Source organism: Entelurus aequoreus, linkage group LG12 (assembly GCF_033978785.1).
Source record: "Entelurus aequoreus isolate RoL-2023_Sb linkage group LG12, RoL_Eaeq_v1.1, whole genome shotgun sequence".
NCBI lineage: Eukaryota > Metazoa > Chordata > Actinopteri > Syngnathiformes > Syngnathidae > Entelurus > Entelurus aequoreus.
This window is the reverse complement of record NC_084742.1, coordinates 20,703,398-20,990,797: the sequence shown is the minus strand read 5'-3', so window position 1 is coordinate 20,990,797 and position 287,400 is coordinate 20,703,398. Positions and strand designations below refer to the sequence as shown.

The 287,400-nt window shown below is 41.5% G+C and overlaps 13 protein-coding genes and 2 long non-coding RNA genes across 41 annotated transcripts in view; 8 read left to right on the top strand and 7 right to left on the bottom strand.

The window, feature by feature from the left end:
* sema4f (sema domain, immunoglobulin domain (Ig), transmembrane domain (TM) and short cytoplasmic domain, (semaphorin) 4F) overlaps positions 1-19,393 on the top strand; it is a 69,277-nt gene extending 49,884 nt beyond the window's left edge. The window contains exons 2-15 of one of the 2 annotated variants that reach the window (XM_062065179.1): positions 934-1,079; positions 1,152-1,211; positions 6,716-6,817; positions 8,375-8,486; positions 8,559-8,678; positions 8,753-8,907; positions 8,984-9,165; positions 11,442-11,571; positions 13,759-13,972; positions 14,111-14,220; positions 14,295-14,449; positions 14,532-14,587; positions 17,996-18,186; positions 18,255-19,393. In XM_062065179.1, coding sequence (XP_061921163.1) covers positions 934-1,079; positions 1,152-1,211; positions 6,716-6,817; positions 8,375-8,486; positions 8,559-8,678; positions 8,753-8,907; positions 8,984-9,165; positions 11,442-11,571; positions 13,759-13,972; positions 14,111-14,220; positions 14,295-14,449; positions 14,532-14,587; positions 17,996-18,186; positions 18,255-18,860 — 2,339 coding nt within the window. In that variant the 3' untranslated portion in view covers positions 18,861-19,393. The remainder of the gene's footprint in view (positions 1-933; positions 1,080-1,151; positions 1,212-6,715; positions 6,818-8,374; positions 8,487-8,558; positions 8,679-8,752; positions 8,908-8,983; positions 9,166-11,441; positions 11,572-13,758; positions 13,973-14,110; positions 14,221-14,294; positions 14,450-14,531; positions 14,588-17,995; positions 18,187-18,254) is intronic. The other variant, XM_062065178.1, reaches the window with a different exon arrangement.
* A 6,953-nt stretch (positions 19,394-26,346) lies between these two features.
* On the top strand, positions 26,347-60,120 carry LOC133661741 (carbohydrate sulfotransferase 12-like). 3 transcript variants are annotated; one of them, XM_062065174.1, is made up of 6 exons: positions 48,211-48,643; positions 51,483-51,495; positions 51,686-51,858; positions 52,002-52,145; positions 55,487-55,794; positions 55,878-60,120. In XM_062065174.1, exons 1-6 carry the CDS (start codon positions 48,533-48,535, stop codon positions 56,122-56,124), a joined length of 996 nt encoding a protein of 331 aa, XP_061921158.1. In that variant the 5' UTR covers positions 48,211-48,532; the 3' UTR covers positions 56,125-60,120. The 3 variants fall into 3 exon arrangements, with proteins under 3 accessions (XP_061921159.1, XP_061921158.1, XP_061921160.1); XM_062065175.1 differs by lacking the exons at positions 48,211-48,643; positions 51,483-51,495 and adding an exon at positions 26,347-26,693 and having other exon boundaries at positions 55,878-60,119; XM_062065176.1 differs by lacking the exon at positions 51,483-51,495 and having other exon boundaries at positions 48,530-48,643; positions 55,878-60,119.
* LOC133661742 (carbohydrate sulfotransferase 12-like) lies at positions 28,863-45,539 on the bottom strand. Its single transcript, XM_062065177.1, has 5 exons — positions 45,234-45,539; positions 44,886-45,061; positions 34,219-34,362; positions 29,676-29,980; positions 28,863-29,593 (listed from the first exon to the last, which is right to left on the bottom strand). Exons 1-5 carry the CDS (start codon positions 45,349-45,351, stop codon positions 29,347-29,349), a joined length of 990 nt encoding a protein of 329 aa, XP_061921161.1. The 5' UTR covers positions 45,352-45,539; the 3' UTR covers positions 28,863-29,346.
* A 4,457-nt stretch (positions 60,121-64,577) lies between the features above and the next one.
* On the top strand, positions 64,578-73,486 carry syt4 (synaptotagmin IV). Its single transcript, XM_062066858.1, has 5 exons — positions 64,578-64,792; positions 69,445-70,028; positions 70,096-70,419; positions 71,660-71,780; positions 72,184-73,486. The coding sequence occupies exons 1-5, from the start codon at positions 64,756-64,758 to the stop codon at positions 72,501-72,503; spliced, it is 1,386 nt and encodes a 461-aa protein (XP_061922842.1). The 5' UTR covers positions 64,578-64,755; the 3' UTR covers positions 72,504-73,486.
* Positions 73,487-79,538: 6,052 nt separating this feature from the next.
* On the top strand, positions 79,539-99,916 carry si:dkey-183c6.7 (urea transporter 1). Its single transcript, XM_062065173.1, has 8 exons — positions 79,539-79,960; positions 82,651-82,840; positions 82,921-83,049; positions 89,983-90,175; positions 91,118-91,265; positions 97,130-97,264; positions 99,345-99,394; positions 99,469-99,916. Exons 1-8 carry the CDS (start codon positions 79,708-79,710, stop codon positions 99,649-99,651), a joined length of 1,281 nt encoding a protein of 426 aa, XP_061921157.1. The 5' UTR covers positions 79,539-79,707; the 3' UTR covers positions 99,652-99,916.
* A 3,455-nt stretch (positions 99,917-103,371) lies between these two features.
* On the bottom strand, positions 103,372-115,653 carry si:dkey-183c6.8 (protein O-GlcNAcase). Its single transcript, XM_062065172.1, has 17 exons — positions 115,431-115,653; positions 114,527-114,578; positions 113,973-114,070; positions 113,777-113,907; positions 113,530-113,701; positions 113,344-113,442; positions 113,005-113,274; positions 108,440-108,526; positions 107,886-108,352; positions 107,649-107,823; positions 107,513-107,569; positions 107,351-107,436; positions 107,170-107,274; positions 107,016-107,107; positions 106,753-106,936; positions 105,294-105,453; positions 103,372-105,217 (listed from the first exon to the last, which is right to left on the bottom strand). The coding sequence occupies exons 1-17, from the start codon at positions 115,468-115,470 to the stop codon at positions 105,081-105,083; spliced, it is 2,412 nt and encodes an 803-aa protein (XP_061921156.1). The 5' UTR covers positions 115,471-115,653; the 3' UTR covers positions 103,372-105,080.
* On the top strand, positions 112,544-131,320 carry rpgrip1 (RPGR interacting protein 1). 12 transcript variants are annotated; one of them, XM_062065165.1, is made up of 34 exons: positions 112,544-112,738; positions 113,026-116,557; positions 116,818-116,874; positions 117,835-117,935; positions 118,002-118,117; positions 118,182-118,238; positions 118,298-118,415; positions 118,518-118,714; positions 118,792-118,894; positions 118,966-119,091; positions 119,153-119,258; positions 119,349-119,372; positions 119,445-119,591; positions 119,660-119,733; positions 119,803-120,014; positions 122,075-122,160; positions 122,228-122,278; positions 123,157-123,321; positions 123,403-123,520; positions 123,593-123,753; positions 123,820-124,159; positions 124,238-124,398; positions 124,469-124,704; positions 124,781-124,896; positions 124,967-125,133; positions 125,215-125,271; positions 125,359-125,468; positions 125,537-125,594; positions 125,664-125,730; positions 125,790-125,866; positions 125,942-126,131; positions 126,199-126,283; positions 127,717-127,844; positions 127,948-131,320. In XM_062065165.1, exons 5-34 carry the CDS (start codon positions 118,030-118,032, stop codon positions 128,157-128,159), a joined length of 3,837 nt encoding a protein of 1,278 aa, XP_061921149.1. In that variant the 5' UTR covers positions 112,544-112,738; positions 113,026-116,557; positions 116,818-116,874; positions 117,835-117,935; positions 118,002-118,029; the 3' UTR covers positions 128,160-131,320. The 12 variants fall into 12 exon arrangements, with proteins under 12 accessions (XP_061921149.1, XP_061921148.1, XP_061921146.1 ...); XM_062065164.1 differs by having other exon boundaries at positions 114,888-114,983; positions 115,245-117,935; XM_062065162.1 differs by having other exon boundaries at positions 113,026-114,983; positions 115,245-117,935.
* Positions 131,321-134,314: 2,994 nt separating this feature from the next.
* Positions 134,315-136,073, bottom strand: LOC133662731 (uncharacterized). The gene is made up of 3 exons (XR_009828146.1): positions 135,581-136,073; positions 135,359-135,491; positions 134,315-135,253 (listed from the first exon to the last, which is right to left on the bottom strand). It is a non-coding gene; the product is annotated as an uncharacterized LOC133662731 (long non-coding RNA).
* Positions 136,074-141,888: 5,815 nt separating this feature from the next.
* On the top strand, positions 141,889-148,594 carry fam113 (family with sequence similarity 113). 3 transcript variants are annotated; one of them, XM_062065159.1, is made up of 9 exons: positions 141,889-141,950; positions 143,425-143,503; positions 143,647-143,726; positions 144,364-144,596; positions 146,506-146,656; positions 146,763-147,000; positions 147,077-147,133; positions 148,050-148,181; positions 148,258-148,594. In XM_062065159.1, the coding sequence occupies exons 2-9, from the start codon at positions 143,431-143,433 to the stop codon at positions 148,425-148,427; spliced, it is 1,134 nt and encodes a 377-aa protein (XP_061921143.1). In that variant the 5' UTR covers positions 141,889-141,950; positions 143,425-143,430; the 3' UTR covers positions 148,428-148,594. The 3 variants fall into 3 exon arrangements, with proteins under 3 accessions (XP_061921143.1, XP_061921142.1, XP_061921141.1); XM_062065158.1 differs by having other exon boundaries at positions 141,889-142,060; XM_062065157.1 differs by having other exon boundaries at positions 141,889-142,109.
* An 80-nt stretch (positions 148,595-148,674) lies between these two features.
* Positions 148,675-163,862, bottom strand: LOC133661733 (dynactin subunit 1-like). 5 transcript variants are annotated; one of them, XM_062065152.1, is made up of 32 exons: positions 163,703-163,862; positions 161,817-161,882; positions 161,526-161,720; positions 161,363-161,444; positions 161,252-161,283; positions 161,123-161,143; positions 158,097-158,120; positions 157,732-157,815; positions 157,384-157,527; positions 157,238-157,261; positions 156,749-156,946; positions 156,407-156,611; positions 156,257-156,335; positions 155,997-156,156; positions 155,815-155,919; positions 155,492-155,683; positions 155,305-155,421; positions 155,087-155,239; positions 154,847-155,007; positions 154,589-154,757; positions 154,442-154,510; positions 154,131-154,343; positions 153,874-154,035; positions 153,660-153,791; positions 153,453-153,578; positions 153,243-153,385; positions 153,005-153,171; positions 152,776-152,894; positions 152,518-152,713; positions 152,368-152,441; positions 152,211-152,300; positions 148,675-149,264 (listed from the first exon to the last, which is right to left on the bottom strand). In XM_062065152.1, exons 2-32 carry the CDS (start codon positions 161,856-161,858, stop codon positions 149,127-149,129), a joined length of 3,816 nt encoding a protein of 1,271 aa, XP_061921136.1. In that variant the 5' UTR covers positions 161,859-161,882; positions 163,703-163,862; the 3' UTR covers positions 148,675-149,126. The 5 variants fall into 5 exon arrangements, with proteins under 5 accessions (XP_061921136.1, XP_061921137.1, XP_061921138.1 ...); XM_062065153.1 differs by lacking the exon at positions 157,238-157,261; XM_062065154.1 differs by lacking the exon at positions 157,732-157,815 and having other exon boundaries at positions 163,703-163,860.
* Positions 163,863-165,176: 1,314 nt separating this feature from the next.
* On the top strand, positions 165,177-175,163 carry tdrd7b (tudor domain containing 7 b). Of its 4 annotated transcripts, none has more exons than XM_062065146.1 (21): positions 165,180-165,375; positions 165,548-165,752; positions 166,948-167,154; positions 167,475-167,619; positions 168,254-168,437; positions 168,973-169,055; positions 169,403-169,611; positions 169,779-170,132; positions 170,210-170,511; positions 170,581-170,773; positions 171,509-171,620; positions 171,723-171,925; positions 172,008-172,142; positions 172,559-172,642; positions 172,787-172,921; positions 172,995-173,105; positions 173,187-173,335; positions 173,443-173,669; positions 173,731-173,914; positions 174,032-174,192; positions 174,309-175,163. In XM_062065146.1, the coding sequence occupies exons 3-21, from the start codon at positions 166,948-166,950 to the stop codon at positions 174,527-174,529; spliced, it is 3,399 nt and encodes a 1,132-aa protein (XP_061921130.1). In that variant the 5' UTR covers positions 165,180-165,375; positions 165,548-165,752; the 3' UTR covers positions 174,530-175,163. The 4 variants fall into 4 exon arrangements, with proteins under 4 accessions (XP_061921132.1, XP_061921130.1, XP_061921129.1 ...); XM_062065145.1 differs by having other exon boundaries at positions 165,180-165,437; XM_062065147.1 differs by lacking the exons at positions 165,180-165,375; positions 165,548-165,752 and adding an exon at positions 166,108-166,361.
* On the bottom strand, positions 175,051-178,899 carry LOC133661732 (calcium-binding protein 4-like). 3 transcript variants are annotated; one of them, XM_062065149.1, is made up of 8 exons: positions 178,742-178,893; positions 178,590-178,662; positions 178,357-178,498; positions 178,001-178,031; positions 177,651-177,794; positions 177,135-177,244; positions 175,765-175,912; positions 175,051-175,682 (listed from the first exon to the last, which is right to left on the bottom strand). In XM_062065149.1, the coding sequence occupies exons 2-8, from the start codon at positions 178,649-178,651 to the stop codon at positions 175,654-175,656; spliced, it is 666 nt and encodes a 221-aa protein (XP_061921133.1). In that variant the 5' UTR covers positions 178,652-178,662; positions 178,742-178,893; the 3' UTR covers positions 175,051-175,653. The 3 variants fall into 3 exon arrangements, with proteins under 3 accessions (XP_061921133.1, XP_061921135.1, XP_061921134.1); XM_062065151.1 differs by having other exon boundaries at positions 178,357-178,473; positions 178,742-178,887; XM_062065150.1 differs by lacking the exon at positions 175,051-175,682 and having other exon boundaries at positions 175,771-175,952; positions 178,742-178,899.
* A 3,981-nt stretch (positions 178,900-182,880) lies between these two features.
* Positions 182,881-201,729, bottom strand: tmem88b (transmembrane protein 88 b). The gene is made up of 3 exons (XM_062065144.1): positions 201,449-201,729; positions 188,662-189,069; positions 182,881-183,699 (listed from the first exon to the last, which is right to left on the bottom strand). Exons 2-3 carry the CDS (start codon positions 189,055-189,057, stop codon positions 183,415-183,417), a joined length of 681 nt encoding a protein of 226 aa, XP_061921128.1. The 5' UTR covers positions 189,058-189,069; positions 201,449-201,729; the 3' UTR covers positions 182,881-183,414.
* On the top strand, positions 189,601-201,967 carry LOC133661730 (uncharacterized). The gene is made up of 3 exons (XR_009827988.1): positions 189,601-189,775; positions 201,566-201,678; positions 201,770-201,967. It is a non-coding gene; the product is annotated as an uncharacterized LOC133661730 (long non-coding RNA).
* Positions 201,968-203,246: 1,279 nt separating this feature from the next.
* kdm6ba (lysine (K)-specific demethylase 6B, a) lies at positions 203,247-268,126 on the bottom strand. 2 transcript variants are annotated; one of them, XM_062065142.1, is made up of 24 exons: positions 267,561-268,126; positions 238,882-238,937; positions 222,082-222,169; positions 220,306-220,425; positions 217,575-217,698; positions 217,284-217,379; positions 216,934-217,207; positions 216,775-216,852; positions 216,515-216,688; positions 216,264-216,437; positions 215,654-216,157; positions 212,495-215,217; positions 212,289-212,415; positions 211,573-211,678; positions 211,285-211,490; positions 211,111-211,208; positions 210,970-211,038; positions 210,548-210,696; positions 210,269-210,383; positions 210,003-210,190; positions 209,781-209,922; positions 209,580-209,706; positions 204,480-204,650; positions 203,247-204,396 (listed from the first exon to the last, which is right to left on the bottom strand). In XM_062065142.1, the coding sequence occupies exons 5-24, from the start codon at positions 217,691-217,693 to the stop codon at positions 204,376-204,378; spliced, it is 5,661 nt and encodes a 1,886-aa protein (XP_061921126.1). In that variant the 5' UTR covers positions 217,694-217,698; positions 220,306-220,425; positions 222,082-222,169; positions 238,882-238,937; positions 267,561-268,126; the 3' UTR covers positions 203,247-204,375. The 2 variants fall into 2 exon arrangements, with proteins under 2 accessions (XP_061921126.1, XP_061921127.1); XM_062065143.1 differs by having other exon boundaries at positions 216,515-216,685.
* Between the last annotated feature and the right edge of the window lie 19,274 nt (positions 268,127-287,400).

Below are 287,400 nucleotides of genomic sequence, written 5' to 3'. Positions count from 1 at the left end.
GTTGTGTAGAGTCAGCAGCCTGCCCTGGTCTGCTTCTCAGGACGTGAGGCTCCATGTGCGGGCAAATCACAGCACTGGTGGCTTTTTAAGTGCCAGGAGGCTTTTAGCTGAACAGATGGCTTCTTGGTGAATGAGGAATGACATTCATGCAAAATGGAAACACACACACAGTCGCTGTGTATATGCGTGTGTGTCTGTGCATGTGTGTGTGGTATGGTCCTTTTTCCGGCCTGGATGCAGTGAGAGACATCCATTAGAATAACTCGATAGTAACCAAATATAAATGGAGGAAACCAACACACGTTTGCTATTGGGCATTTTCACTTAGAAGTGGACTCACTTTTGTTATGTGGAGGAGACAGTAAATTTACACTGTTACACAAGCTGTACACTGACTACTTTACATTGTATTGAATGTTATTTCTTCAGTGTTGTCCCAAAAAGATTTTGCAGACATGAGAGGGGTGAGGTGCTGTGCAAATACACACACACAGTATACAGTATACTGTAAGTGCACTTGTGTGTATTGCTTTGCAGATAAACACAATGTGAGTGCAGTCATGTATCTTTCATATCCATTGTATTTCGGCCACTCCTTTTCTTTGATTCTTAAAAGAGCATCACATGATTTATTCAGTAAAAGTCCTCTCCTGATAAGTTTATCTGGGGGTCAATGAGTTTCTGTCCTTTGTAGTGTGCGTGCGTTGCTATAGCAAGCAACTCTGTGGAAATAAGAAAAACTGTCAAATGTCAGCATTTTAGGGATTTGAAAGAGGCTGTGGAATCCTTCACACGTAATGCCAAACACACACGCACACACACAAAAACAAACACACACATTACACTTGTGAATGTACGTTGAATTATAGTTTTGTTGTATTCCTCTTCTTAGTGTTTTTCTAGTGATAATAACCTCTTGGTGTTTGTCCACAGACACTATCGTTGGTTCAGAGGTGTTCAGGGGTGTGTCCAACTTCAGCACCTTCCTTCTGGACCCCACATCCGACGTGCTCTTCCTCGGCGCCAGGGATACAATCATGGCGGTGGACATCAACAAGCTGACTGAGACGCCACGCACGGTCAGACCGCTGGAAAGAGTGCTGGGATCACCCGTGCAGGACCAAGTCCTCAACCCTTGTCCTTTGTTTCAGGTGGTCTGGGACGTGCCGCAGGAGGGCAGGAACATTTGTATGACCAAAGGAAAGACAGAGGTGAGATACGTTCACAATGACGTGCGTTGACCACTATTTCTCATCCGCGGGAATACCTCATCCGCGGTAATCTTTATTATGTAGAGGCGGGTAAGGTAAAAAATACACTCAACATTCCTATGATACTAAAACTCTTGTCTATGTGGTCCAAAACAGTGTTTGACTTACAGACTTCAGGACAGACTCTTAATGCAGATTTTACAAAAGGTTCTGCTTACATTGATTTATGTTTTGGCGCCAAGTAAGTGTGTCCAGAAGAGTGCAAGAGACGTTCAATCCTCAATGTGTCATCTCGGAAGAAGCCCCCAAATTGTTGCGTTCGACCAGTCTTCCTCTCAGGGAATAAAAGACACTGGTCAATCCCAAGTTCTTTTCGATGACATAAGTAAGAGTAAGAAATGAGTAAGAAGGACCACCAAGACGGAACAGCAATATTACCAAGTTTTACTAAAGCTTTAGGAGACCGCTTCTCGATGCTGCTATTATAGCATTGTGAGGGCTGGTCTCCTAAAGCTTTAGTAAAACTTGGTAATATTGCTGTTCTGTCTTGGTGGTCCTTCTTACTCAACATGTATGTCATCCGAAAGAATTTGGGATTGACCAGTGTCTTTTATTCCCTGAGAGGAAGACTGGTCGGACGCAACACTGGAGAGGTACTGGTAAGAATCATTTTGCAACAAGAGACAGGAAGTGACACTGTGGCACTTTGTGGCCTGAAAACTAAAAGAGTGAACGTGGGGACGGCGTGGCGAAGTTGGTAGAGTGGCCGTGTCAGCAATCGGAGGGTTGCTGGTTACTGGGGTTCAATCCCCACCTTCTACCATCCTAGTCACGTCCGTTGTGTCCTTGGGCAAGACACTTCACCCTTGCTCCTGATGGCTGCTGGTTAGCGCCTTGCATGGCAGCTCCCGCCATCAGTGTGTGAATGTGTGTGAATGGGTGAATGTGGAAATACTGTCAAAGCGCTTTGAGTACCTTGAAGGTAGAAAAGCGCTATACAAGTATAACCCATTTATCATTTATTATTTAACTGAAAGATACCGAAGGGGAACTTTCTGTGTAGTAAATAAATGAACATTTAACATCACTTTTACATTTATTGAAGGCCAAGACGGTGGTGAGTGGCGAACAAGGAGAGGAGGACAGAGCCATATAAATTCAAATACATTTCACTTGCAACTTTATTTGGCCCCATGGTGGCTTTCTTTGCACAAAAATAGTACAGAGTGAGTCACCAAGGTGTGTTTAAAGGCCTACTGAAATGAAATTGTTTTATTTAAACGGGGATAGCAGATCCATTCTATGTGTCATACTTGATCATTTCGCGATATTGCCATATTTTTGCTGAAAGGATTTAGTAGAGAACATTGACGATAAAGTTTGCAACTTTTGGTCGCTGATAAAAAAAAGCTTTGCCTGTACCGGAAGTAGCGTGACGTCGCAAGTTGAAGGGCTCCTCACATTTCCCCATTGTTTACACCAGCAGCGAGAGCGATTCGGACCGAGGAAGCGACGGTTACCCCATTAATTTGAGCGAGGATGAAAGATTCGTGGATGAGGAACGTGAGAGTGAAGGACTAGAGTGCAGTGCAGGACGTATCTTTTTTCGCTCTGACCGTAACTTAGGTACAAGGGCTCATTGGATTCCACACTTTCTCCTTTTTCAATTGTGGATCACGGATTTGTATTTCAAACCACCTCTGATACTATATCCTCTTGAAAATGAGAGTCGAGAACGCGAAATGGACATTCACAGTGACTTTTATCTCCACGACAATACATCGGTGAAGCACTTTAGCTACGGAGCTAACGTGATAGCATCGTGCTTAAATGCAGATAGAAACAAAAGAAATAAGCCCCTGACTGGAAGGATAGACAGAAGATCAACAATACTACTATCAGGAGACACCGAACCAAACACTGGACCTGTAACTACACGGTTAATGCTGTGCCGCCTGTCGAAGCCTAGCAATGCTGTTGCTAACGATGCCATTGAAGCTAACTTAGCTACGGGACCTCGTCAGAGCTATGATAAAAACATTAGCGCTCCACCTACGCCAGCCCTCATCTGCTCATCAACACCCGTGCTCACCTGCGTTCCAGCGATCGACGGCGCGACGAAGGACTTCACCCGATCATCGATGCGGTCGGCGGCTAGCGTCGGATAGCGCGTCTGCTATCCAAGTCAAAGTCCTCCTGGTTGTGTTGCTGCAGCCAGCCGCTAATACACCGATCCCACCTACAACTTTCTTCTTTGCAGTCTCCATTGTTCATTACACAAATTGCAAAAGATTCCCCAACACAGATGTCCAGAATACTGTGGAATTTTGCGATGAAAACAGAGCTGTTTGTATTGTGATACAATGTGTCCGAATACTTCCATTTCAACCATCGACGTCACGCGCAAACGTCATCATACATAGACGTTTTCAACCGGAAGTTTCGCGGGAAATTTAAAATTGCACTTTATAAGTTAACCCGGCCGTATTGGCATGTGTTGCAATGTTAAGATTTCATCATTGATATATAAACTATCAGACTGCGTGGTCGGTAGTAGTGGGTTTCAGTAGGCCTTTAAACTGAGAAAGTGTATGACAACTAAGACAAAGACTGAATCATACTGCTATAACACAGCTGGTTCGGCCCCGTGCCTTTTTACCACATACCGCACTGGGGACTCGAACCCTGGTTCTTCGTATTCAGAGGCAGGTGTGCTGACCACTGGACTAAAAGCCTGAGCTGTTACACTGTTCCGTCAGTCTACCCCAGGGCAGCTGTGGCTACGAAAGTAGCTTACCACCACCAGGTGTGAATGAATGATGGGTTCTCACTTCTCTGTGAAGCGCTTTGAGTGTCTAGGAAAGCGCTATATAAAATCTAAGTTATTATTATTATTATTACTATACTTAGTACTGTAAATGATGAATGATATGTTGCAAGGAGACGGCATTTCTGATGACTCCAGCTAACTGTAACAAGCAGCACAATTATTTTAGTTCAAAAGTGCCAAGTATGGTTAATGACCGTTTTTAGCTTCCGGGCTGACTTTTAAATATTAATTTTTCATGATTTTGACTCAGCTTTTTGTTGGATGTTGCTGTGGCATGTCTGAGGCTCAGTATTAGAGTCTGCTTCAAAGCGGACTGAGACCCATCTCTCGAGCGGCCTTCATATGGCATCCAATGGAGGTACGACATTATGCATATGCTTAACTAAGAGCATTATTTGGTCCACTGACCAAAGCACATAAGTCACCACCAAGTATCTTTTTCAAAAATCTTGTTTCGGACCAGAGTAACCGACTACAACATAGGGCCTGATTTACTAAGATCCAAACACCAAGTGCTAAACAGCATGTGTAATCTCTAAAATAGCGTGTGTTGGTTGCATGTGATCTACTAACAGTGCATGTACAAATCAAAAGTGGTGCAGACCGCCTTATTTAAATGAGAATTTTGCGTTATCATGCTCCTCCTACAAGTGGCGTTTTGTTTGCTACACCATATTGCCAAAAGTATTTGGCCACCTGCCTTGACTCACATATGAACTTGGAGTGCCATCCCATTCCTAACCCATAGAGTTCAATATGATGTTGATCCACCTTTTGCAGTTATTACAGCTTCAACTCTTCTGGGAAGACTGTCCACAAGGTTGCGGAGTGTGTTTATAGGAATTTTCGACCATTCTTCCAAAAGCGCATTGGTGAGGTCACACACTGATTTTGGTCGAGAAGGCCTGGCTCTCAGTCTCCGTTGTAATTCATCCCAAAGGTGTTCTATCAGGTTCAGGTCAGGACTCTGTGCAGGCCAGTCAAGTTCATCCACACCAGACTCTGTCATCCATGTCTTTATGGACCTTGCTTTGTGCACTGGTGCACAGTCATGTTGGAAGAGGAAGGTTCCCGCTCCAAACTATTCCCACAAGTTTGGGAGCATGGAATTGTCCCAAATGTTTTGGTATCCTAGAACATTCAAAGTTCCTTTCACTGGAACTAAGGGGCCAAGTCCAACCCCTGAAAAACAACCCCACACCATAATTCCTCCTCCACCAAATTTCACACTCGGCACAATGCAGTCCGAAATGTACCGTTCTCCTGGCAACCTCCAAACCCAGACTCATCCATCAGATTGCCAGATGGAAAAGCGTGATTCATCACTCCAGAGAACGCGTCTCCACTGCTCTAGAGTCCAGTGCTTTACACCACTGCATCCAACACTTTGCATTGGACTTGGTGATGTATGGCTTAGATGCAGCTGATCAGCCATGGAAACCCATTCCATGAAACTCTCTGCGTACTGTATGTGGGACAATTGGAAGGTCACATGAAGTCTGGAGCTCTGTAGCAACTGACTGTGCAGAAAGTGTATTTGCAGTATGCGCTTCAGCATCTGCTGACCCCTCTCTGTAAGTTTACGTGGCCTACCTCTTCGTGGCTGAGTTGCTGTTGTTCCCAAACGCCTCCATTTTTTATAATAAAGCCGACAGTTGACTTTGGAATACTTAGGAGCAAAGAAATTTCACGAATGGATTTGTTGCACAGGTGGCATCCTATGACAGTTCCACGCTGGAAATCAGTGAGCTCCTGAGAGTGGCCCATTCTTTCATAAATGTTTTCAAACATGTAACAGACATATACCACTTTTTATGAGCATTTTAGACACAGTCCAAAGTGCATCTACGGAACAAACTTTTCGCCCCTTTTTTTCAGTGCTGAAAGTGCGCTCATGAGAGAGAGTTTGCACATACTGTGCTCAAAACATGCACAAAATGCATACTTCAAGAAGTTTGTTTTACCATGCGGGAAATATGTTAATGATATATTCTATGTGGGAAAAAAGAACATCTTAAAAAAAAAACTAAAGGACACCAAAAGGCATCAATAAAATAAATACAATTGTAATAGAATGTTGACTGCTGAATAGACAATATGTTGAATAGTTTTTATTTCTGACACACTTAGGACGGAGGATTCTCTGTCCATTGTCTGTCCTTGTAGCACGAGCACAGATCCTCCAGCCGTGTGCGTGACTGTGTCAGTTTGCACATACGTGATAGATAAAACGCTAAATAGTGCTTGCAGAACGGCGGTGAGTGTTGAGTATTCACATTGTGTGTGCTGTATAATATATTTGCAGCTTCTCCTCCCAGTATTTTGGGCGTTCTGTTGGTCAGCATGTATTCTGCATTTTAATGAAGACAGGGACGCAAAATGGATTGCACAAATTATTCTACTCACTTAACAGACACAGTCCACTTTGCACACGTTCAGTAGATCAGCTTTGCGTGTGCTATCAAGTTTGCACATGTTTTAGTACACGTAAACATTTAGTAAATATTTTAACAGAACTGTTTCAGTCATGATTACACACCACATTGTCAGTAAATGTAATTTGTGTGACTGAGGTTAGCTAGTTCAAATATGATCATAGCTAGCAGACATACTGTACCTCTCCATCATTGCTTAGCTCCTTATATTGTTTATGGTTCTTTGTCTCCCTCTGCAGGAGGACTGCCGCAACTACATCCTCTTATTGGAGTTCCACCCAGATGGACAGCACATTTACGTGTGTGGCACCTATGCTTTTGACCCAAAGTGTGCCTTCCTGGTCAGTTTTTGGGGATGATTTGTTCTGGAAGTATTATTGTTACAACAATTAATTTGTGTGTTTGTGTTTGGATTTGTGTGTGTGTGTGTGTGTGTGTGTGTGTGTGTGTGTGTGTCTTTTTGCAAGTGACTTATGCTAAAAAAAATTCTGTCAGATTTATGGAAGTAGAATTGTCTCACATCAACTTATATATATCAATAAGATATTAATACATATGTATATATTAATAAATATACAAATACAACTGTGAGATACAAATAAATAAATAATTTGTATAAATAAATGTGTATTTGTAAGTATATATTTGAGATTTGAAAATATATAAAAATAAAATGTATAAATATAAAAATGTGACATACAAATAAATCAAGAATTTGTATAAATAAACATGTACTTGTAAATATATTTTTGAGATTTGAATATAAATATGCTTGATTTTGTATTTGTATTTGTAATGAATTTGCATTTGTGGATCGCTTTTGTGTCAATGAGACATTTCTACTACAAACTGGACGCACAAATAAATGTGACCCACTCACTCCCCTGAACAACCAGCAGAGGGCACTGCAGCCTGATAAGAGATCAGTATCTACATCGGGACAAGGTCATTAAACGGCATTGATACAATAAAATAAGCAGCTAGCACGGTCTTTCAGATTAACTGGATGAATTAGCATTAGCTAATACAACGCTAACGTTAGCTAGCTCAGGCCCATTGTGCGTTCTCTCTGTAAAGACGTGGATTGTTTTTGTGCAGAGAACTCCGGGCATTTTGCATATAATGCATATAATGCTCTGTGACCCAGACCGCTCTGGCTGTAGTGCCCTCTGCTGGTTGTTCAGGGGAGTGTGTAGGTCACATTTATTTGTGCATCTGGTTTGTGGGAGGAATGTCTCATTGACACCAAAGCAAAAAAGCTATTCACATATGCAAATTCAATACAAATACAAAATCAAGCATATTTATATTCAAATCTCAAAAATATGTTTACAAATACACGTTTATTTATACAAATTCTTGATTTATTTGTATATCACATTTTTATATTTATAAATTTTATTTGTATATATTTTCAAATCTCAAAAATGTATTTACAAATACGTGTTTATTTATACAAATTATTTATTTATTTGTATATCACATTTGTATTTGTATATCTATTAATACATGCATATGTATTAATATCATATTTATATATATAAGTTGATGTGAGACAATTTTACTTCCATCCAGATTTGTGTGTGCGTACAGAAAAGCGCAACACAGACACACAGTTTTTTTTATACACACACTCAAATCAAAACTCACACACACAGATTACAACACGGACAGACATATTTTTTTTTACACAATCACAAATCTAAACACAGATTGTAACACGTATGCAGAATTTTTTTTTTAAAGACTCAACTCTAAACACTGATACACAAATTAGAACCCCAACACACGGATCTGATTACACGCACACAGATTGAGATTGGCATTTGCTACAATAACACTTTGATAATTTGTCGCAATCAAACAAAAAAGCGGCAATAAGAGTATTTTTCCTTCAGGAGATTTCCTCCCTCACCTTAAAGAAGGACACGGATGGACTGCTGAAGATGGAGATGGGGAGGAAGAAGGTGCCCTTTGACCCGAGGAAGCCCTTCACTGCTGTTATGACAGGTGAGTCAGCATACAGGGTGAATTCCTGTCGTTGTTTCCATCTCTTTATGCTTGCTTGTTTTACGTGCAAAGGCGGTCTCCTGTACGCCGCCACCTCTATCAACTTCCGCGGGACAGAATTCGACATCACCCGGGCAACGGGGCCAGAGCAGGAACAGATCCGAAGCGAGCAAAAAGTTCACTGGCTGGACGGTGAGGCGTCCACACAATCAGATGTGCGTGCTTGCAGAAAGTGATCATGCTGATGCGAGTCTGGTGCTCTAAAGAACCCGAATTTGTGAGCTCGGCTGTCGTGGAGCTGTCGACCGACAACATCGTGACGGGAGAGGACGACAGGATCTACTTCTTTTTCAATGAGGTCGCCATGGAGTACAACTTCTATTCCAAAGTGAGAGTGCCCAGAGTGGCACGAGTGTGCAGGGTGAGGAGCCAACGTGTGATTGATTACTGATTGTTTGGAAGCCGTTTCTGGATGGGCGTTTTGTTCCTGATTTCAGTCTGACGTGGGGGGGCTGAGGACGCTGCAGCAACACTGGACCACCTTCCTCAAGGCGGAGCTGGTGTGCGAGGACAAACTCAGGCATCAGCGCTATGACATCCTGCTGGACGTTTTCACCCTCCGGCACAATGTCCAAGAAGCCGGCAGTACGCACTTTTACGGCCTTTTTACTACGCAGTGGTAAGCATCCTCAGTGATCATCATCATTAATGCGGGTATATATGCACCAGCCAGGTCACCTAGCAAGGCTGCAAAGGTCCTAACAAGATGCCTCGAGGATGTAAAGCACTGGCTGCAAAAAATAACATTACACTCAACTTGCAAAAATAAGTGCTTCTCATTTCAAAAACAGAGCTTAGTGCAAATGGCAAGTTTTCGGTTTTAGAAACACCAGAAGAAATCAAAAATATAAATTGTGATAGTAACTGTTTCATTTTCAGATCAAGCAGAGTGAGGAAATTATGGAATCAATCAATTTTAAGTACATAATTATGGAATCACCCTGTAAATGTTAGTTTCCAAAGCTAACACCTGCATCATATCAAATGTGTTCATTAGTCTGCAGTTAAAAAGGACTGTTTACACCTTGGAGAGCTGTTGCACCAGGTGGATTGACATGAATCATGGCTCCAACACGAGATGTCAAATGAAACAAAGGAGGGAATTATCAAACTTCAAGAAGGTAAATCATCACGCAATGTTACAAAAGATCAGTCAGCTGGGCCTAAAATCTGGACCGAGTGCAAGGTTGTAAAAGGCAAGCATACTGGTAGACCAAGGAAAATATCAAATCGTCAAGACAGACAACTTTAAGCAATATTTCTTGAAAACAGAAAATGCACAGCAAAACAAACAAAGAACAAATGGGCGGAAACTGGAGTCACCGTTTGTGACCGAACTGTAAGAAAACGCCGAAAGAAAATGGGATTTAAATACAGAAAAGCTAAACAAAAGCTGTAATTAACACCTAGAAAAAACAAGTTTACAATGGGATAAGAGAAATAAATCATGCACTATGGAGGACTTGATGAAAGTCATATTTTATTGGTAAATCACAAGTTTGCATTGGGCAAGGTGATGATGCTCGAACTTTTGTTGGGTGCCATGCCAATGAAATTTATGAGGACGACCGCCTGAAGAAAACATGAACATTTTAACAATCATTGATGATATGGGGCTGCTTGTCAGGTAATTGCAATGCTGTCATTTAATTTTTAATAATTGCACACGTTTACATTGACGTTTTGGACACTTTTCTTATTCCATTTTGGGATTATGATATAATATATGAAGATGATAATGCATCCCGCCAAAGAGGAAACACTGTATGAAAAAAGAACATTCCTTGAAGAAAGATACATAAGATCAATGGCATGGCATGCAAATAGTCTGGATCTCAATCCAATAGAAAATGTGTGGTGGAAATTGAAGAAAATGGTCCTTGACAAGACTCCAATTTTTAAAGCTGACCTGACAACAGCAATCAGAGAAAGTTGGAGCAAGATTGATGAAGATTTCTGTTTGTCACTCGTTAAGTCCATGCATCAGAGAGTGCAAGTGGTGTGTTGTAGTGCTCCCAAGCTCTGGAACGGCTTACCTTTGAGTGTTAGACAGGCCTCCTCTCTTCCTGTTTTTAAATCGCTCTTAAAAACATACTTTTATTCCATGGCTTTTAACTCTGAGTGATCTCCATCTGGCTATGGCGTCCCACAATGCACCTGCTGTGAACCTGTTTTTATGTTTTATTTATTTATTTTTTTATCGTGCTCTGTTTGTGTTGTGGTGTGCTTTCTCGTTTCTCTTGTGTTATCTTTTAACCTGCCCATTGTACAGCACTTTGGCTACCCCTGTGGTAAATTTTAAATGTGCTTTATAAATAAAGTTGATTTGATTTGATATGGTGATTATATAATTATTTTTTCTAAATTGAGGGATTACATTTTTTTTTACTCTGCTTGATCTGAATATAAAACTGTTGCTAACTACCACAATGTATTTTCTTGATTTATTTTTGTGTTTCTTAAAACCAGAAAGTTGCCATTTGAAATGACTACAGTTTTGTGTTATATCTGTTATGTACTTTTTTTCTACAAAAGTAGGATAAGATTAGATTGTGTTATTTTAGTATATTGATTGATTGTATGGTGGATTAGAGTATGTTATTTATCTAAAAGCCCATCTAGGAACAAGTGTTGGCAATTAGCATCAGCTAGAATCTCTCTACACCGCACATCAGTTGAATTCATTGTACTCTAACCAAACAGTTCACTTAGCTCAAATTGGTCATCCAATCAAATATTTTCAGTGCTGCAAACGGTGCTTAAAGTTTCTGGTAACTTTAAAAAGTACTATGTGAAAATGTGGTTCTTTCAAATGTCCAGGACCTTCAGTTCTCGAGGTTCAAATGTACAGTTCCTGACTCCAGTTTCAATTGTTTCTTCCTACTTGTTTCCTAGGGAGCCTGAGCAGTCAGCAGTGTGTGTTTTCAGTGTGGCCGACATCATCAGAGTAATGAATGGCCCATTTAAAAAGCGCATTGACAAAACAGACACACCCACACCTGTGGGCTCGCCAAGGCCTGGCCAGGTACTAAACTATTACTGTAAAGTTGTTTGAAAAGGCATGCATCTTTAAAAGGGAACTGCACTTTTTTTGGAATGTTGTCTATCATTCACAATCCTTTATGTGAGACTATAGCACGTATGTATTTTACTCTGTTATGGATTCTAATTCGTAAATAAATGCTAGCAAGAGTCAGCTAACTTTCAAGGTAATGGGATTCACTCTATTCTGCCTATAAAACACTCTAAAAACATGCAAAAACCTCCATCAATGTTTTTTATATACACACTAAGCAAATATCTAAGCACATTCATCATAACATTTAATATTTACGTATTTTTCTCATTTTAAGCATACAACGGCAAATTAATTTCACAGACGCATCACGTTTGCTATTTCCTTCAACTACAACTACTACTACTTATCATGGCAGACTTAATGAGCGACAACAATGACTACTTTGGGATGGATGATGGTCCAAAACCTTATATTTTCTATGCGATTATAAGGAGGATGAGCTACAAATTTTAGAAGCTGAGTAACAAGCAGATCCAGCAAGTAGCACTGTTGGTAAGTGCGAAATAAGAAATATGAACTACGAACATAATAAAACAATCACTTACTGTACAATGTCTACTCTTATTGGGATGGCAACTGATGGGATGTTTATATCCTTCCGTTTAGATAAAGAATGAATCATATTTTTTTACTAAAGCTGCATGATTAATCTACATTAATGTTTTAATTAGTTCGATAAATAATCAAACAGGCTGAGCTTTTGTTTTTGTTTTTTTCTGCCGTCACCAGCATTTGAGTGATGGCCATGTTCGCCAATCAGAATTGTTGAGCCTCACATTTGTTCGTCTCTCGCTTTAAATAGGGAGAAAGAAGTCTCACTCTGTGCAACAGTAGCATTAACTGAACACAGTGAGCCCTCTTTTCAGTCGTTCGCAATCTTTTGCTCTACACACACACAGGAAGCACGTACAGACAGCTTCCCTACCCGCCACTGAAAAGTGCCACAAAGTAAAAACAATTACGAAGAAACAAATATGATTACATAGCATTTGTGGTAATATTTCAGTTTAAAATTGGACGGGCAATATACGCCCATCAACACAGACGAACGAGCCAGAATGCAGTGATCCCGTCCAATTTCGTTTTTCCAACTGGGAAAAAAAAATGCACTTTAAGATGTTCAATATTTATTCAAGTTACATTTTTGCTTACAGAAATTTATTTATTTAGGATAAAGTTATTTACCTTCTAATTACAGTACAATGGTAAACAATTCTACAGTAATGATAAATAAAAGTGTATATCCTTTTAAATGGTTACCTGCATTATTATTATTATATATCATATATTGTATTATATATTATGATTATAATCATAAATAATATAGTTTTTATTGGTTATTTATTCAGTTTCAGAGCATGAAGTAGACAAAAGCTCTGACTCTGCCTGCAGAAAGTCAAATATGTTTTAAAGTAAATGATTGCATGTTCTGTGTGGCACCTTGAGACAAGAATATGTTGACTGATAGTCTGAAAGTAACATGTCTTCCTTCACTCTTAATTTTATGCATTTTTATGTATAAAGTATAAAAATCGCAGTTAGGTTTTCCTCTTGCAGGTAAAAAAAAAAGGAACACAAAAAAAGGGGTGCGCAAACGAGCGACTTTTTGTGTCTTTCTTGCTAGCTACGGGTGTAAGTTGAATGTCAAAGTTAACAAACTTCTCAGTTTATAGCTACAACCTTCTACTATAAAAGTGAGAAGCATGATTTAGTACATACAATTAACTTTCTCAAACTTAGAGGCGATGCAGCAGCTCACCTGCTCAGTATGTCAATAGCTGCATAAGCTAGTTAGCTCTCTGTGATCGCGTCGCTGCTAAAAGTAGTTCCTCTGCGTTAGCGCTTATAATAATATTATCGCTAATACTTGGTTCATATGCAGGTCATACATGTAAATGCAGTATTGTTTGCGGTATTTGGATGGTTTTTTTAGAAAGCTTTAGGTCGCGGTAGCTGACTCCCATAAGCTTCAATGTTAGCAACCCTGTCCTTGCTATATATTACAAGTTAGAAGGCATTGAAAAAAAAAGGCAATTGTGTTCCTGTCTTATGTAAGGATTGTGAATGATAGGTAAAATTCCCCTTCAAATGTCTCACCGACTCTTTTTTCCTCCCCCTGTGCAATGCTTGAAGTGCCTGAACAACGCTCTGAAGGCTGAGGGCGTTGACTCGTCCCTGAAGATCCCAGACAACTTGTTGGCATACGTGAGGAATCACCCCCTCATGCAGCAAGGTGTGAATGCTGCACCCTTACTCGTCAGGAAGGGAGTCAAGTACACCAAACTGGCTGTCACACTCATGGGCCACCCACAGGGCCAAAGAGGAGCATTGCTACACCTTGGAACAGGTGAAAGATTTCCTCCATTTTTTTGACACACCTACTATGTCTTTGTCGTACTTGTCTTGTCTATGGATAATGAAGATATTGGATACACTCCAAGGATGTTCAATCCACTTTCAAAATGTGATTGTTGTGTTGTTGCAGACTACGGCGAGCTCCACCAGGTGGCAATAATGGGTGAGAACGCCACCTTACTGCGGGAGATTCCTTTATTTGACACAAAAGAGCCTGTCAACAATATTTTCCTGCACCAAGTGAGTACCATGTAGTTTCTCACATTGCATGTTGTGATTTACTGTGTCACTGAGTGGTCTACTGTGTTTGTTAGGGCTGGGCTCTGGTGGGCAGCCCCCGATCTCTCGCTCGTATCCAGTCTGAAGAGTGCATGCTCTATTTGAGCTGCAAATTGTGTGCCAGAGTCAGACAACTGGGCTGTCAATGGGACGCAAGCAAGGGAAGCTGCACGTCCTTGGCGGCGCCGTCGTAAGTACTGACATTGGTGTCCAGCTGTCTCGTAAAGGTAAATATCAACTACAACTTGTGTGCGTGTGTGTGTGTTTTTCAGGCCGAGCAGTGGGGATGTAATAGAAGATGCCTTGAGGAAATGTGATGTCCAGGAAGGTGAGTGTATATGAATGTATATTGGTAAATACATAATTGGGTTCAAATGTAAAGGCACACACTTTAGTTGCCCCTGAATTTTAATTATTCATCTTGCCAAAACATTTCAGACTGCACATTGTATGCTTCCAACATTTAGTTTAACTCTCTGGTGTCCAAAACCGTGTATCCACGGTCTAATCCAGGGGTCCACAAACTACCGCTCACGTCCAAAATCCGGCCCGCGGGAAGTCCCCAGTTAAAAAAATGTTTTTTTAAAATATAGATTTTTTTTTTTTTATTAGTATTTTTTCAAATCTGACATTTTTAATCCATTTTCTACCACTTAGAGTGTCCGCCCTGAGATCGGTAGGTTGTGAGTTCAAACCCCGGCCGGGTCATACCAAAGACTATAAAAATGGGACCCATTACCTCCCTGCTTGGCACTCAGCATCAAGGGTTGGAATTGGGGGTTAAATCACCAAAAATGATTCCCGAGCGCGGCTACGCTGCTGCCCACTGCTCCCCTCACCTCCCAGGGGGTGATCAAGGGGATGGGTCAAATGCAGAGGACAAATTTCACCACACCTAGTGTGTGTGTGACAATCATTGGTACTTTAACAAGTTAAGTTAACTTAACTTGTTACTCTCGGGGTCTCCTAGCAAAGAGGAATATATATATATATATATATATATATATATATATATATATATATATATATATATATATATATATATATATATATATATATATATATATATATATATATAAAACATGCAAACAGTTCTGCAGAGTAGTTATAGCAACCTGGTTATAGCTTACTGTTACAGGCAGATATATTTGAATATCGTCTGCGAAACCGTGAAAAGAGACATTGTGCTTTTTAAAAACAGCACCCAGGGGAAGCATGTATAAAGAAAAGAGGGGAGGCGCCAAAATTGAACCTTGGGGTACACCATACATAAGGGCAGACTCAGAGGAGGAGTACTGACAAAACTCCAGCTGGTCAAAAATGACTGAAATCATTTTAGAGCTGTACCGTTAATACTCACACAACACCCAAGGCAAGTTAAACGATTTCTATTAACTAACTCAAAAACATATAAACTATGTTTGAAGAAAGAAACATAGTAAAGTTGCATGTTTTATTCCACACACATAAATAACACAAAACACAAGCTATATTCTTCACTGCAAAAACTGAAATCTAAGTAAGATTAAATATCTCATATAAGGGTGATATTTGCTTATTTTCAGTCTGATAAGATAATTCTTCTCACTAAGCAGATTTTATGTTAGATAGTTTTACTTGTTTTAAGGGTTTTGGTCCTAAATTATCTCAGTAAGATATTACAGCTTGTTGCTGAGATTTTATGACCTATATTGAGTAAAACATGCTTGAAACTAGAATATCAACTGTTGCAAAGCTGTGTCATCAACACTCACAAGTATAAAACTACTTTTAATAAGTAGTAATAATTTTTTATTTCAAGCATGAAAAAAAAATCATGATTTTGACACAATTGTGTCTCATAATTAAAACAGATGACAGCCAAATGGACTTTGCTGTTTTATTTTCAATGAAACTATATAAAATATGTACTCATATAGTAGGTCAGTTGGCACAGTACAGCAAACTGAAAGATAATATTTAAACATTTAACATTTGGCATTTCAAACTATTTTGAACAGAAATAGTTCATGCACATTCAGATAAATTCTTCAAAATTCCAATAAAAAATTTTTTGGCCAGGGGCCGGGCTGTATAAATGCGTACTAATTGACTGAAAGAGCACGCACTTGGCGTGATGATGACATGTTATCGATGGAAAAATGCATTTTTAGACCATCTGATTTGCCTGAGCGGCTAGGAGACCCCGAGAGTAACAAGCGGTTGCCTTCCATTAAGAACAATAAATTAGTTTTTAGTATAAGTTTGCTGGTTTCAAGAAATGTAATGCAGAGCGCATATCATTATGTCAAGATAATGCCACTAGCATTTACTTAATTTAAGAATATTTTTCAACATATTGAGCAAAAAGGTCTCTTTTTTTTCTATCAAAAAAAGTGCACTTGTTATTAGTGAGAATATACTTATTTTAAGGTATTTTTGGGTTAATTGAGGTTAGCTAATTTTACTTATTTTGGAAAGTCTTGACAAGCCAAATTTTCTTGTTCTATTGGCAGATAATTTTGCTAAGTTCAAATAAAATACCCCTATTTTTTTGTATTTTTTTTCTCTTGTTTTTGAACACTGACTTTTTGCAGTGTTTTGTTTACAACATCCAGTCAGATGTGTACAGTAAATGTACGAAATGTACAAAAATATACATATTTGCAAATAACAAGTTGCATTACACACTGTATATAAAACCAGCGTCATTAGCTGTGCTCTTAAAAAAACAACATCATAGATTTAACTGATCTGCGACTATGGACAGATCTAATACATTGGATTTAACTTGAAAAATCCTCTGTTAAAGACAGCCCTATACAGTACTAAAAAATGTCAAAGTTGTGTTAAAGTAAATAAAATAAAAAGAGACTATTGCTACCCGAGGTTTTTTTAAGCCAGAATCCATGATTGATGCCATTGTGAGGGCAGTTGTAGCTGCTTTTCTTTGGACATAAACACCGCAGTTGCTGTTTGTTGTTTCGTTGCGATAAAGGAGGGCAGCTGCAGGTGGTGCATGGAGGCCAGTTTGTAGTTTGTGTGGAGTCCTTCATGTTCTTCCAAGTTGGTTGCATTGTCATGGCAGCAACCCTGGGGTTTTGGTCTATAAAAGTTCAAGTTAAAGTACCACTGATAGTCACACACACACTAGGTGTGGTGAAATTACCCTCTGCATTTGACCCATCCCCTTGTTCCACCCCCTGGGAGGTGAGGGGAGCAGTGAGCAGCAGCGGTGGCCACGCTCGGGAATCATTTTGGTGATTTAACCCCCAATTCCAACCCTTGATGCTGAGTGCCAAGCAGGGAGGTAATGGGTCCCATTTTTATAGTCTTTGGTATGACTCGGGGTTTGAACTCATGACCTACCAATCTCAGGGCGAACACTCTAACCACAAGGCCATTGAGCAGGGTGGTTGGGGCTCCCAGTCGGTGACAGTTGTTGAGAAGCTTTTCTCTCAAAAGAGAAATATTGTCACGTTTGAATCTTGCAAGATCTTGTGACACCCCTTGTTAATAATACCTTGTGTCAAAATGAAAACAATCTGAGGTTGTACTGAAAAAGGAAGACCGACCAAGGCAATATACATGTTTTATAAGGTGTGACACAGAAGTACATAAAACCGCAAAATCCTACCTGAGGTCCAAAAAGTAGACTACAAGACCTTTTTGTAGTCCCATGATACTTTTAGTCCGTATAGTACATATTTATTTCCCTAAAGACTCACCCTCCTCCCCTTCTCTTTCTGTTGCCCAGAGCGTTGTTCCCCACCCATCAAGGAACTGCGTGTTTCCCTGGGTCTGCATCTCCTCTTGCCATGTGCCCAGCTGTCCCCCAGGCCATGTAGTTGGGAGAACCCGCCTCACAGTCTCACCAAGCAGCGTCACCCTGACCTGGAAGTGACCGTCACCGAGGACGGTCTGGGAAGTTACGTCTGCACATGCCAGGTATGGAGGAGAGTATTTGTCCTTGGTTCACAATTTGGCTTCATTATCGTCTCCTTCTCCTGATACAGGAAGGACAGGTCCATGACCCCACCCCTTGCCGTAGGGCAGCCTATCAGTTGACGCTAGAGGACCCCAGCACTGCAGGAGCAGTGGGGGGCTGCACTCGCCACGTGGTGGCCTTCTACGTCCTCTTCTTCTTCGGGGGTTTGGCATTTGGGGTGATGCTTATCCACTTTGTCAGATGTCGCCACTCGAGTGGCTCGCCTCCGGGGAAGGGGCGGGACTTGCTGGGCTCCGCTGCGACCCCACAGTTGCCGTGCAGCACCAGCCTTCTCCACGAGGGCTTCGGGCTGGCTGAAAAACGCAATGGGATGACGGCCCCGTCCGCCGGGAATGGCAGTCACCATGGCAACAGTGTTAGTGGCACAGCGGCCTGCAACAAAGCCAGAAACGGGGGCGGAAAGGCCTTATATGCCAACTATAACATTTTATCAGTGGACGTTCTGGACGGACAAACTGCGAGAAAAGAGGAAGGAAAGAGGGAGTTTGTAGAGGGGATGGAGATGGACGAGGGCTTGGGGGAAGGGATAACGGGACTAGAGGAAGAGCTTTCCAGCATTCCCATGTTTAAATCAGCAGCACCCCTCGCTCCGTGTGAAGAAAGCTCTATTTGATGTTAGCATCTTTGCCCTCGTGGAAGCCATTAGGAGCAGAAATGGTGCCCACAGCATTGTCACTGCCTTTGGATGGTGTCCCAGAGATAATATCGATACGCACTTCCTCTAATAAGACGACACCAAAGAAAAGTGGGAGGTATGTCGTACGCTTCTACAGTCTGTGAATGCAGACCTGGGCGTGAGCATCATGTGCAATCAGAGCAGGACGAGAAGAAGGAGACAAAAGTTCACCGTCTTTCCTCATGGCGCTCTCATCCTTTCCGCCAAAGAGCACTGAAATATTTGGCATCTCTCGATCCCAATAGGCACCAACGAACTGCAAAGCCATAGACTGAGCTGGTCGCTCTTTGTCGTCAGACCAGTCGAACGTGACCAGGACCGGGTTCTTCCTCGGCCTGCTGAATTTTGCGTCCCTGTGGAAGAGGAGCAAAATCCACCCCCCACCCGCCCTTGTTCCCTTCATGTTATTGTTTTGTCTTGTGATTTCTAATAAATCATATAATATTTCCAAATCCGAAGAGAAGTTGCATGTAAACAACCAACAATATAATCTGTTCTTTCTGTCAACATCCATTAGTTCTTAGTGCTGTCTCAAAGATCTGATTCAAGCATTCAGGAATTATCTACAGCAGTGGTTCTCAATTTTTTTTCACCAAGTAGCACCTCAGAAAAAACTCGGCTCTCCAAGTACCACCATAACGACCAACATTAAAATACAGTAGCGTAGTAGGCCTAAGTATTCATAAAAAATACGGCAGAGGTTTTATTTTACAAGTATATTTAATATTTATAGCCACTGTAACATTAAACACAGTTTGAACAGTAACACTGTGTTTGAATATTGAACAATAAAACACTGTACTTAAAGGCCTACTGAAACCCACTACTACCGACCACGCAGTCTGATAGTTTATATATCAATGATGAAATCTTAACATTATAACACATGCCAATACGGCCGGGTTAACTTATAAAGTGACATTTTAAATTTGCCGCTAAACTTCCGGTTCGAAACGCCTCTGAGGATGACGTATGCGCGTGACGTAGACCGGGGAACACGGGTATGCCTTCCACATTGAAGCCAATACGAAAAAGCTCTGTTTTCATTTCATAATTCCACAGTATTCTGGACATCTGTGTTCGTGAATCTGTTTCAATCATGTTCATTGCATTATGGAGAAGGAAGCTAAGCAAGCAAAGAAGAAAGTTGTCGGTGCGAAATGGACGTATTTTTCGAACGTAGTCAGCCACAACAGTACACAGCCGGCGCTTCTTTGTTTACATTCCCGAAAGATGCAGTCAAGATGGAAGAACTCGGATAACAGAGACTCTAACCAGGAGGACTTTTGACTTCGATACACAGACGCCTGTAGAGAACTGGGACAACACAGACTCTTACCAGGATTACTTTGATTTGGATGACAAAGACGCAGACGTGCTACTGTGAGTATGCAGCTTTGGCTTCTAAACATTTGATCGCTTGACCGTATGTGCGCAACTTTTTTTTGCGTATGTACGTAACTTTTTTAAAATATATAAGCTTTATGAACCTTGGGTTAGGTGAACGGTCTTTTGGGCTGAGTGATTGTGTGTGTTGATCAGGTGTTTGAATTGTATTGGCGTGTTCTATGGAGCTAGGAGCTAGCAGAGGAGCTAGGAGCTAGCATAACACGTACCGTACAGTACGTGCGCGTCACGTACGTAACTTTTTAAAAATATATAAGCTTTATGAACCTTGGGTTAGGTGAACGGTCTTTTGGGCTGAGTGATTGTGTGTGTTGATCAGGTGTTTGAATTGTATTGGCGTGTTCTATGGAGCTAGGAGCTAGCATAGGAGCTAGGAGCTAGCATAACACGTACCGTACCATACGTGCGCGTCACGTACGTAACTTTTAAAAAATATAAGCTTTATGAACCTTGGGTTAGGTGAACGGTCTTTTGGGCTGAGTGATTGTGTGTTGGTCAGGTGTTTGAATTGTATTGGCGTGTTCTATGGAGCTAGGAGCTAGCAGAGGAGCTAGGAGCTAGCATAACAAACACGCAGGTGTTTTTATGCAGGATTAATTTGTGGCATATTAAATATAAGCCTGGTTGTGTTGTGGCTAATAGAGTATATATATGTCTTGTGTTTATTTACTGTTGTAGTCATTCCCAGCTGAATATCAGGTCACCCCCGGCTCTCACAGCATCTTCCCTATCTGAATAGCTTCAACTCCCCATTAGTCCTTCACTTGCACTTTACTCATCCACAAATCTTTCATCCTCGCTCAAATTAATGGGGAAATTGTCGCTTTCTCGGTCCGAATCTCTCTCACTTCATGCGGCCATCATTGTAAACAATAGGGAACTTTGCGTATATGTTCAACTGACTACGTCACGCTACTTCCGGTAGGGGCAAGCCTTTTTTTTATCAGATACCAAAAGTTGCAATCTTTATCGTCGTTGTTCTATACTAAATCCTTTCAGCAAAAATATGGCAATATCGCGAAATGATCAAGTATGACACATAGAATAGATCTGCTATCCCCGTTTAAATAAAAAAAATTCATTTCAGTAGGCCTTTAAATAATTAATGAAATATTTGGCGTACAACTAGATGGAGCCCGCGTAGCACTGGTGGTCCACATAGCACAGTTTGATCTGCAGTATGAAGATGTGAACTAAATTAGAATGACTAAGGTCTGTGCTCTAGGGCAGTGGTTCTCAAATGGGGGTACGCGAAGGTCAGCCAAGGGGTACGTGAGATTTTTTTTAAATGTCTGTCAAAAATAACTGTGAAAAGAAATGCAACAATGCAATATTCAGTGTTGACAGCTAGATTTTTTGTGGACATGTTCCATAAATATTGATGTTAAAGATTTATTTTTTTGTGAAGAAATGTTTAGAATTAAGTTAATGAATCCAGACGGATCTCTATTACAATACCCAAAGAGGGCACTTTAAGTTAATGATTACTTCTATGTGTAGAAATCTCTATTTATATATTATATATATATTTATATTTAAGTTTTTAGTTATTTTTATATCTTTTTTCCAAATAGTTCAAGAAAGACCACAACAAATGAGCAATATTTTGCACTGTTATACAATTTAATAAATCAGAAACTGATGACATAGTGCTGTATTTTACTTGATTTCTTTTTTTCAACCAAAAATGCTTTGCTCTGATTAGGGGGTACTTGAATTAAAAAAATGTTCACAGGGTGTACATCACTAAAAAACGTTGAGAACCACTGCTTTAGGGTCCACCATTGTTGAGCAAAGAAGACTCTGCCTTTACTGTGTGTCGTGAGCAAAAAGAGAGGTTGACCTTCTTGTAGTGCTTGTAAAACTTCCTTCTATACTCCAGGGGCACTCCTTTAAATCAGGGGGTCTTGAAAGTTTTCCAGACCAATGACCCCCAAACTGATGGAGGGATGGAGCGGGGACCCCTACTTATATATCCCGTATAAAATTATGTTTTGGAATCAAACTGAACCTAAAGGTACCTTGTTATTGTGCAATATTAAGATATTCAAATAATAAAGTCTAGTTTCACTAATAGCTAGTTGGCAACCAGAGGGCTAATCGCTAGTCGCTAGTTTGCAAATTAAGCGCTAATAGTTAGCAATCGTACATGGTAATATTATTATGATAATAATTCATGTTTTTATTTCAAACGTGCAAAGGAAAATGAGTAGGGTGGCCATGTCACTGCCATGTATAAACCAATCTTAATGTGTATTTAGATACATTTAAATTTGTGGATAAATTACAGGTGGAATATCAAAATATATACTTTTAAAAAAAAAAGTCTAAACTAAGAATTTCATGACTCCCTGCAGTACCTCTGCGGAACCCCCAACCAAGGTTAAACTGGGTGTCTTTTTCAGCACTGCAGCTAATGAAGATGCAGCAGGGTAAGTAAGAGTAGAGTTACTTTAGAGCAGGGGTGCCCAAACTTTTTGACTCGGGGGCCACATTGGGTTAAAAAAAAAATTTGGCCGGGAGCCGGGCTGTGTGTTTATATATGTATGTATGTATGTATATATGTGTGTGTGTGTATATATATATATATATATATATATATATATATATATATATATATATATATATATATATATATCCATCCATCCATCCATCCATTTTTTACCGCTTGTCCCTCTTGGGGTTGCGGGGTGTGTGTGTATATATATATATATATATATGTATATATATATATACATGTATATATATATATATATATATATATATATACATATATATATATATATATATATATATATATATATATACCGAGCGCGATGTCATGTTATCGATGGGAAAATGCATTTCTAGACAATGTGATTTGCCTGAGCGACTAGGATACACAGAGAGTAACAAGCGGTAGAAATTGGATTAGAAAGGACAGATTTTAAAAAATAATAATTGAAAAAAAAAGTTTTAGTTTTTTTTAACTTGGGACTTTTGGCGGGCCAGATTTTGGACGGTGGCAGGCCTGATCCGGCCCGCGGACCGCAGTTTGGGGACCCCTGCTTCAGGGTAATATGACTCAAGTAAAAGGACAAAGTAGTCATCCAAATAATTACTAGATAAAGAGTTAGTAAGTATTCTATGGAAAATGTACTTTTTAAGTAACTGGTAGAGATGCCGATAAATGGGTTACAAGGTAATATCGGAAATTATCGGTATTGGTTTTTTATTATCAGTATCAGTTTTTTATTTTTTTTATTAAATCCACATAAAAAACACAAGATACACTTACAATTAGTGCACCAACCCAAAAAACCTCCCTCCCCCATTTACACTCATTCACACTCATTCACACAAAAGCGTTGTTTCTTTCTGTTATTAATATTCTGGTTCCTACATTATATATCAATATATATCAACAGAGGTGGGACCAAGTCATTGCTTTGCAAGTCACAAGTAAGTCTCAAGTCTTTGCCCTCAAGTCTCGAGTCAAGTCCCGACCGAGTCAAGACAGGCAAGTCCCGAGTCAAGTCCAAAGTCAAGACTAGAAAGTCTCAAGTCAAGTCCCAAGTCCTGCATTTTGAGTTTCGAGTCCTTTCAAGTCCTTTTAACCACAGACTAATATTTTTACACAGATTGTGTATGCTTTTAAAACGCTGTATTTATTTATTAAAACAAGTGCATTTGAAATTGCAGGGAAAAAAATAGTGCTGACATTGCAATTCATAATAGCACTATTAACCAGTCATTTTAATAGTTTAAACAATTTTAAACATTTAACTCATTCCTTTACAGAATAAACACATTTGCAAAACCAAACATTAACATACTATTGGTTGTATTTTATGAAAATAACATTACCACAAAGTTGAGAAGGAGCAAAGATCTTCAATATTTGTATGTGAGAATCACAAAGAAATCTTCTGGGGGAGGATGACACCCCTACAGGGGTTTGGTTTACAAACTTTGAGCCCCACCTAAAACAAAATTCACCAGCCGCCACTGATTATGATGCATTCTCATTTTAGGCAAAGTATAAGACAATACTTTCTTAACAGTATAATTGTAACCAGGAATAAGTCTCCAAGTAACAATATTCAAATACTAACGTTGTTGGGTAAGACATAATTTGGTTTTATTCTGAATCCAGTGAAACAGATTGGTGGTTTTAGCTGATATAAAGACTTTCAGGTGTTTATATATGTTTAAGTATTTGGCAGACGCTTTTATCCAAAGCGACATACATAAAAAATAGATATAAAACAATCACTGTAAACATTATCATTTAAGGGAAGAATGTAATACAAAATATCAATACAAAGTGTCAAGACAGAATAAACTCTCTGCTGCTGCAGCAACAGAGTTACAGTCTATAGGTCCCTAAAATATATAGATATCTAATGTATTCATACATTGTTTATGTAGGATATACGCATGTATATATAATCTAATCATATTGTTTTTTCAACTTAAAAATAGCTGACCGTTTTTTTCCCCCTTCTCTGGGCTTATATTCCCAGTTTTGATCTCGGACGTCTGGTCACTTATAGCATATAAGAATATTATATTACTGTTAAGCAAACTATGAATAATAAAAACGCCAAAACATGTGTCTGTTATCATAGCTACACGTATGACAAAAAAACTGCGTGAAAATCAGTGGTATTCAGTGAGGTAAGATGAATTAAATGCTCTGACAGTTCATTGCTCCTGCCAAATGAATTGCACTGAGTGGAGCGGATCACCACTCCAAGATGGCGGCTCCGCGTCTCGTCTGCGCCAGTAGGTAGTAGCGCTCAATGTTGCGTACCCTTATAAGATGTCTATGGTTATAACGTTAGCAGTGAGTTTACAGCCTCACTGATTTAACTACACAGCAAATAAAAGTCAAGTTACTTAGCCAATAAACGTTATCTTACATTCAAAACTTACCCTTCTTTGTGCAACTTCAAATGTCGAACGAAGTTGGAAGTTGTTGCGTCTCCGTCTGTAATATTCGAACTGCGTGATTTGCATACAGCAATTCGTTTTTTGTTGACCAAGTCGTAGTTTTTATACCCGAACGAAACCAACTTTGGCATAATTGTTTCTCACTGCCGCGTTGTTTGACAACTCATGTTCGGTGGTTGTCCTGCAATTGGATTGGATGAGAGCTGTGTGATGAAAACAACGTTGATCTAATTTGATTGGCTGTTGTACTGACAGCACACACGCTGACAAGCAGCACACACGCTTATAGACACAGACGTATAAAACGAAAGATACGGAGCGCTCCCAAATAACTTTTTAAGGTTTGGGTTTTGGGGAAAGTAGCAAGTCATGTCAAGTCAAAAGGCTCAAGTCCAAGTGAAGTCACAAGTCATTGATGTTAAAGTCTAAGTCGAGTTGCAAGTCTCTTTACATTTTGTCAAGTCGAGTCTAAAGTCATCAAATTCATGACTCGAGTCTGACTCGAGTCCAAGCCATGTGACTCGAGTCCACACCTCTGTATATCAATACAGTCTGCAAGGGATACAGTCCGTAAGCACACATGATTGTGCGTGCTGCTGGTCCACTAATAATACTAACCTTTAACAGTTAATTTGACAAATTTTCATTAATTACTAGTTTCTATGTAACTGTTTTTATATTGTTTTACTTTCTTTTTTATTCAAGAAAATGTTTTTAATTAATTTATCTTATTGTATTTGATTCATTTTTTAAAAAAGTACCTTATCTTCACCATACCTGGTTGTCCAAATTAGACATAATAATGTGTTAACTCCACGACTGTATATATCGGTTGATATCGGTATCGGTAATTAAAGAGTTGGACAATATCGGCATATCGGATATTGGCAAAAAGCCATTATCGGACATCCCTAGTAACTGGTGAGTTACTTCTGATGCTCTTTTTTTAATGGTTCTTGGACTACAGCCGTGGTTTGTAGTGTGTGCTCGCGTGCAAAACATAAAAAAGGTTTACAACAGGTCTATTCAACTGGCGGCTCGCCAAAGATTTTAATTTGGCCCGCCAAACTTTGCCCAGAGGCTTGATGAAACCATTAAAACGGGGGTTGATCTTGTATGCAGTACTCCCGCCACCCAGCAGGGGGGAACATCGGGGCTTAATGCGTCACAGTGAAGCAGCACTGGGGTGAGTAGAAGAAGACTACTCACCCCACCCTGGAAATAAAAAAAATAAAATAAAATAAAAGCAAAAATCGGACTTTTAACAACGACTGGACAACACAGAATGAATGTTCTACACCGAGTAAGTGCTCGAGTCATTGTTTTCTGGCGGATATTTTAAGCGACGGACACACTGATCCAGACAAGCAGCTACAATGGTGGAAATCTCAGCGTGTAAGCTTCATCACGAAACTTGGTCAAACATTTGTAAGTAGATATTATTTTTACATAAATATATTATGTTTGTTTTGTATCGAAATTGCTGACTAAGTGATGTCATTTGTACTTGTAGTTTTTGTTTGAGAGGAACATCAAACGTCTTTTAATACACGCAGTGCTACATTTGACCAGTAGAGGGCGACAACGGTAATAGTGATAAGTCGCATACAACGTTTCGTATGTGAATGTTGTGTAATGTCTTTATATGTGTAAACATTTGTAGTTTATTGTGTGAACAACTGAATATATTAACGCTAAACCTAATTTATTTAAGTAAAATACACAATGGACATTATTTATCTATATCCAACATTATCATTATGTTGGATATAGAGAACATTCAAACCCTTTATTTATTGAATCAAAAATACTACAAATCAACAATATAGTGAATTTGCAAACCGTTAAAATTACACACAAAGCAAACTTTAACCTGCTAACCAAGAATGTACAACAATTCTCAACAAAAGAGAAGAAATACAACCTTAGGGGAAATTTAAACTTGTGATGTGAATTATATTTTTTTGTTATGTGAATTATGTGAATTATATTTATATAGCACTTTTCTCTAGTGACTCAAAGTGCTTTACATAGTGAAACCCAATATCTAAGTTACATTTAAACCAGTGTGGGTGGCACTGGGAGCAGGTGGGTAAAGCGTCTTGCCAAAGGACACAACGGCAGTGACTAGGATGGCGGAAGCGGGGATTGAACCTGCAACCCTCAAATTGCTGACACCGCCGCTCTACCAACCGAGCTATACCGCCCCAAACTTAAAACATGTGTATGCACATCCATCCATTTTCTACTGCTTGTCCCTCTCGGGTTTGCAGGGGGTGCTTGAGCCTATCCCAGCTGCATTCGGGCAGAAGGCGGGGTACAACCTGGACAAGTCGCCACCTCATCGCAGGGCCAACACAGATAGACACTCACATTCCCACACTAGGGGCCAATCAGCCTATCCCCAGGTGCATGTCTTTGAAGGTGGGAGGAAATCGGAGTACCCGAAGGGAACCCACGCAGTCACGGGGAGAACATGCAAACTCCACACAGAAACCCAGGACCTTCTTATTGTGAGGCACACACACTAACCCCTGGACTCTAGAGCAGTGGAGACGCGTTCTCTGCAGTGATGAATCACATTTTTCCATCTGGCAATCTGATGGACGAGTCTGGGTTTGGAGGTTGCAAGGAGAACAGTACATTTCAGACTGCCTTGTGCCGAGTGTGAAATTTGGTGGAGAAGGAATTTTGTTGTGGGGTTGTTTTTCAGGAGTTGGGCTTGGACCCTTAGTTCCAGTGAAAGGAACTTTGAATACTCCAGGATACCAAAACATTTTGGACAATTCCATGCTCCCAACCTTGTGGGAACAGTTTGGAGCGGGCCACTTCCTCTTCCAACATGACTGTTGGAAGAGGAAGTGGTTAATCAGCCTTTTCATATAAAGCCATAAAGGAATGGAATGACCTCACAACAAACTTGAAAAGTCTAACAGATTACTCTTCATTCACAATTGAAGTTAAAAAGTGGCTTTGGAGCAATCAAAGCTGCTCACACGGTCACTAAGATGGGCATTATGTTTGACACATCAACCTAATGTGTATTATATTTATCCATGAGAGCATTTTTATTGTAAATTGTGAGGTGTGTGTGTTAAAATCATGGTTGTTTTTACAAATGATGACAGATGTGAACAAAAGCATGTATTGTCTTTGTGTGATGATGTAAATGAGGTGTGGTTGTATTGTATATTAAGTATGTGTCCATGAAAGGGCATTTTATGACTTTTTTCTTAATACTTGTGTATGTTTTTATTGTCATAATTTTATTGCATGATTTTTGTATCCCTTTAATTTAGGTAGCCAGGGACTGCAGATGGAAATTAGCTATTTAGCTATAATCTGGTACAGAACATATCTGTCTTTGAGCTTAATGTTTCTGTACATTGTCCCTTCAAATAAAGACTAAACAAACAAACTGTGCACCAGTTTTTTGATTGATTGATAGGTTGCACAGTGAAGTACATATTCCGTACAATTGACCACTAAATGGTAACACCCGAATAAGTTTTTCAACTTGTTTAAGTCGGGGTCCACTTAAATTGATTCATGATACAGATATATACTATCATATATACTATCATCATAATACAGTGCACAAAGCAAGGTCCATAAAGACATGGATGACAGAGTCCGGTGTGTATGAACTTGACTGGCCTGCACAGAGTCCTGACCTGAACCTGATAGAACACCTTTGGGATGAATTAGAACAGAGACTGAGAGACAGGCCTTCTAGACCAACATCAGTGTGTGACCTCACCAATGCGCTTTTGGAAAAATTGTTGAAAATTCCTATAAACACACTCCGCAACCTTGTAGACAGCCTTCCCAGAAGAGTTGAAGCTGTAATAGCTGCAAAAGGTGGATCAACATCATATTGACCCCTATGGGTTAGGAATGGGATGGCACTTGAAGTTCATATGTGAGTCAATGCAGGTGGCCAAATACTTGATTATTCCGGTTAAAAAGTGCTAGTTTAAACATATTCGTAAATCATTTATGAAAGTGTAAAAAAAACTAATTAGGATTATTACATTTTGGTGGAAGACTGTGTTCCATGTTCTAAAAGAGGGTTCTGCCTCTATTGTGTGTCGTTGAGTAAAAAGTGAGGTGCTTCGTAGCCAAACAACGTGTAGTCCTTCTCGTAGAGCTTGTAAAGCTTCCTCCTGTCCTCGAGGGGCACTGCTTTAAACCACTCGGACAATGACGCACGGTACGTCACATTTTGGTAGGCCGGTGGAAACTTCATGAACTCCTGCAGGTTCAAGGACATTAGCAGTTGCAGGGTATCTTCCTGAAGCGTCTCCTGATGTCCGATAAAGTCGTACCTGAGCAGAACAAACCAACGTTAAACTGGGTTTATTTTTCAGCACTGGAGATAATGGAGAAGATACATAAGTTGCAGTTTACTCAATTAAGCAGGGTTGACACAGGCGGTGCATCTGCTTCCAGTGGTAGTCATTCACAGGATTGATTGACTTCGGGTCCAGAAGGTACTGGATAAAGTTGTAGAAGGTGGGCTTGATGCCTGACGCAAACGCCTCCTTCACATTCATTGGGGGGTCAGACTGGTTGCCATAGCGCCTCAGAAGGAGTCGGCCTAAACCTTTGTAATAGTACTGATTGAAGCTCTGTAATTTGTCCCGAAAGGCTGAGATGAGGCGCACAAAGGGTTCACGGACAAACATGAACTTGGTGTAGTGCTTCAACTTGGCCTGCAAACAAAGTAAGTTATTTGCAGTGACGGGCAACCTACAGGTACTTAAAAATGTAGTAAGGTACTACATTTAGGTACTCTTGATTAAATGTAGGTAAGCTACAGGGTAAGCTATCTCCAGAGAATTGTAGCAAGCTACACTATGTGTATATATATATATATATATATATATATATATATATATATATATATATATATATATATATATATATATATATATATATATATATATATATATATATATATATATATATACACATAATCAACCTAATGTACAACTTTCCACCAAACAAATAGGCATAGAAAAATGGTCAGTTTGATTGTTTATTGTAATAAACACAAACTGGAAACATGCCCTTTGTCTGACTTTTGAACATTTTAACACTTCTTTTAACTGTCAAAGTCACGGTACAATGTACAAAATGAGACGGAAAACACTGGAAACAAATGAAATAAAAGGCAGTGAAACAACAGCATTATTAAATAAACACCAAAATATATACTCTTTAGCACAGGATAATTTACTGGTTCAACAAAATAACCCGGTCAAAGGAAATGAGCAAACCATTTGTCTCAAAAACAGACCTCAAAAAACAAAAATTTTACATGAACGGAAATCAACAAACTGACATCCTATGTAACTTTTATACCAGTGTGTACAGTAGTAAGCAGCATGAGGTAATCTGCGTTGACACTTTCCTATCGCCTCCCTCCTTCCTGAGTGGTTTACTCACAAGGCTGTCATTGTCAGGTTAGCCAGAACAAGCCAGAACGTTCATAAAACATTAAATATATTGTAAATTAAATACAAGTACCGGTAAATGGCCTATTGATGCACCCTGGAAGAAAGAGACTACCTTGGTCAGAAAATAGCTAGGCTACAGGAATCTCTACACGTTCATGAAGGAGCGGCGCTACTGCCATGCTACCTGGAAATGTAATTAAGCTACATAGCAACTTGTAGCACTCTACTGCCCAACACGGGATTTTTGCATCGTCGTCTATCAATGTGGTTGTGTACTTGTCACATGCTTCTGACGACATTTACTAGATCAACTACTAGTATGCTTATTATGTGTTGTGAGGCTCTCTTTTTGAATGTTCTGAACCCCTGTTTCAATGTCAATTGTATGCCACAGCAGACGTCATGATGTTGTCATTGTATTTTTCGGACTACAGATGGGGCCAAAACTGTTTAATGTGTATATCAATGATATGTTTAATACATCCAAAGTACTGAAATGTATACTATTTGCAGACGACACAAATATATTCTACAGTAGTGATGACTATAATGAGCTCATAAATACAGTAAACACAGAACTAAACATAGTAAATAAATGGATGGACACAAAAAAATTATCCTTGAATATAAATAAAACTAAGATAGTGATGTTTGGAAATCGCAACTGAACGTCTGAACAGAAAATAAGTATTGATCGTACCCAAATTGAAATAGAAAATGAGAATACATTTTTTGGAGTAATAATTGATAGTAAACTATCATAGAAACTCCATGTCAGACACATTAAAACACAAATCTCCAAAAGCCTCTCAATTATAAACAAACCAAAACTATACCTCAATGAAAATGCACTCCGTACTCTATACTGCACCTTGGTACTCCCATACCACAACACAACCTCTGATCATGTTACAGAAAAGAGCAGTGCGGATCATTCACAACGTTGTTTTTTTTTAGAACATACTCATAATCTGTCTAAGCAATCAAAGTTGCTAAAATTTGATGATCTAGTTAAATATAATACAAACCCCGGTTCCATATGAGTTGGGAAATTGTGTTAGATGTAAATATAAACGGAATACAATGATTTGCAAATCATTTTCAACCCATATTCAGTTGAATATGCTACAAAGACAACATATTTGATGTTCAAACTGATAAACATTTTTTTGTGTGCAAATAATCATTAACTTTAGAATTTGATGCCAGCAACACATGACAAAGAAGTTGGGAAAGGTGGCAATAAATACTGATAAAGTTGAGGAATGCTCATCAAACACTTATTTGGAACATCCCACAGGTGAACAGGCAAATTGAGAACAGGTGGGTGCCAAAATTGGGTATACAAGTAGATTCCATGAAATGCTCAGTCATTCACAAACAAGGATGGGGCGAGGGTCACCACTTTGTCAACAAATGCGTGAGCAAATTGTTGAACAGTTTAAGAAAAACCTTTCTCAACCAGCTATTGCAAGGAATTTAGGGATTTCACCATCTACGGTCCGTAATATCATCAAAGGGTTCAGAGAATCTGGAGAAATCACTGCACGTAAGCAGCTAAGCCTGTGACCTTCGATCCCTCAGGCTGTACTGCATCAACAAGCGACATCAGTGTGTAAAGGACATCACCACATGGGCTCAGGAACACTTCAGAAACCCACTGTCAGTAACTGCAGTTGGTCGCTACATCTGTAAGTGCAAGTTAAAACTCTCCTATGCAGGGAAAAAAACGTTTATCAACAACACCCAGAAACGCCGTCGGCTTCGCTGGGCCTGAGCTCATCTAAGATGGACTGATACAAAGTGGAAAAGTGTTCTGTGGTCTGACGAGTCCACATTTCAAATTTTTTTTGGAAACTGTGGACGTCGTGTCCTCCGGACCAAAGAGGAAAAGAACCATCCAGATTGTTATAGGCGCAAAGTTGAAAAGCCAGCATCTGTGATGGTATGGAGGTGTATTAGTGCCCAAGACATGGGTAACTTACACATCTGCGATGACGCCATTAATGCTGAAAGGTACTTACAGGTTTTGGAGCAACATATGTTGCCATCCAAGCAACCTTACCATGGACGCCCCTGCTTATTTCAGCGAGACAATGCCAAGCCACGTGTTACATCAACGTGGCTTCATAGTAAAAGAGTACTAGACTGGCCTACCTGTAGTCCAGACCTGTCTCCCATTGAAAATGTGTGGCGCATTATGAAGCCTAAAATACCACAACGGAGACCCCCGGACTGTTGAACAACTTAAGCTGTACATCAAGCAAGAATGGGAAAGAATTCCACCTGAGAAGCTTAAAAAATGTGTCTCCTCAGTTCCCAAACGTTTACTGAGTGTTGTTAAAAGGAAAGGCCATGTAACAGTGGTGAACATGCCCTTTCCCAACTACTTTGGCACGTGTTGCAGCCATGAAATTCTTAAGTTAATTATTTGCAAAAAAAAAAAAAAAGTTTATGAGTTTGAACATCAAATATCTTGTCTTTGTAGTGCATTCAATTGAATATGGGTTGAAAAGGATTTGCAAATCATTGTATTCCGTTTATATTTGCATCTAACACAATTTCCCAACTCATATGGAAACGGGGTTTGTACGTCTTCGACTCCTGTATGTTGTTTTATGTGTGTTCAGTCAAAATTTACTATCCAAACACCATTTGACCTCACTAATACTCATCAAGTGAAGTGAATTATATTTATATAGCACTTTTTTCTGTAGAGATTCAAAGCGCTTTACTTAGTGAAACTCATGATCTACATTTAAACCAGTGTTTCGATTTAAAAAATGTATGGAATGATAATATATTACGAGAAGGAATCAATAAAGTACTATCTATCTATTACACATCTTTCAAGGCGCAGACACTAATACAATACAATGACAATGATGCAACAGATGCATTGTATGAGGAAGAGTAGTTCAGGAAATAATTAATACATTCAGTAAACTACAGAGATGCAAAATGATTTGGAACAAGAGTAGATCCGAGAGACCACCTGGCATCTAACAACTATTGTTGGTTGGAAGATTCAATGAGATGTAAATACTGATTGTTAATTATTAAGCATTGAACGGTGTTTAGGCTGAGTTGTAGTTTGATTTTAAGGTTATCAACCAACCTGAAAAGCTCCTGTAAATAGGTAAGGTGTAGAAATCAAGAAAACCTACTGGAGTTGTGTTGATAAAGCGTCCGCTACGATCTTCTCTGCCTTATTAAGAGGAGGCAGGCTAAAGTCCCAATTAACTTCATCCTGTGTTGAGAGGATCTCCTTCTGAATATTCTTAACCAATGTGTCAATTTTAGTGTTATGCCAATGCAAAAGTAATGATGTTCTCTGAGGACTACTAATTAGGGTTTAAACTACATTTAACAGTTGGTTGAAGTCAAGTAGTTCACTCCATTTTAACTTATTTGCAGTTTGGAAACATTAATGAATGGAATAACTTGAACATTTCCTTACTGTTCACACTACATAAGAACTAAATGCTCACCTCCATCTCGACTTTAGGGAAGTTGGCAAGACTTGGCAGACCCTTTGGATTGTGGGCCATTCCGGGAGATATGCTCATGAGATCAGGATAGGGCTCGCCATGTTTTAGTGAATGCATGAACCTCTTCCAATTGGTGCACGCCACCTGGAGAAAGGAACAAGATAAATTCCAGCATGCTTTTAACACCAACATGTTAATAGTCTTTTTTTTTTTTTTACCTATCAGGCTTTTCCCTGACAAATCTCAGTGTGGCAACACAACGTGGTGGTATGTAAAATTGAATTCTAGTGGTTGTAATAAACTACACACCAGGAGGTTAGGTTTTTGTACACAGGAAGCTAAGAATGGCGCCTTGGGAGTTTTATCACATCCACGGGAGCATGCATTCTCGTCTGTCCTTCGAAAAATCGACAAAGTTTTTCGTTAAGTAGAATCACAGCTGACCTGGACATTCGAAAGTTCTCTTGCCATTCTTCTGGCACAACATACACTTGTTGACACACATATCCCACCAGGCTGCCATTCTTCCAGGCCTTATCCAAATCCGTCGCTCAACAATGCTATGTTGCCGTCTGAGATGTGTTGTAGCCGAAATAGCTGCAATCACGCGTTTCCTTGTCTTAAGGTATTCATGTGTGTTTTCTACATGTACAAGAAGGAGAAACACAGGCATGTCTGGATGACTCGCCTCCATCTTTCCAGTGGTTACCTCCGAGTTATGAAGTGGCTGTGGCACATACTTTCTCACGTCACTCCCTGTGTGGGGTGTGGTCTTTCTGACGTCACTTCCTCTCTGAACTCAGTTTGTAAACAATCGATGAGTCCACACAGAGCTAAGAGCCGGAAATTCAAGAATTACACGGCGCACTTACCCGTGTAAAAATTATCCAAGTAGGGGAACCTTGAACGATGGGTTAGGGTGGCTGACACGGTGCTTAGGACACATTGAATCCTATACAAAAAACTCTGTTTTCATCTCAAAATTCCACAGTATTCTGGACAGCTGTGTTGGTGAATCTTTTGCAATTTGTTTAATGAACAATAGAGACTGCAAAGAAGAAAGTTGTAGGTGGGATCGGTGTATTAGCGGCGGACTACAGCAACACAACCAGGAGGACAGAGATGGATAGCAGACGCGCTAGCCACCGAACTCACCTTAACTTCTTCCGTCTCGCCGACCGCATCTGTGATCGGGTGAAGTCCTTCGTCGCACCGTCGATCGCTGGAACGCAGGTGAGCACGGGTGTTGATGAGCAGATGAGGGCTGGCTGGCGTAGGTGGATAGCTAATGTTTTTAGCATAGCTCTGTGAGGTCCGGTTGCTAAGTTAGCTTCAATGGCTTCGTTAGCAACAGCATTGTTAACCTTCGCCAGGCTGGAAAGCATTAACCGTGTAGTTACATGTCCATGGTTTAATAGTATTGTTGATTTTCTATCTATCCTTCCAGTCAGGGGTTTATTTCTTTTGTTTCTATATGCAGTTAAGCACGATGCTATCACATTAGCTCCGTAGCTAAAGTGTTTCGTCGATGTATTGTCGTGGAGATAAAAGTCACTGTGAATGTATTGTACACACAAATTGACATATACTCACATACATACATACACACATACATAGGTACCTACGCTCCCACATACATATACAAATACAGTACATATTTACACACTCAAAGTTCGTACATCCACACGCACATTCATTATACAAACATACACATATACATACTGTACATATACATTCACTGTACAAACATACATATACACATACTGTACATATATAAGGCTGAAACGACGCGTCAACGTAGTCGACGTAGTCGACGTCATCGGTTACGTAAATACGTCGACGCCGTTTTTGTGCGTCGACGCGTCGCATAATGACGTCACACTACCGTCATGGCGAAGCGCAAAGCAGACGATCAAAGCAGACGATGCGAGCGGTGCGAGCGAGGGGGAAAAATCACGCCAAAAGTCGTCAAAAGTGTGGGAGTATTTCAATAAACGGCCTAATAATGTTGTTGTATGCACACTGTGTCGAGCGGAAATGGCCTATCATAGCAGCACAACGGCTATGAACGAACATTTGAAAAGAAAACCATCAACTATTCAATCGTCCGCGCGAGTATACGTTGTCATCATTACACAAAAACATGAATGTGTCATTTGTATCTGCGAGGGGTGTAACGGTACGTGTTTTGTATTGAACCGTTTCGGTTCGGTACGGGGGTGTACCGAACGAGTTTCTAAGCTAAAGCTAAAGTCTTAACAAGCTGCTTTGCTCCTACTGCTTCTGTCTCAGCACGCAGCATTGTCCCACCCACACAACCATCTGATTGGTACACACAAAGCATTATCAGCCAATCAGCAGTGCGTATTCAGAGCGCATGTAGTCAGCGCTTCAGCGTGGAGCAGATAGGTGTTTAGCAGGTGAGCATCAGGCAGCGGACTCTCTCCAAATGATAATAAACACCTCCCAGTCAACTACTAGTAACATCACTATGAGCCCGTTGACCTTCTAGAAACTTAAACTGCAGCTCAGCTCACTCGCAGTCCTGGCTTGAGGTGAAGGCTAATTACCTCTCAGTTCCAGCCACATCGACCCCTTCTGAGCGCCTATTTTCAGCTGCTGGGAATATTGTAAACAAGAAAAGAAGCAGAGCATGTAGACATGCTAACCTTTCTTCATTACAACTGTTAGTCACTCACTGGAATGAGTAGAATTGGTTATTGTGTACTGTGTTGGACTGGATGTTTATTTTGCACATTTTAAAAGCAATACTTAATGTTTACAGTGCTACAGAATATTTAGATTGGCACTTTTTTGTATTGGATGACTATCTTTATTTTTGCACATTTTAGCAAATAAGCAATACTTTCACTTTTGTTGAAATGTTTACACTGTTCTTACAGAATATTTCGTTTTGCACTTTTTTGTATTGGATGTTTATCTTTATTTTTGCACATTTTAAAGCAAAATAAGCAATACTTTTACTTTTGAAATGCTTATACTATTGCAGAATATTAAGATTTGCACTGGATGTTGACTTTTATATTTGCACATTAAAAAGCAAATAAGCTACTTTTAATTTTGTTAAATGTTAAAAGTTTTAAATGTTTACATTTTTACAGAATATTTAGTCATGTTGTTGTCAATGTTGACTGAGTGGCCATACTTCTTTTTTTTTGTAAATAAAAGCCATGCCTTTTGAAAAAACTGACCTACTTTTATTTTTTCATCTTCATTTTGAATAAAAAAAATAATCGGTAAAAGGAAAAATAATCTATAGATTAATCGAAAAAATAATCTATAGATTAACCGATTAATTGAAAAAATAATCTATAGATTAATCGATAGAAAAATAATCGTTAGCTGCAGCCTTATACATATACACTCACTGTACAAACACATATACACATTCTGTACATATACACTCACTGTACAAACACACATACTGTATACATCCATCCATCCATTTTCTACCGCTTGTCCCGCATACACATACTATACATATACATTCACGGTACAAACACACATATACACATACTGTACATATACATTCACTGTACAAACACAGATATACACATAATGTACATATACAAGTACATATGCACACATACACTCATGCACATAATCACGTTTCATCAAACATATATTAATGTTGTTGCCCTAGGGTAAACTGGGTATAACACATGGCACTCTGACAAAGCTTAACCTATTGTTACTATAACAATCTACAAGGTTAATGTAGGTTGCTTCTCTTTCTTCCCCTCCATTTTTCTGCATTCTTTCGTATCTCAAGTTATCATTACGTATATGTATTGTTGCATTTGAACAACTGTATTGTTGATAATAAAGGTATTGTTCATTATCAATAGCTGTCAGTACATGGACTATGATGCAGTTTCCTGCGTGGGTTGCTTTCCCGAGATGCAAACGAACTGAAGCAAACATGACGTGGAGGTAAAAACATGATTTTATTCTACACTATCAAAACTCAAAAAAGGTACAAACAAAAGGCGCTCACAGAGGAGGTAACAAACTTGGCTATGACAAAACAAAAAGCGCGCACAAAGGCGGAAGTAAAAAACTAGACTATGAAACAAACAAAAACTTACGTGACAAGGAACTGTGAACATGGCATGAATGTATGATGTCGCCAGGACAAACAACAGAAACAGAAAAGCCTATATAGTGACATGATAAGTGAAAACAGGTGCGTGACTAACTGTGAACAGGTGCGTGACATGGCAATGTGAAAACGTGAGACAGGTGTGTGTGAGTCCAAACGTGGAACAGGTGAAACTAATGAGTAACCATGGAAACAAAACAAAACCAGGAAGTGAAACCAGGAACTAAGGAAGTGTCCAAAAAACAAAACAGCACATGGCCAAACAAAAACATGAACATGACAGAACCCCCCCCTTACGGACAGATCCCAGATGTCCAAAAACAAAAAACAGGATCAAGAGTCATGGGAGGGGGGGAGGGGGACATGGCGGTGGATCGCCAGACCAGGTGTCCCCGAATCCACCGGGGCAGAGTCAGGTGGCGACGGCGGGTAGACCGCCGCTGAACCTGACGAGGTGGGCGACCTGGGAATGGCCACATTCGTGGCAGACGAGGAGGTCGGCGCACCTGGCGTGGCGGACGCCCATGGAATGGCCACATCCTTGGCCGACGAGGAGGTGGGCGCGTTGTCGTGGCAGGCGGCGAAGCTTGGCGTGGTGCGTCAGGCGGCGAAGCTTGGCGTGGCGGGTCTTGACGAGGGTCTTGGTCTTGGCGTGGGTCTTGGTCTTGGCGAGGGTCTTGGTCTTGGCGAGGGTCTTGGTCTTGGACTTGGCGTAGTTGGTCTTGGTCTTGGCGTAGTTGGTCTTGGTCTTGGCGTAGTTGGTCTTGGTCTTGGTCTTGGTGTGGCGGTGCTTGGACTTGGTCTTGGTTTGGGTCACTTGGCGGGTCTTGGTCTTGGTCACTTGGCGGGTCTTGGTCTTGGTCACTTGGCGGGTCTTGGTCTTGGCTTTGGTCTTGGCGTGGGGCAGCCACGGGCGGCACTTGGCGGCGTGGGGCAGCCACGGGCGGGACTTGGCGGCGTGGGGCAGCCACGGGCGGCACTTGGCGGCGTGGGGCAGCCACGGGCGGCACTTGGCGGCGTGGGGCAGCCACGGGCGGCACTTGGCGGCATGGTGAAGCTGCGACTGGCGGCACTTGGCGTCGTGAAGCTGCGACTGGCGGCACTTGGCGTCGTGAAGCTGCGACTGGCGGCGCTTGGCGTGGAGCAGGTACTGGTGGCGCTTGGCGTGGAGCAGGTACTGGTGGCGCTTGGCGTGGAGCAGGTACTGGTGGCGCTTGGCGTGGAGCAGGTACTGGTGGCGCTTGGCGTGGAGCAGGTACTGGTGGCGCTTGGCGTGGAGCTGGGCGTGGAGCAGGTGGATCTTGGCATGGTCGAAAAACTGGTGGTGGTGGTCGTGCTGGTGGCTGTGGCTTGGCAGGTCGAAAGACAGGTGGTGGGGGTCGTGCTGGAGGCTGTGTCTTGGCGTGACGAAAGACTGGTGGTGGGGGTCGTGCTGGTGGCTGTGGCTTGGCAGGTCGAAAGACAGGTGGTGGTGGTCGTGCTGGAGGCTGTGGCTTGGCGTGACGATGCTGAGCCACCCCACCTGAACAATTCCCAGCCCTAGCCCCCCCCTCAAGGAGCGGATCCCAGACGCGCTCCCCGCGGTCTGGAACCGTCTTTTGGGGTGGGCGGAGGGGGTTCAGGAGGAGGGCAGAATCCTCCCCTCTAAATTGTCCAAAATGTCTTTCTTCTTGTACCTGGGATCTTGTGGGTGAAAAAAAAAAGTGTGACTTGGGCGTGGCTTGAGTCCTGGGGGGCGGGGCATGGAATTTGGGTGGCTTGGATTGACAGGATCTGATTTCTAAAAACATGTCCTGGTAATGTCTTATCATGTTTTTAGAGTCTTTGGCTGGAGGCGGATGATCAAAAGAAAAAGAGTTCAGAAAAAAAAAATCCTGGTCTGTGATGTCATCCTCTGGTGATGGCGTGACGTCATCCTGGAGCAACGGGGCTGGCAGCAGCCTGCTTCCGCCCGGAGTGGGAGGAGCTTGCGGGAGTGACGCGTCCTGCCGGCTCGGAGAAGCTCTTCCTGATGGCTTCCGCTTTTGCCGGCGCTTCCGGGAATGGAGCGACGCGCCAATGTCGTCGGGCCACACGGAGCTTATCGGAATAAGTTTTCCGCTTGGACCCCACATGAGGTCTTGATCCGCCATGGCTCCTAGTGCCTCCCACTTTCCTTCCTCCATCGATTTCCAGTCGTTTGCGGGATAGCTTTTTGCTGGCGACATACAGTCAGTACATGGACTATGATGCAGTTTCCTGCGTGGGTTGCTTTCCCGAGATGCAAACGAACTGAAGCAAACATGACGTGGAGGTAAAAACATGATTTTATTCTACACTATCAAAACTCAAAAAAGGTACAAACAAAAGGCGCTCACAGAGGAGGTAACAAACTTGGCTATGACAAAACAAAAAGCGCGCACAAAGGCGGAAGTAAAAAACTAGACTATGAAACAAACAAAAACTTACGTGACAAGGAACTGTGAACATGGCATGAATGTATGATGTCGCCAGGACAAACAACAGAAACAGAAAAGCCTATATAGTGACATGATAAGTGAAAACAGGTGCGTGACTAACTGTGAACAGGTGCGTGACATGGCAATGTGAAAACGTGAGACAGGTGTGTGTGAGTCCAAACGTGGAACAGGTGAAACTAATGAGTAACCATGGAAACAAAACAAAACCAGGAAGTGAAACCAGGAACTAAGGAAGTGTCCAAAAAACAAAACAGCACATGGCCAAACAAAAACATGAACATGACAATAGCGCTATTTCTATTGGTATTTGTATTGCTCCATTTTTAGTGTAATAATGCTCATTGTCATTTCTGTATTATTTTTTATTTTCGCTAACTGCTTATTTGCTATTACTTTTACCATCATATTTGTACATGTCGTATTTGCTGATGTTGCTCTATTGTTGTTGTTGTTGTGTTTGCTGTTGTTGTTTTTGTCTCTCTGTCTAATCCCCCTCTTGTCCCCACAATTCCCCCCTCTGTCTTCCTTTTTAAAAAAAAAAGAAAAGAAAGGATACATCTCCAATGTACATTCATGGTTCTAAGAATAAAACAATCATGTCTCAATCTGTATAATATTGGATTAATAAGTCAGTGTGAGATTTGATTAACTTTAAAAGTGTAGTATTGAAAAAAGTTACGCTGTTCTTTGTGCTTGCTTCTAGCTTCTAGAAGCAGCAGTTCATCCTTCGTACATTCCGTTTCAAAAAGATAAGGTTGTGAATCCTCAGTCGTCTTTGTTGTCTGTTACCAAGTCTGACATGATTACAACACACACAAGCGTTTTGTATCCGGAAGTAGGAATACACTGGAAGTTGGACGTGCGCTGTTATAGAAACAGAAATCAATGCGCGGAAGAAAATAATTAAAATGGTTAAAATACGGTAAATATTGTACATATTACATATTGTTATGAATGTGTCTGTTACTACATAATATATAGACTTGCAGTGTGTATACAAAACATTAATGGAGGATTTTGAAATTGTCTTAGACTGCTTTGAAGGCTTCAACAGTGACTCCCATTAGCCACATCTACCAAGTGTTTTTTATCATATTTAAAATCCTAATAAAAAAAAAAGACAAAGGTGTTCTTGTCCCTCATAACGATTGTGAATGAAAGGGAAAATAAATAAAAAAGTGCAATTCGCCTTTACGGGTTTAGCATTATTTTGTTATTTTTATTTATTTTACCTTTATTTTACCTTTTGAGATTAAAAACACTCAATGTGCAGCAAAAATACAGTTACAGTGCATAAAAATATATGTCATACACATTACGTTTCCATGCACTAAATTAGTCTGATTTCTCAAATAGTTAGTTTTTTTGTATTTTCACACCTACATGTGAAGTCCCAATGTCCATGCACGCTCCCTAATGCGACTATTGGTAATACGCCGTGTATCTCCCGTACACTTGCGGCACTTATTTCCTTTTACTGTGGATTAAAAACAAATTAGCTCTGTTGTACCCGATGTCCGCTGTAATATTGGCACATATTATGACGAACATGACACTACAATAAATAAGGGCTCCGAGCAAATGCAGGTGCAGCTACTTCAAAAGTAGTCGTGCAAAGTTATTCAAGTCATGCAACCACATGCTACTTTGATAGCTTGCACTTGCACCCACTATAGTCTCTGTAGAGTGTAAGAGTTCCAAGTTCTTGTTCACAGTGGTAGTTCCTGTCAGGCATATTTGTTCTGAATATGAAGTTTCACATTTCAAAATTCAGTATTAGAGGCACTACCTAATCCACTTTTTATGTTTGATATAATGAAAACTGTTCTTATTGTTTTATTTTTGATACTAAGAATATATTTTTGGCAGCACGGTGGCAGAGGGGTTAGTGCGTCTGCCTCACAATACAAAGGTCCTGAGTAGTCGTGAGTTCAATCCCGGCCTCGGGATCTTTCTGTGTGGAGTTTGCATGTTCTCCCCGTGACTGCGTGGGTTCCCTCCGGGTACTCCGGCTTCCTCCCACCTCCAAAGACATGCAACTAGGGATAGGTTGATTGGCAACACTAAATTGGCCCTAGTGTGTGAATGTGAGTGTGAATGTTGTCTGTCTATCTTGTGTTGGCCCTGCGATCAGGTGGCGACTTGTCCAGGGTGTACTCCGCCTTCCGCCCGATTGTAGCTGAGATAGGCTCCAGCGCCCCCCGCGACACCGAAGGGAATAAGCGGTAGAAAATGGATGGATGGATGGAATATATTTTTATTTTAACTTTCTCAGTGAATATTAATTTTGAACCCATCCATCCATCCATTTTCTACCACTTGTCCCTTTTGGGGTCGCGGGGGGTGCTGGAGCCTATCTCAGCTGCATTCGGGCAGAAGGCGGCGTACACCCTGGACAAGTCGCCACCTGATCGCAGGGCCAACACAAGATAGACAGACAACATTCACACTCACATTCACGCACTAGGGCCAATTTAGTGTTGCCAATCAACCTATCCCCAGGTGCAATGTTTTTGGAGGTGGGAGGAAGCCGGAGTACCCGGAGGGAACCCACGCAGTCACGGGGAGAATATGCAAACTCCACACAGAAAGATCCCAAGCCCGGGATTGAACTCAGGACCTTCGTATTGTTAGGCACATGCACTAACCCCTGGTCCACCGTGCTGCCCTAATTTTTAACCAATTTTATATATATTTGTTTTCATCTCAAACATGTTATGATGGCAAAATGAACATTGATTACTATTTTGCATGCAATGAATACAGTGAACTGTATTGCATTCTTAAAATTTAAAACTGTTGTCATTATTAAGTGGTTTGTCTTTTTATATTGTTTATGCATTGTTGGCAGGTTGAAAACAGCTCAGCGGATTTGCGTGGAGAAACCAACGTTTAAACGGCACTGTATAATAATCATCAAAAACGCACGAGAGACAAGAACTTTGTGTATGCGGTCACACCACACAGCACATAGGGCTGTGAGCGCACCTGTTTTTATTACCACACAATAATTGGCACAATCAACCACGGACGCATTTTAGCTGTGCGTGTCAGCCTTCAATAATGAAAACAGGCGTTTAGGAAATAAAATAAAATTAGGCCAAACGCAATAATTGAGGGCACATCTTAACATGTATAATTAAACCTTAATTAAGCAAAAATATGATTTATTCAATTACTCGATTACTCGATCGGGATATTCGATAGAATATTCGATTACTAAAATATTCGATAGCTGCAGCTCTAATTACAACAGACATCAGTTAAAACAAGTTGTGAGGATCCACAATGCCTAGTGTGACGTCATAGGTCAACCGGAAAAGCAATTCTAATGAAATAAGTGCCCCCCAGTGTACCGGAGGCACATGGCGTATGACTAATAGTCGCATTAGAGAGAGTGCATGGACACTTGGACTTCACACGTAGTTGTGAAAATACAAAAAAATCTAACTATTCGAGAAATCTGACTAATTTAGTGCATGGAAACACAGTGACTGGCGTTCTGAAGCCCTACCACCTTTCCTGCTGCCTCAGATCCTCTGACTCCAACCTAATCACTCCCATCACTGTATCAAAGCCCCGTACCTTTGGGGATAGGGCCTTCGCCATAGTTGGCCCCACCCTTTGGGACTCTCTTCCATCACACATCTGTGCCTCTGACCCTCTACAATTTTTCAAAAAACAGTTTAAATTAGAATTTTGCTGAAAAGCGCTATATGAAATCAATATTACAGGCACATTTACATGCCTCAATGAGACTCAGGGCCTCGAATACAGAAGGTGGGTCGAACAAAGCCAAGCTGCCCAAGGTCGCAGTGTAACGCCAATGAATTACGGGAGGGAAAAATATACAAGTGACGGCAAGGACGACATGAAGTTGACCGAGAAGTAGGCATAACAAACCAGTGACTAGAAGGAGTAATACGACCCATCTTTTTGGGCGGCCCTGTGCGGCAATAGGCTAACAGAGGAATCACACCATCCTTACTAAAAAGCTAGGATGACTGTGTCTATCCTTCTACATTAGCACCGCCTCTTTGACAGAATATTTGCTCATGTTGGTCTGTTGTTTGTGCGCCCCCCACCTTTGGTACGAAGCAGTAAATGACGCCGTGTTCATCATCCACAAGGAGTTGGCTTAGCATTTCTTTGATGCGTTTGTCCGAGCTTGTCTTATCTTTGGCAAAGGCCTCTATGTCTTCTCTGCATGCATCTCTTAGTTTCGTCTTCCTCAGCTCCTGCTCCTGGACCATACTCCTTGCTGGGAACCACAAAATGTATTGACACATAAGAGCAAAGATGCCATATTCAGGCATTATCCCAAAGCAAGTACTGCTATGTTAATACAGATGTCACAGGTAGTAGAGAACACAAACAAAAAGTCAGGTAGACCTCGTTCTTCTCAGCCAGAATGAAAAGTCCAACATTCCTACCTGTTGACATGTCCCCGTGGTAATAGAGGACCATCACACAGATGCATGTCACTAAAACAAGGAGCAGCAGGACATATCTACGAGTTACCATTGTTGTCAGTTTTTTGCAACATGTCATCCTGCCAGGGAGGAAGAATACCGGTAGGTTAAACCTACATAGTACCAATTTTTTGTCTAGTACTTTCAATATAATATAATTTCAGAACTCACCTCACAGCATTCTGCCAGCACGTCTGTAACTTTGTGTTTTAATCAGTGGCCAACAACAGAAGTATGACGGAAACATTTTAAAGGTGTGGTTAACATACCACCTCCAATGTGTACAACTCCCTAATAATTATAATAATAATTAAATGAGAACTTGTCCGATGTGTAATCGGGCTATTTACAATGAATTTACAGCGAATGAACAGGTTTGAATGCAGCAACATAACATTGTAATTACAAATCATTTAATGGGATAAGTCAAATGCAGAGAGTAATTTCACCGCGCCTAGTGTGTGTGTGACTATTAGTGGTACTTTAACTTTAGCAGAGCTGGTTCATGAGTAAGAAACTTTAACGTGGCAATCGAAGTGGTTGCTGGGAGGCTCCTGTCACTATTAACTCGGTCAATGACTCACCCCTGCTACACTAGCTATATTAAAAAAAGAAACACTAACAAATAGTTTTCAAATAAAGTTACAAGTATGCAAAATGAACAATTTAATGATGTTCAGTTAGTTCAACTGTTATAGACCATAAAAGTTGTATTATTAGTTCTTTTTTTATTCACTCATTAATACATGAGTAAGGTCAAACTACTGAGTTACTAAAAATTGTTAGGGTTAGAAAAAAGTCAACGTCAAAAGTTAAACACAAAATGCCTTGACAGGAGCTTTTGCCACTAATATGGTGTTGGAGACATTACATCAAGCAGTATTCATGCCTTTTAAGAAGAGGCTGAACAAACACCTCCTCGGTTTGTGACTGTATTCCCTTAAAGAGCAAGGACTTTTAAAGGCCTACTGAAATGAATTTTTTTTATTTAAACGGGGATAGCAGATCTATTCTATGTGTCATACTTGATCATTTCGCAATATTGCCATATTTTTGCTGAAAGGATTTAGTATAGAACAACGACGATAAAGATTGCAACTTTTGGTATCTGATAAAAAAAAGGCTTGCACCTACCGGAAGTAGCGTGACGTAGTCAGTTGAACATATACACAAAGTTCCCTATTGTTTACAATGATGGCCGCATGAAGTGAGAGAGATTCGGACCGAGAAAGCGACAATTTCCCCATTAATTTGAGCGAGGATGAAAGATTTGTGGATGAGTAAAGTGCAAGTGAAGGACTAGTGGGGAGTTGAAGCTATTCAGATAGGGAAGATGCTGTGAGAGCCGGGGGTGACCTGATATTCAGCTGGGAATGACTACAACAGTAAATAAACACAAGACATATATATACTCTATTAGCCACAACACAACCAGGCTTATATTTAATATGCCACAAATTAATCCTGCATAAAAACACCTGCGTGTTTGTTATGCTAGCTCCTAGCTCCTCTGCTAGCTCCTAGCTCCATAGAACACGCCAATACAATTCAAACACCTGATCAACACACACAATCACTCAGCCCAAAAGACCGTTTACCTAACCCAAGGTTCATAAAGCTTATATATTTTTAAAAAGTTACGTACGTGACGCGCACATACGGTCAAGTTATCGAATGTTTAGCAGCCAAGGCTGCATACTCACGGTACCTGATATTCAGCTGGGAATGACTACAACAGTAAATAAACACAAGACATATATATACTCTATTAGCCACAACACAACCAGGCTTATATTTAATATGCCACAAATTAATCCTGCATAATAACACCTGCGTGTTTGTTATGCTAGCTCCTAGCTCCTCTGCTAGCTCCTAGCTCCATAGAACACGCCAATACAATTCAAACACATGATCAACACACACAATCACTCAGCCCAAAAGACCGTTCACCTAACCCAAGGTTCATAAAGCTTATATATTTTAAAAAAGTTACGTAAATACGCAAAAAAAAGCCAAAGCTGCATACTCACAGTAGCACGTCTGCGTCTTTGTCATCCAAATCAAAGTAATCCTGGTAAGAGTCTGTGTTGTCCCAGTTCTCTACAGGCGTCTGTGTATCCAAGTCAAAAGTCCTCCTGGTTAGAGTCTCTGTTATCCGAGTTCTTCCATCTTGACTGCATCTTTCGTGAATGTAAACAAAGAAGTGCCGGCTGTGTACTGTTGTGGCTGACTACGTTCGAAAAATACGTCCATTTCGCACCGACAACTTTCTTCTTTGCTTGCTCGGCTTCCTTCTCCATAATGCAATGAACATGATTGAAACAGATTCACGAACACAGATGTCCAGAATACTGTGGAATTATGAAATGAAAACAGAGCTTTTTCGTATTGGCTTCAATGTGGAAGGCATACCCGTGTTCGCCGGTCTACGTCACGCGCATACGTCATCCTCAAAGGCGTTTCGAACCGGAAGTGTAGCGGCAAATTGAAATTGTCACTTTATAAGTTAACCCGGCCGTATTGGCATGTGTTATAATGTTAAGATTTCATCATTGATATATAAACTATCAGTAGGCCTTTAATCATCAAACATTTTGTTCATATATTATTTAATATATTTAGTTCATATATTTTCGTATTTTCTTAAACCTGTATATGCAAACATTTAGTAAAAATAACAACAACTGAGAATCTATTTCATTAATCACATTTACATTAAGTTTATTTTTCTGACAATTAATATGTTATTGGTCACCCCATCAATATATTTCCAAAGTTTATTTAGTTCTATTGTTTGCTTGTTTAAATATGTCAAAGAAAAAGATTAGTTTCTCTCAACGACAGTGTAACTTTTTTCAATACTAGAGCTTTAAAGGCCTACTGAAACCCACTACTACCGACCACGCAGTCTGATAGTTTATATATCAATGATGAAATCTTAACATTGCAACACATGCCAATACGGCCGGGTTAACTTATAAAGTGCAATTTTAAAATTCCCGCTAAACTTCCGGTTGAAAATGTCTATATATGATGACGTATGCGTGTGACGTCAATCGTTGAAACGGGAAGTATGCGGACACATTGAATCCTATACAAAAACTCTGTTTTCATCTCAAAATTCCGCAGTATTCTGGACATCTGTGTTGGTGAATGTTTTGCAATTTGTTTAATGAACAATAGAGACTGCAAAGAAGAAAGTTGTAGGTGGGATCGGTGTATTAGCGGCGGACTACAGCAACACAACCAGGAGGACAGAGATGGATAGCAGACGCGCTAGCCACCGAACTCACCTTAACTTCCTCCGTCTCGCCGACCGCATCTGTGATCGGGTGAAGTCCTTCGTCGCACCGTCGATCGCTGGAACGCAGGTGAGCACGGGTGTTGATGAGCAGATGAGGGCTGGCTGGCGTAGGTGGATAGCTAATGTTTTTAGCATAGCTCTGTGAGGTCCGGTTGCTAAGTTAGCTTCAATGGCTTCGTTAGCAACAGCATTGTTAACCTTCGCCAGGCTGGAAAGCATTAACCGTGTAGTTACATGTCCATGGTTTAATAGTATTGTTGATTTTCTATCTATCCTTCCAGTCAGGGGTTTATTTCTTTTGTTTCTATTTGCAGTTAAGCACGATGCTATCACATTAGCTCCATAGCTAAAGTGTTTCGTCTATGTATTGTCGTGGAGATAAAAGTCACTGTGAATGTCCATTTCGCATTCTCGACTCTCATTTTCAAGAGGATATAGTATCCGAGGTGGTTTAAAATACAAATCCGTGATCCACAATAGAAAAAGGAGAGAGTGTGGAATCCAATGAGCCAGCTTGTACCTAAGTTACGGTCAGAGCGAAAAAAGATACGTCCTGCACTGCACTCTAGTCCTTCACTCTCACGTTCCTCATCCACAAATCTTTCATCCTCGCTCAAATTCATGGGGTAATCGTCGCTTTCTCGGTCCGAATCTCTCTTGCTGCATTGTAAACAATAGGGAAATGTGAGCAGCCCTATCCCTTGTGACGTCACACTACTTCCGGTATAGGCAAGGCTTTTTTTAATCAGCAACCAAAAGTTGCGAACTTTATCGTCGTTGTTCTCTACTAAATCCTTTCAGCAAAAATATGGCAATATCGCGAAATGATCAAGTATGACACATAGAATGGATCTGCTATCCCCGTTTAAATAAAAAAAATTCATTTCAGTAGGCCTTTAATCTATTAAAATTTTCTCAATATTTAACAGATTTTCACGCGGTGTTTTTAATGCAAACTTCATATATGTAGCAATGATACAGTGTGATTGAATTGTCATATTTTAATATTCACAATGGGATTACCAAAGACAATATCAGACTATACTGTAGACACTTTAAACACATATACACTATTATTTATTATAATATACAACTATTAACCTATGCTTTTTATAACCTACTCTATTTGTACCTTTCTTTATAAATTATGTTTTTGTGGTACTCATTGGGCTAAATCTAGTACATTGGATAATAATTTTGTGCCATCTTGTTACAAAAGTCCTTGAATCCATCCATTCATCCATGTTCTTCCCTCTCGGGGTGGCGGGGGGTGCTGGAGCCTATCCTAGCTGCATTCGGGCGGAAGGCGGCGTACACCCTGCACAAGTGGCCACCTCATCACAGGGCCAACACAGACAGACAACATTCACACTCACATTCACACACTAGGGCCAATTTAGTGTTGTCAATCAACCTATCCCCAGGTGCATGTCTTTGGAGGTGGGAGGAAGCCGTAGTACCCAGAGGGAACCCACGCAAAACATAACATATTTTTAAAGGGGACCTATAATGCAAAACCAACTTTTCTTACCTATCGGTTCCTGTTTTTTGTGTATCTGGGATATGCATAAATCCCGTAAAATTTCAAACCGTGGGCCGTGGCGCCGTTGTGGAGGTAATCCGGCCCGAAGAGACAGCCACCAGGTGGTTTATGTGTGCGTATCTATATTGTAGTGTGTACTTAATCCTGGAAGTCATAGTGACATCTCAATAGCACAGCTGGTTGCTTTAGAAATCTAGTCCAAATCCAGTCCAACAGGGTCAAAACATTCCATGTGTCCTTGAGGAAGAGGGGAAGGGATTTCAGAGCGTCTTTTACTGCAATGGTCTCTCCAGGGTGCTGACAGCATGACCTTGCCAAGGCCAGTGCAGAGGGAGCCAAATTGGAGACAAGGATTATTTTAGTTACAGCGCACAAATGCATTGCATTAGATCGTCTATTCTAATTGTCCGTTCCGGCTCTCAAATTGTTCATAATTTCGTCTCGCAGAGAACTGAGGAGACTGTCACAAAGCGGCTTGAAGATGGTCTGTAAAAAATGATCTATGCAGCATTTTGACCAAAGAACCACCATTATATGTTATGTAGACCAGAAGGAATTGTTTTAAATCTAGAAAAAAATCATAACATAACAAAAAATAAATAAAAACATACATAAATGAGGTATTCTTTGTTGCATACACAGTAAAGCTATTTTTAATCTTACCTGACAATTCAGAAACCAAAAACACTAATTTCTTTATCCATTTAACTACTTTATAATCATTTAAATATCATCCATCCAAAAGTTGTTCAAGCTGAAGATCAATATTTGATCATCTGTGTGTCAACAAAACTCACTCTGTTAAAAATACTATTTTGCAATTTGATGCACTTATAAAAGCTTAATACTTGTGAAACGACTTTGCCTGATGATTTGTTACATGTTATGTTGCTGCCTTCAACATCAGTTGGTTACATGTTTAACTAGCCAAACTTGCTCTTCCGCTGTGTGCTAATTACTGTCGAAAAGGCCAACAAGAAACGACGAGCTCTCTGTTATTAACAAATCTCTATCTTATACTTCACGGAAAGGCGAACTATAAGGTGCCGCTGAGTGGATGTTGACCACACCTTTTGAATGTTTCTTTTATACTTCTGTCTTTTGGTGATACATTGACTAGGATTAATATCACAAAGTTATAGACGTGCTGGCAGGTGACAACGCTGTGAGGTGAGTTCTGCAACTATGTTATAATAAAAAGTACTAGACTTAAAACATAGTACTTTGTAGGTTTTACCTATTCTTCTTCCCAGACAGGATGACATGTTGTAAAAAGCTGACAACAATGGTACCTCGTAGATATGTTGTGCCGCTCCTTGCATTAGTGACATGCATCTGTGTGATTTTCTTCTATAACCACAAGGACATGTCAACAGGTAGGAATGTTGGACTTTTCATTCTTACTGACTCCTGCTTTAATGTGAAGAACGAGGTCCACCTGAATTTTTGTTTGTGTTCTCTCCTGCCTGCGACATCTGTATTGACATAGCAGTACTTGCTTTGGATGATGCCTGAATATGGCAATTTTTGCTCTTATGTGTCAGTACATTTTGTGGTTTCAAGCAGGGAGCATGGTCCAAGAGCAGGAGCTGAGGAAGAGGATACTGAAAGACGCGTGCAGAGAAGACATAGAGAATTTTCCCAAAGATAAGCAAAGCTCGGACGAACGTATCAACGAAGTGCTACGACAACTCCTTGTGGATGATGAACATGGCGTCATTTACTGCTTCATACCAAAGGTGGGGGGCACACAAACAACAGACCAACATGAGCAAATATTCTATCAAATATTGGATTTCTTCAGATAACTTGATCTTTTATTGAAATAATTATTAGGTTAGTGTTAAAAGTTTGCTGTAGCTTATCTTGTTCCTTTCTCCAGGTGGCATGCACTAATTTGAGGAGGTTGTTCCTTGCACTAAATCATGGCAAGCCGTATCCTGATCTCATGAGCATATCTTCCGAAGCGGCCCACAATCCAGAGGGTCTGCCTCTTCTTGCTAGCTACTCGAAATACGAAAGGGAGGTGAGCATTTAGCTCTCATTTAGTGTGAACAGTAAGGAATGGTTGATGTCATTCCATTCTTTAATGTTTCCAAACTGCAATTATGTTAAAATGGAGTGTACTTCTATGCCTCAATCAGCAGGGAGCACTGTTCAATTTAGTCTAAAGTTTAATTAGTAGTCTAAGACAGGTGTGCCCAAACTTTTTGCATCCAAGGGCCAAAGTGAAAATGTACCAATGGGCCGTGGGCACGTAGATCTGACAGGGTGACTCAGCAAATCGAATTTGGCCCACAGGCCCCACTTTGGTCACCCCTGGTCTAACATAATGACATCTGCTGTGGCATACAACTGGTATTAAAACAGGAGTTCAAAACATTCAGAAAGAGATCCTCCCAACACATCAAAGAGGTCATATTATGATATTTGTTTTACATTCAAAGGAGCCCTATTATGCAAAACCGACTTTTCTTATGTATTGGTAATTGTTTTTGTGTACTTAGGGTCTGCATAATTCCCCACAATTTGAAATGAAGCCATGGAGGCATGGCGTAGATATGTATGAAACCACTTTGCCTACCTTCATACTTTGCCCAAATAATTGCCCAATTTGTGACGTTTTTCCCAAAGGGAACATCAGCAAATATCTCCATAAAGTATATGATAGAGATTTACCCGAAGTGCTTTGCACAAGTCTGCCATTGTAGTTTTGACGCTGTAATCAATAAACGTATTTTTCTCTATCCTCTTGTTTTGGTTCAGACGAGCTTGTACATGCAAATGCATCCTCCGCTGTTGCCATTATAATACTAAGTAGTGTAGAGTTCTAACTTATATCTGTCAGCCGACTCAATATGATAGTGCTAAAAGCTAAAAACTACCACATGACTGACGGCCAGAAGACACTGTCGAAGTGAAGGTATGTAAATAAGACCGCTCACAAAATGGTGCATCCTGAAGAGACGGTCAGAAAGCGGCCACGAGGAAGTGATTTAAATGTGCAAAAACATCAAAATATGACCCCTTTAAAACACTTCCCTGTGGTCTATACAGTAGAATGGTGGGGCTTTGGTAAAAATGTTGTCTAGATTTAGTTTTACAGACCATCTTCGAGCCGCTTTCTGACTGTCAATTCAGAATGCACAGTTATATGGGCAGTCTTATTTACGTGTTGAAGCCCTCCCCCAGGCCAAGCCTGCTTCGACTATTTCTCCACCATGTCGGCCATGATGTAGTTTTTAGCGCCTCCATATCAAGTCTACTGACAGATATAGGTTAGAACTATACGCTACTTTTTATTAGAAAGTAAAAAAGTAGGAAAGTAAGGTAGCAGCTCCTCCCTGAGTAGCGACCTTATCGTGGTAGAGGAGTTTGCGTGTCCCAATAATCCTAGGAGCTATGTTGTTCAGGGCTTCAATGCCCCTGGTAGGGTCTCCCATGACAAACAAGTCCTAGGTGAGGGACCAGGCAAAAAGCAGCTCAAAGACTTCTGTGAATAAACAACAACAGGAACTCAGTTTTCCCTTGCCTGGACACATTCAAAAGGAGCGCAGAGTAAAGCCGTTGCTCCTCCACATCGAGAGGAGCCAAATTAGGTGGTTTGGGCATCTGGTCAGAATGCTCCCTTAACGCCTCTCTGGGGAGGTGTTTAGGGCACGTTGGACTGGTAGGAGACCACGGGGAATATGCAGGACACAATGGAGAGACTTTGTCTCCCAGCTGGCCTGGGAATGCCTCGAGATCCCCCGGGAAGAGCTGGACAAAGTAGCAGGGGAGAGGGAAGTCTTGGCTTCTCTGCTTAGGCTGCCGCCCAATTGACCCGACTTTGGATAAGCGTAAGAAGAAGGATCGATGAATTTATTAGAAATGGTAATAGCAGAGAATTTTAGCATGCATGTGCAAGTACTAGCCAGTCTGTCCCACAATAAGAGGATGGAGGAAAAAATGAATGTATTGACTATAACTTTGAACTGAAACTGAATAAAAAAGGTGGACTTGTGCAAAGCTCTTCAAGTAAACCTCTACATATATGGACAGATCTGCTGACATATCTAAGACAAAATATGTCACTGAAGTCTCAAATTCTAAATGACACATTTGAAAAGAGGCAAAAGTGTTTTATAAATATCTCCACCATGCCTCCATGGTTTGAATTCACATTTCCTGGTGTTATGGCAATCCTGAATATACAAAAACACCAATAGGTAAGAAACGCTGGTTTTGCATAATGACCCCTTTAAAAACAACCTACAGTAGTTGATCTAGTACAGGGGTGTCCAAAGTGCGGCCCGGGGGCCATTTGCGGCCCGCAGCTAATTGTTTACCGGCCCGCCACACATTCTGGAAATGCTATTGCAAAAATTAAAAAAATATTTAAAAAAGTGGAATGAGGTGAAATCTAACTAGAAAAAGTTGCAATGTTGACACAAAGCTACCATGCAGGCTTTTTTTTTCTTTTGTCTATCTTTCTTTTTTCTTTTTTTGCCATTGCTTCAAAAAAAAAAAAAAATCAATGTTATAATGAATTATTGACCTATTCAGGGCTCCAATTATTTCAAATATTTCACTTAAAAATGTTTCATGTGGGAAATATTGAATATATTGTGTGGTTGCCATACAAAAACATCAACATTTTATTTGACAAAAGAGCATAAAACAAACAAAATAATAGTTCAAACGTAAAATCGACAGATATATCTGAAGTTGAGCTCGTAACTTAAATGTTGAAAGTAAAAAAAAATAATAATAAAAATGTATCACTTTCTGAGTGGGGCACCTTTTGGATCCCAAATATATTTAATGGGATTTTATTTATCTTTTCACTGTGATTACTCAAAAATAATAATGAATTAAAATCGATGGTGTCCTGCATTATTGAAATTTTAAAGGCTCTAATTACTTCACATCAAACATTGCTTTCTGAATGTTTTGGGCAGTGGGGGAAATACTGCATATTTCAGTTTTATTATAAAAAACTAAGTTGTCTTTGACAGAAAAGGCATAAAACCTTTTTGGTTTTTTAAAACTTTATATCATCCTGAAGTTGATATACTGTACAGATTTACTGTAAGCGTTATATAAATAAAAAAATAATAATTTGACTTGTTTTTAACATTTTAATGACTTAGACCCTTTATGGTCCCCGGGAGCCCTAAAGGTAAAAAACAAACAAAATCCATATATTTTGTTATGGTTTGAAAATTAAAAATATCAAAATGGCCCCCGCATGCTTTCATTTTTCCGTGTGCGGCCCTCAGTGGAAAAAGTTTGGACACCCCTGATCTAGTAGATGTCATCAGGTGCATGTAAAATGTACACACACATTGATAAGGCGATGATGCAAATAATTTACTTTGCTTGCAGGCCAAGTTGAAGCACTACACCAAGTTCATGTTTGTCCGTGAACCCTTTGTGCGCCTTGTCTCAGCCTTTCGGGACAAGTTCCTGACCCCCAATCAGGCCTTCTACGAAAAATTTGGCCGACTCTTTCTGCGTCGCTACAGCAACCAGTCTGACCCCCCGTTGAACGTGGAAGAAGCATATGTGTCTGGCATTCAGCCCACTTTCTATAACTTTGTCCAGTACCTGCTAGACCCAAGGACAACAGAAAAATATCCATTTGAGCCTCACTGGAGGCAGATGCACCGCCTGTGTCAACCCTGCTTCATTGAGTAAACTGCATCTTCTTTATCTTCTCCATTATCTCCAGTGCTGAAAAATAAACCCCAGTCTAATGTTGGTTTGTTCTGCTCAGGTACGACTTTATTGGGCATCAGGAAACGCTTCAGGAAGATGCCCTGCAACTAATAACGTCCTTGAACCTGCAGGAGCTCATCAAGTTTCCATCAGCCTACCAAAATGTGACGTACCTTGCGTCATTGTCAGAGTGGTTTAAAGCAGTGCCCCTGGAGGACAGGAGGAGACTTTACAAGCTTTACGAGAAGGACTATAAGCTGTTTGGCTACAAAATCCCTTACTTTTTACTCAACGACATACAATAGAGGCGGAGCCCTCTTTGGGCTATTTGCTAAGCCGTAGTGGGCGTTCACCAAAGAGCACAGTCCTCCTGTAGAAATAGACTGACCATACGTCCTCTTTTCCCCGGACATGTCCTCTTTTGCGTGGCTGTCCGGGCGGGGTTTCTTAAATGCCTCAAATGTCCGGTATTTTGAGTTAGGGTTGCGTGTATTTTCAATGTACGTCCAGGGTTAAGAAGGCGTTAAAAACAAAACAAATTGTGAAGGTGTGCGCACGCAGCAACATTCGTGAGGGAGGGGCAGAGACAGAGAGCGAGACAGTCGAGAGACAGACAGAACACAAGAGAGAAGCCGAAACGTAAATGCAACTTCGCGGATGATTTGCGGGAAAAGTATCTGTGTTTTCGTCCTGGCCGTGACACATGGAAAGCAGAATGCACTGTGTGCAAAGCAGGAACGTATATATCTGTGGCAAATAAAGGGGCCAACGATCTACAAGCCCATATCGACACTACAAAGCACAAAACAGCTGTGCAGGGCGAGAGCTCGTCTGCTGTTTTTTGTTTAAATTTAATTAACTTGTTTTGAGGCATTATTTATGTTTAGATTATATACAAGAGGTTATTTTGAATATTTCTACCTCTGCACTTTTTTTTCCAAAACTGTGAATGTTACAGAATATAAGTCTGACTTATTTTGTTATACTGTCAACCAGTGTTGGCGTTAACACACTTTTTGTGTCTTTTTAACCTATTGAAATCAGAAAGGACGCAGATTTTTTATTTTTATTTTTTACCATTTGCGGCCCACAGATAATGTTTTAAAAGCCCACGGCACATTCTAAAAATACTATTAAAATAAACAATAACATAAAAGTAAAATAAAAAAGCCTAAAGGTGAAATGTAATTTAGAAACAGTTGCAATGTTGACTAATAAAACAAAGCTGTTTTTTTTTCTTTCAAACTGTCATTGCTCAAAACATAATATTGAATCAAAATCAATGTTATTATGAATTATTGACCTATCAAAGGTTCCGATTACTTCACATCAAATATTCCACTTTGAAAAATATTTTTGGTGGAAGATTTTGCATATTTTGTGTGTTTGCCATAAAAAACATAGTTTTGTTTGACAAAAAAGGGCGGAAAACAAACAAACAGCATAAAAAAAATAAAACATTTTGAAATGAGGAATAGATCTGAAGTTGATGTAGACTCCAGAGATTTAAATGTTGAATATAAAATGTATGTTTGCCCTGGCACACCATTATTATCATTTCATGACTGAAGCAAAACACTTTTTACACTTTTATACTGAAATAAATACACCTACAACTTATTAAATAAAAACATAGAAAAAACTACCAGCAGCGGTAAAGTTTAGATCCATGAAGGAAAGAAGAAAGTGAATGAATGTTTATAACTGAATACATTTACATATGCATGCACATTGGTTTTCTTTTGTATTATCTTTTTTAATGAATTAAGTAACGTGTATGACAACCTTTTTCCAAAACACAATATAGAATGTGAGATATAACAGGATAATGCATACATTTGTCATTTGTTTTCAAAACGCTTACAAAAAAGTGGGACCGGACCCCAAAAATGTAAAGTGGGACCCCATTTTTATGACTTGATGGGGTCCCTGGGACCTCATTTTGAAAATTCCTAGCGCCAACACTGCTGTTAACAAAGGAGAAAAAATGCTTTACTTTAATAAATATATTATTTATAAAGCAAGTTCGAGTATCATTGGCAAATTTTCACCTAGTCCTGGCCTTGGCGTGCTGCCCGCCTTGTCATGCATATGTGTCCTCTTTTTGGGATTTCAGAATATGGTCAAAGAAGCCAAACATTGATTTTGACTTGGACAGTATTCTCCTCTTTGATACAGTTGTGCATTTGGACGTACATAGTGACGTCAGTGGATGTCACTGGCAGGGCCGAATTAACCTAAGAGGAGTGGAGGGGGGGGACAGTCACCCTGCAGAACAAGGGAATCACCTGAGGGAGCGCTCTCCTGTACTCGTTTGAGGGAATCCAAAAATGGCGGGTAGTCTGAGCTGCTGTTTGGTGCGTAAGCACAAATAACAGTCCCAACCCTTCCCCCCACCCGAAAGAGGAGGGAAGCTATCCTCTCGTCTACTGAGTTGAATTTCAACTAGGGCTGGGCGATATATCGAATATACTCGATATATTGCGATATAGAAAATGACTATATCGTGATATTTGAGTATACGTTCTCAGGCAGTTGCTTTTAGCTGTGGGCATTACACTACAGGCTCTTCTCACTCTTTCTTGTCTTTCCTTCTCACTGAGACTTAAAACAAGCGCACCTTCTTACATACGTCACATACTGTCGCGCGTGCAACGTCACACACTCTCGCGGAGCAGAGAGGTAGCGAAATGGTAACGTTAGCTGTGATGCTAGCGGTGCAGTGCGAGTGGTAATACGAGAGAAAGAAGGTGCGAATCTGGTAACAAATGAAGGAAGAATTAATTCCCAAGAAAAACAGCACGCGGTCCATCGTCTGGCGGTGATTTGGCTTCAAGCGGCAAGATGTCGAACAAGTATGCGGCAAAAGCGTTGCTACAAAAAGTAGCATTACTACTAATTTGTAGCATGACTTGAAAAGTCACCCGCTACAGAATGAAGAGTGCTTGAAACTCCGCATGTCAACATCTCCGTTCGGTGCCACACCAACAAAATGCCCAAGCAACCATTTCCAGATCAACACCGTATGAAACAAATAGTCAACAGAATGAGATAACGTCCGCAGGAACCTACCACATAGCGAAGGACATACACTATTTGATTTCTTATTATGCAGCTCATTTTTATTTGACAGTTATTGAAATATCTTGTGTGACATCATGCACAAAAGTGCACTTTATTTGTTTTAAACTATTGTAGTGGCATTCTGTACAAAAAGTGCACTTTAATTTAGTGTTGTTTTGATATGTCATCTTAGTGACATCATGCACAAAAGTGCACTAATAGCTTGTTTTAAAATGTCTCTGACAATCTTGCACTTTCTGTTTTGGAAATGACATGAATGTTTGTGCCACTGCTTAATAACTGTTTAATAAATACAGTTTTGGTAAATTGACTCAGTTGTGGTTTCCCTCTCTGCATGAAAGTTTAACATGAGCATATATTAATGGAGTATGAACAAGGATGTTTTAATGTAGACACATAGAATCATCATACTGTTGTGATTATATGCATCAAGTGGTAATTCAAGGCTGAGGCAAAATATCGAGATATATATCGTGTATTGTGCCATGGCCTAAAAATATCGAGATATTAATAAAAGGCCATATTGCCCAGCCCTAATTCCAACATACAGGCTCTGAGCAGGGGGCCGACAAGAATTGCCACACCATTCCGTTGTCTCTCACTCCTTGCAACGCCAGAGTTCAGTTCAGTTCAGTTTCAGTTTATTTCGAACATGCATACGATACAATGTAATGCATCACACAATTCCAGTTGTTTTATCACAGCACTACCGAAAAGGAGTAGGAAGAAGTTTGGGCTGTCAGAGATTGATTTTTTAGGTCACCGTATTTCGTCGCTGGGTGCGATCCCTTTGCCTTCAAAAGTGCAAGTGGTGGCAGATTTTCCTCGCCCCTCCACTGTCAAAGCTCTGCAGGAATTTTTGGCCATGATTAATTTTTATAATCGGTTCCTTCCTCGCGCTGCCCACCTCCTGCAGCCTCTTTATGGTGCCCTACGGAACAAAAAGGCAAGCGATTCCCTCGAATGGTCTCCTCAGCGAGTCCAAGCTTTTCATAGGGCTAAATCCGCGCTCGCAGAGGCTGCTCTCCTCGCCCACCCTGTTTCCGCGGCGCCCGTGGCTTTGACAACGGACGCGTCTGATGTCGCCGTGGGCGCTGTGGTGGAGCAGCGGGTGGCGAATGTATGGCAGCCCCTTGCGTTCTTCAGTCGTAAACTGCGAGATAACGAGCGGAAGTACAGTGTATTTGACCGAGAGTTGTTGGCACTGTATCTTGCAACACGCCATTTTCGTTTTCTGTTGGAAGGTCGGTCCTTCACAGCTTTTGTTGACCACAAACCCCTGACGTTTGCCATGTCAAAGGTCACAGAGCCTTGGTCAGCCCGTCAGCAGCGTCACTTGTCGCCCATCTCTGAGTTCACTACGGACATTCAGCATGTGGCCGGTAAGGCCAACCCTGTGGCTGACTGTCTCTCACGCGTACTCGTGTGCCCCGTGCAGCTCGGTTTAGATTTTTCGGGAATGGCCGCTGACGAGCCCGACGACCCCGACATCCGCGCACTCAAAACTGACGGTACAGCGCTAGTGCTCGAGGAGGTGGTAGTTCAGGATGGCGGTCCCGCCCTCCTCTGCGATGTTTCCACTGGCCGCCCTCGGCCGGTTGTACCGGTAGACTGGCGCCGCCGGGTTTTTGACGCAATACACTCCCTGTCGCACCCTGGCGTTCGGGCTTCCGTCAAGTTGGTTGGTGCCAAGTTTGTTTGGCCTGGCCTTAGGAAAGATGTTAGGCAGTGGGCAGCCGCATGCGTGGCATGTCAGCGCGCCAAGGTCCACCGGCACACAAAGGCGGCCCTCGAACCATTTCCGATTCCGGTCAGGCGGTTTGACCACGTGCATGTAGACTTAGTTGGCCCCCTCCCTCCGTCGCAGGGTTATACACATTTGCTAACGATGGTAGATCGTACCACCAGATGGCCGGAAGCAGTTCCTCTTTCCTCCACTGCCTCGGTAGACGTTGCTCGCGCGTTTCTGTCAGCCTGGGTTGCGCGTTTTGGCACGCCGTCTGATATCACCTCAGACAGGGGATCCCAGTTTGTGTCGGAGCTTTGGTCAGAGTTGGCCCAGTCCTTGGGTGTGCAGGTGCACCGTACTACAGCCTACCATCCCCAAGCTAACGGCTTATGTGAACGTTTTCACCGGTCGCTTAAGGCGGCTTTGCGTGCGGCGCTCGTTGATAGCAATTGGATTGACCGTTTACCTTGGGTTATGCTCGGGTTGCGCTCAGCCCCTAAAGAGGATCTTGCAGCGGCCCCCGCTGAATTGGTGTTCGGTCAGCCACTACTCGTTCCGGGGGAATTTTTACCTGAGGGTGGTACCCCGCGACCGTTTCCCTTTTTGTCGAGGGGGTCCTTGGCTCCCGGCCCGATTCACCACTGTTTCCCTAAGTCGTTTGTGCCATCGGAGCTTAAATCTGCCCGTTTTGTCTTCGTACGTCACGACGCCCACCGTTCGCCCCTCCAACCGCCTTACGATGGCCCATTTAGGGTGCTGGAACGCGGTCCTAAAAACTTTGTGCTGGATATGGGCGGGCGCAAGGAATGCGTTTCTCTGGACAGACTTAAACCGGCGCATTGTGTTGCAGGTGAAGAGATACTGCCGGGCCAAGTCCCCCGCCGAGGTCGCCCCCCAAAATCTGTTCGGGTTGAATGTCTTTCGTCTCTCCCGGACCCTGATGTTTGTTCTGCTCCACAAGGCACACCCGCTTCGCAGGATGGACATTGTAGCCGTTACGGCAGGCGAGTGACAGGTTTTCTTTTCCCCATAACTTGCTGTCTGGGTGTTCGGGGGGGGGGGGGGGGGGGTAACCAATGATGGTGATGACCTCCAAAAGAGACAACTAGACTCATCCATAATGGGACCGCCATGTAAACAAAGCTGGTTTCTCTGTACTACACCAACCCATCGTAGCCGTCTCATTCGGGACGATTCGTAAGAGCCAAGGATTTGTGGACCATGCTCACACTCAGCAGAATGGGTGTGGTTTTATGTACCTTCTTGGGCACACTATAAAAGTGCATATTGTGTTTTATTGTGTATTCTTATGTTGGCAGTCATACAATAAAGACCTCAAAGAAACAACGCTGTGTTTCTTGCATTTGCCACAATATATATATATATATATATATCTATATATATATATATATATAGATATATATATATATATATATATATATATATATATATATTGGTTTTGACTTTCCATAGAGGTCTTCAAGTTGCTCTTTGTCTGGTCCCTCACCTAGGACCTGTTTGTCTTGGGAGACACTAGCAGGGGGCATAGCATAGAATCCCCCGGACAACACAGCTCCAAGGTCATTGGGACACGCAATCTCCTCCATCACGATAAGGTGGCTTTTCAGAGAGGAGTAATCGGTGATGTTATTAAAGAAAAAAAAAAGCGAACGTCCTGATGCATTTTTTAAATTAAAATTAGCAAAATTAGTAAATATAGAATATTGTTATAAATATGCCTGTTACTACATATATACTTACAGCATGTATATAAAACCTTAATGGAGGTGTTTGAATGTTTTTAAGGGCTTTATTGGCAGAATAGATTGACTCTCAAAGGCTCCATTGTAAGCAGACTTTTTATCACATTTAATTAATATTTAGAATGCATAAAAAAGGAAAAACATACGTGTTCTTGTCTTACATAAGGATTGTGAATGAAAGGCAAAATAAATAAATAAAAATTCCTGATGGACATGTTGACAGTGTTGTTCCATGGAAGGAGAAAAAATCAGTACATCGTTTAGGTACACAAAAACAAACCGCCCTACTATGACTTAATTCAGGGGTGTCAAACTCAAATACAGAGTGGGCCAAAATTTAAAACTGAACAAAGCCGCGGGCCAAGGTTGAACAAATTAACCTTTTAATAGGGACCCAAACAAGTTTTGCATTGAATATTGAACAAGCAAGGCTTATATAACTGTATAGTGACATGCAAAATCGAGTTTCAAATAATAATTATAATAATTAAAAAATATTAATGGCATATCAAATACAATTTAAATAAAAATGTAATGCCTCTTTTCTATTTGCAGACTTCTGAGGTAAATATCAACATTAACTTTTTCCACAGGCTAATACATTTGAAAATAAAATAACAATGAATAAACCTACCATTCAGGACTTTAAACTGCTCAGTTTGCAACACACTGATCTAATCTGATGTGCCCAAGCCAGATACCTGGCATCTTTTCTTGGATGCTAGTTCATTAATGTCGGGGCTCAGGCTTTGAGCTGAGGCAACCTTAATTATCGAACAAAGGTGTTCATCAGTCATTATATCTCGTAGTCCACCCGGACCACAGTTTTGGGGGCGTGCCTTAAAGGCACTGCCTTTAACGTCCTCTACGAGCTGTTGTCACGTCCGCTTTTCATCCATTCTAACAACGTGCCGGCCCAGTCACAAGATATGTGCAGCTTCTATACGCCCACACATGTGAATGCAACACATACTTGATCAACAGCGATACAGGTTACACTGAGGGTGACCGTATAAACAACTTTAACACTGTTAGAAATATACGGCACACTGTGAACCCACACCAAACAAGAATGACAAACACATTTCGGGAGAACATCCGCACCGTAACACAACATAAACACAACAGAACAAATACCCAGAACCCTTTGCAGCACTAACTCTTCCGGGACGCTACAAAATACACCCCCCCGCCTCCCCACCCTACACACACAGCAGTGAGCAACAGCGGTGGCCGTGCCCAGTAATCATTTTTGGTGATTTAACCCCCAATTCCAGCCCTTGATGCTGAGTGTGAAGCAGGGAGGTAATGGGTCCCATTTTTATAGTCTTTGGTATGACTGAACTCACGACCTACCGATCTCAGGGCGGACACTCTAACCACTAGTATAACATAAACAGTAGGATTTCTAACATTTAAGAAGGTTTGTGTCATGTTTGTCCTTCGACAGAAACCATAGTAAAACTAAATTATAATTTTTTTTTCATCTTTTTCCATTTTCACACATTTTTGAAAACGCTCCAAGGAGCCACAATATATATGCATATTTCGGGCCGCGGGTTGCTGACCCCCGGGATAGGCTGATAGGCATGACTAAATTGGCCCTAGTGTGTGAATGTGAAAGTGAATGTTGTCTATCTGTGTTGGCCCTGCGATGAGGTGGCGACTTGTCCTGCCTTCCGCCCGAATGCAGCTGGGATAGGCTCCAGCCCCCCTGCAACCTCAAGAGGGACAGTCGGTAGAAAACGGATGCATGGATGGATGCATGGAACTTTTGTTTTAACCCGGGAGGAACAAACACAAACATTGCAACAAAGTCTTTGGAATTTTCCATGATTTTTAAATACAAAACGCTGCATTTTACTTTCTGAACACCAGATGTCAGCATAGCAATATTTGACAGTGTACGGCTGTCAAGATGCACTTCCCGCTTTTTCAAGCATGCTCTTTAAACCAAATCAAATATTGCCATGGTTACTGCGCGTACCAAAACATTTTTATTAGAGATGCACGCTCCTTCCGAAAATGCATTGGTCCATCTGCGGATTAATGCTTGGCAGCCCTTACGTCACGACTGCGTCAGCACACCGATGAGCTCAGCACATTAGGGAGGGAGGGGTGAGCGTGTGGGTGAAGATGAGGGAGGGTGGGGTGTGGGTGTCGCCACCTCTGTGCAAAAACACACGCACACACACACACACTCACACGCACACACAGAGGAAAAGCAGTAGTGGAGAGAGACCAAACAACCTTCTCCATCTCGGGTACTTCCAGCTTCCAGCATCCATCCTCTTCTTCCTCATCATCAGTGGAATTCAACGTCTGGTACTTCGGAGCCATCAGAACCTCAGACAGCATCCATGGCTCCAACGATGCTGGAGGACGGAGCCCAGCCCGGTGAGTCTGGAATCTTTTGCTGCCCAGAGTTATCATGAATTCATCTCATGTAGCACATTTTCTTGGTACTTCAAAATGGCTGCTGTGTTTGAGTCAAGCTTTCTTTTTATGTTGTGTGTTTTTCATAAAGCCTATTGTACTATTGGCAATAACATCTTTATTGCTGTATTTCGCTGGCTTTATTTTTGGTATCTACTTGTGAGTTTTATCATCCAAGCCCTCACACTGCCTGTTGTCACCCACAAAATATCCAAGTAGATGCCTGCTTGTCATGTCATAAATGCCATATTAGTGAGTTGATGTTGTTCTACGCAGTAACAACTAAGCTACACACGCTAGGGCGGGGCAGCTGATCAACGCACATTAAGACCAGTTGTCCATTAAATAAATGTTACGTTTACATTACACATATTTTCAAAAAGAGCATCAGTCGCTCTGTTTCTTTCTCTCCTCGTTGGGCTCTTTTTGGCTGAAGAAAAGCAGGAAAAAAGACCTGCACAGATACTTTATAACCCTCATTGCAATGGAGCCGTCAGGCCTGGGCGTTAAACTGTTGAGTCACACTTGGACACAAAAGCTACAGCATTCTGGTCCCCGGTCGATAATCCAAGCGAAGTACCGTGGACAAGAATGAAAGTGTATCTGATCAGAATAATGATGTTAAACATCCAAATAGTCCCCTCAGTGGCACAGCATCAACACTAAAAACAGCATCAATCCCCTTTTGGGTGTTTCATAACATACCGTTTGCTCTTTTGCTATCGGGTGAAAAAGTCCAAAAACACAACTTAGACTTAGACAAACTTTATTGATCCACAAGGGAAATTGTTCCACACAGTAGCTCAGTTTACAAAGGATGGAAAGGATAATGCAGGTATTAAGAAGACTAAAAATTTACCATAGTAGCAATATAAAGTATAACATATATGTAATATTTACATATTATATATACAGTATATAATATATACTGATATATTATTATATTATATTTGTATATAATATATACAATACATAACAAATCCCAATGTAACAGCTGCAGCAAAACAAAACAAAACAACAACAACAACAAAAAGGGCAGCATAAAATAGAGAGCATATCCAGCAGAAAATATACATTATCCTGTCATGGCATTTTTTGTTTCTTTTGAATTACTGAACCTCCTCAGGAGTGTCTTGTTGGATTTAATCCTGCACAAGACGACACAAAGATGTTGCACGCAGTAGGGGAAGAACACAGGGCTCGTATTACCAATACCGACATTTTTCAAGAGAATTGAATGATTTTAGGAAAGCAACAAAGAAACCAGTATTTCTATCACCATATTAACATATTGAATGCAACAATACAGTGTGACAGCTTCATACCTTTTTCAAACTTTTAACTTTTTGTGCACTAATCAATGTTAACAAAAACTGCTCATTATGGGGATATCAAGAAAAAGCAAATACTTCAATTACAGTGAAAATGTCTTCTAAATACTTTTCCATTGCATCTAATTTTTTTCATGAAACTGAAAACCATACCTTTTATTTGAATCCCATGCGCTTATGTATTCCAGGAAGCAGCTGTTACAATGGCAAAGTCCTCCTTATTTTCTTTCAGTTATAAAAGTCTGTCAGCTGCTTTGTAATGTTGTTTCGCACTAAGATCCCACCCACCGTAAAGTCAAAGTACCACTGATAGTCACATACACACTAGGTGTGGTGAAATTAACCTCTGCATTTGACCCATCCCCTTGTTCCACTCCCTGGGAGGTGAGGGGAGCAGTGAGCAGCAGCGGTGGCCGCGCTCGGGAATCACTTTGGTGAATAAACCCTCAATTCCAACTCTTGATGCTGAGTGCCAAGCAGGGAGGTAATGGGTCCCATTTTTATAGTCTTTGGTATGACTCGGCCGTGGTTTGAATTCACGACCTACCGATCTCAGAGCGGACACTCTAACCACAAGGCCACTGAGCAGGTTTTGTTAGCTGTGCTTTGTTATTGACAGATGGCAGGCACTAGCACCCGTTAACTAACGTACGCCCACACCACTTCTTGGTGGGGAAGAGAAGCAACACCCCTCTCTGTATCCTTTGTTTGTATTTTATTGTCCATTAAGTAAGAATAATGATGCCACTTTTACAGTAATAACATAATGTTGGCCACATACTGACAGAAACGACCGCATGTTCTTAGCACACTCAGGAAGAACACTTACTTGCGCACTTAAGCTGAGAGGAAAGACTCGCAGCAGCCTACTCAAAGGTTTCCATACCCTGTATTGAGGCAAGTGCCCTCAGTGCTGAGCAAAGTGCACCAAGAGTGTCACGCACTAAGCCAAGAAGAGACTTACAGTACCCTCATTTTTTGGGTTTCCGCTTTGTATTTGATCAAGAAATTAGCAAATTTTAAGATTTTTATTTCAGAAAATGTTAAAAAACGGTTGGAAACATAGGGAAAAAACATTTGTAACAGATATTTCTTTAATATTTAGTTCATCTTATCATTATTTTTTTGTCATCATAAGTGAAGCTCTGCCTCACCTGCCCTCCCCTAACCACAACAATCTAACAAAATATAACATCCATCCATCCATTTTCTACTGCTGGTCCCTATCGGGGTCGCGGGGGTGGATGCAGCCTATCCCAGCTGCCCCAGCCTCATCGCAGACCAAATATAACAATATCAACAGAATAATTTGTTATTAGCAGTTTAGCATTTGCTTCCCCACTAATTTACAGCTTTTTGATTAAAACATACATATATTTTTTCGGCTAGCCAATAACAGTGATCTACTTGATTCCCTTTAATTAGATACAATTGTAAAATTATATTGTCTCTCAATCAAATTATTTGGATTTCTGCGCAGAAAACCCTCCTTTTTTGTAAACAATATATAACTTGTGAATATTAGCTGTCAAAAATAGAGTTAACACATGTATTAATCACAACAAATTATTGCATTAATCATGTGTATATGCAGATTTATCACGCAATATATTTTGACCGTCCATGCTCCTTTACTTTAAACATGGATGATTGCCTGAAAGGTGGCGCCGGTTGTTACACGGTCAGTGATACGTACAATGTATACATCAGTTTGACCGATGTTCTCGCTGGCAAATTATATGTAAAAATGCGCTTTGACTGGACTTTAGACACAACTGTAAAAGGTTTTGAGCAAATAAATGACATGCATTCAAGTAAAGCATTTAAAACATTTTCCATTTGACATTTTGACACTAAAACTGCATTTGTGTCCACATATTATGTTCTTTTTTATAAAGTTGGTTTAAAATATGCGAGGGAGTAAATACCTGTTAAAAATTTAGACTATTCAACATTCAAGAGTTTGCTCAATCTGATTAAAAATAATCTTTTGACAGCACTAATGAATATGTTAGAATTATACATATATATTTGAACAACGCAACAATTTTTTATTTTTTTTGAACAACGCAACAAAAAAATTTATATTTATGAAAATTAAACACAGATGGATACTGAAAATATTGTTCTCTTCATGCTTGTCTTGATTCGACACGACGCTACTCTGTTATTGATAATATTGATATTTGTATAAATCCCTGCACCTCTAACACACATGACTTGAATGGCACCATAAACAGAAATCCCAATTCGACAATAAATACGTAAATAATGAATAGAGCAAAATTAGTCCTGGAAAAAAAATACTCCCTATTCTCTACTGCTCGCTAGTGTTACCATATTTGAATGTAGAGATATATGAAAATAACTACAAAATACACTTTATTCTCTAATCGTTTTTATTGTATAATTCTAAAGGTCAGTTAGAATAATACATTACCTTTGCTATCGAGAACCTTTAAACACTATTTTAATTGAATCAAAATACTTCAAATTCAATGACTTGGTGCGTTTGCAAACAGCTGAAATGATGCACAAAGCAAAGTATAACCTTCTACCCAAAAATGTACATCAATTCTTCTGAACAAAAAAGAGAGAAATATAACCTTAGAGAAAAATGTAACTTAAAACATTTGTATGCACGTACAACACTTAAGACCTCAAGTATGTCACTATGTGGAATTAAATTATGGAATGGATTAAGCAAATAAATCAAACTACTAATATGATCCAGTTTAAGCAAGTGTTTACATAGCACAAAGAACAATAATACTGACAAACATTTTAAACTTTGTTGAACAATTAGATAATCTTGTTTATTTTATTATGTGAATTACAGCTTATTTAACTATTTATTGAGAATGTTACTATTTATTATGTATGGATTTAAATTGTGTACTATTTGAGAACAGGAAGTGAATAAATGGGTTAGTAATTGCTATAAAATGGAAAATGGACATGTTGTAATGAAAAACTGTAATCATGCGATGTATCATATTGAAACTGTATGCGTGTTCAAAATAAACTTAAACCAAAACCCACATTTGAACAGGTAAAGGTTTCACATTGTCCTATGAAACTACTTAGCCTTAAATCATTGCTGCTGGACAGTCAAACCAGTCCCACATTCCAATTCACTTGGATTTGATTTTGTATTGTTTATGTTTTATTTTGTTATCCTTTAACTGTTACTTTTACTGCATTGTATGGAATGGTTTTATGTATTTTGTGTGGGACTTCATTGTTAATTGCAATTATTACCCCTTCTGTGCTGTTCTACAGTCACGGTCCCAGCAGGTGTTGCAGTGGTGAGCGTCTTCGGACTCGTCTTCACCGCTTCGGCCTTTGCATGGATCTGCTGCCAGCGCAAAAACACCAAAAGCCAAAAGACGCCCCCGTACAAGTTTGTGCACATGCTCAAAGGGGTGGACATCTACCCCGAGAGCCTCAGCAGCAAGAAAAAGTTTGCTGCATCTGCCGCCGCGCTGGCCAAAGAAGCTAGCAAAACGGACGTGAATGGAAACCTGCCGCCGAGCCCCAAGCTGAGCCCAGACGGGTCCAGGGCGGACCTCCATCTGGACCTGGAGAAACGAGACCTAAACGGCAACTTCACCACCAAACCCTTCCACCACCACAAGGTGCGCAGCTCCCCTGACCTGGAGCTGCCCTCACCACACACCGGTTTCACCCAGCCTGGAGTGACAGACCGCCGGGACCCCCCTTCGCCGTCCAGCACCCTCACCAGCCAGGCACCTACTCCGTCTGTGGACAAGTCCCAGGTGGGGGACCGGGAGGGAAGGCTTGGGACCCTCCACTTTGCCTTGGAGTACCAACCAGAGAAGAAGGCCTTCATTGTCCATATTAAGGTATCTTCAAGTCCATTCTCCTACTTTTTGTACAAAAAAATGCCTGACTGATTGATTTTCAATCCAGGAAGCCCATGGCCTGAGTCCGACTGATGAGCAGTCGCTGACCTCTGACCCTTACATCAAGCTGACGCTGCTGCCGGAAAAGAAGCACCGGGTGAAGACCAGAGTCCTGAGGAAGACACTGGACCCAATGTTTGATGAGACATTCAGCTTCTACGGAATCCCGCTGGCCAGGGTGTCGGAACTGGCCCTCCAGTTCATGGTGCTGAGCTTTGACAGGTTTTCCCGGGACGAGGTCATCGGCGAGACGCTGGTGCCACTGTCAGGAATCGACCTGTCTGAGGGCCGAGTGCTGATGAGCCGGGAAATCATCAAGAGAAATATCAAGGTGAGCACCAGAGCAAGTATTTCTCTGTCATTCTACTCCCATCCACGAGGGGGCATGCTTTGGGACCATACAGGGGTGTCCAAAGTGAGGCCTTAGGACCCTCATTAGTATTTTTGTTAGCTCTCAGAATATTGTAAAAACAAAAGGAAATCATTATTAACACAGTATATATTATTAGATCATTTACTAACACACTACAGTAATTTGCTTTGTCACAAGACTAAGATGTGGATGTTTTGTTCAGACCTACATTGGATTGGTTTTAGCATATTTGATGCACAAAATGTATCAAACTGACCCCTACTGCATTATGATAATATAGCACAGCCATCAGCTCTTTTCAATACATTATCAAAGCCATGATTTTCAACTACCGTGCTGTGGCACATTTGTGTGGAAATTATCCTATTCCAGCAAAATGACCGGAAAATGTACCTTTTTTAATCTATCTATTCTAGCGATGTGATAGGCAGAACAATGATGACATGCTCTTCCATTAGAAAGTGCATAACGAACCAGGGCGTATACTTTCTAAAGCACTTTTGTTTGGTGGTGTGCTGTGAGATTTCCTGAATGTAAAATATGTGCCTTGTGCTTTGGAAACACTACACTAAAGTGCACTTCCAGAGTGCCAGGGAATAGGAGACTACATATTACAACCCCAAGGGTGTATTGAATTGACAGAGTGATACCTCCATTGATCAGTGGTCGGCTGGTCGGTACGGTTTAGTTCCAGTATGATGTTTCTCAAACCACAAACTCCTCATAGATTCTGTCGAGCTCCTAAACGTGCCGTGTTATAATAAAATATTTGTAATTAGAGAGTACAATCAGTGTCAGAGGGGAATATGAGCTGTATTATGTTTAAAGCTTCTGATATGATCCAAGGCTTCAGGGAGAACTTCGAAATGTGTCTGGTGGGATAGCTCTTTTCTTCTAAGTCAGTGGTTGGCAAACTTTTTTTCACCAAGTTCCACCTCAGAAAACACTTGGCTCTCCAAGTACCACCAAAATGACCAACATTAGAATACAGTGGAGTAGTAGGCCTAAATATTCACTAGAAACCAGGCAGTGGTGTTTATTTAACAAGTACATTAAATACTTTGACCACTGTAACATTACACAGTTTGAACAGTAACACTATGTTTGAATATTTAATTAAGTGATTCTTTGGCGTACCACTAGCTGAAGCCACAGTTTGAGAAACTCTGCTGTAAGTCTTATCTTGTTGTCCACACAGGTGTCCTCTGGCCGAGGCGAACTGCTCCTCTCCTTGTGCTACCAGTCCACCACCAACACTCTGACTGTGGTCGTCCTCAAGGCCCGTCACCTGCCCAAGACTGACAACAACGGACCCACAGGTGCGCTCGCTGTGACTTTGTAGCCTTGAATGAAAAAGATCCAAACTGGGGTTCATTGGTGTAGAACGGGGATGCTGGGTTGCCGTAGTAACACCAGCAGTGCAGTGCTGTAATCAAATCGGGTTGTGGTCGAGAGCACTTATGTGACACACACACACAGACACACACACACACGCACACACACGCACACACGCACACACAGAAACACACACACACACACACACACACACACACACACACACACACACACACACACACACACATCATTAAGAACATCCATATGTGTCCTATTGATCGCTGTATTGATCCTCTTAAAGAATCGCTTGAGTCTGCAAGCGCTGCAAGACAAACACCATTTTATTGATTCCCTGACGTCCTTCTTGTCCTGCTCCTTCCGTCATAGATCCGTACGTAAAAGTCAACCTTTACCACGGAAAGAAGCGGGTGTGTAAAAAGAAGACCCATGTGAAGAAGTACGCCCCCAACCCCGTCTTCAACGAGCCCTTCACCTTTGACCTGCCCTCCGAAGAGGGGTTGAGAGACACCAGCGTGGAGCTGCTGCTGATGGACTCTGATGAGGGCAAATCCCGCCGCCTGAAGCCGGTCCTCGGGCGCCTGGCGATGGGTACGTCAGCAGCAGGCACTGCTGGCGAGCACTGGCGGGAGATCTGCGAGCACCCGCGCCGCCAGATCGCCAAGTGGCACGCCATGTCGGAGGATTAACATGCCGGATGTCCCATCTGGCGCAACCAATAGTGCGACTGAATGAAGGTGGGCGGGATTTAGCGTCCTGCTTAGCCTGTACCCATTGAACGTAAAGGCGGTGGGAGGGGACTGAAATGATGTCATCAATCAATAAATCACTCATCTTTGAAGTTGTAGGTGTAAAGGGTGGGGGTGTGTCCATCATAGCCATAGGAGCCCAAAGACTGTCGCCAACATCAGCTGGTTATCACTCACCTGGCAGGTCGTCATGGTAACCGTGTGCTTCTCTTTCTTCCTCTTAAATCGAAAGCCGTTAAGAAAATGTGCATTATTTGCATTTATTTGACAAGACCGGAAAAATATGTAGATTTGATTGACTTATTATTTTCTACTCTTCTGGGTGGACTTGTTGAACGTGTTTTGTAAGTATATTTGGTATTCATATAGCGTTAAATCGTGAACCTAAATTTGAGCGAGCATTGCAGCAGACCATGCATTTTTTGTTTTTGACGCGTCAAATTTGAGAACGTGCAAATGATTGCGTGTGTGTGTGTGTGTGTGTGTGTGCGTGTGCGTGCGTGCGTGTGTATGTGTACAATGTTTACTCTGTGTTGTGTCCCCTCTACTGTGAGCACAAAGACAGCCGAAATGTAAGTGTAAGTACCCGCAAATTAAATACAGCAAGAGAAGAGAACCAGTTTGTCTTTATTTCTCTAAAAAGCGCCATTTATATTCCAAATAATGTTCTCCCAGTTGGTCTTGAAATGAAAACATTCTTGGGTTCAACATGATAACTAGTGAAGGCAGACCAACACAACATGAATAATAAATAAAAGAACCCTGCGGGGATGACATCATCACATGCTGTCTGCAGAGACGATGGATGAAGTCACCATCATTGAATTTAATGTTGACTCCGTGTTTCCAGTGCGTTGACTTTGACTGCAATTGACCCACAATGCACAGCAGCAGTTCTTCATGCAATGCCATTAAAGGGACTTTAATACGTTCCGAGCCGTACTCAATTTGTCTTTGCGCTCCAACGGCAAAGCGTTTAACTTGTTTGTCTGCAGAAAGTTCTCCAGACCCACGGAGGGGATGAGTCATCATGGAAGTGGCAGACAATTTAAAGCATCCCCACACCCACATTGCACAGGCGCCCCTGACCCTCGTTTTTCACAGCGGCGTCCGCCATCCATCCAGGCGCTGTCGCACAGGCCCACAATGCACTAATTAACTGGATTTAATGGAAGCTCATATGTCAGCTGTGTGAGTGCAGGAAGAAATGGATTATCGGCTTGGGAATGAGTCTGTAAAAGAGCCAGTAAAAGAGGTTCCGGAAGCTGAACAAATGAGAGTGTATTTGCAGACATTAGAAGGATTATGTACATTTGTTATATATCTTTGAAAATGAGTGATAGTGGTTTGTTGTTATTGGTCTCTGGCGCATAACTGTCAACCCTTCTGTTTTCCCCGGGGAAACTTCCCTATTTTCCCTGTCTTCTTGTTCTTGCATTTTTAATGTCCATAGGAAAACAAATCCTCTCCTGTTCTGTCGGCGGCCAGAGCAGGACAGCTTAATAAAGCACTCAATAAACATACAGTAAAAAGTCAGACCTTCAAAATAAAAGCACGCCAGTAAAACACGGCGGAGGCTGCACGTACAATAGGAGGGTAGCATATGACGTCATATCCGTTTTTCTTCTTTGCGGCTTAATTAACACGATGGTCAAGCGGCTTGAGTGTTGCATTAAAATAAGTGAGAGTGAGTGTTGAGTTTGAGCAGAAAATGTCGTAATGCTGTTCTGTTCTTGGGTGTTCCTGTCGTTCAAATAGAAAGATATGAAAGAGCTTTCGTACAGCCCCGAATAAAGTTGTTCATAAAGGTAATAAAGTCAGGAAAAAACAAAAGTGCGTTCCATTACTGGCACACACAAGTTTGTCCAGCATTGTCTCCACCTCATCTCTGCCGCCATGGCAACAGACTCTTTCAGGGGGAACGATTGATGTGGAAAAAGGATAAGAGGGAGGAAAAAGAGGACGCTGAGGTTTCTGAACATCTAGAGTCAAATTAAAAGTCTCAGGCAACTTGTGGAGGAGGAGGAAGAGCATATTTTGCTCTTCCTCATACCAGCACGCCGCTCCTTCCTACTTCATCTTTGTTGTCCATAAAGCCGCTTTCTCACCCTTGACCTGGCCAACATCCATCACCCGCTCACGACGTCACTAATAATTGCATCTTACTTCTCGTGCTTCTCCTGACACCTGAATGTCTGCTTTTATTACCTCCACCAAGGACCTACATATATGGCACAGTTAATACACATGCACACACACACACACACAAACACACGCACACACACGCACACACACACTTGTGATTGTTTGGAAGCAGCAGATTCGTGCAATAGTGCATGTGTTTGACAAAGATTTACTTTTTTGTATTGCCCACTATTACCTATACTGATACTTTTTATTTAAAATGTTTTAAGATCCTAGAATGAGTTTGTGATTTTGCCTTTAATTTGTTGATCATGATTATAATTATTATAAAACACAGGATAAAGATGTTAAGCACACAAAACACTTAGGGCTGTCCAAAATATTGCATTAACTCATGTGATTAATCACAAGGAAATTATCGCATTAATGATGAACACACGCATATAATTATGCAATGTGTTTTGCGGTATAAGCTCTTTTACCTAAACCGCTATACGGTCAGTGATCAGATCAATGCATGCCAGTACAAAAATGAATGGGGAGACTCCCACTGGTGTGCTTTTTTCACTCCAAAATGCAGCCTGAAAGACCTTTAGATAATAGTTAAGTTTAAGTTTCGTGCAAATAAATGACATTCCGAGCCGAGGGGTCAACTATCGACATTGTCTTTTCTGTAAGACAACATCAAGAAAAATGCGGAGAGCAGAGAACACTGTTGCATATTGCCTTTATAGACCGAACAAAGGCTTTTGATGTTGTGAGCAACAATGGTCTTTTTAAGATCTTGTCCAAGATTGGTTGCCACCTACATTACTTGGCCTGATACGCTCATTCTATGATGGCATGAAAGGCACCATTGTCTATCAGGGCATCCTATCGGAGTCATTCAATTTCACCAATGGAGTCAAACAAGGCTGTGTGCTTGCTCTGACCTTGTTAAGCATATTTCTTCTCCATACTGCTGAAACACACCTTTAGAACAGCTGTGACAGTTTGACCCCACACTGTCACTGTTTGACCTTTGGACTTCCTCACAAACCGTGCACATTTGTTGGGAAGCTCAACATGGACAAACTACAAACATTCAATCTTGTTAGCTAGTGAAAAGCACCGGACAAGGTGAAGGCTATCCAAGACAGTCCTAGACCCCGGACAAAGAAGCAGGTCCGGTCATTCTTGGGGCTTTCTGGGTGGTACAGAAGATGTGTGCCCCACTTCTCTACCATCACAGCTCCTCTTGTCGAGCTGACTACCAAAGCATCCTCTAATCCAGTCAAATGGACAGAAAAATGTGAAACTGCCTTCACAAAGGTCAAAGCTATTCTATGCTCTTTCCCGGTCTTACAAAGTCCTGACTTCAACCAGCGATTCCTTGTTCAAGTTGATGCCTCCGGTGTGGGCCTTGGAGCCGTCCTAGCCCAAGGAAAGGAGGGCGAGGAACAACCGCTTCTATATCTGAGCCGTAAACTGCATCCCAGAGAAACTAGGTACTCTGCCATCGAAAAGGAATGTCTTGCCATCAAGTGGGCATTGGACAGCCTACGTTATTACCTTCTGGGACGGACCTTTGATCTGGAAACGGACCACAGAGCATTGAGCTGGATCAACTCCATGAGGGATAAGAACTCCCGTGTCACCAGATGGTACTTGGCGTTACAGCCCTTTTGCTTCAATATCACACATCGAGCTGGCAAAACTAACTTGCTAGCTGATTACCTGTCTCGTCTCCCTGAACTTGCTGTCGCTGGAGAGGAGGGAGGTAATGTGACAGTTTGACCCCACACTGTCACTGTTTGATGTTTGGACTTCCTCACAAACCGTGCACATTTGTTGGGAAGCTCAACATGGACAAACTACAAACATTCAATCTTGTTAGCTAGTGAAAAGCATGTGCTCAACAAACAAATTGTTACCTGTCACCCACCATGGCTCTGAACAGTTGACTAAAAGAGTCAGGGTGGGGTTGAGGGCTTTATATAGGTGAACACACCTGCATTCACTAATTAGGCCAAATTTGGGTCAAACCATGATTATCAAAAGCTGGGTATTACAGAAGGACACTGGACATTTGAAAGTTGTGTTGTCTAAAGCCTGAATATACTGTGTACAAAAATGACTGCTCTACACATGCAAAAGTACTATGTGAATACTTTTTAGACATGTGATGGTTATTTATGGTGTAATTTCCAAAATAACTGTTTTCTTAATTCCCCCTGTCAAATTGGTCCCAGCTAGTGGGCGGAGCTATGGGCTATTTAAGTTGGAAAATGCCGTTTTTCTGACAGTCTGCTGTTGGGGAGGTTCTCTGTCCTGAGCAGGAGTTTCGGTCTCCATGCATCATCTACTGAGGTGATTATTTTGATGATGAGATGTTGTGTTGTAACCGGTTAAATTAGTTTTGTTGATTGCTAATAGATTTTGCTAAATCTGTTTTCATTATTTAATTCTTTACTTTGACATATTTGATTATTGACCTTTGATTATGAATACATGTATTTTGTTATAATGGATGATTTACATTTTGATTATTTTTAATATGCTTATCTTGATGAATTATATAGGCCTATTTAAAGCATGCAACTTTGAAATGTATTTAGAATATAAATGTACTATATATAATATACAATACTAATATTGCCTCTGTTTATTACCATTACAGAGTGTAGGTGCTTTGTTTTCCTGTCATTGTTCACCTTTTGACACTTTTTGGGATTTCAATAAATGTTTGTAAACTGTTACCAACTGCGTGCCTTGCCATCCTTGATTTGAAAGTCTGGTTTGCAACGGTTACATTACCTTCACCCGAGGCGGGGTGTGACAACAGCCACAGAGGCTATCTATTTCCGCACAAGATCTGACGGAAACCTGTTCAACCTTTCTTGTCTCCGAGCCAAGACCAAATTTCTGACGAGGTTCCCCGTGACCTTCTTTTTGCAGACGATGCAGCACTTGTTGCACCGACAAGGAGTTACAGCAACTTTTGAACTACTTGGCAGCAGCTTGCAGTGCATTTGGTCAAACAATTAGACTTAAGAAAACCCAAGAGATGGGACAAGCAAGATGTCACCGCACCGCCTTCTGTAAACATCGCAAACTACAATCAATCAATCAAAGTTTATTTATATAGCCCTTAATCACAAGTGTCTCAAAGGGCTGCACAAGCCACAACGCACATCCTCGGCTCAGATCCCACATCAGAGCAAGAAAAAACTCAACCCAATGGGATACAATGAGAAACCTTGGAGGGGACCGCAGATGTAGGCCTCTCAACTGACTATCCATGGCACAACCCCTTGATCCTGTGGGATTGATGGATGCCTACTACTACATATAGTCAAAGCGCTCTCTGATTATGATGTTTGGGAATGTTCGTCAAGTTTTAATCTCTTTGTTCTCATTTTGCGCCAAGCATTCGACGTAATTTTTGAGCGGCAGTGACATGCTTGCTGTGGTGTTTCGCAGTGCTTCGCCATTCTGGAGTCCCATGTATCGCTCTGTGGCGCGTTTAAAACGAGGACTAACATTGATTTTTGTTAGTAATCCAAAATCATTGAGGTTTTTGGATACTTTTTTGCTTTTATGTAGCACTTTCACTTTGTCTGCACTGGAAACTAAGAGGATGAACAGTCCTGAGCAATATGGAAATTGTGTTTAGCGACCAGTGTATCCTTGTCAGACTAAAGAGACGTGGGACCTTTGGGCTTCACCTGTTTGTTTTCAACGTGTATCCGGGACTTGGCTACGTGTTCACTGCTTGTGCAGTTTTTTCGGGACCACGTCTGCAAGCGCTTAAGGGGCCATCTTTTGTCGATTTCACACCAAACCGGCTGGTAACAACCTGCCACAAAACCAGGTGAAAACAAGGGTGGAGTCAGGCAGGTGAGCTCTCAATAAGGTGTTAGTGTTAGGACAGCATGTTTGTATGGAGTTAAATTTAGAGGACTGTTTGGGATACATTAACCTTCAATAATTTGAATAAAATGTAATAATTGAGTTCATTTTGTCATGATCCGTTGCCCGGGTCATGTTTAGTTTGATATTTCCTTAGTTGTTTAGTTCTGTTTCAGCACACTTGTTTGTTTTCTTTGTTGCCATGGGTGCTGACTTTCCCTTCTACTGTTACCGAATAGCATTATTTCAGTTTTACTGAGGTTTAAGGATGGCCTGTTTTTGTCAAACCATCTTTTTAATTTGTTAATTTCTTCTGTTATTATTTGTATTAGCTTTTGTGTGTTCTCTCCTGAACAAAACGCTGTTGTATCGTCCGTGAAAAATACTAACTTTTTTTTAAGTTTTATGCAACTTTACCAATGTCATATACAGTATATAAAGATTTAACAATTTTGGTCGCTGTATTGATCCCTGGGGTACACCACGGGATATATTTAGTACTGTAGATGTGTGTTTAGTATTGTGGACGTTGGGGGGACTTTGTCTCCCAGCTGGCCTGGGAACGCCTCAGAGGGAAGCCTGGCCTCTTTCTGCTTAGGCTGCTTCAGTTAAGCAAAAGACGGATAGATGGATAGAGATTCTCTCACTTATTAGCAGCCTTAGAGGGTGTGCGGGTGTGTGTGTGTGTGTGTGTGTGTGTGTGTGTGTGTGTGTGTGTGTGTGTTTGTGTGTGTGTGTGTGAGTGTGTGCGTGCGTGTGTGTGTGTGTGTGTGTGTGTGTGTGTGTGTGTGAGTGTGTGCGTGCGTGTGTGTGTTTTTGAGGCATCCAGAATGATTCAACAGCAGCAGCAGGAAAAGCTTAAATATTACACCTTTTGAATCAACTTGTGATAACACATTGCCCACTAATGGCTTTGCAAAAGAAGAGAGAAGACAAACATTGGTGCCGATGCCACCATAAAGAAGGTGGATGAGTAGCCTAAGTCAACAATGTGTGAAGACAGCTGATTGGGACACGCAGAGCCTCATTTTCCTCCTCATGGGTTTGAACCTTGCTCCTTTCTGGCAATGTCAACGTGGAGTGAATACTTTACGCGGCCAACTGGTTTATGAGTCAACCCCTGCGACTGGGAAAGGGGAGGTTTCCTCCGAAAGAGGCTGAAAGAAGCAACGGGAGCAGCGGAAACATCCTTTCAAAGTGTTATTGGAGCACTTTTAGGACGAGGGCTGGAGCCATGTGGATGGACACCAAAACCGAGGCGCAGGATGCCAGCGGGAAGCCAGCGAGCACCGCTCGTCGCGTAATGAACGGTGTCATGATGGTAACTGGTGACATGGTGTACCTGGATAAGTACACGCAAGGTAGGAAAAGTATACTGTGCTGAATTACTTTAGACTCACCTGCACTAGCTATCATTACATGTTCTATGCTGGTGCATCCTTGTGCATCTAAATCAATAACTGACCATTGATGTCTTGTGGCTGCTGCTCACTGCTCTCCTCACCTCCCAGGGAGTGAACAAGGGGATGGGTCAAATGCAGAGGTTAATTTCACCACACCTAGTGTGTGTGTGACAGTCATTGGTACTTTAACTTTTTAACTTTTTTTAAATGAGCGGTGGGCAAGACTGAAAATGTTCTTATCAATGTCATACAAAGTAAATCAAGCGGAAATACTGTCGACAACTTTTGACATTATATTTTTCGAGATAATTGTGGTTTTTGCCTTAAATTGTTTGGTCAGAATAGATTATGAAAAGATTTGAGTCAAACCAACAAAAAAATGTTGTCAACAAACACACAACTTAACAATATACAATAACATCTGTGGGGCGGCGTGGCTCAGATGGTAGAGCGTCCAGCCAGAAACTTGAGGGTTGGAATCTAGCTCCAGCCAAAGTCACTGCCGTCATGTCGTTGGTCGAGAAATAATAAACGTTCAAGTAAACATTTACAGACCCACAAAAATATTTTATAGAGAACAATTAGATGCAGAAAACAAAGTGAAGTACATATAAAAGACACATTAACCCTCAGTAGACAAATTAAGGCGGATTTTTTGTATTCTTGGTCATAATATTTGTTGCAATACTCCATTAAACATGATTTTTCCTGAGAGGGTTTTTAAAATAAATTTAAAAATAACGTTACATTTTTCCAAAAGTGTAAGATCGTTATTAGGCAATATCCCAATGAAGGACATAAAAGTATTTAACTATTCAAAGATCAAAACATTTGGGATCTATTTTTATTAATTTCTTTACTCAAATTTCTCATTCATCATCAGCCCTAAACAAAAATGCCAAACAAGTAATGTTTTATATAATTGTATTTTAGCCCTATAGCTCTTTGAAGGCCTATTGATATTTTGGTTATTTTTATTAATATAAACCTGTGACATTATCTGATCAGGCCTTTAAAAGATTTTTTTAAAAAATACATTACATGATTTATTTTTGGCTTAGAACTAAAGTTTATTGAGAAATTTGAGCATTTCTGGAATTGAATGTTTCTCACCTTTTTTTTTTTTTAACAAATATTGGCACTTGAAACTTTGTTGGCCCCATGGTGGCTTATTTTACAAAAAATTCCAATAAGAAAAGCATGTCATGATCCGTTACCCGGGTCATGGCATGATTTATGTTTGGTAGTTTTCCTGTTTTAATCTGTTTCCTGGGTGCACCCTCTTTCCCTGTTTACTGTTGGTTTCCATGGGCACTGATTCTCCTCACCTGTCTTTGTTTAGCAATTAGTGTTCCCACCAGGTGTTTTGGTTGATCACTCCCCTTTATAGTTTTCTGTCACCCAGCACTAGTTGCTGGGTCAATGTTTGCTATACGCAACAATTACGTTTCTCCTAGCTCAAGTATATTTTTCTACACGCTACTCTTACTCGCTGTTCACCCTTGGTGACTATTTGTTTTGCCGCTCCACGCTTAGTGTCTGAGTTTTGTTTTGTATTTTTGCCCTGCGTTTAGATATTAAAACCAGGGGCGCCGAAAAGGGGGGGGGTAAAGGAGACGGATTCTAGGGGCCCATGATGGAGGGGGGCCCAGAGATTATAATACAGGGGGCCCTGTAAAGATTCTTTTCATGGGGCCCAAAATCCCTAGCGGCGCCCCTGATTAAAACCCTGATCCCACCTGCACGCCACTCCTGCTTGTTTCCTGCGTTGGAGGGAACACGACAATCGCAGCCACGCGACGAAGACGTAACAAAGCACAGACTATCTTAAACTTAGTCACCTAATTAAGGACTAATTAGTTGTTTACACGCAATGTTAACCTGGACGGCCAATTTCTGTCGAAAAAAGAATCGTACAAAAAGTGGGGCGTTCCAAAACCGAGGTACAACTTTATCAATACCACAATGTACGACTATGTAACAATAACAACCCCCAAAGCTATACTGTGTTCAATGATGTTTTTGTTTGCGAAAAATAGAACAATATCAATGGAACAACATCCATCCATCCATTTTCTACCTCTTGTCCCTTTTGGGGTCGCGGTGGGGGGGGGGGGGGGGGGGGCTGGAGCCTATCTCAGCTGCATTCGGGCGGAAGGCGGGGCACACCCAGGACAAGTCACCACCTCATCACAGGGCCAACACAGATAGACAGACAACATTCACACTCACATTCACACACTAGGGCCAATTTAGTGTTGCCAATCAACCTATCCCCAGGTGTATGTCTTTGGAGGTGGGAGGAAGCCGGAGTACCCGGAGTGAACCCATGCAGTCACAAGGAGAACATGCAAACTCCACACAGAAAGATCCCGAGCCCGGGATTGAACTCAGGACTACTCAGGACCTTCGTATTGTGAGGCACATGCACTAACCCCTGTGTCACTGTGCTGCCCATGGAACAACATAAAATGTAAAAAATACAGATATTGGAGAGAACTGAAAAATATACACACTAATCACACCAGTGATACTAATAGTGATACTACTCCTGCTCCTCATGAAAATACGAGTCTTGAAATATGTTTCTTGAAATGCATGTCATAGAAATTCAAGTGCATTTGCGTGTGTGCCACGTTTTTCCCCAGACAAGTGGTTCATTCTGCAGCTGGCTGTGTGGGCCTGCAGAGGGGTCTCCCGAGTGACTATAGCCAACAACCCGCTGAGTGGCACTCTAATGCTAGCCGCGTTATACTGGGCCTCACCCTGGAAAGGCCTGCTGGGTACTGTGGGCGTGATGACCTCCACGCTGACGGCGGTCATCTTGGGACAGGACAGGTTGTCTTTAGCCACATGTAGCCATAGCCACCAACACACATGCACAGGTTTTGTCATTAAGTGTCCTTTTCTGTGCACAGTGCAGAGGTATGGGGAGGCATGCATGGTTATAACGGCATGCTGGTGTCTCTGCTAATGGGAGTGTTTAACGCTGGCGGAGATTGGTACTGGTGGCTCCTGCTGCCCGTTTGCTTGGGCTCTGCTAGCAGGTGAGACACAACATTACTGGAGGCACACCTGTCAGTCAAACTGGTATTAATTTAATGGTGTTAAGTCTCTTTACTTTATTGTGTATATATATATACTATAAATCAGAGAAATAAGAGCCCTTTTAAGAAACAGCACAAACATATATTGCTTACAAGGTGTAATGAAAAAAAAAAATGCTGAACCTTAATGCTCAGTAAGTCAACACAAAATGTGTGCAAACTATACATTTGTGTGTATATTCATTTGGAAATTAACCAAATCAAATATTTTTGAATAATAAATGTTTCCATTCTTTTATTTTTTTATTTTTTACTATATTGGACTCATCCGAACATGAAATAAGGCCCATATAGCAACTTGTTTCACCCAGTATAGTAGCCTTTATGTGACGATCTGTCACTTCATTTCTGTTTGTGCTTCCTTGTTTTGTGTTTATTTCCTTATCAGTGCTCTTATTTTGGATTTCCATTTTCTGCATTTCTCCGCTGAGCGCTGTTTTCCCCTCACCTGCAGTTGATTGGCATCCGGGCCACACCTGGTGCTAATCAGCAGGCTTCTATTTTATGCCTGCCTCGCGTGCTCCTCAGTGCTCGAGGATTGATTTATGTTTGAGAACCTTACATGCACGACTGCGTCCTTCTCTGTTTAATTATATTAAAATCCTCTTACCTGATCACCGTTCTCCTGGGTCCTGCATCTTGGAGTCACTACAACTGCAGCCATGCGAGCTCCTGACACTTTAGTGTGTTCTACTGTAAATTGCTTTTAAGTTTGCGCGTCATAGCCGTACTTGTGAGCGCAAAATGCAGGAGACAGCAGGCAGTGTGCAGGTAAACGGGTATTTAATGTCCAAATGTACAAAAACACAAATAGTGTTCAGCAGGGACATGCATTAAAAAGCAGAAGGAAGCTGTGCATCAAAAAAATACAAGTCCAAATAGAGTACAGCGGGGAATTGCACAGAAAAACCCAGGGAAAGCTGTGTTAGAAAAAATGAGCCCAAATGAGAACTCACAGCAATAATTAATACAAAAAAAATCTAAACAATACCATACAATATACAATATACAATATGTTCGTAACTCTGACATACAATGATCCCACACCGACACCGACTGTCGTTGTGGCTTGTGCAGCCCTTTGAGACACTCGTGATTTAGGGCTATATAAGTAAACATTGATTGATTGATTGATTGACTGACTAAGACGTGACATTGGCTTTTAAAACCCTCAGGTGATAATTAGCAGCAGGCAATTGCTTAATTGCTTCCATGACTGAGCTCTTCACTCAAAATACCCATATCTTAAATCAACATCCCCCATTGAAATTACTTGAAATGTATTTAAGACGTACTTGCCTTTCAATTGTCTTGCCTACAGGACACAGTTGAGGGCTAACTAAGAAAGATATAGAAACGCTAGTTTGCAGCCACCTTTTCTTTTTTTTTTTACCTCCTGGTGGATTATGATTAATTCTTCATCTAAACGGGAATGAATGAACACACTCAGCAACAAAGGGTTGGAGTTGGGGGTTAAATCACCAAAATGATTCCCGGGCGCGGCGCCGCTGCTGCCCACTGCTCCCCAAGGGGATGGGACAAATGCAGAGGACAAATTTCACCACATCTAAGTGTGTGTGTGACAATCATTGGTACTTTAATCTTTAATCTTAATCCCGTCAGTCGGCATTCCAGTGAGAGCAGACATTGAAAGTAAGTGATTGTTTTATGTTCGTAGTTTGTATATCTTGTTCAGCAGTTGGCAAGACTGCTACACGATGCTTCGTGTTTCACTAAAGCTTAATTTGTTTATCACTCAGATTCCAAAACTCACATTCAGGTTAAAAATGTAAAGTTCTGGATCATCGTTTGTCCCAAAGTAGTCGTTGTTGGCTCTCATAAAGTTTGACATGAATATTAGTGTTGATGTTGAAGTGAAAAGCGAACATTGTGATGCGTCTGTGAAATTAATACGCCGCTGTATGCTTAAATTGACCAAAATACGTAAATATGACATGTTATTACTAAAGGAGAACTACACTTTTTGGGGGAATTTTGCCTATTGTTCACAATCATTACGAAAGACTTTTGTTTTGATTGATTGAGACTTTTATTAGTAGGTTGCACAGTGAAGTACATATTCCGTACAATTGACCACTAAATGGTAACACCCGAATAAGTTTTTCAACTTGTTTAAGTCGGGGTCCACTTAAATTGATTCATGATACAGATATATACTATCATATATACTGTCATCATAATACAGTCATCACATCACACAAGATAATCACATTGAATTATTTACATGATTTACAATCAGGGGTGTGGAGGGGAGGGGGGGGGGGAGTAGGATATGGACAGCAAGTAGTGGACAGAGAGAGAGAGAGAGAGAGAGAGAGAGAGAGAGAGAGAGAGAGAGAGAGAGAGAGAGAGAGAGAGATAGAGAGAGAGAGACAGAGAGAGATCAGAAGGCATAAGAAAAAGTATCTGCATTTGATTGTTTACATTTGATTATTAGCAATCCGGGGAGGGTGTTAGTTTAGGGTTGTAGCTGCCTGGAGGTGAACTTTTATTGCGGTTTTGAAGGAGGATAGAGATGCCCTTTCTTTTATACCTGTTGGGAGCGCATTCCACATTGATGTGGCATAGAAAGAGAATGAGTTAAGACCTTTGTTAGTTCGGAATCTGGGTTTAACGTGGTTAGTGGAGCTCCCCCTGGTGTTGTGGTTATGGCGGTCATTTACGTTAAGGAAGTAGTTTGACATGTACTTCGGTATCAGGGAGGCGTAGCGGATTTTATAGACTAGGCTCTGTGCAAGTTGTTTAACTCTGTCCTCCACCTTGAGCCAGCCCACTTTAGAGAAGTGGGTAGGAGTGAGGTGTGATCTGGGGTGGAGGTCTAGAAGTAACCTGACTAGCTTGTTCTGAGATGTTTGGAGTTTAGATTTGAGGGTTTTGGAGGTGCTAGGGTACCAGGAGGTGCATGCGTAATCGAAAAAGGGTTGAACGAGAGTTCCCGCCAGAATCCTCAAGGTGCTTTTGTTGACCAGAGAGGAGATTCTGTAGAGAAATCTCGCTCGTTGGTTAACCTTTCTGATTACCAATGACATGAGAATGAATTGACTTTTTCTTTTTTTTATGGGGCGGCGTGGCGAAGTTGGTAGAGTGGCCGGGCCAGCAATCGGAGGGTTGCTGGTTACTGGGGTTCAATCCCCACCTTCTACCATCCTAGTCACGTCCGTTGTGTCCTTGGGCAAGACACTTCACCCTTGCTCCTGATGGCTGCTGGTTAGCGCCTTGCATGGCAGCTCCCGCCATCAGTGTGTGAATGTGTGTGTGAATGGGTGAATGTGGAAATACTGTCAAAGCACTTTGAGTACCTTGAAGGTAGAAAAGCGCTATACAAGTATAACCCATTTATCATTTATTATCATTTATGCATTTTAACTTGTAACCAAACAAAAATCCGCTAAGGGGAGTTCCTCTATTCCGCCAAAAAAATCCAATATATAACCATCTAAAACCCGCCAACAATACTCCATTTACAATTTGTAATTTGTATATTAACCAAACATTAGCAATATTGTTATTATAAGCCCTAACGCAGACAAACTATTTATAGCGGGGCTATGATCACAAGCTTGTATACAATTTCAACATGATCAACTGGTGAGGTGTTTCCTTGCTTCCTGGAAGTTTTTTGTAGATCATAAATCATGCATCTCACCTGGACAAAATAAGTCTGAGGGCGTATTCTGACAAGTTTGACAGCCATTTAGCACCCGGAGATGGCGAAAACGACACAAAGAGAACAACAACCCCATCCCATTTCTTCGCTAGGATTATGAGACATTTTTCATCTAAATGGAAATATATGAACATCCTAGCAGTCGGCATTCTAATGACAGCAGACATTGTACAGTAAGTGATGTTTTATTATGTTTGTTGGCTGAAGTGCAGTGAGCAGTAATTAGTGATGAAGAAAAAAAAGCAGAGGTGTGGACTCGAGTCACATGACTTGGACTCAAGTCAGACTCGAGTCATGAATTTGATGACTCGACTGGACAAAATGTAAAGAGACTTGCAACTCGACTTAGACTTTAACATCAATGACTTGTGACTTCACTTGGACTTGAGCCTTTTGACTTGACAAGACTTGCTCCTTTCCCCAAAACCCAAAGATTAAAAAGTTATTCAGGAGCGCTCTGTATCTTTCATTGTGTACGTGTGTGTCTGTCAGCGTGTGTGCTGTTGGTACAACATCCAATCAAATTAGATCCACGTTGTTTTCATCCGAAAGCATTCATCCAATCAAATTGCAGGACAACCAACGAAGAAGAGCTGTCAAAGCGCCAGTGAGAAAAAAATGATACCAAAGAGAGTTTCGTTCGGGTATAAAAACTACGAGGTGGTCAACAAAAAACTAAATGCAGTGTGCAAAACATGCGGTTCGAAGATTACAGACGGAGACGCAACAACTTCCAACTTCGTTTGACATTTGAAGTTGCACAAACAACGGTAAGTTTTGAATGTAAGCTAACGTTTATTGGCTAAGTAACGTAACTTTTATTTGCTGTGTAGTTAAATCAGTGAGGCTGCAAACTCACTGCTAACGTTATTGCGTCCACGGCAATCTGTTGCATCCACTGCAGTTCACTACCTTATTCATACTTTTTGTTAAGTGATTTTTTTGAAGCAGGGTTGCATGAGGTACCTATACATAATGTTACGTTAGTCAGTGTATCACACACAGTAACGTAACGTTAGACGGCGGTCAGCAGCACCGCGTATTTTAGCCACCTACAAAAAGACAAAAATAGTAAAATAAAGGTCAGTTAAAATGTACACTATATTAAGAATATGTGTACCGTTTTAGCTAGCTTTCCGACATACTGCTGGTTGTTTACCTCACAACACACGTGAGTTGCAGGGCTGCAGACGGTGAATTAACAAGCGTTATAACTTACGTTTCTTTACAGAATTGGCTGTCTTGACAGCAAGATAAAGCAATGAAAATATTATTTGTATGGCTTACACTTAAATTGACATTGATTTTATTAAGTTTGCCTCTTTGAGGTGGCTTAAATATGTTTAGCTGCTGACCCCGTCCACAGCAATGTAAAGCCTAAGTCGTGTGCTGGTAGCCTGTCTGCTTCTCTCTATTGTGAATGGGTTGTTCGCCATTTTCTGTGTAGTCCCTCATACAACCCCACTTCACAAATCCCGAACTATCCCTTCAACCTGAAAAAAGTTTTAAAATACATGACTAGTGCTGCAATCTGTTACAGCAGCAACTGTAACCTATTTTTTTCCTGCAATTTCAAATGCACTTGTTTTAATAAATAAATACAGCGTTTTAAAAGCATACACAATCTGTGTAAATATATTAGTCTGTGGTTAAAAGGACTTGAAAGGACTCAAAACTCAAAATGCAGGACATGGGACTTGACTTGAGACTTTCCAGTCTTGACTTTGGACTTGAATCGGGACTTGCCTGTCTTGACTCGGGACTTGACTCGATACTTGAGGGCAAAGACTTGAGACTTACTTATGACTTGCAAAACAATGACTTGGTCTCACCACTGAAAAAAAACAAACGTGATGTGTTTTTAAAATGAATGCGCCGTGTATGTTTAAAATGATCAAAATACGGAAATGTGAAATGTTATTATACATGTGCCCATTACTACATTACATATATTGTCAGGTTCAAACACTGATGACATCTATTAAACAAGACAAGAGGCAAAGAATTAAACAGAGACCGAATTCAATTTGGACTCAATTGAGGAGACACGCCTGGACACACTGTACTCTTGTACAGTCTCCAGCACGCTCTGCCAAAAGATTGCATGCCTCCTTCTTTTATTTTGGAACCTCCCCGACCACATGGCCACCATTTGTTCCAAAGAACAAAGGTCGCAAAAAGTTCAAAGAAAAGGTCGTAAACAATTCACAGGAAAGGTCAGTTCAAAAAGAGTTCGTAAAATAGTTAAAAAAGAGTTCCATAAAATACTTCAAAAAGAGGTCGTCTGGAAATTGGGCAGATCCTGTCATCTCTCCGCTCTGAAGTCCTTGGACATGAAAGAACACACGAACACCTTCATCTTGCCCCCCCCCCCCCCCCCCCCCCCCCCCTACACAGTGGAGTTTTACGAGCCTTAATCTTGGTAGGTTTCAAAGACAGCTTTTGTCTTCTTGTCAGGAACTCAATGTAATACAAAGTTTTTGTGATAATTTAGAAACAATTATTCTAACATATATATTTACATCATGTATATAAAACCTCAAAGGAGGCGTTTGCATGTTTTTTTAAGGGCTTTATAGGCAGACTAGAGCGGCTCCCGTAGGCTCCATTGTAAACAGACTTTTGATCGCATTTATTGAATATTTAAAATGCCAAAAAAATTAAATAACATCCATCGGCATGTCTCTCATAATGATTGTGAATGATGGGCAAACTCCAGAAAAAAAGTGCAGTTCCCCTTTAATGTTCCTAATAATACATTACATATATACTTACAGTGTGTATATAAAACCTTGATGGAGGTTTTTGGATGTTTTAAAAGTGCTTTATAGGCGTAATATAGCGACTCCCATTGGATCCATTGTTAGCTGACCCTTGCTAGCGTTTATTTACGTGTTAGAATGCATTAAAAAAGATATAGGGATAGAGATTGTGAATGACAAAAAAGTGAAGTTCCCCTTTAAAGCATAACAAAAAAGCCAACAGACAAATACTCGTACGTTGAGGTACAACTGCATTAGTAATTGTTGTGACACGAAGAGGAGGGAGGATTCAAAAATCTCTGCGTCTTCCTACTCCTTTTTTGGAATTGTGAAACTGTAAAGATTCAATCGAACCTTGTATGGAAATAAAACATTTCCATTGTGCTTGTTGAGAAATCCTTTCATCGCACACCTGCCCGTTAGTGTCTTCCTCTTCAGTGGCTTCTCGTCTGTGTTGGACCGCTGGGACCTGCCAGTTAGTGTCTTTCCCTTCAACGCCGTCATCACACTCTACTTCCTGTGCATCGGCCCTGATAACCCCTACTTCCCGCGCCACCTTGCTATACCGCCAGACTCACCGCCGCCGCCCAACATCACAGAGCTCAGCGCATCGGAGGTAACAAGAACTATTATCTGACGCATTTTGTTGTCAGAATGTCATTATGATGTCCTTTTTTCCCCCCACAAGAAATTTCACTCCACAGCTGCTATAACAACATGCATGAAGCCCAGTCTGCTGTGACTCATCTGTTGCTTAGCAACTGATGGAGCGCCATTTGTCACTTTAATTAACAACGACTTTAATAATAGAAACTCATCAGTGGGTTTTTTTACGAGATAAAGTGCTTATTGTGTCGAACAGCTTAAGAATAAGTTATTGAAGACTCACGCACGCACGCACACACACACACGCACACGCACACGCACACACACACACACACACACACTGTCCTAAATAGAGTCCATGGCAGATCGACAGGCTGGTCCTTCACAGTCTTTGTTCTTCCCGTCTGTTTCTTTTTTCTTTAGCATTTCTTTCTGTCACTTCCCAGAATTCCCTTCAGTAAGATTTGAAGCAATCTAAAAAAATTTTCATGTCCCACCTCATGTGTGTCACTGCAGTTCAATGTTAATCGACAGCCTCTTGCCCCATCCTTCTCCATCCCTTCATCACTGTGTAAGCATGTCCTCTTACTGTATATTCCTAATGTCCTCTTACTGTATATTCTTCCTAAGATAAGATCTGTTCCCAGCATCCCCCGCCACCTCTCCTCTCCTCTCCATCTCCTACTTTCATGTCCTCTTAGGCCTCTGCCGCTGCACTCCTCCCACCAGAGGCGGCGATGACGTGAATGCTATTTATATTTGATGTCTTCATCTCGCACTCTGCCCAGGATGCCTGTGCAACAGTGGCGTATTAAATCTGACTGTACCTAAGGCAGTCACGTGAGCCAAGAGCCGTCACCATGGCAACTGTGCACCGCTCACACACTGAGGCAGGCTGCCGTTGGGAAATCGAGCTGTGTGTGAATATTCCAGTGCCCTCTCTCCTGCGCAGGTGTTGCGAGGCATCCCTCTGGGTGTGGGCCAGATCTTCGCCTGTGGCGCCCTGGGGCCCTCGCTGCTCATCCTGGGGGCGCTCTGCCTTTACTCCCCTCTGCAGGCCGTCCACGCTCTGCTCGGCTCAGCAGTTGGAACGTTGGCCGGTGAGTTTTAGCTTCTAAAGTCAAGTCAACACAAGTAAGGGTGTTTTCACTTGGCCTATCAGTAGAGGTTTGTATGCAAACGTTGGTATCAATCTGCTGTGAAGTAAGTTGCTGGGTTGCAACCACGTGACATTGAGGCACTTTCAGTTTCCGCTTGGGGGCCAAACATTCAATAGAGTACCTCGACTTACAAACTTAACAGGTTCTGTGACAGAGCTCTTAATCAAAACACTTCAGTGAATGGGTGCTTGCTTTGTAAGCAGCTCAAATCAAAGTCTCAATGATGTCTCTTCCTGTGCAACAAATCCAGTCGTGAAATGTCCTCACTCCTAAATATTCCAAAGTTGGCTTTACTATAAGAAAATGGAAGAGTTTGGCAACAACAGCAACTCAGCCACTAAGTGGTAGGCCATGTAAACTGACATAGTGGGGTCAGCGGATGCTGAAGCGCTAAGTGCAAAGAGGTCGCAACTTTCTGCAGAGTCAGTTGCTGCAGAGCGCCAAACTTCATGTGACCTTCCAATTAGCCCACGTACAGTACGCAGAGAGCTTCATGGAATGGGTTTCCATGGCCGAGCAGCTGCATCTAAGCCATACATCACCAAGTCCAATGCAAAGTGTCGGATGCAGTGGTGTAAAGCACTGGACTCTTGAGCAGTGGAGTGATGAATCACGCTGGCAATCTGATGGATGAGCCTGGGTTTGGAGGTTGCCAGGAGAACGGTACATTTCGGACTGCATTGTGCCGAGTGTGAAATTTGGTGGAGGAGGAATTATGGTGTGGGGTTGTTTTTCAGGAGTTGGGCTTGGCCCCTTAGTTCCGGTGAAAGGAACTTTGAATGCTACAGGATACCAAAACATTTTGGACAATTCCATGCTCCCAACCTTGTGGGAACAGTTCATATGTGAGTCATGGCAAGTGGCCAAATACTTTTGGCAATATATATATAGTGTATAACAATTCTGAACTGTAAAACGGGGAAGAAACGACTGCAGCCCACGGGCGGCTCAGAAAACTCCAAGCAATTAGCTGAGGTGACCATAAAAGTCATGCGGCCGACTGTGTTTTGGTTTTTAATGTGTCTCCCTGCACGTCTATACATTATTAAGGAGTAAAATATGAAGGACATTTTTCAGACCAATCATTGTTGTGTATTTGCAGCTGTGAGTCATGTAAGAGTTTGCTCACGCACACAACACACATACACACACTGTCATGGTGCTGCAAAGCAAAGAGACTGTGCAGGGTGGACTTTAAAGTCATGTCAACAAATTGCTGCGTGCATTCAGCGAAAACAAATTCTGGTCTGCATTACATTTCATTTTAAGAGGCGTAACAAACGTTACAAATAAGAAAGCATCTCTCGAGCATCAGTCCTAGTTTCTCATTAGTCTTTAATGATCCTCTGGGGGAGGGCAGGAGGTGATAAAGAAAGCAGAGAAGGGCACAAAGCGGCGAGGTAGGGGGAGCAGACTGACAAGAAAGAGGATCAGAGCAAAGATGCTGTAGGCATTGGCCTGGTTCAGCCAAATGTCCAACAGACTGAAAAATGTTTCTCCGTAGTGCATCTCGGGGAGAAAATAGTTTTTGCCCTCCATTTTCAATCTTGTTACAGCTGCAGTTCAAAGGTCAAAGGAGCTTTTGAGGCCTCGCTGTGATGCATGTGTATCAACAGTGCACAGGACAGACAACGACCTGCTTACTTCCATCTTAACAAGCTTTAGAAGTACAACATGATGACGAAAATAATGAGACAACTTTAATCAAACTGTGGCCTCTTAGTCATTTCCAAAGGTCAAAATAAGACCGAATTGTACGAAAACCATAAAAAATAATTTACACTAAATCCAATTAATCTGTTCCAGTATTAAGCAAAACTACGAGCAGAATTCCTGAATTAATTTGTGTTTCTAACCGTTTCGTTAAAGGGCTGGAACTTGCAATTTTTTTGACGCCGGTGGTGTATTATTTTGCAGTATTTTGCAATAAAAAAGCACAGGAAGTGTGCGTCTCTTTGGTAAACGAATGCAATGGGTCCCACTGCACAGCTTTTGGCTCGCAGTAATAGTGTCTCGAATAGTGCAATAGATGGATGGATGGATGGATTGATAAGTAGATACTGTTAAATACTGTAAACAGCCAAAAACACTCTTGGGGATGGCGTGGCTCAGATGGTAGAGTGGCTGTGCCACCAACGTAAGGGTTCCAGCCACCTTGCTCCCAGTGCCACTCACACCGCTTCAAATCAAACTTTATTTATGAATGTAAATAAATGTTTGGTTGGGGTTGGAGGGGCCAAAGGCACAAATTGGCAGCCGCGCTTCCGTCACTCGAACCTGGGCAGCTGGGGCTACAAATGTAGCTTACCACCATCCTTCTGTGAATGTTGACTTAGACTTAGACTTAGACTTCCTTTATTGTCATTCAAATTTGAACTTTACAGTACAGATAAGAACACAATTTTGTTTGCTAATTTATCATGAACTATTATTATTATTATCATCATTATTATTATTATTATTATTATTGTTATTAGCAATTTACCAAATGTGGCCCAAACAGTTTGCTCACTGAAACTGGCCAGCAGGCTCCATGGTTTCCTAATAGTCCCAATACAGCGGTAACTTGGTTGTCATATGCCCCACTTCTCATGTCATTCATTTTTTGAGGAAGAATGTGAGAAATAAATTTGGTCACGGTTTTAGAAGTCGGTTTGCCTGTGCATCAGTCCGTGGAATCAAGTGCCCAAACGAAGAATCCCATGTTGGTGACTGACTCTGTGCTTTTTTTTTTTACTACGACTGCACAATATCCCAACATGGGGCCAAAGATGTCATGGTCTGTCAGGGCGAGACCCCAAAGGATGCAGAGGCAGAGGTCTTTAAACATGTCCGCAGCATAATCAAATCTAAAAAGGCAACACAGGATATAACAGAATGCATCCAAAATAAAAGTTAAAAAAGTCAAACTGCTTAAGAACCGCCCATATTCGTGATTACAATCAGTTGCCTACTGAAGCCTCTTTAGACAGGAATCAAGGGAATGCATACAACACAAAACAGAAAAGAGATGAAATAACGGACATCGTCATCAAAAGCAAACCTTACACTCTGTTTTATGAGATGGGTGTCAACAGGCTCCAGCTAATTTAATACATATATTTTGGCTCTGCCCCTCTCTGAACATTTTTAACACTGTCTGTGGTCACTGGAGAAAGGATGGAACCAAATCCCTTTAAGTGGACTATTTGGGGTAGCACCTCAGTCATCTAGCCTTAACAAATCCATAAAGAAGATCAGGCTGTCATTGAATGGTTGCTCTGCAAAGTTTCAAGAACTATGGGGTGCCTTTCTGAAATATGTCAGAGGAGCTGATCTCCAAATTAACCCTGATTGAAACACAATTGAAATGTGGGTGGTTGATGAGCCTTTTCTGCTCTTGTTGGTTGCTATAGCTCTTTAAGGCCATTTAGGAACACAGTTGTCTGTGGTTTTATTTGAATATCTGTCTGTGGTTTCTTTTTACTTTATTTATATATTATTTTATTTATTCATAATTATTATTATTGTCATTATTTTTGTTTTATTTTAAATGTTGGGAGGGGTGGGGGGGGCAGTATTTGATGTATTTTGACAACTCCTGTCTATTGTATGTTTCTGAAAATGATCAAACAAATGTTTAAAAAAAAAAAAGCAAAACTTTCACCAGGTAGACAATTTATTGTTTCCTGAACATTCATGGTATCATCCTTCTACCTGTCGTGTGTTGCTATGTTTTCAAACATGCAGCAGACATGTACCACTTTTTATGGGCATTTTAGAAGCAGTCCTGCGGCGCATCTTCATTGAAACTGCTTTTCTTTTTTCTTTTTTTTTGCCAACTGAAGGTGCGCTCATGGGAAAAGGCTGCGGCACTGACTGCGGATGTGATGAAAAATATGCAAAAAATGCATATTGCAAGAACTTAATTTCACGATAAGAGATATGTTAATATATCTTCTATATGAAAAAAACATTTAAAAAGAATATATATATAAAAAAGCAAACACAAATTTGCATTAATTTTATTTGTTTTAATCAGCCCCTAAAGGCTACTTTTACACTGCAGGGTAGGATGTCCAATTCAGATTTTTTTGTCAATTCTGATCTTTACATGTAGTTGATTTTTATTACAAAAAATATTGCAATGTCTAAGGTGAAAACAAACTGACGCGCCTGCAGACATGATGTCGCACATGCTGCAGTGTTTACAGACGTATATACGCATGGCTCCAATTTTAGGTCTCAGTCCTGGCGCATTTGTGGCAATTTCAAGGATTTCGTGCAATCATAGTCAACATTTTCTGAACCGCGTTATTGCACGTAGAAGATCAAGAAGGAAGAAGGCAAACATGTCAACGTTTGGGCGAGTAGTTGGTGACAGCAGTGATGGAACATTGACGTGAGTTCCTAAGACATAGAACTTTTGCCTGTTTTCTGCTTTTTGTCAATTAAATTTTTTAAAACTGTCTATTTTGGCGAATAATTATGACACTTATCGCTTTTTGATGTAATATTCAACCTGATCGTTCTGACTGCAGTTGCATCGAGTACACATCTGATTTATATCCACATACGAAAGAGGCCTGGGTCGGATTGGAAAAAATTTGTAATTGTACTGTTCACCTTGGCATGAAATATTTCCGAAATAGTTCCGATATAAGCAAAAAAAATCAGAAATGACCTGAAGTGTGAACAAGGCCTAAATCATCCATCAGCTATCACATTATAAAATTATATTGCTGAATAGACAATATTATATTTGTATTTTTGACAGTCCATATATGTTGACAAGCACACATAGGACGCAGCGCTGTGCAATCGCCTCTTTTCTCACAGCCTTGTGTACAACTGTGTCAGTTTGCACATACTTTTCAGATGTGCTGAATACAAATGCAAAATAGCCTTTGCAGTTTAGTTTTATTCTTGCTCCCTGTCCGTCACCGCATTGATTTTAAATTACTTTTAATTGTTTTTAAATCCCTAAATGGTCTGGCCCCACAATACCTGACCGAGCTGCTGCATCACCATACCTCGTCTAGAGCCTTAAGGTCAGCTGACCAAAAGCTTTTGGCGGTCCCCAGATCCGGGCTAAAGACCAGAGGGGACAGAGCCTTTTCCGTTGCCGCTCCTAAGCTCTGGAACAGCCTTCCCCTCCACATTAGGTCAGCCCAGAGCCTGGGGGTCTTCAAAACCCTCCTTAAGACCTACCTCTTCTCGCTGGCCTTTGACCTGAACTGAGTCCGCCCACTAGGCCACCATTTCTAGTCCCCCCCTCCCACCACTTCGCTTTAGTTTTATTTTTCAATTTTGTCGCACTTTCATTATTATTATTTTTATTCTGCAAATTTTTACTTTTTATTCGACCCCTTTTACCGTATTGCATTTGCACTATCTTGTTCAGCACATTCATTGTTTATGTTTTTTGTTTCTTTTGTTTTGTTTTTTGCTCTATGCTTTTTTAACCTGTAAAGCACTTTGGTTCAATTTAAAAGTTGTTGAAAATGTGCTATATAAATAAAGTTGACTTGACTTGACTAAATCTAACTGTGTGTAATTATATAGTTATATGATAATTATATCAGCTTCTTCTCGTCCCCAGTATTACGGGCGTTCTGATGATCAGCAAACATTACGCATATTCATGAAGACAGACACACTAAATGGGTTGCGCTCCTTATTCTGCTCACGAAAGAGACACGTGCACACATTTAGTAAATCAGCTTTGCGTGTGCTATCAAGTTTGCACGTGTTTTAGTGCATGCAAACAAACCTTAAGTAGCTCAAGCTATAGTATTTCTGTGTTTGTATGTGTGTATGTATAGGTTTATCTGTGGCTGTGCGCCATCAGTCTCTTTACTGGGGCCTGTCAGGTTTCAATGGAGCTTTGGGATGCATGGCTGTTGGAGGACTCTTTTTCACCTTCAGCTGGGAAACTCACCTGTTGGCCATTGCTTGTGGTAACAACACGCACACAGACACACATTCGGTTGCTGACAAGGGAAAACGACGTATATAAATGCTCCAAACACATTTATGTTCCATACCAAAAACATACACACACACACACAAAAAAAGGCAATGGGAAAATACTGCAAATAAAAAATGCAAATGAACACACATTTGTTTTTGATTCTGTTGCGTTTCTATAATTACGACATTTTCAATTTGTAGTATGGTTTCATGTGTTTTATGCAGGGGCTCATTTAGTCGTTTGGGGGCCCAAGGCAAATCTAGTCATCGGGGCACTCCACAAAACAAAAACAACATGGTAACTTACCATATTGTCTTTCTGAATCTAAATCAGGGGTGTCAAACTCATTTTAGCTCAGGGGCCACATTAAGTTATCTTATCACATCCATTATTATTGTTATGACATCTATTCCCAAGTGGGCCTGACTGGTAAAATCATTGCATGATAACTTCAAATTAAAGACAACTTCAGATTGTTTTCTTTTTTTTTTTAAATAGAACAAGCACAACCTGAAAATGTACAAATTATAATGTTGTTTGTTTTGTTTTTTTACACTTACATGTTGCAGTTAATAGTGTTCTATCTTCCTTTGTTGTTATTTCTACTTTCTGAATAAATGATGTAATAATGTTCATCAGTGAAATAGGTGGAGTTGAGTCTGGCAGAGTTTTAAAATGCTCCCATTGGTGTTCATCAGATGATGGAATGAATAATAATAATATCAATTAATATTATTATTATTTACCCATTTTCCTCAACTGATGTACTAACATCATGTGGTTTATTCTGTACATATGTAGCATCATCTACACCAAAACTTGTGAATTTGGACTTATTTAATTAATCACACATGAAGTTGAAGGGGGATACAAATTATTTCACCATATTTATGTGCGCTCATACTTGCCAACCCTCCCGATTTTCCCGGGAGACTCCCGAATTCCAATGCCCCTCCCGAAAATCTCCCGGGGCAACCATTCTCCCGAATTTCTCCCAATTTCCACCCGGACAACAATATTGGGGGCGTGCCTTAAAGGCACTGCCTTTAGCGTCATCTCTCACCTGAAAAGAAGACTATTATATATGTCTCCGTTATCCATAGGTTTATCTATCACCCATAAAGTAGGCAGGCACGGAGCTATTTCTCAGCGTGTGTTTATTCCAGCCGGCACGTTAATACACTGACACACAACATCCGGATTCCCATCATGCATTGCTTCAAAACTACGGAAAGTAGTAATGTCCAAAAAAATAACAGAGACGAAGCAGAAGAACGAAGAAGAGACATGACGACGACGAGTAAGAAGAAGAAGAATGCTTGCAAGTTCCAAAATGATTGGAAAAAATAATTTCAGTTCATTCAGGAAAGCTCGAAGGGGAAGGGGTATGCTGCCTGCAAGTTTTGTAGATCAGACTTCTCCATTGAACACGGTGGCCGAACGGATATACTCATTCATGAACGGATTATTTATATATATATATATATATATATATATATATATATATATATATATATATATATATATATATATATATATATATATATATATATATAAGAAATACTTGAAAATATATACACCCCCCGCTACTAAACACCGCCCCCCCATCTCCCGAATTCGGAGGTCTCAAGGTTGGCAAGTATGTGTGCGCCTAGTCTAGATAATGTGTCCCCAGACCTCTATCTTAACAGGGCACATAGCTCCGCCCCCCTAGCGACAGGGGACACAAATAATTGCTATTGTGACATTTAGTGAACACATTTAAAACAGCAGTTTCTTTCATTCAAAAATGTCATCTTAGTTTTATACTTAGCAAACTCATCTCGCGGGCCGGGTAAAACCTGTTTGTGGGCCTGATCCGGCCCACGGGCAGTACGTTTGACACCCCTGATCTAAATCTTTATCAACTATTTTGGGGGCCGATGCAACTGCCTGTGTTTGCCTAATTGTAAATCTAGCCCTGGTTTCATGGTGTTTTTGGTATTGGATCATTAGTGTGTTTGTATGCGTTTCCCCTGTCAGCATGCACATGCACAATGTGTTAAAAGTGTCCCCGTCTTCCTCAGCCTTCCTCTCGTCTTATTCTGACATCGCCCTGAGCAATCTGCTGGGAACTGTAAGTACACTTCATGTCATGTCGCTGGTTCCTGTTCAGGCCAGCTGAAAACGCATGTGTCGTAAATTCCCTAGATGGGTCTCCCAGCATGCAGTTGGGCAGCCACACTGACTGTCACGCTAATGATGCTGCTGACGGGCAGTTTAGCCGCACACCGCCTCCCCCTGGCTAAGGTTCGGGTCCCGGAGCAGAACATGTGCTCCGGCAGCCGATGGGAAGCCGGCAGCGCCGCAGAAAGAGACAGCACTGACGTGTAATTACAGACTAATTGGTTTTTTTTATAATATTCTATCGGCTGGCTACGGGGTGTTAGCCAATTACTTTGGCTGAGGGGGCGGGACTTCCGGAGAGAGATAGGGAAGTGACGTTGATGATAGAAAGCAAGGCGTCCGAGTATTGCCGGAAAAAGAGGGGTGACGCACATTGGAGTTGTGTGGTTCAATCGCATCTTGTACAATAAAGACAAGACAAACAAAGAAGTTGTATGATCCTGCATTCCTGGGATATTACAATATCAATACAAGCACCCCGATTCCGGATGAGATACGTGCAGTTTCTTACGCTGTCCACAAAATGGCGGTGCAAATGTTCACGCATTTCATTTTCTACCTTGAAAACGTGTTGCAGTTCATGGTGTCACCCACAAGATGGCAGTGAAGCACACGTTGTGTTGCTATAGTCTGCAACAAGCGATTCATGTTAAAGGCCTACTGAAACCCACTACTACCGACCACGCAGTCTGATAGTTTATATATCAATGATGAAATCTTAACATTGCAACACATGCCAATATGGCCGGGGTAACTTATAAAGTGCAATTTTAAATTTCCCGCTAAACTTCCGGTTGAAAACTCCTTTGGATATGACGTATGCGCGTGACGTAGCCAGTAGAACAGAGGTATGGCTCCCCCATTGAGGCCAATACAATCATTTCATAATTCCACAGTATTCTGGACATCTGTGTTGGTGAATCTTTTGCAATTTGTTTAATGAACAATGGAGATTGCAAAGAAGAAAGTTGTAGGTGGGATCGGTGTATTAGCGGCTGGCTGTAGCAACACAACAAGGAGGACTTACTTGGATAGCAGACGCGCTAGCCGATGCTAGCCGCCAACCGCATCTGTGATCGGGTAAAGTCCTTCGCCGTGCCGTCGATCGCTGGAACGCAGGTGAGCACGGGTGTTGATGAGCAGATGAGGGCTGGCTGGCGTAGGTGGAGCGCTAATGTTTTTATCATAGCTCTGTGAGGTCCGGTTGCTAAGTGGCTAAGTTAGCTTCAGCGTCGTTAGCAACAGCATTGTTAAGCTTTGCCAGGCTGAGAATTATTAACCGTCTAGTTACATGTCCATGGTTTAATAGTATTGTTGATCTTCTGTCTATCCTTCCAGTCAGGGATTTATTTATTTTGTTTCTATCTGCATTTGAGCCAGATGCTATCACGTTAGCTCAGTAGCTAAAGAGCTTCGCCGATGTATTGTCATGGAGATAAAAGTCACGGTGAATGTCCATTTCGCGTTCTCGACTCTCATTTTCAAGAGGATATAGTATCCGAGGTGGTTTAAAATACAAATCCGTGATCTACAATAGAAAAAGGAGAGAGTGTGGAATCCAATGAGCCAGCTTGTACCTAAGTTACGGTCAGAGCGAAAAAAGATATGTCTTTCACTGCATTCTAGTCCGTCACTCTAACATTCCTCATCCACAAATCTTTCATCCTCGCTCAAATTAATGGGGTAATCGTCGCTTTCTCGGTCCGAATCGCTCTAGCTGCGTTAAAAACAATAGGAAAATATGAGGAGGTGAACAACTGACTATGTCACGCTACTTCCGGTAGGGGCAAGGCTTTTTTTTATCAGAGACCAAAAGTTGCGAACTTTATCGTCGTTGTTCTATACTAAATCCTTTCAGCAAAAATATGGCAATATCGCGAAATGATCAAGTATGACACATAGAATGGATCTGCTATCCCCGTTTAAATAAAAAAATGTCATTTCAGTAGGCCTTTAAAATACTGAAACCCTTTGTGTTGCTGCCCCTTGAATTTGTTTCAATAGAATACGAACAAATATATATAACTATCAATTATCAAATATATATATATATATATATATATATATATATATATATATATATATATATATATATATATATATATTTGATAATTGATAGTTATTGATATATATATATTAGGGATGTCCGATAATGGCTTTTTGCCGATATTCCGATATTGTCCAACTCTTTAATTACTGATACTGATATATTGATATATACAGTCGTGGAATTAACACATTATTATGCATAATTTGGACAATTAGGCATAATTAAAATATTTAATAAAATAAAATAAGATAAATAAATTAAAAACATTTTCTTGAATAAAAAGAAAGTAAAACAATATAAAAAAAGTTACATAGAAACTAGCAATTAATAAAAATGAGTAAAATTAACTGTTAAAGGTTAGTACTATTAGTGGACCAGCAGCACGCACAATCATGTGTGCTTACGGACTGTATCCCTTGCAGACTGTATTGATATATATTGATGTATAATGTAGGAACCAGAATATTAATAACAGAAAGAAACAACCCTTTTGTGTGAATGAGTGTAAATGGGGGAAGGAGGTTTTTTGGGTTGGTGCACTAATTGTAAGTGTATCTTGTGTTTTTTATGTTGATTTAATTAAAAAAAAATTAAAAAAAATTAAAAAACGATACCGATAATAAAAAAAACGATACCGACAATTTCCGATATTACATTTTAAAGCATTTATCGGCCGATAATATCGGCAGGCCGATATTATCGGACATCTCTAATATATATATATATATATATATATATATATATATATACATACATACATCAATATCAATACTAACTCAGAATAAAGGACACAGGCAGGTTATTTTTTGTTTAAATGTATTAGGTCAGTCAGTGAATACATTGTTGACATGACATTTTTTCACTGCATTCAGTGTACACACTCAGTGAGAGACAACTTTTATTATTAGTGTTAGTTGTTTTTTTCCACAGTTTAACGCTGCCTGTTATTTGTCAATATATTTTCCACCACTATTCCCCATGAAGACATATTTTTTAAAATTAGTCTTTCGGTTAATTTTATGCGGCAGTGTTAGTTTTTTTCTGTTTGTAAATCAACATTTATTTTGTGATTTTTTTGTTGTTGTCACAGACAGTGCTGATGTGATGAGTTTGGTCATAAGAAACATACAAAAGTGCCTTACAGTCTATAATCAATTGATTGATTAAACATAATTGTACAAAAGAAGCAAAAGGTAAAAATACAAAATACCAGCACAAACTGCTTCTCTTGAATGTGTTACAAGAAATGAACATTCTAAGTGTGTGTTTCTGTGTGTGCTGTTGTGCTTCTTGTGTATTTGCGTGTGTGTTAGTGTGCTTGTCTATTTGAGAACGTATTTTCTAAGAATGGCAGCTCTCCTGTCGTCACCTGTGACAATGCCAAATGAAGGTTTAATCAATTAAACCCGATGTAAACATTAGGTAGGTGTTGGCTTTAATGCACATGCAAGAGTGTTTGGAGTGTGTGACTTAACAAGCATGATGGCTCTAACAGTGTGGTTATGTGACTGCGCGTTAAAGCGCCTAGATTTTTTTTTTACCCATGAATATCCACTCAATGTTTACTTCTTCATGCATGTTAACATTCACTGAAACAAAGCAAACACTCCAAGAGCTAGCATATGACATTCTAAAGTTGTGGGAAAAGGAGAGGTCAAGGTCAGATGGTCAGTGTGTTTTTGGAAGCCTTTTACCTGGATATGCTTTACAGCAGTGGTCCCCAACCTTTTTGTACTTGCGGACCGGTCAATGCTTGAAAATATGTCCGTGTTTTTTTGTTTTTTTTCTCATAAAGAAATACAATCATGTGTGCTTACGGACTGTATCCCTGCAGACTGTATTGATTTATATTGATATAGAATGTATATATTGTGTTTTTTATGTTGATTTAATTTAATTTTAATTTTAATTTTTTAATTTCTTGTGCGGCCAATCGGTCCACGGACCGGTACCGGGCCGCGGCCCGGTGGTTGGGGACCACTGCTTTACAGTACAGTAGATCCTCGCTATTCGCAGGTTATATGTTCAAAAAAGCTCTAAAATGCCTATTTTTGATACTTTAAACCCAATAATAGGCCTCTCACAGTTAATAAACCCATTTTAAATGACATCACACCGACCCTAGAGTTCAGTTCAAAGCTTGGGAGACAAACATTTGTTGCAGCAAATTCCCCAAAACACTTGTGTGCTCCTGTAGAATGATGGCAGATCATTGCATTGACATGTTAACCTTGCAAGCAAAACCAGAACACTGGGGTCCAAACGTGTGATTTACATAACTGAGGTGTTCCTCAAGGCACCCCCTTAAGTCATCTTCTTTTTAGAAGTTATTTTTCATGATATAATTGAAGGTGTTGCTGTAGCTTGTTTACTTCAGATGCAATCAGTAGCCATTTGGTCAACTTATTTAGTTATTCTAGTGGTGTTCCTCAAGGTTCCATTTAAGGTCCTCCATTTTTCATCTTTTGGGCTATTTAACTGTTGGCCATTGAGTTTAGTTAAAAAAAATGTTTGCATCAGATTCTTCTGCTGTCATAGAGATGATCTTTGACTCATAGTTTTGCAGAAGCTCCTTAAAAACAGCAGAGTGCCTCTATAACTCTGACAAATGAAAAAAATCACTGTCCACTGCAGAAGACGCTGGTTCTCTGTTGTATGCAAAATAAGAATAATAGTGAATGGAGAAGTTCAGGGCTCTGATCTTTAGCTTTCGATAAATGTGTCCCTCAAAACAATATATTATATATTGTATATTCTTGGTGTACAGCAGTGCTATTCAACTATATTATTCTCGGGCCACAGTTTCACAAAGCTAAAGACCGGGGCCGGACTTTGCCCTCCACTATTATGAGAACCAGCACCCTCTAGTGAACATTTGTTTTGTGCTATTTCTCATATACAAATTCCACAATTAGGAACAAAATAGCCTAGTTATGCCTTTCGATTGTTAAAATGTCAATGCAAGGATCAGACAATGTGCTTACACTGTTTCAAGTTCCTCTGCCCAACAGAAACGCTCCATTGTTTTTAGGAGGACACAGCAAAAAGAAGTCTCCCACGTTTTGAACTGAACTTGGAGTTTGGCCCCCTGGCTGCCAGTTGAATGGCCCTGGTATACAGTGTGGATCTTACAAAACGTCTTGTCAAAGTATCTTCCTGCTGGAAAAAGTTGTGAATTAACTTGTGAGACAGCATCCTCTGCTGGATTCATAGCAGCACTATTTTTCCAATACAGAACGCGCCATGAAACAATTTTCTATTGAGGTTACCACACATGAATAAGTTATTTACCATTTAAAACCGAAAATAGACTTGCGCTAACAGCGAATAAGCGGAAATCTACTGCCTCATTTGAAGTCCAGATTGGTGTAAACACGCTGCTCCCTCTTTAATCTTCTTTATTTTTACAGTCTTCCCTTGAAAGGACATATTGATGCCCTAAAATTAACAGATTCTCCGTTTTGTCTTTTTTAAGTACTGTTTCTTTTACACGTAATTGTCTAGGTGTAACTACTGCATGCGACTTTACATGTTGCTGTGCATGTTAGCATGTTTGTGTGTGTGTATGTGAATGGGGGCGTTGTGCTCAAAGCAGCCTGCCCATCACCACCCCTTCTCTGCTCCTGGCTTCCCCTCTGAGGATCTCCAAGAAGCCCAGTTTGGTCAAGAATTCCAGCCTCTGACGGTCCGTTGGCTGCACCTCACAGAACACACCCTGTGAACCTGCACACGAGAGAGATGGCACCCAGGTAGGACGAGATTACAAATGTTTCCGAAGGTAACATTGGCTCCTCCTCACCATTGGCTTTAAGGGCCGTCAGGAGGGCAGCAAGGAGCGTGCGACTGACGCTGACGTCCACCAACTCGGGCAGGGCGTCCAGACGCAGCTGAGAGGGAAAGTGATGTACGAGCGAGTCCGGGTATTCTCCCTGGTCCTCTTCCATCAACTTGACCAAGTCCTGTGTGGAGAAGCAAGTCGGCATAGACACAAGTAATAGTTTCATCCAATACCCAAGCCTATATCCTACTCCTTTTTGGGCATGTTGAATTGTGCAAGTGCAAACGTGATGTATTACAATGTAACTAAATGAAATAATTCAAATTATGTATACATGTAATCTACTGTCATTAATGGCGAATAATCAAAATGCAAAGTGCGATTAATCTGATTAAAAAATGTAATCGTAAATGTAATCAAATGTATGTAGTATACACTATATACATCCATCCATCTTCTACCGCTTGTCCCTTTTGGGGTTGCGGGGGGTGCTGGAGCCTATCTCAAAATATACATACATGTATACATATACACATCCATCCATCCATTTTATATCGCTTGTCCCTTACGGGGTCACGGGGGGTGCTGGAGCCTATCTCATAATATACAAATACACAATACACTCTCACACACACACACACACACACACACACACACACACACACACACACACACATGTATTACCTCTGAATTGTTCCATTTATTAATGGTGAGTTTAACAATATCAACACAATACTGCATTTAAACAAGTTACTTATTCTCTTTTATTACATACAATTGTTTGATTAAAACAATTGCAGTCAATAGCACACAATAACTAAACAAAAGTACTCTCCTTTACTTATTTAAATCTTTTGGTTTTGCCCTCAAAGTCTTCCTGAGTTTGTAAACAATAACAAAAACGGCAACAAAATAATCTTGAAAATAAAAATATCTAATTACTTTTGTATCGTTTATATACTGATACTACTTCTGGTATTGACACCACCAATTTATGGATCGATCTGCTCCCTTACTTACTTACTAATTACTAAACACGGGCAGGTGTGGAGAATTAGTGTACATGACAACCAAAAGTCAACGAAAGGAAAGAGGGTGAAGAACGGAAACAGACTAAAACATAGGGAAAAAACTACTAAACATAACTCAAGACATGACCCGGGCAACAGATCATGACACTGAAGGTTACTAATGAACGGAACTTAATGTACTCTAATAAAAAAGGAAAATTCTTATATAACCCTCTTTTTGGTCAATGTTTACAGTAAGAATGTGTGATGAGACAGGTTGACATGCAAGTTTTCCAGCCTTCTACAGCCACGTACATGTATAGTAAACTTGCAATGACGCACAGCGTGGGCAGAGATGATGAAGTCAAGTCCTCCAGTGACTATTTGGCTCTTTGTCTGACCACTCACTTCCTATTTTGCCTATGTAACCCAATATACTGGATGTACGCAACTTTGTGATGCTTACACACCTGATTGTTGGAGTGGCCTCCTTTGGGTGGGTACTTGTCTCTCATGGCGGGCAACCAGCTGACCTGACAGCGCTTGGCGAAAGAGCGCACATCCAAAATGCCCAAAATGCAACCACAGACCCCCAGCTCGTCCTCTAGGATGAAGCTATACTCGGGGCACAAGGCCAGGCAGGGTCCCAAACACCTACAAATGGAGAAGGAGAAAACATTCTATTAAAATCCATTAATGGAGTCTAATTAGATTCCAGTCATGTGACACACACCTGTCTCCTACCACATCTGGGTGAGAAACACTCGACTCTGGGACACACTGGGACCTCAGGTGAAGCTGACGCACCATCCGATATAACTCCACCTATTTGAATACACACCATGTGGACAAAAGTACTGGGACAGGCCTCTTAATCATTAGCCTACCTTGTCCTTACTATGGTAGGGCCTGATGTTGTAAAGACGTGAGGTGGGAAAGAGAGGAGGGGGGTGCGTGAAGAGCTCACTGCTGCTGCCTATTGGGAGAAGCATCTGACAAGAAAACACACAACACGTGGGTCTTTGAAGTCGTATGCACAGACACAAGATGAAGAAACAATCAACCAACCTGCACTTCCCCAGAGACGCCCCCTTTAAACACCCATGGCTCCGCCTCCTCTCCCAGGTCATCCCCTACTGAGGCCATCCCACACCCTGTCACACACAAATATCACCTGCAAGTCTGCTGGATCCAACTCCATATGACAAGAACATCAAGATGATTACTCACAATGGAAGCAGTTCCTCCAGGAGGCCATGGTTGTGCTGTCATTCAACACACGACCATCTGAGTGACAGGAAGGCATTGTTGTTATTATTATTGTTGTTTAATTTCCTCATTATTTATCAATGCGCGAGATCCTCACCCAGCCAGCAAACAAAGGCCTTGGCCACAAGCGCCATGTTTCTCAGGTCCCATACATACGGGTAAAGGTCATACAGCACTGCCCGATTGGCCCCGCCCACAACACTACAGTGCAGCTGCGCTATGTCTTCACATAGAGACAGGAACCTGGAGGCCCGGCCCCGCCATTCGTCCACCTGTGGACACACTTACTCAGTCCCAGAGGCTAAAAGATCACACACAAACACACTCTTCCTACCTTCTGGAGTAAACCTTTCTTGCTGTTGATGCTGACAAGATGGCAGTTTGTTTTCAGCCAGGTGAGATCCTGAAGAAGTTTCTGAGCTGATGGGCCATGTTCATGAGGAAGGTAATAGAGGCCAACCAGCAGTCGCACCTGGGACTCACTCAGTTGGCCCTTCCCACTACCGAGGCTTCGAACCTGGGCTTTATGTCCACGGCCTCCCCCAGAAGGCACTCCATGCCCGGTTCCCTGGGCTTGGTGGTTGGCTTGACCGGTCTGCTGCCGCTTTTCACCCTCGCGTACTTCCCTGTCTCCTTTGGCTTTAGTAGGTGAGGGAGGAGGGGAACTAGAGTTGAGGGGGAACACGGGGAGTTTAGCCACTACGGAGGTCCCCCTCAAAGTGGCGTTGCAGTCGGATCTGTCTGGGGTTTTGCATCGAGAAACCGCGACAGAACAACGCTGGTCTCGGGCACTCTGCCTACCTAAGAAAGAATTTCATATACTCGATTTTTTTAATACAATGATCTTTTCAGGAGGGTTGAAGATTTAAGAACCTTATATTTATTTACCTGCTTGTAGAGGCTGGTTGAGGTCTTCCAGCCAGTCATGGAGTGCAGCAGACAAAGCTGTTTCAGGTGAATAATCTGGCTCCTCATCTAGAGGATAAAACAAGTATGAGGCAGAACAGCTTTTGTCTTAACTACAGTAGCACGGCTCCCCTCACCTCCCAGGGGGTGATCAAGGGTGATGGGTCAAATGCAGAGAATAATTTGACCGAGAATTTGCTAGTGTGTGTGTGACAATCATTGGTAGTTTAACTTTAACATATAGCCTAGTACATATAGCCTATGTAACTCCTAGGAGTCTTTGACTTCACAGACACAGAAAATGCAGCTGCAAATGCAGAGGCTCCCTTTCAACTCAAGTCGAAAGTGCAGACTTCTAACTGCCTACCAGTCTTTGAATGGGGATTTTTTTTTCTTTCAAATTCATCATTAGAGATATTTACCATTTTATCGTAGAGTCGTCACCATATTTCACACTTGTAAGCGCTTTCGGTGCAGGAAGGCAGCCAAAAATAAACATGACACCACCTCCTATAAGAAATCTCCTTAAACAGCCGCTTGGTTGCAGAGGGAGACGGGCAAAGATGGGCCAACAGTGCCATCAAGTGACTGACACACATCACAGCTTTGAAAGGCCAACAAAGGCCTGACTTTTTCTCTCTGGAAAGTTTTCTTAATGGGCACACAAACATATTTTTGCTTGGAATACTTGTATGCATAGTGAATTGTAACTGCCTGAGGCCTCGCCTGCCTTTACAGGTACATAGTTGTCACGAAGTCTTATGGTTGCTGTTGGCGTGACCCCATGATGCATAGACAGCTGATGACGTGCAAGTAAGACGGTCCCTTTATTAGGCACCAGCAGGCTTTAAGGCATACAAGTCATACAGTCATTTAGGAATAAACAGAACACTGTTAAAGCAAAGTTCCAGGAAAAAGGCAAATCTGTGTTGGGTTTAGTGTGGATCTATCCTGTAAGGTGTGATCACCTAGTAGACGTTGCCTCACTGTCTCTACTGCATCCTGGGTTGGAATACAGGTGAACAGGGAGGTGACGTCAAATGAAACTATAGTTTCATTTTTGGTCCAGTTTTAGATCTCTGATCTCTGCTACAAAGTCAATTGAGTTTTGGACATGGTGTGGAGTTTTGCCAACCAAAGTTGCTAAGATGTTGGCCACATACTCAGCAATAGTGTATGTCACAGAGTTAATGCTGCTGACAATGGATCTTAAGGGAGCCCCATCTTTGTGTGTTTTTGGAAGGCCATAAACGCCAAGAATGGTTTCTTATGTAAATAAGTATTATAAATATTTCACTGCATTTATGTTTGTGGTTTGCTAAATGTATTTACACGTTTTTGAATTATACATTTTATATTTGCGTTCATTACACGTTAGACATTTTTACAGTTAAAAAACGTGTACCTACTTGAATTTTAGGTTTTTAAATACATTTTAGGTCTGATGTGTTAATAATGGGTCTGATCGACTAGGCTCCAAATAGTACGCACTAAACAGTGTGTGCAAACTATAAATTTGAATGTATTATTAGTGGGCGTGTTGCATGTGATCTGCTAAGATTGCGTGTACAATTGATAACTGGTGCAGACCACCTTATTTAAATTAGGTTTCTGTGTGTACTAAGCGGCTATCACCATGGATACACTAATTTATTGCACATTCGTGTTATTAAGCTCCTACCTGTGGCGTTTTGCCAAGTTTTGAAACATGCAGCAGACATGTATCACATTTTATGGGCTTTTTATACGCAGTCCTGCAGTGCATGGTACCCACTTTTTTACTGTGCTAAAAGTGCGCTAACGAGAGGTGCTGGCACTAACTGCGAGCATGCTTTGTAATGTTCCAGACGCAAAAAAATGCATATTGCAAAAAAGTTTTTAATAATATATCTTCTGTATGAAAAAATTAACGTCATTAAAAAAAAACGGCAGCAGCTGCCTCTATTCTCTTAGCCTTTTCTGCACAACTGCCAGTTTGCACTTCATTCATAGGTGAACTTAATAAAGACACAAAACAGCGGCCGCAGAACAATTATAGTTTTAATAGATCACACTGCGTGTGCTAAATATTTATATTTGTATTTTGGTTCAGATGATAAGCATTTATTCTGCGTTTCATGAAGACAGAGAAATGATCGTGCTCCTTATATTGCTCACGCACAAGTTGAGTAGAACAGCATTGCATGTGCTATCAATTTTAGTTTCCACATGTTTAATACATGCAAACCTTTAATAGATCAGGCCCTTAGTCAAAATGAAAACATTTACAGAGGCCCTAATATGCAAAACCAACTTCTCTTATCTGCTGGCACCTGTTTTGGTGTATTTTGGGATCCCCATAAAATGTTGAAATCAAACCATAGAGGCAAAGGTATTTATAAAACAATCTTGCCTTCTTCCAAACATGCTCCAAACAAGTGGTTAAAGAAATTGACACTTTGGTGACATATTTTGCCTCGGTTATATCAGTGGATAGTTCCATATATGGTAGAGGTTTACCCGAAGAGCTGGCTGCAGCAACACAACCAGGAGGACTTTGAGTTGGATAGCAGACGCGCTATCCGACGCTAACCGCCGACCGCATCGATGATCGGCTGAAGTCCTTCGTCGCGCCGTCGATCGCTGGAGCGCAGGTGAGCACGGGTGTTGATGAGCAGATGAGGGCTGGCGTAGGTGGAGCACTAATGTTTTTATCATAGCTCTGACGAGGTCCCGTAGCTAAGTTAGCTTCAATGGCGTCGTTAGCAACAGCATTGCTAGGCTTTGACAGGCGGCACAGCATTAACCGTGTGGTTACAGGTCCAGTGTTTGGTTCGGTGTCTCCTGATAGTAGTATTGTTGATCTTCTGTCTATCCTTCCAGTCAGGGGCTTATTTATTTTGTTTCTATCTGCATTTAAGCACGATGCTATCATGTTAGCTCTGATCCACAATAGAAAAAGGAGAAAGTGTGGAATCCAATGAGCCCTTTTACCTAAGTTACGGTCAGAGCGAAAAAAGATACGTCCTGCACTGCACTCTAGTCCTTCACTCTCACGTTCCTCATCCACAAATCTTTCATCCTCGCTCAAATTAATGGGGTAATTGTGACCCACCCATAATGTGTCACATTTTTGTGTTGATTTATTTATTTTATTTTATGGTTTGAATTCGTTTTTGGAGCTGTCATTCCACATTTATTACTATTCGCATTGGTCAGTAGGGGGCAGTAGGGCGTTTCTTCCCAATTGAATGCGATCACCTGCAGACCGGAAGCTTCTCGTCATTCTGATGAGAGCGACCAGTCTGTAAACATCTGAAACGTTCTGTGTGATTTTTCCTCCTGTATAACAGGTTAGTTTTGGTGAATCAACTCACTGAATAATATCCATGTGATCTTTATAAGTTTAAGTACACATTCTGATGGTGGAGCCTAACTCTGAAGTGTTTGTAAGTTGTAGTTTGTATTTGTGAATGAATCCAGTGCACAGCTGCAGTAATCAATACAAAATGGCGACGTGAGTGCGCAATGTTTGTATAGGAACTTCTGATCCTAATTCAGACTCCCAAATTAGAGCTCCCATTTTCTTATTGATTTTATAATGTATAGTTGTGTAATGTGTGTGTTCTGAAAGAGGTTTTACATGCTATTTTGTGGTGTTTAGACATGGTTATATAAGTTAAGCTCTCAGGAATGGTCAATGAACATTTCAAGTACAGTAACTTAAAGCTGCTATTATTAGAAGAAGAATATGAAGAAAAGTAAAGTATTTAAATAAATGTTGCTAAATTGTGCATTAAGTTAAAGGTGAATATTCCCGAGAAAGATAAGACAGTCAAATAATGTCTAATTTGGCACTATATTGTATGTTTTGGAGTGATGTGGATATGTAAAAAATATATGGTAAAGGCATACAGTATTGTTATGGTAATTATTACTCCAGTGATACAGTAACTGTTTAATGATAGTTTATTGAGTGTTTTGATGAACATAGAGGTGAAGATAAAGTAAAATACATTGACATGATAATACAAACTGACAAAATATATGGGAAATGAAGTGAATTGTGGATTTGTAATTTCTGTTAATAAATTCTGATGAGAGCGACCAGTCTGTAAACATCTGAAACGTTCTGTGTGATTTTTCCTCCTGTATAACAGGACATTATTATCTGACTGCTTGTCCTGGCTACCTGGGACCTGCAACATAATCGTCGCTTTCTCGGTCCAAATCGCTCTCGCTGCTGGTGTAAACAATGGGGAAATGTGAGGAGCCCTTCAACCTGCGACGTCACTACTTCCGGTACAGGCAAGGCTTTTTTTATCAGATACCCAAAGTTGCGAACTTTATCGTCGATGTTCTCTACTAAATCCTTTCAGCAAAAATATGGCAATATCGCAAAATGATCAAGTATGACACATAGAATGGATCTGCTATCCCCGTTTAAATAAAAACAATTCATTTCAGTAGGCCTTTAAGGTTAGATTAAAGGGCTAAAAACTACCAAAGACTCCAAAGGGTTGGTGGTGCAAGCAAACATTTGGGTAAAAAAATGGTATCATCCTTACCTTTCCTCTCCTCGCTCCCAGCTCTGTACCAGCTTGCCAGCGTGTGCAGCGGAATGTAGTTGGCTTCAAACTCACAGTTGGGGTTGAGGAGGAGGCCCCGGAGGCGGGCCCTGAGCCGAGGCTCGCGTCCCTTGAATGGACCCAAGAAAAGGCGTCTGGAGTCGTAGTCGTTGGCGTGCAAGTTGTCCCAGATGAGTGGAGGACGCTGGAGTACGGACTCCACCTCAGCCAGACAGTCCACAGACAGTTTTCTTGAGATGACCTTACTTCCTGCAGAAACCCAGAGAGGAGGGTGAAAAATAAAGGCGCTGGCAGCTCGTTATATGTGAACACTCTCACCTGTCCATATGACTGTGATGTTAGGAAGCAGGTCCTCGCCAACGGTCTGCAGGTATGGAGATTTCAGCACACTGGGAGAACACAGAGAAGCGCAGTACTCTAAAAAAAAGGAGAGGATACTCAGTCATTAGTTTTCATCCTCAAGTTGACAAGTAAATGTTTGACACAGTTACGCACGGCACACACCTGTCGGGCAGAAGAGAAAGACAGGCGGCTCCCCCAGGAAGTGATAAATCTCATTGGTTATGGTGACCTGAGCGTGTGCAAAGGAAGAGAAGGCCTCACTGTCGGCCTGACACAAGGAGTGGTCGATATCATCAAACAGGATGGCAAACGCCCGGCAGCCCAGATCAGACACCTGCAGGCCGGGAGAAGAAACCAACTGCTGGAGACAGAGCGTGCGACGGGGTCGGATTATTGGGGCGCCTCCTACTTGTCTCAGCTTGCGTTTAAGAAGTGTCAAGTCACAGGGGGATGAGAAGACGATGTCCTGGCCGGGAGAGAGGGCGTAAACAAACCCGAGGCCTCTCGACTGGGCCTCCGCAATCAGAGTGCGCAGCTGACCTGAGAGGAGAGGCTTGGCATGAAGGTGACAGAACACAAGGGTGAACGGGACACTTTTGTAGTACCTTCTTCCTCAGGTGAATAGACTTCTCTCCACAGCAGCCTGTGTTTTAGGTCATCTTTTGGGCCGTACAGGTAGGTATTCAAACCCCAGTCCTGCATCCTTTAGCAAAGAGAGCAAACTTAGCCCAGCGCTGTATTGATCTTGAGGATAATTTAGCGGAAATGACCTCCTGAATTATACATATGATGCGAGCAGTCAGCTGATATGAGGAAAGTGTTTACATGATCAACGTGTTTCCATTTTAGGCTGCTTCCTGTGCAGATGGCATGAACATCAACAATGCTGCACACACACACTCACACACACACACACGCTGTGCAGCCATGCCCACTCTGCCAAACTTATGCAACACTGAACACTTGAGCTGTAAAAAAGTGGATCTATAAATAACGACAGTGCCCACATGCTGGGCTGCTGCTACGGCAACGTGGCGAAAACATGCATGCGATCCAAAATATTTTTGAACTTTTGTGCAAACATATATTTAGGAGTGTACTGGGGTGCTGCCTTTGTGATTGTTTGTTTAAATATAGCAAAAAATGGTGGCACACTTACCACTGGAAGAGAACTTTCCTCTGGTCCATTGACCATGGTCTCCCATAGAAACCTAGAGAAATAAAATGAAATGTAATAAATCAGGATAGATGCCATTGAGGCCCTGCTATTGTCTGCTATTACAATTACAGCAATCCTAAAAGTGGTACAAGTCAAAGTTACCACCCCCTGTGGTGTTCACTGCAGCCCATCTCTTTTCGTCTCGTGTTTGCCAGAGGCAGAATTCATTTTTACATAGCGTTTGCTATTATTAGAAACGGAAGCATCTCCAGGGTCCTTCTTCTTCCTTTGTGATGTCTGAATATGTATGTGAGCTGTACATCAGATGTAGTACTGCTAATATGACACCGCTCTGGTGCAGGCCTACAGGGAGTGCGGCCTTTTGATGTGTGCATCGCCATCCTGTTCCCCCAACGAGACTAATTGCCACGCAACACAGTAGAGGGTGTTACTATAGGTAATTAAACATGACTCAGAGCCTTGCATTCAAAGTTTGCATTGATTATGGTGAGTAGTTTGGCATTTTGCATTCAGTCACCATCTCCTCATGCACTTATGGCCACAACATTAGGTACACCTGCATCAAACTGAAAGCTCGTTCTGCATTTCTATCCACTAAATGAGTTCACCGGAAATAAAAAACAAAACATGAATTGTAAAGTTGTAATTATAGATGGATCTCATGTGTACATCAGCTTCCTTCCTTTCACCTGAGCAGGCTGGGAGTGATGCCTTCATGCATGGCCGCTGCAGCCAACAAACTCATTCACTTGAAAGGCTGCAAGGGAGCGAGCTACATGCCCACAGAAATGTAGGTCAAACGGATGGAGAAGGCGGAGGGGGGTGGGGGGAGAATGAGAAAGGGAGAAAATGGCATGATGTGACAGGTGAGGGATGCTCTTACCTTCCACCACCCCACAGAGAAAGTGCTTCTCCTCCTCCATCCTGCCGCCCTTCCAGCGTCCAGTCGGCCGTAAAGCAACCAGGGAAGCTGCGATGCTCTCCCGCCGTCTTTGGGGCTAATTTGTGGCTGAATGCTTCATACTTCTTCTTCCTCTGCCTGCCTCCTCCTCCTCCTCTACTCCCCTCATCCTCCTCTTCACTGTGCTGCTCTTACCACTGGGGCTCTCCGTGTTGCCTTTACGTGTACAACAAAAGCTAGTATTTTCCAGTACCACGATCTACTTGCTATATGCATTTTCGAACGTAAGACAAACAATGTTATGAGTTTTTTGTAAATCCAACTAGGCAAATTACACTTTATCTTACTGACTTTTTTTCCCATTAAAAAAAAACTCTTTACCTTTTCATTTATTCACCTGACATTTTGTTTTATTCATTTATTCCGCCTATCCGGGACAAACCCCTCCCCCAGAGGTGTGGCGTCATTGCAAAATTGGGTTGGGCAATACTGCGAATGTTCTGATAGCGAAGATATCCAGGCCAATATCGCCAATACCGAAACTTCTTTACGTGGTCATTGTTCAGGACTATTGAATAACTTTATTTTTTAGCTTAATATTAAAATAAAATAAAACACAATAACGATTTCCCAAATAAAAATATTGTAAATGAACAACCTGTAAAAAAAATAAGACATACATACAACAATATAAGACAATATCAACAAAACAATCACCTTTTTCATTTTTGTACCATACAGTTGTTGGAGGAAAATAACCAATATCGCTAAATCACAAAAATCCCCCATTGGGTCACATTCAAATAATTTGGCTCATTTAAAGCCCTCTGTATCCAGGGTTTTTTAACGAATATAACTGTAATATACATATACAGTACAGTGCATTTGAATAACACAACAAAAAACATGGAAATTTACTGTAAAATATTGACCGTATCACGCTAGTATTGATGAATCGATCCGATACCAATATTACCTTTAGTGTCGATATGCTATTTGAAAGTATCTGCCCACGGTCTGTTAAAATGTGCTTAAGTAGCTAATTCTCCCTACAGTGTTTAGCATATGTTTACTGCTCGAAAAAGTGACGCTTTCTATTCAACTTCAAGGTAGGAGCAATGCATTGATTGATTGATTGAGACTTTAATTAGTAGGTTGCACAGTGAAGTACATATTCCGTACAATTGACCACTAAATGGTAATACCCGAATACGTTTTTCAACTTGTTTAAGTCGGGGTCCACTTAAATTGATTCATGATACAGATATATACAATCAGATACTATCATCATAATACAGTAGACTATGTCAACTCTCCTTCGATCATTTCTATGACTTAAATCAGTGTAATGTCCGTCATCTTTGCTCAGGAAGGTAAATGCTTCAAGTGCAATGGAAGCTGTGGCCAGGGGCGTCGAAGTGGAAGGGTAAGTGGGGATGTTGTACACGGGCCGCAACGTGGGCCCCTGAGCTTCTGTAAAGTTTGAATATATTTTTAATGTTATTTAGATATGAAATAAATATTAATATAAAACAAACATAGCTATGAAAATTCAATAAGGTTGTTTGAATCTATGACGTTTAACTGCCTACACCCCCTATCAAACATGCAAAATGGTTCGTCATCATCTAGCTCAGGGATTCTCAAACTGTGGTACGGTACATGGGCTCTATCTAGCGGTACGCCAAAGAATCACTTGATTAAAGTACATTTTTTTATTATCCTATATTTATACACACTGTTACTGTTCAAACTGCCTTATGTTATAGAGGCCCAAAAAATTAAATATAATTCATAAATAACATTTCTGCCTAGTTTTAAATGAATATTTAGGCCTACAACACTACTGCATTTTAACGTTGGTCATTATTATGGTACTTGGAGAGCCAAGTTTTTTCTGAGGTGGTATTTGGTGAAAAGGGTTTAAGAACCACTGATCTCGCCCATGGGTGTTACCGGTATAGTGCTGACTTTGACAATGTCACAAATATGTATGAATTGACTGATTGATTGGACAATCCCTACTAACAAAGTGTTACAAAACTAAACATAATTAGCCTTTGTCTGATTAAGGCCTTACAAAAAGTTTCATTTGCACAATTATTTTACATTCTTGGATGTGTCCTTATCTTTTATATGAGATGGTCGGTTATCAGACATCCTCTTTCACACATTAACCTGTCACAGCTTTCACCACAGACCTGAGACGTGCATTCCACTACAGAAAAAGCTCTACTCGCCCACCGCTAAACTGACCTTAAAGCTCGCTTTGGCGCGCACAAGTGGGCAGTGTAATCAGATTAGTGCGCAGGCAGGATTACCCGTGCAAGCAGATGGAACACTGAGGCGGTCTTCAGGTTTACTTTGAGCCAAAGTGCACACACAGGCAGAGGCTCAAGAGGAGGACAGGATGAAGATGGATTAAACCCCATGTTGTTCAAGCAGATATAAAAGAAGACACAGCACAGGAATTGCTGGAAAACCAGGGTAAGGTTAAATATATCCATATGACTCCATTGTGTTTATAGTGCTTGTCATTTAAACTCCATCCAGGTGCTTTGATTGATTGTGTGAAGGTGTGATGTCTCCCGTGGTGGACGAGACAGCGGGGGACCTCCCAGTTCACGATGTGGGGCTGATGAGGGGAGGACTCATGCCGACTGTTCCAGGTTTGTTTGTCTAAAAAAAATATGTGAGACCAACAGAAATTAACAGCATAAGGTCTTGTCTCAGCAGATGCCACACGTGATGTGAAGCCGTGGAAGAAGCATCACATCATGATGACCAAAGGTGAGAACGCACCTTCAACTTCTTTCGATTTTTTCTTGACACTCTTCTGTCCCCCGCAGATCCTCAGCGGCTCTTTCGTTTCCCCAGGGAGCAACTGGAGGACCTTTGCCTTCACCTGCAAGAAGAGAACACTGTGTTAAGAATGCACTCACGAGCACAAGAGCAAAAGATGCGCAGGTGCTTTGCATAGTTAGGAATGTTCTACAATGCATTCATACACTTGTAGTCTCCAATACATATACAGACACAAAAGCATAAAATAGCTTTTCTCTAAAAAAGGATGTCCACCAGACTGATTCGTCTCCGTCAGGCCAGTCCCGGTGCCAAAGAGAGGGACATGGAGGACTCATTGCAAGAGCTGGAAGCTCGTGTGGCCACGTTGGAGAGCCAGAAGGTTGTCTTACAGAACAAACTCAGCCTGGCCAAGCAGCATATTCTGGACTTGGGGGGGCGTACACCTTACAAGTTCATTAAAGGTGTGTGTGGGAGCGTGCATGTGCGAGTGTGTACTGTATTCCAAGTTGTGCCTTCTGTGTCTTTCTCCTTTTCAAAGGTAAATGTGCAGAAGTTGATGGCGGAGTCAGGAGGGCTGCGCAGACGGCCCCACCCCGCTACGGCCCAACAACAGAGGACACCAGGGGACAGATGGAGAAATTGTAAAATTAAAATCATCCCTCTTCTTCATTTGTTGCCCACCCCTTTGAAAACCCATGTTTTCTCCATCCAGCTGTGTGAGCGAGCAGATGAGGGTGACGGAGCTCCAACTGGCCCTCCGAGACACACTACAAGATAAAGAGCGAGAGATGGAGGGCACCATTAGAGAGATGAAGAAGCAACAGGCTGAAAGACACAAGTGAGGACAGCAGAGCTTTCGCTAACGAAGCCTCACTCACAGCTGATTATTTTGTGGTCAGAGCAACCATCAGAGAAAACTTGGATGTGATCCGTCTCCAAAAGAAGCTTTCCGAGAAGAGCACGGCCCTGCGGGTAACCCAGCAGAAGATCACTGACCTGCAACAGGTGGGATGATATTTACCAAAACACTAAGCACACTAAGGGTGGGATAAATAAAGTTTATATTTTCCATCGCTCTGCTTCTTCTCTTGGCAGGCCTATGAGAAGCAGCTGGAGGAGGTGAAAAAGCAATGAAAACCTCATGTGGTTCTCCTGGTAATGAAGTCAGCATTTAATTTTTGCTTATCTCAGACTCAGACGTCACTGACGGAAAGCCAGACTGTCCTCCTAGAGAAGGTGGAGGAGCTGAGTGAGAAGCTGAAGCAGGAGAGGCAGAGAGTGCTGACCCTGGATGGTCAACTCACAACTGCCAGCTTGTCTCTGCAGAACCTGGAAAAGGTCTGGACACGAGCAGGACTTTCAGTCATTGAAATAATCTATTAAGTAATGTCATTTTTGTCCTCCAGCTACAAGAGCGTATAAGTGACCTGGAGGGAGAGAGGGATCGGATAAAAGAAAGCTATGACTCGCTACTTGAGAGGTAAGAGCAAAAAACTGCTGGATATTTACCACACTTCAAAATTATTCATCCAGGTTTCTCTTCTCGTAGTACTTTATCTACTTACAACGACACTGTGGAAGAACACAAGGTGGTGTACAAGGAAAGGGACGCACCAGAAGACACCGTTTCCACAATAGATGCAAATATCCTGGAGAAAGCGCTGCAGGCGGAGCGGGAGGAAAGAGGCAGGCTGGAATCGGAGAAGGAGAAGCTCAGACAAGAGAAGGAGATAATGGAGGAGCAGAGGGAGCAAGAAGGAGGTGGGAGCTGCGATGGACTTGTTTGTCCATTTAATGCAGCTAATTTTTGTATTTGCCTGCAACCCATTCTATAAACACAGCAACACATAGCCTGCATTAGAACATTACACAGGTAACACCACCCTATGGAAAATTGGCTATTTTGCCATTTTTGTGTCCTGCAGAGACCATCACTGATTTCGCAATAAGTCTGGACCTGGTAAAGTCCAGATAATCATCCCGTCAAAAAGTGTCCTCTAGTGTTGCCAAGAAAAACTGAAACTGTCCCAAATGCCACCTGCAAACAACATGGATGTCTACCTCTTAAAGTAGACTCAGGGTTTCCCCTTAATATAACTGAATGTGGCGGACCGCCACTGCTTTTTTATTACCATGTTTTACTCTTTTACTTTAAAACAAATTAAAGTAATACCAGCGCCCCCCGCGACCCCGAAGGGAATAAGCGGTAGAAAATGGATGGATGGATGGATAATATATTGTCGCTTCCAGAAGAAACTATACAACGTCCAACACTATTTTTAACTTTTATTACTAATCTTATGATAACAAATAGTACAATTCCAAAAGGTTTTACCTCCCATTTCCACATTTTCGTCTCCGTAACTCGAGTCCATGCTTCCCCGCCGGACACACAACAACACTTTCTCATTCTCGGCCAATCGCCTTTCAGGCACGGACGGTGTGTTTACAAACATGGGAAAAACTGATATTAAGTCCAAACCACACAAACATTAAACATTACCACCAGCAAGTCGTTACGGTTTGAATGGATATACTGTATATATAGCCTATTATTTGCGCACTATTGACATGTGATGTACCGAAAACTCGACCACCAAAGAAAGATTTTGATTACTGAAAACATTTGATAACCGGATGTAAACAAGACGCACGCCATTGTCTAGAGCGTCGTCAGCATGTCTGCAATATGGACGTATCCAGATATACCCATGGACATCGATCTATAAAATGTGCAAATATTAAGAGGACTTTTAAGAAGAGAAAGTTCCACTGGAGCACCGCAAAGCAAATGTGACGTGCTTGCTGTCGCTCGCTTCTTTCGTCAGGGACATCAAGGGACAGAAGTTAAGAGTATATAAACACAAATCCATTCTATAACACCAGAATGATATTATATTTGTTTGCTAGTAGTTTTTAATAAATAAAAAAAAGTAATTAAAAGTCTCTAGAATGACACTTAAAAAATTCTCAAAGTACGTTGTACAATAAGCAGCAACAATTGAGAATATGGCAAAACGATATAAAAATATACCTTAATACTAATTAATAACAACAGATTTGTTTTTAAATGTATGTATACATTTTTTTTAGCATTTTTATCCATTCTAATTGACTTTATTTATATAGCACGTTTTAGAAAACAGGAGTTAAAACCCACATTTACAAGCAGGATAAAACTAGGAGATTTAATTGTAAAAAACAGTCATTAAATTTTTTTACTTTTAAAAAAAAAAAATCATTTAGCAGATTAGGCAAATTATTCGATGACGTCATGGTAACCACACCCATAACCACACCCTGACCACCCCCCACAGGTATCTTGACAGTCGAGGGGAAACCCTGAGATTATATGGTTTGTTGGTTTGTTTGTTTATTCTTTTGCTTATTACAATCCCCAATATCCGCTGCAATAGCAGCCACTACTTTTCCTGGGGTCTAAAAATGGTGTATGATGATTTCCGTGCGTCCTGTCATGACAAACATTTGAACAGTTTTTACTGGGATACACATACCCACAAGATTTAGTATGGTAAAGCCCTCAAAGAGTGATTTATATTATGAAATAATAATGGTGAAGGAAAATAAGAAGTAAACAATTCAAGAGGGTCCCTTTGTCACCTATACCACAAAGCTGCTTTTTGCATTTATTTATTATCTTAACCCACATTGAATTGATTTAAGCATGTGTAATGAATTAAAATGTGAAGAATAAATTAAACCAATAAAAACAACTTTCAATTTTTCTGTATGCAGCTGTCAGTGAAAAAGGTTTGGACGCCCCAATGAAGTATATTTAACCTATTGTTCTTGATGTTCAGCCAAACTAAAATATCTGGAAGAGAAGATACTCGAGTACAACGATCAGATTTCTGTCCTACAGCGCAGACTAGACTCTGTCACCAAGGTCAGTAAATAAGTTATGACATAAAGATAACTTGACTTATTTATTGTGTCCTTCTCTTGCCCTGCAGGAGTTTGACATGAGTGACGAAGAGCTCAGCGAAACACTTTTTCAGATTAAGGTGTGTAAGCAAACGGAACCCAAGACTGTCTCAATTGGGATACTTGTATATTTACACTTAGCCTGTTGAGTGCATAAGTAAGAAACACGGCAAAATGTAGTGCACTGCAATGGGGCAGACTTTGCACTCAATATGCCCAAAATGGCAAGCACAGTGATGGAGGACCCTTACCATCTTGGCCATGTAGCAGAAGGGGAGAGACTAGCTTGAATGGGTTACAATTAAAAAGGAGACGAGAGGAAGTTTCCGACAAATGGTCCAATATTTTACGACAGAAATGGATTCGAAACAGCACTACCCCAGGGGTGTGAATATACTGTATATACATACATACACACACACACAAACACACACACACACACACACACACACACACACACACACACACACACATATATTTGTCTTGACCCTACAATTCTCCTTCTGTCTTATTTTTTTTCTTTTTTGTATCACCTCCTGCTCGATCCGGCTGAGCCAAACACTACAGCATATACATCCAAATATTCAATAAAGGCAAATACAAATAAGGCAACAAGAGAATTATCCCACACTTCTCTTTTGTAAAGTAAATCTGTACAGCAGATCTGAGCATCTACATCAACAATATGATTTGCCTAAGTAGGTAGAAAAGACAAATGTTGTATTTTTTTAACCTAGTACATCCCGCGGGCCATATTGTAGACACTGGCGGGCCCAAGCCGGGCCGCAGTTTGGGGACTACTGCACTAGATTGTCAAAATTTGCGCTAGTACACAGTATACTTAATAAAGCATTTTGACTGAAGTATTCCATTTGAGACTCAGTCCTACAGAAGTCTGTTTGTCCCAACATGCTGGATCTTTAAGGAAAGGTTCTTATTTCCTTCACATGTTGGACAGGCGTTCCGTATGCAACAGGAGAGCAGAGAGGGTTTATGTCTCCCCGGGACTGATCGAGAGGAAGAGCTTGTCAACAATCAGGCCTTACACGCCGAGACCGTGCTTGAATTACAGAAAACCAGGAGCCTCCTTTTGCTAGAGCATCGCATCAGTAAAGACCTTCAGGTGCCAACACATCCTCATGATCAGCACTGGCATCCTCAACACGCTCTTTTCGATGTAACCCAAAGTGTTTTCTACCCAAAGGAGGAGTTGGACACAACCAAAACAAGGTTGGAGAGTGAAAGGGAGGCGATGAGGATGAGGATGGCGGAGAAAGACAAACTGTTATGCAAAAGAGCTCTCCAGATCAATGCTTTACAAGGTAAGAACTGGAACAGCAGCAGCACAGTCTTTCAGCATCAGTACCTAACACCTTTAAATATGTGCTCAAAAGACCAGCTGAAAACCTTTGCGTACAACACAAAGAGCCACAAACGGACCATACCGATACAGTACACATGGCCAACAGGAGAAAAACAAGCAGTCTCGCCTGAAGATTATATTTCTTATTCTCCATTGAGGTCTGGAGAGTCCCTCTTAGAAGTTCACATCAAGGTGAAAAGTGCTTTATTAATTGTATTCATGGTTGCTTAGAAACCCACTGTGTTCTTACTTCTTTAGGATGCCACCTTCACTCCAAGTGGGCTTCGGAATATGAGCAGCATTGATCCAGACCAAGGTGAAGACACGGTGACCTTCTGTACATACAGCCTTTTGGACTTTGAAGTCCACTCCACACCTTTGGTGGCGGGAAGCAAACCCAACTACAGCTTCACCTCCCACTATGCTCTGACTGCCTGTGATCTGGAAAGGCTAGAGGTACAGGGGTGGAAGGTCAAAGTGGAGCTCCACCAGGCAGTAGGAGGGGTCCGCTTTCTAACGCACGGGAGTGGACAGGTGTCCCTGTTGGCTGCCGTGGAGAGGAGAGGGGAACATATTAATGGACGTGTGCACATCACAGGTACAGACAAAGTTGTTAATTTGAGTGATAGGATCTGTTTACTGTCAGACAATACATTCTAATGTCTCTCTCTTCAAGGTTCTGTGAGGGAAATAGTCGGTGTTGTGGATTTCTGGGTCCGCCTATTCCCACCTACAGAGCCCATGGATGCAGTGGTGTCGGGAGGCAATGACAGGACCACAGCAACAAAGAAAATGCCGGCTCAAATCTCTCTTGGCTGGCAAACTGCCGGCCATGCGGTAAATCCAAATGAACTTTCATAAAGATTCCCAGCCAGTTCTGTTGAGAATGATCACTTTCTATGTAAAGCAGGAGTTGTACGATTTTGGTGGAGGTATTCCCAACGAGTTGATGTTGCTGCTGGAGCGCTGTGAGGGTCTAAAAGGGCGCTGGCCTGGACTACTTCCTGATGCCTACCTGACCTACAGATTCTACGACCTGCAGCCCCATGTGTCCCAAACTGTCCGGGGTAATGTCAACCAAGTTTTCCACGACATCACCAGCTACCCGCTTGCAATCACAACTGATGTGTTGCACTACTTGAGGTAGGCTGTGAACCGCTGGGCAGCCTACTTTTGTAACATTGTGCAAAATGTTGTTATTTATGTTTAAATTGCGCAGGTCAAGCAGCCTTTGGGTCTATGTGTTTGATGATAGCGATGACCAGATACCACCAGTCTACTTGGCTAAAACACCCATCCCACTGAGAGCGCTGGCAACTGGCAGGGAGATCCAAGGTGATCCGAACAAGATTCCAGTTCATATCCTGGACAGTGCATAAACCCAGCAGGGTCTCTGGTTCTCCAGGTGATTATGTTCTGCGTGATCCAGCTGGTGGCCCACGGGGGACTGTCAGGGTGTTGATTAAATGGAAGTACCCCTTTCAACCACCAGTAGATGTGATGGAAAGCAGCATGAGAAACCAAGGATTAGCAGAAGACTCACAAAGACCGATAGCTAAGCCCAGAGTCAAGGTGTCTAAATAGTGCACATTCTATCTACTGTATGAACATCAATCTTCCACATTCAACAACTTGTGTCTTGTCTTCCCGCAGACAAAGCACCTTGAGTCAGGAGAAACCAAAGCAAAGATGAGGAAGATGAGAGCTTACGTGAGGTTTTATGCACCTTAAAACACACCATCATGGTACATTAACTAGCAGTATGATGCACAAATGTTTCATCTTTTATGTCGCTAGCCTTCACTTGACAACATACAACCAAGCCAGACCAAGAGGTCCAACAAAAAGTCTCCTGCTCATCATGACGAGGAACCCCCCACTGTGCTCTCTCATTCGCCAATCACAAAGTAAGTTATCTTAATGAAAGAATGTGGGCACAGCGATGGAGATAAACTAATTTCATTGATCTCCTGAGATCTTCCAGACGTGCCACGTCACTGAGAAGACACTCTGTTGGTGATCCTGCTACTCAGGTAGGGTTCGACAAGGTCTACTGATGTCATGGAGGCAATGTGAGGTTAACTGTATGTTCTAATGTTCAGAACATTTCCTCTGTGGATCTGGTGTCAGTGGATAAAGAGCAGGAAAAGGAGGAAAGGAGCGAGAGTGGTAAGAACTCACAACCTTACTTTGTGGTCGTTCTTCATTAACATAGTTTTACTGTGCAGCTGTTGAAGAACCCTCAGAGTCCTCTGAGACCTTAACAAGCGACCTCATTGTTTCATCAAAACAAGAGAGAAGAAAGGTCAAGTAAAACTATAGGCCAAAGAAAACACAGCATCTCATCACATATACTATAAGTCATAATGTTGGCATGCAGGGTGACAAGCTAAGAGTGGAGATCTTTTCGTTGACTTTCGAACCGTCCTCTCAAGTGGCGCTGGACGATTCAGTGCAGCGTGTCTACGTGGAATACCGGCTGCTGGGTATTCCCATGGAAACAACGGAGACGCCCGTGTCCCTCCGCAAGCCCACAGGGGGGGAGGAGATTCACTACAACTTCACACGAGGTGGGAGCATTGATAGGCAAAAGGCATTCATATTTTCTTTTTGCTAATCTCTCTGTGTCTCTGCCAGTCATCTATGTGGATGGTTCACTGTCAGCGCCACTCAGACAGTATCTTTACACCATGTTGGAGGGCAGTGACCCCAACAAGGGCAGGTATAGTAAGTCAGTGCACAGCAGGTGTGTCCAAAGTGCAGCCTTTTTGGCCCTCAGCATATTCCAAAAAGTAATAACAGTTACTTATAAATAAAACATGTTCATAAATATTACATTAATTGGCTTTGTCACCTATACCACAAAGTTTGTTACAGGTAGCTTAGCATAGTGGTGTCAAAAGTGCAGCTCGTTTTTTGTTGTCCCGCAGCCTATTTAAAAAAAATAATTACTTAATGGTCTTTGACCTCAAAAACGCAGAAAATTCAGGTGCAGCATAATTGGTGGCTTAGCCTGCTGCCACAGAGGCACCAAACTTTCAATTAATCAAACTTCACACTGCATACAGTATTTTAATGGTGCAAAAATAAAAGTAAAAACAGTCTTTTTTAAAAAAAAATTATTATCTCACAATTTCTCATTCTTAAGCGCTTTTGGAACAGGAAAGCAGCTGTTTTTCAAACTAAGCTAAACAAGCAATGAACCATGAAACCACCCTCCTGTTGCTGTAAAAAGGTAGTCATCAATCGATCAAAGAGTGAATGTGAGCTAACAGTGCCATCAAGTGGCTAAATGTCGAACTTTTTACACTGATTCATGATGATATACTAATTAAGTTAAAGTACCAATGATTGTCACACACACACTATGTGTGGTGAGATTATCCTCTGCATTTGACCCATCACCCTCAAATAGTATATATGATATTAATTCTATTAGTATATATGATATCAATTATAAGACAGATATACTAATAGTATATACTGTATATTAATTATTAGACAGGAACAAAAACAACATTAGAGCAACATATCGGATCCTAAATAGTATAATTAAAAATGGTGCGAAGAGAATGAGCCACAGAGAGAAACGTAATGAACGAAGTAGTTGAAAGTTTTAATAACTACTTCGTAAATATTGGATCTGGAAGAAGGGATTGCAGATTCTAGATGGATAACACCATAAACAGAAATCCCAACTCGATGTTCCTCGGGGATGTGACAAAAGAGGATATAATCAAAGTTGTGAATAAATGTAATTCCCAAGACCTCAAATAATTGTAACGGAATTGATATGGAAACCATAAAAAAGGTTATTGAAGAGATAAAGGGGGGGCAAAGCAGGAAAGAAACAACAGATCAACTGGTCTAAAAGGGGGGTCTATTTAAAGGCTAGAGTATACAAATGAGTTTTAAGATGGGACTTAAATGCTTCTACTGAAAATTATTTGGCTCTATTTTTTTGTCGTTAACCATTTTTAACTTGGCATATCTTGACCCAACATTGGATTGTTTTTGCTCAGATATGAAGTGTTTTAGAGTGGTCCCGGCATCTTTTCAATTTGGTGGAAAGAGTTTGGACACCCCTGGTTTACAGATAAGGACTGTGTTGTGTTTCTTTGATGTATGTGGATATAAATCACAGTGTTTGTGCAGGTTAAAGTTCACAGTCGTCAGTGAGCCAATGGATGGCAATGAGGAGTGCTGGGATGTCGGATGCTCCTTCTTGGACCTGCAAGAGCTGCTGCTGACAGGGAACGACGTCATTGAACGGCAAATTGACAGTAGGCGTTTCTGAATCCTTTCCTAAAATGAAATAAAAAATAAAATGAAAGGCAGATTGTTTCTGCTTGCTTAATGTGTGTCCATCTCGTGTGTTTTCTCCAGTTGTGCGAGTAGATGACGAAAAGGAGGTGATAGGATTCCTCAAAGTGTCTCTGGAGGCAGCAAAAGCCCTGACTGGAATTTACCAAGAGTTTCACCGGCCAATGGATGCTGAGGATAACAGCGATAAAGAAACCCAGCAAGAAGAAGAGGCGCAGCAGCAGATGGAAAAAGATGCAATTATTGTGATAGACTACAATGACAGCGACTTCTAATTACACTTAAAGCCTACTCACAAAAAGGAATATTCATTCGGCTTTTGGATAATATTTTACCTTTACAGGTGAACCTAATTTGACCTTCACCAATTTTTTAAATTATCCAACTGTTAAAAGTTTGTCTACTTTCTGCATAACTTGCTGTTCTCTAACAAGTCGCTGAACAGGTGTGTGATCGATACATAAGCCAATAAATGTTCGGCTTCAATTAGAATAGATATTTAAATAGTCTTCTTCATCACGCTATTAACCTTTTGACTTCATGAAACCAACACCTAACACTTAATCAACAGTAGCTCGCCATTGTGAGGCTTCAAACAAGATGTTCTCAGAGGGAAGTGGCCACTGAGCTTCAGAGTCAGCAGCAGGTTACAGATACAGAGGGACTGGAAGAGTCACTGATAATTACAGGTGAGCGTGTCGTTCTAAATATTGATAGTATCGATCCCAAGGTGGGTGTCGGTATCGGATCAATACTTTTGTTGCAGTTTCTCGTCTGTGAATCCAGCAAATTATTGGCTTTTCCTGAGAGTTCTTTCGAGCGCAGCATGTCTTATAGTCTCGAAATAATAATAATGAATTATATTTGTAACACACTTTACATTTGTTAAAATCTCAAAGTGCTACAAAATATTTATTAAAAAAAAGTTAGAATATATAATAGAAAATTAAAATAGAAATAAAAACATGAAAAACACTAGATAAGCACTACATAAAATATAGCAACATAGATAAAATAGAACAAAACATGAAAGCACTGGATAAAACAGATAGGCAAGCAGTGCATTTAAAAACAAAAAAGCAAATAAATTAGATAAAAGCTGTGCTAAAAAAGTGGGTTTTTAGTCCCTTCTTAAAGTGGTCGACCGACTGTGGTGCTCTAAGATGGTCGGGGAGAGCGTTGCAGAGTTCGGGTGCGGTCGAGCAGAAAGCCCAGCGGCCCATTGTTTGTAGGTTTGTCCTAAAGGGTTTGAGGAGGTTGGTGTTTGAGGAGCGGAGGTTGCGGGTGGGAGGTTGAGGGGAAACTTAAGTCCTTGAGGTAGGAGGGGGCGTTGCCGTAGATGCATTGATGTGTTAGCAGGTTAATCTTGAAATCGGTCAGGGATGCAATAGGGAGCCAGTGGAGTGATTTCAGGATGGGTGTGATATGATCCCGCTTGCGCACTCTCATCAGGATCCTCGCTGCGCTGTTTTGGATGTACTGGAGCTTTTTTATGCTCTTTTTGGGGACCCTGACAAGAAGTGCGTTGCAGTAATCAGTGCAAACAGTGCACCTCTTTCTTTTTCTACTGCTCACTCAGGTACACTTTGCCATCCCTACTCCCTGCTACTACTGACTTAATTATTCACAAATATCTGCCTGCAATAGAAGTTATGTACGGTGTTGACATTTTTGTATTACATTTTTTTTACATGTTTGCATTTTTCTTTATTTGCACGAGTAGATTTTTTCTTAAATAATTGTATGAAATTGAAAGTAATGTAATTATTTTATATATTTGTTTTTTTCCATATGTAGTATTGTATAGTTGCATTTTAGCACATTTTTATTTTAATAAAATAATTATCTTGTAGTACCACAGTCACAATCAACTAATTAGTTGCAAATTTGCAAATGCATTCAATGTTTGATAACTAAAGTCAAAGTATCGTTATCAATAACGGCAATTCTAGCCCTTTTTTAATCGGATCAATAGCATAATTCCTAGTATTGCCCAGCTCTAATTAACTGAAAAGGTATGTGAAACTATTTTCACAAAGGTTTCTTCAGTTGCACAATTCAGCTCCTGGTGGGAAAACAGTAAGTTGTGCATAAAGTATTGAAACATTGAACAGTGGGACATGATCATTCAAAAGTTGGATAAGGTCAAATTATATTAACCATTAACACGCGAAGTCCCAGAGAAGGGTCAATTGACATTTTTACCTAGAAAACACACAAGAGGGTCATTTGACCCCTAGTCCCCCCTGTGGACACTCCTTTTGTTATGAAAATGTGGCTGTTAGTGGCACACGGCAGGGGGCCACTTGAGCCTGTGTGGGGGAGGGGACCTTACAGCTCAAGCTTTAGTTCTGAGGTAGGTTGTGTGTGTTTTTGCAAGGATCAACAGAATGAAGGGATCAACACTCTGACATTTATTGTTAAAAAAAATACAAAACAAAACATATTTACAAAGAATGAAAAAGCAACTGTTTTCCCAGTTTTGGTGTGGAGGGTTGTTGCAGAAGCAATTGTTATTTTTGTGTGCCAAAAATAGTTTTAAAAAAAAAATTTACAAAGAAAAAAGCATATTTACAAAGAATGAAAAACCATGTCCATGTAAACGTGACTGACATACATTTGAGCAGTCACTCACAATCCTGGCACTGCCATTGCTCCTTTCGGCATTTCCCACATGTATAATTTTTCTGTCTACCTAGACAAACTGCCCCTAACAGCCTCATTACCATAACAAAATGAGTGATTAGTGTATTCGGGAAAAGCGTCGGGCCAAATGACCCCTCTCTGGGTCTTCTAGGTAGACAGAAAAATGCTGGGACTTCTAGTGTTAAAGGTCATAGTGCATTTGTTATGTTCCACATAGTGGTGGTTTGTTTGTGTTTCTTCCCCTATTGTTTCTACAGGTGACACTCATTCACTGCCTCTGCTGCCAATCAACCGGTTCCTGTTCCCAGCTGCTCCTCATTTCACTCGCCTGTTAATCAGCCAGCCAATCCCAGTCCACCATTCATCCTCCCAACCTGTTTAAAATCACCTGCTCACCACTGGATCAGGTGGATTATTTTTCTGACATGCTGTGTGGAGCTTTGATAGATGCCACGTTGTTTTGTAATCATTTTTGTTAAACTCTTTGCTTAACTTGTGCCACCTGTTTTTTTGTCTTCATTTTGTTTTACCCTTCTAGTTTTGTAAGTATCTGCAGCCTAGTCTTGGGAAAGGTTAGATAGTAGTGATGGGTTGATGAGGCCTCATGAAGCGTTTCGACACATTGCAAAACTGTATTGATACTGTGTCGATACTGTGTCACTAAATACTGCCATCTGCTGGACATTAAAAATCCCTACAGGCAACCTATGGACCGACTCAACTGACACTGATATTATGACCTAGTATATACAATAATATAAACCAAGTCATTGTATTTCATTTAGGATTATTTCATATCTTCATTTAAATAAAAATATATTTTTTAGATACAGTCAAATAATGTGAACATGTATCATGACTATGATGGTAGAAGGTGGGGATTGAACCCCAGTAACCAATTGCTGGCACAGCCACGCTACCAACTTCGCCACGCCGTCATTCCTGTACCTTCTCTAGTAACAGTAGTGATGGGTCCTACAACACAGATGCATCGGCGCATGCGTCGAGCTCATAGAGCGAAACCCTGTGTCGGTGCGCGTACCGCTTTTAGAAAGTCACGTGACCGATCATGAGCTGCTTTGGTCACGTGACCGATACGCGAACTGTATCGCACTGACGCCTCCTCTGTGCCCTGTGAGCAACGTTCCCTCTAAGGTGCGCGCCTGCGCAATTGCGCAGTGCTCAAGCGTCCTCCGCGCACACCGTGCGCCGCACAGCCAATATATGCCGCGCACCAAATCAAACCCATCTGAATTCTAAACAAAATAAACACATTTATTCTGTGTAATTTTGAAATGCAACTTTGAGTGACAGTGACAACAAGCGGCCCTAACGGTGTTCGTCAACAACACGCATTGCGCCGCTTCCTAATAAACACAGTTTGGCGCGCAAGCGTCAGTGCGATACAGTTCATGAGCGGTCACGTGACCAGAACAGCTCATGAGCGGTCACGTGACCAAAACAGCTCGTGTTCGGTCACGTGACTTTCTAAAAGCGATACGCGCACCGACACAGGGTATCGCTCTATGAGCTCGACGCATGCGCCGATGCATCGGTGTTGCCGGACCCATCACTATTAGATAGAGGCCTCTATACACTACACACTAGTGATGGGTTGATGAGGCGTCATGAAGTGTTTCGACACATTGCAAAACTGTATTGATACTGTGTCGATACTGTGTCACTAAATACTGACATCTGCTGGACATTAAAAATCCCTACAGACAACCTATGGACCGACTCAACTGACACTGATTTTATGACCTAGTATATACAATAATATAAACAAAGTCATTGTATTTCATTTAGGATTATTTCATATCTTCATTTAAATAAAAATATATTTTTATCTTTTTTGGATACAGTCAATAAATAATGTGAACATGTATCATAACATGGAAATCTAAGAACATGTGAACGAGGATGCTTGTGGACTGGGATTTTTTTTTATTTTTTTTTTAGACATTTTTATTTTAAAAAAAACAGTCTTTCCAACGTATTAAATTTTAGACGATTTCTCTTCTTAGTTATTATTTCTACGGCTGTAGAAAAGACCCGCTCACAGGGCACAGAGGAGGTGGGAGTGCAGAGGAAATTAAGTGCTAGCTGGAAGAGGTTTGGGAAGGTGGTCTTCTGTTGGTCCCAGTATTTCAATGGGTCCTGGGACCTAGCTACATTTCCCTCTGCCAGGTAACGTTGGACCTCTTGTATGGCATCTGCAGTAGAGTTTTTTGTCTGCCTTCCCACTTCCGTATCCAGATGTTTCCAAAGGTTATCTTAAAAACAACAAATATGCATTTTATTACATGATTTCAAACAACAACAAACAAATCATGCTGAATAAATGCCTGAAGTGGGTGCAGACCGATGTTCTGCAGATGGTCCTGGCAGGGGCTCATTTGTGCGTCCGATGACAGACGCACATTCGGAACGTAGCCGAATGATGGCGTCATTCAATTTACAAGAACCGCGGAACCCGAGTGATTTAAATCTGGGGTCAAGCAGTGTTGCTAGGGTCAACACACTTAATGGCTCCAGATTGGAAGCAGTGTCTGTGACTCGACGCTTCAAGTGTTCATGGAGGTGTTTGGCTGCCTGTGTTTGCAAGGTTGAAGCACTATGCTCTAGTGCAGGGGTCGGCAACCTTTACCACTCAAAGAGCCATTTTGACCCATTTCACAAATTAAAGAAAACAATGGGAGCCGCAAAACTCTTTTGAAATTTAAAATGAAATAACACTGTATACAAAGTTTTTTTTTGCTTTGTGCTATATATAAACCAGGGGTCTAAGACACGCGACCCGCAAGACGTTATTTTGGGCCCGCACCTTAATATGAAAATTTAATGTTAGTGCGACCCGCAAGTTTTATACGAATGGCGCTTGACAGCGTCATACTTGCCAACCCTCCCGATTTTTCCGGTAGACTCCCAAATTTCAGGGCAACTATTCTCTCGAATGTCTGCTGATTTTCACCCTAACAACAATAATAAGGGCGTGCCGTGATGGCACTGCCTTTAGCGCCCTCTACAACCTGTATTAACAGCATGCCAGCCCAGTTACATGTTATATGAGGCTTCTGCAGACACACGTAGGTGACTGCAAGGCATACTTGGTCAACAGCCATACAGATTACACTGAGGGTGACCGTATAAAACAACTTTAACACTGTTACAAATATGCGCCACACTGTGAACCCACACCAAACAAGAATGACAAACACATTTCGGGAGAACATCCGCACCGTAACACAACATAAACACAACAGAACAAATACCCAGAATCCCATGCATCCCTAACTCTTCCGGGCTACATTATACATCCCCGCTACCACCAAACCCCGTCCCCCCAACCCTGTCCCCCCATGCGTCGGTTAAGGTGGGCGGATTTGGGGGGCGGGGTTTGGTGGTAGTGGGGGTGCATAATGCAGCCCGGAAGAATTAGGGATGCATGGGATTCTGGGTATTTGTTCTGTTGTGTTTATGTTGTGTTACGGTGCGGATGTTCTCCTGAAATGTGTTTGTCATTCTTGTTTGGTGTGGGTTCACAGTGTGGCGCATCTTAGTAAGAGTCTTAAAGTTGTTTTATACGTCCACCGTCAGTGTGACCTGTATGGTTGTTGACCAAGTATGCCTTACAGTCACTTACGTGTGTAGGCAGAGGCTGCATACAACATGTGACTGGGCCGGCACGCAGTTAGTACGGTGAAAACGCGGACGCGACAGCAGGTTGTAGAAGACGCTAAAGGCAGTGCCATCACGGCACGCCCTCAATATTGTTGTCCGTGTGAAAATCGGAGAATGGTTTTCCCGGGAGATTTTCGGGAGAGGCACTGAATTTCGTAAGTCTCCCGGAAAAATCGGGAGGCTCAGCAAGTATGCATGACCCTGACACTCGCCTCTCCTCAGACAACTCCACTGTGGCTTGATGGAAAGGAGCAAGCACAATAAGTGTTTCTCCTACGATGTTAAACTCATCAGCTGTAAGTGGAGTCAAATCTGTTTTTAGAGAGGCCGGAGATACCCACACTGACTCCTTCTCATCATGTAGCCTTGACAGCATTTCATATGTGCTGTTCCAGCGTGTTGCCACCTCATTGATGAGTTTCAGGGTTGGCCGTCCCATCTGTTGCTGCACTTGAGCAAGCTTCTCCTTAGCTGTAGTGCTCGATCTAAAGTATGTGACAATCAATCAATCAATCAATGTTTATTTATATAGCCCTAAATCACAAGTGTCTCAAAGGGCTGCACAAGCCACAACAACATCCTCGGTACAGAGCCCACCTACAATGTGCCTAGCTTTGTGTCTGATGGATGCAAGTGTGGGGATCTGGTCACATGATTTTCTAACTAATAAATTAAGACTATGTGCAATGCAAATTGAGTGTCGAATTTGGAGCTGTCTAGTGGATGCAATCATGTTTGGTGCTGCGTCGGTCACAAAACACTTTACTTTATTAGTTATGGCCCAGTCCGCCATCATGCCCCTTTTGACCTGGGCCAAATTGTCAGCAGTGTGACTTTGTGGAAAGTATTGCACTCCCAACACAGATGTACACAACTGCAAATGATCATTTACGTAGTGACAGGTAAGAGCCAAGTAAGCCCCCATGTTTACAGATGTCCACATGTCAGCTGTTATACTCACTGCCACAGCTTGATGTACTTCAAATTTTACTCGTTCCCGTTCCTCCTCATATTTTTTCACCAGCATTTTTTTGATGGTCTGAAAATAACACCAAGTCAAACCAAAAGCAACTCAACATATTCAATTTAAATATTAAATAAATTGGATGTATCAACTACAACTTTAGATAATTTCCACACAAACCTTTCTGGTAGGCAAAACATATGATGGCTCAAGGACCTGCACCAGTTCCCTGAACCCTTCACTCTCCACAATGCTGAGGGGCTGGCAGTCCTTGACAATGAAGTTCAGCAGAGCCTCATCCAGCATCTGCTTACTGGTAGCGTGATGGTTAAAAATGAGATAAAGAAGAAGGGAATTAATTATCAAAAAAGAAACTGAGTAAGTTGTAGAATGGCTGTATACCTGAGTTTATCCTGGGTGTCTTTGGAACTTCATTTTCATGCCTGGCCCTATAGTGCCTCAGCATCGAGGAGGTGGATTTGTTAATGTATGACAATTCTGTCGTACAAATGCGACATTTAACCTGCAGAAAATATGAATAGTAAACTAAGAATATTTTTGAAGAGATTTTGAATTCTAATAGATGAAGTGGAAACTTTGAGAGAACAGGATGAAACGACAAGGAAATTAACACAAATACCTTTTTTTCCGATATATGATCAAAATACTCTCACAGGGCGGAAATCTTTCTTTTTGCCTGAGGCTGCTCCATGATCTCAGACGACGATAAATTACAAATGACCAACGACAGAAGTGCGGCGATTCTGTTGGCAGCAGCATCTGTTGACAGATGCGCTTCCTTATAAACGCAGTTTGGCGCGCAGGCGTCAGTTCAACACAGTTCGCGTATCGGTCACGTGACCGAAACAGCTCATGATCGGTCACGTGACTTTCTAAAAGCGGTACGCGCACCGACACAGGATGCATCGGTGTTGCCGGACCCATCACTACTACACACGTAGGAGTTGTTTGTGTATAGCAGGGGTGTCAAACGTACGGCCCGTGGGCCGGAGCAGGCCCCCGAACAGGTTTTATCCGGCCCGCGGGATAAGTTTGCTAAATATAAAAATGAGCCGAAATTTTGGAATGAAAGAAACCGCCGTTCTAAATGTGTCCACTAGATGTCGCAATAGCAATTCTTTGTATCATTGGGGATGATGCTACATATGTAAAAAAAAAAAAAAAGAAGTAACCACATGATGTGAGTGCACCAGTCCAGGAAAATGATCAAACTACCTGAATAACATGATTTTGATATTATTTTGTTTATCTTGATAGATTGAAAATCAACACCAATGATTTGACTGATGAATATTATCACATAATTTATTCAGAAAGTATAAATAATGACAAATAAAGATAGAATAGTGTTAACCACAACATGTAAGTGTAAAAAAAAACCCCAACAACATTATGATTTGTACATTTTCAGAATGTGCTTGTTCTATTTTAAAAAAAAAGAAAACAATCTGAAGTTGTCTTTATTTTTAAGTTATCGTGCCGTGATTTTACCAGTCCGGCCCACTTGGGAGTAGATTTTACTCCATGTGGCCCCCGATCTAAAATGAGTTTGACACCCCTGGTGTATAGAGACACCAGACTTAGTGGTAGCTGTCACCCTTGTAGGTTTTGGACCCCGTCTTTAGGCTAGAGTAGGTAGGTAGGTTTTTCGTTTATGCCAATTAAATAGCTTTAGTTAGTAAGCGTAACTTTCTTTTTCAGAGGTGTCTTTTGGTATGTTTTGTTCATTTCTTTGACAGCACCTGTATTTCCAAGCTAGCCTAGTGTTGTTTTGTTGTAATCCCCCCCCCCCCATGGTTACTTTTCAATAACACTAGTTTTGTTTTCAATTCTTTGCTTCTGTGTCTTTAATTTACACCTCATTTAGTTTATGCACTTTTATGTTGCGTTCTCCTAAGATACCTAGACTCAGAGCCATCTGGGAACGTAACAGCATTTTAGATTCATCCTGAAATCTCACCCGAAAGCCCACTATCCCTAACTTTTTGTGAAATATGTGTTTGTGACAGTAATGCACTTGTAAAGCATATGCACTGTATTGTTAATTCTTTAAAAATGGTTACTTGATTCGCTAATTATTTAAATTTTTGAGCAGGAGTGCCTAAACTTTTTGCCTCCAAGAACCAAAGTGAATGTGTGCCATTGTGCTGCAGGCCAATGTCAGCGATTTTAATCAAGGGTGTCCCGATACAACTTTTTCACTTTCAATACGTTACCAATTCAATTATCAATTGGAGCCTTGGGAATTGGCCGATATATTTATATTGCAGGAATCATACACACAGTACTTGTAATATTTTGTAGTGTGGAATATTAGAAAAGGCTTGGTCAGATGAAATGAGTCAAACAGAATAATGGTTGGTATGAACACCTCTAACCTACTTATTAGCCATCTGGAATGGACTCATGCTGTCTTAAAGGCCAACTGAAATGACATTTTTTCATTTAAACGGGGATAGCAGATCCATTCTATGTGTCATACTTGATCATTTCGCGATATTGCCATATTTTTGCTGAAAGGATTTAGTATAGAACAACGACGATAAAGTTTGCAACTTTTGGTCTCTGATAAAAAAAAGCCTTGCCCCTACCGGAAGTAGCGTGACGACACCGGAGGAAGGACTGCTCATATTTTCCTATTGTTTACACCAGCAGCGAGAGAGATTCGGACCGAGAAAGCGACGATTACCCCATTAATTTGAGCGAGGATGAAAGATTTGTGGATGAGGAACGTTACAGTGAAGGACTAGAATGCAGTGAAAGACATATCTTTTTTCGCTCTGACCGTAACTTACGTACAAGCTGGCTCATTGGATTCCACACTCCCTCCTTTTTCTATTGTGGATCACGGATTTGTATTTTAAACCACCTCGGATACTATATCCTCTTGAAAATGAGAGTCGAGAACGCGAAATGGACATTCACAGTGACTTTTATCTCCACGACAATACATCGACGAAACACTTTAGCTACGGAGCTAATGTGATAGCATCGTGCTTAACTGCATATAGAAACAAAATAAATAAATCCCTGACTGGAAGGATAGACAGAAGATCAACAATACTATTAAACCAGGGACATGTAAATACAAGGTTAATGCTTTCCAGCTTGGCGAAGCTTAAAAATGCTGTTGCTAACGACGCCATTGAAGCTAACTTAGTAACGGGACCTCACAGAGCTATGATAAAAACATTAGCGCTCCACCTACGCCAGCCAGCCCTCATCTGCTCATCAACACCCGTGATCACCTGCGTTCCAGCGATCGACGGAAGGACGAAGGACTTCACCACGATCATCCGTGCGGTCGGTGGCTAGCGTCGGCTAGCGCCGGCTAGCGCCGGTTAGCGCCGGCTTGCGCCGGCTGGCGCTGGCTAGCGCGTCTGCTATCCGAGTCAAAGTCGAGTTGACTTGAAAACAGAAGAGGTTCAGGTGGAAATAAACGTTCATGCCTGGAAAGCAGAGGCTGGATGTCCACCCAAATATATGTTGTCTGTGCACAACCTCTTTGGTTCAGAATTGTTGGATTGTAAGATTATTTTGCTTACTACTTGTTACTGTATTAGAATTACACAGCAAACACAGAAGAAATCGAAATTGTTGAAAAGCAATATTGTTAGTTTCCCGTTGTTACTGCAATGGAAATTTAAGGCATTTAAACCACAGGTGTCAAATTCAATGCCCACAGGCCACACCAGGCCACTTGATTTTCATCCATTTTAAATCATTTTATGTCACACAAACCCCAAATATTTTTCAAACGCACCAATAGTTTTTCAACATAGTCGACTTTAACTGTCTCGCTTTTTTTAACACCAAAGCACAAACCCCAAACATTTTTCAAAAACACACCGATAGTTTTTCAGCATTAATAGTCGACTTTAACTGTCTTTATTTAACACCAGAGCTTTGGGATTTAAACGCTCAATTTTTTGTTTTGTTTTGTTTTTCTTGTGTGCACACTTTCTTTTTTTTTAATGGCCATGCATTGCTTATGGAGTTGACTCCATTTACCTTTGCTCCTTTGTGGCCTGTAATAAACTTTACTACTTCACCGGAGTCTCCAATCCTGGCTTGCTTGACGATCTGCAGCTCGACTCATCCACGTCCTCTGTCATCTGCACCAGCCCCGATTCGAGCTCCGCCACTCGCTCACCACTCCCCGTTGGCTGTGCCCAATGCGCCCGCAGTATACCAGCTGCCGTGGCCTTCCTCGGTCCTCCGCTTGGCCTCGCCACGCGGCTCACCTGGCTTGCATCCCGCTGCCCTCACGTTCTTGTCCTTAGTTGCTTACAACAGAACCGTGGCGTTAGGGGAAATCCTTCTTCTGTGAAGTGAAGTGAATTACATTTATATAGCGCTTTTTCTCAAATGACTCAAAGCGCTTTACATTGTGAAACCCATTATCTAAGTTACATTTAAACCAGTGTGGGTGGCACTGGGAGCAGGTGGGTAAAGTGTCTTGCCCAAGGACACAACGGCAGTGACTAGGATGGCGGAAGCGGGGATTGAACCTGCAACCCTCAAGTTGCTGGCACGGCCGCTTTTACCAACCGAGCTATACCGTCCCAATATACCGTCTCATGCATAACTCAACAGAGAAGTGTTTTTTGACTTGAATTATGGAGACGCACCTTAGTTAATGCACTCGCGGCTTTCGGCTGGCTTTTCTTTTGATAACAAACTTGGACCATTAGGTCGTTAAATAAAAGAATAAACACACTTCCTTTGTGATACGAAAGTCAATTTTTATTTATTCTCAAACAAAGCATAAATTCTTATAACACAAAACTCACACTGCCTTCAGCCTGCGGTCAAAAAACTAAGTCTCTTGTGCGCCACACCTGAGTGCAATCAGTGCGTACCTAAAGGTCATTGGCTTCTTCCCCGCAGCGCCACTCAGGCACCTAGGCACAATGGCTCCACCGATAATCATAATGTTACTCCCTCCCAGGTCTTAATAAAGGCTAAAGTCGTTTGTTTTGCTCACAGACATTTATTTCAGCCACGCCTTCTTCACGTTACCAACTAGTGAGGCAGTGCCTCACCTTGTCACCAGGTGGCTTAACCATGAGATGTTCAAAAACGAAGTAATACAATAAGTTTGAATATTTCTCTTTTGGTCTATGCTTTCTATGTGATTTTGGTGTGGTTCCTGTATATTTTGATAATTTTCATGGTCAAAATCGCGGAAATTCCGTGTTTCCGGATCAAAATAACGCAGCAGACGAGTAGTGAGGCAGACACAGGTGGTGCCTCCACGACTACACACAAAGTGTATTGAGAGTGTGCGTGCGAGGGGGCGCTTGCTTGTTGCCATGGGGAAAAGGCAAGCCATGAGGCAGCAAGTACCTCTGCCTCACAGTAGGGGGCGATATATTGTCAATTTGCAGTTCAATGCCTCAGCAGTACTCTGACTCACCACACTGGGAGAAGTGGGGGCGCTCAAGCTAGCAGACACATGTCTCGCCAGCGGAAGCCAGCCTTTTTTCTTTTTTTTTTTTTAAACAGTATTTATAACAAACATGGCATTTTTATTAGAGTAAGCCAGTGTTTGTGGGTGTATTTTTTGTCAGATGCAAAAATATTGTTTTATTGCTTGGAATGAAATTTAATTAAATGAATTTGTCTGCCAATATGGAGGATTATATACTGTATCCAAGATTAAATACTTCTCTCAACTGGACTTTAAGACAAAATGAATGTGATCATACAAAGTATGTTTTCATTGAGGATAGCTATTGCTGCTTCAGATACAAATACAGAAAGGTAAGATACACTCACAATACTTGATTAATTTTATTAAAAGCAAATGGGACCAACAATTATTTAATAACAACTTTATCAAATACTTTTTGGACCCATTTATCATATCATAATATCATTATGATAACGTTTTTATGAAAGCGAATAACTCCCTTCTTTTTCCTGTTACTCTAATGTGCAACCTAAATCAACAAGGATTAGAGCTGCACATATGAATTTAAATTTAAAAAAGAAGAAAAAAAACTCCAAAAGTATCTGCCTCATCACCTGGTGTTTAGTTCACTGCACGTCACTGTTACCAACGATGTCAAATATAATGCAATTACTCTGACATCCAAGAAACAAAACATATTGATTTCACATACATATTAGAAAGAATCATACCTCATTGGCCTCATAAACTCCAAAGGAATAAAGTTTCCTTTCAATACGAGACTCCATTAAGTCTTCTCCAGCAAACACTTGTCTCATGCTGCTTCCTTAATTCCGTCACATATTAATTGTCCCAACAATGTGACCAAACCGGAACAAAAAATATATTCCCCTCCAATTTACATGGGTTTTGTAACACAAATAAAGTTAACATAAACTTGCATGTATTGACCCAAGGAAATACCCTTTTAACCACATTATGTGTACAATATGAACATGAATGATAATAAATATACATGTTGCTTCTGTCAGCACCTACACAATGAATAATACAAGCTTATGCATTTTATTATTTAATCAACTCATATCTCTGCATAATTATATTGAATTGTTCTGCGAGTTTTTGTAAAACAAACAAACAAAACATAATCACACCAAATGATTTAGGAGGGGGGGCATAAGAATATCTGCAAGTATTAGTGACACATGGAGTACCAATGGAATCAAAATAAAGAAAGTTTATAAATTCCGAGTGTCCCCAAACGCCTCATACATTTGCCCAATCGTGGTAACACTTGCTGCGGTTCTAAAGATAGAACGAGCTCACCCGCCAATTGTAATTTATAAAATCATTTCATTTCTTTTCAATAGAGTCCCACTGACGGTGGCTAATAGACGACATCAGACTCTCGTTTTGGTTGTAAAATACAAAACTTCGTAACTAAGGTAAAAGTTAGCTTTAGCCTTGAAGACGCGTCGATTAATTTCCACTATGGTAAGTATCTACTGCAACAGTAATGCTAATAACTGCTGACCTAGCTAGCACCAAGCGGCGACGATGGAAGGCCTAATTGGAACCATTTGTATTACTTCTTCCGCCTTCCGAGCAATTCCAAAACAAGAACTCTACAAAGTTGGAAAGCGCTCATACCCGTGTGATGCATTCATTTCTGGGTACCCAGCACAGACCACAAACGTCATATACCGCGCCATCTTTAAAAAAAGGACGCTAAAAAAAGTCTCAATACCTCATGTTTGAACAGGAGGTCGGCCATTTTGGGCGATAAACAGGGTCCTTACATCATCAGCCCCAATTAGGACTATAGTATCAAATAAAAATCAATATTGCCAGCCAATTTAGCATACGGCCATAAGATGTGGACAGAGCCTTTGAAACTCGCCAAGCAATACGTAACTCGAATAATCCGGCTCCACAGAGTCAGAGTTTGATCATATTCGGTGCGTGTGATAAGACACCCTGAAGAGAATCACATGCCACTTAATCAGTAACAAGCGAGGGCATGTTCAACGCTGATCGCAGCTTTAATTAATGCTTAAAGCTTTAAAAAAAATACGGTAATAGTACATTCAGTAAAGTCAAATCTCTAAATGGGCTTAATGTAATAGTGTTTTTCTCGGGAATGCCAGTCATCAATGCTGTGACTTCATTGAAATAATAGCAATTAATTAGGTAATTATTGCTAATTCTAAATAGTTTAAACTCATGGTAGCAATGATTGTGCTTTTATTGAGAGAGTGCCATCCATCCATCTTTTTCCGCTTATCCGAGGTCGGGTTGCGGGGGCAGCCGCCTAAGCAGGGAAGCCCAGACTTCCCTCTCCCCAGCCACTTTTTCCAGCTCTTCTCGGGGGATCCCGAGGCGTTCCCAGGCCAGCTGGGAGACATAGTCTTCCCAACGTGTCCTGGGTCTGCCCCGTGGCCTCCTACCGGTCGGACGTGCCCTAAACACCTCCCTAGGGAGGCGTTCGGGTGGCATCCTGACCAGATGCCCGAACCACCTCATCTGGCTCCTCTCGATGTGGAGGAGCAGCGGCTTTACTTTGAGTTCCTCCCGGATGACAGAGCTTCTCACCCTATCTCTAAGGGAGAGCCCTGCCACCCGGCGGAGGAAACTCATTTCGGCCGCTTGTACCTGTGATCTTGTCCTTTCGGTCATAACCCAAAGCTCATGACCATAGGTGAGGATGGGAAAGTAGATCGACCGGTAAATTGAGAGCTCTGCCTTCCGGCTCAGCTCCTTCTTCACCACAATTGAGAGAGTGCCATTAATGTAAATGTTTCTTCAAAAGGATCAAATGAAGCTCGTGGGCCACCATCATCTCAGCAAGCTCTTCCACAACAAGTTTATAGTGGTTTTAGGAGACTCTAGTAAGTATTCCATTTATTTTAATTTCTTCCTAGTGTGTGACTATTATACTATAAAAACACTCAAAAGCAGACATGATCATTTAAAAAAAACATCAGTTTTAATGCAAACAATTCAATCAGTGGACTTCTCTTCGTATCACCAGTTCAGCGGTCCGTCTACAAAGACATTGTCCTGCTTTTACAGCACGAGAAATACCTCAACAACTCACAACTCAAGAAAAAGGTAAGAGATGGTGATTTGTGTTTTTTTTGCTGGCTCCTCTTCTCTACGGGGATGACAGAGGCAGAAATGAACCCAAATCGAAAACCATCAAACAAACGTAACAGGTAAAGGCTGCAAATTAAAATAACGCTAAAATTACATAAACGATGCAAGATCAAATATAAATGGAAAAGACAAATGCCAAATTCACACACAAACTCCCAAATCAACCGTGTTAAAAATGATGCAAGTTAATGATATATAAAAGGGAAGTTTGCCAAACTACCAGAGGAGCCGGATCTAAGGGATGTCAAGTAGAAATGAGCAGGATGCCGACAAAAAAGTTGCTACACACTCGGTCGTAACGTTTTACAATAATCCAATAATTTTCATTCCACCTTTTTAAAAGTCAGCCAAATCGTGTGTATCTCGATCAATACAGACATCCATTAGGTCTGGCTCCCCAGTAAGCCTGGCAAACTCCCGTTTTTTTCCATCAACTTGCATTATTTCTCTTATGCGGTTTCTTTTGCAATTTTTGTTTTATCATGCAGCATTTTCCCATTGCATTTGTTTTGTGTGTTTTAAAGAGTTTGGGCATTGAGGCATGTTTGCACCAGTCAGCCACCGTACTTCTCTTACATCTTTTCCCGTGCAGGGCGAGATGAGCTTTGAACAGGACTGCCTGGTGGAAGGTGGTTGCCTGAGCCAATTGCACAATGGCACATCTTATCGGGAGGTCCGGCAGTATCAGTCCACACACCACCTGGTCCGGTTCTACTTTGTGACACGCATCTTCTCAGACTACATGAAGAGCATCTTGAGAGACTTCCGCCATGGTTTGAAACCAGATTTGGTCATAGTCAATTCCTGTGTTTGGGACATTTCAAGGTGAGTGGATAGCTAATTGGTGATAATAATCGGGGTGCAGGAAGTCTTAGATTATAGTTATTTGTTTCAGATATATTTAACATTTTAAGGAACAACATATGGTTATGTTTATACTTAAAGGCCTACTGAAACCCACTACTACCGACCACGCAGTCTGATAGTTTATATATCAATGATGAAATCTTAACATTGCAACACATGCCAATACGGCCGGGTTAACTTATAAAGTGCAATTTGAAATTTCCCGCTAAACTTCCGGTTGGAAACGTCTATGTATGATGACGTATGCGCGTGACGTCACGACGGCAACGGAAGTATTCGTACCCAATGTGTCACCATACAAACTGCTCTGTTTTCATCGAACAATTCCACAGTATTCTGGACATCTGTGTTGGTGAATCTTTTGCAATTTGTTTAATGAACAATGGAGATTGCAAAGAAGAAAGTTGTAGGTGGGATCGGTGTATTAGCGGATGGCTGTAGCAACACAACAAGGAGGACTTACTTGGATAGCAGACGCGCTAGCCGATGCTAGCCGCCAACCGCATCTGTGATCGGGTGAAGTCCTTCGTCGCGCTGTCGATCGCTGGAACGCAGGTGAGCACGGGTGTTGATGAGCAGATGAGGGCTGGCTGGCCTAGGTGGAGCGCTAATGTTTTTATCATAGCTCTGTGAGGTCCGGTTGCTAAGTTGCTAAATTAACTTAAGCGTCGTTAGCAACAGCATTGTTAAGCTTTGCCAGGCTGAGAATTATTAACCGTGTAGTTACATGTCCATGGTTTAATAGTATGGTTGATCATCTGTCTATCCTTCCAGTCAGGGATTTATGTATTTTGTTTCTATCTGCATTTGAGCCAGATGCTATCACGTTAGCTCAGTAGCTAAAGAGCTTCGCCGATGTATTGTCGTGGAGATAAAAGTCACTGTGAATGTCCATTTCGCGTTCTCGACTCTCATTTTCAAGAGGATATAGTATCCGAGGTGGTTTAAAATACAAATCCGTGATCCACAATAGAAATCCAATGTGGAATCCAATGAGACCTTGTACCTAAGTTACGGTCAGTGCGAAAAAGATACACCCTGCACTGCCTCTCTAGTCCTTCACTCTAACGTTCCTCATCCACAAATCTTTCGTCCTCGCTCAAATTAATGGGGTAATCGTCGCTTTCTCGGTCCGAATCTCTCTCGCTCCATTGTAAACAACAGGGAATTGTGAGGAATCCTTCCTCCTGTGACGTCACGCTACTTCCGGTATAGGCAAGGCTTTTTTTTATCAGCGACCAAAAGTTGCGAACTTTATTGTCGTTCTATACTATGGAATGGATCTGCTATCCCCGTTTAAATTTTAAAAAATCATTTCAGTAGGCCTTTAGTTCGTATCTGAACTAGGTTCATCCTCACACTTCTCAAGGTCTTTTACTGATGAATTCATAATTAATAAGTTTTACATGTTTAAATGAAGTTGACTTCCTGTGTGAAAGAAATGAAGGTGTTGGGAAAAAAATACAAATCAATCTTAGGTAAATAGAGAGCAATATACAGGTATACATGTCCAAAAATGTTGACGATCTTGTACACTTATTGTCTTTAGCTGCAAGTCTTTGTGAGTTGTCTTGTTTCCCTGTTGTCGAGCTGTCATCTTCAGTATTTGTCCAGCTCCTTGATGTCTTTGACAAGTACTCTGGCTTCTTCCGGTGCTCCATTTAATTTGATGTAGATTTTACAGTTGGCGCTCCAAGTGCCCTGAATTTTCCTCTTCTTCCTCAACTCACGTGCATTCTTGGAGAGGTCAGCGTTGTTTTCTCAGAAGCTCAGTGATGTTAAGTTCTTAAATTGTCACTTTCCAGTTCGTTCAAAAGTGACTCATGTACTCTTGCAGCTTGTATTTAAGTTGTGAGTCTCCATGTAGGCATTGTTTAAAATGGGACGAGAACTACAAGGAGAACCTCAATAAGTTCTTTGAAGAGCTGAACGAGATCCTGCCAAAAGAAAGCTTGGTAATATGGAACCTCACCATGCCCCTGGCAGAGACGATCAAAGGTGGCTTCCTGGTTCCTGAGGTATTGTAAGATTATTTATTTTTTTAGATGCTTCAAAATGCCAACCAGTTTGATCTGTATATGTGAATTTATACGAATACTTATTTTGTATTTATCCTTCTCATAGATTTCGAACAAAGCATCCCATCTACGCCACGATGTGGTTGAAGCCAACTTCTACAGCAAAATCCTCGCCAACGCCTACAAATTGGACGTGCTGGACCTCCACTTCCACTTTCGCTTTTCCCTGCATCATCGCACTCGTGACGGCGTCCACTGGAATGCCCTGGCTCACCGCCAGATAACCACCCTGCTGACACAACATGTCGCAGATGCCTGGGGAGTGGAACTGCCGCTTTTAAATGGTGACAAGGAAAGCTTATTGCAAATAGTTTTGCACCATTTTTCTGTTAGTTTACGCCGAATGCTTTATTTTTTTAGCGAACATTCCTGTTGCTAATCAGCTGCCAGTCCATCATACTGTTCCCAGGCATGAAGGTAGGATGCACGTTCAAAAAAGCCACATGTTAAGATTTTACAACCCAACAATGTTTTTAAAATCCATCCAGCAATTTTCACTGCTATATGAAAAACAAATAATTACATCAGTACATTGGCTTGGGATCAGAATTGAAAATCCAATAGTTTGTGTTGTAAAATATTATTAGTGTTAATAGTGCAGTATCAACATTTGAAATGTATTAAGTTACCTTTTTGTCCTTCTTTGAACTTGCTGGGGGGTTTTCTAATTTGATTGTATTAGAATGTGACACAGGCCAATACAAGCTGCAGGCTGCTTAAGGCTGCACCTTGGAAGTTAACATTGTATGTTTCTGGCCCATTATCCAAATGCCTCAATAGTGTACCGTATTTTTCGGACTATAAGTCGCAGTTTTTTTCATAATTTGGCCGGGGGTGCGACTTATACTCTGGAGCGACTTATGTGTGAAATTATTAACACATTACCGTAAAATATAAAATATTATTTAGCTCATTCACGTAAGAGACTAGACGTATAAGAGTTCATCAGATTTAGCTATTAGGAGTGACAGATTGTTTGGTAAACGTATAGCATGTTCTATACGTTATAGTTATTTGAATGACTCTTACCATAATATGTTACGTTAACATACCAGGCATGTTCTCAGTTGGTTATTTATGCGTCATATAACGTACACTTATTCAGCCTGTTGTTCACTATTCTTTATTTATTTTAAATTGCCTTTCAAATGTCTATTCTTGGTGTTGGGTTTTATCAAATACATTTCCCCAAAAAATGCGACTTATACTCCAGTGCGACTTATGTTTTTTTCCTTCTTTATTATGCATTTTCGGCCGGTGCGACTTATACTCCGAAAAATACGGTACTATAATAGTTATACATATTTATGGTCACTTACATTTTCTTCCATAGTGTGCCCCCCAAGAAACAATTTCCATCGTAATCCAGCACCCTTCATGAACTCCAATTTTAACCCGCTGCCAAACTGGTATGAAAATGGACCATTCCAGCAATCTCACTTTACTCGAAACTCACTGCCAGACGGTAAGCTTTGTATTATCCAACTGGAATAGTATAGGTCAAAAGTAACAAATGTCTTTCTTTTTTTTATGTTATGAAGAGTGTTCTCATCGCCCCATGCCTTCAAATACACATTTTGGAGATGGGTACAAGCCCCACCCTTACGTGATGAAGAACAGACACAGCAGGCACTACTTTACGCCATACACTCGTCACAGGCCCGGTCAGCAGTTCTATGATGAACACTATTACCAAAATGTTTACTTTTAGATCATCTGCACTAGATTAGTTTTGAGTTGTCATTCACAATTTTCAACTTGTTGCCTAAATTGTTTTTAAATGCAGTTGTCATTATTGACTGATTTATTATTGCATTTTGAATGTGTGACTGTGTTTATAATTGTATTAAAGGTCCTGCCTGGATTTTATAACTAAAATTGACTTAAAACTGAATTACCTTACAGTGATGTTTCAACATGTGGTTGCTTCTATTATAGGAATGAATACAAATACAACATTCAAGGGGAGTGTTTTTAATTACTATATTTTTATGTATACACACATTTTGTTCCATAAATTCAATTCATAAAGTGAAACCCTTATATTCTAAAGATTCACTACACAGTGAAGATTTCCAATGCATTAATCATTTAGATGATATAGCATACTAGTGAAAAAAACCAAATTCAGTATCTTCAAACATTTGAACATTTGTAAAAATATACTTTACTGGTTTGCTCCCCATTAGCAAATGAACTGCAAATCTAAATTGAACTGCTGAAATCAAATATCTTTTGCACCATATTTTAGTTGCTATGTTCCTGTATGTGACAAACTATCCCATTTCCTCTTATGTGACATAGTGCAAAATATGTTTCTGTGACAAGTGAAATCCAAATCGTAGAATGTTGTGTAAATACTATAAAATATCAAAGTAGGAATGGGAATAAAAAGGAGTCTCAAGCTGCCTCAGGCCATGATGAGGCGGTGCACATTTTGCAACTGCTGCTGTGACAGGACCAGACGGTGACTTTGTTCTTGTCCCCGAGTGCAAGGAATGGCGATGCGGCCCACAAACACTGTTCCGCCATTCTTTTCTTCTTTGGCCTAAGAAGTGGTGCATAAGATGAAGAACATGCCAGGCTGGTGGTGAATGCATGCTAGTGTACAGTGTGTCCCATGTTTAGTGTATTTCTTTGTTACAAAGAACTGTGTACGTTTTACTGTTTACAACTTGTTTCAAGTTACATTTTTCTAACAAAAAATGTAATCGAACTGAAAATAACGAATGAAGGAAGACATGTTACTTTTAGACTTAACTCTTGTCTCCAGGTGCCACACATTCTAACAATGTGCAATAATTCTTTAAAAAAATATTTGGCTTTATGCAGACACTCAAAGTTTTGTCTACACCATGCTCTTTAACTGAAGAAATAATCGATAAAAACTATAGTCTTTTATAATGTAATCATAATATAGAAGACAAGTAACCATTTAAAAATATACAGCGTAAACTTATTTCTCCTTACTGTATAATTTTTTACCATTGTATTGTTATTGGAATATGAATAACTTTGTAATCCTAAATAACAAAAATAAAATCTACTTATTTCTGTAAGCAAAAATGTAACCTTTATATTGAATATCATACTTGTTTTTCCAATTGGAAAAACGAGGTCTTTTTGTTTGTTGGCATTTTCGCTTATTCATCCCTGTTGAAGGGCTCATATCGCCCGTCCCAAAAAAGGGACATTTGGCTTTTTTCCCCCCCTCCTAATCTGAGTTACTTTGCGGAACTTCTTAATAGGCGAGTTGCAAGGTTCTCTGGACTGTGAGTGTGTTGGCATCGGCGCCCCGCTCTAGTCTCCGCTGAGACAAAGATTGTGATTGACTGAAAAGAGGGGTCCCTCTGTTCAGTCAATTCCACTGTTAAATAAACACGCTCAGGTGTTGAGAGCGATGCACAAACTAAGATGTCTTTCTTCCTGTTTGGAGTGGGAGACGAATAAACATGCACCTCAATAACTGATTGGCGTATATGTCAGCCACTCAAATGCCAGTGACGGTGGCGAAATAAAAAACAGCCTCTTGGGTTATTTACCGCACTAAATAAAACCTGGATGTTGATTCCATTTAGAATAATCATGCAGCCCTGAACATGCCAAATGGCTGATTGTGTGAGACAAATCCATAAATTAGTAATAGCTTTGTATAAGTGTTGGGAAAAGTAGTGGCTTCTAGTTCGGAATTGACGGTATATCCATCCATTTTCAACCGCTTATTCCCTTCGGGGTCGCTGGAGCCTATCTCAGCTACAATCGGGCGGAAGGCGGGGTACACCCTGGTAGGGATGATGTTTGATAAGGAATTATCGAGTTCGAGCCTATTATCGAATCCTCTTATCAAACCGATTCCTTATAGATTCCAGATAGGTTGTTGTATATGGAAAAAAACACACAATATTTGGTTTAACAAAAGCTCACTTTTATTGTATAATAAAAAAATTAAATCTAATAAATAAATAAAGACTGTTACCCACCTAAAAAAAATAAAATTAAATAAATAAATATTGACTGTTGTTACCCAAAGTATATTAAGTGGGATTTTTCAGAGAAACAAATACATACAGTAACACAAAAACAACCTGTCTCTGTGATCACTATAGGTGTATAAATAATAATATAGTGTTAAATAAAATCAGTCCCTTGGGCACAAAACTGAAAATAATACAGCTCTCCAAAAAGTGCACTTCTGCTGCTATTTGACATAACTGTTTGTTATGATGCTTTGACATTTTTGCACTTTATTTCTTTATTGAAAGAACATTCTATGAAGAGAAAAGTTATTTGCAAATGTAGTTACAATGCTAATAAATGAAAAGTTAAAGCTAAAAAAAGAAATACACTTTATTGAGTTAACATTATTTCTTTATGGGGGAAAAATGTTATGAGCTAGAGAATATAACAACTACACTACCCAGCATGCAATGGGAGTTACGAGCATGCGCGGTAGCTCCGAAAAGTGTTGCATGTTGCCACGCTGTGAAAGTAAACGTCAAGAACTCAGCCAACACGCCTCGTCTGCATTATTTATAATTAGACAGACAACACATCTACAGTGTGATTTTGTTTTGTTTACAAGGAAAGAAAAACAATAGTTAAAAAAGGGAGATATGTTGTATATATATGTATGTGCTGCGGTTGTTTTAAGAACGTTGCAACAGCTGCCGTAAAGGAGGTGCGTTGCTATGTTTCCGGTTGGTCGTAAAAGTGTTCGTCATGTGTTTTGCCCTGCTAAAATCTCTCAGTAAAGTTATTCGATGGATTATAGCTTTTGTTTTGAACTTTATTACACCTTGGAGCGCTTTTTCCCGTCCATTATTTTCCTGCTTTCGCTATCTGCGCCTAATGACTGAGCTACGTGACGTCATTTATTGTGATGTCCCACGGAGCATTTCTGGTCGGGACGGGATTCGAATAAAGAATCAACTCTTTTCCTTTACTATAGTGGTCTCGATAACGGGTACCGGTTCTCAAAAAGGGATTCGAGTCCAAGGACTCGGTTCTTTTCTTATCAAACAACCGGGAAAACCGGTTTCGAGTATCATCCCTACACCCTGGACAAGTCGCCCTCTCTATATTTTTGAAAATTTTTTTTTTTTTACAATTATATTAAATAAATAAAAAATTTCTGTCCGAGAAATAAGGCTGGCATACAGGCGGTCATACTCACAGCTGTCTCGTACACACATACACGCCCACAGTACTTGCACACACACAAATGCATCTCCCAGAGAAGCAACAAACAATTTGCAGTCAAAAAAGGCTAATGCGTGTGTGTTACATGGAGTGTAGTTTACGTGCTCAAAAACGAAGGAGGGCGGGATATAATGCTTAGAACACTTTTGAAAGTAAGCACCCTCTAGGCAGCTGATTATGGTTGAAATGGTCACTTCAATGGACAATAAAATGTATATGAGTAAGACTGTAGCCATAGGCTCATTTTCATCTGTAGTCCCTGGTAAATTAATGGTAATTATAACACAGGCCTTACCTTAACAAATGAGGAGACCGGGAAGGTGGCAAAGTCGGAAATTGCCTTAGCTCCTGGCTGACGGGACACTACATACTCAGCTACTTCACCCTTGAAGAAGATGTGTATTCAGAACTACATTCAAGTGTTGCTCATCTGAAGTGCAGCAGGCATTTACCTTCAGTTTGGCCAGAGCATCGCTGAAGTTCTGCATCCGAGCAGTCTGCTCAAGCAGCTGGGAGCTCGCGCTGACTGGTGGTTGAAAGCGGAAAGTCACATTTGGAAAATAGCAGAAAAAATATTTCACAGGTGTGAAGCGTGTGCACACCTGATGTCTTCCCGGTGATGTCCACTACTTTGACCTCTGCACTCAGCTTGAGAAGGGTCGCAAGCAGCTGGTCGGTCCTGCGATAGATGTCTGCATTAAGCCCCTCTGGTGGCGAGGAGCTTTCTTTAGACATCTGGGGCAGTTTGGCAGGGCAGAGGGGGGGCAGGGAGGCCAGCTGTGCGCTCATCTTCTCTGCCTGGATGATAAACACATTCCTCGTCAATCCAAAACAAGAGTAGCTTATTTATTACAAAATACCTTCAGTCTGTTGTTTTCATTCTTGAGGCGTTTAATTCCCAGTCTTTGAGCTTCAATCTGCTGCCGAAGAAGAGGAGAGTCCACCACTTGCATTGGTCCTGATAGTGACTGGGACAAGACTACAAAAACGAGGGCAAAATTAAAAAATCAGTGCATCCTACTCAAAAGTCATTAGTCCTGCATTTGATGCTAGATCTACATTGTGTGTGTGCATGTGTCATTCACTTACTCCCTGCTGGTCCTTGAACAACAGAGGCAATTCCAGAAGCAGGCATGCCCCGCAAGCCTTCTATGGTCATCTTTGATTGATTATTGAGGCGCTGTTTCAGCTCAGCCTTCTCCGCTTCCAGCTGGTCGATGTCAGCTTGGAGAGCATCCATCGTCTCCTCAAATTCTCTGCATTCGTGGAAAAGGAGAGCGCGTGAGCAGGCACAGGATAGCACAGGGAATAAAAAATCTCTTCTCACTTTTCTTTCTTTTTCAGCAAGTCAAGGTTCTTATCCAGTTTAGTTTGGATCTTCTCTACACGTTCATCTGCGTCCTTGGTGGATGTGTCCAGCTTTTTCTCCAGGAGGCTCAGACGGACATTGGCCTCACTAAGCTCTTCTCCCTAAAATGTGTTTTTATTTTTTTACCTTCTGCACAAATGTGAATTTTATTCTGTTTGACTGACAGACCTTGATCTTGAGGGACTTTTTAAACTCCTTGATGACCGTTTCTCTGTCTTCTAGTTTAACACCAAGTCCCTCAGCATCAGTCATCTCAGCTCTGACTATTGCTGCTCTCATTTCCACTGGAGGACTCTGAGGTCAGAGTTATTACAGGTTAATGTCTAATTCTGATACCTTGATACATCAGTGAGACAAAGTTAAGGACATAAATACCTTTCCCTGGGGTTTGTCTGCGTCATACTCTCCTTCCTGCATGGCTGTGGCCGTCTTGTTCATAGTAGCGATGATAGCACAACAAGACTGTCGTAGGCAGTCGGGGCCATTAAGTCCATGAGCGCCATACACCTTTTGTGGGGTACAAAGAAAACACCTTGAACAACCTTCCCTTGTCTGTCTCAGAAAAACTTCATTTAACATGACTCCATACCTGCTCCACAACCTTGCATGCAATATCCTCTAATTTAAGAGCATTTAGTCCTTCTTGATCGCCAAGCGGGGCGACCATCTGAGCTCCAGCTGCCGCCACTTCCTGAAGCACGGCGACCACACGGGTTAGTTGCCGTCTGCACTCGGTCAGCACCTCGGACACCTAGCAAACAACATAAGTATTTAGTAACCGCTATTTTTTCTGTAGCTCCATTTGAGTTTTCATATGTATGAGTTGCCATTGTGTGCATGTTATACCGGTTGTCCAAAATGGAGAGCGGCGGGTGCTCCAACAGCATCTGTGCCAGGCATGCGACGGCGGACCTTCTTACAGAACTGCTTGATGTCTGAACAGGAAGTGTCTAGGTCGTTCAGTAAAGCAGCCAGCGTGGAGCTGTCCTGGCCCGCTGCTAGGAACGCTCTCAGACGACCTACCTCCACACCCATACAGTCCAAGGCACTCTGGACAAACTGTAGACAGAGAGTGAATCAATGAGTTGGTTTTGAGAAGCAACTCAACAAATGTTCTTCACAGGGATCATACGTTTCCCCACAGGAAAGACTTGTACCTTAATGTGGTCCGCAAGTTGCACTGTGCAGTCCTCTGTGTGGTCTGCCAGATGAACACTGTACAATTGCTAGAAGCCAGAACAAAACTTACTTTAACTGTTTCTATTATGAAGGGTATCATCTGCGTGCACAAAAGATTCCATTACCTGGTAATATTTGATGGCCTTGGTCAGCGGTTCCACCTGAACAGTCTCATCTAGTTGGTCTTTGTGCAGCAAATCGATGAAATAATCCAGAGAGCGCTCATGAAAACTCATTTCAGAGTAGAGCGTACCCATGCGCTTAAAAACATCCACTGTACACACACTTAGAGCTCTGGAACAAGAGAGGACATAATTAATTTAACCTTTTAATTCCGGAGCTAAAACACTAGTATTTGTAAAGTAAAGAAGGAGGTGGCTTACTGCTCATATTTGTGCAAGGTGGCTTGCAGCAAACTGAGAGAGTACACCAAACCTGAGGCGAAACTACGCTGTTCTCCTGGAGGACCTTTGAGCGCTGTGCCTTGAGCCACGTTTCCGTTCAAGTCAAACTTCTCCTGCGCCTGTTTGCTGATTAGCTCAGCCTTTGGGGGACGTATACAAAGAAACACATGACCGAAACAGGCTCAACACACAAAAGTAAACATTTTACTGGGTTCCTACCTTGCAAATAATCCTGGGTATGAGCAGGAGCACCAGTATGCAGTCATGGTCTCCACCATGACGGAGGAAGGAGTCTGGCATGAAGGAGGTTAGTAAGTTAACCTGGCGGTTCAGCTGAGCCACTTCCATTTTCCTCAGCTCCATCTCAATGGCCTTAAGACACATCACCAGAATAAAGAAAGCATATTTCACTATTAAAAAAAGAGTTATACTCCTACCTTGGCGTACGCTTTTGTTTCTGCAAACTTAATCTTGAAGTCAAAGAGTTCTGCAGGGGGTTGCTGAAATTGTTCGGTATTTGCACTCTGCTGAGTCATCAGGTCTTTGTTGGCCTCCTGGTGCACATGAATTGAAATAAATGAAACCTAATGTTTCCATAGCTACAATACCTTGCTGTGCACCCACCTGTAGTCTATTAGTGAGCTCTCTGTATTTGCTAATCGTCTGCTGGTAATCAGCCACTGTCTCCTGGGCAGCCTCCACTCTTTTGTCTGCCTCTCTGACTTTTGCCGCACTAAGGTCCAACTGCTCTCTCAGCTCCATTTCAGTCTCTCTGGCATTCTCCTGAAGCTCGTCATTCATTTCATTGATTGCCTCCTGTTGGCACAGAAGTATTCATTTTTTGGGATTCGTGATCACTAAGTGTCTGGGTTTATGAGAGAAGCTTGTTGGACAGAAGTTGGCAGTGACATTGACAATTACACTCTTAGGATAAAAGTCGCACTGACCAGATCAGTCACGGTTTCTCTCAATTCTCTGACTTTCTCCTCAAGGTCAAGATTTCTCTCTGTCAGCGTCTCAACCATCTCCTCGGAGCCCAGGGCGGCATCCACCTTGTACAACATAGACACAAATGCTCAGACACAAATTGGAAAAACTTTTTCACCATTTTAGAATCTGCAAGTTTCACCTGTTCCTTAAGCTCATCAATTGTGGCCTCGGCATGTTTGACCTCCTCCTGCAGTTTTTCCTTCTGAGTCCTTAGGGTCTCCACCTCTGTGTTCTTCTTCTCCATCTGCTTTTGCAGCTTCACATGCTCCTGTTTCTCAGAGGCAGACAGGTCGCGCATCCTGAGAAAAAAAGTTGTCTCTTAAAGCCTAAGTTTGCGTACTAAAATAACTTTGTCAACATGTATTTTTTATAACTTTTAGATTTTGTGTACAACCTCACCTGACCAGGGCCTCCTTCAGCCTGCTGTTCTGCTCCTCTAGCTGTTTCACATGGTAACTAGAGGCAGCACCATCTGAGCCTGCAGGAAAAACAACAGAAGGTGACCAAGAAGGAATCTAAATTCGTCAAACAGCTGAATGGAGTACAAACCTTTCTCTGAAATCTCATGTCGAAGGATCTCTAGGTCCATAGAGAGTTCCTCTACTTTCTCCTTCAGTGTGTCCACCTCCACCTGCAGTGACTCTGCTCGCTCTTCAGCCATCTCCTTGTCTAGAGTAGCCATTTCGATAGCATCTGCTGTGTCCGACATCTCTTCCATGTAGCGGTCCTTGGCCTCCTGGGCATCACGTGCTTCCTTGAAGAAAAATAAAGCAGCTGTCATGACAGTGGTGCTTTGTTTTTCATCCTCTCAGGTTTGAATATCCACTAAATTCACACAGTTCAAGTAAGTATACCTCATTGTTACATTATTGTACCATAAACTATTTTTACCCTCTTGGCTTCTTTGAGTTGTTTCTGCAGCTCGGTCTGCTGCTCCTGCATTTTGGTCTTCCACTCCTGAAGTTGTTCAAGCTGGATCTTGTGCTTCTCCAGCTCCTTCAGTTTGGCCTTGTCCTCCGTGCGCTTCATCTTCAGCGTCTCCAGCTTCTCATCCAAGTCCTTGACCTGTGCCCGCAGTGACTCCTCCTCCTGGTAGCAGCAGACAGGTAGAAGTAAGCAAGTTGGTAGTTATACACTGTGGTGCTTACTCATTCATTAACCAAGATTTTTTGGTCCAAGTATAGAGAAAATATAACCACCAATATTGGTCAGAGCCCATCACCAAGAGAAAATATAACTTATATTGCTCCAAGGTAAATAAAGTCAATAGTAATCTTTAAATTCACCCGAGATAGAACACACACCATTAATGTGCAGGAGTGTGCATTTTGAGTTAGTGGACACATGCCATCAGCATGCATGCAGTAATTAGAAGACTACCTGTTTGGAAATGGAAGGTTCAACCTGTTCCAACAATGGTAACATGGATGGAATAAAAATACATTGAAATTAAAATTATATGAAATGGGAACATGACAAACCTAAATAAAAATATATGAGTGAACCCTTCTTTCTTAGTGACCCACCTTGCTGGAAGTAGCAGGAACAGGTGTTGCTGCTGCTATGGACGCCCCAACAGGCTGAGGGATAACAGGAGCGCCCAGTGCACCCTGGTGGGTGGACAGGCCCACCTCGCTGACATCGCCAGACGACAGACTCTCACGGGAAGACTGACAAAAGAAGGTAAGTGTCAAAGTGACGAGACGTAAAAAAGGAAAGTGAGCAACGTTACAGCTGGACCAAACATTCTCCTCCCTTTGTGTACCCTGACTTTTTTGTGCCTTCATTGAGCCAAAAAGAATACATTCACCCACATTTAGTGACCACATGTTTCACCACTTCCCGTGGCACACACAAAATGTGGTGTAGCATACCATGAGCGGCAGACTGGAGCGTCCAAGGCGTACCAAGAGGGAGGGGAGGGAGGTGGCTGGTGCCAGACCTTGGGGTGTGCGCCACTGCCACAGTTTGATCATTAAGAATGTGTTACTCTCAAGACTAAAATGTCTAAAAGTAGAACACTAGAGAGGCTTATACTTTCATAGAAATACCATCTTTATCAAAAATGTAACCTTGATTTTCTGCTTCGTCTGAGGACACGCATGTTTGATTTTCTACTCTCAAAATAGCATTCCTTCTTATTGCACACAACAGTGTCCTTTCCTCGACTCCTTAAAAACTACATATTTTAGCAGGAAAAGTTTCTTTGACCTCACAAGTTTACTGTTGACCATCTCACCTTGGCAGAGCGGCGGGTTGAGGACTGAAGGAGAGGGAGAGCACACACACAAACATATCCAGCGTCGCAAGATAAGAGATTAGCAAACCATGTTAGTTTATATTGACTGTTCAGAGTTAAGAAAAGCCCCAATTAGTGCCAGAAAATATGCAATCTCATGCAAATGTGTTAAAATGCCTGCAAAGCTCCCCAACTTTACACATATGCAAGTCTGTGAGTCATGAAGTGCAAGCTATGGTCTCTAAATGTGTGAGCAGAGTGCATGCCTTTCATGAAAATGCAAATAAAATGTGCAGACAAAAAGTCAATGCCTCTTCTGTGCAAAAGAAAACCAGATGACAATTTTTGAAAAGATGTAAAATGCCATCCTCGTGTGCAGTGCCAATAAAATTACAGTAGATCCTCGCTATTCACAATGGAAATGTTCCAAGACTGACAAAAACATGAACGCTTTCATTTCAAGCCCTAAAAACGCATATTTCTGATGCACCAAGGGTGTCCAGACTAAGGCCCACGGGCCAAGTGCAGCCCGCCATCATTGTCAGTCTGGCCCGCAGGATGTTCCAAGGTAAAATTTAAGTCTAGCCCGTGGGATGACCCAAGTTAAAATTTAATAACATTACGGATTCATAACTGCAAACATGCTGCCACCTTACGGACAAGGTTAGTAATATTGGTCAATGACCAAGAGTGTAATATTACATTGAAACTAACATAGCATCAATTTATACGTCCCAATCCAAACAATCTTTCCCACTCATGTTACAAATAAACCATAACCAACACAGAAAGTTAACACACGTGGCAAAACACACACCACCTGCCCGCTGAACAATGTGGACATTATAAAAAATGTCTAACCAATTTAAAAAACAATTTAAAATTACACCCATTTTAAATTCACTACAAAGCATGATGGGCAATATGCAAAACCCTCCCTCCCAACATTTGCCCATCTTTGGCGCATTTTAACCATTTGATATTTTAAATGCTTACAAACTTTAATGCGGTCATAGTCACAGAAGTAAACCAGGTACAAGTCGATATTTCACATACTCTTAATATTCAAGGTTGAATCGTTTAGACTTTGTAATGTAGTGTCGTCAGGGTCTGATGTGGCGGGCTATTATTAACAGTTAAAGTTATGTGGTGTTGTTCAGTCTGTTAGCTATAGATTACTTTAATCAATGGAAACTGAAGTGTCTCTGATAATTTCTTAATAATATTGTAAATCCTTCTATCTTTATTTTCGTACAAATGATTGTTGTTACGTCACAATCAACACCCTGCAGCGAAAAAAGCGTTGTGTGTAATTGTGCGTGCGGAACCATTTGACAGTGATTACCCTCTGAAATTGGGCTTTATCGCAGGTTGTACTGTATTTGTACATTTTTGGCAAACTTACATCTTCAATTTGGTGTGAAATTAATATGCAGACTCAAATAATTGCGATCGCCGTTTACGTGTAAAATCAGCGGTGTAAACTTCCTCAGCACGAGCACGCTGAATAAGACAATATACAAATTTAAAATAAATAATAAAAGACACTGAGGTTTGCTTAAAAATTGTAACTAATTAGATGCTTTATGTAATTACATTACATGTATATTTAATATCTATATCACTACACTAACATTAAAACTATGTGTGTGCGTATGTATATATATATATATATATATATATATATATATATACATACATGCACGCACACACACACACACGCACGCACGCACACACACACACACGATATTGTAAATTGTGCAGTTACTAGAGATGCGCGGATAGGCAATTATTTCATCCGCAACCGCATCACAAAAGTCGTCATCCACCCGCCATCCACCCGAACTAACATTTTATCAAAACCACCACCGCCCGCCACCCACCCGTTGTTATATATTTAATATATATAACAACAACATTCAATGCGTGCCACGCATTAATATCTCTTGGCCACGCATTAGAGGCTAAGAGATATTAATGCGTGATAATATTATTTATCATTATTATAATATTATTGTCATTTCCATTAAGAAAGTGTTGACTATCATTGTAATTTTTTTCCCCTGGTCTTTAGTATTCCCTTTTTTAGTTTGTCGCGTACCACGTTTGCTGCCGGCGTTGCTATCTTTTTATTTTTTTCTTCTTCTTCTGTTGTGTTGTGTTGTGGTGTGCTGTGTCACGCCAAATTTCTTCCCCATACAAAAACCTTCCCTCCCCCATTTACTTCCGGGGCTGCGTCCAATAAAATCACAAAGTTGCCGGGGGTCCTTAACCTGAACGCGACTGTCCTGTTTCGCGCCTGTACAAAAAAAAAACAATAATCGATTTCTTCAGATTCCAGCAGCTGTCAAAGACGAAGTATCCTTCCAGCGACGGGCAGTCAAAGCCGAAGTGCTATCGATCGCTGTCAATGACGTAAGAGGAAACATGACCACGGAAGTACATGGGGGGTGGAAGGTTTTTGTAGGGGGAAGAAATTTGGCGTGACAGCTGCAGCAGTGCCTGATGAATAATTGCCTGTTTCAAAGAGTGCTGCTCGTTTTTCGTATGTGGGTAACAACATTTAACTATGTATATATATTTCCGAATTGGTTCAACCGCCACCCGCCCGAATCTATTTAAAATCTATTTTTTTCGTCATGCATCCGCCCGATAATCCGCGGACTCCCCGGTTGTGTCCGCAAACCACGCATCTCTAGCAGTTACACAACATCACGCCCTGTCAAAGCAGCATCTTGCTGGACAATGTTGACCGAATTTAATTGGGATAGCACCCTCTGCTGGATTATAGCTGCAGCAGTATTTCCCCCTGCAGATAGTACCATAAAACTACTTTTTAAAAGTTTGTGTAAAACTATATATTAACAATTTAAAGCGAGAATAATTGTGCAAATAGGTGGGGGAGTGAATGCAAAAGCATGAAAAGGCACGGATCTACTGTTTGTATTTTAAAAGAGGGATAGGATGAGTGAAGTGAGTGTGACCACCAGTACAAAAAAAAATAAACTGGATGTAAACACTTCTACCTTCTTAACGCTCATGGGTGTCTGAAAAGGGTATTTGGAAAAAAAGAATAAAACTTGTTTTGTGTTTGTTGTATTTCTTTAAATAAACATTGTCGTGAAGCGAACTGACATTAAATGAAGATTGCCTACCTGTTTGGATGTTTTGGGAGTCTCTGGAATATCTGATGGACCAAGTACATTTCAAGGTTATGCTGGCATTAACTCTAAGGCACTGTTAATTATAAGAGCATGCATGTCTACCTTTCTGTCTAGGGATCTTGGCAGCACCAGACTCAGGAGTATCTGGAGAGGTTGCACTGGAGCCATCATCAACGACATGGATCTGAACATGGCAAGATGTGAAATGAGAAAATGACAGAGAGTTTGCTAGTCCTCGTGCATATAATTTATCTTATTTACAAACCTGAGACTGCCTGACAAATATTCCATGGTTTTCCTCACAGGGAAAGTAGCGTTTTCCCTGGACGGTGCCGTCATTCTTGCCTTTGGGTTCATCGAGTCTGACACCCACCCATTTCCCAGAGGCAAACAGGGTCGCTCCAATGTAGGCAACAGTGCCACGCTGACCCTTTCCTGTCACTTCTACTATAGAACCAATCTAGGAGAGGGGACATGTAATTATAGAATCTAAATATGTTTTTTTTCCCCAATGATAATAGGTTCACCATATTCTTCCTTTCACTATTAAAGTTACCTTTGGAGGTTTTCCACTTTCCACAGTTCCCCCGCTGCTCATTCTGCTGACCAACGGGCTGGTTAGCTATAAATTGTGGGATTGCAGATTTGGAAAAGGAAAACAGATGAGAACTCAGACATTTAATGTATTCTACGTGCATAATTAAATGCAATTCCTAACTAATGACAGTGGTATAATAATAGTTAAAGCTTTTTTCTCAGGAAGTTGAAAATAAAAAATTATGACAGATACCAAGTCATATGTTTTAGACCACAGTAGGCTTGGTAAGAATCCGTCTTCTATTTAGTTCAGCTCACACAAAGATGTCCATTCAAGACAAAGTAGGACATGTGAACTCATGCTTCCTAACAGCTTACAACCACAGGGGAGAAAACTGGATAGAAAAGTGCCGTTTTCATTCAAGCAGACGCAAGATTTTGTTTGGCAGTTCTTAGTTTTTTATATATATATATATATATATACATATATTCATAAAGTCATCTGATTTATACTACATACATATAGGAAGGTAAATGGTGTTTTTTTATTTAACTGCTTCCAATATGCCTAAGTTATACCTGCACACCATGAAGACACAAGATGCAGTGAGATGAATCACACCTCGACAATATGGTAAGTGCCCCAAATCTCGATAATACTATTTTAGATTTAACTGATTAATTGCAGAGTGATTAATCAAGATTATGTAGGATGTTTAGTATTAAGTTTACTTACCCGCGGCGTATACGAATGTCTCCTGTTCAAAGCCATTATAAAAATGAATTTAAAAAATTGTCATACAACCTATGGTACTATTTAGAGCTGCTCTTGTTTTTCCTCATAATTCGAATACTTCAGACAAAAGATAAGCAACTCATTTGAGAGGAGGGGTTTAAGATGCATGATTGTCTGATCCTGCTGAGCATCACCAAGTAGGGTGGACGTTACTGCACATGTTGGTATCAATCCAATACCAAGGAAATACAGGGCCAGCATTGTTGATACAGCAAATACCAATACTTTTTACTTGAAATTATTTCAAAATTATAAGACCTTGGGATAGGTTGATTGGCAACACTAAATTGGCCCTATTGTGTGAATTTCAGTGTGAATGTTGTCTATTTGTGTTGGCCCTGCGATGAGGTGGCGACTTGTCCAGGGTGTACCCCGCCTCCGCCCATGTGCAGCTGGGATAGGCCCCAGCACCCCCCGTAAGGGACAAGCGGTAGGAAATGGATGGATGGATGGATAAACAAATCTATTTTAACTACACGTTTGTTGTGAAAAATGTATAAATACCAACTATCCCTACTTTTAACATACAATTGGTGGAACAAACTAAAACAAAGCAACAACGACTATAGACATTCAAATCCCTCATTGACTATCCCTGAGTTTCTAAAATACAGAATATAAAAAGATAATGTAACAATATGACAAAAAATGAGGATACTTGTGAAAACCATAAAAATTAACTAAAAATAACGATAAGAAACTACAAAATATCGATATCACAATACAGTTGGTATATTCATCCATCTATTTTCTACCGCTTGTCTCTTTTAACACAGTTAGTTGGCACTTGTACTGTGTGCTGAAGCACTATACCTCCCATACATATATACTTATGTTCACACCCGGTTGCTGAAAGGTCAGATTTCTTTATTTGACACAACGTTACTAACCTGCCATTGTGCTATGTAATCAACATTAGTAAATGGCAGCTAATGATGACACGAAACTGGAAATGCTCAAACGTAGTAACAGAATAACACATAAGACAATCGCCATACGCATAATGGGTGGCTAAGATTAGCACAGCTAGCCTTAGCCTTTACTCCAATAACAAGCAGAGCAACACTTGCAACATAATTATCGAGGAGTAATTTCATGTTATCACTCACCACAGTCAGGAAAAAAGATGCCTAAAAGCGTCGATTCTATTGGTCTTTTTGGCAAAGCTTTGCTTTGTTTATGATATCTTCACGTCACTTCCGGTTAAATGGTGAGGTTGAATTTTGCAACAGTGCCCCCGTACAGCCAATATTGGTAATACACACAAGTTTTATTATGTTTTATAAGAATAGGTATTTGTTAGTGATGATGGTCAGATAAAGTCTCATGATGAATTGAACCACTTGAGCCAAATGGTTCGAGAATTTCTCGACGCTTCAATACATGCTTCGGCATAAGACTCCACCTGCTGGTCAAATGTATAATTACAAACTGCTGTATCTTAACCACATATTGATTGATTGAATTTGATTGAAACTTTTATTAGTAGATTGTACAGTACAGTAAATATTCCGTACAATTGACCACTAAATGGTAACACCCGAATACGTTTTTCAACTTGTTTAAGTCGGGGTCCACATTAATCAATTCATGGTAATGCATGATTACACATACTGTGTAATGCATTGAAATGTTGCGTCTATTATGCCTCTTGGCAATGACAATGAATCACAATAAATGTTTGACAAAATGGTTTTGCTTGGTAAATTAACAAAGTATAATAAAATATGTTTTATGTCTTGTATATATATATATATATATATATATATATATATATATATATATATATATATATATATATATATATATATATATATATATATATATATATATATATATATATATATATATATATATATATATATATTGTGGGTTTTTTTGCCAACATGGTAGAATCATATATGATAGGGCAGGTTGTATATTGTTTTTTCTGTCACCTTGAGCAATTGCCATAAAGCGGAAGATGACATTATGTAACTTGGTCAATGATGTACAGAACAGAGGAGATTTAGAACATTTTTATTTTTGGTTTTAGGCGATTTATTTCTTTTTTTTCAAACTCTCTTCATCATCCAGCTATTGCTTTCTGATAGCTGGTTAAAAAAGAATACATACAGAATGCATTACTTTAATAAATATAATGATAATGTTTACAGTAATAAACAAATTTGAGAACTAACATTGCCGAAAATCGAACCCACGTCTTATAAAGAGGTTGTGCGTGCCATTGTGCTACCAAAGGTCTGATGACATCACCGATAAAATGTGTTTATTTAATAGTCATTACATGGATATTAGGTTTGTTTGGATTCAGTTTCGTCCTTCTTTGATTCTAGTGACATTTAAAAAAAAAATTGTATTCTCTATCCAGATTCCGAACTGGCCACAAGTATCAAAAGCCCACATTTTCAATGGAGTTTGGGCGGTTTATGAATTGTCTAATCGGCCGGCAGAACTGTTTGTCACGTGATACAAGCGGGAACCAAAGCTGACCCGCGTCCAGAAGCGGTCACGTGGTACAACTTGGCAATGAGGCTTCTCACGTCATCATTTCCGGCTCCTTCCCTAAATGAAGCAAGCCTCCATACGCGCTTCGCGGCAACGTCCCCTCCATTACTCGTCACACGCCTCGGCACATTTTCTCCCATCAATAGTATTTGTACAGCTCTTAAAAATATGTAAATGCAATGTTTTTTGTTCTAGTTATCTCTGGTATGTCTAAGAGAAATGTAAAAACGACCGTGAGAAAAATGCCGGCGAACTTCAGCCTCTTTGTTAACAGGTGTCGGCGCTCTTTGGCTTCTAGAACAATCTGGTTTCAAGGCGCCCTCTATTGGCATTCCCGTATAAAACACACAGCCCTGAAATATACCACCTCATATGTTCCTTATTACACGAGTTATAACCAAGCATTACTATTTCACTTTTCTAACAGATCGATTCCTGTTTTTCAGAATAGCTTTCTCTTGTTCGTACACACTGACGTGGAATTATCCAGGGTAAATCTGACCAATCAGATAGCGGAGGAGAGGCTGCACTTGCACGGGGTGACTAACCGGACACACCGGGTCCAGAGATCCGGCCGCTCAGACCTGTGGTGGTGACAGCACTGCAGCGCCCTAAACCTGATCTGTCAAACTTCACGTTTTGGGGCACAAGGTACAACACTTTTAACTTATTATGATTTTTATGGGTACTTTTACTAAAACTTGTTTAAGTTGTTGGTTGTCTTTTGTCGTTATATCCTTAGATGACTCGGTATTTCAAAGCTATTTAAGTTAAGATGTAACTTCCGGTATTGCAGTTACAAAATAAAATAATATAGTAGGAAATGGGTTTGCGTGAACCTTAAACGTGGCTCATATTGTTGTTGTTTTGAAGGAAATGTCTCTGTTTGCACGTTTGTGTGGTTAGCTTGCTTCTGTGCCATAATGAGATTGTAAATTCGATGTCATTTTAACGATCCGATTTAGTCACACGTGCATTAATTAATGTCAACAAGACAGCCCATCTGTAAATACTTGCGATATAACTTAACAAACCTTCTGTTTGTGTTTGTGTTTGCTGACGAAAGTCATTCGGATAGTTTGGTGCTGATCGGGTGTGCCATGTTACGTCATTCCTTCGCTTTCTTTTCTTCAAAAGTGAAACAATACGGCATAACCTGGAGGCTAGACTTTTTAAGTCGTCCTTTTTGTTCCTGACAGGAGTGCTTGGCTGACTGCATGTTTCTATCATTGTTGTCAAATGGTACTCAAAAATGCATAGGTAATGCATTTGTATTTGTGTGTGTGTGTGTGTGTGTGTGTGGGTGGGGCGGGGGGGGGGGGGGGGTCAAAGCAACATAAACCAGTTATTTCGTTTGATATATAATCTATTGCCATAAGAACGCGAAGAGGATACTGTCCAGGGCGTGTCTATAAATCCCCAATTCCAAATGTGTTAATCTCGTCATCAAATTATGTGGATATTATTTGGTCATTTTTAAGGTATAATGTGAATTCCTTTGCATGGCGGGTTGGCAGCACCTCCTTGTGGGAAATGGAGTGCTTTCCTTCTCAGAAAGAATGTACTGACTTTGTTGCATTTCAACAGAATTATGTCTGCATGATTCCTTGACTGTTTACTGTGTGATTTCAGGACAATTACTATATTACATTCAAAACACAAACCTTTACCAAACTGGTAATCTGATTAGTATCAAAATGAAACATGCCTAACTAAATCTTAATGCAGTGTGTCAATGTATCCCATGTTTGGGGGAAAACAAAACTAAAATACTTTATTGAGTTTTGTGTTTTAACTGGTTGTATTTGTACAAAACTTACATTTTTGGTAAATGTTTTCGTTGAAGATGTCAGACTACGAGCTGGTAAAGAAAATGGTGACGATTATCCTCCAAGCCAACAAGGGTGGAATGTCACTGTCCCGTCTTCAGTTCGAGTACAAGGAGCTGACCGGCGAACAGATTCCACATAAACACATGGGACACAATCATCTGGACTCTCTGCTCGCCAGCATGCCCTCCGTGGTCCGCGTGGAACCAAGCCGCTCTGGAGAGGTACACGGTTACGGGGGCAGTATAGCTCGGTTGGTAGAGTGGCCGTGCCAGCAACTTGAGGGTTGCAGGTTCGATCCCCGCTTCCGCCATCCTAGTCACTGCTGTTGTGTCCTTGGGCAAGACACTTTACCCACCTGCTCCCAGTGCCACCCACTCTGGTTTAAATGTAACTTAGATATTGGGTTTCACTATGTAAAGCGCTTTGAGTCACTAGAGAAAAGCGCTATATAAATATACTTCACTCACTACTAATCCTGTCAAAGGAGAATACTTGGAAAACTGAACGTAAAAGATTTGTATCTGAATTTGTGTGTCTCCAGGTGGTGTATTTTGCTTCAGTGGACAAAGAAATGGCCCACATTACCCAGGTGATGGCTCGCCAGCAGGGCTCCAAGAAGACTGGGCGACCCCACCTGGTGAACACCCAAATGAGGGTCAAACCAGCCACCCTGCTCCTCATAAATGGTTAGCCCTCATGCATTTGAAAACTGTTTGAGTGGTGCACACACTCTTTCCGTCCTAAGATTTGCAGTGCCCCCACTAGAGAGTATGAATCAGCAGAATATTCTCAGACTCTGAGGAGGTGGTAGTGGGGAGGGGGGCGTAGAAGGAAGGGACTTCTGAAAAAAAGAAATGCAGCAGAATGCAGAAGGGTGGTGTGTAGGGTGGACATATGACAGGAAAGGAGAGGAGTCATCCGGGGACAATGACGGCGAGCCTACAGAAGTTGAGGATTTGGCGCTAGGCAACAAAGGCTGATTTGTGCATCACTGGGATTTTGATATTCAGGGAGAGTAAGACCTCGGACTGTGACTTGATCCCAGTGAGGTGATGCTTTGCCATATGATTATTTTCAAATTGTTATCATTGTACATATGCATGCCTCTTGAAGTAATTAGGAGGTTAATAGCCTCACTTGAAATACATTGAGGACTGAAAGAGTGTACAAGGTGCATGTTAAACCTGACAAGTGAGTGTAAGAGTAGACATGCTTAGTTTTGACCCATTGTGTCTCATGCATGACACACATGCCCTCCATTCAGAGACACTGCCTCGTCTCACCATTTTGTATGTGTGTCTGTACGTGTGCTGCCTACAGCAAAACCGCAAAACTCCCTGAGGCAGCCAAGCCACCGTGGACGATGCGGGGGCAGAGGTCGAGGTGGCGGCGGTCGAGGGGCGGGGTATGGAGACTTTAGACAATCGAGGGATGTGAACGATGGCCAGACGGATGGCAGGACGGTCCAATCACTAAAGATGTCCAATCAGAGCACACCCTACAGGTAATATCATTTGCAATGCATGCGGCTCTTGGTTCTTTCCTCGATGGAAAAAACTCCATCAAATGTTCAGTTTGCTCATTTAGTATTAACTGATGTACCCCACTGTCACCATGGTTGTCTGGTGGGCTTGTATCTCTAAACATAACAATGTAAATCATGTTCCCCGCCCAGTATATTGGCAGGGCATAAAGTGTAAACCTTCCTAATCCCCCCTCTATTATGTGGTAGATTAACACATTTAAACCAATACCGAGTGAATCAGCACATTCAGTAGATTGGGGATCCCACTAGAATAGACCTTTCTCTAGACAGCAGGGCTCTTCTATCACATTGTGTGCATGTGTGTGCATGTCCACATGCAGGAAGAAGTAAATGTATACAAGTTGTATTTAAAATGTTGTTTGTTGAAACAGCATCACATGGTGTGTTTACATTATAATCCTGTAATTGTCTCCCACAATACTTTTAGAATTTGTCACAAAGCCAATAGTGCTAGCCAAGTTCTATTTCAGAGATGATGTGGTCCTGTGTCCAGGTCAGAAAAGAGAATGACACTCCCATCGCGATTTCAGAAGGAGGTACATGCTCATCTGTCCAGAAATTCCCAACAAATCAGCCGTAAGTAAGATAATTGATCTCATTAAATAAACTAGGGACTGTAGAGAAAAGAGAGAAACAGTCCCTCTAATAACAGCTTTTAGCTGTGACCTTGAAAAGGTTGACTTGATTTACACTTCCTGTGAGTGAGGAAAGTATATGTTATTGACTTTCTGGCAATGTGCTGAGTAAGTAGTGTTGTGAATTTGGTGACCAAAGTGCCAACTAACTGTGTTAAAAGGGACAAGCGGTAGAAAATGGATGGATGGATGGAAGTTTAAAAGGGCACAATGCTTTCGAAGTGTAAAATATCAAAGTACTTAGAGTGTTCATTTATGAGTGTGTGTGTTTGGTTGTTCATCCTTTAGCACCCTCTAATATAAAGGAGAATTTGGGCTCAAGCAAAGGAAAAGTCTACAACCCTCAGCAAGTCCAGAGCTGTATCAAGGAGATCCTGGCTAAGTACAGCAATGGCTTCTGGGTCTCCAAGCTGCCTCAGATTTACAAAGAGCTTTATAAACGAGACCTGCCTCCTGAGACCGTCAAAGACCTGGAGACCTGGACACACATATGCACTGTATGTTCTGCAACATAATCCTGTAGAGTAATATTACAAAATAATAACATGGGCTGCTTGCATTGCGCCCATTCACTGCTGCTTAGCAGCACGTGAATGGGCGCTTGCACTGCAGCAGGCTCATAACAAGTGTTTGTCTAATCAGTGGGTCCAATTTCTTCATTAAGGTTGAGAGAACTTGCAGCAGTAACCCATCTGAGCTACTTCTCTACCCCGCCAAGGAGCAGACCACCGCATCCCCCTCTTCACTAGTCCTCAACTCAAACCCTACTTCAGGCTGTGTCCCATCTTCTACCTCCCCAGCAGACAAGGCCTCGCAATCCTCTGTCCAACAGAGACCCCAACTGAGGCGCTCTGGCGCTCACCCTCCTCCATCAACATCCTTGTCATCCCATAGTCCTTCCTCCTCGCCTTCCACCCTTAGCCCTGAGCTAAAGCTGAAGCTGGATGAGGTGCTGCAGAAGTATTCCAGCGGCCTCTGGGCACATGCGCTGCCCCAACTCTTTCAGGACACCTATAAAGTCAGTGTTGAAGGGTGAACAGTGTGGTTGGCAGGACATTTTGGCCGTAAATCCCTTTGTTCTCATCTGTTTATCAGACTAAAATGCCTGAACACGTCCTCGAGAACCTTCACCTCCTCTCAGACATCTGTACCATTGACTACCCGATGCCTGACAACCCCAAGAGGGCCATCCTTTACAGGAAGAGCAGCACTGGGGGAGGAAGAGAAGACGAGATCTGTAACAAGAGAGGATCGTTGGCCAGCGAGGATGAGCAGAAGGTGCAGGAACCTGAGAGGAGACTCTGTGATCACTCTGTACCTTCCCTGCAGATCCCAAAAGAGGAGTATCCCTCTGTCTTGGTGGTGGAAGCCACCAACACTAATGAAGTCATTCTCAGGTAGAAGAGAGCTGTCTAAGCAGAACTAAATGGACAGATCTGATTGACAGAAGTCTCCTCCTTGTGAAGGTACATAGGTGAGAGCTACTCACAGGCACAGGAGTCTATGGAGGATGAAATGAGGGAGTTTTATGGCCTGGACAAGAGAAAGCAGACTCCTTTATTGTCTCCATGCCTGGGCCAACTTGTGGCTGTCAGGGCAGAGGAGGAGGAGGAAGTTCTAAGGGCACAAGTCTGCGAGATCATGGCAGATAAGGTTAAGGTGAGTAGCCGCCAAGGACCACCACTGTTTCGTAATGAAAGCTTTCCAACTCTTTAGACAGGTTTACAGTGCAAAGGGCCGCACGATTCACTGACTTTGTGAAACTTGAACTGTTAGGATAGAATTCTGCAACATTTGTCAATCACAATTTTTTTGCTTGGATTAGAAATTACATTAATCTGGGATTATTTGTTTCACACATGCATGCGCACAAACACACTCACTCACAGACCATGCTCAGGGCCAAGAAATCACAGTTTAATCATCATTATTATTATCATTAAGTCCCTAATACCCATTCTGCTGATCTTCATTGGGAGGACAGTTGACGGGGGGACTGCCTTGGTAAAAAGAAAAAAACATGGCTTGCTCGCTTACTCAAATGTACTTTCATGCACTTTATCAAGATAAATCCAGATAAAAGTCAGGTGATTTATGCCGTCGCTCCTCCCGTGACCTGATTGAATCACAGAGGCTTGCCGCTTGGGTCAGGCGGTCAGAGGGTAGAACCAGGACCGTACAGCCAACTTGCCCTGGCCGGTGAAGCTCTTACCCAAATGGGTAGAACGAGGCAGAAGAGTTGGCCATCATGCAAATAAAAGTGCAGCTCATTAAGTGATTTTTTTTTTTTTAATCGAAAATTAGATTGTATTTTAATGTTAATATTTTTTTCTGCCCGCTCACAGTTGAAATACAATACATGTCATCGAAATTGATATTAACTTGGCTTTATAGGTGCACTTTGTTGACCATGGCTTCTCAGAGGTTATCAGCAAAGACAAGCTTTTTGAGCTGGATGAGAAGTTCTTCAAACTCCCTTTCCAGTCAACCAAGTGCAAACTAGCCGGTGAGACCAAAATCAATAATAAAACCTTCATCTTTATTATTGTATATCTTCCTGTTTTACACCCAATTCATTAAATATTTGTCACTCATAATTTATTTACAGGCTTGGAGCCATTCTGCCAGGAGCCTGCCGTGCTGAAAAAATTTGAGGTGATGGCGAGTGGCAGGATCCTTTTGGCTGAAATCTTGCAAAGAGGGCAGACCCCTCTGGTGATCCTGTATGACACTTCGCAGGATGACGACGTCAACATTAACGCAACCTGCATGAAAGCCCTGCAGGACAAGACACTGACCAGTCCCCTACAGGTAAAGGGGAGAGTGATGGTGAAAGTGGTGGCTTTTCTGCATGTCTGCACCATGCTGGACTTAAATTAAGTGTATTCCTCAGGTTAACAGCACTTACATGAATATGACCGTCAGCAGCGTCTGCTCCGACGGCACAATCTTCTGTCAGCTGCCCTCCAGAGGTCTTGCCAAACTCAACAAAATACTGGATAACATTGAGAAATACCTTCACTCGCAGGTAAACTCCATGCCACACGTAGTGTACATGATTTTACCTAAAGGGATTGGCCTTCTTGCAACATTCATGCTACCACACAACATGGTTATTATAGCATGATCACATTTACACTTCATTGTTGTATCTCCTGTGATGTTTAACACAATGTGACTGCCATGTACGCATCTTGGAATGTGTCTGTGCCGTCTCAAATTAGTGGACAGATTGAGATTAGGTTGATAATCTGGATTTGATGCATCGCCAAGCCACTTAGGATGTGAGCTGCCTGGTGCCACTTCTCTCCTTTAAGACTTTACGTCAGTGTTTAGGTAAACAACGTTTTAAGTCTAGCTATGTGGAGTCCCTGTCAAAAAATCGTATTTACTCTCTTACTACAAATCTAATATACAGTGTAATTAAATATATAATTCTCGTAGGTAACGTCGGAGTTCTTAGTGTCCAGACCATTTTGCGGCAAAAGATGTCTGGCTCGATACAAAGGGAAATGGTCCCGTATTGAGGTGAGATGGCCTGTGACTCATGTATAACAAATATTCACCCAACAGCCAGAATAATATGTACACTATGAGATTAATGACAAGTGCGGCCTGAAAAAAGTTTGAGGATATTACATGTGTACCTAATGCTTGACTTTTTATGTTTAGATCACCAATCTGCATGGCAGCAGAGTGTTGGACATCCTCTTTATTGATGTGGGAGTCCAGGCTTCAGTGGAGGTGTTTGAACTCAGGGAGATCCCACAGAAGTTCCTCCGTGACTTCATGGCCATTCCACCACAGGTTGGCCCCGTTTGAATCCCAAAAAAGAGTTAAAGGATATAAAATCATTCCAAATATTCTCTTTGGTGTTTAGGCTGTCAAGTGTTGCCTGGCAGGCCTGTCTGTCAGCATCGGGTCTTGGACTCCAGACACTGTCCAGTGGCTTCGAGAGAAGGTGCTTAACGCCACTGACTGCAGCATGAAGGTATCTTGATGTAATTCTACCTTCCGTTTTGTTCTCATGTCCCTCTTTCATCATATATACCCCTTTAAACTCCCACTTAAGGTGGCCAAGGTAGATGAAAGCAAGCATTGTGTCTACGTTCACCTCTTCACTGATAAGAACTTCCACGACCCAGCCTGCAGTCTCAACCATCAGATGGCGAAGTCTGATCTGTTTAAACGCCAACCTGATGTCTTCCTGACAAGCCACAGGTCTCTCACACTCACATTTCACCTCTCCCTGTCCGTATGTTTATTGGTTGCACAAAAACGACCTCACTGATTGTCACAAAGTTGAAATCCCTTTTATTATCCAACAGTCCCGTCAAGCTCTCCACACTCACTGCCCCTGCCAAAACGCAAAGCAACACTGACATCACCAACGGCAATCCAAAGTCCACTTCGATACCAGCCAAGACTCATTTTAGAAGGGTTCTGTCAGGACCCACTGGAGGCGGCAACGCAACCACCACCAGCCCATCTCAGACTGCCCAACCCTCTTGTCCTTCTATCCAGCTGCCACCACTGATAGAGCTGCCCCCTGCAGGTCATAATCACCATAAAGGCTCCCTGTGCAGTTCATTTAAATAGAAAGGTGTCTTTCTCAGGAAACAACATGGATGTGTATGTGTCGGTGGCATGTCATCCAGGCCATTTTGTGCTGCAGCCCTGGAGGGACATGTACAAACTGGTGGCGATGATGGAGGAGATGATCCTCTTTTACAACCAAACTGATGAAACACCTCTAAATGTGGAGAAGAATCAGATATACGCTGCTAAGGTGGCGAACGAGTGAGTTAAGCCATGCTTTAATTGGGTATGAATCAATGTGGACTTGATAATAACAAGACAAACAGAAGCAGCTGTGCTCTCCTTAAGTGTATCTGAGCCACCATCTCCTCTTTGCAGCTGGTATCGGGTTTTAGTGAAGGGTGTTCTCACCAATGGGCAGGTGTCTGTGTACGAGTTGGACTACGGTAAGCATGAGCTGGTCAACTGCACGCAGTTCAGGGTTCTGAACAGGGAGTTCAGACAGCTGCCCTTCCAAGGAGTCACTGCTCAGTTGGCTGGTGAGTCCAAAAGGACAAATCTTGACCTTTTTTTGAGCTTCTCATGCCACTCTATCCTTTTTACCCAAGTCAAACATGGTGGCCAGCTTCATCCTCACAACTGTCTCAACCTACAGGAGTGAAGACAAGGCAGTGGTCTGAGGAAGCCTGCATTGTCTTCAGGAACCACGTGGAAAAGAAGCCCCTCGTGGCCCAGCTGGAGGCTGCGCAGGACGTCGCTAACGCATGGGACAGGAAGTTGACGGTCTTCCTGGTCGATACCTCGCAGGAAGAAAGAGACATCTGGGTGCATGACATCATGGCAGAGTTTACTGATGAACTTGTCGGAGACATGTAGATGTATCCTAAGATTGTGGACAATCTTACCATTAATAGGTTGGCTCTCCAATAGACACATGAACGTTCTTACAACTTAAACTTTTCAGGGGACTGAAGGACCAAAAGTTGGAGAGCAATGAACAAAACGGGTTTGCCCGAAAATATTGACATTGTGGCCCCTTGCTGATTATATTGGAATGTGATTTGAGTGACTGCAGTGCCACAATAACAATGTAACACAATATTGAGATCTTCAGCTCAAGTTAACAATCCAGTGACTGTTATTTGCATCTCAAGAAGCATCCAGTTTGGCTGTGTCACTCGAGCAGGCGATAACATGCACACGCTTAGTGAACAACTGACTTAACTTGTGTAAAGCATGCTATGCATTTCTTTCCAAGTATGTGCATTAACATTTAAAGTGAATGATAAACTTAAGCATGTAGATTTATGAAAGTACACTCCACATTTTGTCCCTGCTGCACTTTGTACTTCATGTTCAAGACTCAAAAGATATGAGCTGCACAAACAGACCAGGAATTAATTTATTATTGAAGCTATATATAAAACTATTTGCATTTAACATGATATTGACAGATTTTGAATAAAGCTAATGACAAAAGAGGTGATATTTGTGTAGGAAGTTTTTTTTAAATTTATTTAAAAGGTAACAAAGGAAGACAACGTTTGAATGTCTATTAAATTAAGAAAACATGTTATGCACTTATTTACACATCAAGTTGTTCTCTTCTGCCTTCATTATTATTTGGGGACGGTGTGGCTCAGTTGATAGAGCGGCCATGCTGACAACTTTCCCAGCGATCCCCAGTTTCCGCCATCCTAGTCACGTCCGTTTTGACCTTGAGGAAGACACTTCACCCTTGCTCCTGATGGGTCGTGGTTAGTGCCTTGCATGGCAGCTCCCGCCATCAGTGTGTGAATGTGTGTGTGAATGTGGAAATGGTGTCAAAATTGCTGAGTACCTTGAAGGTAGAAAAGCGCTACACAAGTATAACCCATTTACCATTTAGACAAACCATGTATTGTTGCGTCTTGCACTACAACAAAGTTACAATTAATATGTCATTGTTGGATTTACTGTATTTGCAATGGTTCAGTTACAGGAGTGCAAACCCCTTGACACTAGCGGATGGAGAGCATCATGACAAACTCTGAGGAGGAGAGCATAGATAACACAGTAAGTTTACAAAAGTGAAATGCTTGAACGTGTGAGTCAACCTTCAGCATTTTAACCTTCAAAGTCAATGTTGCCGTCTGCATTTATGTCCAACTCCTTCAGGATCTCCTCTAGCTCTCCTTTCTTTAGCTTCTCGCCCAGAAGGCTCTTGGCTGCCTCCTTCATCTCATCGTGAGTGATCTTCCCGTCTCCATCCAAGTCAAACTTCGCATGAACAGAGCAATGTGTGCAAAAGAATGATCATCTATAAAAAAGTGTTACGTTTCTCGCTAAGAAATGCACAGATATCTGCAGTGCGTTAGGAAAGTATTCACTGTGCTTCACTTTTCCCACATTTTATGTGACAGCCTTATTTCAAAATGTAATACATTAATTTTGTCCTCAAAATTCTACAAACAGTACCCCATGCTGACAATGTAAACAAGTTGTTTTTTTCCCTTGCAAATGTATTAAAAGTTAAATAAAATAAGAAATCACATGAACATATGCATTCACAACTTAAGGTCAATATTATTTGATGCACCTTTGGCAGCAATTACAGTCTCAAGTCTTTTTTAATTTAATGCCACAAGCTTGGCACACCTATCTTTGGGCAGTTTCACCCATTCCTCTTTGCAGCACCTCTTAAGCCCCATCAGCCATTTTCAGATCTCTCCAGAGATGTTCAATCAGATTCAAGTCTGGGCTCTGGCTGGGCCACTCAAGAACATTTACAAAGTTGACCTGAAGCCATTCCTTTGGTATCTTGGCAGAGTGCTTAGGGTCATTGTCCTGCTTAACGATGAACCATTGCCCACAGTCTGAGTTCAAGAATGCTCTGGAGGAAGGTTTTCATTCAGGATGTCTCTACATTGCTGAAGAACATTTACAAAGTTGACCTGAAGCCATTCCTTTGGTATCTTGGCAGAGTGCTTAGGGTCATTGTCCTGCTTACCGATGAACCTTGCCCACAGTCTGAGTTCAAGAATTCTCTGGAGGAAGGTTTTCATTCAGGATGTCTCTACATTGCTGCATTCATCTTTGCATCTAGCCTGAGTAGTCTCCCAGTTCCTGCTGCTGAAAAACATCCCAATAGCATGATGCTCAATTTACTACAGGTGTACTCCAATTAAGCTGTAGGAACATCTCAAAGATGATCAGTTGAAACGTGATGAGCTCACATTTCAGCTTCATGGCAAAGGCTGTGAATACTTATGTACATGTGATTTCTTAGTTGTTTTTTTAATACATTTGCAAACATATGTAAAAATGTCATTATGGGGTATTGTGTGTACAATTTTGAGAACAAAAAATGAACTATATCCATTTTGGAATAGGGTTGTAACATAGCAAAATGTGGAAAAAGTGAAGCGCTGTGAATACTTTCCTGGTGCACCGTATTACATTATTTAGAAATATGTAAAATGAGGATTATTGTCATTCTCACTTGTAGAAAAGCTGACTGGAGCTCTTTGAGACCCAGCATGTCTGCAGTCTCTCCCATCATTCTGGGACCCATCAGTTCAATAAAGTCCTCGAAGTCCATTAGTCCGCCCACTTTGGACGGGAAACATGAACTTGATTAATTGCGTAGCTATAAATGTGCTTATTGCAGGCTCCAGGGGATCGATGCGTTTTGTACAATAAAGAAGGCAAAAAATCATCCAAAGTAGGTAAGCTCAACAAAACGCACATAGCTTAGCTTTGTGATAGCTGACAGAAAATGTGTGTTATATACAACACATCCATCCATTTTCTACCGCTTGTCCCTTTTGGGGTCGCGGGGGGTGCTGGAGCCTATCTCAGCTGCATTCGGGCGGAGGGCGGGGTACACCCTGGACAATTCGCCACCACATCTCAGGGCCAACACAGATAGACAACATTCATGCTCACATTCACACATACTTTGTTTAAATGTATATTTAATAGCACACCTTAGACACCCCGATGTACGTGAACTCACTTCTCATTTTGATCTGTTGCACTATCTCCAGCAGCTCCATTTCGGTGGGCATGTATCCCATGGTCCTCATGCACTCTGCCACGTCCTTGTAGTTCAGGTAGCCATCTTGGTCATAGTCAAACTCCTTGAAGGCCTCTTGCAGCTCTTTAAGAGGATTCACATGTTCAAAGAAAAGCACTTCGAAGAGTTTATTAATTAATTGACTTTAATCGGGCTGTGACTTGGGGATCTATCTCTGATACTAAGCTATTATCGCAAATCACACCTTTCTCTACAGTATTCAGCTGTCACTGCAGGGTTTCTGTTTTTGTTTTACTGCAAATATGTTGCATTTCATCAGCGAAACTTACCGTCTAATTCACCTTGTGCTAATTCTCTTTCCTGTTGAAAGAAAGGGATTACATTAAAAACACTTTTTCATGTCATATGTTTAAATGTTCTGTCATTGATTTCATGTGATTTACAAATGAAACCAGTTAGTAACCTTTCAGTGATGCTAACAATGCCGTTGAGCTCCTGTTAATGAGGAGCTAATGCTGCATGCAGCAGGTTTAGAAGGATCAACCAGCCAGTGTGCTGCTTGACTCCACTATGATGTCTGACATTTGTGATTACCTTCTCAAGATCAAAGCTTGTAATATATCACATACTTATTTTAATACTGTAGATATAGTTATTGAAAATAATGTGATCCTTGTCTACTTACAGCTCCAAAAACACTGTGGAGCACAGAATTGTAGACTTTGGTCATGCTGTCTGTGGATTTCTTGGACTTTTTGGAGGACTTCTTTGGCGTCTCTGACACCGAGCCGGATGGAGACCCCTGAGACGAGAAAGTCCCGCTTTTACTGGACAAACATGGAAACAAACTGGGTGAGTGTTTTTATGGTGTGAAATAGCAGAAGTGCTCATGATAATGTTTGAAAGTGTAAAATGTACCCATCCGTTGAAGTGGAGTCTGCAGACGCTGTAGAAGAAGTTCTTTCTACTGCCTTGGACATGGTGTCAATCACTAAGATGATTACAAATTTTGCCGTAAATCAACTGTTGTACAATTTATGTCCTCATTTGGTTCTAATTGTGTTTCTTACCTTTACGTGTCCCCAACAAGGCAAGAGAAGGAATCAAGACACTGTCCTTGCTTGTTGCCCGTGTTCGCTTGGATCTCTTCTGTTTGTCCTAACCTCTTGACGTCCTAGCATGAGAGAGGCTTAGCAGGTAATTACCTGGCTGAACGGGTTGCCATATAAATCAAAGAGTGGAGCAGCAGTGGGACTGACTCCATCTGGAAGAGCAGGTGGAGAGGAACGTCTTTCTAATAATTAGTCCTCCCCATCTAGTTGCCAAAAGATTAGACACCACTTCTGCACCACTACAAATAAGTACAACCAACGGGACTTTGATAATAATACCTCTATAACAGGGGTGCCAAACGTACGGCTCAAGGGCCGAATCAGGCCCGCGAACAGTTTTCATCCGGCCCGCGGGATGAGTTTGCTAAGTAAAAAAATTAAGCTGAAATTTCTTAATTAAAGAAACAGCTGTTCTAAATGTGTCCACTGGATGTCGCAATAGCAATTCTTTGTATCTTAGACTTAGACAAGTCCATCCCTTCCGGTTGCCCGTCTTGGTTGGGGCCTGCTGGGTCTAGTCCCTGCGTCTATTGTGGTAGCTTGGTGCTGCAAGGTTTTCCGAGGTGCTGCGAGTCGGCCAGTTGTTGGGGTAGTGACCTTGTGTGTGTTTTATTTAATTAAAAAAAATATATATTTAATTATTTATTTATTTTTTAAATATATTTTATTTATTTTATTTAATTTATTTTTTTATTTCCCCCTACCTAGGGGGGGGACTCGGCGGGGCGGTTGCTGGTTGTTCCATCTCCATTGTTGGGGTCCCTGCGGGTGGGGTTTGTGGTTCCCGTGGCCCCGTGCTGGGTGGTCCTGTGGCGGCCGGCTTGGGTGGGGTGGCCGGGGGCTGGCCTCGCCGCGCTCTCCGGGGGTGGGGGGTGGGCTCGTGGGGGCCCGGTTGCCGGTGGGGCGGGGGCGGTCTTCCCGTCCGGTTGCGGGGAGTCTCTGGGCCCCTCGGGCGGGGCGTCCCGCCTTTCTGCCCGTGTGGGGTATGGTCTCTCGCTGGCTCGGGGTCTGGCTGTCCCCTGCTTTTCTCGTGCCTTGTCCTCTGCCGGGTGCGTCTGTCTGCGGTCTGCTGCTGGCCCTTGTGGGCGGCGCGGTGGGCCGGGCTCTGGGTTTCCTGTGACTGTCCTGCTTGGCTGCGTGGGGCGGTGGTCCCTGGTTCCTTGGGCATCACACCTACTGTTTGTGGGTTGGGCTCTCAGGGAGGCTGGGGCCGTACTCTGGCTCCCACACACACTGGGAGTCAAATGTATTGTACACACAAATTCACATATACTCACATACATACATACACACATACATAGGTACCTACGCTCCCACATACATATACAAATACAGTACATATTTACATACTCAAAGTTCGTACATCCACACGCACATTCATTATACAAACATACACATATACATACTGTACATATACATTCACTGTACAAACATACATATACACATACTGTACATATACAGTCACTGTACAAACACATATACACATATTGTACATATACATTCACTGTACAAACACACATACTGTACATATACATTCACTGTACAAACACACACATACACATACTATACATATACATTCACGGTACAAACACACATATACACATACTGTACATATACAGTCACTGTACAAACACAGATATACACATACTGTACACATACAAGTACATATGCACATATACACTAATGCACATAATCACGTTTCATCAAACATATATTAATGTTGTTGTCCTAGGGTAAACTGGGTATAACACATGGCACTCTGACAAAGCTTAACCTATTGTTACTATAACAATCTACAAGGTTAATGTAGGTTGTTTCTCTTTCTTCCCCCCAATTTTTCTGCATTCTTTCGTATCTCAAGTTATCATTACGTATATGTATTGTTGCATTTGAACAACTGTATTGTTGATAATAAAGGTAAAGTATTGGTATTGTTCATTATTAATAGCGCTATTTCTATTGGTATTTGTATTGCTCCATTTTTAGTGTAATAATGGTCATTGTCATTTCTGTATTCTTTTTTATTTTCGCTAACTGCTTATTTGCTATTACTTTTACCATCATAGTTGTACATGTCGTATTTGCTGATGTTGCTCTATTGTTGTTGTTGTTGTTGTGTTTGCTGTTGTTGTTTTTGTCTCTCTGTCTAATCCCCCTCTTGTCCCCACAATTCCCCCCTCTGTCTTCCTTTTTTTCTCTTTCTATCCCCTCCTGCTCCGGCCCGGCTGCACCAAATGATAATATAAATACATTTAATAAAGTCAAATACAAATAAGGCAACAAGAGAAGTATCCTACACTTCTCTTTTGTAAAATAAATCTGAACAGCCGATATGGGCATCTACATCAACTATATGATTTGCCTGAGAAGCTGGACAGGACATTAAAAAAAAAAAAAAAAAAAAAAAAAAAGACAGACAAGTCTAAGTCTAAGATACAAGATAGTCTAAGAATAGCAATTCTTTGTATATTTGTAGATGATGCTACATGTGTGCAAAATAAACCACATGATGTTAGTACATCAGTCGAGGAAAATGATCAAACCACATAAATAACATACATACTGTAATTTGATTTTGACATCATTTTTTTTATCTTGATAGATTGAAAATGAGCAACAATGAGTTGACTGATGAACATTATCACATAATTTATTCAGAAAATATCAATAACGACAAATAAAGTATAAATACTATTAACCGCAACAGGCAATTGTAAAAAAAACAACAACCCAACAACATTATGATTTGTACAATTTCAGAATGTGCTTGTTCTATTTTTAAACGAAGAAAACAATTTTAAGTTGTCTTTATTCTTAAGTTATCGTGCCGTGATTTTACCAGTCCGGCCCACTTGAGAGTAGATTTTTCTCCATGTGGCCCCTGATCTAAAATGAGTTTGACACGTCTATAACCTTGTCCAAAAAATGCATTAGCACAGTGGGTCAGAAACTCTTAAGGCAGTGGCAGTGAGGTGTGAGGTATTCATGTTAGAACCATACACAAGCCTACAGCTAGCTGGCAGCAGTGCTCAATATAATAAAAAAAGACTGCACGTGTGTGTTTTTGTCATTCTACTACACTTGGCAACATCATGTCCCTGTGAGCTGAAATATCTACTGTTGCTGCAACAAAAACAATGTCCGGATCAAAGTTTCTCACTGCAACCACTAAATACAAGCAGATTCCTCTTTTGTTTATGTAGTTGTTGTAGATTTTCTGTGCATCTGGCAGAGTGATGGCAAATAACACTGAAGTTGAATGTGTTCAGACCAGGGGTGTCAAACTCTTTTTAGGAGGAAAATCTGTGCACACGTGGGCATCGTGGCATTAAAACCAAAAAATAAAGACAACATCAGATTGTTTTCTGTCTTACTTTGGCCAAAAGTAGAACAGACACATTCTGAAAATATTACAATAAAAATATAGAAAAAAATACCGGCAGCGATCGAGTTTAGAACCATGAAGGAAAGAAGAACGTGAATGAATTTTCTTTTGTATTATTTTTTTTTTGTAAATTAACGTTTATGACAACCTTTTTCCAAAACACAATATAGAATGTGAGATGTAACAGGATAATGCATACATTTATCATTTGTTTTCAAAACGGTTACAAAAAAGTGGGAGCCCAAAAATTTACTGTGGGACCCCATTTGTATGACTGGATGGGGTCCCTGGGACCCCATTGTGAAAATTCCTAGTGCCAACACTGATGGAGTATCGGTGCTTGCGGGCCTTGACTTTGACACCCCTGGTTTAGACAAATGCTGTGAAATTTAAAAGCATTAGTAAAGATTGATTGTGTGTAAAAATACATGCTCAAACTGATATAAAGTAGTTGACAGTTTGAAATGCTCCAATTATCTTTTCATTCCGGTCCTGTCCTAAAAAAAAAAAAAGTTATCTTTTTTACTTTGTTGATGTTTTGATTAAGTACATAAAATAAAGTGTTTAACTATTTGTTTCCCATGTATTCATATACTCCTAAATATACGTCCAATCCCTCCAAGCCAAACACTCGTACTCCAAGTTGTGTGTCCCCCACATCTATGAAAGGGTTACTTCCACCCCAGCCCCGGTGCAATAGACAAATACATGGAGGCAGCTCAGCAATATTTATTGATAAAAAGGCAACAGAACATTACATTCCCAAGTTTTAGACGTAGAAAATAATTGACACAAGCATTTTCAAATTGTGGGCAGTTCATTGCCACCAGCATCTTCACAAAGTAACTGTTTAAAAAAAACATGCACTTGGGACCAAAATAATACAAACTGCCTCAGAAATGTTTAACGGCATTCAACACAGGCAGTTGAACACAATGTTTATTTAAAAAGCTGGAAACATTTCAGAAAGCATGAACAGTACTAATAGCAAAGGGCTATTCAACTGGTGGTTGATCATCTTTGACTATTTTTTTGTTGTTGCAGTAGGTCCTTTAAAACAGCAGATTCTTAGGAATATAGGAGATAAGAATAATAATGAAGAGAGAATTCTCTGGAAAATGTTGCAATAAGATAATGGCTGATTTATCAGCATTATTTGTTCAACCATGCTTTTTACATGGTCTATTATAACATCCTATTCCTAGATGTCTTCATTCTATTGAACAGTATTTTTCTTACTCCTCTCTCACACCCACACCTTTCCCTTTCCCACACTATCAGCCCCGTCACGCCCGCCGCAGCAGCCCGTGCCCAGGCCCCGATGCTGGTATGCCGGAAGGTTCTTGTAGACGGCCCGGCTGTAAGGAATGAAGCACAAACCTAGCTGCAGATGACGGGCCAGGCGACAGTAAGCGGCCAGGGCCAGGACCAGCAGAGGGGTCACTAAGAGGAAGCCAACTACCAGCAGAGCCACGCATCCCCCGTCGGTTAACAGGTCAGAGCAGTGAGGGCTGGTACCATGCGGGCGGACCTTTGTGGGGTGGGCACAAAAAGAGAGAGAGAGTATGTGATTTGGGGTCAGTGTTTTTCAACTTCGCTTGAAGTACAGTTTGGATTTAATTTCAGGATGACAGGACTTCACTAAATATAATACTAATACCTTATCTCACAAGCTTAATTGGTTCTGTGACCGAGCGCTTAACTCAAAACCCTTGTATCTCAAATCAACGTCTCCCATTGAAATGAATTGAAATCAAATAAATCAGTCCTTGGCCTTTTCATAACACTACAATTTAAACTTAAAACATGCCTTTTAAAAAGAAAAAGAAAACCTTTAATAAGAAATATTGTATTAGAACAATACAATAGAATGTACAGCTACAGTAGTTTTATGAAGTAATGGTAATAATGCACCTGCTTTTCTATGTTGGCAAAACGCTGATTTATTTATTTAATACTGGGAATAACATCAACTTCTTTACAGCACTCTCCGTCACACTCACTTCCTTCCTTCCCATGCATGAAAATACACAGTTATGTCACTCTTTAGCTAGAAGATAATGTTAGCGAGTAAGACACGGGGCCTCATGTATTAAGCATGCGTAAGCACAAAAACCTGGCGTATGCACTTTTTCACAGCAAAGTTGAGATGTATCAAGAGTGAACTGAATGTGGAAATGTGCGCTGCCTCACGGCAAATTCATGGCTGACTTACGCACATTTCTACAGGCTGAGAATACTTTGGTGACACACGGAGGTGATCGTTCGAGCTGTGCCTACATTTCATTTTAATGACATAAAAGATTGAGGCAAGGACACAAAATTCACTTTTTCGCAAGTGCATTTAATGTTTCATATTCATATTTGTGAGGACGTCTGTTACTTTATCTAGGCGATCATTTTGCCACCAATTGCTGTCACAATGTGTTCTTGTGACTCCAGCACAGCTTGGCCAGTCGGGTGGACAGCAGCAGCCGGTGGTTGCCGACTATTAATGGCACTGGAGAAGGTGGAGGAAAGGCCTGACTTTGGCCCCGTTTACACTGCACAATAAATCTGATTTATTTTTGCCCTTATGCGACACAGATCACAATTTTTTTTGCCAGTCAAAACACTCCAAATTGCTTGAAACCTGATCTTTTCGCATCTACTTCAGGCCACATCAGGAGATAGTCCAAATCCGATTGTAATCTGATCTTTTCAAATGTGACTTCAGTTTAAACGCAATGCGACCTGAATGTGACCCGAATGTGACTTTTTTGTCAGCTTTGGGCGAGCTACGCCATTCATATGGGGAAAGACGCAACCCGCCAGTGGAAATTGATATTTCATCACAACGTCCTGTATTGGTGAGCAAAGTCTTCTTTCGACGGTTGAATTTCCGGTGCATCACCAGTCAATAGTGCGCAAATAATAGGCTATTTGGAATACACAAATATATTTTTTGATTCCAAAGAAATAGCGATTGTTGAAGGACCAAAATTTACGCTGTGGCGTATTTGCTTACATGTTACGCGCACTGCGTAAGTTGTTTACGTATGTGAGTTGAAAAATAATGCTAACGTAGATCCACGCTGCTGTCCGTGTTGTCTCTAATTAACAGCCATGAAAAGATTATAACCCTCCCAAAAATATTACACTATGTATATACATATATATATATATATATTACTTTAATTTGTTTTCACATAAAAACATTTTTTTCTAAGGTGTGCAACTTTTATTTTATTTTGTAGTAATAGTAGCAACTTCCTTGCAAATTTACGTAATCCAGTCAATATTCTTTGTTTTCACGTTATGGAAGTGCGCATGCAAGTGACGTTGGGGCCACATTGGGGCGTGTGCGCGTTTACACTTGAGTCATATTTTACTTGCAGTGTAAACAGTCTGGAAAAATAAGATTTCTAAAATATCAAATTTGGGCCACTTTAGCCTGCAGTGTCAATGTAGCCTTAGTGTCCTGTGTTGTAATAATAAACTGAGTATCAAACAAGAGTCAGAAATAATTGTTTATGTATTATTTTTGATATGCTGGCATGTTTACATTTCAAATATTTTAAACCAAATATGACACTCTTCACATGAAACTACTAGCTGTGAGAAGGGTACTGTATGAACGCATTGTTGTATATTGCTTATAACCCAAATTGTTGATTGCAACTTCCATCCATTTTCTACCGCGTGTCCCTCTCAGGGTCTCGGGGGTGCTGGAGCCTAGCCCAACACAAAATTGGTCCTAGTGATTGCAACTTAAAACATAATATTTAGCAGAGAGATAGCTCTTATCTTCAAACACTTTTAAGTTGGGGCACACTTAATTTGAGGTACCACTGTGAAATAAAAAGTTGTTTGGTGAAAGGAGATGAAAGAATCTTAAAAAATAAAATGGATTTACAGCAGGTTTTATACGCAAGTATGGGAAATGGAAATTCAATTGGAAACATATTCATATGTTTCCAGGACTTGCACTGTTTAAAATATGAATAATAAAAACATATGATCGATCTCTTTTTTTAAGGTGCTTGCTAGCACAGCCAAAATGTTTGTGTGAAAGCCCATAAAACATTTGGGCAAATTGACAAATTAAATGCCGAACCCTATAAAAATTTGAGTCTGAAAAAGTATGGCATTTTGACAATTTTTTTAAATCTGTAAGAACCCTGTTACAGAAACAAGAATGCCTAATTTTTGGTCCTGTTCTGCACAAAAGAGATTTGAGACAGGACTGGACTAAATCATCCTTATCGCTTTGTGACGCAGGACCAGAATGCGGGAGTGCATGCAGGGAGGATCTGGCTGCGGGTTGGTGTGGTGTAGAAACATGGATGTTGAGTAGACACTGTTGGCCAAACTTATCTTCACAAGATAAAGGGTGCAGCTGTTCAGTCTATTTGTTACAAGCATTGCATGTATGTAACTTTTGGAACATTGAGCTATGCAGCGGAGCCCCAAAGATAAACCTTCCCTCCTTCTTTTGGTCTTTATTCAGACATTTTTCCTTCTTTTGATGTCTCGCCTTCTCACCCTCTTGCCAGGTCTGCCGTAATCCTTCACTAAGCTGCTGTCACATGAAGTCTCAGTGTGAGAGGTCAGGGGAACATGGAGAATCCAGACCTAACTGAGCTCATTAAGTCACTGCACAGTAACTTAGAGGGCACAAGGTCAACCAGCAGGTCCTTTTTAGCTATACTTGTGTTGCCAACTTGTCATCTCCTCAATATCTGAGAGAAGCCCAGATGTGTGTGATTGTAAGAGCTGTCTCATCATCAGCGATCACCTATACCACCTTCACCTCAAAGAGGATTGTGGATCAAAGTTGTGGACACCAAGGTACAATTCACAAAATGCTTCCTGCTTCATACAGTAGAATTAAAGGTATTAGAAAATAACAGGCTGATTATGCCATTCTGGAGATGATGTATCAGGGTTGAATTAAAACTAAATAAAAATAAAATATTTGGTAACCGAATGTCAAACACAAATACAAATAGAGGTATTAGATATTGACAGAGTAAAATAAATCAAATTTTTGATTGTAATAATAGATGATGAAATTGACTGGAAATCTCATACAAAAATATACAACCTAGGGTAGCGAGAAATATATCAATAATGAATAAAGCTAAATATGTATTGGACCAAAAATCCCCCCATAGTCAACTGCTCGCAAGTGTTACCATATCTTTGTTATTGTGTAGAAATTGGTGAAATAACTAAAAAACTACACTTGATTTATTAACCGTGTTACAAAAGAGATCATTTAAAATAATACATAATGTTGGATATGGAGAACAATCAAACCCTTTTGATTAAATCAAAAATATTGATATTAATTCGCAAACAGCACAAATTAGGCACAAAGCAAATTATAACCTGCTACTCGAGAACGTAAAACAATTGTTCTCAACAAAAGGGGAGAAAGAAAACCCTAGACAAAAATGGAAAAAAAATGTTTTATGCACATACAACATTTAAAACATTAAGTATATAAGTATGTGGAGTTGAATTTTGGAATATATTAAGTAAAGAAGTCAAACAATGTACTAATATGATCCAGTCTAAGAAACTGTTCAAACTCAAAGTGTTTACAAAGGACTAAGAAGAAGAACCATGATAAACATCTTGAAGCTTATTGAAAAATGTGATAATCTTACTCATTTCATATGTGAAAAATTACTATTTATTTATGAGAACTTTATTTATTGTTTAATTATGTATTAATAGTTATTGGCACGTCGGGGTCGCATAATTAAGCGGTAGTCTTTTCCCTAAGATGCAGAAGGACGTCCGGGAGCAGCATACAGGTAAGAAGGATGATTCTTTTTAAGATAAGCAGGACAAGAATACAAAAGGAACACGTGCGTATGGCACGAGAAACTACGGCAAAGCTTAGCAACAAGACTAGCCAAAAATGGAGCAAGAAGCTAGTCATTTTAAACTCAGATCAAAAATGACACCAACATAACTGACATAAGACGTAAGACGGCCAGGCAGAGTGTGGCGCGAGGCAGGAATAAATATATCTCTGATTAGTGACCGGGAGCAGGTGAGCGTCCCAACCACTAATCAGAGGCAGGTGACAAAAATCAGCACCAATAGCAACTAAAACACAAACAAGGCTGCTGAACCAGAAATAATCACCAACTAAAGAAATATCAAACTAAACTAAACATGACAATGTATTTGCTTATTAACTTGCATATGTACGTATTTACTTGCTCATTTATTTATTTATTCCCTGTTGCGTTACAGACTGAGTACAAACAAATGTGTTAAAAATTGGCATAATGTGGAAAAGGGGTTGGATTAAATAATGTTTCCCTCTTCCTACTCCCTTTCGGACATGGTGTACTGAGAAACTGGAAATATGTGATCATATTGTAATTGTAATGATGTTTTAAATAAACTAACACTTAACCATAACATAAGTTTAAGAGGCAGGTGGGGGGAAAATCCAAATACGTGCACAACACGTCCCAATCATCCCCCTTACTGTAGAGTGGCAGAGGAAGCCAAAGACCACCATGACGTTGGCCGGCGTCAGGATGATTCCAAACACGAGCCCGGCCAGGCAGGCATTGATGACAGCAATGACAAGGTTCTGAGCCGTCACCAGAACCGAGCAGGCCCAGCAGTCCAAGGAACCCCGCAGCTCCAGCGGGGCATCGCCGCTCTCAGCTGCAGAGTAAGGTGGAGGCACCACCACACGTGAAGGTGTCTCCCTACCTGCTCCAGCTCCCACTGCGGCTGTGGAGGCCAGCGAGTTGGACTGGTGGAGGTGCGAGTGATGGTTGTTGTGGGGATGATGAGTGTGATGGTGCTGAGGCGACAGCTCTTCAGACAGGTCTAAGACCTGATGGTGTGCCCCCTTCTCCAGAGTACCAGTCATACTCACGGTGAACTGTGGGACATAAACAATGTTCAAAAGGCTTGTCAGTCGTCATTAACCTAATTAGAGACAGCACGTGGAGGAAAATGCAGTCTTTGAACGCTGTTGGTGACTCTGGGGTCACTTGGAGGTTAGAGGCTTTATCATCAGAGGGGCTTTATTATGTTGCTATCTTGTCATCTATGAGCTGATGAGTATCACCAGTTAATTGGCCAAAAGATAAACTGACCCATAATTGTCCTTTATGCTGTGTTGTTAATTGCAATCAAAGTATTCATGAAAGTTTTCTTTAATTCTGCACATTTACAAATGTTAGTAATGCGTAATAATCTGAACTCACAACATAAAACAATTCATACATTTTGGTGCTCACACTAATAATATTAATTTTTTAAAATGTTTTTAACCATTTTTAAAAACATGCTGTTTATTTATAACATAAAAACGTTTAAAAACGTTACAAAACTAAAATGTAAAACAATTTACTTGTAATCACACTGCTTGACCGCAGGATGTCACTGTGCTCAATGTTGAACCCGGAAGTGCAAATAGCCATTACATTATAACGTAGTCGTTTTGTTTATTGAAAAATAACACATCCACTTTGACTCGGGAGCTTGGGGTAAGAGTTATTTCTTCAATGTGTTTAGGTACAACAACTATTATTATAGAGGACGAAGCTATCCCAACTCCACTACATGTCCACGGAGCACTGCAGGTGAGTGCAATTAGTGAACACAAATGGCATCAGAACGTTTTTCTCGTCGTTTGTGCGTTTTTAAATGTCTAATAGTCGGCTAATATTAATTGTGAACATAGGTAATGCAATAAGTTGACCAGAGAGGAACTAGAGTTGGCTGCGTTGACTTTTGCTTAAATGTATTTAATATTTAGAATGCATTAAAACGAAATGGCATATTTATTACAAGTAGCGGCTGAAAATGGCGCGTCTCACAAAGAGAGCGTAATGACGTCACATCCTGTGTACGTACCGTAAACATATAGAACATACAGCACAACACAATAGGTACCGTAATGCAATGAGTAAGGGCGCAATCCAAACACAACATTTAACACCCCCACTCGCCATTAACTCAATTGGTTACCTTGAGAAAAAATTACAATGCAAGAAAAGAAAATAGGGATCACATGTTGTCCCTTCCCCAATAAACAGAAAAACACACTGCACTTCTAAGTGCTAAACATGTCCTGTTTGAACCTTTTTAGCTTCACCTTGGTGGCTGGCTTTGTCAGAACATCGGCAATCATATTTTCAGTAGGACAGTACTCCAAAATCACTCTGCCACTTTTTATAGTTTCCCTTATGAAATGGTATTTGATAGCTATGTGTTTACACCGTTGCCTGTTCACTGGGTTTTTGGCTAGTGCAATAGTGCCTTGATTATCTTCAAATACCTTTGTTTGTGCATAAGGGTATTTGTCAATGCCTCTGAGTAGCTGTCCTAGGTAGATACATTCTTGAATGGCTGATGCCAAAGACATGTACTCTGCCTCACATGTAGATAAAGCAAAAGTAGCTTGTTTTCTTGTTTTCCATGAGATTAGAGAGCTACCTTCGCTTAGACTAGCACAATAACCTGATGTGCTTCTCCTGTCAGACACATCTGACGCCCAGTCAGCGTCACTGTACACTCTCAATCCCAGTTTTTCAGTTTTATTTCCTTTGAAACATAACTTGTTTTCTGCTGTACCTTTGAGGTATCTAAACACATGTTTTACTGTGTTCCAGTGTTCGACTGTTGGCTCAGCAAAGTATTGGGATAATTTACTGACCACAAAACTTATGTCTGGACGTGTGCATGTGGACAAGTAAATTAGGCTTCCAACAGCCTCCCTGAACCTTCTTTGATCTGTCATTTTGTCTGCATCACCTGTGTACTCTAGTTTTGGTTCACATGGAGTCTCTCTGGACTTGCAATTTTGCATTTCAAATCTCTCTCTAAGATTTTGTGAACATATCTATCTTGAGACATTGTGACTTTACCATTTGTTTGGTCAAAATCTATTCCCAGAAAATGTTTCAATTTTCCTAGATCCTTCATTTTGAATCTTTCAGTGAGCATCATTTTCACACTGTTGAGTACACCATTGTTTTTAGATGCTATGATGAGATCGTCTACCCATACAAGTAAAATCACTTTCTCATAATGCTCCTCTCGTGAGTACACACAATGATCAGCAGAATTTTGTACAAAACCATTCTCAGTTAGACATGTGTGCAACATTGCATTCCAATTTCTACCGGACTGTTTCAAACCGTAGAGAGACTTGTGCAATTTACACACTAGCTTTTCACCTGTGACTGATTCTTTCTCATAGCCTTCTGGCTGTTCGATATAAATTTCGCAATCGATCGGGGCGTGAAGATAAGCAGTCTTTACATCAAGCTGGTGCAGCACTAGCTCCTCTTGTGCCGCCTTTTGCATGATCACCCTCACACTTGTCATGTCTGCTGTGGGTGAAAATGTCTCTTTGTAGTCAGTTCCCTTTTTCTGACTGTAGCCTTTCGCTACGAACCTCGCTTTGTATTTATCTGTTCCGTCAATGTCACTCTTGAGGGCATAGACCCATTTTCCCCCCACTGCCTGTTTGCCCGGTGGCAAATGGGTGAGGCTAAAGGTGTCGTTTTCCTCCAGTGACTTCACCTCATCATCCATAGCATTTTTCCACTGCCTTGATTTGTTTGACATTATCGCTTCCTTGTAGGTTTGAGGAATGTCACATACTGCTCTGTAGCAAGAGTCCACGCATGTTACAAATTTGTCCATTGTATCCTCAGTCTCAAACTCCTGTAAGTGAACCGGCCTCCTCCTGGTTCGCGATGGGTTCCTTCTGTTTACAGTGTCAGTGACTCTACCCGGCTGTGTGCGTTCAGTCTGTTCAGGTAAAGTCTCAGAAACACCCTGTAAACCTTGATCTGGTACATTTTCAACCTTGTCATCATCAACACAAATTTCTCTTTCATTAACCCTGGGTTGTACATCACCATACCCCATGTATGACTCACATGTTTGTGTTTCTTTTTCTGTTGCAGTTTTGGTTGTGAATTTTACCAATCTATGTTTCTGAACTTTCTCTTGTTCTGGGTAGTACACTAGGTAGGTTGGGCTGTTTTTATCGTAACCCACAAAAACACCCTGCTCACACCTAGAGTCTAGCTTGCCCTTGGCTTGTTGCTGGTAAGCATAGCACACTGATCCAAATTTTTGCCTTTTGGAAATGATTGGTTCTTTCCCTGCGAACAACTCGTATGGTGTTTTCTGTGTACGCCTAGAGTAGCATCTGTTCCGTACATAGGCCGCCGTCTGTACAGCGTAGTTCCACAGCTTATTTGGTAAGTTACTTTCTAGCAGTAAGCATCTGCCCATCTCATAAAGGGTTCTCCACCCTCTCTCGGCCGTGCCATTTTGGTGTGGTGAATAGGGTGAAGACGTTTCATGTCTAATCCTATTCCTTATTAACAGTGACTGGAACTCTTTGCTTGTATACTCAGAACCATTATCTGATCTGATGCACCGAACCTCACCGTATGGTGCTACGTCAGCTAAAAACCGTTCTGTTGCGAGCACTGCATCACTTTTAGACCTTAGAAAGTACACCATCATGGTACCAGAATAGTCATCAGTAAATATTTGTGCATATTTGTGACCATCGATGCTAGGCGTTTGCATGGGACCGGCTAGGTCAGTGTGGACTAGTTCCAAGGGTTTCTTAGCCCTCCTGTCAGGCTCCTTGTTTCTCGTCTGGGTAAATTTTCCTTTTGTGCACACTTCACATAATTGTGCCGGTTTAGCCGCACTCCCTTTTATCTCCATGCCTCTCACTACACCTTGTAATTTTTGCACATCTTCATAATTACAATGGCCTAAAATTTCATGCCATGTTTGTACATCATGACACACTTTACATAGATCAATATCAGTTTGAACAGTAGGCAAGTAATACAGATTACCACTTTCGTGTATGTCAAACCTGCTACCGTCCCTTGTGACCATGCGATTGTCTCCTTTCTCGAAGGTGATCGTCGCTCCTCCATTTGTGGCACGCGCCACGGAAAATATGTCATGTGGATATGTGGGTATGTACAGAGCATCCCTCAGTTGTGCTCTGTGCTGTCGTCCAGCGCTGTCCTGCAGACAGATGGTCGCTGTTCCTCTTCTCTGTGCTATTCCACTGCATTTGGTTCCGTCTGCTAGCTCCACTGAATGAGAGTCAGGTTGAAACGTGTCATCGAAGCTTTTAAACTTTTCTATGTCATTCACAATATGTGATGTTGCTCCTCCGTCGACCATAATGCCTTTCATCTTCATGCTGCCTGGTGGTCTCTCATTCCTTGCGTCGTTTGCCTTGAAGAAATGGTCCTCTCGGTCGCTGTCTCGTTCCTCCACGACCTTTCTCGCGCCATCTCGTTCCCCCTTTTTCTTGCACAGCGACTCTTCATGTGTATTACTTTTGCAGTATCCACACCATACTTTTCTGGAACACTTTCTTGCTTTGTGCCCCTTTATTCCACATCTGTAGCACGTCACGTTGGCATCTTCATCTTTTCTATTGCCAGCTTGTGCCCTTGGTGGACCTCTGCCCTGTTTTACATGGGTCTTCATCACATTGTCTGTAGATTCTGTCTTCTTCATTTTCTCGCTCTCTTCATAAACTCTTAGTCTCCTTTTAAAGTCTGCAAATGTAACTGTATCTTCATTTTGTGTTACATGGACTGCTAGGGGCTTGAAGGATTCTGGTAGCCCATTTATCACCATGGCTACATTTAGTCCGTCACTTATGGTTTCACCAGCGTCTTTTAGGGCCATGATAATGTTCTCTGCTCTTATAATGTAGTCTGTAACATTCTCACCTTCTCCCATGTGTAGCTTGGTGAGTGATGTGTACAGATTGATGATCCTCGGCTTACTTTTTCCGGAGTAGTGTTCTCTCAGTATTTTCAGGGCTTGTCTGCCATCATCTGCAGCCTCGTGTCTTATTAAGGATAAGCTTTTGTCATCAATGAGTCTGATCAGTTCAGCATAACAGTCAGTATTCTTCCTCCTATGTTCAGCTTGTGCTTCTTCATTGCCAGATGGCGCATTCAGGATCGCCTCTTTTAATTTTAGAATGTGTAGATGACCTAAAAATCTTGTTTCCCACAGGTCATATTTTTCATCTGATCCATCAAAAAGAAGTTGCGGGGCTGGTGTCGCCATTCTGTTAGCCATCTCGCGTATTGCGTCGCGAAAAACTTCTTCCGAGCTTTACTCACTTTATCTCCAAGTTGTCCACAGAAGCTCCGTGTTAATCCGTCACGTTAAACTTCCTCCAACTCATAACCCATAACCTGTCACGTTTCAGTGCACAGTGTCCACACGTATCGGAGAATAAAGTAATACTCTTAATCTTTAGCCTAATGGCATATTTATTACAAGTAGCGGCTGAAAATGGCGCGTCTCACAAAGAGAGCGTAATGACGTCACATCCTGTGTACGTACCGTAAACATATAAAACATACAGCACAACACAATAGGTACCGTAATGCAATGAGTAAGGGCGCAATCCAAACACAACATTTAACACGCTATACAAGTATAACCCATTTATCATTTATTTATATTTAAACACATTGAACCCCCCCCCCCCCCCCATTAGGGTTTTATATACATGATGTAAGTATATACACTATATTGCCAAAAGTATTTGGCCACCCATCCAAATGATCAGAATCAGGTGTCCTAATCACTTGGCCCGGCCACAGGTGTATTACATCAAGCACTTAGGCATGGAGACTGTTTCTACAAATATTTGAGAAAGAATGGGCCGCTCAAAGGAGCTCGGTGATTTCCAGCGTGGAACTGTCATAGGATGCCACCTTTTTTAGATACAGTCAATAAAAAATGTGAACATGTATCATAACATGGAAATCTAAGAGAACGGGTTGTGAATGAGGATGCTTGTGGACTGGGATTTTATTTTTTAATTTTTTTTACACATTTTTATTAAAAAACAGTTTTTCCAACATATTCAATTTTAGACGATTTCTTTCATTGGTTGATTAAAACTTTTATTAGTAGATTGCACAGTGAAGTACATATTCCGTGCAATTGACAACTAAATGGTAACACCCGAATAAGTTTTTCAACTTGTTTAAGTCGGGGTCCACTTAAATTGATTCATGATACAGATATATACTATCATCATAATACAGTCATCACACAAGTTAATCTTCAGAGTATATACATTGAATTATTTACATTATTTACAAAGGAGGAGGAGGGGGGGGGGGGTAGGTTTGGTTGTTATCAACACTTCAGTCGTCTCTTCTTAGTTATTATTTCTGCGGCTGTAGAAAAGACCCGCTCACAGGGCACAGAGGAGGTGGGAGTGCGACACAGTTCGCGTATCGGTCACGTGACCAAAACAGCTCATGATCGGTCACGTGACTTTCTAAAAGCGGTACGCGCACCGACACAGGGTATTGCTCTATGAGCTCGACGCATGCGCCGATGCATCGGTGTTGCCGGACCCATCACTAATTGTCGGCTTTATTATAAGAAAATGGAAGGGAACAACAGCAACTCAGCCACGAAGTGGTAGGCCACGTAAACTGACAGAGGGGTCAGCGGATGCTGAAGCGCTTAGTGCAAAGAGATCACCGACTTTCCTTACAGTCAGTTGGTACAGAGCTCCACACTTCATGTGACCTTCCAATTAGCCCACGTACAGTACGCAGAGAGATTCATGGAATGGGTTTCCATGGCTGAGCAGCTGCATCTAAGCCATACATCGCCAAGTCCAATGCAAAGCGTCGGATGCAGTGGTGTAAACTAAAGCACATTGCCTCTGGACTCTTGAGCAGTGGAGACGCGTTCTCTGGAGTGATGAATCACGCTTTTCATCTGGCAATCTGATGGAAGAGTCTGGGTTTGGAGGTTGCCAGGAGAACGATACATTTCTGACTGCATTGTGTGAAATTTGGTGGAGGAGGAATTATTGTGGTGGGTTGTTTTTCAGGAGTTGGGCTTGGCTTCTTAATTCCAGTGAAATGAACTTTGAATGCTCCAGGATACCAAAACATTTTGGAAAATTCCATGCTCCCAACCTTGTGAGTACAGTTTGGAGCGGGCCCCTTCCTCTTCCAACATGACTGTGCACCAGTGCACAAAGCAAGCTTAATAAAGACTTGGATGACAGTCTGGTGTGGATGAAATTGACTGGCCTGCACAGAGTCCTGACCTGAACAGAACACCTTTGGGATGATTTTGAACAGAGACTGAGAGCCAAGCCTTCTCGACCAACATCAGTGTGTAACCTCACCAATGCGCTTTTGGAAGAATGGTCGAAAATTCCTATAAACACACTGATGTGTGGACAGCCTTCCCAGAAGAGTTGAAGCTGTAATAGATGCAAAAGGTGGACTGACATATTGAACCCTATGGGTTAGGAAAGTTCATATGTGAGTCAAGGCAGGTGGCCAAATACTTTTGGCAATATAGTGTATGTAATGTAGTAATGGGCTCATTTATAATAATTTAATATTTATGTTTTTGTGCAACAGAGGAGGGACTGAGTATGTGTGCATGCACTAAATGTGTCCAATTTGTCAAATACTTCAGCAATAAATAAGCCTCCTACATCCCATTGAAAGACAAAAATCCGATCGTGTTCGGTTTTTGAAAAGTCAGACTAACACACCTGGATTATGCGATTGAAACCCCGATCTCTCGAGTGGGGGTATGCGGCCGGAGAGGACCCTTCGTATCGCGCATGCACAAGTCTCAACAGATACCATTCAATAAAAACAGGGCAACAATTGTAGGGGATAATATTTATTTGCTTCACAAACTATAACAGCACGTGTTGAATTGCATCGATGGTATAAAAAAAAACATTTATTTAAGAAGGTAGCTAAGGAAATGTAGAATGCCGGCTTAATTTGGACTACCAAACGAAATACGAATGAGATGAAAGAGAATGAAGCAGGTATATCAAGACAAATAATAAAGCTTACGCAAACCTCTTCATGCTGCATTTGTGCACTCCAAACTGTTTAACAATAACTCTGTATTCCACACAACAGGCAAGATAGTCCAGAACAATAGCTGGTTTCATCTCGAACAGTATCAGCACGAATGGTCTTTTGCTTCGGTTTTAAAACTCATTCTATCAAGCCACAGAGTCTTTTGAATGAACATGGAGACAGTTTCCATGATTCTCCGTTCAAAAGTTCCTTCAAAAAAACATTCCCGTCTGTCTTTCTTTGCTACGAACTTGCATCCGACCAGATACATCCTTGGTAGTAGCGTCATGTTCGTAGTGCAATCCAAGATCATTTTTTGGACACTCGGGTGAAGAGAGGTGTAGAGCTTTCTACCGATCACCACCTGGTGGTGAGCTGGCTCTGATGGTGGGGGAGGACGCCGGACACACCTGGCAAGCCCAAACGCATTGTGAGGGTCTGCTGGGAACGCCTAGCAGAGTCTCCTGTCAGAAAGAGTTTTAATTCCACCCTCCGGAAGAACTTTGAACATGTCACGAGGGAGGTGCTGGACATCGAGTCCGAGTGGACCATGTTCCGTGCCTCTATTGTCGAGGCGGCTGATTGGAGCTCTGGCCGCAAGGTGGTTGGTGCCTGTCGTTGCGGTAATCCTAGAACCCGCTGATGGACACCGGCGGTGAGGGATGCCGTCAAGCTGAAGAAAGAGTCCTATCGGGTCTTTTTGGCTCATGGGACTACAGAGGCAGCGGACAGGTACCGACAGGCCAAGCAAAGTGCGGCTTCAGCGGTCGCGGACGCAAAAACTCGGACATGGGAGGAGTTTGGGGAAGCCATGGAAAACGACTTCCGGACGGCTTCAAAGCGATTCTGGACCACCATCCGTCGCCTCAGGGGGGGAAGCAGTGCACTGTCAACACCGTGTATGGTGAGGATGGTATGCTGCTGACCTCTACTGCGGCTGTTGTGGATCGGTGGAGGGAATACTTCGAAGACCTCCTCAATCCCACCAACGCGTCTTCCTATGAGGAAGAAGTGCCTGGGGAATCTGTGGTGGGCTCTCCTATTTCTGGGGCTGAGGTTGCCAAGGCAGTTAAAAAAGTCTTCGGTGGCAAGGCCCCAGGGGTGGATGAGATTCGCCCGGAGTTCCTTAAGGCTCTGGATGCTGTGGGGCTGTCTTGGTTGACAAGACTCTTCAACATCGCGTGGACATCGGGGGCGGTACCTCTGGATTGGCAGACCGGGGAGGTGGTTCCTCTCTTTAAGAAGGGGAATCGGAGGGTGTGTTCCAACTATCGTGGGATCACACTCCTCAGCCTTCCCGGTAAGGTCTATTCAGGTGTACTGGAGAGGAGGCTACGCCGAATACTCAAACCTCAGATCCAAGAAAAACAGTGTAGTTTTCGTCCTGGTCGTGGAACGGTAGACCAGCTCTATACTCTCGGCAGGGTCCTTGAGGGTGCATGGGAGTTTGCCCAACCAGTCTACATGCGCTTGGTAGACTTGGAGAAGGCATTCAACTGTGTACCCCGGGAAGTCCTGTGGGGAGTGCTCAGAGAGTATGGGGTATCGGACTGTCTGATTATGGCGGTCCGCTCCCTGTATGATCAGTGTCAGAGCTTGGTCCGCATTGCCGGCAGTAAGTCGGACCCGTTTCCAGTGAGGGTTGGACTCCGCCAAGGCTGCCCTTTGTCACTGATTCTGTTCATAACTTTTATGGACAGAATTTCTAGGCGCAGTCAGGGCATTGAGGGTATCTGGTTTGGTGGCTGCAGGATTAGGTCTCTGCTTTTTGCAGATGATGTGGTCCTGATGGCTTCAACTGGCCAGGATCTTCGGCTCTCACTGGATCGGTTCACAGCCGAATGTGAAGCGACTGGGATCAGAATCAGCACCTCTAAGTCAGAGTCCATGTTTTTCTCGTCCGGGAAAGGGTGGAGTACCATCTCCAGGTTGGGGAGGATATCTTGCCCCAAGTGGAGGAGTTCAAGTACCTAGGAGTCTTGTTCACGAGTGAGGGAAGAGTGGATCGTGAGATCGACAGGGGGATTGGTGCGGCATCTTCAGTAATGCGGACGCTGTATCGATCCGTTGTGGTGAAGAAGGAGCTGAGCCGGAAGGCAAAGCTCTCAATTTACCGGTCGATCTATGTTCCCATCCTCACCTATGGTCATGAGCTTTGGGTTATGACCGAAAGGACAAGATCACGGGTACAAGCGGCCGAAATGAGCTTTCTCCGCCGGGTGGCGGGTCTCTATCTTAGAGAGAGGGTGAGCAGCTCTGTCATCCGGGAGGAGCTCAAAGTAAAGCCGCTGCTCTTCCACATTGAGAGGAGCCAGATGAGGTGGTTCGGGCATCTGCTCAGGATGCCACCCGAACGCCTCCCTAGGGAGGTGTTTAGGGCATGTCCAACCGGCAGGAGGCCACGGGGAAGATCCAGGACACGTTGGGAAGACTATGATTCCCGGCTGGCCTGGGAACGCCTCGGGATCCCCCGGGAGGAGCTGGACGAAGTGGCTGGGTAGAGGGAAGTCTGGGCTTCCCTGCTTAGGCTGCTGCCCCAGCGACCCGACCTCGGATAAGCGGAGGAAAATGGATGGATGGATGGGTTAGTTTATTGGCCAAACTATATCGGGATATGAGTTTTGATCCATATCGCCCAGCCCTACACTCGTGTTAGCCACAGTGCTAGCACAGTTTAGGGATGTTCTCTGTGTTTAATTATGGGCCTGCTGCAATGCAAGCGCCCATTCAATGCAATTTTTCTCCTATTACTATCCTAAACTCCCGCGAATAATGCGCGACGAACTGGCCAACGAACCCCCACATATGTTATACCATCGGAAAGGTCTCGATAAGGGCAACAGTGGCACTTCTAGTGGCACTTCTACTCCTTTTCATACCATGTTTTGTGTTATCATGGCGACGCTATTCCGAAAACTAATCGCTATGGGCCCATTGAATGGATACGCAACCTTTTATAATGAAGGATTTTGACAGAAGCACGCTCAAATAGCAAGATTACCTCCTCTTGTGGCTCAGCCATTCTTTTATGTAGCTTGGTGCTTAATGTCTCATTTTGTTCACAGACTTGTGTAATTTAACCCTGGCTAAAAAGTTTTTACGTCCAATGTTTGGTTTTGGCTGGATGGTTTTTGGAAGGTGGCGAGCGCCATCGAGGTTTCTCCATTAAAGCTGATGGCTTCCACTGTAATTTACCAGAGGGTAGAAGCCCTAAAAATATGCTGTTTTTTTTTTTGTGAACATGTGTTTCTGTGAAAACGTTGACTTGACGTTGCAGTGTTTTTATATGTGTCAGTGCACATGAGTACCTCGTTTGAGTGTTAATAATACATTTGTGATATTTAAGACATTTCATATTGCTCATAAATTTTTTCTGTGCTACAAAAAAATTTCTGTGCTACTAATTTTAGTAGCATCGGTGCTACGAGTGGAAAAAGCTTAGCGTACAGCCCTGTAAAGGTGTAAAAAAAATAATTTGGAGATGTCCGGCAGGCCAGGTTGAAAAGTGTGGGTTGTAATTGGCTCATGTCTGGTTTAAGCACTTGTATTGGTTGAAATGTGATAACTACCCAACATTAATCAGGAGATAAGCTTCACTGATTTATGGATGTGACGTTTGCCCGAGCAGTGATGTCATATTTAGTTAAAACACATCTACGGGTAGTTTGTCAAATCCACCATTGTTTGACTCTTTGGTGTGCACAAACTACAGTCAAATATACAATAAAAAATTTTAAAAAAAATCTAAATAAGTAATCAGCTATCGATATCAGTCTTGAGAAGCAGGACGTTATCTGTATAGACTTGGGGAAAAAAAGCATCCTTAAAAATTACGATACTTCAAGAATATTCTTGAAATATTTAACTCTGAATGTGGTGAATTTATAGATATTTACTTTTTTTTTTTAATAAACTACTGAAATAAACTTTTCAAAGATACTGTATTTCATTGTGGTGTTTGTGTGTATAAAGTTTCACTATGGTAGTCAATTGTAAAATCAAAGAATTGTTGCAAAGTTAAAAAACTAAGTTTTATTTTTATTGTCTACTTTATCGTTAGTATTAGTACTAATGAGTATTAGAGCTAAATTGTAATACTAATATTTATATTGGATTTGTAAAAAAACAAGTAACTTTCTTCATTTTATGTCATTTTATGTACTTGTGTGCGGTTTGTACTGACATCAGTCCACATGCTGTTGTGTGTTGTTGCCAATATTGAGGTTGAGAGGTCACACAGGAAGCACAGGGAAGTGTGCAAAAATATTTAATTGTCATTGTGACTGCTCCTTGTGTTTGTCTGCTAGCAGGGCGTTGGTGTGTGTGTGTGACGTGAAGGTGTGTGCGAGATGGTGCTGTACTCACATTGCCGTGTGGGGCCCGCTGGACCTCGTGCTGTTCCTCCTCCAGCTTGCTTGCTGCTTTTCTCTCGTCTACTCCTCAGCAAAATCACCAAGGCGGCTCGTTAGTCTTTCTGAAAAGGTCTACCCCTTTGTTGGAAGCACGTTGGTGTGGAGTTTGCAAAAGTGGAAGCCTTATCTGCCTGCGTGGTTCGATCCTGTGGCTCTGCTGGCCTGTTGCTTCTCTCCCAAGCTGTCAGTGCTGGTGATAAGCGCTCAGTGTTCTTTGTCTGGAGGTCAGTCTTTTCTAACTGTCCTCCTTTTTAACCCCCCCACCCCCTTATAGACTCCACAGCCCTGGACCTCCCTCCACTCGCTCCAACTTTCACCCCACCCACAAGGCTTATCACCCCCCACTTTTACTTCCAATGCCGCCTCCTGCAGCAGGCATTCCACTTCTCATATCCAGGGTGTGTGTGTGTGCGTGTTGCGCCCCCTCTTCACCCTGCCCCTCTTTTCATGGGGGATGGGTGTCTGAGGGGTCTGGGTGAGTTTCTATGTCTGATAAATTTTAGGAGCAAGAAGAATGTGTGGTGTGAAAATGGGAGACTTTCTCTTGCTTGGCAGAGGCTAATGTGTCTTGTGTTGACCATGTTGGTGGGATGAGGGGTTTAAAGGGTTTAAAAGGAGAATGGTGTTAACATATTTGCATCATCTAGAAAATGGCTAGTCAACTCAATTGTGCTAGGGGCCACATTTACAGAAAGTTAAGCACTGGAGGGCAAGACTTCTCCCGCCCACTATCGTTCTTATTTTGAGTCTCCCAAGTTTTGAACTCAACTCAGGGGCAGGTTCAGTTTAGTTTGTTTATTTGGAACATGCATACGATACAATGTAATTCATCACATATTTCCATTTGTTTAATTACAGCACACCTGAATAGGAGTAGGTAGAAGCTAAGCTTATTTAATCTTACTCCTTTTCATACCATAGCAATTGTATCATGTTTCCTTGTTCTCTGTAACATAACAGTGAACAAATAAATAATAAACAAATAATATACCATAGTAAGTAAACAAATATTAAATACATGAATCATTTTTGTCTCAATAAAACATTTTTAATCATTCCTGGGACAGATTAGGCCCCTGGGCGAAGGGTTATACAGCACTTATCTAGTGGTTAAACATCTCTCTCATGCTCATATTTGTGCGTCAGCCTTTTTGATTTGATGTTGATGCAATCACCAAAGAGATGGAAACACGCTGGATAAGAGAAGATCTGCGATTGACATTGCTGGCTACGCTGTTGTGAGTTTGGATTTACTGCACATGCGTTTTAGTGAGAAGACACAGGTGATTGTTTCTTAGTGTATGGGCTTTGACAAGAGCACAGGCCGACACAGTTTTACCTTATGCTACAGATGTTAGATTGTTTTAACCCTTTAAGTGAAAATGAGACGCTTTGTTTTTCTGTTTGCGCATGACGTGATGGCTGTCGCAGATGCAAAGACACTCGAGTCCTTCCTGTGTGGATGCAGGATTTCCTTTTTACACTCACGTGTCAATAAAGCGGTTCTCTCCCGTGTACTTTTTAAATTTAGGAATGATTTGTAGTCATCGGGCTTCTCTTTTTGGTTTTGGCTCACAAAGTTAATAAATAGTTTAACCTTCAGTGTTTTGTCAAAGACAGGAAGCTGAACTTCCTGTCCTGTTTGTGGCGACATAAAGGTCAATGGTTGTTTGAATGCAAATCTCCATGCAGCCTCAGCAACAATATACAAAGACCTCGTGATGATGACAAAGATGAACACACAGAGGGAATACAAGTCTTGTTGGTTTATTAATAAGTCATAGTAATGTCACACAATTTCAAAGTGTTTTAAGACATGTCTGGCTCAGTTTGGCGTGTGTGTGTGTGTGTGTGTGTGTGTGTGTGAACTCTCTAAACAGTGCACTTATAAATAGATGAGCACAAAGAAGAAGGACAAGGGTAATATTGCAACAGGAAAAAGAGAAAAAAAAAACTTTTAGCACCATCTATCCCATTATCATATTCATCAGATTATATCCTTACAATCTCCTATGTGGTCAAAACAAATTACAATTTCTCAAAGCATTTGGGGGGAAAAACAGCAATCCCCTTAATTGATAATTATACAAATTAGGTGAACTGTATGTCTCCTGTGAAGGGAAATGTGGCGTTATTTTTGACAAACATATATTCTAATGTTATCATTGGCAAACTTCATCAAAAATAAAGAAAAGTGTTTACAAGCCTGTCAAAATAGGACATTGATATCCAATAAATAGAGGGAATGTTTTTAAATTAAATGTACAATTTTCAATCAGCACCAGATGACTTTTTAAACAAAAAACCTGATGTTTGACAACTGAATGGTAATCATTTCCAGGAGAGATACATGAATAATTCAATAAAAAAAAAACACAAAATGTACAAAAGACAAAAAGATCAAATTATCCCCCCTCCCCTAAAAAGTCATTAAAACCCGTATGTCTTGAAGCATTCCAAACAAATGTAAATTTTAAAATTCTTAATGCTTTAGAAAAAAACTCCATATCTCTATTATTAGTATTTTTCCATTTTCTCTTTTCTAAATACAAGTAACAAGGCCAATGTGGTATATATATCTAGTTTAGGAAAAACAATAAATTATTTGATTTAAAAAAAGACAGCACCCCACAAAAAATGTACAAAGTTCAGTATTCAAGACAAAGCACCATCTGAGAGTAAACTGATGTTTGATTGGCGGCTTGCTGTGTGTTTATTTGTAAACAGTAAGAGGGCGTAAACAAATTCAACTGGCTGTCCGGCAAGTATTAGCAGTAGTACAAAAACAACACCACCAAATCTTAAATATGCTAACTTTTTGTCCTGACTTGCAGGAGTTTTGGTTGTGGCTGAGGACGTGCGGGAAGGAAGAAAGTGGTGTCATCGTGAGGAGGAGGAGGCCTACAAAAGAAGACGTGTATACAAACAGTCAAGTAATGAAGTCTTTTCTCAGGGCGGTGGCTTAGACCAGAGCGTTAGCTTACCAAGTTGAAGGCGTCGTACGTGCTCATGAGCTCCTCCATTGAGTATTGCTCCAGCACGACCACGTTGTTCAGGCTGGGATTGTTCTCACGTGCACAGTCCTCACAGTGCACCACATACGTCTTCTTACTGCTGCTTTCACTCGTCACGAACAACAAATTGAACACCTCCAACTGTGGGATGACACATTTACAGTCTGTTACATTACTGCGTCATGTTAACTTCCTCGCCCAGTTAACTGTGGCTGTATGCAGACTTTATACACATTATGTAACTAGCTAGTGTGCACACGGACATTATTAGCACTACATGCACACTTACTAGTACGATAGTTGATAGTAAGTACGTGCAGCAAGTAAGCACAGAGATGGCTTGAAATACATTTTTAATATTCCATTCTTGAACATTTTGGATTTATTTACAATCCTAATAAATAAGGATCGCAATTTCAGACATGAGTCAATTTTTTTCCAGCACCCCTAGTAAGGGTATCCTGATTCGATATTTAAATTGGATTGTATCGGAATGCATCAACAATGTCAATATTAGCCAATATTGCCTTTTGATTTGCCGTGGCGGGGCGCCACAGTTAATTACATTTAGGAGAAACCCTGCATCTATAATACATACCTTATATAGCTTATAATACAGTACATCGACCTACATTGGATTTTTTTAGCATCTAAATTGCACAAAATATATTAAAATCCCACATATTTCTTTAACTTACTGTACTGGAAATTAACATTAACAATGTTCCTTCATATTTGTACTTTTAATGTTAGTATGGATTTTAAATGGGTCTTAAATTTAATTAAAGTCTTGAATTTGACTTTTTTAAATTGGCAAAGAGCTGGACTACAAAATAAGTAACATGTATGTAAGATTTGTGCTGAGATTGTATGTCATTGATATCGGCCAATACTCAATGCTGCAATATTGGCATCGTATCTGAATAAAAACATTTGTATCGTGACATCCCTAATCCGTAATAGTACGTACTATCAAGTTTTCACACTAAGTGGCTAAACAGTTGAGTAGTGCAATTGTTGTGTACTACTAAGTTGTTAAAACATACAAAGGGGAAGTAGAATGCAAAATTATTAAGATTTGAATCACCATCACAATTTTGGCTGCCATGATAAAAATTGGGGTGATCTTCGTCGCTATAAACATTTAAAAACCAGGGTCTGCTTTACATCAAGTCAAGCATTTTCACAACCGCGGAGGCAGAGCAGTAACAGCAGCTGTCTTGAAGCCCATGTCATTGTGTATGCGCGTAGAGCGCCATAACTACACCGACCACTACGCCGGCCGGCTGGTCGCCTCATTTCATTCACTTATTTTCACTTCTGTGAAGTCCTCGGCTTGACCCGCACCGCTGTTTTAAAATAGCACGCCGTTTTGCTTTTCTCCTTGAAGTCGAACAAGCAGTACTAACAGCTAGCTAGAGGTAAGTAGAATAGCCAAAAATTGTACTAAAGTAAGAGTACCGTTACTTTAAGCAGTGTTTCAGGTATCTGCTTGTTGAAGCCATTTTTAATGCCACTTAAACAAATGTTATGCCCATGTCCTACCGCATATGTTAATTTTTATGTAGCTAATATCTTACAATTGTCAGCATTCACACAGTTGTAAGCCTTTGACAATGATAATCTTGAATGGTTGAAATGTTTACATTAACTATTACTAAATAGAATTGCCTCGCAAGACTGTTTGATCTGAGAATTTATTTGTATTTATTTATTTTTCTGTACTAGTAGCAACTGCTGCCTGCCTTTAATGGTCAAATTGTGATTCGCTAATATAATAGTATGTGTGATTTCACTAGGTTGATGCCCATTGAGCAAAGTTTGGAGGTCTTTTTGCTCATGGGTTTACGATCAACAGACTTTAACCAAGTTTTGAAAAGTCGGCCAGCCAGCCAGCTACTTTTGCTGATATTTGCAGTTTCCCATTTCCCCGACATGTATTAATTTTCTCGCTTTCGCCACAGCATTAGCACATTCACAGGAGGGAGCATTCCAAGCATCCAATGTTCTGACTTCCTGCACCAGCCGTAGACAATAGCCAATTAAAAGGTTCTGCCTGCCAATCATTACACTGTACCTTCAATTAAAATGATTACAGGGGAACTGCACTTAAGCCCTCTAAATACACATACAGTTCTGAATTAGTTGATTAATATAACATACCTAGAAGTCATTTTTTAAATATTATCTCTTTAAAAACATCCTGTAAAAAACAAATTCTCCGAAAAAATATCCATCCATCCATCCATCTTCTTCCGCTTATCCGAGGTCGGGTCGCGGGGGCAGCAGCTTAAGCAGGGAAGCCCAGACTTCCCTCTCCCCAGCCACTTCGTACAGCTCCTCTCGGGGGATCCCGAGGCGTTCCCAGGCCAGCCGGGAGACATAGTCTTCCCAACGTGTCCTGGGTCTTCCCCGTGGCCTCCTACCGGTTGGACGTGCCCTAAACACCTCCCTAGGGAGGCGTTCGGGTGGCATCCTGACCAGATGCCCGAACCACCTCATCTGGCTCCTCTCGATGTGGAGGAGCAGCGGCTTTACTTTGAGCTCCCCCCGGATGACAGAGCTTCTCACCCTATCTCTAAGGGAGAGCCCCGCCACCCGGCGGAGGAAACTCATTTCGGCCGCTTGTACCCGTGATCTTGTCCTTTCGGTCATAACCCAAAGCTCATGACCATAGGTGAGGATGGGAACGTAGATCGACCGGTAAATTGAGAGCTTTGCCTTCCGGCTCAGCTCCTTCTTCACCACAACGGATCGATACAGCGTCCGCATTACTGAAGACGCCGCACCGATCCGCCTGTCGATCTCACGATCCACTCTTCCCTCACTCGTGAACAAGACTCTGAGGTACTTGAACTCCTCCACTTGGGGCAGGGTCTCCTCCGCAACCCGGAGATGGCACTCCACCCTTTTCCGGGCGAGAACCATGGATTCGGACTTGGAGGTGCTGATTCTCATCCCAGTCGCTTCACACTCAGCTGCGAACCGATCCAGCGAGAGCTGAAGATCCTGGCCAGATGAAGCCATCAGGACCACATCATCTGCAAAAAGCAGAGACCTAATCCTGCAGCCACCAAACCAGATCCCCTCAACGCCTTGACTGTGCCTAGAAATTCTGTCCATAAAAGTTATGAACAGAATCGGTGACAAAGGGCAGTCTTGGCGGAGTCCAACTCTCACTGGAAACGTGTCCGACTTACTGCCGGCAATGCGGACCAAACTCTGGCACTGATCATACAGGGAGCGGACCGCCACAATCAGACAGTCCGATACCCCATACTCTCTGAGCACTCCCCACAGGACTTCCCGAGGGACACGGTCGAATGCCTTCTCCAAGTCCACAAAACACATGTAGACTGGTTGGGCAAACTCCCATGCACCCTCAAGGACCCTGCCGAGAGTATAGAGCTGGTCCACAGTTCCACGACCAGGACGAAAACCACACTGTTCCTCCTGAATCCGAGGTTCGACTATCCAGCGTAGCCTCCTCTCCAGCACACCTGAATAGACCTTACCGGGAAGGCTGAGGAGTGTGATCCCACGATAGTTAGAACACACCCTCCGGTTCCCCTTCTTAAAGAGAGGAACCACCACCCCGGTCTGCCAATCCAGAGGTACCGCCCCCGATGTCCACGCGATGCTGCAAAAAATATGCCTTATAAAAAGCCACAGACTGGAGGATACATTTTTTAAATCAGGATTCTATTTTTTTTTTTAAACTTAAAAAGTTTTATTGAATAACAAATTAATATCACATTAGGAATGCAAATGATGCACGTGTTTGAAAATGGATGATTGAATTAAACATTGTAGGAAAATACACGACATGGCATTATATTTGGAAAAATGCCAATAAGCCCTTTAGATGCATTGGAAATAGACTCAGTCAATTAAACACCTTGAATAAATTGTATTTTACACCCTCTGAGTTGTTTAAAATGGGTACTGTAAATAACAAGCTATGTATAAAGTGTCAGGAAGTCTTACTCATTTACTGCGGGAATGTCAGAAAATAAGAGTTGTGGGCGGTTGTGAGTCCATCCTAGGCCACGTGATGTGTCTGCATCACTGGAGTTGCTAATGTTAGCCAAGTTAGCTCGTGTGTTGAACTGGAGACTAAAATAAAGGAGTCGAGCATGAAAAAAGCTCAGCTTCCTCATTTGATGACATGATGTTAGAGTTAAGGACTACATGCCAACAGTGATGAAAGAATTGCTAAGCCTTTTGACTTTGCCCTCCAGCGGAGTGTCTGCTATGGAGGCAGGGCTTTTCACGCTTTAGGACCTTACAAAAACTCTTCTATCCAATTTAAAAGCCAAAGTTGAAGAAAAGAAACACAGGAGTAGCAATTTATCGATGACCGCAACGTTTTATAAGTTCATTTTCATTTATCGTTTGATTGATTGACGTATTGACTATAGGCCCAGTTCTGCAATTGTGCTAATTTTTTAATGCCTCTGGGCATCCTTTCTAATGCAATTCAAGGCCTTCATTTTTGCAAAATCCATTTAATGACTTCTAATGCTTTTTAATGCCCAGCGGAAACCCTGTTTAAAGTAACCTGACTCAAACTACTGAAGTCAGTGTTGAGTAACTTTTGATTTGTTTAGTAGCTATTTTTAAATGGTTCTTCAATCTTAGTTGGTATGTGTGATGCACGATCTACAATTTACTGAAACATGTTTTCTCTCCTTGGAAGTGGAATTCCTGTACGCTGAAATGTGAACAATTTCATTGACACAAGAGACAGCGCATATAAATGTTATTTTACATAGTTTGTAAGTAATCATTAAAGAGTTGTGCTGCCTTGTCTGACATTATCTCACCTTTTATAGTCTGGTTTGTCAAATAATTTAATTTATTCTATTTTCTCACATACACAGTCCTTGTTCTATCTCTCGTGCGACTTGTTGTCAAACGCAGTGGGCCTTTTGTACACCACGGGGCGATTGTAGTCATTTCAGCAATTCCGCTAGATAATTGCAGACCAGTAGGAAACACTGTTTTACCTACCATTAGAATTGTGATTATTATTTTGCCCATTATTGTGCAGCTCTCATGTGTACTCACGTCACACTCGTTACAGTAGTAGGCGGGTTCGTCCTTGACTCTGCTCTGGTAAGAGATCTTTTTGCCTTGAGACACCAGTTGGTCACGCAGGATCTGGATGTGCTTCATGGACTGCAATAGACAGTGTCTGCAACAAACAATCAAATGTAATCTAAATGCATTGATCATATAGCGGAGCTACAGTCATCTTAATGTACGCACTTGACCATCTTGAAGGTGTCTGGGTCAGTGATCTTGAGGGTGTGGGCCACGTTCCACGACACGTGAATCATGGGGACGATGGACTTGACCTTTTTGACTACGTTCCACTCAAACCTTTCCAGGGCCAACTGGTACTGGTAAGCTGCAACAAACGCAAACACATAAATGATTGACATTTTGAAGGATGATTTTTTTTCTGCCAGCAGGTGGTGCACTCCTTACCATTGAGCGGGCCTACATTCCAGGCGATGTTGTTGCACCAACCCACAGCCTGTACCCAGTGAACAGTCCCTGCATTGATCCACACCAAGTCTCCTGGCCTCTGGATGAAGCGGTACACTGGGATGTTGGCGTTGTAGAGGTCCTCCAACACAGGCCACCAGGAGCCCGTCAAGTAGTCCACCCCATGTCTGAGTTGAAGACGATGGCAAATTGTCACTTTTTCCAATAGGAGTCAATGAAATGTGTGCTCTGTCAGGAGTACTCACTTCTCACAGAAGTCACTGATGGCTTGCCAGTAGTTCTCGTGCACAGAGAACCACTCACAGTCTCCAGGGCCGATGTTGATGTTCACTGAGCAAAAGTTGTTGTTCTCCTGGTGGCCTGTGAAGTGGACAAACTCCAGCTTTTACTTATTGTGTTGTTTGGTGCCAACTTCTCACTGATAGTCAAATGCTAGTTAACATTCAACAAGCACATTTAGTAAGCAGTCAATAGTTGGTCTCATTTCATCACAATAAAATGATTGCCACCAGGGATAAGCTCACCTGGCGTTCTGCTGCCTGGAACCTTCATGTAGAGCTGTACAGTGTTCATGCCCAGGATGGTGTGTCCCACATGGCTCAGCATATTGCCACTGGATGCCACCCGCATGAACGCTGGCAGCTTCTGTAGCTCCTGCAGCTGAGACTTCCACCTAAAAGACATCCATTCCTCAACATGCTGTCGTTTGACTGACTGACAGTCAGCATCTTGAGTGGACTGCTTAGACTTAGACTTAGACAAACTTTAATGATCCACAAGGGAAATTGTTCAACACAGTAGCTCAGTTACAATGATGGAAAGGACAATGCAGGTATAAATAGACTAATATAGCTATAAAAAAATCTAACATATATACGAATATATACATAATATGTGTACAGAGTAATTTATATACATATATATATACATATATATATGCTCTTACCTCTTAGGGTCTGATAGGTCAATGTTGGTGCCAAATTTAATGATCTTGCCAACTGCTTTCTGCTCATTGCTGTGAAAACCCACACAATGTGTGATTCATATTGTTCCCAAGTAGTTTGACTCAGTAAAGACATTTCCTCACCTGCTACTGTCTTTTGCAACGTCCTTGCTTAGTACTTCTAAGCTGCCGGATGGCTTTTTGTCATCCTCTTCTTCGTCCTCGTCGCTGCCCTTCTCCTCCTTCCCCACCAGCGTATGTTCATTAGTCAGCGGTTTAGCACAGGGCCAGTAGCATGTAGCCGAGGTGTTGCCTTACCTGCAGGCTCTCCTGAAAGCTGGAGGCTTGGTACTGAGCATACTTGGCGATGGTGGTGTGTGAGCGACTGCTCTCGCAAGGCCACGTCTGGCCCGTGCCACTAGGGTCCCAGTTCTCGTCGGCTGGCTGCTGTACCTGAGTCCTCACCTCCACTGCCTGCTCTGCATTGGCCTCCACCAGAGACTTTGTAGAAAAAAAGCCCAGGTCTGAAAAATGAGAGTGAGCATTGTTAGCATTTGTATTGGTTAAAAACACAAATCGATTGCTTAATTCCTGTTAGGAACTTACTGAGCCGCAGCGACCCAGCCAGGCCTCTGATGACTGTGACTGGATTCTTTGGGTCAGTACAGAACTGCAGCAACACAGGGGAGAAGGCATCCCTCTTGCTCTCCAACTGCTCACCACAAAATGAACACAAAATCTTCAGACTACGCAACAAACACACGTACAGACTACAACATTTAACTCTTAGCTATTTTTTTTCCATTACAGTGGATCACTGTGTGTGTATAATTAATACATTTTAGAAATTAAAATAAGATGTTTTCCTCACAGACAATACATCTCATTTACACTAGTTTGGAAATAATTTTGTAAATACACGATAATACAGGTCAATCATACAACATATACCAGCTCACAATTTTTTTGTTTTTTTAATGCTAAAATTATGTATGTCGTCTGCTATTTTAACTATATTCTATTAGTCAAAAATCATAAATGTAGTCTTCCATTAAATATTTGAATCATCAGATAAGTGTTACTATTGATGGCTGCAGTGAAGTGCCCTCTTGTGTTAATACACAAATTTAATTGGTTTAGTCAGTGTCATCCCTACAAAAGGGTTCTTTCTACATGCAGATTTTTGTACATTTGCAGCTATCGTCGTAAAATCATTCTGCTGATTTTAACTATTAATATTTTTGTCTTCTTGTTAGTATTATGACGTTTTGTCTATGTGGTGACAAAAGCTAAAATGGATATGAGAGGCGTTCTATACTCACATAGATGCTGGGAGTCGGTGGGTTGAGTTTTTCCCTTGGAATGGGCTCCTCAGACGTCATGATTGGCTTTACAGAAAAAGCCGGTAGAAGGTAAGATTCCCTAAACTTCCCTTTTACTCTGGTGCCCCTTGAACAAGACACAGACAACATTCATGTAAGTCAGATTTTCTCAAGAAAAGCATGCTCTTCCTGTGTCAAGTCCTCACTTGCAAGAGCGGATGATTTCAGCGGCGGTGTTCTTAATGGTGATATCTTCCAAAGGGATCCTCTTGTCTTCCACCTCAGAGGCGATGAAAGTCTCTCGGTCACCGCTCTCCACTTTGATCAGGCGGATCTTCAGCTCCTTGGGGGGCCCGTCAGACAGTGCTTTTAGCCTAAGCAAGTTGTTGGAATCGAGCGAAGAGCTGGATTGGGCGCCTTTTTTTGACCGCCACTCAACATGGTCGCCCTCACTGGAGGAGGTGGTACCGACAGTGTCCTTGCGCCTCTTTTTTTCCGGGTCGTGATTGCGGTTCTTTCCCAAGCCGCCCTTGCTCTGTAGAATGAGGTCACACAGAATCCGCCGGCCCTTTTTGTCCTTGTGACTCTTTCGCTCCTTGTGCCTCTTGTGGTTGCTGCTGGAATGTGAAGACGAGGACGAGGATGAGGATGAAGAGAAAGCGACCTCTTCCCTTTTTTCTCTATGCTTCTTTCTCTCTTTCCTGTCTTCGTGTTTTCTCCTCTTCTCCTTCTCCCTCTCTCTGTCCTTGTGTCGCTCTTTCACTTTCTCAGGCTTCTGTCCATCTTCCACTTTGCTGTGCCGTGATTCTTTTTCCACATAGGGGAGTGGCGTTCGAGGGAGTGAGAGTTGGCAGCTGTCAGCCAGCTCTGCCAGCGACGACTCTGAGATGGTGGTCAAACATTGTTTCTCCTTGACACAAGTGACTGGGTTCTCCGTTTCCAGATATCCTTTCTCATCAGCACACTCTACGTTTGCGTTCCTCTCTTCAGAAGAGAGAGGCAAAGACTTTGGAGGTTGGGCCGTTGGACTCAAAGGGGCATTGGTGGAATCGGATACGGGGGAGCCGCCATTCTGCTGGCGGCAAATATCAGGACCCAGCGAGAGGGACGAAGAGTATTTAACTCCGACCAGAGCCGACGGCGGCGGTCTACCAAAAGGTCCACCACGGTAGGCGTACTTCTGGCTCTCCAGGACTGTCGCCAGAGACTTGAACATACTGTTTACCCCCGTCTGGTGGAGATGGGGTCTTTGAGGTGGCGGGGAGCATGAAGGGGTCTCAGAATCTTCGTCATCATCATCTGGCTCGCTTTTGACCTGCTCGGGAAGGCCGTAAAGTTTGGCCAGGTCACTGTGGCGGTAGCTGCTGTTCCCCACTCCTGTGTTAGGGGGGCAGACTTTAAGGCAATCATCCTCCTCCTCGTTGAGGGAAGATGTGCGGCTGCAGGGCGATGCCAGTGACCCTTGGCGGCTGAGCACAGGGGGGCTGGCGTGAGGCTGATTAGCTCCAAAGTCTTCTTGGTGTTTGAGCGCTGGTAGGAGGGGGGGAGCACACAAGTACATCTCCTCTTCCTTCTGGATGGACTCATCAAGCATGGCCATGATGTTGGCCAGGCCGTCTGGGAGCAACGTGGACAACTCAGCGGTCTCCTCCTCAAAGGGAGAACTGTCCGAGACGTCGCCTGACTCCTTGTCGAGCAGAGTCCCGGCGGGTGGTGCCCTTGGAGGGGGGGGTGGCAGGTTTTCTCTAGGAAAAGCCGGATAGAGTTTGGGTGGCTCTCTGAGTGTCGGAGGTGCACCTGCTTGGTCTTTGGACTGGTGTGGTGTGATGTGTGTGGCGAGGGCGGGGGGCTTATTCATCCCTGAGGTAGTGTGTGTCAGACGGGGACTGCCCCACATTTCCCGCTGCCTCTGCTTCTCACGAGCAAACTCTGTCTGTGGGGTCAATGGCGGCGGCTGGAGTCTTCCCAGAGAGGTGCTGTTGTCAGGCGCCTGGCATGGGGCGCCACCACGGCTCAGCCAGGGGTAGGGTGAGGCCTGGGAGGCGGCGGTAGGTGTAGGAGCAGTAGTTGGTGGGCCACACAGAAGCCTTTGCAGGTTTTCAATGGAATTCTGCTGCTCCTTAGCTTTTGTTCTCATCTGCTCAGCTTCTCTCTTCTTTTTCTCCTCTTCTTGCTTTCGCTCTCTTTGCTTCCTCTCCTCTGCTTCCCTCCTCTTCTTCTCCTGCTGCCTTTCCCACTCTCTCCTTTTTTCCTCCTCCTGCCTTTCCCACTCTCTCCTCTTCCTTTCTTGCTCCTGCTTCTCCCACTCCCTCCTCTTCCTCTCCTCCTCTTGCAGCCTCTCCACTTCCCTCCGCTTCCTCTCCTCCTCCTGCCTCCTCTTCCTCTCTTTCTCCTGCAGCTCCCACTCTTGCCGCCTCCTTCTCTCATCCTCTTCTCGCTTTTTCATCTCCTCCTGCTCCTCTCTCTTCTTCCTCTCCTGGTCTTCCCGCTCTTTCGTTCGACGTTCTTCGTCCTCCCTGTCCCTTCTCCTCCTGCTCTCCTCAGCTCGCATGTGGCCCTCCAGCTCTGCATCGAGCTTGTCCAGTGCCTCCTCGATGGACTGGGGGTGCCGGGGAGCCACAGTGGAAGGAATGTTTGTTGGGGAGTATGTCTGGGAGGAGGTTAGGACTTGATGAGGAGGAGCGTGATAGTACACAGGAGCCCTTAAAGGAGGCTTTGATCCTCTGCTGGTGACATCGTCTACTGTCCTGGAAGGTCCTGAGGAGAACAAAGACGGTGTGCTGTTTCCGTGGGTATTGGAGGAACAGGCAGAACGTGGGAAATTGGGGGTGATGACGGGTGTCCTAGTGGAGCTGACATGGGGCTTCGGCTGATTGTGGCTCTGCTGGTGCTGAGGTAGCAGTCCTGGATGTCTGGAGATGCCCGACTCCTGACATAGACATAACCATCACTTTTATAAATCATCACACCTAAACCGGATCAACATAGGATTACTTGGCTAACATTAGCATTTAAAACAATTCTAATTTCAGTGTACCAATAGTATTAATAAACACAAATGGCTATTCACATGCCAGACCATTAGATAGCCCTATAATAACAATACATTTAATTTATAAGCGCCTTTCAAAAAACCTGACATGTTAAAATATACAGAATAAATAATTAAAAGATAATGATAAAACAACAAATAACCCTAAGGCCACTTTGGCGAATCCTACAAGTGAACTGTAAAATTATCATGTTTAATTTGACACTAGACAACAAAACACGTATGCCATAAAATGAAAAGTGAAATTTAATGTTAGTTTACAAAAGGTCATGTCAACATGTTAAATAAAATACTTGACTAATTTGGGACTTACCAGGGACTGACCGCTGGGCCTGCTCTGGTACCTCCACACCTCATAGGGGCAACTCTGCTGAGGTACTGAGGCAGTGCTTGTGGGAGGCAGTGGAGGCGCAGGGGGGCCGTGGTGGCTGAGTCCTGGGTGAGGCTGGAAGTGGCTGTAAGGCACACTGCTGCTGCTGGCTTGGGGGTTTGCTGGTGACGACTGGGTGTGCCGATGTGGATCTCGGTCCCCTCTGCTCGGAGTCAATGGCAGCTGAGGGGGGGTCAGGCTGCTGCCTTGAAGACTTCTTTGACTGTGGGGCTCTGTGGCCTGACAGGGGGGAGCCGGACTAGGTTTAGATGTGGGACTGCGGTAGGAGTGTGTGGACTTAGGGTTGAAGGAGTCTCTTTGTAGGGGAGGCGCACATCCCTGGTTGTAGCTAGGAGGAGGCGGGTTCAGAGGTGACGCTGTGGGTTGCGTTAGCGTGGCCGGAGATAACTTATAGGGATAGCTTCCTAATGTTTGTTTATGGACCTCCTGAAAGAGAAAGAATCACCAAAAAAAGATTTATCAGTAATATTTAATGGAAAGTTTGGGCAGCCAATACAAAACATGAATACAAATTAAGCTAAAGGATTCTTACAGTTCTAGCTAAGAACTCCTGCGTTGGCGGGTTCTTTCGATCAGAACTCTGAGGCTGCCAGGTGCTGCTGTCTTTGTGAAGGGGGCTCCAAAAGACTGGTTTAGGAGGCGGGTGGTGGGGTTGAGATAAAACATGGCTGGGTACTGGGAAGCGCTGGTGACCAAGATGGGGTACCTGTACAGATGAAACCATTCAGAGTGAATGAGTACATCACATTTTAGAAGTGCAAAAATGAAGCTTATTGTCGTTACCTGATCTGAGCTCTTTTTCCTCTTCCTTGGGCTGGGACAGTCCTCTGTGGCTGAACGGTTGGGCGGGTGCACGGATGGCAGAGGAGTGTGCTGGATGACAGAATGCTCACCGAGCGGGGGGGCTGATCTCTTCAGCTGACCCCCAGGTATCTTGCCAGGATGGGTCCTCTGCTGCTAAGGAGGTTTGAGGAGAGGTCAGAGAGTGTGCGGCAACAGTAGTAATGCTGAAAAATTATCTCAGCAAATTAGAGAGCCCTCACCTGGTGCACCTGAGCCCACATGTCGTCTCCCAGCAGGGGCGGCCCCCTAGAAGCGAGGTGTTCCTGAGGACCCCCAAACTAAAGTAGGCAAGTGGAAGAAGACATTCAACAAGAGTGCACACACTCCCCTTTCAAGTCAATATATGCATTATAAGTCACCTTCAGAGGTTGGTTGGGCCTGACGGGAGGGAGATGCAAGTTGGGGGAAACTCCTACACTGCCTGCATAGCCCCCATTATGGAGGCGAAGTGAGTGCTCAGGAAGGGGCAAGCCAAGATGTCCTTGAGGAGGATGGTGGGATTCATACAGCTGGCCCAGTTGCTCCCATGCACGGTGGGGGGGAGGAGGATGCAGAGAATGAAGTCTGGTCTGCTCCCTCTGCAACATCTGCTGTGGGAGATCCAGCTTGTCACCTCCTCCTCCTCGCATGGGCCTTGAAGAGGACCAAACAAGAGTCAAATACAAAATCAAATTTTTGTGTTATTTCTCCAACTATGTTGTGCACTCACCCATTATTAAAGAATTTTCCGGACTGGTTGAGTCCATTGATTGGACCAGGTGGTAGATGGGGAAGGATCTGGTGTTGGGTCATTCCAGGCAAACACCTGATGAGCAAGGCAGTCGTCACATGACACATTTTTGTAATGGCTCTTCCTCCCACAAATAAAAGTGACTCTGAAGTATTTTAGGCTTGAACTCTCCAATGAAATGCTACTGTTCTAATTAGATCTTAACCATTGTGTGTGTGTGTGAATGTGTTTCGGAGAGGTTTGTATGTGTGTGTTGGCAGAGCAACCAACCTGCCAGGTGGCTGCCAGGCGCGGCCGCCCACGGGAGCCCAAGGTCCCCTGTTGAGTCCATCCAGAGGGAAGGAATCCCGTGTGCCACGGCCACCAAACTGCTCTACTGCGTGATGCATCCAGCCTGCGCAAAGCAGCCAAGACCGTTTGTAAAACATCACACTGACAGTATAGCACTTATGGCGTCAACACGAGTTACCACAATATAGCGTCTTTGGTGCTATTTGTTAGCATCAACAAAATATCCTTAATAGTAATAATAAACTAGATTAATAAATCTCTCAACAGCATGCAGTTAATCTTGATATTGCTAGCAAACTGCTGAACAACAGGGACATTTATAGCTAAAAAATTAGACAAAATATAAACTTCACACCATAAAAACCACTGCAGGCATGAATTGTAGATGAGACTAATATTTGCAGCAGGAATTCAAATGCAAACAAACGTATCCTTTTTCTCATTAGTGTCACAATCACAGCAGCACGGCACTCGTTATGTCAATCAAATACGTTACTTAGCGATGCACGAATAAGTCCAACATTGTCTTTCACGGAGTAATGCTTTATTTGTACATTCCCTCCAGTCGCAAAGACATGATGTGTCTCCAATCTTTTCTTCTCTAAATCCTTGAGTGTCTAATGAAGTGAGGTCGTAGCGAGCAGTAACGTCTTGGTGATTATGAATGGTTTATATCTTTCAAATATTGTTCTTTTTAAAAGTGTATAAGTCCACTCCATCCCATTTTAAATATTTTTTAATGATTGCTAGTATATTTGCCTCTAAACCTTCCAAAATACAACCAAATCTGAAAATGGATTAGAAAGGACAGATTAAAAAAATAATAATTAAAAAATTAAAAAGTTTTTTTTTTTTTTTTACTTGGGACTTACCAAGGGACGAATTTTGGATGCTGAGGGGCCGGGCCGGACCCTTGCTCTATACCAGACCTGGGCATTCTGCGGCCCGCGGGCCGCATCCGGCCCTTTGTGCGTCCCTGTCCGGCCCGCGTGAGGCCAATTATAAATTACAAAATAAATTTAAAAAAGTATCTATGTCGAGTGTGCAATGTTGGTGCTGCTTTTGTTTTGAAAATCGTTATTTGTATTACTTCCGTGTGGACGTATGCGTGATTGTGAGTGAATGTGAACAACTGCAATTACAAAATAAAGTTGAAAAAACATCTATGTCCTGCGCGCAATACAACTGTGCTGCTTTTATTTTGAAAAGTATTATTTATGGGCGTGTGTCCGTGTGTAACCTGCGAGTGAAGGTGCACATGCAGCGACAAGTGATGCACGGTTTACACCCGAGACGCCAAAAAGAGAAAAGTTGATGAGGAATGCCGTGTTTTCAACAACACATGAACTGCAAAGCAACGTCCCCTCACCTAAGGTGCGTGCCTGCGCAATTGCGCACTGTTCAAGCGTCTGCTGCGCGCAGCAAGTATATGCCGCGCACCAAATCAAATCCCATCTGAATTATAAACAAAATAAACATATTTATTCTATGGAATTTTGCAATGCAACTTTGAGTGACAGTGACAACAAGCGGCCCTAATGGTGTTCGTCAACACCGTTCAATTGAACACCGTTCAATTATTGTAACGTCTATCGAGATGCTTCGAGGACAGGAATTATATCGATCACTTTATTGAACAAAACTGTTTATATTCGGACATAACCACACCAAAAACATGAGTAAAACAATTCTATCTCGAAAAACTAGTCATTTTCTGCCGTACAAACCAGGCCAAAACCAACTTGTCATCTGTCACCAACACGCATACCACTAAACCACTGGTGCGTTTAAGGCCACACAAAAAGTCGGACAACTCAAACACCACACAAAGTTACACTATGACTCCTCAGTCATACGTGTGCTTATTTTACTGTCATTTATTATTAATGTTAATTTATATATATTAGTAATGGAATGCTGTTACACACACTATGTTGAAGTATTACTATTATTATTATTATTATTATTATTATTTATCTTACGGTATATATCAAAAATAATATTGAGCAAAATTTAATTGAAATATTGTCGATGTGGCCCTCCAGCAGTGCTCGGGTAGCTCATGCGGCCCCCGGTAAAAATTAATTGCCCACCCCTGCTCTATACCATCGCCTGAAACCCGGAAGTGCCTATAGGTCACGTGACTGTAACCCAGCAATATTGGCATTGAAAACATTCCATGATCCAAAAAAATATTCACCAAAAATATTTCATTTTTTCAATGTTTGTATAGATATTTTTTTCCAAAACTTGTTTCGGTGCCAATACAACTTTACCAAATGTCTGTTTTTTTCGATACTAAATCTTACTGGCAGTGTTTTGGCTCCATAACAAACAAGAAGAAAATGATCGCCATTAAAAGACAGTTAATGCGTAAGCTTTGACAGTTCTAATTTAAAATTAATTTTAACGTTATTTTAGTTTACAATTATGCTACTTCCTGTTTGTACTTCATCTGCAGCCAATTGCAATCAGGACTCGTCACACGTGAGTAATTTGCGCCCTCTGCTGGTCACTGCCAAATAGTGCAAGCTACTTTGTATTTTGCCTCAATTTCTTCACCACAATACTTAATTTAAAAATTAAAGAGATAGAAACCAATGTATTATGCACATTATACAATGAACTTAAGATTGAGAGCGAATTGTATTTGTAAACGAATACAAATGTGGAATATTTTGCGTTATAGTGATGGAAGGCGTGTACTCACCGGACTAGCTGTAACTGTGAAGCCCTCCACTGCAGCACAGAGAGGGCCTCACTCCAAGACTTTATATCTTGACTGTCCCACTCTTCTATCTTCAGCACCAGGGACCCACAAACCAGGCAACTGGAGGGACAAAGACATTCACGTCAATAAGGTGCCTCTTCACTAAAAGTCTGGAGCTACTTTTTCCTGCATGACAAAAATATATAATGGATGTATTTGTGTGGCTGTACTGTGTCAACCAGCCTGTGGTGGCCTGGGGGTATTTATGAGAATAACCTACATAATCCAACCTTCTGATGATAACAAAAGGCTTGATGTGCCAAGTCTAAATGCATGCAAGCCTGGAAGTGACGCCAAGTGTGAAAAGTGGGCGACGGCGTGCTTGAATTGGGTGGGTGTGTGTGTGTGTGTGTGTGTGTTCCTGGCAGATACACACAGGGGTTTAATCTCATTACGGCAGGCATGATAGAGGGAGGGGGGTGACAGACGGTCTGCACAGGGCGGAAGGATAGATTAAGGAAAAAAGATGGAGAGTATAGGAACAGTCTGGATGCCCATACACCTTCAGCTTTCTCTCTCTCACAAACACACACACACACACACACACACACACACACACACACACACACACACACACACACACACACACACACAAAGAAAAAACACATGGGTGACTGCATCCCCTCCCAGCAGACAACACAAAAGATGGAGAGTGTCAACACACTACAAAGCAGGCGAAGTTCAATTGTGAGTTACCGTAACACAACTATGAATCACTACGTTTCCATGCACTAAATTAGTCTGATTTCTCAAATAGTTCGGTTTTGTGTATTTTCTCACCTACATAAGACGTCCCAGTGTCCATGCACACTCTCTAATGCGACTGTTGTTTGTACACCATGTGCCTTCCGAACACTGGGGGGTGCTTAGGTCCATTTAGCATGCATTATTGTATTGCTTTTCCGGTTGAGCCATGATATCACACCAGGCATCTGCGGCTCCTTACAAGTCAACAGCCTAGCTCTGTTGTACCTGATGTCCGCTGCAATATTAGCACATATTACAAATATTACGTCTCGAATGGCTATGCTGATGTTAAATAGCAGACAGCATCAAGAAAAGATCTTGTGTTGTGCTACGAACATGACGCTACTACCAAAAAAGTCTCAAAGCGGATGCAGGTCCGAAGCAAAGAAAGACAGACAGGAGTGTTTTTTCGAAGGAATTTTCGGACGGCAAATCATGGAAACCAAACTTTGGAATGTTTAATGTCTAATTTTTCAAAAACCGAAGATGATCGGATTAAGGTTTTTCCATGAGGTTGTCTGAGGCCCATTTAGAGGCGAATTATATAAAAAAATCGGACTAATTTAGTGGATGGACACGCACCAAGTGTCAGTCAGCTGGCAATCAGCTATTAATATAACATTATTATTGTCATTGTAGTGTCAAAATATTGGAAACGGTTCTACATCACAATTGAATTGATTCATTAAACAGATGAGCATTGCTGATTGGACTACGTAGGTGTAACTAATGTTATGGCCAGCTATACTGTATTAACCTCGCTACATGGGCGAGTGCTCCTAAATTAACTGTGCTCGCTACCCCATCCACCCACCTAACTCTGTTTGTAGTATTCATTTAAAGTCAGGAGGAGAGGAGGGATAGTTCTATTGTAAGGCACTTAAATTGCATATCTACTCGCCATCCTTTGCTGGCGTCATGAGGATGCGTGGTGAAGACGGACAAGATGGCACGTGCATACTTCTTTACCTCCCAGAGCAGCACCAACTTTATTGATTGACAGTTACGTTGCGCCTCAGCTTCGGCCGACAGTCATCTCTCGGGGGTCTCCTGGACACTGGAAGACACACAAAAAACAAATCATTGTTGTCAGTCAGGCTTAACATCACATGTTGATAACTGTGCTCTTTGTCACTCTCTCAATCACACTGCATACTTTCCTAAAACCACAACAACCAACAAATAAAGCATATATAGAATAATAAAAAAGCACACAATTTCTTAATCAGTTTTACGTGGTACAGGCCTTACGATCATTAATAACCAAACATTTACACATTGATGAGTTCTCAGTGAAGGCCTCACATCTGTGGAACTCTTTGCCACTGGAGTTAAAGTCACAATCGGACATCAAAACTTTTCTCCACAAAACTGAAAAAGTGGCTTAAGGAAAATCAGAAGTGTGAGCACTAGAACTGGGTGAAGTATGGACAAATGGGGCCAATTATTTTCAATGTGTTTTTAATTTTGTACTTGTCTTAATTCTTTTGTATGTGTTTTACACGTTTCTCAACTTTTCTTCAAAAGCCTAACCAGGGACAAGGGTTGCAAATTAGCCTGTGGCTCGAAGTCTTATGTACTTTGACATCGGTTACCTATGGGTAGCAATGTTTAATTGTACTGTCCCTGTCAAATAAATACATCAATAAATAAATAAAAGTAATGTCCATTTTTGATTGCAATAAACTCAGGAGACCTATACAGACTTGATTGTGCACAAAGACGGACGACAGTGTAACAGACCAGCAAACTGATGGAGAGCTCAGCAGAGACAATGAATGTGTGTAGTGAGTTGTGACTTAGCGCGTGTCTACACAACCTTGTTCCCCTAAACTCCACCCCCTTCCTTTAACGGTGGGAATTTCTCACACACGGTTGCGTCATTAGTTTCCTAGGTAGTGAGCCAGCAACTGTGTGTCTACAAACAGGATGCTACTGAAAAAAGCCCTTAGCTGCTTAAAAAAAAAAATCAGAAGTTACTTACAAATTCACAGCTAAGTCCAAATTCCCCTCTTTTGGTGGTATTTCCCCTTGTGGGACAATGAAATGTTTATTAATTAGTTTGACAATAAACATATAGCTTATGCTCTATGACAGTGTCACACACATACGCTGGTGTATTGTGTTCTAAGTAAAGTCATTTTGTACACTATTCATGTGTGTGTTTAAAAAGAGGAAGCACAGAGTGTTGACGGAAGGGGAAACTGTCGTCACAGCCGGAGCGGAAGCACGCCTCCCTGACTGGACATTCCTGTTGAGGACTTTTCAGAATGTTGCTGAGGGTGACGTAACTGACGTGAGCTTCTGTTTCAGTTTGCCTTTCTTCAAGCACACTCGCTCTCACTCGCTCACACGCGCTCACACACACACACACACACACACACACACACACACACACACACACACACACACACACACACACACACACAGTCCTGACAGTCATCTTGTGCTTGTGATCAACAACACGTGACTCACAACAAGAGACTGTTCCGTCACTCTAAAGTAAAAGCTTCTGGTAAAGGTTGCTCGAGTGTGTGAGTGTGTGTGTGTGTGTCACCACTGAGATTACTCAACATTTTCTTTGTCTCAACCAAGATGTGCGAGACAGAAGAAAACAGTGACTCAAGACCAATGCTAACACACACACACACACACACACACACACACACACACACACACACACACACACACACACACACACACACACACACACACACACACACACACACACACACAGAGGACGTAGGCGCCTCACTAACCAATTCCGTTAAACTCTCCCAAACTTGTTCCTCATGAGATGAGTAAAACAATCTCCGTCTTCACATAATTCATATCAAAGTGGCTTTCCAGGCAACCCGTTGCCATGGCAACCAATCATATCATATCTTTATGAGGCTGCTGAACACACAACACGATACAACATTTGGATGTGTGTTTGAAAAGTCCAGCAAACATCTCAGGCCTGTCTAGCAGATTCCTAACATATCACATGTGTTGTCTTCATGCTGCACGCGCACACAATCTGTCAGTGTTGCCAGATGAGGAAACAATAAACATCGTAGGAGTATTTCTAAATTATTGTGCATCTGCTACAGTCAAACTTTACCACAGTGAATAGTATAGCTTAATGCACCTGTAAATAAACACTGTTCGAAAAAAAAACTGCAATTGGCAGAACAGCGCCCTTGTCTGGCTGTGAAGAAGCACGTGACATAATGCATTGTGCAGGATGTTAATTATCGTACAATATGTCTTTAAAATTTTTTTTATTATTGATAGTACAGAGGGTGAAATGATCGTACAAATACAATAATTATGTCGGCAACGCTGAAGATGCCACAACAGACCACATGAAAGGTGAATGATGTTCTCAGTCTCTTGGTTTGATTCCACTCGTTTTGCCTTCAAATTACAAACATGTCATTTTCCTGACTGCTCCATAAAGAACTTCATAATTATGGGCAACTGAAAAGCAGTAAGAAAAAGAAAGCATTTATCCAAACATACACGACAAATGATAAAGAGTGAGGTGATGGTCGGATTTTGGCAACTTTTTGTACACAATATTCCCTTTTGTGACTCTTCCAGTCCATCTCTTTAGGTGACACTCTAACCTCAGTGGCCACTTCCTTCTGAGAACATAACTTGTAATTATTCTCTGCTCAAGTTCAGTCCAAAGTTTTATGGGCCTCTTTCTCGCCAAAAGTGTATGTTCGCAGCATGCAATTTGTCCACAATGTCTTGCTGAGATGAAGAACACTACAGAGGTCAGCCTGCCTGCTAATGTTTGCTGTGCGCAGACCTCAGTAGGCACTTGATGGCCCGGCGTCACTGCATGGTGGAATTCCACACATGGATGCCAAAACCTACGCCTTTCTTGCTTTCCTGCTGTCTGCACAATGACCAAAAAGCGTTTGCCTGAGCCACGGGTGTTCAAGTGTAACACACTAACAACACAAACATTCTAAAGGCAAAACTGTGCGGTTGTTTGAGTGGCTTTAGTCACCATGGTGACTGAGGGTGAACACAACAACTTTCTTACAGTGTTTAAGAGTGCAGGTATAGTTACAACTACATGTGTGTTATTCTACACCTGCATGCCTCCTCTATAGGGTGTTGTGTGGCTGAGAAATGACCCTCCAGCCCAGTGGCAAAGTGGTGTCACAAACACACACATTTTTCTTTAAGTGTGATATCCAAAACATACACACCTTAGACTTGCAAATGAAGACACTTTCCCAACATTCTTGAGGCGGGAGAGACCCCTTCAGAATAAAATAGGCTTGCGACAAAACCAATGCGCACAGCAGCTTGTATGCATTGCCTGGCAACCGATGTGTAAGCACCTAATTGGAACCCACTGACCCATATCTCATGACACACGCAATAAAATAATAACCTCATGCATCAGGGAGGTATACACTTTTCCAGCAAGGGATCCACACAGAAAGATTAAGGGTATTTTGTACAATAAAGATACTAACACCAATCCAATACAGTGGTCCCATGCCACATTGCGCTTTTTGTCAACATGTCAAGTATTTTTTTGGTCCTAAATTATAGTTAAAGTACCACTGATAGTCACACACACACTAGGTGTGGTGAAATTAACCTCTGCATTTGACCCATCCCCTTGTTTGACCCCCTGGGAGGTGAGGGGAGCAGTGAGCAGCAGCGGTGGCCGCGCGCGGGAATCATTTTAGTGATTTAACCCCCAATTCCAACCCTTCATGCTAAGTGCCAGGCAGGGAGGTAATGGGTCCCATTTTTATAGTCTTTGGTATGACTCGGCCAGGGTTCAAACTCACCAATCTCTAACCACAAGGCCACTGAGCAGGCTTTATAACCCCTTTTCAAGCATAAACATTACCTAAAAATATCAATGCTACAGTAGTATTGGCCACTAGAGGAGACCAAACCAATCAGAGCGTGGTTCAGTCACTGATTTGATCTCAGTCTTAGGCAGGATTACTGTATTGGATTAAAAGGGTGTATAAGGTGACAACATGTTATTTCATGTCTAGAGTGCTTTCATAATGTTGGAAAATATATTTAGAAGTTTTTATGCTCTGGCTGTAAAAAATATTTGATTTATAATTACCGGTAATGCTATGTTCGTGGAAATCCATTTACCACGGTCATGTCTGGGACCAATTAATAGCAATAAACAAGGGGCGACTGTATATCAGTCACAAAGGTGACAAAGCACATGGCTGTAATATCAAATAATGTATCACAATGATAATTAATTTCTAGTAAGTCGCCCTCGTCCTGCACTTTGAACACCCCCTCGATTTACATAACTCCACTTGAAGCTGCCTCCTTTGCGTCATCGTCACCTTTGGCAGGAATGCGTGTATCACTTTAAGTGTGTCACAGTAAAAGGGGTGGTGGTTGCTCCTCCACACAAACACACGCACCGAATGTGATCATGGGACAAACGTGGGGGTGGGGGTGGCTTTTTTGGGGCCGCAACATCAAACAGAAGAGGGTCTGTTTTTCCATGTCAATCGATCAGATCGGAAGTCAACCTTCAAAGGTTTTTTTTTTCAGGGACACACCCACTCCAGGAGGCTGGCGTGAAACTTTATGACCCACAATAAAGTGGCACATCAGCAAACAACTTTAAAGACAACGACAAGGAAAACTTCAGCCTTTATTTTCATTTTGGCTGTGCGTAAATAGAGGCGCAGGACGCACGTGGATCCCGGTGCTTTGATGACGCGACAAACCCCCCTTTCGTCTGATTAAAGTCCTCAGTGGCTTCTAGATGATATGGTGAAGACCCCCACCAAGAGACCCAAACAGAGCCCCTCCCCCCGATGCAAATGACTTCCTTTCAATCCGGCTCTTTGTGTGCGTCAGGATTGACTTGGTGTGGGGGTTCTCCATTCACTTGATACGGCTGCCGGCCCACCCCCATCACACCCCCACTCCGAGTCAGGCACAATAGTGTAAGATCTCCTTACACACTTTCTATTGGCGATAAACTACACAAACTGACAACAAAAAGTTGTGTTTCTGCAAAACTCCTCGCCCACCTCACACTCACACATATAGAAAACAGCGTGGGACTGAGCTAGGTCACCTGCGGAGGGAAAAAACACGCAGCTAAATTCCCCCACCTCATTGATCACCCATTTCGATTCCAAGAACACAAAACTAGTTTCATTTCCATTTTTTATAACGCCTCATCAAAAACGTTCAAAGTCGCCAAACACTCACCGCTCATTCCAAAAAGTATCCAATCCAAGCAAAATATCTGCTTCCTTGGAGGTGTTCACACTCTTTACGTCCGAAAATGTGAATGAATTCCCAGAGAAAAGCAGTGTTGTAATCCCTCAAAGTAGCTCCGTGGGTACACCGGACACAATCCCACAACGTGTCCGTGTAAGGAGGCTCGTATTCCGCGTGTGCTTCGGCTCGCTGGCCGCCTGAGTGTTCCTCCGCAGCGTGTTCTTCTCCCGCAGAGAGACTCACGGATAAGGTTGCGCTCTGCTCACTTTTTAAAGGGACAGAGCCACGCACACACACGATGACGTCACCCCACGGCCCCGGAATTCCCTGACAGCGCACACTAGCACCGAGTCAGGCTGCATCACGATCCCGGTATCAGAACCTCCCACCTGACACCTCTTCACACACGCACACACACAGTACAGGCCAAAAGTTTGGACACATCATCTCATTCAATGCATTATTTTTATTTTCATGACTATTTAGAGCAGGGGTGTCCGAAGTGCGGCCCGGGGGCCATTTACGGCCCGCAGGTAATTTTTTAACGGCCCCACGGCACATTCTAAAAATACGATGAAAAAATAAATAAATAATAAAAAGTGGTATAAAAGAGCAAACAGGTGAAATGTAACAAGAAAATGTTGCATTATTTACTCTAATAACACAAAGCTGCCTTGCAGGCTGTTTCTTTCTTTAAAAAATAATAATGAATCAAAATCAATGACATTATGAATTATTGATCTATTCAAGGCTCCATTTACTTCACATTAAATATTCCACTTTGAGATATTTTGGGGGGAAAATGTTGCATATTTTTTGGTTGCCATTTAAAAAACAAAGTTTTTTAAAGAAGGACCTAAAACGAACAAACAAAAAACATAAACAACAATAAAACTTATAATTGACAGATAGATCTGAAGTTGATCTTCAGACTATTGTGGTAAAAGTTAAAAAAAAATGTTGGATTTATTTTTTTAAACTTTACTGAGCAGTACCCTTTTGGATCCCCAATAATTTCAGTGGGACTTTTTTTTTTTTTTTAAGTGTCATTGCTCAAAAAAATAATGAATTAAAATCAATGTTGTTATGAGTTATTGACCTTTTTAAGACTCCAATTATTATATAATCTAAAATATTCCACTTTAAAATTTTATTGGGGGAAAATATTGCATATTTTGTGTTTTTTTCCATAAAAAAACACGGTTTTCCTTGACAAAAATGGCATACAACTTAAATCTTTAAAAGCGTTATATTGACAGATAGACCTAATGTTGATCTAGAGATTTAAACCTTGAATAATAATAATACTAAATAATGACACATTTGTAATATTTTTTTGGACCAAAACCTTTTGGGGTCCCCGGGATCAAGTCTGAGTGGAGGCCTAAATGTATCTTTTTTATACATATATTGTATTGGTTTTTAAAATAAAAAATATCAAAATGGCCCCGCTTGCTTGGATTTTTTTTTTCCTCAGTGGAAAAAGTTTGGACACCCCTGATTTAGAGAGACTTCAGACTTACTTCCTTTTATTGTCATTCAAATTTGAACTTTACAGTACAGATTAGATCGAAATTTAGTTGCATTAGCTCGTTGTAGTGCAGGATAAAAGAGCAATAATGTGCAGATATAAATAAATACATTATTGTACAGATAAATATATTGCACTTTCATATGCATCATTGTAGATTGTCACTGAAGGCATCAAAACTATGAATGAACACGTGGAGTTATGTGCTTAACAAAAGAAGGTGAAATAACTGAAAAAATGTTTTATATTCTACATGTATATATACACGCACACACACACATAAAATGGAGTAGTAATTGCATTAGTGTATTTTGTGTGCGCTTGACAGCAACAGAAGTAAGGCCAATAATTCACCATGCTAAATGCTAACAACATTAGCCGTCATGTTTTGGCAAAAACACGGTTAGATCATTCTAATATGTGGCAAAGTACTTTAAACAATAATGTTTCAGTTCACTGTCCTTCTATTAAAGGGGAAGTGCACTTTTTTGGAATTCTGCCTATCATTCGCAATCCTTACGTAAGACAAGCACAGATATATATATATTTTTAATGCATTCTACCAATTAAATAAATGCTAGCAAAAGTCAGCTAGGCACATTTTAATAACATGTAATATTAATGTATTTTACTCATTTTAAGCATACAGCGGTGTATTAGTTTCCCAGATGCATCACAACGTTCCTATTTTCCTTCAACAATAACAACACTACTATCATGTCAGACTGCATGAGAGCCTACGACGACTACTTTGGGACAAACAATGATCCAGGACTTTATATTTTTGTGCCTGAATATGAGGAGGATGAGCTCCAAATTTTAGAAGCTGAGTGACAAGCAGATCCAGCAAGCAGCACTATTGCTAAGTGCGAAACAAGAAATACAAACCACAAACATAATAAAACAATCACCTACTGTACAATATCTGCTCTAACTTGGATGCCGACTGTTGGGAGGTTCATATCTTCCTGTTTCGATGAAGAATTAATCATAATCCTCAGATTTTATTTTTTTAAGTGCCGCAAACACGCGTCTTTTCATGTCTATCACCATGTCCGGGTATAAGTTGGATGTCAAAGTTGACCAACTTCTCGGTTTATGGCCACAACCTTCTACTATCCAGGTGAGAGGCATGATTTATATATGAGCACAAACTTCTACCAACTTAGAGGCGATGCAGCAGCGGCAGCTCAGTATGTCAATAGCTGCATTAGCTAGTTGGCGCTCTGTGACCAATACACCGCAAGAAATAGGTCCTTAACGTTAGCGCTTATAACAATATCGCTAATACTTGATTAATATTCAGATCACAAGATGTAAATAGATTATTTTTGACGGTTATTGGATGTTTTTAGAGGGCTTTATGGACGCAAAAGATGCAAACACTCCCATCGGCTCCATTGTTAGCTGACTTTTGCTAGCGTTAATTTACGAGTTAGAATGCATTAAAAAATTATAATATAGGGATTGTGAATGATAGACACAAATCCCCAAAAAGTGCAGTTCCCCTTTAAAGCAGGCATGTCCAAAGCGTGGCCCAGGGACCATTTCCGACCCGCAGCTATTTTTAAAGGCCTAAAAAGAGTACAAAAAAACTGAACATAATAATTGTAATAAAAGCACAAACTGGTGAAATGTAACAACAAAAAGTTGAAATGTTGACGTTAATAACTAGGGGTTCTGAAACAAATCGATACACAACCGAATTGAAATTCTTATTAATTTTGATTCTGAATTAATTAAAACAAATTCAAAAATGTATTTAAAAAAAATTGAAATACATTTTTTGAAATTAATTGTTATTGTTTTGGTTTTGATTGCTTGTCACACACATGGCACAGATGACATTGATTAAGTTACAGTAATTTTGGGACGGCAGAACACACCTAAATATAAGCCACAACTATTGAATTGTTTTGCCTATTTTATTTTGTGCATATACCTGTATACGTTGCACACATGTGTAATTGTACACATTGAAACATTACATATTTACACATCACACATTTAACAAAAGACAGCATCTGTGACTCAGCATACGGGAGCCAAACAGAATAGTCATTGATCCTCACCATCCAAGTCATCTTATTCGGTGTGGATTTGACCAGACACAGAATTGCTTCGTCCGACATTTTCTCAGCCTTTTCACTTTTCACCTCGATGCAAATTGGGCTCACCAATTTAGTCTCGTATTTGATGTGACGAGACTAAAATTATTGTTGGCATGAAGCTCCGGACCCAGGAAAAAAATCCATAAATTAGCCGCACCATTCTATAAGCCGCAGAGTTTAAAGCGTGGGAAATAAAAAAACGCTTGGTTTTAGCTGTTCGACTGTCGCAACCCTTCAACATATGGAAGGATCTACTCTCACGAAATGTGCGGTGATAAAGTAGCATATGATCTCATTATTGAGACTTCTTCCTCCCAATAAGTTTGGTGTTAACTTAGGTACAGTTAAACTAAAGCTCAACCAGCAATGATTTTAGGTATAACTTTTGTTGTTGCAACAGCAGGGTTCCAAAACGTGTTTCTCGCTTAAAAACATTCAGACTTTTCCATCCATTTTTGTGCTTTGTAACAAACACACAGTGGCTATTTTTAGAAAGTCCTGGCTCAGAGGGACAACGGCAGGCCAAATTTGCTGAGTGTGGATGTGTCAGGGATGATATAAAGAATACACGCTTATTTTGGGTGGACTGAAGTACAACAACAAGACAAAGGAATTTAAGAGAACACTGTGAGCGTCACAATAAGTTACTGAGTGCCAACAGGAGACTTGTTGTGAAGTGTGTGCCACCAGGATCCAATGGAGTCCACAGTCAAGTGGTACTGACAGTTCAATGAGCAACACATTGTTTGTATTCACACTAAGAAGCTGGGCGATTGTACGTCTGTGTCACAATAATACACAGACTGAATGTGTGTCTTTGTGAAAATCACACTGCTGTTATCACCCTTCGTTTAAGTGCAGGCGGGGACCATTAGGCCCGCAGAGGGGAACAGGAAGAGCATTGATGATTGACAGATGTGGGAACGGGTAGGACATGACTCTCCCACAGATTCATGAAGTGTGTATAAGAAGATATTAAACACATGTCAGCCACAGCAAGGGACATCAAAGCGTGGCTGACATGTGTGTGGCATGGTTAGAAAACTAGTATCTGATGTGTGCTGGGGGAGCTCAGTTGGCCAATATATACAATTAAATATATAGAACCTCACAATTCAGTAAGCATTTTTATTCCAGTATATCTTGTCACTGAACAATACAATACAAAGCACTTCAACATGGAGTATAGATCGGAGGTGTCCAAAGTGCAGCCCAGGGGCCATTTGTGGCCCGCGGCTAACTTTTTAATGCCCTGCGACACATTACTATTACAAAAAAAACAAAACATAAAAAGTGGAATAAAGGAGCATATAGGTCAAATGTACGGAGAAAAAGATGCAATGTTAACTGTAATAACACAAAGCTGCTATGTAGGCCTTTTTTTTTTCTTTTGAAACTGTCACCGCTCAAAAATAATGAGTAGAAATCAATGTCATAATTATTGACCTATTGAAGGCCCTAATTACTTCACATGAAATATCCCACATTGAAATGTTTTTGGGGAGAATATTGCATATTTTGTGTATTTGCCATAAAAAGGGCATTCAACACATAAACCAAAAAAAACATTAAAACAATAATAAAAACTTAAGATCGATGGATAGCTATGTAGTTGATCTAGCGATTTAAGTTTTCAAAGTAAAAAATGCAAAAAATAATGTATGACTTATATTTACCACTTGAGTGGTGCTCTTTTAGATCCTTGAGAATTTTAGTTAATCTTTTTTTTAACTTTCTGTCATTGCTCAAAAAATAATAATTATTCAAAAATCAATGTTATGAATTATTATTGTTTATTGATATATTATTAAGGCTCCAATTACTTTACATCAAATATTCCACTTGTTGCATATTTTGTATTGTTGCCATAAAAAACAGGGGTTTTCCTTTAGCAAAAAAAGGTATAAAACATAAAAAAAACCCTGAAAACTTTATATCGATAGATCTGAAGTTGATCTAGAGATTTATATGTTGAAAGAAAAAATATATATAATACTTATTTTAAAAAATGTATTACAGACCCTTCTGGGTTCCCATGACCAAACTTGAGGGGAGCCCTGAAGGTAAAAAAAATATATATGTGTACAGCTCTGGTAATGGGTACATTCGCACCCACCTGCACAAATGTACTTCAAAATGTAACAATCAAAATAATTATGACTTTTTTTTTGTTTACTAGGGCATGCATATATAATATGCATTAGTTTGACCATTTAAAATCAACGATAATAAAAAGGAGATGCTTGGAAATAGCATAAAAATGCCAAAAAAAACTTGGAAAAACGCGATTCATAGCGTTACTTTTTGGTGTAACCATCATGAGCGTTCTGTTCAGGTATATTTCTTTTATATTTTGATAAATCATCATATTTATGTATTACTAAATTTAAATAGGTATTGGTCGATCTTTAAGCTGTGTGTATTTGATTTCAGTTTGCTTTTGACATCTTATTTAGGATTGTAGTTGAAACTTTTACAACCTTGTGTTGCGCTCATGATGGCGTAACCAAACTAGATTTCATTTAATGATCTTATTTTGAATATTTATACCCCTTTTTTACATTTAGTATATTTAAATATTCATTTATAAACATTGAATACATTTCAAATATCAATAAAATGCAATTGCCTTCATCTTATAGGGTAATGTTTAGTTACACCAAGTCATGAGTTTAACACTAAGCTTCATCACTTTGACTTGTAATATCCCTAATCCTGGTGGTGTTTTATGCTTTTTGCTTTTTGGAACATGTACTATACATATAATACAATAAAGTCCCATATAAAATTATGTTTCTAGCAATACTTTAATTTTTCCTTTGAAAGTAACACTCCAATGTCCATTAGTGGCGCTGTATTGAAAGTAACACTCCAATGTCTATTAGTGGAGCTGTACACATATATATTGTAATGGTTTAGAAAAAAATACATCAAAATGGCCCCCGCATGCTTTAATTTTTCAGTGTGCGGCACCTTAATGACAAAAGATTGGACACTCCTGGTATAGATTCACTCCCTGCAGAAAGTGACTCAACAGACATCCGCAATTAACTACTAACATCTACCGTCTAAATAACTGACTAGCAAGATCATTGTGTCTTGTCTGCAGTCAAACATGGCGGTGGAAAGCAAATTGGCCAGGGGGTGTATGAGTGCCGCCAGCACTAGGGAGTTGTGGTTCATTAAGGGACAAATTAATTCTAACATGCACTGTGACTTGCTGAAGGAGAAATTTGGCCGCATGGAAGTTTTCCAACATGACAAGAAGTCAAAGCACACTCCTAAGATGATCAAGTGCCTTACTGAGGAAGCTGAAGGTGAAGATGATGGAGTGGCCAAGTATGTCTCCTCCACACCTGAACCCAATTGAGCACAAGTGAGGTAACCTCAAGAAGGAAGGAAAATGTCTAACATCCACCAGCTCCCCTAGGATTAAGGCGGTGCTCGATAATGGCGTTCACACTAAATATTTAGACAATAATGGATGTGTGTTGGCTCATTGTCAGTGTATAGTAAATCTATACTGTTTGTTATACAAGCTGTACACGGACTACTCTAAGTCATATTGAAAGCTCCTGTGCATTAAAAACTGAAGAGAAAATGAAGCCTATAAACACCAGCTTGTGCAGTCGTAGGAGACTGTCCTTGCTCCAGATGGCTCTTCTCTGCCTCTCATATGTAGGACTGTGTGGGGGATCACTCGTGTGTGTGGCATACTATGACTCAGCCTTATGGGTACACTGAGAGACTGACAGACTCAATAATAATAATACAAATAATCACCTCCGCCTGCTTGCACGCTCACAGAGGGAGACCACAATTGCGCCACCCAGACTGGTTGGGGACAGGGAAAAACACGCACACACACACACACATCCAGAACTAACACAAACTGATAAGATTATTTACCATTTTAACATGTACACTCCTCTTATAATGACAGCCTGGCTTGTATTAAGGAGGATAGCGTTGCCTTGGTGACACACGGCATTGACGCCGCCTTCATATACCTGAATTTTTTTTCATGCTTTACTTACTGACACATCTTTAAATATGTTTAGTTCCATTATGTAGAAGTTGCAAATTTTGAAGGAGCGTAGAGTTTACTGATAATACTATAGATAGTAAAAAAGGCGGCATGACTCAAACTGCAATATCAGGGCTTCCTGCATGACCATATTTGGCACGGAGTCACTGCGTGGGTCTTTTGAGTGTAAAACAAGCATATCCATTTCTCCTACAATAAGCAACACAGGTTTTTGACATCTTACACAACCGCCTCTGAATGTGTGAGACAATGCCGGTCCTCACACACCCAGCGTTACACAACTTGATGTGTATCATGACAGCACAGGAACACTCCTACAACACCTCTAGCCTCTTTCTTGTACATTGGACAGTTAGTTCAATAACATCTATCATATCTCTCACTTGTGTTTGACACCTCTGAGAAGAAGCGCTTAGACACAAAATGGCAGAAAGCACCAAAGCCTTAATTCCGACATCAAGGCTAGATTCTGAACAGACTTCCAATTAGGGATGGGTATCATTTATATTTGAACCGATACTTGTATCAAAACTGTACTCCTGAAACTGTGACACAATCAGTACTAAAATGAAAAACATTCACATTCTGTGACATTCAAGTAGAGCAGACTAGTGATTTGAATAATTCAATATAAATGACATGATACATAAATTCACAAATATGAAATACAATCAACAACAAATTGTCATAATTATCACAGCAAAAACAGGCAGCAATACAAAACACAAAAAAAAGGTGCAAAAAACATCTTGCTTGTTTTGATGCTAATAATCCCAGGGTTTTTGAATGCACCTTCGTTGATTTAATTCATGCATAATGAAGAAGTGCGGTGTTGTTGTTGTGACTCGTGCTGCGGGCTGCCGTCGGCGTATTAATTTATACATATCAAATATGGCTCTTTTCGATAAAATGTTGTACTGCTCATTACAGTTCAAAGAAGTTGTTTCCTTATGCAACACTGAGGACCTCCAGAAACCTTTTGACAAAAAATGTTTTACCATCGTATGCAAACCCCCCCCCTAACGGCACAAACAAAAATGTTTGCAGGACAAACCAGCACAAACCTACCACAAACTATTGGGACAACGTGGGTGGCCAACTTAACACAGGTGAATCAACAAAAGTGAGTAACTTGAAAACTTTAATAAACCAATGTTTTTGCAGCAAAAATAAGCACAAACAAATGGTACATAGTTATGATTATTAACACATTATTAACATGAAAAACAAACGTTACTAACTTAAAGGCTTTAATAGTTAGACCAAAGATTTTACAGCACAAACCAGCACAAATGTAACAAACGATTGGGCCTTGTTGTGAATATTGAAACGTTAATAACTTAAAAACAATAATAGTTAGACCAGAAATGTTTGCAGCACAAAAGTATTCCAAACAAACGGAACAAGTTTGGGGTGATTTGTACAAAGTGGGTTGGCTATTTGACGTCACTCGTCAACATTCTTAATTTTAGAATAACTTAAAAACCGTAACGGCACAAACGAATATATTGCAACACAAACCAGCACAAATGATGAGGAAAAGTTTGGGTAGATTTTAGATTTCAGGTAAAGCTACGATATGAAAGTTGTGTTCAGTTGTTGACCTAGATTGTATTGGTTTTAGTATCTTTAATGTACAACATCTATCAAAGTGGCAGCCGCATTATTCAATCTTTATGTATGTGGCCCTCCATGGAAAAAGTTTGGACACCCCTGCTCTAGACCATCTCTTGTTTTATCTTGCTTTCAAATGTGTATTTTAACTCCCGTATTTTTTCTGATTATAAATCGCTCCAGAGTATACGTCGCACCGGCCGAAAATGCATAATAAAGAAAGAAAAAATCATATATACGTCGCATTTTGGGGGGAAATTTATTTGATAAAATCCAACACCAAGAATAGACATTTGAAAGGCAATTTAAAATAAATAAAGAATAGTGAACAACAGGCTGAATAAGTGTACGTTATATGACGCATAAATAACCAACTGAGAATGTGCCTGGTATGTTAACGTAACATATTATGGTAAGAGTCATTCAAATAACTATAACATATAGAACATGCTATACGTTTACCAAACAATCTGTCACTCCTAATCGCTAAATCCCATGAAATCTTATACGTCTAGTCTCTTACGTGAATGAGATAAATAATATTATTTGGTATTTTACAGTAATGTGTTAATAATTTCACACATAACTCGCTCCAGAGTATAAATCGCACCCCCGGCCAAACTATGAAAAAAACTGCGATTTATAATCCGAAAAATACGGTACCTTGTATTGGATTAATACATAATCGCCCAAAACTAATTTGATGTAGCCAAACAGATGAATAACTGCATATTATATTTTAGTAGAAGTGCAGCTAAAACCATGTTACAACAGAACATGTTGTAACGGGGGACGGCGTGGCAAAGTTGGTAGAGTGGCTGTGCCAGCAATCGGACGGTTGCTGGTAACTGGGGTTCAATCCCCACCTTCTACCATCCTAGTCACGTCCGTTGTGTCCTTGGGCAAGACACTTCACCCTTGCTCCTGATGGGTGCTGGTAGCGCCTTGCATGGCAGCTCCCTCCATCAGTGTGTGAATGGGTGAATGTGGAAATACTGTCAAAGCGCTTTGAGTACCTTGAAGGTAGAAAAGCGCTATACAAGTATAACCCATTTATCATTTATTATATTTATAACATAACCAACGACTGACTGTAAAATTACCAAGTGGATCAATGATAGTTTTGATAAAATAATACAACCGGAAACGACATGTTACTGTGTATGTCAGCAGCCAAATTAGAAGCCTTTCTAACCCATTTTGAAATGGTTGTATTATCATTTACCGTATTTTTCGGATTATAAATCGTTCCGGAGTATAAATCGCACTGGCCGAAAATACACAATAAAGAAGGAAAAAAACGTATATACGTCGCACTCGAGTATAAGTCGCATTTTTGGGGGAAATTTATTTGATAAAATCCAACACCAAGAATAGACATTTGAAAGGCAATTTAAAATAAATAAAGAATAGTGAACAACAGGCTGAATAAGTGTACGTTATATGACGCACAAATAACCAACTGAGAACGTGCCGGGTATGTTAACGTAACATATTATGGTAAGAGTCATTCAAATAACTATAACATATAGAACATGCTATACGTTTACCAAACAATCGGTCACTCCTGATCGCTAAATCCGATGAAATCTTCTTCCTCGTTGTCGCTCCTGGTATGCGCCGCTAGCGTCCTTTCTTTCTGCTGCTCGATCGCCGTTTTCTGCTGCATATTTCACGACGTCCATCTTGTAATCTGCAGTATATGATTTCCTTTTTTGTTCAGCCCTTCTCAGTTTTTATAAGTTACCGCCAATGTTGATATGATCCATTTGAATAGCTACGGCAGTAGCATATAGCAGTTAGCATCCCATGACCCACAATGCACTTCTGCCATGACCCTCCCCCGCCAAATTTTTATTGGTTGACGTGTGTGTGACGATTGCTGGCGTTTGCTTCGTCTCTTCCGTGAATTAGATAAATAATATTATTTGATATTTTACGGTAATGTGTTAATAATTTCACACATAAGTCGCTCCGGAGTATATGTCGCACCCCCGGCCAAACTATGAAAAAAACTGCGATTTATAATCCGAAACATACGGTAGTCTGCAGCACTTTGTGCTACACAAATAAAGTGGACAATGTTTTACTGAGCATTATTTGGTCTGCTGACAAGAAAAAGGTTCACACCTTGGTATCTATTTAAAAACAGACGGATGCACACTTGAAATTGGTGAAAAAATGTGGGCCCATTAAAACACGAATCCCCAACAAGGAAGCAGCCTTACCGTGTGATCATGGGTACTTTGGTCTATCAGCAGGCCATCATTATAAGCTCCGCCTCCTAGAAAATAAGACAACATACAGTTGAATACAAAGGTCAAACAATATCACTAACAGCAGCATAACTTCCTTGGCAACAACAGTCTCTTTATTGGCTTCCTTGTTAAATTGGGAGTGTGTGTGTGTGTGTCTAAAAGCGGCTCACACACATCCGTGTGAGTTAAAGCGTCAGTCAGCCGTGGATCAATACTGGGGTCAAAAGTTCAAAGATCAACCACTGTGCCTGGCCTCGCTTCGTTTTCATCTCACAGCCTTGACGTTTGCTGCAGGCTTGCTATGCTGCTGGCTTCTAAGGCCCCATTGTGTACGTATGTGTGACTCATGACAGAACAGGTGGCCTCCTGGCGTCCTTCCTCGCCCGCAAACACACCTCCGCTTGCACCATGAGCCCGCGCAACACCTGTGAAGTGTGCCCCACACACACACACACACACCTTTGACCTGCTTTGGCATATTCATTTCACACGAGAAGCCATTTTGTGCTGGTCTTTACATCCGCAGCCCCCCGCTGACACTCCAGCATCAAACACGGCCACACACGGCGGCGGGCATATGTGCCGCCATTGAGTGCACACACATGGACGTAGCACTCAGGCATGCCGTGTGCATGTGTGAGACAGCTTTGTCAATAAGGTGCACGTACAGTTGGCTCAGCACTAACTGATCTCGCAGCCTGGTGGGTTAAAGCCCCCCCCCCCCCCCCTGACCTCTGAACTCCGGTTCACAGGTCACCCCCACAGCTGGCCTCACTGTAATGTGTGTGTGTGTGTGCGCAGGTGGGCAAGCTATTTGTGTGACTCCTATTAATGCTTCAATTCAAGAACCAGAAACAAGTAATTGTTTTAATTGACGCTAATCAGGAAATATGAACCACATCAGTCAGGCTAGCATGAGCTCTAAACTGGAGCGTAGTCACATGACTGCAGCGTTGCATCACCTGACAGAAGCCTTTGACTAAAGGTTAACCAGTGGGAGCCTTTACCTTAGTCAACACCAAAGACAAGAAGAGGGGAGGGGCCTTAAAAGGGCCTTGGTGAGGAGGCGGAGGGGGGACGGAAGGGATGAATCGGCTGGGGAGGGAGGAGGGAGGAGGGAGGAGGGAGGAAGGAGGCCTTGAGGCGCACAAAGATAAAGAGAGCAGTGAAAGAGAAATAAGACGCATTGTACAGCCTCGTGTTCGCCACACACACAAGTTGTAAGCGTAAGTCACATGTGATTTGTCGCTTCCCTTTTGACTTTCGACTCCCACCTCCGGTACATACCGACCCCCGCCGCGCACTGTGAACGCTCGCCAAATGGCAGGTGCAGACCTGCGTGGCATGAGTCGAGTCGCCATGTTCTTGTAGCTTAGTCACCGCTGATTCACTGGCTATAACTTCAAGTTGGGGCGGCGAGTTGCACACACATACAAACAAAATAGCAGGCACTTGTTAAATTCCTTGAGTTTTACACATATTTGCAGGCTTTTTTGTGCTCCTGAATTTTGTGCTTTCATGCTCTCGCAGCAAAACAAACTTTTGGCAGCTCTTAAACTTCAGTGCTTCTGGCAATGTAAAAATGCAGTGAACGAGGCAGAACACTCGCAATGCAGCTGACAGTGTAATTGCATTGTAAATTTGCCACGTGCCAAGATTAACAATGTTTTTTCGAGAAATTTCCCTAGTTTTGAGAGCTATTTACTTATTTTTAGTCATTGGCTTTACATCATGATTTTGATTTTAGAATGAATAATAATATTTTGTATATTTTAGTTTTAAAATGTTTAAATTGAGAAAATAACTATTCAAATAAGATATTTTGTTTTTCCCCACATAGAAAATCATGTTTAAAGATTCTGCAACATTCCATGTATGCTCAATTTAAGAATTGCAAGTTGAATAATACTTATTTTCAGAATAAAATACTTATTTCTACCTTAAAAGTAATTCTAATTTCTAGATAAAGAAATCTGGATTAAGGATAGTAAGATTTTAACCAGCTGCATGGACAGACAATTTCACTATTTTTTTTCCCCCCAAAATCTAGTTATCATATTTTGTCAGCTCTTTTTTGCAGTGTTTATAAAGGATCCTACATTATTTACATTTGCATGCACATGTGATGCAAGACGTTGTCAGGAGCTGGCAGCACTGTTTGCAACATGACCCCAAGATGCAGGGACGGAAGGCAGCATGCAGGTAGAAAGCTAATTTATTTGCACAAAAACTAGTGTGGCTAGGGAATGTACAGAAAGCAAACACCTCAGCAGCATAGCCACTTAATGAAAAATGATCCAGTCCTGTCCAAAGGGACAAAGCACCCTGATTGGCAACCAGGGATAGGTGTGTCTTGTTTTCCAATCAACGACAGGTGAGGGACGCCACACTCAGTCCAGAGAAGAAGTGGCAGAAAGTGAAAACACACAGCAAGTGGGAAGAAGAAAACAAGAGCACTGCAACAGAAATAGCAGCAATCAAAGCAAAATAACCAAGTCCAAATCTGTCATGCAGATCATGACAGAAGTGCTCTTTCTACGCACATGCACGCCAGGCTGGAGATGGCAGCATGACAGACCGACATGGCGGATGCGCGTCAAGCCACTGTGGTCCTGGCGGTTTTACTCCTGAACCTGTGACACACGGCTCAGACAAGAGGTCCTGCTCAGAAGCCACCACGTGAGCACGCATGCTCAAGACGCCCACGCAAACACGCACGAGATGAAGAAACCGACAAAGTGGCTTCCTCTGTAGGGCAAGTGGGGGAGATGATGCCTACGTAAGCAGGCGGAGGGTGGCAGACAGCCTCTGACACACACGTAGGAAGTCAGACAAGGACAACAGTCAGTGAAAATACATATTTACATTGGCAAGACTTTGTCGAACATGACACGTTCTACCACCAACGTGTGGTCTACCTCCTCTTCTGCTGACACACACATGACTCAGTATTACAGCAGATGACCATCATGTGACTTTAGCACCACTCAGCTTAGGAAAGAAAATCTAGCCCAAACCATTGTACGAACGTTTCGATTTAATCGAATAAAAATTTGTGTTGGCATGTAATTCTTGTCTCCATGTACATAAGTTTCATTCACCCAACGTGTGCCTGCAGCTCAGCCATTTTTTGGGCCGGCAGCACATCCATTGTGGGCGGGCTGATCACTCTGATCGCTTACTGCTCAATCAGTCAGCAAAGTGCTGCTGTTAGCTACAGTAGCTTTGTGCACTTTTTACGTGTTGTCAGCCTTTTTACAACATTTTGAGAGTCTTGCTAGTGCAATAGGATTCAAAAGACAAGAAATGGAAAAGTGATGTGTGTTTTGAAACATTCAGGAAGTATCCACAGCGTTGTCGACAGTACTTCTCCCTGCCCCTGTATGCAAATAAGATGAACTAACAAGTACATTTTATTTCTTAATCCTAATCAATGTAGTGACGTGGCTGTCAAAGTTAAGTACTTTTGTGATTTCAAACTGACGGCACCAACTTGTAGATTTATGGATACATCCTTCTATTATCCAGATGAGAGGCATGATTTATTATCTAGAATAACTTTGACAAGCAGCAGGAGCACATAGCAGAGACGGCAGCAAAAAAGACATCGCTGGCTCAATGCTGCAGCATAAACTTCGTCTTCACAGATTAACGACAGTTTACATCCATACATGTTGCATTAGTGCCATCTTTAGTTTCATTTTATAATTAAATTAAAGTTGCTCCTTGAGTCCAGTGCAGAATAAACTATAGTTAGCTCTCGGTTACCAATACTTTGTCTGCGTTAGCGCTTATGATAACAACATTACTAATATTTGGTTATTATTCAGATCATGAGATGTACATTTTTGAGGGTTTTGGATGGTTAGAGAGTTTTGTGGGCAAAATAGAGAGCCCCTTTTGACTCCATTGTTATGTTAGCAGACTTTTTCTTAGAATGCATAAAATAAGAAATACCTATGTGTTCATGTTTTAAATAGGGATTGTGATTAATAGATAGCACATCTCTTTCTACATGTCTGTCTAATTTTTGCGTATTTCCAGCATGACTGATGTGATACTATGGTCAGAGTGCAGAGGGTTTACTCCAGTGACGTCTATCTCCGGAAATAGCCTCAGGTATTTGGAGTGGAATATTCAAAATGGCTGATTTTGTGATGTTTAGACTGTATTTCGACATACTTTGCGGATTGTAAATACAATTGACAATTAGACATATAAAGTCAACTTGTTTTTCCACTCTACTGGTACTTTAAGGACTTGAAAGTTCAAAGAGCATGCCACGAGGCAGTGGGTAAAGAAACTGCACATTGAAGCTTGTTATTATAGGGTCTATAATCCATCTATCCATCTATTTTCTACCGCTTGTCCCTCTTGGGGTCGCGGGGGTGCTGGAGCCAATCTCAGCTGCACTCGGGTGTGAGGCGGGGTACACCCTGGACAAGTCGCCACCTTATCACAGGGCCAACACAGACAACATTCACACTCACGTCACACACTAGGGACAATTTAGTGTTGCCAATCAACCTATCCCCAGATGCATGTTATGGAGGTGGGAGGAAGCCGGAGAATAATCAGGTAGAGAGATTTGAGAGTTTATTACCAGAAGTTGTTTCAGAGAAAGGCGTTGAAGCACTAAAGAGGTGACAAAATCCTGCAAACGCAAAATGACAAAGCTAGGATGAAGACGAGCAGGCTGCCAGCATGCCTTCATTTGTTTTTGCTGTCAGAGTAATGCATCTTCGGATGGGTACCGAACTCGGTACTTTTATGGGCACCGACCGAATTCCGTCGGTACTACCGGGTATCGATCCACATATACTGTAATTAAACAATGTCATATTTTGATACCTTTGTTACACTTGACGTTACGTTTGGTTGCAGACCCGTCACATCCGGTTGCAGATCAAACACCGGCTCAAGGAAACAATCACTCAAACAGCACTCAGGTTAAACTCAGACAAACTCCTAAGTAATGTTGCCATTTTCATCACCAATAAAAGGAGTATGCTTGGTAGAAAACGCTTGAACATAAAGTAAGGCTTCACTCTTACAAAATGTGTTAGCTTGATTCTAATTTTCATTGGATTTGCTCTTGAAAGGCTATCATTAGCATTAGCAATTTTACATGGCAGTTTCAACACCTCCAAATTTGGTAATGAAAATTTAAACTACGATGAATGTTACAATGCAACAGCTTCTGTGTATTAAACCCAATACTTACAGTATAAAGACTTTGTATGGCGCAAAAGAATATTCGGCTTTATGGAAAAAGCTACTTCCTTGTTAGACAACTTACCATAAACAGCCTATACAAGTACTGCCATCTATTGTCTTGGAAGTGCAACTGCATTGCAAATGAGACTCAAATGTTATTAGAAAACAAGATATAACAACTGGACAGCACAGTTATAATCAGCTCATTTTTAAATGCTACATTGAAAAATAAAATATAATCATCAAACAATTAATATTTACTAATACACACAAAAGTACAGAAATAGTGTACCGTTGAGTTCCGGTACCAATTTTCAGCATATGCGAAGCTACAACATTAAAAAAATACATCTACAACATCCCACGTGTTTTTATAGTTGGAAGTTAAATTATTGTAGACTAAAATGTAAAAATATTTACTGACACAGATGACAAGGCATGATATAAATCTTATTTTTCCTAGTTTTTAAGTAAACATAGAAGATTTGTGCTGCCTTGTAAGAGGTCATGCCAGTTTTTGCAGTGTATAGTTTGGTGAGCGTAGTCATATTACTGCCAGGCTCCATTTGATTGGTGAAATTAAGTCTAATGTCTCTGGTGCTTACGTTAGATTGGTAAAACAGTGACTTTGTTTTCGTGCACTAAATTAGGGTTATTTGTCATATAATCCGGCTCAAAATAAGCATTCTACAACCCATGGAAACACCTTAATCTGATTGTGTTTGGCTTTTAAAAATTCTGACTAAAACACCTAGAATATGCGATTGAAAGCAGATCTTTCGAGTGGGTGTGGATGCAAAAAGAGACCCTTCGTATCGTGCCTGCGCCAGTCTTAACGCGCGGGACATAACCCGGAAGCGGATACCATTGAATCAAAACATAGGCAACAACTGGAATGAAAAGGATACTGTTTATTTGCCTCACAAATCAAAAAGAAGGTAACATTTTAAAGTGCATCAATGGTAAAATAAAAAAATTAATATATTTACGAAGGTAGTTAAGGAAATGGAGAAGGCCAGCTTCATTCGGATTCAAGAACAAATACGAGTGAGATCATGAAAGAGAATGAAGCAGGTATATTACAAGGCAAAGAAGAAGGCGTACACAAACCTCTTGACGCTGCATTTGTGCACTCCAAACTGATTAACAATAAGTTTGTATTCCACACAACCGGCAAGTTTGTACAGAACAATAACAACCCTCATTTTGAAGCGGTATCAGAGCACTAGCGGTCTTTTCCTACTGACAAAACTACTTCCATCAATCTAGAGCTTATTGATAAACTTTGAGACATCCGAAAGTTTTCTTTCCATTCTCCGTCCAAAAAGTTATTTAAAACAACTCTCTACCACCCGTCTTTGCTTTGGAACTGCATCCAACAAGTCTGAGACTTTCTTGTTAGTAGTGTCATGTTCGTGGCACAATCTAGGATCATTTCTTGCTGCGGTCTGCTTTTTAAAATCAGCATAGACATTAGAGACGTAATATTTGTCATCTGTGCAATATTAAGGCAGACATCAGGTACAACAAGAACTGGGCTGTTGACTTGTGAGGAGCCGCAAAAATGCTTTGTTTTGGTGTGACATCATAGATTAACCAGAAAAATAATATTAATCTGCGAGAAAAAAAAAAAAAAAAAGCACCTCCCCTCAAATGAGTGTATGGGAGGCACCCGACGTATGACTAATAGCCTCCCCTTCTGCCACAGTTGTCAAAAATATTGGAAAAATTATTTGATAATAGACTCCGTGGCTTCATTGAAAAGCACAAATTATTATCTGATTGTCAATATGGGTTCCGACAAAATAGGTCAACTTCATTAGCTTTAAGTAATTTAATAGAGAACATTACTAATGGTATCGAGAAGAACAAATTTGTTATAGGATTTTTTATTGACCTGCAAAAGGCTTTCGATACCATTGACCACCATATTTTGGTAAATAAACTGGAAAACTATGGCATAAAGGGGATTGGCAGGGAAATGGCTGAAGAGCTACTTGAATGAGAGACAGCAGATTGTTCAGATCGACCAACATCAATCTACACTCATGAACATAACCTGTGGAGTCCCCCAGGGGTCGATACTAGGACCCACACTATTTACAATGTACGTCAACGAAATATGTAAAGTATCAACACTGCTGAAGTTCATCCTCTTTGCTGATGATACAACCATTACATGTGCTGGTGACGACGTGAAGCAACTTCTGGCCTCTGTAACTGAGGAGATGATAAAGTTAAAAACTTGGTTTAATATGAACAAATTGTCTCTGAATTTAAAGAAGACCAAAATCATGCTCTTTAGCAATCGCAAAAGTAATATACCCATCGGGATTGTTATTGATGATACACCAATAGAATATGTTAAAAAAAATTCATTCTTAGGAGTGGTAATAGATGAAAATATCTCATGGAAGTCTCATATAAGTTACCTGAGGACAAAAGTTGCTAAATGTGTTGGAATGATGAGGAGATCATGTCATTTATTGAACACCAACGCTCTGCTGTTATTGTATCATTCATTTATTATGTAATATTTAAACTATTGTGTTGAAGTCTGGGGAAATTGTTATAAATCCCATCTACAGCCTTTAGTCACTCTGCAGAAAAAGGCCATTAGGATTGTGTCTAATGTTCACTACAGACATCATTTAAATCCACTATTCATGGAGTTAAAGCAACTTAAACTGCACGATGTGATACATTTTAAAACTGCTCAAATTATGTTTAGGGCATCCCAAAACTCTCTACCATCCAATATACAGAACCTATTCCAGGATAGAGATGCTCACCATAGTTACAGTCTTAGAGGAAACAACAAATTATATTTGCCTAAATTTAGAACAACTTTAAAATCAATGTGCATTTCAGTGCGTGGAGTCACTCTGTGGAACAGCTTAGGGGACGAGTTAAAAACGTGTTCCAACATGATTCAATTCAAAACACTGTTTAAAAAAGAAGTACTGAAGAATTACGAGGAGGAAAGAGTGATGCCCTCAGCACAGAGCGATGGGAGAGAGGTGTATGGTCAGAGAGTGTTTGGGCCTGTGTGTGTGTGTGTGTGTGTGTATGTGTGTGTGTGTTTTGTCTTGTCTTGTACTAACAGTGGTACTATTATATTGTTAAGTGTACAGGAGTTTTTCTTGTTTGTTTGTATGGTATTGTTCTTGTATTACAAAACCTGTTTCCATATGAGTTGGGAAATTGTGTTAGATGTAAATATAAACGGAATACAATGATTTGCAAATCATTTTCAACCCATATTCAGTTGAATAAGCTACAAAGACAACATATTTGATGTTCAAACTGATAAAAAAAATTTTTTTTGCAAATAATCATTAACTTTAGAATTTGATGCCAGCAACACGTGACAAAGAAGTTGGGAAAGGTGGCAATAAATACTGATAACGTTGAGGAATGCTCATCAAACACTTATTTGGAACATCTCACAGGTGTGCAGGCTAATTGGGAACAGGTGGGTGCCATGATTGGGTATGAAAACAGCTTCCCAAAAAATGCTCAGTCTTTCACAAGAAAGGATGGGGCGAGGTACACCCCTTTGTCCACAACTGCGTGAGCAAATAGTCAAACAGTTTAAGAACAACGTTTCTCAAAGTGCAATTGCAAGAAATTCAGGGATTTCAACATCTCTACGGTCCATAACATCATCAAAAGGTTCAGAGAATCTGGAGAAATCACTCCACGTAAGCAGCATGGCCGGAAACCAACATTGAATGACCGTGACCTTCGATCCCTCAGACGGCACTGTATCAAAAACCGACATCAATCTCTAAAGGATATCACCACATGGGCTCAGGGAACACTTCAGAAAACCATCCATCCACCCATCCATCCATCTTCTTCCGCTTATCCGAGGTCGGTTCGCGGGGGCAGCAGCCTAAGCAGGGAAGCCCAGGCTTCCCTCTCCCCAGCCACTTCGTCCAGCTCTTCCTGGGGGATCCCGAGGCGTTCCCAGGCCAGCCAGGAGACATAGTCTTCCCAACGTGTCCTGGGTCTTCCCCGTGGCCGCCTACCGGTCGGACGTGCCCTAAACACCTCCCTAGGGTGGCGTTCGGGTGGCATCCTGAGCAGATGCCCGAACCACCTCATCTGGCTCCTCTCGATGTGGAGGAGCAGCGGCTTTACTTTGAGCTCCCCCCGGATGGCAGAGCTTCTCACCCTTCAGAAAACCACTGTCACTAAATACAGTTCGTCGCTACATCTGTAAGTGCAAGTTAAAGCTCTACTATGCAAAGCGAAAGCCATTTATCAACAACATCCAGAAACTCCACCGGCTTCTCTGGGCCCGAGATCATCTAAGATGGATTCATGCAAAGTGGAAAAGTGTTCTGTGGTCTGACGAGTCCACATTTCCAAATTGTTTTTTGAAATATTCGACATCGTGTCATCCGGACCAAAGGGGAAGCGAACCATCCAAACTGTTATCGACGCAAAGTTCAAAAGCCAGCATCTGTGATGGTATGGGGGTGCATTAGTGCCCAAGGCATGGGTAACTTACACATCTGTGAAGGCACCATTAATGCTGAAAGGTACATACAGGTTTTGGAACAACATATGCTGCCATCTATGCGCCGTCTTTTTCATGGACGCCCCTGCTTATTTCAGCAAGACAATGCCAAGCCACATTCAGCACATGTTACAACAGCGTGGCTTCGTAAAAAAAAAAAGAGTGCGGGTACTTTCCTGGCCCGCCTGCAGTCCAGACCTGCCTCCCATCGAAAATGTGTGGCGCATTATGAAGCGTAAAATACGACAGCGGAGACCCCGGACTGTTGAACGACTGAAGCTCTACATAAAACAAGAAAGGGAAAAAATTCCACTTTCAAAGCTTCAACAATTAGTTCCCTCAGTTCCCAATCGTTTATTGAGTGTTGTTAAAAGGAAAGGCCATGTAACACAGTGGTGAACATGCCCTTTCCCAACTACTTTGGCACGTGTTGCAGCCATGAAATTCTAAGTTGATTATTATTTGCAAAAAAAAAATAAAGTTTATGAGTTTGAACATCAAATATCTTGTCTTTGTAGTGCATTCAATTGAATATGGGTTGAAAAGGATTTGCAAATCATTGTATTTCGTTTATATTTACATCTAACACAATTTACCAACTCATATGGAAACAGGGTTTGTATATGGTTTATGTTAAATGTGGAGTGAGTGAGATGGGTTGGGATATTATAAGCATCTGCTTCATCCAACCCCTTTTCAAGCCTTGCATAAATATCTCTGCCAAAATGTAAAAAAAAAAAAAAAAATGTGTTGTGCTGTCCAGGTTTGAAATAAATACTTCAATTCAATTCAAAAGAGTGTACATGGACATATGGATATCACATGTACTGGAGGTGTGAAAATACAAATGAACTAACTATTTGAGAAATCAGACTTAGTGCATGGAAACATAGTCAGAGTCATGTGACCATGCCCACTGGAAAAAGTTTCTCTCTAAGACGCATCTTGAAACAGTATTGTCAAGTTATTTAGGACTTTTTTTCACCTGCACTTGAAAAGACTGAGAAGATCTAAGAGGAAGCATTATCAACTCAACTCCAGTAGATTGTTTGGCCTTATTTCACACCTCAACTAGTACAGGAGTTTATCAGGTTAGATTGACCCTAAATCAAAGAGCAATAGCATCAGAATAGTACTTGCAGTAAACATTATTCAATGCTTAATAAACATACTATTTAAATAAAATGTATATCCAACTGTATCTTAGAACCGACATTAGTAATTACATACCAGTGCTCTCTGATTTCAGTAGTTTTTTCACTGTTTATCAAATATACAATTGATCGCTGTATAACTTCCTATCATCATCTCATGCATGTTACAAAAGTATCAAACATCTCATACTTGGGTTATAAAGTACATCATCATTGTAGTAGTAGCAGTATACATATCATAAGTCTTAAAAGATTTTTCAATAGTGTTTTTCATTTAAAAATAATAATTTGTATGTTTACATTTTTCAAATGAAAAATTTGAATTTGACCAAGCCCCGCGACCCCTAAGGGAATAAGCGGTAGAAAATGGATGGATGGACCTCCCATTTGACCTCCTGGTTCTCAAACCTAATGATGTCACACCAGTCCTTCACAGATTTTCCTGCTCATCTACAGGTATTAAGACAACGAGGGATCTCACATCCCTGTGGAGAATTTTAGTCGGAGCTTGACCCTTGAGTCCATCTCGCTTCTGAGATACAATGTATTTTATAGTTGATACTGGGTAATTTGGGGAAACCTCACCTTGTACGTACTTTACGATGCCTTATCCATCTGTGTTGACACTGATGACTCGGGCCAGTTTGAACTACCCTCAGAGCATTTTGGTCAGCTGTCAAAGCAATGTCCCCATCTGTGACGTTTTGTTCTTTAGAGTGCCATTTGCTTCTTTCAAAGAGGTTTGGTCCAGCAAGTTGACACTTTTCTTCCAGAAATGGTTGACTTCTGCTTGGAGGAATCAGAGTCTCTTGTAAGGGTATCATTTGAATTTGAAATGATAAGGGTTTCTTTAGGGACTAATATCATGTTGGGACTCCTGTATACTCTGCAGTCTTCCTGGCTGTGTGCTATTGCATCAACAGGTTGATGAAGAGAAATGTTCGAAATTCTTCCCAAGTCAGGACTTCAACTCCACCAAGGTTAGCAAGGGCTTGTTTCACTAATTTGACTGACACTTGTTCCATTTCTGTGGGGTGAGGTTGCAGGGTGAATTTTTCAAGACTATTATATTCCATTAGATGCTTTGCGTGTTTGTTCTGACTTGTAGAGTTTCTCAAGCACAGGTTTTTGCTACTAAGAATTTTTTTCTCAGGTCTGACTACAACTTTTATGGGCGTCCAAGAAGTTATGTGCGTCAGACGATTGATTTATAACTACGTCAGCATGTATAGCTCCTTAGGCAATGCAGCAGAACATGATTCCCAATACTTACTCCGTTCATACATACTCTTTTTTCACCTCATCCGTGACCTCATGAGGTCTGAAAAGGTCAACAGGTGTACACTGAAAGAGAGAAGCTGGGCTTGAGCGTTCAGGAGGAAGTTCACTCATAATTTGTCTACATTGTCTTGCTTTTATTTTCCTGCACCTGCACATTGCAGCTGTCCACTACATCCTTTGAAAGTCTTTTACCTTTTACAGTCCAAGCACCGGTCCTCATTTTGAGGAGAGCTCCATCAATACCTTGATGGTTGGCATTGTGGCCTTTACAAGATACCAATGTTGAGATTGAGCTTTCATATGGTAGAATTGGGACTGCTTTCTTGCCCTTTATAAGTGCCTTGGTTTTGCCATCGCACATCAAGAGTTCAGTCTATGTAGACATCTATTAAAAGTTGTGTTCTGAATTTCTGCAGCACTCTAAATTGAAAGCAAGAGATTTCTCCGTGAATATTGTCTTTTACCGAAAATATCGTTTTGGTGTTGCCTTTTGCCTCCCACTTTGATTGAAAACATAAATGTTTCTCTTAAGCAATTCATTTTCTTGAAACATGCTATTCTAATCTAATTACTCACCAATTTGGAAAGGCTTCTGAATCTGGTTTGTCAAGGTTATTCACTGCTTCACCAGCCATTTAGTGTTTTTCCAAATTAAGTCATCTCATTTAGTTGAAGTTGCGCTTTGACATGTTTGTATCATTGGGTTTCCTGTGAGTGTGGTTGCAAATGCCTTCCTCTGGAGGTTGTTTACACCTTTTCTGCCTTGTGTTAACATCTCTAGCTGACTTGGGCCATTTTTCTAAAGGCCATTTCAGGAATTTGGGTCCATTTTGCCATGTGGAATTCTCTTAGCTCGATAGAGTACATCCCTTTGTGATGTCAGCAAAGTTGAGATCCCCAGGCATCCCAATTTGAAGTGGTATTTATTTTATAGCCTTGCATAGCTATAGTTACATTGTAACCTCTCAATCCTTGTGCAGCTCCGTGGACAATGTATTTTGTGTCCGATCCAAAATCGACCAAGTTTTTGGCCTTTTTTGTAGTCACTTCGAGCAATATGCAAAGGACTGTTTAATTATCTTCAGTGTGGCTGATGTGTCCCCTTGTTATGGATGCGTTTGTAAAAGTTTTCTATAATTCTTTGCATTTTCAGTTGAAGCTTCAGCCAAGATCCTTTATACTTCTGCATTTTCAGGTGACAAATTTGCAAGGATTTTATTTGTTTGCTGGTAAAATGTCATATTCTCATTTTGCTTATGTGTACAGCTCTGGTAATGGGTACATTCGCACCCACCTGCACAAATGTACTTCAAAATGTAACAATCAAAATAAATATGACTTTTTTTTTGTTTACTAGAAAAACTTGGAAAAACGCGATTCATAGCGTTACTTTTTGGTGTAACCATCGTGAGCGTTCTGTTCAGGTATATTTCTTTTATATTTTGATAAATCATCATATTTATGTATTACTAAATTTAAATAGGTATTGATCAATCTTTAAGCTGTGTGTATTTGATTTCAGTTTGCTTTTGACATCTTATTTAGAATTGTAGTTGAAACTTTTACAACCTTGTGTTGCGCTCAGGATGGCGTAACCAAACTAGATTTCATTTAATGATCTTATTTTGAATATTTATTCCCTTTTTTACATTTAGTATATTTAAATATTCATTTATAAACATTGAATACATTTCAAATATCAATAAAATGCAATTGCCTTCATCTTATAGGGTAATGTTAAGTTACACCAAGTCATGAGCGTAACACTAAGCTTCATCACTTTGACTTGTAATTCTGGTGGTGTTTTATGCTTTTTTCTTTTTGGAACATGTACTATACATATAACACAATAAAGTCCCATATAAAATTATGTTTCTAGCAATACTTTAATTTTTCCTTTGAAAGTAACACTCCAATGTCTATTAGTGGAGCTGTACACATATGTATAGTACATGTTCCAAAAAGAAAAAAGTACACTCTTATTCAATGTGTTAATCTAGGACCAATATGTCTAAGTTTCAAGACTTCTCAAAGTTCCTTCTTTGCTCTTCTACCCAGAAAATCTGTGATTAAAAAACAAACGCTTGCCAAATGGGAGTCACCATTGTAGCTGTCAAAGCCCTCTAAAACAACTTAAAAATCCTCCAAACGGTTGTGCACACGCTGCAAGCAAATATATATCTAATGTAATGACAGACACGTTCATAACAATATGTAATATGTACAGTATTTACCTTATTTTGGTATTTAAAGCATTGTCGGAACTTCTTTCTTTCTCCGGCAACAAAATGTGTGTTCTTACTTCCGGAAACAAACGTGTGTGTGTGTGTGTGTGTGTGTGTGTGTGTGTGTGTGTGTGTGTGTGTGTGTGTGTGTGTGTGTGTGTGTGTGTGTGTGTTCTAATCATGGCCGCCTTGGTAACAGACGACAAAGACGACTTTTTGGACAAACAAGGATTCACAGCCTTATCTTTTTGAACCTGGATGTATGGAGGATGAACTACTGGTTATAGCAGAAAGCACGAAGAGTGAAACGTTGGAGCAGACAGAAGCCCAGAAAGTAAGGTCGGCATCACTTGATGCTGTAAATGTGAAACTTTGAGCCAAGATACGCCGACAGAAATGGTGTGCTTACCCAAAATCAACAGGAAAAAACTAGACCAAATAGACAACTGTCCATCCAGTGAGTCACTATTACGATAGGTACCGAATTTAGTACTTTTATAGGCACCGACCAAATTCCATCCGTACTACTGGGTATCGATAAACGCAAAACCAAACGGTGACATGTTTCGGTCCCTTTATTGCAAATGCACGCTTCTGCTTGCGCTACTCGTGCTGCTGCCGTTTCTTATGCCATTTAGGTGTTATTTTCAAGTGTTTACTAAGTGTATTATTTTATTCTGTGTTGTGTGACTGCAATAAGTTTGTTTTGGACTGACCACCATGGCAACTTCTGGACAACTTCTGGGCAACTTCTGTTAAACAGCTGCTTAGACTTAGACTTCCTTTTATTGTCATTCAAATTTGAACTTTGCAGTACAGATAAGAACAACATTTTTTTGCATTAGCTCATGGTAGTGCAGGATAAAAGAGTAATAAGGTGCTCAATCACAATCGGCGACAAAGCTGCCACTGTTACTCTAAAACCACAAGGCTGCCCTGCCCTGCCCCTCTGTCAATGGGAGCAAGCCCACCAGCTGATCTGTCCGATGATGTGAAAATACAAGCAGCTCGGCTAGGGGAAGACAATAACGCAGAGAAGGGCGAGAGGGAATACAGTACCGTGGCAGCGAAGAGGAAACACTGCTGCTGCCTGCCACACACCGATGTCGATCGCTAAAGAAGATAGCGGATGAGCAAAGACTGTTTAGAGTACAGGGAATCAAACGAGATGTGTTCATAGAAACATGGCTCCATAAAGATATAATGCAGACTCTCTCATTGAATTGGAGTTGCTTCTCTTTCATCCGAGCAGAGCTGTCAGTAAGCGTCGAATGGGCGCGGTCTGTCTTTGAATGTCAGCAGACACAGATACAGACTGTATTCACGGCCGATATAGAACTACTGTGCCTGTCACTAAGACCCTTCTACCTCCAATGAGAGTTTTAGAAACGTTTTACTATGTGCTGTGATTTGACTTCTAGGAATTGCAAATGCATGCAAAGTCTAATGTCACGGACTCGCATGGCTGCAGTAGTTGTGAACCGAAGATGCAGGAGACAGGAGGATGGCGTGCAGGTAAGACAAGAATTTAATTAGATTTAACACAGGATGAGCAGTCATGCACAAAGCATGCAGCTAAAAGTCTGTGACCGAAATAATCCTGGAGCCCTGACGAACAGACGAGTCAGGCATTTACAGAAACCAGCTGATTGACAACCACTACCAGGTGTGGCCAGGCTGCCAATCAGCAGCAGATGGGGGGCGGGGGGGAAGCGCTCAGGGAGACAAATAAAGATTTAACAATTAGGCAAAACTGTTATTTTCAGCTCATTGTTAACATCAAATTAAAAAATATTATATATATTTTTTTAAATATTAAGTACCAAAAACTGGTACCGTACGGCACTGGTATCAATTCCCAGGCACAAGGAATCAGTTCAAATGCGAAGGGTGCCCATCTCTAGTCACTATAATATTGATCATGATACATGCAGCACACCATGCTTGTTATTACAACTACAGCTAGCTGTGTCCAAACGAAACAGGAAATGTGGGCTAATACTTAACAGATACTGTAATATGATTGTTCATGTTTTTCAGTCAGTACAGATTGGTGTCCTATCACATTGTATTTTGCATTACAAGCCCAAAAGCCATTCAGCTGTTGACGGGGTAGCGAGCTTACCTCTTGCCGTAGCTAGCGTACAGCTAATGCCGTCGCAAAGCGATGTGTTACTACGCTAGGAAAAGAGTTCCTCTGTGTTTGCTCTTACAATAACAATGTCACTACAGTTTTGTTATTATACAGGTTACAGAACGTAAATTAAGTATTGTTGGCGGTTTTTGGATGCATTTTCAAAGTGATTTAGAGGCAGAATCAATTGATCCCATTAGCTGTTCACAATTGACATAATCTTTGGTTGTTTCCTCTTCGAGAGCCCGCAGTAACTTCATTGCTCGTAAAAAAAACTCTGTGTTTCTGTTTAATCTTGTGCAGATGCTCCGCCATCATTATGTTCCTTTTGTTGCTGGTTAGCTAGTTACGGAGTCCACTTTCGCTCATCTTTGAAGATATTATCTTCTTCCCCTCTCGAGTTTCAGCACCAAAAATTTGATACAATTAGCTGTAACTGTTCTAATTAAAAGGTCCAACAAGACATCTTGTTCTTTTGCTTTATTTTATTTTGTGCTCTCACAACATACACTCTTATTCAGTGTTAATCAACGAGCAATATGTCTAGTTTTCGAGACTTCTTGGAGCTTCTTCTTTCCTCTCCTCCCCAGAAAATCTGAATTAGCGACACATGTGGCAAACCTATGTCACTACACTTAACAATGCAATTAAGCCTAACAATTAATCAACATGGAAATTACTCTATTAGTCACACATTAAAACTAAATATACACAAAAAATATATATAACTGAATGTGCCCTAGGACAACAACATTGTGATGGATGTGGATGGGTGTGCACCATTCACAAAACTGTAGCCATGGAAATAGCCTTCATCTCTATGTGTGACAAAGCCATGTCTCTGTGTGTTTTCTGTGTATGTGTGTGTCCTTGACCAGCTGCACAGGGGAGAGGAAATGAGGCGGAACATAATCTTGTGCACACCTGTCTGTCTTTCTCTCTGGAGGAGCCTCAAACACACACAAATGCAGAAACTGCAGCTGTATAACAGGGATGTAGGAGTGTGTTACTATATTTGTGCATGAATACAGTTTAATCTTCACTTCTAGGAGTGTGTTTGTGCTACACGATGGGAGAATATTAAAGGGATGTGTGGGGGGTTACTCCGGGACGCCAGAACCCAGTGACATGACACAGATGCACACTGCTGCTGTTCAAAGAGGCAGTAAAGAGATGAGGGGGTTGGGGTGGGAAGGGCTGTCGGCGTAATGGAGTGACCGGGATGAAGAAGAAAAAGAGGGAATGTGGTGTATAGGCGTGTGGCGGCACACCGCCTCTCAACTCCGCCTCTACATGGCGCTTAAGGGCTGTACATCAATCAAGCATTATGGAACATTATTTGAATTAAGGATGCATTCAAAGAGCTTACGTCACCCAGACGCTAGTTTTCAGGGCTTGGCTGAGTGCTGGTGCCCGCTCACACACCCCAAGCAGCATATGAGGACCACATGGGCCCACACTAATTCTGGCTTTATTATGTGTGTCAAGAGGTCAAGTGCTGCTCTCTAGACACAACAGCAATACGGCGCGAACACAAACCCAAAACTCACTGTGCAGAGATGTGTGTCAAAGGATGTATTTGTATTATTTATTAGGTGAAACACCATGACTGAACACAAGCTTGCAGGCAAAGCTTAAACTCCTTCCGCATCCCACCACACGCTCAAACTTATATTTCTTCCCATTGCAGAACTAAACACATTAACATACATAAATTCAAGCAGGCTATCAGTCCACCATCCCTCCTGCCTTCCTCTCGTCACACCTGCCAGGCCTACAGCAAGGTCACACACCTCAATTACCCTGCATGTGCAAACACACACATGCCCCCCGCTTCCCCACGCACACGCACACGCACACACACAAAGGGGGAGAGCATGGTAGCGATGGGAGATAAAAGAGGGAGGGAGCGGGGAGTGGAGCGAGTGCAGATTTCACGCTAGCCTGAACACTGGCTAACATGCGTCGCCATTGCTGACATTTTATTTATGATGTGCAATTTGGGGACCTGCCCTCTCTTCTCCTTCATCTCTTTGTCCCTCAGCGTCACTTCAAAAATAATACCAATAACCCAAATGTTCCAATGAGCCACATATAATCAAAATGGCAATGTCGTATATAAAAAATGGAACCTTTTCGTGGGATAATGAGGCTTTGTCAGGATAATCGTTTCCAGAGGCAGTCAGTTATCTTGGCCCTTGGGCTAACATAAGCAACCAGATATCAATGCAAACATATGGTATATACACTGTATGTATATTTACACAAAGACACACACATGCATCCATTGACCTTTTGTGATCCAAGCAATCAACACTGATTACACTGACCACCTTTACATGCGCTAAAACAGTATAATTTGAAAAATAATTGTGTCTCACCATTTTATTTTCTAAACTTCCATACTTTTATTTACATTTATCTGTGTGCCTCCAAAACGCTACAGGGCAATTTTTGTCACGTCCGCTGTGCGAGTTTTCGATCCCCAAGGAAGAAAATGCTGCACGCTAATGCTAACCATTACTTAAAAGCTTTTTATGGCGCGTACATACTGTGTGTTTAAATGACATCTCCTTTGGTTCTTTTAGTTTGGTGCTCCTCAAAAACATAATAGTTGAGCTTCAAAGTAAAGGCTGTAAAAGTTTGGTTAGCATAAACAAAGAGTTGAATAATTAAAGTAAATTGATGACCATTAAGAAAAAAAAATTCCTGCTATGCAGTGAATTGTTTTTAACTCATGTCAATGACATCTAAATTGTTTAATATTTGAATTCCATTCTTACTTCACTAAAGAAAAATCTTCTTACTCAGAGAAATCTATTGAATATTTTTAGAAACTTTATTTAGGGCAACAACAGGCAGGGTATACTTTTTCTTTTGAATACATTTGTATTGTTATTGATTACCTGTAACCAATGCAGATTACTTTCAGATTGTTTTCATTAAATTTTGGTGCAACAACCAGCTCTGGAACATTCTGCCAGTTTATTCACATACTTCAATTATATTAGAAAATACTGACTTATACTACAGCTTCCTTGTTGGCGTAAACTAGAGATGTATCAATGTGAAAATGGTTCTCGTCATTATTGCGGTATTTTTGAATGTGCTCAAAAAGTACTTACAGTACAGCATATACACACTATTTTGAACAAGTATTTTTTTTAAATATGACTAGAATAAATACACATTTGTTTGCACGTTTTTTTTGTTTCTTATGCTTCTCGGATAATGTTTTACTCTTAGTATTTTATCGGTTTAATGCAGTGCTTCTGAAATATTTTCCTGTTATGCCCCCTGAGAAGAAGAAGAAAATATTTTGCCCCCCCCAATCTTCATCATGCATATAAATAGTATAATTTGTCTATAACATTGTTATAACTATACCGCTGCATAACATTGTAAGCTTATTAACATTAAAGTAAACAATGATTTTATTGTTTTAAATATTGGTTTGTACTGTACCACTTTAAGATTTTTTTCAAGATTTATTTCAATAAAAAGTGCCTTACAAATAAAATCTATTATTTCTGGCCGGCTTTGTGGCATCCTACTCTGTTCAGTGGTCTCTGAATGCACCGCAAAAACATCTCCGTCCTGTAATCCTCTGAGTATAGAACGATCACTCTGTTCTAAGGCCCCTTTTACACTAAGCTTAGGATAAGGTTATCCAGGTTAAATCCCACCTATCCTTATCTGTGTCCACACACAATGCCACCGTTTAAGACCCCCTCTGTCCGCCGGCGCAACACAACCTAATACGCATGCGCGGGAAATGCGCACGTCATAGTCACCTCCAGTGTTGCTTTGTGTGCAAGTTCTTAAATTTAACTTATCTGAACAATATCCAGTGTTGTGATATTCCAATTAACTGGAATCCAGTGTGCTGTGGGGCCCTATTGTAGTGAATCACACCTGAGCCATCATACATTAATCAAATCTTTAATAAACACGTGAAAGTACACAATGTGACAAAGAACATTTTACAACAATCAATCACGGGATCTAGATAACTGGTCAGGATACTCCTCACTCTTTTGCCTTCACCTTCATTGTCCATTTGTTTTTGGTGAATTTATATACTGTGAACCTAGACGTTGAGTCCGCGACATACATGGCAGACAATAACTGGTAGTCTGCTTTGCCAGTCCAAAAGAATTCGCTGTTTTCCGTAGTCTTCCCTCGACGGCCAGGTAATACAAAGAACACGCTACCTTTTTTATCACATCCATGGGAGCTTGCATTCTCGTTGTCTCTCCTTCGACAAATGGACAAAGTTTTTCGGTAAGTAGAATCACAGCTGAACTGGACATTCGAAAGTTCTCTTGCCGTCTGTGAAATGTTGTATCCGAAATAGCTGCAATCGCTTTATCATTCAATTCATGTGTGATTTCCACAAAGGTCTGTACAGACGGAAAGAGAAACACGGGCATGACTCGCCTTCATATTTCCAGTGGTTAGCTCCGAGTTACAAAACCGGTTGTTATGAAGCTGGCTGTGGCGCGTTCTTTCTGACGTCACTTCCTGTGTGGGGCGCAGTCTTTCTGGCGTCACTTCCTCTCAGAATTTAGTTTGTAAACAATCAATGAGTTCACACAGAGCTATGAGCCAGAGATTCAAGCAATACACGGCGCACTTACCCGCGTAAAAAATTATCCAAACGATAGTTTAGTGTGGCTGAAACGGGGCTAAGGCTAAATAATTATTTGTTTAAAGTGTTATCCGGCTTAGTGTAGACATAGCCTAAGAGAGCACATTTTGTAGGTTCAGTGTGCACAATTGAATATCTTAGTTCGTCATACAGCAATGTGTTTATATAAGTTTAGATTGGGGTATGTCGTTTCTTAATGTAGAAAGATGTTAATGTCTCTTGTTTTCATGTTAGCATTTAAGCTAACGAGCTAGCCCCAGTCAGTCCGTGTGTTTATCAAATTACGGTTTTCCCATAACAGAAATTTAAAGCGGTAATACTAACCATCGTGAGTTTTGCAGCGGTTTATCATTAATATCCTTTATCGTGAAAATTCTAAAACCAGCCCTTAAGAAAGTCCAACGCAATCTAATTTTTTAACAACTGAATTCAACCAAATATACAGAATAATTCCGATTTTAGCGCATGCAAATATAGTGAGTGTGTTCTTGGAGTTTGGACAGCTGTACTTCAGCTCAGAAAAGAAGAGGACAAGAGATGGAGGGATGAAAGCGGGTAAAGAAATAAGAGATGGCTGCAAGCAGACACTGCAGGGAGAAGACCAGAGAAGGAGAGGGAGGAGGGTGCAGACAGACAAGGAGGATATGGAGGGGCTCTACTCCACGAGACAGATCAAGTTACCAGTCTGGGGGTAGAGACACGTAGAGAGACACACACACACACACACACACACACACACACACACACACACACACACACACACACACACACACACACAGGTCAGAGTGCACACCCTGCCCTCCTGTCACTTGCTGAGATTCTCAGAAACATTCCATGCTAATTGTCGTCTGGTTACAAAACCTTTCAAACGAACATTCACACAACAGTTTGAAAAATGTGCGCTTCTCACCAAGCAAAGGCAATTTGTGGTGTGGCTGTGCCGCTGAATTGATTTGAGCGTCACAAATTGTGTTGTCTTCAAAGTTATGCAAGCGAGCGGGGGGGTCAGGGTTCACTGTGCAACTGGGTTAAAGAGACAGTCGCTGGCAGGATGGGGCAGGCGTACAGGTGGAGGATCCCATTCAGGTTTATGCGTTAGTGTAAGCTGGTCATCTGCATTGATTGAACTCATTTGTCATGTTGTATTGTGAGCGTGTAGCAGCAAAGATATGTGTAGCTGAGAGGGGAAGAGTGTTAAACCAACAAAACCAGTACAACCAGTGAGACAAGGTGAGGAAAACACCAACAGTGACACTGCCAACGCTACGATTTTTCATGTTGTTTGTGTCAAAAATGAAAAAAGATAACAATAGTGGTGTAAATCATAACATGCAATTCTTTGGCAATGACACATTGTTAAAGACACCACTGGCCTTCATGACACACACACACACACACACACACACACACACACACACACACACACACACACACACACACACACACACACACACACACACACACACACACACACACACACACACACACACACTTAGTCAGTCAACATGCAGTGTATACAACATCACGACTTCTGCCAATCGCAAGTAATCCTGACCAGACAGAGACAACTGGAAGACACAATCCTGTTCAGATCAAATGTCACAGAAAGACGCCATGTGCACACTCAGCACAACACAACCTCACTTCTCTCTGCGCTTTCCTTCAGGGGATCGAATCGACCCAATGGCACTGGAAGTTGGTGAGCATGGCCGTGACCTTGCCACCGCGCCTTCTAGTCCATGCGCCTTCTTCCGGGCTAATTACATTAGCTGCCATTAGCAATTGGGCCAAAAGCTAATCTGTCACTGCGTAATTGAATTAAGCACACAAAGCTAATCCCGGCAAAATGCAGCGACTGTACAAGCGTATGTACAGTATGTACTGTTTGGATCGTAAAGGAACTGGCAGGAAGTCAGGAAAAAGGTACCAGAGTCGACCGTGTGTAAATCCACACAGTGCTGAACATTACACCACTGCATAAAAGGCCAGCTGGTTCCATACTTCATACAGTCTACTCCGATAGGAACAATGTGTACCCTCACCATGGTCACTTCATTAGAGACCCCAGCAAGTACACAAAGACTCCAATAATAGGTTGTATTCAGTCACATGACTTTTTCGGACCCGCTTACTCCCGGTGAACGAACTGATGGTCAAACAAACCAACATGGCTACTGTGCAGCATACAGTATGCGATCTGTGTACGCAAGGGGCCAAGATCTTACCGCTCAAAGCAGATACGAGCAAAAAAATCAAACTATGCAAAAGACCCACACTTTGTATAAATAATATTTGTCGAATGATCTCAAGGATAATACATGGGTTGCGATCCCAGACATGTCGAACTATCTAATGCTACAGACACCATTCTACACGACAAAACAGATGAAAACTTGGAAAAGTATGGAGGTCTACAACTAGTTTGTGTATTGCTGGGTCAAGGACATTGGTATCAAGACTCTCCCAGATAAATCATGCATCGTTTTTGCTCAGTAAGGTTACATTTCATGATCTGACTTTGCGTCTTACGAGGACCCGTCCCTGTCAACAAACCACGAGTAGCACTCGATAGCCTTTACTTCATTTTTTCCATTATGTTAACCACTCAAAGATAATCGGAGACACCACTGAAGACCTGGTTGGTTACAAAAGGAGACAGAGAAGGAGTGTAAAAATGAATCCGTACAAACCAATAACCGATTTTAACTTTAGTGATCTGTTACATAATATGGCTGCTCTAATCTTGCGAGACTTCTGTGATGACATAATACGAGAGTACCGCTTGTCGTTTGCGACTGACAACGACAGAGCAACATGGCAGACAGTAATTCTGATCGATTTACCAAAAGAACCAACCACAGACCGATCAATTAAATCTTGTGCCTAAATCTAGACAACCACGGAACGCACCACATGATGTACACCAATCAGATGCAAATTAGGGCATATCTTTGCGCCTTTATATTCCACACAAACTTTAGTGCAGTGTTGTCAACTTTCTCCCTAAATCTAGAATCTTTCTAACTACCGTATTTTTCGGATTTTAAGTCGCAGTTTTTTTCATAGTTTGGCCGGGGGTGTAACATACACTCCGGAGCGACTTATGTGTAACACATTACCGTAAAATATCAAATAATATTATTTATCTCATTCAGGTAAGAGACGAAGCAAATGTCCGCAATCGTCACACACACGTCAGCAATCTACACACACGTCAACCAATAAGAATTCGGCGGGGGCGGGTCATGGCGGAAGTGCATTGTGGGTCATGGGATGCTAACTGCTGCTACATCCATAGCTATTAAAATTGATTATTTCAACATTGGCGGCAACTTATAAAAACTGAGAAGGACTGAACTAAAATGGCACCGAAAACGAAATCATATACTGCAGATTACATGCCGGACGTAGTGAAATATGCAGCAGAGAACGGCGATCGAGCAGCAGAAAGAAAGGAAACAGCGCATACCAGAGGCAACACCGGGGAGGAAGATTTCATCGGATTTAGTGATCGGGAGTGACAGATTGTTTGGTAAACGTATAGCATGTTCTATATGTTACAGTTATTTGAATGACTCTTGCCATGATGTGTTGCGTTAACATACCAGGCACGTTCTCAGTTGGTTATTTGTGCATCATATGGCGTACACATATTCAGCCTGTTGTTCTTTATTCTTTATTTATTTTAAATTGCCTTTCAAATGTCTATTCTTGGTGTTGGATTTTATCAATTAAATTTCCCCCAAAAATGCGACATTTTCCAGTGCGACATATATGGTTTTTTCCTTCTTTATTGTGCATTTTCGGCCGGTGCAACGTATACCCCGGAAAGACTTATAGTCCAAAAAATACGGTACTCTTAGTGACTTTTTTTCTCAAAAGCGACGGGCAACATCTAGCAACATTTTTTTGGATGTTTGGAGACATGAAAGCATGCAACACTAATATCCTCAGCGTACAAGCGGTGCTGCTGTGAGCCTTTCCTCTCAGGCGGTCCCGTCTACTGAATGTCTGCTTGTACATGAAAACAAATTTCGATGTACTTTTAAGTGCAATCACAATGAAATACATTCCAGTAAAGTCAGAGCAGAAAGGAGACCCACACCCACTCTGTGCAAAGCCGCCACTGTTTCTGCCTTGGTTGAGATGTAAATTTATATCGCTGTCACACTTCAAATAAAAACAAACCCATCGTTCATGTCGATGAGCCAGTCAATAGATTTGGTTTCTTCGTTAATGTCAACTTTTCAGTCTTCTGATACTATAACAATATAGTACAAATACAACTAATCAACAGAAGAAAATTGATTTACAGTTCTAATCATAATTTGCACATCTTTTCTTTTCTTTAAATTTATGGATTGCAATCCCTTGAAGTTGATAGTTATATTTGCAAAAAAATGTATACAGTAACCACCTGTTTTGTATGTGTCCTTTTAAAAATAAAAACATGACATCGTTCTGACATGATACGTTTAATTTTCTTTTCACTATGCAAAGCTTCCATCTGCATCGAAATCGCATCGAATCATAATGTTTTAAAAAGTACCGTTAGTGAATCGTATCGTAACTCATGTATCGAGATGCATATCGGATCGCCATTTAAGGTAGAGCTGCACACCCCTACAGAGAAGTGATCAGAGCTCACTGTAACTGCATGGGTAAGTTTTGGCCATGCTTCGTTGTTGTTGCATGTGTTTTTACGAGTACACGTGGTTTTCCTTGTATTTATCAAAATATAATTTTTGATCTCAACGTTGTGTATGCGCTGAACGCTTCATTTATGACTGTTGCCTTTGGTAAAAGCTTAACTCTTTTATGTTTTGCTCACAGTTTCTTTCTTTTATTCAGACTCATCAGGTTGGTGGTTTCCAAAACCCTCGTAACAAAAACTCCAAAACAAGATCAAATACAAAAACATCAAGATAATACCTAAATGGGAAATTCTAAACGTTAAAAGTATATCAAACAAACCTTTAATGAAGGATCACTGCAATGTCGTGCGTTTCTCGTCATCACTTTGTAAAATCCTGCCCACTTTCGGCATTATCGATTACCTCTCGAGCAACTCTGAAGAAACGTTCATTCTTTTCGCAGTATGAACAGTCCCAACAGCGTAAAACAACGCAAGCGCGGGGCATTTTTCTTCGAGAAAGGCAAAATTCCGCCCAGAACACTTTGACAACAGACGCTTGCTTGACTACCACTTCGAGCCGGGTGTGACGTCAGGTGAAGAGAACCTATATTAATAAGAGGGTGAAAAATTGAGCGCATTCTTGTGGTTGTGGCTTTTTTGGTGTCATTAGGTAGTCCGGGTGTGCCTAATAATAACCCCACTTCCTGAGCAAATGTACATGTATTTACATAAAGAGTAACATAACAGTGTAGGCAAGCCGTAGTAGACGGCGCAAGCCGTAGTAGACGGCGCCAGCCAGCCTCCCTCGCCTCCTTCATGGCTGTCTGCTCCTCACCCCCCCAACCATCACCCTCCTGCTTTTAAACACAAGGAATCAGATGGCCCCTCCCCCCCTCTCTCTTTTTCTTCTCCATGCAGGCAGCACACTCAATCACCCCCCTCCCCTTTCTCTCTCTCCATACCAATGAATGCACAATCTCCCCCCTTTAGCTGTGAGGCGACGGCCCCCGTAGGCGAGGAGGGTTACAAGCAGCAACACACACGCACAGGAAAAAAAACACACCCAGACATGTCACTTTGTGTGTGTGTGTGTGTGTGCGTGTGTGTGTGTACATCTGCAGAGGGAGAGGCAGGGGCGGAGCAGGAAGCGGCTTCATAGGCTACTGTCATCACGTGCAAAAAATGTTGTCTGCAACAAATTTCTAATTTTGGGCAGACATGTCATTTTATCAACTAAACTCCACTCAATCCTATCTCCTGCCTAATCAATTCCAACGTATCGTAATTGAATTCAGTCATGCCAGTTCATGTAATAACAACATAATACATGCGGCATGCAGATGAGATAGGCTCCAGCGACCCCAAAAGGGACAAGCGGTAGAAATGGATGGATGCAGTGCAAGTGTAAACAGATTAGCTTAGCATTAGCATCCAAATGGGGTGACCCTGGCTGAACCACACCTGGCACGCCACGACTGGATGACTGTGGCTGGACAGGAAGGAAGTGGTGTAAGAGGGGATCGAAAATGATAGAAGAAAAGATGCTACATTTTCCCTCAGGAGATGGAGTAAGGAGGTGCGGGGGGTGGGGGGGGGGGGGGTAAATGGAATAGTGAAGATGTGTGCGCATGCGCAAGCCGGGTGCTCACGTGTGTGTGCGTGTGTACAGTATCAATTTACAGTAGTATGGGTGAGATGTATTTCTCGAGAGCGCCTTTATTTCTAGGACTTAAAGCCACACATGAATACACGCACACTGATCATTACGTGCAGGCAGACACCACAAACAAGTGTTGTGTTTCTCACACGCTCACATAAAAGGGGGGCACACACACACACACACACACACGCACACACACGCACACACACGCAAACACACACACACACACACACACACACACACACACACACACACACACACACACACACAAGGGCTACTTTTAGCTGGATGCTGACAAAACAGTGCTAACCGCAGACCGGACTAGTGTGATCAGGACCACAACAAACCGGAGTTAGTGAAACACACACACACACACACACACACACACACACACACACACACACATGCATACGCACACACACGCGCGTACGTACGCGCACGCACGCACACACACACACACACACACACACGCACGCACGCACGCACACACACACACACACACACACACACACACACACACACACACACACACACACACACACACACACACACACACACACACACACACACACAGACAGTTTGCGAAGGCTCGTTAGGTTGCAAGGTGAAGCAAGTTAAACGTGTCAGGAGCACCATGAACGTACATGACCTGAAAGGAAGCAAGTGAGGTGCAGGAGAAGAATCCTTTGTGCAAACCTGGCTGAGCGAGCATGGATGAAAGAAGGAGGGGAAAAAAAGATAGAAAGCTGTCAAAATGAGCTGGTGAAAAGTCAAACCGGGTCACCTAATCCTGGTGTGTGGCGTCCAACACTCCTTTTAGCAGCAAACTTGACTCCTTTGTTGGCCTTTTAAACCAGCTCTCAAATTCCTGCTGTTCACCAGACAGTCATGACAATTCCAACACAACAAGGCTGCTTTCTGGAGTCTTTCACATGCGAAACTTTAGGACACCCTGTGACATAAACGTTCTGTCCTTTCCACAAAGACACACACTTACACACACACACACGCACACAAACCCAGCTGGAGCACACAAGCTCCCTTTGTGCTGCATTCCTTCCTGCCTGCTAGCTGTTAGCTTAGCTTCCACTCCATCTGCCACACAACAACTTTCCCCTTCGCTTTTGTCTGAGGGGCCGGCCGGCGAGGAAGGCTTGTCTTACCGTGCTCGGACAGGACACCGGGAAACGAGAGGGGGGAAGGACTCCGGAGTGGGATCCCAAAAAAAGAATCCAAAACGTGTCTGTCCAATCCAGCGGCAGTCAGATCAGCAGATTCCCAGCAGCTCAGCGGCGTTCCTGCTGCCTGCCTGCACTCCCAGCTTTGTGTGCTGTGTTTTCCCTTTAAATTGCTCCGGCTGCCTGCCCCCACCACCTCGCCTCACACACACACTCTGCTAGAGCCAATGCACTAAACAACCTCCACTCCCAGATACCACTCTAAATGTAAGGAGCAGTTGTGAAAAAATATTTTGGGCTGTTTGCAGGGAAAAAGCCAAACAAACAAACCTTTGTCTTGTTGTAAAATACAATTTAAAAAAAGGATAACAAGAGTGTGTACACTTGTTTGGGGTCTTTTTTCCCCCTCTTGTGTATTTTCTCCTGCTCACACTCTCTCTATATTCTGTCTCGCTTTATCCCCACTCAGTAGTCAAACAAAGAAAGGAAATGAACACAGAGCTCACACACGAGCCCAAACATACACACACACCTACACATGCACACACACACACACACACACACACACACACACACACACACACACACACACATGCAGAGGCTTGGAGCCCAACCCCCCAGCCTCTGATTTTTTCCCCCTCCCTGCCTTTCTCTAAACAGCACACACACGCAAACACACACTAGAACCCCCCCACCCTCTCTCCACCTTCACATCCCCCTCTCAGCCTGATCTGGCCTCGTTCTTATTCGTCTCCTCCCTCCCACCGCCACTACACACTCCCCCCTACCCCCCTTGTGTGTCAAACAGATGGGATTGTAGAGCAAACTGAGACTTGGTGTTCACACTCCACCTCCACGCCTCGTGCACACGCCTGGTGTGTCGCTTTGACCCGGTGTGCACACGCACGTCAGCACAGCAAGTCTAAATGAATGTCCTACATGACATGACATCACTTTAAAGACCTGGTCTACATATTCTATTTTTAGTACAGTGTGCCCACACTGGAACAGGAAGTGCCTTTGACCATGTGACAAAGACTCCTTCTTTATCATGTATTGAACGGTACAAAATGTGCTAGTGATAAACCACAGCGGAGTAAGCTGGCGATATAACGTTCCCTGTAAAGCACTTACACATGCAGAGTGGCGGCCACGTGCGGATGGATGGAAGCTGGAATTCCAGAGCATGGAGAAAGAGCCAAGAGAGAAGGAGAAGAAGGGTGATGGGATGGAAAATATAGCTTGGAGCGACTGCAGCATGCACTCTCACGCAGTGTCAGGAGGAAATATAGGTGCTCCGACTGCACCCAGTGACTCCTGTACGACTCCCCTCTCCCTACGCACACGCACACCAGCACCGCTCCCTCCTGCTCCTTATGAGGCAGCCAGGGTACCTGAACACTTCCAGACAGCGCTAACCGATCAAAAACATGCACCAGCTGTGGTGGCTGATGCTGCACACTCACTGTGCACATGCAGATATTTACTGTACACAAGCTAGTGTGGGAATGCGAGTGGGAATGTTGTCTGTCTATCTGTGTTGGCCCTGCAATGAGGTAGTGACTTGTCCAGGGTGTACTCCGCCTTCCGCCCAAATGCAGCTGAGATAGGCTCCAGCACCCCCCGCGACACCAAAAGGGACAAGCGGTAGAAAATGGATGGAAGCGGTAGAAATGGATGGATGGATGTTAAACACACACACACACACACACAGACACACACACACACACACACACACACACACACACACATGCACACTTATGACTAGGGGTGCAACGATTTGTTATAACGATCCATTTCGATTCAGAATTTGTGGTTGCCGAAATGATTCTAGGATGACATGATTTTTTTTAAACGATACAATCCGAAACAACTTTTTTGCAACAACAACAAAAAATCCACCAGTGTTTCCTATATTGTTATTGTTATTTCTTGTAAGGGAATTATGTACAAATGAATTGTGGACACAAACAAGCAAGTAAACAACAATAAGGGTTTGAAAGTGTGACATGGAAACGCAATGCATTGTGGTTCTTGCTGGTCTTTGACTACCTTATTTACATGGCTGAAGGCAAGACTGTCCTGAAGTTGCGTTCTTTTCTTCAACTTCAAAACATAGCGCAAATATTCAACATAACTAACTGCCACAATGGTTGTCCTGATCACTTAAAAGAAAAAATAATACTTTTGTGAGATTTGTCTTTTTCCAGCGTTGAAGCAAGTGAGTGAGTTAGTGAGTTAATAAAGAGTTGATGAATAGCAGTTGTGAGATGATAAAACATCACTTTTAAAGGCAATACCTGGTACATGTTGGTGTGTTAACGGCATTTTCACACTGGTAAGTTTGAATCAAAGCCTTTTTTTTCCTGTTGCACACATAGCATTTAGTAGGCTATTAGCTTTAGCTGCTAAGCTAAGCTAGCTGTGGGTTACGAACAACGTACAGTATTTGGGTAAAAAGCAATACCCCTATTCATAGATCAATAACTGAGAGGACATTTAATATTTCCCACATTAATGCACATTGTATTTCAGACTTACGGTAAACTACATTTAGTTTGAAACACATTTCTCCAGTAGTTCTGTTGACTTTCTGAAAGGACAACAGCTCTTTCTGATGTAAAATTCAGAGGTCTTGCAAAGACTTAGGCTATGTCTACACTAAATCGTTCAAACCCTTAAATAATTATTTAGCTTAAACCCCGTTTCAGCCACACTAAATCAGCGTTTAAGGTCCCCCTCCTCGGACAAATTTTTACATGGGCAAGTCAGCTGTGTAATTCTCGAATCTCCGGCACTTAGCTCTGTATGGACTCATTGATCGTTTACAAAGTGAGTTCGGAGGGGAAGTGACACCAGAAAGACCTTGCCCACACAGGAAGTGACGTCAGAAAGAACACGCCACAGCCAGCTTCATAATAAAGCGGTTTCGTAGCTCGGAGCTAACCACTGGAAATATGGAGGCTAGTCATCCAGACATGACCGTGTTTCTCCTTCTTCTACATGTACAGACGCTTGTGGAAATCACACATGAATACCTTAAGAGAAAGCGATTGCAGCTATTTGGGATACAACACTTCTCAGATGACAAGATAACTTTCCAATGTCCGGCCGGGTCAGCTGTGATGCTACTTAGCGAAAAACGTTGTCCATTTGTCAAAGGAGAGACAACAAGAATGCGAGCTCCCGTGGATGTGATAACAAAGATAGCGTGTGCTTTGTATTACCTGGCCGTCGAGGAAAACGGCGAATGCATTTGGACTGGCAAAGCAGACTGTATCAGTTATTGTCCGCCATGTATGTCGCAGACTCAACGTCTCGGTCCAGAGTATATAAAGTCAACAAAAACGAATGGACAATGGAATGGAAGGTGAAGGCAAAAGAGTGAGGATTGTCCTGACCAGATATCTAGATCCCTAGTTTGAGAGATGTAAAATGTTCTTTATCACATTCTTTACGTGTCTAATAAAGATTTGATTAATTTATGATGGCTCAGGTGTGATTCACTACACTAGGGCCCCACAGCACACTGGATTCCAGTTAACTGAAATACCACAACACTGGATATTGTTCACAGAAGTTACATTTAAGAACTTGCACACAAAGTAACACTGGAGATGACTATGACGTATGCATTTTCCGCGCATGCGTACTAGGTCGCGTTGCGCTGGCGGACGGAGGGGGGCGGGGGGTCTTAAACGGTGGCAGTGTTGTGTGTGGACACGGATAAGGTGAGGTGTGATTTACCCTGGATAACCTTATCCGGCTTAGTGTAAACGGGGCCTTAAAGTTGGTTTGTTTGAGAGCCTTCACTGACTTAGCATTCCGAAACAACAGAACAACATGAGGCCACAACACAACAAATTGCAAAGGACACCAAAAAATACAAATGCCACAACCCAACGACATAGAGCCATAACAATACAACACAATACAAAGATGGAACAGAAGTGACAGCAGACAAGTTTCGGCGACTCACCGACTCCCTGAGACAGAAAGTTGAAATGTAATGAACGAAGTTGGAAAAGTAAGTCTAGTGGGACCACTTTTTCAGTCATAAATACCTGTTTTACTGTTTTAATAATACTAATATACTGTGTTCAGGCAGTCGTTCCGTCCCCATAACTTGCTCCCATGTCACTTCCGTCGTTTCCGTTGCGTCCTTTGTGGCTTAAAGTTGTGTTGCGGCTTTATATTATTGTGTTGTGGCGTTTGTATTTGTTCTGGCTGTTGCAATCGTGCCGTAGCTGAAAGTTGTTGTGTCACAAGTTATGATATCGTCTTGTCGCCTTTGCATTTTTTGTGAGCTTTCTCAGCCACCGTAACTATTCGCCATTCTCGATGAACAACCTTTAACGTCCTCATCAATAAAAGTGTTAAACTTCATATAAAGTCTGTCATTCTTAAATCTAATGTTTTCCTTTTTATAGTATCGATAAAATTGATCTATCTTCCGAAATGAAAACTTGCCAAGCACAAATCAATGTAGTTGAATCTAAGACCTATAAATGGATATATCGCTACACCTCTACTTATGATGCAGTCTGGACAACGCTGATGTTCTTTGAAGGACCCGTTTTCACTTATTTTAAATAAGATTTAGAGATACCACAATAGTGTTTTGCATATGTGTTGTCTAAAATGTAGTCATGATGCTGAAATGTAGGCAGTTTAAAAGTGCTAGTAAGCCCTACACACTGTTTTTTGTGTCTGTTGCTTTAATGCTAATGAGCTGTGTCTGTCCGCCAGTATGAGTCTCCAAGAAGCGCCATTGTGTACTTTGGCCACTTTTTTCCCAAATACACTGTAACTCTGCACTTTTCCAACATAATAGACACCATATATCACATACCATACGTAACATTTAGGAGTAAGCAAACGTCAATGTTAGCAGCATTAGCATACAGTAGCTATCAGAGCTACAATGCTAACATTACAGTCACAGTCTTACAGCAGCATCATGCCAACTTAGCCTTTGGCGCAAAATGAACACAGGCAACACTTTTTTGGAATCTACTGTTAAATAAGAGCCGCTTATTGCAGAAATAAATGAGTCAGACCTTCTACTATTCCGTTCAATTAGGGTCACGCTTCACCCTCTTAGAAGGCCATGTCATGTGACCATTTTCTATATAACCCCATATCACAACAGAATCATTCAAGGATATGTTCCCTATCGAACAGGTATATTGTTTTTACAATACACAAAAATAAGTAGTCGCATCCATTTTATTAAATGTATCTTAATTACACAACAGCATGTCGATTCTGTCTCTACACCTCCTTTTATCGACCATTTTCACTTCCTGTCAGCGTTATGCTCAGCTGTCCCAATAGTTTTGTCAATATGAAAAGCTAATGAATGAGCAGAGAGCAAGCGAGGATTAGTACGCAGGAACAGGCGTTCCTTGGGCTATACCCTCAACAACTCACTTTATTCGCCTTCGCTCCCTTAAAGTACGTGAAGAAGAGGTTTGGGGGAAAGGGGGTTCGAGGAGGAGGTGATTAATTGCCAATTAATGTTTAACGAGCTACAGCTGTGCTCAATTAACACTGGTTTAGAGAACAGTCTCTACAGACTCCACAATCCCAGCTTCACCAGAAGTGAGGAGCTGGTGCTAAGAGATTCAAATATTGTAAATAACTAAGAATACACGTAAGGAATACATGTACAGTTATACCTCAACTTTTACTTTTACTTTTGAGTATTTTGAGATACGAGCGGTCGTTAAGTTGCGAGCATAATTTGATCAACTATATATATATATATATATATATATATATATATATATATATATATATATATATATATATATATATATATATATATATATATATATATATATATATATATATATATATATATATATATTTGTTTATCTTTTCCCCTTTTATTTACAAAGCATATATGTTTATATGTGACAAGGACAAGACGATTATAAAAACATAAAAAGTATTGCTAATACCAGCCCTTATTTTCTAGTGTGTATTCTAGGGTCATGTCTAAACATGAAATTAAAAAAGTACCAATGATTGTCACACACACACGAGGTGTGGTGAAATTATTCTCTGCATTTGACCCATCACCCTTGATCACCCCCTGGGAGGTGAGGGGAGCAGTGAGCAGCAGCTGTGGCCACGCCCGGGAATAATTTTTGGTGATTTAACACTAGAAGTCCCAGCATTTTTCTGTCTACCTAGAAGACCCAGAGAGGGGTCATTTGGCCCGACGCTTTTCCCGAATACACTAATCACTCATTTTGTTATGGTAATGAGGCTGTTAGGGGCAGTTTGTCTAGGTAGACAGAAAAATTATACATGTGGGAAATGCCGAAAGGAGCAATGGCAGTGCCAGGATTGTGAGTGACTGCTCAAATGTATGTCAGTCACGTTTACATGGACATGGTTTTTCATTCTTTGTAAATATGCTTTTTTCTTTGTAAATTTTTTTTTTTAAACTATTTTTGGCACACAAAAATAACAATTGCTTCTGCAACAACCCTCCACACCAAAACTGGGAAAACAGTTGCTTTTTCATTCTTTGTAAATATGTTTTGTTTTGTATTTTTTTTAACAATAAATGTCAGAGTGTTGATCCCTTCATTCTGTTGATCCTTGCAAAAACACACACAACCTACCTCAGAACTAAAGCTTGAGCTGTAAGGTCCCCTCCCCCACACAGGCTCAAGTGGCCCCCTGCCGTGTGCCACTAACAGCCACATTTTCATAACAAAAGGAGTGTCCACAGGGGGGACTAGGGGTCAAATGACCCTCTTGTGTGTTTTCTAGGTAAAAATGTCAATTGACCCTTCTCTGGGACTTCGCGTGTTAACCCCCAATTTCAACCCTTGATGCTGAGTGCCAAGCAGGGAGGTAATGGGTCCCATTTTTATAGTCTTTGGTATGACTCGGCCGGGGTTTGAAGTCAAAACCTACCGATCTCAGGGCGGACACTCTAACCACTAGGCCACTGATGGTATCTTTAAATTTCTCAATGTCTGCGAGACTGCTTATCATAGACGGTGCTTGAGTCTTGAACAACAACTCTGTTAGGCTTATTTGGTGTGTTTTTCTTTTAAATTTTTCATGACTTGGAGGTAACGTAAACTTTGTCATTTTTCAAAATTTAACACCCTTTCTGTACTATTCTTCATGTTGTGTCTCCAAGGGATTGAAAATAAACATGTTCAAGTCGCTAGGAACGACTCATTGGCGGCAAGTTTTGCAGATTAGCCTAGCGTTGTTGGGTCGATGTCTGACTTTTTTTTTATCCAAACAAAAGAATCCCCTTTGTTTATACAGCACTATTAACAACAAAACTGTCTCCAGAGTGCTGCACATAAAAAAGAAACAATAAAAGTAATATAATTACAAGCATTTAAAATGAAACAAGTAAACAATAAACAAACAAATAATAATAATAATAGAATACAATAATAAAAGACATCAATAAAATAGAATAATACAATAAAAGACACAGTGGACCACAAGACTCACGCCGAGTTAAAAGAATAAAAGTTTGTAAATAACACCGATGGCACCAATTTTTTTTCAGGTTTTGTTGGTTTAGCTTCCTTTGTAGTTTCCGTCTGTGTGTGCAATGTTGTTGAAATGCATACTCCCGCCGGCCCTCACCAAAAAGTTCTTCCAGGGATGTATGTAAAAAATGCTAACTCAAAGTAGCATCATTGCTGCAGTTACATTAGCCGCAGCCCGGAAGTAAAACTACGATATAAACAATACAGAATTATATTCTATGATATAACATACACTCAATCATAACAATGCACAGCACTAGCTAAAGGTCAGCATAACTTTATTTTCCAACCAAGGAAATGGAGAAAGTGAGTGTGAAGGAGAGTGTTGAGAAGAAGAAACGGATGATATTAATTGAATTAAAGAAATTATCAAAAACATGGCCGATTTGGCAAGGGAATTTTGAGCGTAACAATACAAGTCGGCACACTCTGCACCATGCTGATGCAGGAGTCAGCTTTTGTGCCAGCAAGGATGTTAAAAGAATATCCAGACAGCCATGAAAATATGTAAAAGTTGCTGATGGTGTGTTTGACTGCGAAGCAGCTCAGAGGGCATACCATCGAAGTTCGCTCTCCTAAGTACAAAAAATGGTGGTCCAAGAGGAGCTTTGAAACGTCAAAATCATGGGTCTCCCAGGACCATATGAATTTCAATTAACATAATAAGAAATGCTTTAATTGAGGTATATTATGTAAAATCTTTGACAATCAGCATGATTTTGTAACAATCCGGTTCTTTCTGAAGTTTAGTGTCTCCAACAATTTTTACATCATTAAAACAAACATTTTAAAACCTTGTCACCGACAGGGATTTGAGCCCAGGACCTACTGCTTTGCAAAACAAAGGCTAATGACGAGCGCCACTGTTTCTAAAAGCGGGAAATATATTTCCATATTCTCATCGGTGACATACAGCGAATGACATGGCCAAGAATATGTTTGGGGTAAAATTTTATATGAAGCGCCTTGTCATTCAATAATTTACATTCGACATGTGCTCCATCACGCAAAACGGGGCCCCCCACGGATCACGAGGCCATACGCACAGCCCGTGTTCTGCGTTAGGGCAGGGGCCGCCTGGATATCTGTGAACAGAATATAAGCTGACTGACATGACAAGAGACAAAATGGCGGCGCATGGGTTTGCTGCGGCTATGCTAACGCTCTTGGGAGTGTAGTGCGATTTGGCAAAAAACACCCGTCATTTCTGTCAATTTCATGGCTGGCTCAAAGCGTGAACACTCTGTGATCACATACGACCGACAGACAATTCTGGATGTGGATGGATCGGGTCGTTATAGACTGAAAGATGCATGTACGGTGGACCTCCTCGCTAGCATGGGAATACTTCGTGGGCTACATCGAGCGGCCTTTGTAGCAGCGGAGTCAAGTGCTAGCGGTGACCGCCAATGGAGACGACATAAGCGGTGCGAGCGGAAGCAGAAGCGGGGTTGCCGAGCGGGGCTAACAACAAAGAGAAAAGCTAACCAAAGAAGCGTGGAGTCTCCGGGTAAGAAGCCATTTAAACTAGAACTAGCCGGCGTCAGGCTGGATAATCCCTGCACACATAGCAATTCTCTTAGAATAAAACACAACTCACATAATGTTTTTTCTTTTGTGACCGTGTCAGAGGCAGACATACATTGTACTGAGGTAGCTAACTATGATGCGTTCAGTTTATCGCAACATCAAGCAAACAATCTGAATATCCCCGTCGTATCAATTCCTAGATATGGTCGAGACTATTTAAAGTGCAATACGCATAATAAACACAACATTATTAATATTGCTACTTCGGATAATTTCAACAAACAATCCTCAAAACAGCCCAATACCCACTACCTATAATATGGGCTATAATATGGGCTTTTTAAACATAAGATCATTATCTTCCAAAACGTTATTAGTTAATGAAGTCATTAGAGATAACAAACTTGACGTCGTTGGTCTCGCCGAGACCTGGCTCAAACCAGACGATTTTTTTGCGCTAAATGAGGCATCTCCTCCTGGCTATACCAATACACATGTTGCCCGACCTCTTAAAAGGGGAGGGGGTGTCGCACTAATATACAATGAAAACTATAATCTTACACCTAACCTAAATAATAAATATAACTCGTTTGAGGTGCTCACTTTGAGGTTTGTCACACCGCTACCTCTCCACCTGGCTGTTATCTACCGCCCCCCTGGGCCCTTTTCGGACTTCATCAGTGAATTCTCAGAGTTTGTTGCTGATCTAGTGACGCACGCCGACAATATAATCATAATGGGGGACTTTAATATCCATATGAATACCCCATCGGACCCTCCATGTGTGGCGCTCCAGACTATAATTGATAGCTGTGGTCTTACACAAATAATAAATGAACCCACGCATCGCAACGGTAATACGATAGATCTAGTGCTTGTCAGGGGTGTCACCATCTCTAAAGTTACGATACTCCCGTACACTAAAGTAATGTCCGATCATTACCTTATGAAATTCGAAGTTCTGACTCATTGTCAACAAACTAATAATAATAATAATAACTACTATAGCAGCCGCAACATTAATGCTGCCACAACGACGACTCTTACTGACCTACTGCCTTCGGTAATGGCACCATTCCCAAATTATGTGGGCTCTATTGATAACCTCACTAACAACTTTAATGATGCCCTGCGCGACACCATTGATATCGTAGCACCGCTAAAGCTAAAAAGGGCCCCTAAAAGGCGTACCCCATGGTTTACAGAAGAAACTAAAGCCCAGAAATGATCATGTAGAAAGCTGGAACGCAAATGGCGTGCGACTAAACTTGAGGTTTTCCATCAAGCATGGTGTGATAGTTTAATAACTTATAAACGCATGCTTACCTCAGCTAAAGCTAAATATTACTCAAATCTCATCCACCTCAACAAAAATTATCCTAAATTTCTGTGTAGTACAGTAGCATCGCTAACCCAACAAGGGACTCCTCCCAGTAGCTCCACCCACTCAGCAGATGACTTTATGAATTTCTTTAATAAGAAAATTGAAGTCATTAGAAAAGAGATTAAAGACAATGCATCTCAGCTACAACTGGGTTCTATTAACACAGATACGACTGTAGATACGACTGTATATACGACGGATACCGCCCTCCAAAATAGTTTCTCTCTCTTTGATGAAATAACATTGGAGGAATTGTCAAAATGTGTAAATGGGACAAAACTAACAACATGTTTACTTGACCCAATTCGTGGGAAACTTATCAAGGAGCTTTTTGTATTACTAGGTCCATCAGTGTTAAATATTATAAACTTGTCACTTTCCTCTGGCACTGTTCCCCTAGCATTCAAAAAAGCGGTTATTCATCCTCTACTCAAAAGACCTAACCTCGATCCTGATCTCCTGGTAAACTACCGGCCGGTGTCCCACCTTCCGTTTATCTCGAAAATCCTCGAAAAAATTGTAGCACAGCAGCTAAATGAACACTTAGCGTCTAACAATCTCTGTGAACCTTTTCAGTCCGGTTTCAGGGCAAATCACTCTACGGAGACAGCCCTCGCAAAAATGACTAATGATCTATTGCTAACGATGGATTCTGATGCTTCATCTATGTTGCTGCTTCTTGATCTTAGCGCCGCTTTCGATACTGTTGATCATAATATTTTATTAGAGCGTATCAAAACGCGTATTGGGATGACAGACTTAGCCTTGTCTTGGTTTAACTCTTATCTTACTGACAGGATGCAGTGTGTCTCCCATAACAATGTGACCTCGGACTATGTTAAGGTAACGTGCGGAGTTCCCCAGGGTTCGGTTCTTGGCCCTGCACTCTTTAGTATTTACATGCTGCCGCTAGGTGACATCATACGCAAATACGGTGTTAGCTTTCACTGTTATGCTGATGACACCCAACTCTACATGCCCCTAAAGCTGACCAACACGCCGGATTGTAGTCAGCTGGAGGCGTGTCTTAATGAAATTAAACAATGGATGTCCGCTAACTTTTTGCAACTCAACGCTAAGAAAACGGAAATGCTGATTATCGGTCCTGCTCAACACCGACATCTATTTAATAATACCACCTTAACATTTGACAACCAAACAATTAAACAAGGCGACTCGGTAAAGAATCTGGGTATTATCTTCGACCCAACTCTCTCGTTTGAGTCGCACATTAAGAGTGTTACTAAAACGGCCTTCTTTCATCTCCGTAATATCGCAAAAATTTGTCCCATTTTGTCCACAAGCGATGCTGAGATCATTATCCATGCGTTCGTTACATCTCGTCTCGATTACTGTAACGTTTTATTTTCGGGCCTCCCTATGTCTAGCATTAAAAGATTACAGATGGTACAAAATGCGGCTGCTAGACTTTTGACAAAAACAAGAAAGTTTGATCATATTACGCCTATACTGGCTCACTTGCACTGGCTTCCTGTGCACCTAAGATGCGACTTTAAGGTTTTACTACTTACGTATAAAATACTACACGGTCAAGCTCCTGCCTATCTTGCCGATTGTATTGAACCATATGTCCCGGCAAGAAATCTGCGTTCAAAGAACTCCGGCTTATTAGTGATTCCCAGAGCCCAAAAAAAGTCTGTGGGCTATAGAGCGTTTTCTATTCGGGCTCCAATACTATGGAATGCCCTCCCGGTAAAAGTTAGAGATGCTACCTCAGTAGAAGCATTTAAGTCTCATCTTAAAACTCATTTGTATACTCTAGCCTTTAAATAGACTCCCTTTTTAGACCAGTTGATCTGCCGTTTCTTTTCTTTTCTTTTCTTTTCTACTCTGCTCCCAACCCGGGGTGGACCGCTAGCCTGTCCATCAGATGGGGACATCTCTACGCTGCTGACCCGTCTCCACTCGGGATGGTTCCTGCTGGCCCCACTATGGACTGGACTTTCGCTGATGTGTTGGACTTTCACAATATTATGTCAGACCCACTCGACATCCATTGCTTTCGGTCTCCCCTAGAGGGGGGGGGGGGGTTACCCACATATGCGGTCCTCTCCAAGGTTTCTCACATTGACGTCCCACTGGGGTGAGTTTTCCTTGCCCGTATGTGGGCTCTGTACCGAGGATGTCGTTGTGGCTTGTACAGCCCTTTGAGACACTTGTGATTTAGGGCTATATAAATAAACATTGATTGATTGATTGATTGAATTTAGTCGGCGCGGAATTACTTAAACGCTGTCATACTAACAGCGTTTCACATCAATTTCATTCAGGTGAAACCAAGATTAGTTACATCAGTATAATTTAATGTTAACTTTATGTTGATCACACATTTCCTATCAGATTATGTTTAAAGTAAGTAAAAGTGGATTTCATTGCATTACTTCGTCTGGAGTTGTAGCTGGGACCAAAGATTGTATATTAGAGAGGATTTACTATATGGTAATGTACAGCGCACACGACGATGTCCTAAACAAAATAAATTTGCAATCGGTCAGATCTTCTTTTTGTCACATAAAAAATACAGAGAACTTGACCTTGGTGTCCTCATTGGTAGTTGCGGCCATGGTTACATGTTAAAATTGTGGATTTTAATTCATTTCAATGGGCGACTTTGATTTGAGTTACGATATCGGTCGGTCATACAACCAACTTAGCTCATAAGATGAGGTACAACGGTACTTGTATTACCAAACCGGTAGTACCGAGTTCCCACTTGGTACACAATTCAAGTGTGGGACATAAAGTGTATAAAAGTGGACAACATTTAGATTTTTTATTTGAGAATATTATTAATTGGAGAACTACCAGCAGATTGAAATAGCATATTTTTGCTTCATTTTAAAGCATTCAGCACAAAGCTAAGCAGTTTTATGTTTTGCATCTTGTTCCCTTCCTGTACCGGAAATTAACAAAACCATGGCCTTAACACCGAGATACGTGCCAAACTGTGACATTGCCGTAGCGTTACACCCTCACAAATAATAACTAATAAAAGTATAGAGTCGACCTACTTTAGAGAAGATAGCAACCAGAACACACAAACAACTATCTAAACAGCTTAAGGGAGCCAGATTTATCATGATCCACCAATATAATCATCAAAGCGGAACAAACACAATGTCCCCACCAGACCAGACACACCCACACACTGACACTGTGACAATAACATGCACGAGACACAACGTCAAGATCCAAGCAAACAAGATACAAGCGTGATGTAACAATGTGCAACATCAGACATCATTGGCGGCCAAGTCTGTTTTGATAGGCCAGTAAAGTAGGGCGGCTTGCGTACGTCAACACAATCTGGCAACACACCATGCTAAATCCCCGCTATCTTGGATAAATGAATACAACTGTTGTATTTTCAGGCGATTCTTTGCTTCATTTGTCGACTTCAATTTGTTCCGCTTGCACTTATTCAAACCTCCAGGCAAGCCCTGAGCAATCATTTCAGGTAAACACTTATACATTCCATCATCCACAATTTTCCTCAAATAATCCCTAAAATTTTGCCTTCTTGAATTCCTCCATGGATTATCTTTTGCTTCCAAGTGGGTGCAACAAAGACCGGGGGGGAGGGGAATCTTGTTTTAAGAAGTCTGTGAATCCTGCTGGCCTTGCAGTTCCCCCGCTGACAGGCTTTGTGCATGTCTAAGAATGCGCTTGCTCCATCACTCTGTTGACACCCCCCCTACCATGTTTTCATTCATTCCTAGGAAACAGAGGTATGTCCTGGAGATAAGTCACAGCTGCCCCGCATGACAACAGCCTGGGGCGCACGCATGCACAGTCACAACACTAAAGGAACCCTAGGACGTAGCCTTGAGGCACTCCAACTAGCAAGCATTTTAAGCCATGGCAGACTACATTTGTTTGGCACGCCACCCCAACCTTCCATACCCTGCTCCCCGACTTAACAAGGCAGTGGGATAAGAGTGGAATTTACAGTGGGAGCAACTCACATTTCACAGCAGGGTGGGGAGCCCCCAAGAACCCAGGGGTGGTTATCCGGCCCGAGTGGCGGATGTGTGGAGGGAAGGGCGAGCGAGTTTGGCGGCTATTTTTAGCTAGTCAAAGCCTGTTCCTGCACTTTGGTCATGGAATAAAAACCAGAGCGAGGGAACGCCGACACACATCTGCATGTCACCAACAAAATCAAAGTTGCTCCATGTGAGCGTGAAAAAGGAGTCGAAAGACCATATGGGGACAGACTTTCTTCCACTCCCTGGTACACACCTGGGACCAAGAGCCAGCGGGAATTAACACCCGGCTAAAACTTTCTTTTAATTAGCTCCCGCTGCTCCCTCCCATATGCTCACTCTTATCCCCCACGCCTCCACCCTGATGCGCTCTTTTGTTCACTGCCGTCGCCATGACGTCTTGTTCTGCTCACAGAGGAGAGTGTGACAGTTTGCACATTGCACAAGAAAGGGGGGGTTGCTGTGCTGACAGTGCGGATCTCTGGGAGTGTGTGCCAAGACGCCACAGGCGGCCCGGTGAAGGCGACCTGTGATTTACGCTTCCTAATAAGTCCTCAGCTCACTTGCTTTTAAGACACCATCATTATGAGTTATAGTGCGCCTAATGAGGGCGGCCCTGAAATAATGTTAGCTCAAGAGAAGTGACACAAAAGGCCAGGATGCCAAGCAATGGTCAGCCCACGGCGGCCATAAATAACAGGGATGCCACAAGTTGGGGCGGTCTCTGCGTTGAGGATGTTTTTGGCAAAAGTGTGCGCGTCTCTGCGCCCAGTTGCTAGGACACCTGCTGGAGACACATGCACGGGGACTTGAATGCCCGGACCTGATCTCTGACCTCACAGGGTGTTCACAGAGGTCTGTGGACACTAGATACCCTCAAACACAACCCTCACAACAGACAACACACAAGTGTTCACACTAAATGTGTGATACTCAAGTCCATAGACAGCAGAGTCAGCATGCTGGCATGAAAAGACATCGACCCTAAACAGACACACAACCCACACAACACGTCACACAAGCTACAGCGAACAAAAGGAAAGTCCCACAAAAGTTTGAGGAAGCACATCTGGCTCCTCTTAGAGTTAGATCTACACACAAGTGTGTGCGTGTGTGCCTATGTGAGTCGCTGTCAGACACACAAACACACACCACATGCAGCTGTTTAGTGTCTCGCAGAGACACACACACAGGCGCCGTGGCAACAGGGGAAAACATGGCTGTAACTTGGGAAGGCGACTGTGGTTACTTGGGATGAGTTCAGCACCACGTGCATCTGTGGAAATCCTCAAGTTGTGTGTGTGTGTGTGTGTGTTTGCAAGAGTAATGAGAAAAGGGCACATGAGGTGAACAGGCGTTCAAATTCAGTATTTGAAGTTCCCTTCCCTCTTGGACACATGCTAACTTTTTTTTTTTTTTTTTTTACATCAAACACATTTGGATTTATTCGGGACCTTCCCTTCATCACAGCATCATCATCCTCCTCCTCCTCCTCGCTCATCATTCTAACACCCTGCCTCACCCCGCTCACTCTCACTCTCTGATCTGGTGGAGCGTCCTGCAGATAAAGTGGCGGCCAGTCAGATTAGACATACTGACGGCCTCCACACACACAGGTCAGCATGACCTTAAGTGGGTCGGACAAAGAAAAACCAAGTGATAAGAAGGACCCCTTAAGGCTGGAATATAGCTTGTATTCATCTGACGTCACGTCCCGCTCACTAACTATGCGAGGCTCGAAATGGTCTGTCGTCAAAGCGTTCTGGTCAGCATTTAGCCTTTCTCGAAGAAAAATGCCCGATGCTTGCGTTGTTTTAGGAAAACTTTCAAAACGCGAAAAAGATAAAAGCTTCTTCAAAAGTCTTCGAGAGGTAATCAAGGATGGCGGAAGAGTGCAAGATTTTACGAAAGACGGCAAGAAAAGTGGCACGCAGAGTCGAAGAACGCATGAGTTTGCAGTGATCACTTCGTTAAAAGTTTGTTTGATATACCGTTTAGTATTTCCCATTTAGGTATTATCTTGATGTTATGTGTTTTATCTTGTTTTTGAGTTTTTAAAACACATTTTTGCTACGATTGTTTCAAAAAGCACCAACTCTGCGAGTCTGTGAGCAAATCCTAAAAGAGGAAAGCTTTTACCAAAGGCAGCAATCCTAAATGAAGCGTTCAGCACATACACAATGTGTTGACATCTGTAGTAATATTTTGTAAAGACAGGTAAAAACACACTACTCGTAAACGGCGCGTGCAGCAACAACAATAATAAGGCAACAAACATGGCTGTAGACGTGAAGTTAAATCATAAAATGCAACCTTACCCGAGCAAAAACGATGCATATTTATCCTGGACAGTCTTGATACCAATTTCCTTGACCTAGCCACACAAAGAAGTTGCAGACCTCCATACTTTTCAAAGTTTTCATCTGTTTCGTTGTGCAGAATGACGTCTGGAGCACACAATAGTTCGACATGTCTGGGAAAGCGACCGACGGATAATCCTTGACTTCACTCGACAAATCTTTCTTTATCTTTCTATACTTATTTTCACCAAGTTCTGCAAATCAATGACTTGCAGTTCAGTAAAACATTTAAATACATTCCTGTATGACATTCTGACTGCCAAACTGTATTTGTACCCAAATATTGGGGTATTCTCTTCAGCAAATTTTATTTATGCAAGTAGATAATAACCTGTGATTAATCATGATTTTGGCTTAGAGTGTGATTAATCAGATGTAAAAAAAATAATTACTTGACAGCCCTAATTATTTTATAAAACTACTGTAGTTGTTTATAGTACATTTTATTGATTGATTTCTTATCTGGGCAGCACGGTGGTAGAGGGGTTAGTGCGTCTGCCTCACAATACGAAGGTCCTGGGTTTGATCCTGCGCTCGGGATCTTTCTGTGTGGAGTTTGCATGTTCTCCCTGTGACTGCATGGGTTCCCTCTGGGTACTCCGGCTTCCTCCCACCTCCAAAGATAGGTTGATTGGCAACACTAAATTGGCCCTAGTGTGTGAATGTGAGTGTGAATGTTGTCTGGCTATCTGTGTTGGCCCTGCTATGAGGTGGCGACTTGTCCAGGGTGTAGCCCGCCTTCCGCCTGAATGCAGCTGAGATAGGCTCCAGCACCCCCCGTGACCCTGAACAGGACAAGCGGTAGTAAATGGATGAATGGATGGATTTCTTATCTAAAAAGTCAAAGGTGGTATGTCCTTGAGGAAGGATATTTGACCTTCATAATATTACGGAAAAACTGCAACTTCCAATGCAAGTGTTTGAGCGCCTCTTTGCCCAAAAGTGCAGCAAACAAGTGAGGTACAAACCCCGTTTCCATATGAGTTGGGAAATTGGGTTAGATGTAAATATAAACGGAACACAATGATTTGCAAATCATTTTCAACCCATATTCCGTTGAATATGCTACAAAGAAAACATATTTGATGTTCAAACTGATATTTACAAATAATCATTAACTTTAGAATTTGATGCCAGCAACACGTGACAAATAAGTTGGGAAAGGTGGCAATAAATACTGATAAAGTTGAGGAATGCTCATCAAACACTTATTTGGAACAACCCACAGGTGAACAGGCAAATTGGGAACAGGTGGGTGCCATGATTGGGTATAAAAGTAGATTCCATGAAATGCTCAGTCATTCACAAACAAGGATGGGGCGAGGGTCACCACTTTGTCAACAAATGCGTGGGCAAATTGTTGAACAGTTTAAGAAAAACCTTTCTCAACCAGCTATTGCAAGGAATTTAGGGATTTCACCATCTACGGTCCGTAATATCATCAAAGGGTTCAGAGAATCTGGAGAAATCACTGCACGTAAGCAGCTAAGCCTGTGACCTTCGATCCCTCAGGCTGTACTGCATCAACAAGCGACATCAGTGTGTGAAGGATATCACCACATGGGCTCAGGAACACTTCAGAAACCCACTGTCAGTAACTACAGTTGGTCGCTACATCTGTAAGTGCAATTTAAAACTCTCCTATGCAAGGCGAAAACCGTTTATCAACAACACCCAGAAACGCCGTCGGTTTCGCTGGGCCTGAGCTCATCTAAGATGGACTGATACAAAGTGGAAAAGTGTTCTGTGGTCTGATGAGTCCACATTTAAAACATTTTTTGGAAACTGTGGACGTCGTGTCCTCCGGACCAAAGAGGAAAAGAACCATCCGGATTGTTATAGGCGCAAAGTTGAAAAGCCAGCATCTGTGATGGTATGGGGGTGTATTAGTGCCCAAGACATGGGTAACTTACACATCTGTGAAGGTGCCATTAATGCTGAAAGGTACATACAGGTTTTGGAGCAACATATGTTGCCATCCAAGCAACATTACCATGGACGCCCCTGCTTATTTCAGCAAGACAATGCCAAGCCACGTGTTACATCAACGTGGCTTCATAGTAAAAGAGTGCGGGTACTAGACTGGCTTGCCTGTAGTCCAGACCTGTCTCCCATTGAAAATGTGTGGCGCATTATGAAGCCTAAAATACCACAACGGAGACCCCCGGACTGTTGAACAACTTAAGCTGTACATCAAGCAAGAATGGGAAATAATTCCACCTGAGAAGCTTAAAAAATGTGTCTCCTCAGTTCCCAAACGTTTACTGAGTGTTGTTAAAAGGAAAGGCCATGTAACACAGTGGTGAACATGGCATTTCCCAACTACTTTGGCATGTGTTGCAGCCATGAAATTCTAAGTGAATTATTATTTGCAAAAAAAAAATAAAGTTTATGAGTTTGAACATCAAATATCTTGTCTTTGTAGTGCATTCAATTGAATATGGGTTGAAAAGGATTTGCAAATCATTGTATTCCGTTTATATTTACATCTAACACAATTTCCCAACTCATATGGAAACGGGGTTTGTAGATTAATTTTGGTGCTCACAAGCTTATTAGTGATTTCCAGAGCCCAAAAAAAGTCTGCGGGCTATAGAGCGTTTTCTATACAGGCTCCAGTACTCTGGAATGCCCTCCCGGTATCAGTTAGAGATGCTACCTCAGTAGAAGCATTTAAGTCCCATCTTAAAACTAATTTGTATACTCTAGCCTTTAAATAGACCCCCCTTTTAGACCAGTTGATCTGCCGTCCCCTTCTCCTTCGTGGAGGGGGGGCACAGATTAGGTGACCACAGATGAAATGCTAGCTGTTCAAAGTCGGGATCCAGGGTTTACCACTCATCTGTGCATCAGTTGGGGACGTCTCTGCGCTGCTGACCTGTCTCCACTCAAGATGATCCTCTGCTGGCCCCACTATGGACTGGACTCTCACACTATTAACTAGAACCACTCGACGTCTATTGCACCGGTCGCCCGGGGGGGGATATTGTCGTCCCCACATCTGTGGTC

What these genes read in the sequence shown, in the direction of transcription:
- kdm6ba (XM_062065142.1), bottom strand. Translation starts at nt 217,693, where the DNA reads ATGCATCACGCAGTAGAGCAGTTTGGTGGCCGTGGCACACGGGATTCC. An exon ending in GGAAAATTCTTTAATAATGG is followed by an intron (nt 217,208 to 217,283) that starts GTGAGTGCACAA and finishes GTCCTCTTCAAG; the next exon opens with GCCCATGCGAGGAGGAGGAG. An exon ending in GACACCTTCAAGATGGTCAA is followed by an intron (nt 209,707 to 209,780) that starts GTGCGTACATTA and finishes TGTTTGTTGCAG; the next exon opens with ACACTGTCTATTGCAGTCCA.
- LOC133661732 (XM_062065149.1), bottom strand. Translation starts at nt 178,651, where the DNA reads ATGTCCAAGGCAGTAGAAAGAACTTCTTCTACAGCGTCTGCAGACTCC. An exon ending in GACTCCACTTCAACGGATGG is followed by an intron (nt 178,499 to 178,589) that starts GTACATTTTACA and finishes ATGTTTGTCCAG; the next exon opens with TAAAAGCGGGACTTTCTCGT. An exon ending in GCAACAGATCAAAATGAGAA is followed by an intron (nt 177,245 to 177,650) that starts GTGAGTTCACGT and finishes TCCCGTCCAAAG; the next exon opens with TGGGCGGACTAATGGACTTC.
- fam113 (XM_062065157.1), top strand. An exon ending in ACTCACAACTCAAGAAAAAG is followed by an intron (nt 143,727 to 144,363) that starts GTAAGAGATGGT and finishes TTTCCCGTGCAG; the next exon opens with GGCGAGATGAGCTTTGAACA. An exon ending in GGAACTGCCGCTTTTAAATG is followed by an intron (nt 147,001 to 147,076) that starts GTGACAAGGAAA and finishes TTATTTTTTTAG; the next exon opens with CGAACATTCCTGTTGCTAAT.
- si:dkey-183c6.7 (XM_062065173.1), top strand. Translation starts at nt 79,708, where the DNA reads ATGAGTCAACCCCTGCGACTGGGAAAGGGGAGGTTTCCTCCGAAAGAG. An exon ending in CCTGGATAAGTACACGCAAG is followed by an intron (nt 79,961 to 82,650) that starts GTAGGAAAAGTA and finishes GTTTTTCCCCAG; the next exon opens with ACAAGTGGTTCATTCTGCAG. An exon ending in TGCTTGGGCTCTGCTAGCAG is followed by an intron (nt 83,050 to 89,982) that starts GTGAGACACAAC and finishes CCTGCCCGTTAG; the next exon opens with TGTCTTCCTCTTCAGTGGCT.
- LOC133661742 (XM_062065177.1), bottom strand. Translation starts at nt 45,351, where the DNA reads ATGACATGTTGCAAAAAACTGACAACAATGGTAACTCGTAGATATGTC. An exon ending in TTTACTGCTTCGTACCAAAG is followed by an intron (nt 34,363 to 44,885) that starts GTGGGGGGCGCA and finishes TCCTTTCTCCAG; the next exon opens with GTGGCGTGCACCAATTGGAA. An exon ending in TCCCTAAAGTCGAGATGGAG is followed by an intron (nt 29,981 to 34,218) that starts GTGAGCATTTAG and finishes CTTTGTTTGCAG; the next exon opens with GCCAAGTTGAAGCACTACAC.
- tmem88b (XM_062065144.1), bottom strand. Translation starts at nt 189,057, where the DNA reads ATGACTGGTACTCTGGAGAAGGGGGCACACCATCAGGTCTTAGACCTG. An exon ending in GCTTCCTCTGCCACTCTACA is followed by an intron (nt 183,700 to 188,661) that starts GTAAGGGGGATG and finishes CACCCCACAAAG; the next exon opens with GTCCGCCCGCATGGTACCAG.
- LOC133661733 (XM_062065152.1), bottom strand. Translation starts at nt 161,858, where the DNA reads ATGAGCAGCGGGGGAACTGTGGAAAGTGGAAAACCTCCAAAG. An exon ending in AACTCAAAGAAGCCAAGAGG is followed by an intron (nt 156,612 to 156,748) that starts GTAAAAATAGTT and finishes TTTTTCTTCAAG; the next exon opens with GAAGCACGTGATGCCCAGGA. An exon ending in ACCTTGCACAAATATGAGCA is followed by an intron (nt 154,758 to 154,846) that starts GTAAGCCACCTC and finishes CTCTTGTTCCAG; the next exon opens with AGCTCTAAGTGTGTGTACAG.
- tdrd7b (XM_062065146.1), top strand. Translation starts at nt 166,948, where the DNA reads ATGTCAGACTACGAGCTGGTAAAGAAAATGGTGACGATTATCCTCCAA. An exon ending in GGAAATGGTCCCGTATTGAG is followed by an intron (nt 172,643 to 172,786) that starts GTGAGATGGCCT and finishes TTTTATGTTTAG; the next exon opens with ATCACCAATCTGCATGGCAG. An exon ending in CCACTGACTGCAGCATGAAG is followed by an intron (nt 173,106 to 173,186) that starts GTATCTTGATGT and finishes CTCCCACTTAAG; the next exon opens with GTGGCCAAGGTAGATGAAAG.
- syt4 (XM_062066858.1), top strand. Translation starts at nt 64,756, where the DNA reads ATGGCTCCAACGATGCTGGAGGACGGAGCCCAGCCCG. An exon ending in GGAGGACGGAGCCCAGCCCG is followed by an intron (nt 64,793 to 69,444) that starts GTGAGTCTGGAA and finishes GCTGTTCTACAG; the next exon opens with TCACGGTCCCAGCAGGTGTT. An exon ending in CCTTCATTGTCCATATTAAG is followed by an intron (nt 70,029 to 70,095) that starts GTATCTTCAAGT and finishes TTTTCAATCCAG; the next exon opens with GAAGCCCATGGCCTGAGTCC.
- si:dkey-183c6.8 (XM_062065172.1), bottom strand. Translation starts at nt 115,470, where the DNA reads ATGGAGGAGGAGAAGCACTTTCTCTGTGGGGTGGTGGAAG. An exon ending in CAACCAGCCTCTACAAGCAG is followed by an intron (nt 108,353 to 108,439) that starts GTAAATAAATAT and finishes ATTCTTTCTTAG; the next exon opens with GTAGGCAGAGTGCCCGAGAC. An exon ending in CCAGATGTGGTAGGAGACAG is followed by an intron (nt 106,937 to 107,015) that starts GTGTGTGTCACA and finishes CTCCATTTGTAG; the next exon opens with GTGTTTGGGACCCTGCCTGG.
- LOC133661741 (XM_062065174.1), top strand. Translation starts at nt 48,533, where the DNA reads ATGGATAGCAGACGCGCTAGCCACCGAACTCACCTTAACTTCCTCCGT. An exon ending in TTTACTGCTTCATACCAAAG is followed by an intron (nt 51,859 to 52,001) that starts GTGGGGGGCACA and finishes TCCTTTCTCCAG; the next exon opens with GTGGCATGCACTAATTTGAG. An exon ending in TGTCAACCCTGCTTCATTGA is followed by an intron (nt 55,795 to 55,877) that starts GTAAACTGCATC and finishes TGTTCTGCTCAG; the next exon opens with GTACGACTTTATTGGGCATC.
- rpgrip1 (XM_062065164.1), top strand. Translation starts at nt 118,030, where the DNA reads ATGTCTCCCGTGGTGGACGAGACAGCGGGGGACCTCCCAGTTCACGAT. An exon ending in ACCTTACAAGTTCATTAAAG is followed by an intron (nt 118,715 to 118,791) that starts GTGTGTGTGGGA and finishes TCCTTTTCAAAG; the next exon opens with GTAAATGTGCAGAAGTTGAT. An exon ending in GCATCAGTAAAGACCTTCAG is followed by an intron (nt 123,322 to 123,402) that starts GTGCCAACACAT and finishes TTCTACCCAAAG; the next exon opens with GAGGAGTTGGACACAACCAA.